Source organism: Myodes glareolus, chromosome 4 (assembly GCF_982192425.1).
Source record: "Myodes glareolus chromosome 4, mMyoGla1.1, whole genome shotgun sequence".
In the NCBI taxonomy this organism is placed as follows: Eukaryota; Metazoa; Chordata; class Mammalia; order Rodentia; family Cricetidae; genus Myodes; species Myodes glareolus.
Genome location: NC_142029.1, coordinates 38,597,559 through 38,872,032, shown reverse-complemented (window position 1 = coordinate 38,872,032; position 274,474 = coordinate 38,597,559). Strand labels below are relative to the sequence as shown.

General features: G+C 39.5%; 2 protein-coding genes and 1 pseudogene across 5 annotated transcripts in view; 2 read left to right on the top strand and 1 right to left on the bottom strand.

Annotated features, from left to right (window-relative positions):
* Positions 1 to 4,491, top strand: part of LOC148122243 (transmembrane protein 184C-like) — a 6,382-nt gene extending 1,891 nt beyond the window's left edge. The window contains exons 1-2 of the mRNA XM_087905918.1: positions 1 to 370; positions 4,354 to 4,491. The exon at positions 1 to 370 is cut by the window's left edge and continues 1,891 nt beyond it. Coding sequence (XP_087762044.1) covers positions 242 to 370; positions 4,354 to 4,491 — 267 coding nt within the window. The 5' untranslated portion in view covers positions 1 to 241. The remainder of the gene's footprint in view (positions 371 to 4,353) is intronic.
* A 26,751-nt stretch (positions 4,492 to 31,242) lies between these two features.
* On the top strand, positions 31,243 to 141,108 carry Col12a1 (collagen type XII alpha 1 chain). Of its 4 annotated transcripts, none has more exons than XM_048435721.3 (66): positions 31,243 to 31,540; positions 34,503 to 34,610; positions 41,064 to 41,180; positions 42,531 to 42,674; positions 43,606 to 43,665; positions 45,376 to 45,639; positions 45,793 to 45,957; positions 46,734 to 46,907; positions 48,638 to 48,928; positions 49,368 to 49,970; positions 51,434 to 51,706; positions 54,944 to 55,216; positions 55,715 to 55,987; positions 63,840 to 64,112; positions 67,968 to 68,234; positions 68,746 to 68,938; positions 69,902 to 70,023; positions 71,615 to 71,764; positions 71,846 to 71,965; positions 72,064 to 72,228; positions 72,653 to 72,799; positions 75,332 to 75,471; positions 76,098 to 76,227; positions 76,838 to 76,980; positions 77,286 to 77,415; positions 80,883 to 81,019; positions 82,100 to 82,229; positions 84,550 to 84,689; positions 85,163 to 85,295; positions 85,403 to 85,429; positions 86,493 to 86,635; positions 89,053 to 89,182; positions 90,303 to 90,442; positions 90,866 to 90,995; positions 92,172 to 92,314; positions 93,614 to 93,743; positions 94,353 to 94,495; positions 96,115 to 96,244; positions 97,928 to 98,047; positions 99,300 to 99,446; positions 100,358 to 100,474; positions 100,617 to 100,763; positions 101,232 to 101,306; positions 103,033 to 103,172; positions 104,585 to 104,708; positions 104,872 to 105,015; positions 107,014 to 107,178; positions 107,988 to 108,026; positions 108,132 to 108,270; positions 110,262 to 110,404; positions 112,230 to 112,339; positions 119,438 to 119,587; positions 121,670 to 121,747; positions 123,235 to 123,321; positions 125,132 to 125,185; positions 125,675 to 125,770; positions 126,217 to 126,270; positions 126,947 to 127,000; positions 129,684 to 129,737; positions 131,067 to 131,138; positions 133,849 to 133,884; positions 133,985 to 134,051; positions 134,995 to 135,183; positions 136,134 to 136,202; positions 137,815 to 137,985; positions 138,950 to 139,354. In XM_048435721.3, exons 2-66 carry the CDS (start codon positions 34,538 to 34,540, stop codon positions 138,958 to 138,960), a joined length of 9,198 nt encoding a protein of 3,065 aa, XP_048291678.3. In that variant the 5' UTR covers positions 31,243 to 31,540; positions 34,503 to 34,537; the 3' UTR covers positions 138,961 to 139,354. The 4 variants fall into 4 exon arrangements, with proteins under 4 accessions (XP_048291678.3, XP_087761550.1, XP_085545572.2 ...); XM_087905424.1 differs by lacking the exon at positions 138,950 to 139,354 and adding an exon at positions 140,103 to 141,108 and having other exon boundaries at positions 31,246 to 31,540; XM_048435723.3 differs by lacking the exons at positions 31,243 to 31,540; positions 138,950 to 139,354 and adding an exon at positions 140,103 to 141,108 and having other exon boundaries at positions 34,477 to 34,610.
* Positions 141,109 to 172,790: 31,682 nt separating this feature from the next.
* LOC125401412 (small ribosomal subunit protein eS1 pseudogene) lies at positions 172,791 to 173,541 on the bottom strand (annotated as a pseudogene).
* Positions 173,542 to 274,474: the final 100,933 nt, after the last annotated feature.

Genomic DNA, 274,474 nt, shown 5'->3' with positions numbered 1-274,474 from the left:
GAGCAGCGACTGCACCGTGGTGGACCGGGTGCATGCTGGTTAGCCGGCGAGGATGCAGCCAGCATCTGCGAGCACCCCGAGTGGTCGCCACTTTGGCAGCCGCAACCACAGCCGAGAATGCGGTGCAAGCGGCTGCTGAATTTTCCCCTGTAGAGAGCCAGAGAAGAAGAAAAACCAAAAAGAGAAGGCACCAAAATCTCGGCTTGGTTCGTTTTTTGAGCTGTTCAAAACTAATTTGTTTATGAAAATGACCTGTGTCTGTGATCGGAACAACTGGAGGCGATGGATCCGACCCCTGCTCGTACTTATTTACTTAATTTCCATCCTCGTCTCGGTTCCCTTGTGTGTTTGGAAACTTCAAAAAGTAAAGGTAGGAGGGTCCAGCACCTCTACCCTTTCCTAAGCTAGTTGGCAGAATCCCTTTGTCTGCCCTCTCATGCTTGGGGTCTGAAAACCTTTTTGTCTTTGAACATACAACCCGTCTGATTTCTGATTTCATTTTGCCGCTACAACTGGAGGTGGGACTGGGTGGAGAAAATAGTTAACGTTGCTGCTGAGAATGCTTTGCCAATACCCATCAATTCCCAGAGAACTCTTCTTGAAATCAGATCTGCTGTGCATATATTGGTCTTAACCAGATAAAATAAACTCCCTTGAAAGCTACATTATGGATTTTAGAAGCTCTTCCTGAAACAAAAGGATTCCCTTTATTTTGACTTGCTAATTGTTTTTACGTTTGAAGTTAAGTCTTTTATTGATTTCTTTCTTTAATGGGATAAAGTCTCATGTAGACCATGCTCTTTGAAATTTGCCTTGTAGCCTAGAGTAATCCTCCAAGCAAATTCAGAGCGCTTCTGATTATTGAACGCTGGGGATGTGTAATGAGCGTGGAACCAGATTCCTCTGAATGAATAAAGAAAGGGGAATCTGTAGTGTAGATAGAACAGGAAATTTATAGAATAAAAATAAATGCAACTTGGTGTAATGTAAAAGCATTTCTTCCTGTGTGTGGTATGGAAAATTACTAAGGTAAAATATTAAGAGAACAATTGCCCATTTGAAGGCTGCCACACCCATCCGTCCCTACCAGATGGAGAGGCTGCATCCAGCAACTGTGGTAATGAAATAATCTTGCCACACAAGAGGGACCCCCACCCTTCTGTGGCCAGTCGATATTGATAACCTAGGACACCTGGTTATTGGAAGAATCAAGCGAAGGGCAGTTTTGAACTGATTTAAAAGAGGGGGCTGAAGCAGAATGGTTATCTCACTTCTCACGATGGCTCAGGTATCTGTCCTCGTGGAAAGAGAGATCCTCCAAGCCTGCCTCCCGAAAAGCAGAAATATTAAACGCCTTGCCTAAACATCTAATGCTCTGTCTCCCGAGTACAGAGCTTCATATCCCGAAAACAGACATTTAACGCCTTGCATCCCGAATGCAAAGCCTCATTCCCTGAGAGTGAACATTGAAGGTCTGTCTCCCGAGAACAGACAAGATACTCTGCCTTTCAGAACGCTTTGCCATCCCGAGAGCAAAGGTTCGTCTTCTAAGCAGACAGAATGCTTTGCCATCCCGAGAGCAAAGCTTCGTCTTCGAGAGTAAAGAACTAAAAGCCTTGTCTCCTGAGACTTGATCACCCGAAAAGCCGAGTCCCAAGGCCCTACATTCTGAGATAGACTAGCACCAGGCCAGAGACTACGCGGTCAAAGATTGATCCAGCACCCGATACCAGCCTGGAACAGGACATCGGAACCTTATCTCCCGAACGCAGACTATGGGGTCAAGAGTAGAGCCTCGCTATCCAGCCCCCAGTGCGGTCAGGCATCCAGCCTGAAGAAAATCAAAAAGCCCTTTTTAAGCTGAAGAATACCAGGTCGTATGATGCTAGTTCATGCATGTATGAGATGTTAAGAGCACAGACATGTTAATACATATGTTTAGTGTGTGAAATGTTAAGACATATAACATATTGATAATTGATAAGATTAGGAAATGTTAATGTGAAAGCCCCTCCCCATACTTGAAAGACCCCCATGTCCACATACTATGTTAAACTCTGCTGAAACTTAACTGAGCCATAGAAAGAAAGCCCCCAGGCTCAGCTAATGACTCTGCGAAATTTAGCTGGGCCATAGAAGAAAAGTCCCCCTTGCCCAGCCGATGCTAAAACAGGATATCTATGGGTTGCAGACTCACTGACTAGGCTGAGGAGAGGGAGTACCACACCCCCAAGGCATTCTATTGAAACTGTCAACTTGGTGCAGGGTTCTCTATCTAGCTTTGTGGTTTTTCGGGGAAATTTGAGAATAGACATGGGGCCCTTCCCGGGGTGAGCTAAGCCCGCCAATTTGAGAACCAATGAAATGCTTGCTATACAGCTTCTTATGTAACTCTCAAATCCCTATAAATACATAATGTGCCTTCAGCCCGGCATGCTCAGTAACTTGGTTGCTGTAGCATCCGCAGGCACCTGTGTATCCAATAAACTACCTCATGCTTTTGCATCCAGTGGATTGGTTCTGGTTCTTGGGTGGAGAACTAACTCCCCTATAGACTCCTCTCTGAGGATCTTTCATTTATTAGTTAAGGCCCCCATTTGAGGTGCTTATCTGCAGAGAATCATAACTTCCCTCTGCTCCTGGAGTTGAATGAGGAAGTTTGAGTGCACATGATTATTCCTTGATCCCTGCTGGGGTCAGGTGACAGTCCCTACTGGGGACAGGTGAAGGTTAAATACACGTGATCAGTCCTTGACCCCTACTGGGGTCAGGTGAGAGTCCCTCCTTAAGTCAGGTGACAGTCCCTTCTCAGCCCCCTCCCCATTTGTTGCCATGGTATAAAAGCTAGCCCCAACAGAACAATAAACAAGCTGCTGTTTCACCTCAACCTCGTGCTCTGTGGATTTCATTCAACCTGGACAACCTCCACCGAGACTTGTGGTTCCAGACCGTGCTGGCGCGGTATTTATGAACTGAGTGCCTTCAACAGGAATTTATCTTTCACAGTCTTGAAAACTATTCTGGAGTCAGATATCATGGGGGCCGGAGGGGTTGCTCTCTGGGGAGGGTGTTCTCAGGTCACAGGTGGCCATGCTTTCACTGAATCTCAGGTTGTTGCCCGATCTCATTTTGCGATCAACAGTCCTATGAGACTATAACCTCATTTTACCTCAGTCACTTCCCATCAGCCTTATGCCCAAATATGGCTGTTTGCATTCAAGGTTAGGTTTCAACCTCTGTCTGAAAGGGGAGCACACCTAGGTACTAATGGTCAGACTTCAATGTACGCAGTTAAATAATGCTTTAGATCAAGGACACAGAGAAGGAACAACAGTAATGGACCTAGCACCAGTATTTCACAGGAATTTACAAAGAACAAAGTGAATGCCTGGGAAGGAGGGTTTCGGGGAGCATTTTGACTGGTGTCCATTGTTGCCACCCTGTCTGTAACGTTTCACAAGTAGAAAGGTCATTGGGAGCTCAAGTGATTTCACTGCAGTTGAAGGACTGAAGCCAGAGCAGAATTGTTTAAGTAGGAATGTGTGGTGGAAGCTTAGACTCTGGAGAATCTTCGAGTTTTGAAGATTTGACTCTGAAGGGCCCTGAGAAATGATAGCACAATGGGCAGAGAAGACTGAGATTACAAAGGCTTTGTTTTGTGTTTAAGGTTAGAGGTATTAGCTACAGCATATTCTCAAGATCGCTCTCATTCATTGTGTAACTATGATTTTATTTAACCCTCTGAGGAATGCTGAGTACAGGAGATTCCCTCTGTGGACGAGGACACTGAGGCAGAGAGAAGTGCCCACAGCGCTGCCGTGCTGTGGCACGTGACTGCTACAGTGGCTGTGATGGCTCGTTTTTCCTGTCGTGTGATTTATGACTGCTCGACATGGAACTTTCCTCCTAGCAGCACTTTGTGAGGACACTTGGTCTGCATCAGTCCTCAGCACACACAGTGCTGGTCCTCACTCAGACCCCATTGCAGTGGGCAAGGATAGTATTGGAATGTTTTGTTTTGTTTTGTTCGAGGAGGGTTCTTTTGGTTGTCCTGGAGCCTCCCAAGTCTTTGAGATTAAAGGTATGTGCTCTCACATCCCTCTAACTCCAGGTCCAAGGACTCTAGCGCCCTCCTCTGGCCTCAGCAGATGCCCACATATGCACATACCCACACACAGACACATACATACATAGGATTTTTAAAAAAGTAAAATCTTTTAAAAAAATTGATACTAATTATTTTGGAAATACCAAGCAGGATTAGAAATCAAATGAAAATTTAAGAAATAAAAATATTGATCTTTATAGTTTTAATATCAGAATCTAAACTAATGCGTTCTTTTATTTTTCAAGGTTGGAATACACACTAAAGTATGGTTTATCGCTGGTATCTTTCTGCTATTGACAATCCCTGTGTCCCTCTTAGGGATTCTGCAGCACTTAGTGCATTACACGCAACCCGAACTTCAGAAACCTATTATAAGTTTATAAATATAGTTTATATATAATATATAAATATTATAGTTTAAAAATATATAAATAAGTTTAAAAATCTTAATATATTTGCTACTTCTAGTGTTGACTAACATAATTCATAAACATGATATTAAATGTTGTTTTTATATTTTATTTTCAATGGGATTCTTTTTTTTTTTTTTTTTTTCAATGGGATTCTTTGGATGGTCCCAATACACAGTTTGGATAGTGTAAGTATATATTTTATTTTATTGCATTAAGGATTCTTGGGCTGGAGAGATGGCTCCCCTCTCTCTCTTTTAATTTTTGAGATGGGGTCTCACTGTATTTCTGGCTGTTCTGGAACTCACTCTGGAGACCAGGTTGACCCTGAATTTACAGAGGACCCCCCAGTCTTTTGACAGAGGTTTCTGTCTTCCCCAGTCCTGCAGCTGTTCAGTCCCAAGAAACACACAGAACTCTACATTAATTATGAACTGGTTGGCCTATTATCTCAGGCTTCTTATTAACTAATTCTTTTTAAATATTTTTTATGGTTTATTTAACTTTTATCTTATGTGCATTGGTGTGAAGGTGTCAGATCCCCTGCAACTGGATCTTCAGACAGTTGTTAGCTGCCATGTGGGTGCTGGGAATTGAACCCGCGTCCTCTGGAAGAGCAGTCAGTGCTCTTAACCACTGAGCCATTTCTCCAGCCCCCTATTAACTAATTCTTTTTTTTTAAAGATTTATTTATTTATTATGCATATAACATTCTGTCTCCATGTATGCCCGCATCCCAGCACAAAGGGAAATCTCTGAGTTCAACACTAGCTGGGTCTACAGAGTAAGTTCCAGGACAGCCAGGGCTACACAAAGAAACCCTGTCTCAAAAAAAAAAATAAATAAAAAAAGAAAGGAAAGAAAATAAAGTCTGAATTTTTTTGTTTGGATTTTTCTCTGTGTAACAGTTCTTTTAGCTGTCCTGGAACTTGCTTTGTAGATCAGGTTGGCCTCAAACTCACAGAGATCTGCCTGCCTCCACCTCCCAAGTGCTAGAATTAAAGGCATGTACCACCACTGCCCTGCCAAGACTGAAGTTTAAAAAAAAAATGGGTGCTGTTCTAGGAACTTAAGAGCTGTAAGGAGTGTCTTTGGGTGGTGCTTCCTACAGTGTAGTAACTGAAATACAGTGGCCCACACACAGTGTTGGAAGTTTATAATGGTTCCGGGTTCCAGGCATGGCAGCGCATGCCTTCAATCCCATAAGGTGGGAGGCAGGGGCAGGCGAATCTGACTGTGAGGCCAGCGTGGTCTACAAAGTGAGGTCCAGGGCAGCCAGCGCTACACAGAGAAACCCTGTCTCAAAACATCCAAAACAAACAAAACAATTTTTAATGGAAATAAATGTGGTATGTCTCCAGAGATTTCCCTCATGTTCACCTTCATGACCTGTAGTCCTTTTTCTGGAAATGTAGTCTAAAGAAATGATCAGAAGTGTTTTTGCCTTCTGGGATGCAATGCCCATTATAAGAAAGGACCGCAAACGCTCTTCATTGGGTGGGCATAGTTTGTTCTTCCCATTGGCATTTAGATAGATACTAAAAGTAAAATTTAAGAAAAACACACAAAAGTTAGCTACTTTTAGTTGAAAAAATATTGGGGAACAAAATTTTATTTTAGTTCATGACAGATGTTAGAAAGTTGGGTTGTGACTGGTGGAATATGGAGTGTTTGCCTAGCACACATAACCCTGGGTATGATCCCAGCCTAACAGGGTAACAGTTCATATGTACAGAGAAATGGCTTGGTGCCGATTTGTTTTGTTTGGTTTTTTTTTCTTTTTTTTTTTTGTGTGTGGGGGGTTGGTTTTTGTTGTTGCTGTTGCTTTTGAGTTTTGAGACAGGGTTTCTCCATAGTTTTGGAGCCTGTTGTGAAACTTGGTCTGTGGACCAGGCTGGCCTCGAGCTCACCAAGGTCTACCTCTCTCTGCCTCCTGAGTGCTGGTATTAAAGGTGTGCACCACCACCGCTAGGCCCTCAATTTCTTTTTTCGTTTTTTTTTTTTAAACAGTACTTGAGCTAGAACCCAGGGCCCGTGAGTGTAGGACACGCACCTTGCTTGGCCCTGACTCCAGTGCAAGGATCTGAAGAAGGATCCTTACTGCTTTCCTATCCTGGAGTAGTTTAAATGAGCATAAAGTGCCTTGTCATTTTAATGGGGGAAAGTAAGCTTTCAGAGATGCTTCTTGCTGTTGAAGTCCTGGTTGGTTATTAGAACTGACTCTAATGTCATGAACTTTTATTCTAAGAAGTCAGGCCAGCTGGACTAACAGACTGCTCTCAAGGTAATTTGTATGATGTAGATTTCATGGTCACAATTTTATTGAAACTGTACTTCTTTAATGTGTTGATTTATAAACCGTGTGTGTGTGTGTGTATGTGTGTTGTGTAAATGTTACCCAAGAGACTAATAATAATAATAGAGTTTTTATAAAAGTGATGGTAATTTGTGTTTAAAAGCTTAACAGGTATATTTCCCTTCCCTTTTGACTGAAGGAAATCTTTTCTTCAGTTCATGTCATTTGTTTATTGCTTGAGTTACTTTATGTAAATACTTTGAAACATCTTCAGGAAAAATGTTACATATGTCTTGAGAAATTTCACATGTAAACCTCTGCAGTAACGTATTAAAAGCTCTAAAAGATTGACTAATCAGCCTTAAATTCCACCTGGAATGTTCCTGTAGAGCAAGCTCTGGTTTCGGCTTTAATAGGCAGTCCCTGTCTTCCTACTGCAGAATGATGAATGTTGCTTTTGTTTCTAGTTTGCTATGTACCGCCTCCTGCTGTTTTATAAAGTGCTAAGAGAAGAGCTCAGCTTGTTTTATAAAGGCAAATTTCTTTGTGTCAAACTGACAGTCTTTGTCTCATTCTGTATTCTGTATTGTGTGCTCTTAAATATTCTTTCTTTATAAATGCCAATAAAACTGTTGTTTAAAGGAGTTTCTTTTTACAGTAATGTGAAGACAATGCCAGAATCACTGGTGCCTACCTGTGGTCCCAGCCCTTGGGAAACTGAGGCAGGACCACCAGTTCAAGGCCAGCCTGAACTAGGCAGATGTCCTTGGGCTGGAGAGAGGCTCAGGAGTTAAGAATCTGCTGCATATCCAGAGGACCTTAGTTTGTCCCTGGCACCCATGTATGGCGACTCACGACCTCATGTAACTCCAGTTGAAGGGACCTGAAGTCCTCTCCTGACCTCTGTGAACACATGCACATGCTTGCACAATCTCAGTCTCTCTCTCTCTCTCTCTCTCTCTCTCTCTCTCTCTCTCTCTCTCTCTCACACACACACACACACACACACAACACATCCACATACATACACACAAGAATTTTTTTTAAAAAGATTTATTTATTTATTAAGTATACAACATTCTGCCTCCATGTATGCCTGCAGGCCAGAAGAGGACGACAGATCTCATTACAGTTGGTTGTGAGCCACCATGTGGTTGCTGGGAATTGAACTCGAGACCTCTGGAAGAGCAGCCAGTGCTCTTAACCACTGAGCCATCTCTCCAGCCCCTGAGATTTTTTTTTTTTTTAAAACCCTTCCGTTTAGCTTTTGTGAGATTTACAAAAACAGGGCTGGAAAGATGGCTCAGCAGATAAGAGCCCTTGCTATTCTTTCGAAGGATCTGGGTTTAGTTCCCAACACCAATGAAGTTAGTGGTCACAACCCTCTGCAATTTCAGATCCAGGTGATTCCAATGCCGTCTTCTGGTATCTGCAGATACTGTACTTGTATACACATATACAGGCAAAACTCACACAAAAATAAATATTAAAAAATAGCTTTTGAGAATATTTTTAAAACATAATCTTAGTCATGTGTGATGGCATATACCTGTAGTCACAACACTCAGGGTAAACCAAGAGAATCTCACATTGAGTTTGATGACAGCCTGCTCTCTACAGCAAGTTGTAGATTAGCTTATGCCACGGTGTGTGATCTTGTCTCTAAATAATCAAAGAAGTAGTCAGATGGCCACTATGACATTTAAAAGATCAAGATAAAATGAGATAGTCTAATTATCTTGATACCATCGTTAAAATTATAGTTCTGTTGGATGTAGTAGTGTACCCTTTAATCCCAGCACTCCTGGGGAGGCAGAAGCAGCTGGTTCTCTTTGAGTTCAAGGCTAGCAGGATCTACATAGCAAGTGTGACGCTAGTCAGAGGTACATAGTTTGACCTTGTCTCAAAATGAATAAAATAAGTTGCTTAAAGTTATGATTGTCATGAATAAAACAGTATCAGTTTAGAAGAAGACATTTATTTAATGATGTGGGGAAATGTTTATCAGTGTATGTCCTTTAAAATACAAGGTGTAGGGTTGGAGATACATTTGAGTGTCTGCATAGTGTATACAAGGCCCTACTGTCTGTGCTCAGTGTCACAAAGCAAACAAACAAACCTAGACATGGTGTTAGGTTAGTACCATGCTGTGAGCCATGTGACAAAACATAAATAGAAATATAAATAGAAATATGGGTTAACTTAAATGTAAGAGTTAGCTAGCAACAAGCCTGAGGTATCCGCTGATCATTCATAAGTAATATTAAGTCTCCATGTGATAATTTGGAAGCAGCTACTTACCAGGACAGGGAGTAGGCAGTAGGTACAGAAAAACTTCCTATAGCTCAGGCAGACATGGGACACTGAACCTGTGGATGCTGTCTCCTGGTACCTGGGTAAAACTCAGTACAGAGTTGCCTGCTTTGTTGGCTCCTGGAGCCTACCACTGCTACAAAAGTGACAGCAGACAACTTGTCTACACCCTCCTGGGCCTCTAAGGCTCCTGGTGACCTCTTTGCTATCCCTGTCTCCCAGATCCCTCCTCCAGATCTGTCTCTCTTGCCCATCCCTTTGCTCTGTTCTTGACTGCCTCCTTGTTGGCTAGCTGTGCCTCTTAGCTCCCTCCTGGAGCTTGCTCTGGCCCCAACCATGGCGAACCACTTGTCTTTCCTCTTCTTTACCTAGAAGCTGCCTGCTCTATCTCAGTCTCTTTGGTTGCCTCACCAGAGCCTGCTGTACATTAGGCACTTCTCTATGACCTTCTGGGCCTCTACGATACAGCAATTATTCCTCCATCGAAGTTCCTGTCTGTCATCTTTTCCTCGAAGCTTCTCCCACCTCCTCTGCTTATGAATGATGTCTTCTTTCCCACTTGCTCTGTCTCTCAATTGGCTCCTGTCTCTAACCACTGGATCTCTCTGGATACCTCTGCTCCACCCCAACTGGACTAGGGTGATGCAGGAAATCCTGATTGGCAGCTCCCACAGGCACCACAAGCCCCCTGCTCTACCATCTGCGGCTTGCTGTGCTGCTGCAGCTAACATGAACCCAGGACTTCCAGCTTGACGGGCACTAGATTTCCAAATTCTTACAGATTGTTTCAACTGGTACACTACACAAACAAATGATCCCCAAGTCTCTTATATTTAAGCCTTCTTTACTTCCTGCTCTTATCTCTGACCCTCTGTTCTCTGCTTGCTCTGGTCCTTCCCTCTGGTCACCTGAGTTTTGTAGGGATTCAGGTGTCTTTGGAGTATGAATCATATTAAAATATTGTTTTATGCTTTTCTACTCTACAAAAGAGCTGGCTCTGGAGTTGGGTTATGGTCTTCCCTTTTCTGACCCAAGCATGCCTGTTTAAGTTTCCTTAAAATCTCCATCTGAGGTCAGATGGGCCCCCTGACTGTTATGAGAACAAATCAGAACATCCAGGTAAAGACACTACATACTTTAAACAGCTAAAAAGTAAAGTTTTTGATATGTTCCTGTATTTGGTTTGTAAATATTTTATTGCATTTTTACATCTATATTTATCAATCATATTAACCCTAAACTGTTGTTTTAGAGTAATGCTGACTTTGTAGGAATAAAGTACATCTTATGTTTCTATTTTGTTGTTGTTAAATTTTTAAAGAAGTATTTATCATAGATCCTTTTTTAAATTCTGTTAGACTGAAAGCCTCCTCTCCAAGGACTACTTTTAATGATACCTGAAAATTCCATGCACACACATGAAGGTAACAAGCAACAGTCCTACCCAATTACTAGTGTGGGAGGTCCTTCTCTATATGTGTTGCTTTTATTGATTAAAGAATAAAGCTGCTTTGGCCTATGGAAGCGCACAATAGAGCAAGGTGGGAATTCCAAGCAGATAGAGGAGGAAAGAAAGCAGAGTCAGGGAGATACCATGTAGCCGCTGAAGGAGACAGATGCTGGTCAGAACCTTACCAGTAAACCATGAGCCTCGTGGTTAAATACAAAATAATAGAAATGGGTTAGTTCAAGATGTAGGAGTTAGTTAATAAGAATCCTGAGCTAATAGACCAAGCAGTGTTGTAATTAATATAGTTTCTGTGTGATTATTTTGGGTCTGGGCAGCCAGGAACGAATGAAAAGTCTCTGCTTACAAGCTATGAACCACATTAACAACAAGCATGAAACAATAGCCTTAAAAATTTGTAGTGGCATACATATCTTAGTAGTAACTATCAACTCTCTAAATGAACTTAAGATTTAACAAGAGCAAAATCATACCTGGTACTAGAAACCTAGTCAACTACCCAAGGCTAGTGAAATAATGGATCTTGGAAGAGAAGTGCCACTTTATTAAACCAGCATAATCCGTAGCTGAGACTACCCTTTCATTTCCTGGCCTCCCAGTCCTGAGTAATAACACAGGAGGTTGTATTATTTACAAGGTCAATGGCTCAGGTTTTTACTGCCTAGCTCTCTATATAAATTAACTCATTTCCAATAATCTGTGTATCCCCATGTGACCTGTTTTTTAGCAGTGGTACTCTGGCATGTTGCTCCTTCGGCAGCTACATGGTGTTTCCCCAACTCCACCTTTTTGTTCTCTTTATCCCTGCTTAGATTTCCTGCCTAGCTATTGTCTATCCTGTCACAGGTCAAAGCAGTTTCTTTATTAACCAATGGTAATAAAATATATTCACAGCATATAGAAGGGCATCCCACATCAATAATCTCTAACTACATTCTAAATATTGACCCTATGCCCATAGATATGTATCGTTCTCAGTCTTCACCAAGGAAACTTCTAGTTTCAAAAGACAAAGACCATTAGATAAAATCACAACTAATCAAAATACAGAGTTGTGAAGCCCAATCCCAACATACATCTACATCTACAACAGAACTCTTGTACCTAAGACTCCGGATAATTGTGGAAGAGAAGGTGGGAAAGACTGTAAGAGCCAGAGGATCAGAGAGCTTTCTGTGAGATTGTGTCTTCTAGAATTAAAGTCTCACCAACATGGTTGCTTAAACATGAGCTGAAGAAGCGTGACACCAACAGACATGCAGAATGTGTGGGACAAAGACCCCAAGGCCTTAGCTGTCCACAAAGACTGTAGGCACATAAGACATTCTGAGAAGGGAAGAAATTACGCTTCTCCAGATAAGGGCACACCAACTGCTTACCCAATACCAAACAAATGGTTGACCCTGAAAATACACATACAAGTAAAATTATATAGACTGAGCAGATTATATTTAAGAATATATATGTATATATGTATACATAGATGCACGCAGCAGCAATGAAGAGACCATGAATTTGAATGAGAGCAAGGAACAGTATAGGAGGGTTTGAAGGGAGGAAAGGGAAGGGAGAAATGTAATTGTGTTATAATTCCCAAAATAGAAAAAGTTAAAAATAAAACAACCCCAAAAATCCAAAATAACAACATAAAATCAAACTATTCAGTTGACAAGTTCGTCCAAAATTTTGCTGTTATTTTTGAACAAAAAAAGAGAATTGAAAAAGCAAAGATTGTTAGAGGGATTTTTTTTCATGAACTACATTGGAGTATTTTTGTGTATGATAATGTAGTCTGTGTAAAGAGATAGAGTAAAATTTGAATCACTGATTTTTAGATTGTTGACAATTATGATATAGTGATGTTAGAGATATTCCTAACTTTTATTGATAACTAAGGGAAGATTTTGATGTTGGTTATGATCTCTCAAATAGTCAGTAGGTAAACACATTCTTGAAGAGTATCCTCTGTTGATTGGCTCATTTTTATGGTTGTTTAGAGGCTAATTTGTTCCTGTGACCCAGTTCTAAATTCAGTTCCAGAAACTGTTTCTGTTTCAGGAAATTAGATAGGAATGTCCTTTGTAGCAGTTGTTTGTTTTTACATAGCAGTGTCCCTGGAAATTTGCAGTTACTCCCTTTCCCCTCGAGAAAATGTTGATAATATGAAGTTATTTAGGGTGCTTTCTGATAAAATAGTAACAGAATAATAATCTTATCTAAGTTTTCTCAGGTCAGTCATTTAAAACTGGTCATCAAGAAGTATCTACTAAAATAGAGTGTATGTATTGATATAGTATTTCTTATACTGTAGCTCACTGCCAGACAGAAAAATAAATGAATTTGTTGGGTCACAGAGATGGCATAGAGCTTGTTTCTCAGACGAAAGACCCAGGTTTTGTTCCTAGGATCCATGTCAGGTAGTTCACAACTATCTGTAACTGAAGTATCATAGGATAGATGACCTCTTTTAGCTTTACTGGCACCATTGTGTAAACACACATACACATAAATAAAAAGAAAATTAATCTTTTAAAAATATTAAATTTCTTAAAGAAACAAACTGTCTAATATTGATGAATTTGGGAATAACCTTCAAAATTCAAAATTTCAGGTTGTTCATTTTTGTTAACAGCTAAGTAATATTCTACTGTGTAATGTGCCACTGCTGAGGGACAATGGTCTGTACCCTGTCACTTGTATTTTAAGTTAGCACTGATTGACCAGTAGTCACGCAGGAACTATAGGTGGGGTGACCAGGCAGGAAGTAGAGGCCGGGCAACAAGAATTCTGGGAAGAGGAAAGATTCAGTCTGCTGTCGTGACCCAGCCTGAGAGAAAGCAAGACAGCAAGATGTGATTGCCTCGTTGACAAAGGTACCAAGCTATGTGGCTAACACAGACAAGAATTATGGGCTACTATAAATTATAAGAGTTAATAAGAAGCTTGAGCTAATAGGTCAACCAGTTTATAATTAATGTAGACCTCTGTGTGTTTCTTTGGGACTGAATGGCTGTGGGACCAGAAAACTCAGTCAACATGCTACACTTTTTATTTTTCATTCATTAGTTGATGGGCATCTAGGTGTTTCTATTTCTTGCCTACTGTGAAAAGAGCAGCAGTAAACATAGACGAGCAAGTATCTCTGTAGTAAGGTGATGCGTCTTTGGACATATGTCAAAGAGTGGTATAGCTGGCTCATGTTGTAGTTCTATTTCTAGCTTTTTGAGGAGCCTATTAGGAGAATTTGTTCACACAGTTTCAGAAGCTGAATTCTATACCAACCATTTGAAAACTGGAGAATGTGGAAGGTGGGTGGTGAGGCTCAACTCAATTCCAAAGGCCTTAAAACCATAGGAGCCAACAGTGGGGTTCTTATTCAAAGGACAAAGGCTGGAGAACCTAGGGTCATCATATCCAAAGGGGAGGAGAAGAGTGCATTCTGAATTCAGAGGAGAGTAGAAGTAAGCCTGTCCCAGAAGAGTTAATCTGCCATAAAATGTACTCAGTCCTGTAACTATCCCATAATTATGATATAGAACATTTCCATCATGTGCTATGGTTACATTATATTCTTTCCATGGTTCCTCTCTTATCCCCCCTTTCATTTTGATAGTGCTGAGGTGTCAAGAAATGAAACCGTATGTAGCATTCATGCCTTTGCCTCTTACTTTTTCTCACTTGCACAGTCCATGTCTCACATTACCAGCAGTTTTTTCTTTTCATGTGTAAGTTTATTCCACTGTACTTATTGTAATGAGTCTTTTTCTTACCCACCAGCCAGCTCCCAAATAATGACATGAAGACTTATTATTAATTATGAACACTTGGTCTTACCTTAGGCTTGTCCCATTAATTCTTATAACTTAAATTAACCTGTTTTTTATTAATCTACATTTTACCATGTGGCTTTTTACCTTTCTTTCACTTAGTATGTTCTATTCCCTTTGTGTCTTTTTGTACTTCAGTTATCTCCCTCTACTCTCTCTCTGTCTGGAAGTACCACCTATGATGTGGGATTCCCCTTTGTATGCTGTGAATACTATTGGTTACTAAAGAATCTGTCTTGGGCTTGGCAGGGCAGAATAGAGGTAGGTGGGAAAAACTAAACTGAATTCTGGGAGAAAAAAGGCAGAGTAAGTGAGATGTCATGTAGCTGCTTCCAGGAACAGAGGAGCCAGAATCTTGCTGGTAAGCCACAGTCATGTAGCGATGCACAGATTAATAGAAATGGGTTAAATTAATATGTAAGAGATAACCAATAAGACGCTAGAGCTAATAGGCCAAACAGCAATTTAATGAATACAGTTTCTGTGTGATTATTTCGAGAGTCTGGGCAGCTGGGAAATAAACAAGTGGCCTCCTACAACAAATTGGCGCGCCAACGTGTGCTAGCTAAGTCCACATAAAACCTGAGAGGGCTTGGAAAGGAATTCTAGACACAAAAAGCAAGGTTTAGCTGAATTTTTCCCCGATGGACTTTGCTTGCTGGAGGCATGCTGAAGCTCCTTTATAGAGGTCTTCCTGATTCAGCAGCAGCAGAAAAAAGCTGCATGGCTTCAAAATGACAGCTTCCTGGGCCATGCTGCCAGCACTGACTCTGGCTCATTTGGGAGCTCCAGCTATGGATCATTTAAATGGGTTTTGAGAGCAGCATGTTGCAAACTGCTTAATGGCATGGCATAGACCCGCTGCATATTTGGAACTGGGGCACTGTGCGTGACTTGCAGAGGCAGTGAACATGCCTCCAACATGTTGGACTGGTGGAGGCAAAAGGTAAGGCAGCCTTGGCTCTAGCCATGCCCACCTAGCATTAAAAAAAAGGGTGCTTCTGGTTAGAAAATAATTACAGATACACAATAAAGACAGATACAAATAAAAAGACCTCTAAATAAGTCAAAGTGTGTTTACTCGGGGGTAGGCTTGGGAGAGAGAAGAAAAAGAGTAAAGAGATAATAAATGTAATATAAAAGAGTATAGTCATAAATTAAAATAAATATTAAACTTGTAGAAAAAATAATAGAGTAAGAAAAATAAGCCAAGTAAAGATAGAATATACACAGAGAGTCAGGATTATGTATATTATTGTGTTTTCTTTTAATTTTTTTACTGTGAAGGAGCTAAGTACATTTAATTGTATAGGCTGCTAAACTAAACCAGCAAAGATATTTTAATGACTTCAGAATTTGGGTTTAAGGATTTGTTGCTTTGGAAAAGAGGTTCTTCTTTTGTTTCCACAGAAGATGAGAACCTGTGAATCCTTGCAGACTAATGTGGTTTGATGGACCAAGACCACCCTAAATGGTATCATTAAACACCCCCCAAAATTACTTTGCCCAACAAAAGCAGGAAGCATTTTGGAGAGAACTATGCCTACATTCCCTAAATGGTTGTTTATAAATGTTTGTTTACATTTAAAGGGGGATATGCTATAGAGATAGATACTTTGTATTGGTACAGATCTTGGTTTATGGATACAAATTTTGTTATATATGTATATTTCTGCTCTTGATTAAGGTGTTGTGTTTGTGTGGCACATTTAAAATATAATGTATAATTAAAAATATAGGTTAGTAGATAGTCATCTGGTGTGGGATAATTGTCTATATTCTGTCAATTATATTTTAAATAAACGCTGATTGGTTAGGCAGGAAGTATAGGTGCGTCAACCAGACAGGAAGTAGAGGTGGGGCGATGAGAACAGGAGAATTCTGGGAAGAAGGAAGCCCATTCCTCCCATTCCTGCCCAGATCACCAAAGAAACAAGATGTGATCTGCCTCACTGAAAAAGGTACCGAGCCACGTGGCTAACATAGATAAGAATAATGGGTTAATATAAGTGATAAAAGCTAATAAGAAGCCCGAGCTAATGGGTCAATCAGTTTTATAACTTATGGAGACCTTTGTGTGATTTTCTTTGGGATTAAATGACTGGGGGACTGGGTGGGACAGAAACCCCAACAAGCCCGGCCCATCATGTTACAATCATCTATAATAGATAAGTTTGTAGTCATGTTAGTTAGGTTTTCTAGATATATAGAGTTATATATCAGTTGGATAGGTTATTCTTCAAATCTTTCAGAGACCTTCAGAATATGGCATTTAAAATGTTTTAATAACTTAGACTATTCATGACATGAGATACATCTGCTCCTAGCAGCACCAATTACTTCAAGAGGATGCTGGGGATCAAAGATGCTCCTTATGGAGTTTGCTAGCCATTCGGGCATGAAACTGCTCTTGCCTAGACTGCTTGATGTTATGTTGTATGAACTGGATATGCAGGATCCACAGAAAAATGACTGCTGAACTTGCCTAAATGTCAGACAGTCCTTCAGGGTTCCTGCTTCATGAATGAGTCTGCCAGAAATTCTACAGAACACAGAAAAAAGTGACTGACAAACTGCCAGTATAGGCAGAACTGTCTTTGAAATTTCTGCTTCATGAAAAAGTCTGCTGGATTCTATGGACTAATGGACTGAAGATGGGTGCCTGCAACATTACAGAAGAACTTTGAGTGACTGTCCAGGCAATGAGATATCTCTGTCAATTCCAGAGTTTTGAAAGTTGCTTACAATGCACTTCCTGTTAACTTAGGTAATATTATATCCTTCTGGAGCCTTGATGGAGTTGAAGAATATATATATAGTTATAGTTTTCTTTAGTTATGATAAAAGATAAAGTAGATATAAATATTGTAACTGTAATTCTTGCTTGATACTTGTTTTGTTATATGTAATGTTGCTATGTTAAAGTTAAAACCTTCCTTTTCGAAGTCAGGACCACAAGGGGTTGGTCTACCCACTGAGGCAGTGTGCCTGATCTAATGGGAGCTCACCAAAGCCAGCTGGACTGGGACTGAACAAGCATGGGATCAAACTGGACTCTCTGAATGTGGCTGACAATTGGGGCAGACTGAGAAGCCAATGATAATGGCACTGGAATTTGTCTCTACTGCCTGTACTGGCTTTTTGGGATCCTAGTCTATTTGGATGCTCACCTTCCTAAGCCTGGATGGAGGAGGGGAGGGCCTTGGACTTCCCACAGGGCAGGGTACCCTGCCTTCTCTTAGGACTGGAGGAGGAGGGGGAAAGGTGTGTGAGGGAGCGGGAGGGAAGTGGGAGGATGGGAGGAAGTGGAAATTTTGAATGGTATTATTTATAAAGCAATAAAAATAAATTAAAAAAATAACAAAGTAAAGAAGCTAGAGAGATAGCTCAACAATTAAGAGTGCATACCACTCTTGTAGAGGACCAGAGTTCAGGCCACAGCACCCACATCAGGAGTTCACAACCACCTATTACTTCAGTCCTGGGGGGGTCTCACACTGTTTTCTGGCCTCCGCAGCCACCCCTCCACACGCAAGTAATAATAAAAAACCTTCCTTTTCATTTAGACAGAAAAGGGGAGGTGATGTGGAATTCTTCTTTGTATGCTGTGACTACCTTTAATGAATAAAAACAGCTGGCTTGAGTCTATAGCAGGGCACAACAAAGGCAGGCAGGGAAAACTAAACTGAATGCTGGGAGAAAGAAGGTGGAATCAAGAGACACTATGTAGCTGCCACCGGGAACAGACATGTTGGAACCTTACTGGTAAGCCACAGCCATGTGGTGATGCACAGATTAATAGAAATGGGTTAAATTGAGATGTAAGAGTTAGTCAATAAGAAGCTAGAGCTAATGAGCCAAGCAGTGGTCTGATTAATATAGTTTCTATGTGGTTATTTTGGGGCTGAGCAGCCGGAACAAACAAGTGGCCTTCCTACAACAAATACCTCCTACCTAGCTATTGGCCATTTTGCTCTTTATTAAATTAATCACAGCAATATATCTTCACACAATGTACAAATATCTCACAACAAGGCATAGCCTCTGTTTATTCATTTGATGACCAATATATTAGCTTCTAGAATTTTTCTATTATGAATAATTCTGATAAAAATAAGAATGGGGATGGAGCCAGATGAAGCTTAACATGTATGAGGCCCTGGGTCCCATCCCCAGCATTACACACACACACACACACACACACACACACACATATACACACAAACATGAACACCACATACATACATGCACACACACACACACACTTTCTTGCATTGGTATGTACATGTATTTTCACCTTTCAGGGTTTTTTTTTGTGTCTGTGTGTATGTCTTTGTGTGTGTGTGTGTGTGTGTGTGTGTGTGTGTGTGTGTGTGTGTATAAGCCAGAAGTAAATACCAGGTGTTTTCCTTAATTGCTTCCCACCTACCATTTTGAGACAGGGCCTTTCACTTAACCAAGAAATAACAATTTAGTTATTAACAAAGAAATAACCAATTTAGTTAGACTGGCTGGATAGAAAGTGCTACAGCCCTGGGCTTACAGCTGTGTGCTGCCAAGACAGTCTGTAAGTGGGTACTGGGGGCTGAACTCAGATCCTCCTGATTTTGCAGTTTACCAGTTAAGCTATCTTCTGAGTCTTGGGGCAGCAGGTTGGGCAGCAGGTTTGAAAAGGTCTCCGAGTGAAAAAAAGGGTAACAGCAGGAAATGCCAAACAGCCTGGGATTGTACGGTAGAGACTTGCTTTCTGTCCCAGGTTCTGGGGAAGTTGAAGGAGTCTCACATTCTGCCCCATGAGTTTGCAGTGCTAGAGAGAGCCTTTGGGTGTTTGGGAGGCTGTGAGCCCTACTCTGACAGATAGAGTCTTCTCATAATAGTGGTTCCATTATAGTCATTTATAAGACTCCTGGATTTTTCTGGAAACCTATATTTCCTGTCTATTTATAGCTCTATTTATTTTTCCTTTGCTTTTCAGCATAATGTTTGTTTATAAAAAAAGGTGTCCTGTAATCTTTTCAATGACGTCTGTGATAGGAAAGATCAAATGTAAGTTGTTATGAAAATCTTAATGGAATAAATGACTTGCCAGGGAAAACACATGTCCAAGAGTGATGTCATTCATGAGGATTCCATGCTTCTTTGTTTCCTGGGGACCTGCTGTTTTCATAGTTCAAAGCACGGTTTCATGTAGAGCAAATCAAAATCATGTTATATGTGAAGGCCAAGAGCTAAGAAATTTCTGGAGACAATGATGCAAGCTTCCTCTGTGCTTTTGACAGCTGTTTCTCCAGACTGAGTGGAATGAGGCACAATGTCAATTTCTTGGTAAACCTGGTATCTGTAAGTGGGACTATTGACACTTTGAGAGGGTTTGGCTTTACTGCCTGGCACAGTGTCCATGGGTCACCAGTAACTGTTTACTGAGGAAAGAGTCCATGAAAAAGATTTGCTGCCAAAGAAGTAAGATCACAAGGCCATGATCTTTAAGAGAGAGTGTTGCTTTTGTAGATTGAAATGTTTGTGTCTCTCTAAAAGACACATGTGAAAGTCTATGTTCCAAGATAAGGGCATTTGGAAATGTGGGCTTGGAGAAGGAAGTGGGAATCTCATGTACCGGATTAGTACCTTCAGAAAAGAAGGTGATGACACCACCAGATAAGCCCTTTTCCCAGCTGCTTCTACCCCTTGCTTCTGCCTCCTCAGTGAAATCCCTATGTGGTGTCTCTGCAAACAGGCTGCCTTAGGTGGTGTTCTCAAACAGAGTCTTCTTAGGCAGAGCATATGTAGAAAGAACTTGAATGTCCAAGGTGTTCTGGAAACCACACATGGGCCAACTGCCTCATGAGCAGTGGTTCTCAACTTTTCCAATGCTGCGACTCTTTAATACAGTTCATCACGCAGTGGTGAGTCCCCGAGCACAACATTATTTCCTTGCTACTTCATAACTGTAATTTTGCTACTGTTATGAAATCATCATGTAAATATCTGATATACAGGATATCTGATATGTGACCCCCCAAAAGAAGTTGCAACTCATAGATTGAGAATCTCTGCTCATGAGTTCTTTGAGTTCAGTATTTGATATTAATGCTTTGTTGCCAAAGCAGTAGAGGGACAGCGTTGGAATCTTGGGAGAGGAGTATGGAAAGGTGAGGCAATGCTCTCAAGGACTCCAAGGCTTGAGAAATAGACATGTCTTGCCTTCTGTGTCCATATTATGTCCTTCTACCTAAAAACGTGAGTAGATATTCAGTGCTGCTGAGTGCATGCGGCATGTAGGCCTAAGATTCCTCCCATTTTGCTTGCTTTGGAGCAGGAGCCGCGGCATCTGGTCTTCTTTGCGGCTAGCTGTGTCAGTTGGCTTGGCAGTGTCGGGTGGTCCAGGCACATCTAGTTGCACATCATTGCTTGTTTGCTGCATTCCTCTTTGAAAGGTTGCAGACACAGATACATTGTGTTTGGCGTCAGCCTTCCTGGCTGTATTCCAACCCCATTCTGGAGACAGTGAGGTAATAAATTCTCACACGTTTTGTAAAAGTAACACAATCCCCAGAAGCAGGGTACCAGAATTAATTGAAAGAAGATCATCCAGGAGGGTACCTGGAGTGTACTCCTGGCATGGCTGACAGGGACAAGACATTGAGCACGCCTCTTGTCTTCTGTGGCTCTCAGCATTTGTTGCTTTAAGATGAAGGCATTGGTTATAGGATGTCAAAGGACCTTGTTTTCTTGCTCTCAGTGCTGTGAACATTTCTATCCCCACCAGGTCAGGCTGACCACCCAGTGTCATTGCTTTGCCGGAAGTATATTTACAATCTGTTAGGGATCAATGCAGTGAAATATTAACTGCAGTTAATCGGAAGAGAAGCAGCCTAATCTCATTTTTGGGTATGTTTGTAGTAGTGTAAACTTCAGTAAGAACAAGGAAATAGAACAGCAATTAGTGTGCCCATTGGCACATGAAATTGTTCCATGTTTTTGTCTGATTTAAATTTTAAATCAGTGATGACAGTAAACAGATCCTTTCTGGGTGCCACATGGAAGTGGAAATGCAAGAGGCTTAGGAAGCAGGCAGCCTGGGTTTTGATTCTGGTTTCTCTGCTTATCAGCTCTCTGGTCCTGGGCAGTCAACTTTCTTTCCTTGTAACTTCCTTAATTCTAATCCTTATATCAAATCCACATGTAAATATCTACTTGAACTATGATTTGGGTACTAGTCCTAGAGTGGTTAGTGCTCACCTCCAGCCTCTGGGTGACAGCTGGATCATCAACATGTTTCAGATTCCTGTGTGTCTACTCATTGGCCATAAGAACTACCTGGGCCTCTTCAGAACTCCAGAGATGCTCTAGCCTTCCCTGAGGGTGGAATTTAGTTGGTTTAAGGGTAGAGTTCAGATAGCAGGGTGGCTTTTTGTCTCCCCTAGTTAACCTTTTGTGCAGTTTGGCTGGAGACCCTTTGTCTTAGCCCTGCCATGGCCATTCAGGTCTCAGGTGTGAGGAATATCTTGTCACTGAATTTAGAATTCATTCTTATTTGCTGAGATCCTTAATTTAGCTCTCATGGAATGGTCAGAATAAGTACTGAAGAGTATTCAACCTCTTCAAGAGTAACAAAAAATAGTAAAAGCCCAAGTTTTATTTCAAAACAGAGTGGAAATGTCAGCACAGCACCAGCGCTTGCCTTTCTCAGTACTGCTCTATCGTGCATGCTCCCTACCTGTTCTTAACATTGATGATCAAGGGCTTTCACTGTGGGAGGACTTTGAAATTTTGTTCAAAAGCTACATCTATTAGGAAAAAAACAAATCCATGACAAGAAGTTGTTCAATAAGTAGAACGACAACTTCTTTTCTCTTGAAAAAGTAGATGCATATGAGAGTTTGAGATAACCTTTTCAATTTACACAATGAATGGAGCCATTAGGTACCATTAGCTTGATGAAAGAACTTGGGCAGTTGATTGACAGGAAGGTGGGAGTTTCTTAGATGCTTATTTGTATACCATGCAGTATTATGTATTTATCCTTGAACGTGCTTACTTGGGATCCAAGGAATAAGTATGCTATCCCTTCCCTTTGAATAACTCTGGTTGGCTAGTATATAAATTTGGTTCTTTGGTGATTTTCATACTTGGAACCCCCTCCCCCATAGAAAAAAAATCTTTTAAAAAACTCTTCTGTATGTAATCCTGAAATGCAAACCCTTTATCTTACGGGAAAAATCGTCAATCAACTTTCTTTATTAGGAAGAAATTCTGAGGATTTTGATTGTATCTGGAGTAATTCTAAAGCCATTTGATTGTGCCACTGAATCTGACTCACTTCCCCACATTTGACCATAGCATCACCATTGTCCTCTGTCGCTTGAGTGTGCTAGGTCATCTTAAAATGTTTTTTCAATGCTTGTTCTTTCCTCTTCTTTTTTGGTACAAAGTCTTGTTATGAAGTCTGTGGCAGTCTAGGCTCACCATGATATCCTCATCCCCACCTCTGCTTCTTCCTTCTGAAGGATCAACCATTGTTCATTAAGCCAGCCTTATTCCTCTGTGGTATAAACAGCATTTCTTGATGTGAGACTTGGAGTTCTTTTATGCATATGTGCATGCATGCGTGTGTGTGTGTGTGTGTGTGTGTGTGTGTGTGTGCATGTGTGTGTATGTGTATACATGCGTGAACACAGCTGTGTCCTTCCAGAGGTCAGAGGCCATGTAGGGTGATTTTGTCAATCACTCTCTGTCTTATTCTCTTGAGACAGGATCTCTCACTGAACCTGGAGTTTGAGTTTTTCTGGAGGCTGGCTGGCTAGTAAGCTTCAGGCATCCTCCAGACTTTCCAGCTCCCTGTCCCTAGTACTGAACTTGCAGGCATTGCTGCCACCTCTGCTTTAAATGGATGCTGAGGATCCAAACTCAGCTCTCCATGCTTGCGAGACAAGCGTGTACTCCACTGAACCATCTCCCTCGAGTGAGACACTCTGCTCTTATAGGGACCTCAGCACTCTTTCCCTTCAGTCCTACTTCCTTGCTGGCACAGGCTGTTTTTCCAAGAATTACCAGGAATTCTGTTGTGAAGTTAGACATGATTTTTAAAACCATTATCATTCATATGTTGAAGAAGGGTGCTTAAAAGAAATCTCACACTATCTCAGAATTGAGAACAATAGACGGTTATTTATTTAGGGGTAGACTCACAAATCAGAATCCTCTGCTGGAACGGAAAACAGAAACCGGATCCTGCAGCCGGAAAAGAGACTGGATGCATGCTTTACATCGGCATGAATAGTATAAGAGGCCACACTACAGTGGGCAGTTAACTTAAAGGCTATTGGCTGTATGATTTCCTACAACACTATGTTTAATAATCATCTGAGTTACTTATAATGAAAGTAGTAAGGACTCTCAGCATTTTAGCAGTTGCCTCTTCCAGAAATTTTTCAGGAATCACTTAAAGATACAATGCTTGCTCCTTCTCAAAAATTCCCAACAATCTTTATTATTGGGAGACATTGCTTCATGGTTTTCTCATATTTTTGCATTCCTGTGTGGCAGAAGGACCCTTCTTTGTTCCAAGATACCTCTTTGGGAGTGTCTTTATACTTTATAGCAGAAGTTTAGGAAGATAGAGATAATTTCTCTGTGGCGCAAAGGGCAGGTGTGTCCAGCATAGCAGGAGCTCCTCCTGGACAAGGGCCAAACAAGCTTCCTGCCCTTAGTAAAGATTCCACACTCAGGTGCTGTTCCTCTGATGTAACATTCGTGGGACAAAGGGCCTGCTGCATTGCCCAGTGACTGCTGCTGATTCTTTGGCTTCTTATATTCTGCAAGCAACACTTGTTAGCTCGCAAAAGGGATAAAAATATTAGAATCCTGTCTTAATTACTTCTCTGATGCTGTGATATGACACCATGACCAAGGCAATTTATAAAAGAAAGCATTTAGTTTGGGTCTCAGGGTCCCAGAGGGTTAGAGTCCATGATCATCATGACCTGGAACATGGCAGGCAAACCAGCAAGAATGGAACTGGAGCCCTAGCTGAGAGCTTACATATGATTCACAAGCACACAGCAGAGAGAGGGATGGTGGTGGGTCTGGTATGTTCTTTTGAAGTTTTCAAAGCCCATCCCAGTGATATACCCTCTTCAATAAGACCATATCTCCTAGTCCTTCTCAAAATAGTACCATCAACTAGGTAGCAAACGTTCACATATCTGAGCCCTGTGGACCATTCTCAGTGAACAACCACATTGCCTTTCCTAGTTCCTATAGGTTTGTAGTCATATCATAGTGCAGAATGCGTTTGGCTCAACTTCAACCCCCACCCCCAAGGCTTTGTCTTAAAACTTTACAAGACCAAAGTCCCTGCTCAGATCCAAGGCAATCTCTTAATTGCAAGCCCCTGTAAAACCAAAAATCAAATTGAATGTTTCCCACATACAGTGGCACAGAACATACATTATCATTACAAAGTAGAGGAATGGGAACACAGCGAGGAGATACTGAAACAAAGCAAGACCAAAATCAAGCAGGGCAAACTCTAAATCCTGTAGCTCCATGTCCCATGTCAAAGGGCTTGTATGGCTCCTCAAACCTCCTGTTCCTTCTTTAACGACTGCAATACTCTTTTTTTCTTTTGGGCTGGTTCTACTTCCTGTATGCAGCTTTCCCGGCAGATATCCCATGGCTCTGGCATCTTCAACATCTTGGAGTCTCCAACAAAATCTAGGCTTCATTTTCACAGCTTCATGCAGTGTTGTCTCTGGGCTTCCATGCAGGGACACCCCTGATATATCCTAGGGCTTAGCAGATTTCCTTAACCAAAGAAGAAGATTTCACAACTTGACTCTAAAGTCAGAACCACATGGCTGATGCTGCCTGCTGGGGATGGAATATGGCCCCTCCTTGAATTATATTTGCATAGCTTTTCCTTATTGTTGCTCTTTAGGAACAGAAATTCTTTAGGCCTTTTCTTTTTGTGGACTGCTGGATAAGCAAGATGGTGGTCATACCTTGAGTGAGCTACTCCCTTTATTCCATTTAACATCAGGCCTTTCTTTAAACTACTCATGTCTTTACGCACAAGACTTGGCTTCAACATTGCATTCCCTGCTGCTCTTTTCCTCCACAAAGTGTGTATTTTGTACCTCCTTTGACCCTGCTCTCTCTGCTTGCTCATTTTCTTTGTGGATCTCCATAAAAGTGATCATTAAGAGCCACCCAACAGAGTCACTGTTAGTCCTGACATCTTTGCCAATGAAATGAGTTCAAAACACTTCAGTTTAGCCTCTTGCAAATTCAAGGGCATAAAGCATTCATATTCTTTGCCAAAATATCACAAGAATAATCTCTTGTTCAGCTGCTAATATTGTTCCCCTCTGAAATCAGGCCTCTTCCATAGTCCACACTGCTCTCGGTACTGTTGGCTTCCCAGCTCCTAATAGGACTGCCTATTAATCCTTGCTTACAGTGTTCAACTGATTTTCCAGTCCAAAGCTCTAAAGTTTTCCTCTTTCCTTCACAAAGCAGTATGGTCAGTTCTGTCATAGCAATATGCTACTCTCTGATTTGTCTTAGTTACTTTTCTATTGCTATGATGAGACACCATGACCAAGGCAACTTACGAAAGAAAAGCATTGCATTTAGGATTCATAGTTCTAGAAGGTGAATCCACAACCAACCTCACAGGAAGCAAGGCAGGAGGTAGGCAGGCATGCTGCTGAGAGCTTACAGCTGATCCACAAGCAGTAGGTAGAGATGGGGAGGGGGAGAGAGAGAGAGACAGAGACAGAGACAGAGACAGAAGGACAGGCACACACACACAGACAGAGACACACAGAGACACACACAGCAAAAGAGAGACAGAGACAGAGAGACAGAGAGACACACAGAGACACACAGCGAAAGAGAGAGACAGAGACAGAGAGACAGAGAGAGAGAGGGAAAGTGGGAGAGACTGAGCCTGGCATGGACTTAACAGTTCTGTTAGTTTTGGACCAAGTACAAAAGTATATGAGCCTATGGGTCCATTCTCATTCAAATCACACTTTCTAATTCTTAATTAGTTTCTATAGCATAAAATCCATCTCACCATAAGGCACACGCCTCTTTTTCTCTTGTCATTTGTTTGAGGAAAGACTGAGATGAGCTGAGCTGGTTTCTACTTCCGGTGTTGTTTATCTTTCGCTCTACCTGTTTTCCCCCAAATTATTTTTAAATTTGATCCTTCAGTTTTCAGAGACATGAGCTCTTAGCTATTTTCTGAATTTTACAAATTCTTTGCTCGTTATTAACACGTTCTGTATGAAAGGCAATTCTTTAGATTTGGTCTTCAATATCCTCTCCCAGAGTGCCTTGGTGAACTCCGTGAGTAGAGAAACCCTTGCGAATGAATGCTCTGGAGAGCTGATGAAGTTAAGCCGGATCAGGGAATTAGTTATTGTTTCCACCAGAGGGCGCACGTCACCGTAGCTTAAGGATTATTTCAATGTCTGCTTTAGAGACTTGCAAGTAAGTCATGTCCTTAACAGGATGCGTTAGTGAATGTATAAAAATATACCAGAAAACACTAGAAAATGGAACCTTTGTTTAGTTACACTGAATCAAGCAGAAGCTGCAGGTGAGAGCAAAGATAGGATCTTAGAACACTAGTTCCCGTGACTTCAATTTCTACAGACTGAGAATGTGTGTCAGGACGTACATACTGACTGCAGACAGTAGTGGCCTGACTAGTAATTTCCACTGTAGGTCACGTTGACAGCTACAAACAAAGAGATTCCGTGTCTCCTGTGTTGGAAAGAGACAGTGTTCAATGCTGACCGTACTGAGGAAATGAAGGAAGTGACAGATGATTTTTTTTTATTTGTAAATGGATTTATTTCCTCTTACCGTTTACATTTTGTCCAAAGATGTCAGAGTTAACTAACTTCCAAATACACTTCAGTCTTTGAAGTCGTCCTTTTTAACCAGGTGTTGCCTGTGACTCCATGGCTCAGAAACTATAATTTTCTGTTGAGCATAATTTTCTCTGAGTTCTGAGCTGAAATCTTGCTTAGTAGGATACACATGATAAAGTTTTTCTGTTTTTCCCTCCAAAGCTGCTCACACCCTGCACACTGGTCATGGAGGTTGTGATTTTAGCATAAGTGAGATTGGGTGAAGTATGCAGTGTCTTTGGCTTCACTGGAAAAGAAAACCCTGTAAAGACAGCCTGCCTAGAAGATAGGCGTGCTCTGAGCCCTATTCTTTCCTTTAAGAGTGGCTTTAGCCTTGGGGTTCCTGAACTTGCTAGCAAGACAGGGATGTCTTCTATGGGGCCCAGTTACTCAGGATACTCGAGTGGGGTCAATGAAGTTGCCTTAGGTGCCCAGCTGTTATTTGACAGAGCTTTGAAGAAAGGCCTCGTCTTCATTATCTTAATTTTGGCTGCTTGGAGCTTGTGTGACAGTGAATGAGAATGGCACCGTAGGCTCGTATATTTGAATGACTGGTCGCCAGAGACTGGCACTATTTGAAAGGTTTAGAAGGATTAGACGGCGTGGCCCAAGGTAGAACAGTGACTAAGGAGGATGGTATACAGAAGGTGCTGATGAAATGCATAGAGATACCCGCAGGGACTGGAAGTGTTCAAACATGGTTCCTGCTCCCCCTGGTCAGGCTGCCCATCGACTTCTTGAGAACCAGATGGAGGAAAGCCGGTACCTCTCTTGAGACCTTTGTCTCATGATGATCAAAGCCATTGGCTGGGCCCACACAGAGTCCTCAGTGGTGGATAATTCTGGAATGTTCATGCCAGGCCTCTCCCTTCCTCTCTGTGAGGCGGCTCAGAATACAGCAGAGAAAGTAGAAACTGTTTACGCTCTTTCCAGGGACCTTAGTTAAGTTGATTTCACGCACTTTTAATTTTCCGGAAGTTAATGTTGGTGCTGTAGTCTTCGCTTCATCCTGAAATGGATCTTTCCCCGTTTACTTCACAAACTGTCCAGAGCCTCAGAGCCTTGGGGCCGGATCTTCTACAGAAAGAGCCTTAACAGACGGCAAGCTCTTGCTTCCAACCTCCATAAAGCAACAGTCCTAAGAGTCAGGTAGCTGAGTGTAAGATTTTGCCCCAGTCACCCCCAGCTCTCAAAATTCAGGTTCACCTCCGTAATTTTGACTTCCTAATTTAGACTTCTAGTTGGCCACTAGGTTGCGCTCTGTGACAAGAAATCTCAGGATCTTGAACCCCTGGGAACCCAGGACTCGGAGGGAGAAGAGGTGGGAGCCCAAGAGAGAGAGCCAGGAGAGTGGGTCCCGGTGGTGTCCTCTGAAGAGCAAGACCCACAGGAAGCAACTAGACTGGACAGCAACAACCAGCTGTGCCGCAGTCAGCAAAACCCACCACTTTACTGCAAACATAACGGATTCCAAGCAGAGTTAAGAACTAAATGCGCCCTTTGAAAGGCACAGAGTAGAAGAGGGTCCGCGTTTGCCGGTTTTCTGTCCTAAGAGCCAAGCGAACAGGCCCCGGGATATCAAACAATTCAGACGGCGAGGAGTATTTGAACTGCTCCATATTCCCTTGGGAATAAGCGCCCTTGTATTAATTTGTAACGGTTCCTATCTCTCCTAACTCCCCTTTCCTCTTCTAGTACCCTGAAATTTTGCTCAGGGATTGTTCTTCTGAGGGGGAGAAGGCTTTTGCTTTTGTTTTTTGTTTGTTTGTTTTACAGCTGTTGGTTTGCGATATATATATTTGGAAGCAATTATTTCCCGGCCTTCCCGTTTAAGAACGATCAGAACAAAAGAAGCCCCTCCCCACGCCCCGCACCCTGTGCTGCTCTAGACTGGGGAGGATGTGTGTGCCCAGAAGCTTCTTCCACTCAGTCTTCAGACTGCAGACTAATCAAGAGGAAGCCTGGGGCCGACAGACACTCCTCACTCCTGCAGTTTTCCATTTCTAGATAGGGAGTGTCGCTGTGCGTGCCTCTGTATGTTTGTCTGTCTGTCTGTCTCTGTATTCCATGACTGGTGTAGGCCTCACCTACACCAGTGTGCTGGTACCATGGTCCTGGGAACTTCTCTGCTCTGTTTTGTTGCTGCCTTCCCTCATGTGTCTGGGAACCATGTTGGACTCTATTCCCTACGCATGCACTTGGGGCTGAAGAGCAGGCTTGGAAGCTGAGGTCTCCCTCAGGGCTCGTTGTTCCCTTGGGTGGCTCTAAGCACCACATGGGTGTGAGCCATCAGCTGTGTCGCCCACGTTGGGGTTTGCACTCTCCAGATGCGCTCACTCGCTAGAGATCTGTCAGACATCAGAACTGTGGAGACAGGAGGAGAGACTGTGAGGGTGCTTTGTGCAAGTTGCCCAGTGGCTTTTGAGTGGGCCTCGCGTGCTCCAAGAATGTGCAGAGGTGGCCATTCTCATTTTTCTCGTTTCTTTCCATCCAGACTCCTCTTGCTCTGGTTGGCTCTAGCCAGAGGCAGTCTGTGCGTGGGGCGAGGAGCAAGAGGGCTGGGAAGAAACATGTAGTGTAGAGAGCTTTTGTCATTCTGAAGACTGTGGTGCCTAGAGAATGGGAAGATCAAATCTGCCGAGGTGAGATCAAGCAAGCAAGAAAGGCTTACATCAGGTGTTACCTAAACTTCTGCTATTAGGGGGCGGTTAAATCCAGGGTCCAGGACTTACTCCTGTACCCACTAGTTCAGTCCCGCAGAGGCAACTTCTCTGGGCTTCAAGAGGTCGAAAGCTGCGGGTCCAGTTCCGAGCTCACAAACGTGAGTAAGAAGAAGCCGTCTTCGAGCGCTTTTCGGATAACATCGTGTGACTACTGGACGCTTCCTCCCATGCGTCTTGTACAATTTGGCAACCTCAAGTGCCAGACTCCCACTGCGGCCAAGGGGTGGAGTGCCGGGAATCGGGGAGCCGTAGAAAAAGGCTGTGTTCTGGCAGAGTGTCTGGCTCCTATTTGGCCTTTTCCGTAGCATGCATACGTGCGTGTTTCTCTCGTTCTCTCTCTCTCTCTCTCTCTCTCTCTCTCTCTCTCTCTCTCTCTCTCTGCTCACGAGCACCTCTTAATCCTTTTCACCTCTAGGAATTTTTAAGGGCAGAGCTGACAGTCTGAATCTCCAACTTGGGCCAAGCTTTTGCTCCCAACCTGGCAAGAAATTTCTATGGTGAATAAAACTTGTTCTTGAGTGACTTGTTGGGATGACCCTAAGGTACCAGTAGCTTTCCTCTCCCTCCCTCCACATTGAATCGAAGCTGCCCAGCTCTCTTCTGAAAAACCAGGTTAGGCAGACAGGCCTGGGAAAGTCATCCCATCCCTGAGCCGGGAGCAGGAGGCTGTCCGAATTTTCAGTCGCGGCTTGGAGACTGGGAAAGACAGAGGCCCGCCGCGTGCACAGACAGTTAGTTAATGGAAACCCTGTAAATCGGTTTTAAGTGCACCCAGGACAGAGGGGGAAGAAGGTGGAGACGGTGGTAGCTGCGGATGGCATAGAGTGAGAGACCGGGGTTATACCCATCCCGCCAATCTGTAACTAACAGCAGCTTCCAACTTCTCCATTGTTCTTAACTTGGAGTAAACGTATTAAAGAAATTCATCAGGATAGGGAAACCCGAGTCCCTTGCCCTCCCCAAGCGGAGGAGTCCGCGGCCTCCCTTGGCAGGGAACCCGGCTGCGGCTGTCCCCCTCTCCCCCTCCCTCCTCCCCGCCCCCGGAGGGGCATTGCTACTACGGCGATCGCCACCTCACGCCGATGGAATGCTCGAAGTATGCACACGTTCCCAAAAGTAGACCTCCTTCACCGCCGAGTAGCATACATCACCCGTGGCAGCCTTCCACCTTCTCAGGCGTTTCGTAACCGAGTAAACTGAGAGCCGGGAACAGCCCTCTCTGTTAAGTAGCCCGCGGCGCGGAGCCTCTTCCCAGTCGGCGAAGGCGGCCGCCACAGACGCGTCCGCCCTCAGCTGCAGTCAGTCCCCCTGCCTCCGCTCCGCGCTCCAGTCGCCACTCCTGTGTGCTCCCGCCGCCCTTCTCAAGCTGGTGGCCGCCAGGTGCTCCCGGAGCGCCGCGCTCTCACCGACCCGGGGGTTCCCACACATTGGCTGCAGGACGCCCGCTCCCTCTGTCACCACCGACTCAGGTTAGTATGGCTTCTGTCCCCCCCCACCCCCCCAACCTCAAGCGGCCTTCCCCAAAGATAAATGGGAAAAGTCGCTTCTTGCTAGTATCTTAACCCGGGCCAGGCAGAGCGCCCGGCGGGAGCCGGTTGACTTTGGAAGTGATTGATTTGTGTGCCTGAGATAGATGTGCGGCGCAACAAACAACTTTGCGATTTCTTTGGAGTTTTGGAGGGGGAAAGAAAGATGGCTTGTTCGGCTCTATTTTGTCCATCTGCAGGGAAATGTCCTCTATAGAGGTTGTCGCCTCCCTTGAAGTGCATGGGCTGCGTAGGTCGCTCTTTATTATCTGGTGACTGCAGCTTTGACAGGGTTGCCGGTTTGTAACATGGGCACAGGACATTGCACGAAAGCGAAGTTCTGCACGCGCGGGGCAGAATTACTCGGAGGGCCAATGGCAAGCGCTCCGGCGCGGCGAGGTTAGGCGCGAGTGGCATTTCCAGATGCTCCCGGGAGCGGCCCTGGCTACATCTTCTACTGCTTTCAAGGGGTTGGTGGGTTAGGCTGGCTTTTCACAGCTGCTGAGACATCTCCTTTTGGGTTCCCCCTGAATGCACTGGGATTAAGTCCTACTTAGGATCAGTCAGAGGGACCCCTGAGAGGGCTTCTTCTCCAATCCCTGGGTGTAGAGACTGGGTATCAGACTGTGAGGATTTCGCGCATTTACAGAGCTGTGCCAAATGGGACCTGCATCTGGCTTCTCCAGCTACCCTCCCTTGACCAGATCGGATCTCTGGTATACCTCCCTACCCCCAACTTTAAGGTTGGATGGAGTCTTCTAAGGAACCATGGAGAGGGTTGGGGGATGGGGGAAGAGAAATGAGACTGAACTCGTCCTTGGCTAACTAAGGTCAAGATTGCAGTTATAGAAGAGGTATGTGGCGCCTGGAATCTAGGTGGGCCCATGGAACATGTGTATGCCTGTGGGTGCGTTTGAAAAAAAAAAAATTAACTTGAGAGAGTTAAGGAGTTGGCCGTTTCCAGCAAGGGGTGGGGGAAGGGCGAGTTGTCCAAAAGGGACCAGTTCCCATAGCGCCCCCATTCCAGGCAGCTGATACATTTTCATTCATGAGGGGGAAGTGAGGGAAATCCTACTGCCACGTAGGGGCGGCCGCTTTCAGCCATCTCTGTCTGAGAATGCTCAATGAAGTGTTGCTAAGCAGTCCGATAAATGTTTTGGCTAAGAAGGAGAGAGACGCTTTTCTTTAAAACATATATGGACGGAAATCTTGGCTGGCTAAGATGGTTGAGTTATTCATCGGATACCCCAATGAGAGATGATTCATTCTTGATGCTGAGTCAGGAAGCCGATAGGTGGCGCACTAGACCCAGATAAACGCACTTCCAAGACTCAAGTTTTTGTTCAGCTTATTAACAACTCCCCCAAAACTGCACATAGATTTTTGTGAGCATATTGCCACACTTTAAGTCTTCGTGAGCCCAACTGCCAACTTCACTTCAAGTTATTATATGAACATTATGGTCAGGTGACGGCAACAATGGGTCAGTCATGCCTTTTTATTTAAGTTTTTTTAAACTAATGTAGGCAAGGGTTAGAATGTCACAGTTGTTAATTAGGAAAAAGACATTACTAAAATCCCCTAGATCTCCTAGCTGCGCCAAAATTTTAATCTTGGCTTCATAAAAAGGAGCTCTGGGCAATTTGGCTTGCCTGCTCATCAGACATGTAAAATGCAATTTACACCCAGATGAAGAAAGCTTCCCTAACCTGCGTGCCAAAGATTTGGAAAGGCATGGTTGGAGACTGTCAGTTCTTTTCTCAAGGAGAACCCAACCTTTGGCTTATTTTTGGATTCCCAAGCACCAGTTCCCCTTCCCCTTTCATTTGTCTCGAGGCCTATGGTGCTGCCTTACAGTAATGTGTGTATCTCTGAATCCATCCCCCCTTCTCTCTCTCTCTCTCTCTCTCTCTCTCTCTCTCTCTCTCTCTGTGTGTGTGTGTGTGTGTGTGTATGTGTGTGTGTTTGACCACAGGCACCTTCTCAGTCCAGCTCATTGATGGTAACTTTTTGTTTCCTGGATTGGGCCTTAGACTATTAGGACAGTCCATTAAACAGCCACCGTGTGTTCGGGAAACTACAAAAGAAGAGTAGGCCTCTTGACCAATAAAGAATTAACTGAGTTGTAAATCAGGGAAAAGTCAGAATAGAACCTTCTTGCTCTGGAACCTGTATCAGTTTTAACCTTCCAGCGTTAAGAACTAGTTAAAAACAAAGATGAGTTATTGAGGTTTTTAAAACTCTAAGAACTTTCAGAAAACAGACAAAGGTGTTTTGCTTCTTTATATTGTTTTGACTCTTTTTATTATGCATTTTAGAGTTGGTTCCCCCTCTTCTTTGGTAAAGGGTTTATTAGATATAAAAACAGCATAGTTATCAAAAGAATTGAGTTTCAATTGGGCCTTGCATATCCCTGTATAATCTATTCCAGACCTTAAAGACTTGCATAGTTTTAGTCAGGACAAACTGAAGAAAACAGAATAAAAGAGGTTTATTATTCTTTCCAAATTATCCTGGGACCACTAAAGCACAGTTACCTAAAGAGTTCAGCAGTTAGGAAAAAACGGTCAAATGAAATCCCCAGCTGGAAGAGACATTTGGTTGAGTCAGGGATAAAAATCGCCTCTAAATTATCCATCATCTTGGCAGGATGAAGCCATGTGCGGTCTGGTCAGGCATTCACAGAGCATAGCACCCCGGAGAAGAGTACCTTCTTTAAACCAGAATTTCCTACTAGGTCCCCGATTAAACCTATTGGCTCACAATAGGTCCATTATGTGCTGGGCTAGCCGCTGTTTTTATTATGGCAAATTTGACTGGGTTCTGGACCATGTTTAGGCTCCTGTTTGACCTGTTCCTGGCCTGCTCAGGATGGGTGCTGATGGATCACTGCTTCCTCCTGCAGATCCCTTCATGAGGCTGTGAGCTTGAGGCCAGAGCATGCAGACCAGGCTTCCCCGAGCGCTGGCCGCCCTGGGCGTGGCCCTACTCCTGTCTTCCATTGAGGCAGAAGGTAAAATGCTTTTACTTTCTCTACGGCAAGTGACACTGAAGAATTTAAGAAAGGAAAAGGCTCTCCTCTCTTCTGCTTCTGTTGCTTGCTCTGTTTCCTCCGCACTTCTATGATTTCTCGTCTCCAGAGAAATCTGCTCGTTCTGAGGTGTGTCCGTTTCCAGACTTTCGGGTCCAGCTCTGATATTCTGCTTCCCCTACTCCGTGCAGTGCTGTTTGGTCTCTCTGTGCCTGTCTGCAGTGTGCTGTCCACACTGCCACCTACGCTGCTGCCTTCCCTGAGGACCGGTCCCCTGCATAGGGCAACAGCTGCATCCAGCTCTACCAAGAGGATCCTGGAGGGCTGGGTACCAGGAATCTCAGAATATGGACATCCTCACAGGATCACCTGGGTCGGGACTGTGACCTTGGTGACAACGACAACATGAAATAAAAGACTCCAACATCGCCAGCTCTGCGCGTCTGGTTTTCTTTTCTTTCTTCTTGAGGAGATTAGGGGACTCCAACTGGCTAGGCAGACTTTTAGGCAAAGGATCCAACTGTCTGACTGTCACTTGAGTTGGTGGGTAGGGGGAATGAGTGATAAACAGAAACTAATTTATAGGGGGTACTCACTCAATCTAGGGACTCTGCTGTTGGTGTTTGGTTCCAAAGTCTCTAAAGCATGTGTCCCAGAACAACCCAGCTCAGAAGGATTGGCTCCGGGCCAGGGTTTCCAGCCTGGAGGCAGCTGCGAGCCGGGCACCCCCTTGGCATGCTCACCCTTGCTTGGCTCAGGAAGACCTGGCCGCGTCTGACCTCAACGCCTTGGCACTAGGTGACCAGGGACATCACAATGCAGCTCCGAGTTGGCTCCTTGTGACCCTGCCCTCTAGAAGACTTCTGTTAAACTTTTAACCTAATTTTATTTTGTTTGGTGCACTTGATGCTTTAATATCTTAGTATTTATTGACGAAGCCACTTCTGCATTATGACCTCACTGGCTCTTTGAAACTATCATTTGAGATTTGGCAAATTTATCATATTCTGCAATATTAACGAGTTAATCTTAATTTTTTTAACCCTCTCCAATGAAAGAAGCACCTTTAATGAAGTTAGGGAGGAGACATCTGTAGGCTCTGGAAATTCCAGGGTGGAATGCTCTGCTTGTAGAGGGGTAGGTATGTAGGGATGTGTCTTGGCAACCCTGATTTTTTTTTTTAATGTTCTACTTCAAAACTGCGGGTACAGAGAACTAATGTTAGGAAAAGGAAGAGCCCCCAGATGTGTAGCTGGTCTAAGATTCAGAGATGTTTGCTGGTCCGCCCACGGCCCACCTGAAGAGGAAATAAATGCCTAGGCTGCTCTGGCCCTCCTGCAGGAGTTTTCAGATGAGGTGGCCTTGCAGTAATCCCTGCTGTGCCGTCAGTTAGGAAGGAATTTTATTTGAGAGACTTCTGGAAGCACTACTAAAGATATTTTTAGATAAGTCACTGAAGTGGCCGTTTCTTGCTCATTAAGAAAATGGTTCTTTGGAAATAAAAGTTTTGAGAATTCTCCAGTATAGGGTTAGGCTGGAGATACCGGTAAGTGGAAAACATTGGTTCTGAACTGGCAATGACCAGCCAGCAAAAGACAGTTAAAAACGACATTATACTATTTGCCTCCCTGATTATTTCCATTGTTTCTCATATTTTATCTTATAACTTTGTGTTAATTTTCACCTGGCGTAGTTCTTTCTTTCTTAAATGCTTGTCTTTTCCTCTTTTAGGTCAGTATCTTTTAATAAGATTCATTTTTGGATTGTTTTCTAGTTTGGCAGCGTCAAACAGAAATATGATTCACACATAAAAGTCATATATCTAACTTAAACATTTTTTTATAGTCATATAAAGAAAGAAAAGGGTCCAGGAAAATTGATTTTTACAAAAGGTTTTTAACATAATGCTATTGTTTCAACACATAATCGATAGGAAAACCGTCGGCCAGCTCCTCTGCACTTCTGGGCTAAGTTTTGGAAGCTGGGCATGCGCTTTGCACTTGCAGCCCTTTTCATTTTGGACTGGCCACACTTCAAGGGCTCGATGGCCACATGAGACTGTTTGCTCCTTGTTGGGCAGCTCAGCTCTGGTGTTAACTACCAACTAAGTGGCCCCAGGAGCCTGTGAAGAGCTAACAAAATTTGTGGCCAAAGTCTTACTGAAGACGTTGGGCTAGAAAATAGATTTTTTTCCCCCTGAAATCTTTCTGTTGGGGCATTTTAAAATTTCAGCTGGCCTCTCGTTTGCAACCTTCTGCTAAGGTAGCCAAGGCTACTTTGCTTTCTTTTGTTGACTCATATGTTCTTGTGGTCATATGGTTCCTGGCTCTTTTTAGTATACATTTTCATATGCTAGAAACACAGTTTTTTAATGTTAATCTGAATTATTTTGAAATTTGCATTTAGAAACCATGATAATAATTTTCCACATTGCCTCTATTTGCATCATGTATTTATATTTTCATGCTAATTTACTGTGTCCAATAGATATAAAGGCAAAGACTACTTCCTCTTTTGGCCTTAAGTAATTATTAAATAGACTAACAAACTTGAATCTTTCCAAGTGCTCTGTATGACCTAGAGTGTATGCATTAGGCTGGGATCATGTATATTAATAGGTTTTTAGATAAGTTAACTTTGCATTAAACAGTCAAAGGTCAGTGTTCCTCTTTCCTTTATCTAGAGTTTGAGATGGACACATATTTTGTGAAATACAGAGTTTTAATTTTTGTAAGTTTTATTTATAGTTTATAACATAATAAATTATTATTATCAGTTTATTAGTGATTTAAAGTCATGTTTTAACTATGTCTGTATCTAGATTAAGGGACTAATTTAATATATATTTCTATAATTCTGCATCTGACACGCAGCAAAACAGTCATACCAGAAAACATAGATGTCATGTATTCTGACTGTTTTATTTTCTAAATGAGGAAGTGAGAATTCCTTAAGTTGATATATTTTTTTAAAAATATATTTATTTTTATTTTTGTGAATTGGTGTGAGGCTATGAAATTCACTGGAACTGTAGTTACAGACCATTGTAAGTTGCCCCATGTGTGCTGGGAATTGAACCCTGGTCTTCTGTAAGAGTAATCAGTGCTCTTAACCACTGAGCCATCTCTCCAGTACCTCAAGTTGATATTTTAATGTTGCTATTAGATTTTTTTGTCTGTAACATATTATAATGTACCCATCTATTCATCTATCCATCCATTCATCCACCCACTCTCTTATCCTATCCCCCCATTCATCCATTCATACAAAGATTTGCCATGGTTAATTCTTGGATATAGTTTCTTGTTGGGTGCTCTAATTGGAAAAAAGGTTATTTTTCTTTAAAACAAGACAGACACACTAATTTTAAAATTGTTCAAACAATAATGTGAAGTTAATATATCAAAGTCTATCTATATCTACATTGGTGGTACAGTGGTGAGCATAGCTGCCTTCCAAATTCTATGTATATTTGAGTTGCAGATGTCAGCATGCCACATGTATCTTATTGCACAGACATAATTTCTTCTAATAGTGACTTTGAGAGAATAGAAAAATATGTATCTATTAACAAGTACTGTGTGTTGATCCTAACATTTTTGACTGAAATATTTCTTCTATTTACTTTTAATCTAATGTGATAGAAAACTATATAGATTATAAGATAAAATTGTTGTTATCTATGAACTGTTCTTATTTTTGAATTTAATTTGTAGATCAAAGATTGCAAGACCTATAGTTAGGTTATTATAAATACAAAAGAAAATAACAAGTAAAATGTCTACATGTCTGCATGTTGTATAGAAGACATTGAATAATTTTTACATAGTATGATTATTCCTACCATGTCCTAAATCATACCAGTTTGTGCAACAAAAATCTCATCATAAAGATCCTTTTATATCACAGTATTTTGATAACAAAGGCATCATGTTTAAGTGTAAAATTAAACTACCAGTTACAGATACTTAATGTTTCCTTTCTTTCATGCACCAGATTGCTAGTTATATTGTTAATTCTGTTTCCCTTGTCTTGGCTATGGTGGCTTGCATTTACAAACCATATGTAGTTAGTTAGTGCTTGTACAATGCTAGCATCAGCATTACTTTTGGGAACACTAGACTCTGTGACAATGTAATCATGGTGGTTGTGAATTAATGTAAAAAGTTTTCCAAATCAATAAAAACAAATATGTGTAATGATTTAAATCAATGTAGGTCATACCCTCACACCTACTTCATCGTTTTTTTTTCAAAATGAAAGCTCCTAAGCTTTGTAAATGAAATGACAAGCATGAAAGGCTGTATGTGGGGTAAACTCAAGGAGAACAGCGGGGTAGGTTCTGCTTTTCACACTGATAGGTCATTTTTCTTACTTTTGAATCCCGTGTACCACACCTGACTTCCCACGAGCACCTTAAAATCCTCTAAAATGTTCAAGACTTTTCCCCCACAGTCCTTTTTTCAGTCTATCTGGAGTCCTGGTCACTTGGATATCAACAAGGTGGGCCGCTGCTGGCCTCCAGCAGTTTTAACCTAATGTCCGCTGCGTCAGGTCTATTTCCTCCAAGGTTGGTGGTACTATTTTTTCCATGTACTGATTTTTAAAAAGCTGCTCAGGCCAGTTGTGTCTGCCTTTGCATTAAATTTGTCCTGAGCCATTGCTATCGGAACAATATTTTATAATGATATTCTTAATACCCATTGTCCTATTAACATCTGTTGCATGCTTGTGACATATACTAAGTGATGACTTCAGCTAAACGTTGCAATATGGTAACAGACAGAAGAATGCTGAATGATTAAGCTGTGCATGCAGATTAATCGTTCTAATCTCACTGCCTGTGTATGGATAGGAAGAAAGTAACATTTGTTCCTCTACTAGCGTAGCCAATAAAAATAAAGACATCTCCTACAGCTGGAGGTGGCGATTTATTAAAGCAGATGTTTGCCTAATCAGTTTTGTTTCCTTTAAAAATGTGCTATGAATGTTAAAGACAGCTAATCTAATCCCCGTTAAATTCTGAATTGTGTCTCAGAGCCATTATCGCATTTTGATTGACTTTCATAAAATTCTAAAGGGAGACGGTACCTCTTAAAAACAGAGGTAAATCACCTCACTCATAAGAAGTAATACCTGTAGACTAAGATATTTAAAGTAGAATATGGTTGAAAATCATCTATTTTATCAAACTTGCTTCAAGTGTAATGATTTTCAAGGCGTTGACCATGCACTGACAGTGAGTCAGTATAATGCTGCATGAGGAGGCATGACCATTGTTGTAGAGAATATCATTATAAAATATTTCAGGAATGTCTTTGTGTAATGACTATTGTACATGGAAGCTGTTGTTCATTGTGGGAAACTAAAAATAAGCCAACATTTCATTGACACATGCATGATGCTGTACAGTTTTGTTTGTAAACCGTTCCTTTCCGTACTTCAAAGTTATTTCTGTCATTGATTTCTCCACGTTTTTATACAGTCATGTCTTGCAATGATGATCCTTCATTACTGTGTCCTCCAAGTTCTATAAATAATTTCTCATAAATATACATTGGTGTTGTCTTTTCATAATTAATCATTGTTTTGTAGAGGGCCATACTTGCATTTTATCTTAAAATGCTACTTCTAGTATGGAGTAAACCTACTACCAAGGCAATGACTGTGTTGGTTTACACCTTGGGAACACAGCAAATTGGTGTAAACAGGCAGAATATGGTTTTATAAATATCTCTAGTACTGCTTATATACTCATAAATTATTAACATCTCATTTTAATATTTGCCTGTATTGATATCAATATACACTTAATGTTTATTTTCTTGAAAGACGTATTTCACTTTTTTATGATTTCACCTTTTCACTCAAATACATTTTTAAAATCCTCTGCCCCAGACTGAGATTTATCAAACAACAATAATCAAAGCAACAATGTGGAAATTAAACCCAAACCATCAGTGATTTTCTTTCCACATTATAGAAATGTATGATGTCACTGTTCTAAATTAACATCCATGGTTGTAAGCAGGTTGTGATTTGGCATGCTTGTTCAAAGTGCACTCAGCATGTATTGAATTTCCTTAATCGTTATGTGAATTGTTTGCATATGTGGTTATTATATGTGATTTCATTGTTCTTGTATCCAAACACATTTCTATTCTGCTTGATTTTGCTGGCCATTCTTGAATGACCTAGCAACTCAAGAATCAAGTGTTCCGTGCTGTCTTCTGTAATTGTACACTTTCTGATGTTTTGTCACATCTTGTCAGCTTTTAATTATATTCTGATCCAACAAGATATTTTTCATATTTGTTGGAAACAAATTTATGCAAAGACAACTTTAGTAAGCTTTGCTCATCACAATTTCTCATTAATATATTAACCATTTTCTGACGTTGGAAAATGCAACTAATTTCAACTCTCCTTTTGCAGTTGACCCACCTTCCGACTTGAATTTTAAAATTATAGATGAAAATACTGTTCATATGTCATGGGAGAGACCATCTGATCCAATTGTGGGTTACAGAATAACGGTGGACTCTACAACAGGTGAGTTCTGAGATTTTGGGACAAATATAAAGATCGTACAGTCTGTTTGCCTAACCTCATATTTAATCACAAGGAGGATAAGCATAAGCAAGCCGGAAGGACTTGGTTGATGTCATCTGGTATTTGGTGTACTCAGGGCTACAGAGTCCAATCCTCATACTTATTGTAAGCAAAACAAGGCAAAACAAAACTTGTTTCAGATGTTCTGTTGTGTTATCCGTAGTGTTAAACATTTTGCCCTAACTATTTGTATTGGCTTCTATTTGTATTGAAGATAAGAAATCTTCTTTGGTTGGCAATGAATATGGCCATTGCCCATATTGCTAACCACTTGAGCTGTGCTTATTCACTATCTCTTGACCTTTAGAATACCAGTGGTTTAAAATGCTCCCTCATCAGGGAGCCTTTAAACAAAGGTAGTATGGCTAAGGAACTGAAGAAGGGGTAAAAACTTCCCACTTTGCTATTTCTCTCTAAGTTCATTTGGTCAATGGCTTCATCTATTTTAAGGAATATTCTAAAAGAGCTCAAATAGGGTCCAGCCCATTTCTAGATACTGGAATAGTGGTTTCCAGTCTTCAAAACAGGCATCACAAAGATCCAATCTAATATATCCCCAAAGTCCTCATGTCCCATGGTGCTCTGACCCACATAGAAACAGTACATGGCCCATGTAGATATCAGGAGCATTTCTCAGAGTTTTGTTATATATGCTACCTTTCTTCATTATGCTTTGTGAATTATTTAATATAATTGAAGTATTAACAGTCATGCAGTCCATAGGAGTTATCATGCTTTCTTACTGAACTGAGAATTAAAAGACTCTAGATGGAAGTACACAGTCATTATGTAAGTAAATACTCAGTATATGATATCATGACACATGTGGTACCCAATTCAATAAATTTAGAGGACTATTGATCCCTAGCAGAGTATGGTCCACATTTGAATATGGTTCCTTCTATCTTTCTGTTCTCTTCCAATTTATAATGTAAAATTGAATACTTTCTGAGTTGTATTTTATTTATAACTTTTTTATTATTTCATGTTGTTATCAAAAATAATGTTATATTTTTGGTCTGATATTCTAACATATCTTGAACTTAGAGGAATTTCAAACTTTTAAAGAGTATTGAATATGATTGTCAGATAAAGGCAAGACTATTGCAACTATTGGATTTTCTAAAAATGCAGCATCTTCTTTTTTGAAGATAGTTAAAAATGTTTGGATGTCTTGGCAGAGTACATGGCAAAACTTTCAGTGATGGGGATACATTTAGACTTCTTTTGTCATATGTTATTATTGGGAAAGTTTTGGATGCATTCATATTTTCCTTTTTGTATTTACAGAGGGGCCTACTAAAGAGTTTACCCTTGCAGCTAGCACCACGGAAACTCTATTAACAGACCTTGTTCCCGAGACAGAGTATGTGGTGACTATAACTTCCTACGATGAAGTAGAAGAAAGTGTGCCAGTTATAGGTCAACTGACAAGTAAGAGCACATACATATTTGAACACTTTCATATTATTATTATATCTCTTTCTTCCTTCCTTTCAGCCCCCCACCAATCCCCTTCTTTCAACTCCATCCATGTCCTCCCGACTATCAAATTGATAGCCTCTTTTTTTGACTATTACTGTCACATAGATAACATGTATAACCTCAGATTTAATCTCCTATTATACAAGTAACATATCAGCATCACTTTCTATGATCCTTGTTATTAGTACTTACAAGAAATTCATTCATGCTTTTTAACCTTAGTCTCTGGAAGTGGCAGAAATGTTCTGAATGAAAATGATTTGAAACACCAAAAATTTCAAGCAATAAAGTCTTTTTGAAATATCTCTGACATTTCATTAAATAACTTATTTGTCGGATTCTCTGAATGTGACTGGCCCGGAGTCTTTCTGAAAAGCCATCGACAATGACACTGGGACTTGTTTCCTCTGCATATACTGGATTTTTGGGATCCAGTCTGTTTGGATGATCACCTTCCTGGATCTGGAGGGAGGGGGGAGGAGCTTGGACTGCCCGCAGGGCAGGAGACCCTGACTGCTTTTGGGGATGGAGAGGGAGGAGGGGAGGGAGGAGGGGGAGTGAGAGGGTTTTGGGAGGAGGGGCGGAAATGGAGACTTTTGTATTTTAATAAACTTTGAGGAAAAAAAAATAACTTATTTGTAAGGAAATTGTTGTTCGGCATTCTGACAATCTGGGCAAGACCAAACATTTGAAACGCAATATTAAAGAACAATGTATAAAACACTGTTTTAAGAAATATATATATATATATATATATACATATATGTTTATATGTATATGTTTATACATACACACATATACACACACACCCATATACACGCTCACACACATGGACATATATTTGGTAATTTCTTTTGTTAATAATGGGTTTTTGGCTTAGTTCAAACAGGTGATCCAGCCAAGACAGGGGAGAAGAAACCTGGGAAAACAGAGATACAAAGTGAGTTTCTTCCTATACTTTTGCTTGGATTTGTAGAAGTTAAAAGTGCCCTGCCGTAGATGTTCTAATTATACATAAAGCTTGATCATCTTCTCTGTGTTAATAGCTATAAGCTTTCTCTAGAAGGAGTTAGCGAGATGAGAAAAATATATAACTAAATACTTATAAAGCTTGGTTTCTGACCTTCTGGCTAATATGTTCTCCTAAGACAAATTATAGCAGCAGATGGTACTTACAGAGGTTTGGGAAAGACTGAGATGGTCTTAGTGCTCAAAGCAACTCAACTGCTATGAAATACTTTAAGTCTATTTGTATATTGAGCTCATCTCCGGGATATTTCTGACTTGGCTGATGATGTCAGCTTTCCCGATCTTTCCAGAGTTCCTGCAGCCCATCTCTAAGAAATTGAATATATAACCAGATGAAAAGCACTTTTATTTAGTCTCAGCTATGAGGCTGTTAGTCTTCTTTTGCCTGACGGTGCCTTGTGTGACTTGCTAGAGTGAACTCCTTAGGAGTTTCTTGGACTTCTGATTTTGTCACTTTGTAAGTTGTCTTTATGACCCAGATTGATCATAAAAATATTATAAACACAGAGGCCTCTTTTTTTCTGGAAAAATTTCCTCTAGATCACTGTTTATCATTCTTTCTTAGAAGTCCAATAATTTGAAATGGAGTTTCTCCTATGAGGTTACATTAATATTTTCCCAAACTATCAATATCTATCCTAAATCAAAATATTCTGCCAGATATGGGTTTTTAAAAGACTAAAATTGCTCTCTCTATTAAATAGCATACAAAATTATTTAAGCATGTAACTTGAAATTGTCTTGCACAATTTTCCAAGACCTTTTCCTGCTTCTCTTTGCCAAAATACTTCTTTTATTATCTACCAACAAACTTCAAGGACAAAAACATCTTCAGAAATCCACTAAATGTTGCCTTACAAATGCAGATTTTCATGAAAACCAACGTACTTCCTTGTCCACGGAAGAAGGAAAGATAACGTGTGGTCATAAAAGCACACTGCAATTTAATCCCTTAAGTATACCACATGACCATATGGACTCTTACATCAACAATATTTCCTCTTATAGTTTAGTAATGGAGGTCTTAGTTGTCAAATTTGAATACAGAGATAATGAAGAGAAGATATTTTGGCTACTTTGTATGACTGTATGTGTAGACTACCTTGATTATAAACTTAGACATTTATATTGGGAAATATGACAGACTATTAAATATTTGCTCTGCTCTTCAACTTAGACTGATCTGCTTAAAGGGCACAGATTATATTTACCTGTTGATAAGTAACAAGGCAGGAGACATTCATTTCTTGTGTGTATCCCAGATGTTTTATGGAATCTTCATTTGGGGAAGTGTAAAAATGTTGTTTAGAAATACAGGTTGGCAGGGCGCATGCTTGGACTGCGTTCTCCTGGGCAGTGTGTATCGGGTGTCTAGTTATTTCTTTGCACAGAATGTCTTACCTAGGAATTTAAAGACATGTAATCGCCAAAATGGATCTTGGTAACTGAAAATTCTTCGATATTCTAAGGTTTTATATTGTTTTATATGTGTAAATGGAAAATACTGGGTCCAATACATTATAAGCAATAGAATGATTAGGAATATTTTTTGCAAGGTTAGCCTGTGTTTTCCAAAGGTGGACTGTTTTAACTATTTAAAAATATGTTTAATATGTTACAGAGTGCTCGGTCAGTGCCTGGACTGATTTGGTCTTTCTTGTGGATGGCTCCTGGAGTGTGGGAAGAAATAATTTCAAGTATATTTTAGACTTCATTGCTGCTCTTGTGTCTGCTTTTGACATTGGGGAGGAGAAAACAAGGGTTGGAGTTGTTCAGTACAGCACGGATACCAGGACTGAATTTAACTTAAATCAGTATTACCGAAGAGATGACCTGCTTGCTGCAATTAAAAAAATACCATACAAAGGCGGCAACACAATGACAGGTATGTTTAGAGAGATTCCTTCATTGTTTAAAATAGCTGAAGTGTCTATTTTGATTGCTAGGCAAGTGCCTTTAGAATTAACCTCTTAGGCTCTAACCTTGGCAAAGGAGTGAGAGCCTAGGGTACATGAGCATGTTTCTTTTTTCCCTACAGGGGATGCCATTGACTACTTAGTTAAAAACACTTTCACTGAATCTGCTGGCTCAAGAGTCGGCTTTCCTAAAGTGGCAATAATTATCACGGATGGCAAGTCGCAGGATGAAGTGGACATTCCAGCACGGGAGCTTCGCAGTATTGGAGTTGAGGTTTTCTCTCTGGGTAGGTTAAGTCTGACCAGCCATTTTCTTTCTAGATCTCCTTCATTGCACCTAATGCTTAAGAAGATAAAGGTGGAGTCCTCAAAAAAGGATGCTGTCAAAAGTGCTTACTGCATTTTATAGAATGATATTAAGCCAAGTTGTCTTTGAGTAAAAGTTCTGCTTATCTATTTCCTCATAAAACTCTTTTAGCATATGGATTTAGTGAGGTGATAGTAACATGCTTTGCCAGCTCTCTACTTTTCAAAGAACATTCTGCCAATGATTCTAATAAAGACCCTCCTTGTATTATCATTAAATGGATTTTATGCATTCTGCATTACATAATACTTGAAGTATTCACAGGGCTCCAGCTCATTCAGCACTTTGGAATAAAACATATTATCTTTACAGATGTCAGAGGCAAGTGATGGTACAGTTAAAATGGGGGAGGGTTTCTCTCTTTTAACCATTTGTTTTTCTCTTTGGCTGGTTACTTTTTGTGAAATTATAAAATCCTTTGTCATTGAACATTTTTTTGTCATTTATCTATCATCTATCATCTACCTATTCGAGATAGGTTCTCACTCTGTAGGTCTGGTTGTCCTTGAACTCACAGAAACCTTCTGGCCTCCATCTTAAATGTGGTGGGATTAAAGGCATGTGTCAAAGCAACTCTGGATATTGACTTAAAAAGGGTTAAGAGTATCTTCAGTTTGAGGCTTAGAATTATTGCAAAGAACTTCTTGCAATTGGTAGTTCTCCCATTTTAACATAGTCTAACTCTTTGTTTTCAAGGTATTAAAGCTGCAGATGCAAAAGAACTCAAACAAATTGCATCCACGCCTTCCTTGAACCACATTTTCAATGTGGCCAATTTTGATGCAATTGTGGACATTCAGAATGAGATAATCTCCCAGGTGTGTTCAGGAGTGGATGAACAGCTTGGTGAACTGGTTAGTGGAGAAGAAGGTGAGTGCTTGTTTGTTGAGGGGTATTTAGACACCAGAACTTTTTGACAGTGGTTCTTGCTTTACAGGTGTTCTAGAATAGATCTGTCTTAACCATGTCCTACAGTGATTGTCTGGTTTCTGAATTCAATTTGTTAATACAATGGTATTATTTCCTCCATCCAGGGGAAATTTGACAAAATATTTAGTTTCTGAGAAGTTCCTGAACATTTTTTGGGAGGGCAAAATTTGATTAGATTTAGTTTATTTAACATTTTAAACTTTAATTAAAAAATTAAAATATAATGACATAATTTCTGCCCTCTCTTTTATTCCTCCAACTCTCATATATTACTCTTTGCTTCCCTTCAAATTATGGTTTTTTTTTCTTTGTTGTTGTTGCATTTATGTTTGTGTGTATAGATGCATAAATATATTAATACAGCCTTTTTATTTATGCTGAATTTGTTTAGTGTTACTTGTATGTATATGACTTCCAGGGTCTAATAACTAACTAACAGTTGGGGGCTCACCTCTAGGAAAGACTACTCCCACTTTCAGTCTTCCTTAGTTGCCTGTAGTTCTTTGTCTGGGATGGGGCCTTATGGGATTCCCCTCTTCCATTGATTAGACTTTTATAAAAAAGTCTTTTTGTGCATTTGTCTATCCACAATCAGGCTTTTCTAGTATTTGCTTTAATTATTTTATATGCGAACCTAAACTTTGGCAGGTTGCAGACACTATATCATCATAGAACATGAAAGACTGATATAGCATTGTTTCCATCAGTTGCCCAGGGACAAGGACTTCCCATTACCGTGTGTTTCCTAATGCATTCAAAGCTTAGAGCTACTTCGAAGATTGGTCTGTTTGCTACTCCCACATCTGAACGGTTTCCCCATTTCATCAGTTATTGCTTCTAAGTACATAGAAGAGAGGGCAGTCATTGCAAAAAGATATTTTACAAGTATCTATTTGAACCCCGAAAATCCTAATATTTTCCCATGATGGTCTTCCTCCCACTGTGGGAATGGACAAGGGGTTAAGTATAATTTTCACATGGGTCCATCTTCAATCACATTTTGGTAAGTTCTTTGGCTTTGCTTCTCCCAGGACTTCTCCACGCTTCCTAGGCTCTGAATCCTTTATCTTTACTGTTGAATGGCTAACTTTCTCCCACCCCCACTCTGTACTATCACAAGATCCATATGCCCACTTTCACTTTCCTTGGGTTATCACCTGTCTTTACTTTGAACAGGTTAATTCTTAATCAAGTGCAGTTTTCTGCTTGCCATGATCAGGCAAAGATTTTGTTGTGTGGCTGTTTGAATTTCCTGCATGGGTAGCCACGACCACATCACAGCTATGTCCATCTTTCTTCAGGGCCTATAGTGAGTAAATCATCAACATAAAGGACAGTTAGCCACCATCTCTATTGGGACAAGAAAATAAAGACAATGAGTAAAATGCCAAGTTCAAAATGAAAATTGTGGTTTCAGAGGATTAAACACTAAGTCTATTTTCATAAGTTTATTTCAAAAATTTTCTTCCCAATCAAACTTTTCAGTGTACTAACTACAATCCTGGCCATAGAAACTGCTTGTTTGTTCATACAGGTGGATTAGGGGGAGAGGGTATCCATGAACACTTTCTGATGTAGACATCATCAGTGTGAATAAGGAGAACTGGACGTTCAGATGTAAAACCTAATAGAGCTGTACATTAATAATCACCACACTTTTTTTTTCCTAGTCATTGAGCCTCCTTCAAATCTAGTTGCCACAGACGTTTCATCAAAATACATTAGGCTGAGCTGGGATCCGTCTCCCAGCGCTGTGACTGGCTATAAAATCCTCCTCACGCCAATGGCTGCAGGAAGCCGACATCATGCCTTGAGTGTGGGGCCTCAGACGACCACACTCAATGTTCGTGACCTCTCAGCTGACACAGAATACCAGATCAGTGTTTCCGCCATGAAGGGACTGACATCCAGTGAGCCGATTTCCGTAATGGAGAAGACTCAGCCAATGAAAGTTCAAGTGGGTGAGTCAGTCATTTGATCATGGGGGTTGGAATACCACAGTATGGCCTACTGATCCAGACTTTGTTTTAAACACAGTATTTGTGATAGTTTTCTTCTCCCTTTCTTTTGTTTTGCAATGGGGTCTTTCCTGGAGCTTGGAGCTTGCTGTTTTGGCCTAGACTGGCTGGGTAGTATGCCCCAGCATCTGCCTGTTTCCATGACCCTGGCACTGCATTTTGGGTCCACTTGAATCTTATGTGGGTGACTAGGATCCAAGCTCAGATCCTCATGCTTGCTCAGGAAGCGTGTGACCCACCAAGCTGCCTCCCCAGCCCTGCAGCAGTTTTGGAAAAGAAGTAGACTTATGAAGAAAGTGAGCTATCTAGAGCTATTTATACCTTAATTTTATTATATTTTAGTTCACATCTGTTTACGTGCGGATTTTCTTTCTCTTCACAGAATGTTCACGTGGTGTGGATATAAAAGCTGACATCGTGTTTTTGGTCGATGGTTCCTACAGCATCGGGATCGCAAACTTTGTTAAAGTTAGAGCCTTTTTGGAAGTTCTTGCGAAAAGTTTTGAGATTTCACCAAACAGGGTTCAGATAAGCCTTGTCCAATACAGCAGAGACCCTCACACTGAGTTCACATTGAAGGAATTTAACAGAGTTGAAGACATAATCAAAGCAATAAACACCTTCCCCTACAGGGGCGGATCCACAAACACAGGCAAAGCAATGACTTACGTCAGAGAGAAAATATTTGTGCCCAACAAAGGCTCAAGAAGTAATGTACCGAAGGTCATGATTCTCATCACTGATGGGAAGTCATCAGATGCTTTCAGAGACCCTGCTATAAAACTCAGGAATTCGGACGTGGAGATCTTCGCAGTTGGTGTAAAGGATGCTGTTCGCTCCGAGTTGGAAGCCATTGCCTCTCCTCCCCCTGAGACCCATGTGTTCACAGTGGAGGATTTTGATGCCTTTCAGAGGATATCGTTCGAACTCACGCAGTCCATCTGTCTTAGAATTGAGCAAGAGTTGGCAGCTATAAAGAAGAAAGGTTGGTAGATTTTGGAAAGTTATTTCGCCGTGAACAAAGTTTCCCAGTTCTAAAACCATGGGTAGGATTCTGCTTTGATTCACTGGGTACAGGGAAATTTCCCACTGCTGTTGAAAACCATCAAATTTAGCGTATTTGGGTCTGACACATAACTTTCTCCAGGGTATGCACATCGTTTAATATTTGCTGAAAAGGATTGTTTACCCAAAGAGTCATGAGATTTCCTTCCCTAGATCCCTGGGGGAGTTCAGGACCCAGCTCCATCACACTGTTTGTCATAGCCAATTAAGCAACCACTTACTGAGTTTCTACTGTGAAGCTACAGATCCAGGTCCTTTGAGCCCAAAGCAACTAAAAGTCTTGGACCTTTGGATTCTTTTTGTGCGTTCTCTTTTCTTGTTTTGGGGCCTGATACTTCACATCTGGAATTCTCTGTTCTTTCTTCTTGATGTGTCTAAATTCTGCTTTCCAATGTTTAGTTAGAAGTATCACTCCCTTTCTAAACTCTCCTTCAGTTTTCTAGTATAACATCTTTACACATTTGTCTTTTCTGTTAGTAACTTTATACTTTTGTGTCTCTCCTGTTTGTATGTCCTCCAAGAACAATGTGCATTAAGCATTGTCTCTTCTAATCAGTTTAATGCATGCTCAGTTTAATATTATTTTGAAAACTCTTCTTTTGTGTATGTGTATATGTAGTTTTGTGTGTGTGTGTGTGTGTGTGTGTGTGTGTGTGTGTGTGTGTGGTGGGCATGCACATGCTATGGCACGTGTGTGGAGGTCAGAGGCCTCAGGTGTTGTCCTTGACTCCCTCCTTATTTGAGACAGTCTTTGCTGCTCCCTGCTGTACTCTTTAGGCTGAGCTCTCTTGTCCCCAGATTCTCTCCTTGCTGTGGAAACATTGGGGTTACAGAAGAACCCCACTGCACCCAGATATAAGTGGATTTGGGGCATTCACACTCAGTCTCCTAACACTTGCATGACAAGTGCTTTCCCTTCTGAGGCGCCATCCCAGTAAATATAATTATTCATATGCCAGAAAAATGTCTTCCTGTTACTTTGAAATATCTGCCTACCTGTCACTAAGGGTTAATATGCAAGGGCCAGGGTGACTGGGAAAATCGTTATGGTTCATTTAAAACCTGCTACTGTTTAGACAAGTGTCCCCCCAGACACTTGTGGGGGAACATTTATTCCATGACTGCTTGAGAAGTTCAGAATTCAAGTTCCATTTTAATTAATTGCTTCCTTTCTATAATATCATCACTGTTGTGGATAGTCAAGGAAAATGACCCGGACTTCCTTTTAAGAAGGAGGCCTTCTCTCAGCGGTCATATGCTTGGTTCTCAATGACCCTGTTCCCGAATCAATATCAACAATTTCAGAAGAACAGAGGCAGGGGGTCTACTTTTATTCCATAGATTTAAAAAATGAAATTATTTCTTTTTTATTCTTTCAAACAGCTTATGTGCCACCAAAGGATCTGCGGTTTACTCAGGTGACTTCTAATAGTTTCAAGGCTGAATGGTCTCCTGCTGGAGAAAATGTTTTCTCATACCACGTTACATACAAGGATGTCAGCGGGGATGATGAGGTCACAGTGGTGGAACCATCTTCAAGCACCAGTGTTGTTCTCAGCAACCTGAAGCCAGAGACCCTGTACTTGGTCAATGTGACAGCGGAGTATGAGGATGGATTCAGCATTCCCCTCACTGGGGAGGAGACCACAGCTGAAGGTACGGTGCGGTCTCTTCCAGGTTTTCTCAAAACCTTGGGATTAATTAGGTAGCAAAGTTATAGCATGGATAAGCCACTTGCTTTTAGTACATGGTAATAAAATGAAAAGCAAGCGAACAAACAAACAAACCCTTTCCAGTCCTTTTAGTCATTTTTAGGTGAACATTTCAACTGCACGAAGTGTATTGACCTTGTGTAGCCATCATCACCACCATCCATGAGCTGAATGTGTATAACCAAAGCGCTGTAGCCACGGCGGATCTCCATTTCTCAACGCCCTGTCCTCAGACTGTCGTCCTGCTTTCTGTTTCTTTGAATCTGACTATTGTAAGCCCTTACCCAATGTAATCATGTGATGCTTGTCCGTTTGTCTGCCTTCTTTCACCTGGTGTAATTCCCCATCCATGTTGCAGCCTCTGTCAGAGTTTATTTATTTATTGAAACAAGGTCTCACTCTGTAGCCTTATTGACCTTAATTCTTGCTGTAAAACAGGCTAACCTTGAACATACAGAGCTCTGCCTGCCTTGGACTCCTGAATGCTGTGGTTGAAGGCCTGTGCCACCATACTTGGGCAGAATTTCATTTCTTTATAAGGATGAATGTTGACTACACAAAGCTTTGTTTATTCATCCATTTAGGCTGTTCCCACTTTTAGCTGCTGAGAAACATGCTGCTGGGATGTGAATGACTTAATTCTGCTGGTGTCTGAAATAGATCATCTTTACTGATTAGAGCTGAATACCTTTGGGCATAATTAATTTCATTTGATATTTAGTCTGGCTAAGAAAAAAAATTAAGATACGTCAACTACTCTTAACATGGAGACAGTGATGATTACAAGAGATGGGCTTCTTTTCCCTGTTTTGACCGGGTGCAAGGGAAAGAATTCAAAGGGCATCATGAGAATTTAAGATGTACAAAGGAGAACTTTCAGATAGATCCAGCATTTATTGCATACCTTACTGATAGAGTTAGGGAATATCTTTGTCTCTAAAACAGTTTTCAAAGAAGATTGATAATTTTCTTTGGTACAAGACAGAGGAATAGTTATGGCTGTAGGTCAACTGAAGTATCTAACACATTTTTATGTGTTTTTATAACTTAGATATTTGTACTTGAGATATTTCTGCTTTTTTGTTGATTGCTGATACTGCCTAACACAGTTCAAGAAGAAACTTGAGTCTGACAGCTTTTAAAAACTGAATGTGAAGCAGTCTGTCTAGCTGTTGAATTGAATTTTCCTATTTGCTTCTGATATCTTCTGGTACAAATAGACCCACTGTTTGTACTGATGGTTTTGCATTCTCTCAGAACACTAAGGTCTGAGGGGCTGCCATGCTGTTGGGTTTTATTTCAGCCCTCTCTTCAAACAGAAGAGCACAAGTACAGTTTTCTGTAGGAAGAGGTGGAAGGCACATGAGCCAGCTATACTATTAGTCACTTTAGGACACTAACCTATGAATTAAACACCTTAAAAACAGTTGTGTTTTCTGTACTTGGTTTTATTTTCATTCTTCTGATAGGCTGAAAAACTACAATGCTTACAAATATATTGACATTGTTTGCTTTTGGCCACAAGGCTCTGTTTTCCTCCGAAATATTACTTATAGAGTTCTTTTTATTATGACTTCTTTACATACAAATAAACTGTAGAAATAAACACACCACATCCTCACTTATTGTCTTACAAAAAAGAGGAAGAAGAAAAGGGAGTTTGAGTTGTAGTCATAGATACTCAAGTTTTTAGACACTGGCGACCACAAAAGAGCTTGATGCCTATCAGGTTTGCTGCTTTTCACGAAATTGTGACATCTAAATTTCATTTGTAAATAGCCAAGTTTTGACATTTAACATCTTAATTGAGCTGGTGGTTTTTGAGCCTGTACTAGGTGTCATATGCTTTACTAAATGTTTCCTGTGGATTATCTTATTCAGATATTTTAATAATCTAATAAGTAGTCATGTTTAACTACTGAACAATCTGTGGCTCAAATTATGCATCTATTAAGCTTCAGAGCCAGGATCCACAGCCATTAGTCATTCTGTTTCATTTGTTTTGACTAATTGGTCTTTCTTCTTGACATAGTCAATGAATCATAGATAAAGTTTGCAAACTACAACTTTTCCCTTTCCTTCCTTCCTTCCTTCCTTTCTTCCTTCCTTCCTTCTTCCTCTTTCTTTCCTTTTTTTGAGGGATCAAAGTCTCTCTATTTAGCTCTAGCTGGCTTGGAACTGGCCATGTACACCAAACTGGGCTTTAACTAACAGAGATCCACTTGCCTCTGCCTTCCGAGTACAGGGATTAAAATATACAACCACTGCACCCCACATATTTCTTTTACTGATGGATTTATTTTCTTTTCCTTTTTCTGTCTGGAGTGACCTACCTGTGTGTTGAATTTTTCTTTTTAAATTTTGATATATTCATTTTACTTTTGTGTATTTGGGTGTGTTTCCTGCACATGTATGTACCATGTGTGTGCAGTGCCCTCAGAGGCCAGAAGAGGGTGTTAGACACCCTGTAACTGGAGTAACAGGTGGTTGTGAGCTGCAGTGTGGGTGGTGGGAACCAACCTGCATCCTCTGGGAGAGCAGCCATACTTTCAACCACTGAGCCATCTCTCCAGCCCTTTCAAGTAAACTTTTAATTCTGTTTGTTGGCCGCATACAACCACATTACACTACAGCTGTGCCCCAGTGAGTTGAAAACTTGATGACTTTGAGTTCACCATTATTGAACGTGTTGTCTGTATGGACAGTCTTTTTTCCTGAGCATGTTTACCAAACATAAAGTCCAATGGTGTTCTCATTTGAGCTCTTACTTGAAAATTTAATTGAAGACCCTAAGTCTGTGTTGTCCACATTGCATTTCAACTTTGAGATTTATATGTAATGATATTTATTAAGTGCTTATCACATACTTCCCATTCATATATATATATATATACACACATATATATACACACACATATACACACATACACACACATATATAAACATATATATATACATACAAATAAGTATATGATCATACAAATAAGAAATTATTTGCAGAATGGCTTCAGAATCTATTTAAGGTCTGGCTAAACAAATGTTGTAACCAGAATGCTTACAAATAAAGTTGGCCCTGGAATTTAGTTAGAAAAATACTATAATTAATGTTCAAAAGCAAGTTTTTTGTACTCACTTAAAATCAGCTAGCTTTAAAAAAGAATTATGCATTTTTAAATTTCAGTAAAAGGAGCACCACGAAACCTGAAGGTGACAGATGAGACTACAGACAGTTTTAAAATTACCTGGTCTCAGGCTCCAGGGAAAGTCTTAAGGTATCGAATTATATACAGACCAGTATCTGGTGGAGAAAGCAAAGAAGTCAGTACCCCAGCCAATCAGAGGAGGAAAACCTTGGAGAACCTGACGCCAGACACAAAGTATGAAGTATCGGTAATTCCTGAATATTCCTCTGGACCTGGCTCTCCGCTGACAGGAAATGCAGCCACCGAAGAAGGTAAAGGAAATATGCTGATCACATCGACACAACACTTATGTCGACACAACATTACCTAGTTCCACTTATGGGAAAGCTTTAAGGAAATATTTTGTATGGAAGATTCTGATGGCAGATTTTACACAAAAGATTTTTTTCCTTTGAGACAGAATGCATATATGTGACCCAGGCTAGCCTCAAACCTATGATCTCTCTATCCTACCCTCCTAAGTGCTGGGATTGCAGAAGTACACTACTATGTCTGACTTCTGTGGAAGATTTAATTTGTATAAGCACAGAAAAGGAATTAGATGCCATTTGCTCATTGTTTACTATTGTATAGGACCCTATTTAGCAAAGCTTATATTTCATTAGTGAGGTAGTGGTGTATACTGTCATAGAGTCATTACATAGGATGTAAATTTGATATAACACATATATGAAAAAAAACGGGTGTTTTTAAGTCATTTTAAAAACTAAATAATGCCTTTTGATACTATTATCTTTTTTTTAATGAAGTTAGAGGGAATCCAAGAGATTTAAGAGTTTCTGATGCTACAACATCAACTCTGAAGCTGTCTTGGAGTGGGGCACCAGGAAAAGTGAAGCAGTATCTTGTCACATACACCCCAGCAGCAGGAGGTGAAACTCAAGAGGTCACTGTGAGGGGAGAGACAACCAACACAGTGTTGAGGCGGCTAAAGGAAGGGACACAATACGACGTATCTGTGACAGCCTTGTATGCGTCTGGGGCTGGAGAAGCCCTTTCTGGGAAAGGAACAACCCTTGAAGGTAAGTAATGCCCTGTGTTCCAGCAAATCTTGAGTCTGTGTGAGATTCTGCATGAAGAAGCTAGAAGTGCTTTTAGAGAATGAAATCTTGACTTAAATTTCCTTAAAAGGAATGCGTATTTAAGATGAATACTATAAATCGACCTACTATATATAGATGCAGTGTGAGCAACTGCCATAAAGACACGGGCTGCTGCAGTGAAGAACATGGACAATATTCAAGGGAAAGGACCTGGGGAAACTTGTCATCTAAGGAGCTTTCGGAGGGTTTGTGGGCATGACTCCATTTGCCATGTGGGGGCCTCTCTCTGACTTTAGTTATGCCCTTTTCAAAAAACATTCATAATTGCTTAAGAACTATGACACCACACTATACTATTTTGCATTACTTATGTGAATTGGTAATTAGAGAAAAGTTAATCGGAAGTACATTATGAGTGCAAAAGAAATTAAAACAAAACACTGGAGTTGGGCAAAATACCCAACATTAGTTGGATCCAATAATTCAGAGGCCTACTGATGTTGGTGGGGCTAGTCTGTAAGGAACTAGTGTAGATAACTGCAGTAGATGTGACTAAATGTTTACCATAGCTGTATCCAGCCTGAGAAATGGTATTGCATAGCCATTCAATTCACCTTTTTTTTAAAAAAATAATTTATTTATATTTTCATGTACATTGCTGTTTTTGCTTGTATATATGTCTGTGTGAAGGTGTCAGATCCCCGGGAGCTGGAGTTTCAAACAGTTGTGAGCTGTCATGTGGTTGCCGAGTTTGAACCTGGGTCCTTTGAAAGAGCAGTCAGTGCTCTTAACTGCTGAACCATCTCTCCAACCCCCACCTCATCTTGATTCTTAAAAAAATTAAAGCATCTTTCACCAACAATAATGTACTAGAAATCTCACATAGCAAAATGCACTTTGTAACCTTCAGTAAACATTTTCTCTTCCTGTAATTTTTTTACTTCAGATAGGTAGCATAATATTTATAAATTTATAATTTTATACATAGAGCAATTGCCAAATCATCTGTGTGTGTGAGTGTAGGCACACACACACACACACACACACACACACACACACACACACCTACATGTATTTTACCAGAAACTGTTTCTGAGGAAGATGCACAGGATGTAAAATAATTTTTAAAAAAGCATTGTTTCTCATTTGTTAAGAAGGAAGAAAGCTAAATAATTTGTGAACTCGCCGAAACTAAACTGTGTCAATCAAAGACTTCTCTGTCGCTTTAGTGGAGCTCTTGGCCTACCATAAAGATTACAAAAGTGCTGTCCTCCTGATTTTATGGACATATTTATTCTATTGTATTATGTGTGGTAAACCTGACGAGTCTGTGAAAGTGTAGTTGTGGCTAGATTAGTAGAAGATTTTTGCCCCTGCTTCTTCCATTTCATTTTATTATGCCAGTTCAGCCAAATCCACATACCATGTACAGGAATAGGATATGATGGTGAATGTGGGGAGTGGAAAGCCCAAAGAAGAGCCAGGCAAATGCTTTTGAGGGCTGCTGTTTTTCTAATCTGGTTCTCTCCTGGGAGAGGAGGTGGTAAGAGCAGACCTTGAAGGAATGCTTCTTCTATCCCGGCCCTGGAGTCAACCAGCAAGAGCTTTTCGTAGGTTAAAAATTTTGCAGATTATCTCGAGAACATGTGGCTTTCAATTCAAAGAACAAAAGTTCTGCCTTATTCTTTTTAGAACACATTGTATGGTCTACAACCATTTCTAACCTGAATTTCTTTCCTCGCACTTTTTTTTTCCTTTTGAAACGCAGTCGAAGCTCCGAAAATTTCCCCTGTCTCTGGAAGAGAGATTTATTAGCACTGGCACTGGGGAAGTTCATGGTTGGCTCAGGACTGTTGTGTGATAGAATCACAAAGGCAGAGTTTATTACTATTTCAGATCCAAACTTCAGAGGAATCTGGGAAGAAGTCATTACGTTTGATTTATATTGTCCCCAGCTGCCGTTGTTGTCATTAAAGTAGATAGACTTAATGTAATTAAAAACACTGCTGTGCATGCAAATGAACTTTAAGTCTGGATAGAACCCTTAGCAGTCACTGCTGGGACGTGACAGAAAGGGGAACCTGCTCTGATAAATCTAAGTGAATAATACTTCGCTTTGATTCACAGATTCACCACGAAGGAATGGGTATATCAGTTTGGGAATAGTACCGCTCTGTTTTTGAGTTTTGAGTATTTTCTAGCTATGGAAACCATGCCCTTTCAGGATTTTCTTTGTTTCAGTTGCTGTAGCAACCTGCTAGTGCCTGACCTATGGATGGCTCCCTACAGATCAAACCAAGTTGACTCAGCTGACATTTTGTTACAGTGAGGTCTTCAGCACAGTGCAGGGATTCTGCCTTATGCACAAAAACATGGGCTTCTCCAAGGTGGACTAAACAAGGCTTCTCTGTTTTCTTAGATTTATTGCTGTCTCATAATTTGAAAAATCATACATTGAGGGTACAAGCACTCTAACATTGCCAACGAACTTTAGCATGATCACTGAATGCTAAGTCAGTTTCTTGTCTGTGGTTTAATTGCTTGCCAGAGAAATACAGCTAAGGCAGATTTGGAGAGACAATAATTAGGGAAGACATATTTCTACTCCTGCAGCTCTGAAGCTGAACGCAGTTTTGGGAGATATTTGCAAATTGCTTATTCCTTTAAGTAGCTAAGCTGAGTCATCGACAGTGAACTTTGCCCTCTGGAATGGTGACTCTGGTTCTGTTTCCACATGAACGCTCTCCAGAAGCAGGTCTTCTGTAGTCTGCGATGGAAAGTTGGATGGCTTTTGAGCTGAGCTCTAACGGAAAAGACAAATTGACTTAGAAGAGCATTTACATTACGTTTGAAATTGAACTTCTATTTTTGAAAGTGCTGTGTGAAGGCTGGCTGGAACAATCTATAAGATGAAGCTGAGCTTCATTACAGGGTGACTCATGCTTCAGTTATCATCATTGGTTAATTTATATTTTAATTATGTTTGAATTGGATGCTAATTTCCTTTTCGGAAGGCGAATGGAAAAGAGCTAAGGAAACATAGGAAAGTTACTTAAATGAGACATTGGTTCTTTGGCATAGCATGTGGAAAAAATGAATTATTCAACCCTTTGTGGATGTTCAGATCATGAGGAATACACCTGTCTGCTGCACCAGTTCCACAGCATCAGCAATGAGGTGGTGCAAGCAGACACGAGAAAAAAAATGCATTTTGAATATACATTCATATATTGTTAATATATAGTAATACACATTATATAATCATGTTCATATAAATATGATCATTATTTATAGTCGGGAGATGCCAAACACCAAAATTGTTTTAAAGAATATTCTTATGTTTTAAACAACTTCATACACATATACAATGTATCTTATTCTGATTCTCTTCCCATTTCCCCTGAGCATTCTGCCTCTCATACTACACACATCCTCCTCCTCCCTTTAAAAAAATGCAACCGACTGGAGTCCCATCTGTGCTACCTGAATGCTCTAATGAATAGACATGGGGCTATCAACCTGAGCATAGACAATCTATCCATGGCCATTTGCTCTTAAGAAAACGAAATGAATCCTCCTTCCCCAGTAGCTAGTAGCAACCAATAGCTTCTCAGCTAAGGGTGGGGCCTCATGAACTCCTCCATTTTGAAATATTAACTGGCTTGATTCTGTACAAGTTGTTCAGGTAGCCACAGATGCTGTGAGTTCATGAGTATAAAGGCCACATCAGGTCCAAAAGATGGGGTTCTACAGCTCATTATCCCCTCTCACTCTCTTTCTACTTCTCTTCTGCAATGTTCCCCTAAGCCCTGGGTGTTGCAATAGGTGCTCTATTCAAAGCCAGACACTCAAAAGTCACTTATTCTCAGTCATTTGGCTGAATACCAAAATTTCAAAATCTGATTGAGTTTTACACTTTAGAAACTTGGACAGAAAGATATTCCTACTCCTTGTACTCACACTGGTGCTAGGAAGATTGTGGAGGAATGCGACTGAGGTGGAATCAAGGGGAAAAGAAGAGACGACACTTAGAAGAGACACTTGAAACAAATGCCACAGATTCTTTTCCAGAGATGAATGAAATATAGAAAACACAAGTACGCAGTTCAGAGCAGGAGAAAGCAGGCACTAGGAGATTAGCATTATTGAAACACGCCACTAAGGAGAAACCCCCAAGCAATCCTCAGGGTCCTAAAACCAACATTGGAGGAACTCACACAGGAGGGAGGGAGCAACCCCTCCAGCAGATGTGGATCTCCTCTCAGCAAGGTGGGGACAAAGGAACGAAGCCTGCTGGGTTCTGCTCACTGCCAGGAGACCAGACTCTAACTTCTGGCTTTCTTTCCCCCCCTCTCACTCCTAATGTATTCCAAACATGGATGCTTGTTCAAACCCAGTCTTACCAAACTAAAATATTTTCTGGTAGTTACTGGTAACTGGAGCTTCCCTGATGGCAGGGACTATAAATAAATTAAACTATCAAATGCCTGCCTTGACAACAATGTGATTGAACTCACAAGAGTGTCATTGAGTGTTCAAAAACAGGCATGTGTTGAGAGTCGGTTTCTTTTAAGCCATGATAGACCAGAGACAAGAGAAGGAGACATCCCATATCTCACTGAAAGTATGTGACGGAAGGCTAAATCAGCTTCCCAGGTCTCTGAGTGTCAGTCTTGAAGTGACTTTGATTTATGTGCATGGCAATAGAGCTATTAATATAGGAAGGGCCAAGCAATCGCAACCGTGACCCCCCCCCCCCCCCCATTTTAACCAGTTTTGCTTCTCAGGAATTCTTCATTTTCAAGGAACCATTATTCAGACAAAAGCAAGAGTGAAGGCTCAGTGCCAACCTGGCCAAGTGTATCTTTTGCTCAAACAGCTCTGTAGGTCTCAGAGAGTAGCAACAGAAAGAAACTAGACATAAGTGGTGTGTGTGTGTGTGTGTGGTGTGGGGAGTCGGGGAGTAGAAGGAGAGTGGAGAATGTATGAAGGGAGACATAAAAGAGTGAAGAGCCGTGGAGGAATGAATCACAGGGCAGATTTAAAAGACTTCTAGGAATTGCTAGTAGTTAGACAGAGTCTCATGTGTTCTGATCTGAGCAGAGCTGAGCTTTGCCTCTCACACTATATTATTATGTACCTAATCGTGTCCAGTCCAGATGTTTTGTTGACGAGACACTGGGGAGTGACATGGCTTGCTAGTGGCCCACTCAGGTGATTGCACCCTTAACCCGAACACCAGCCTAATGCTAGCCTGTGTCCTGCCTGTTGTACCTATATGGTTGCTTTAGCTTTTGGCAATCTAATGTTTGAACAAACCAAGACCCCATTTAAAAAGAAAACAAAAAAAACTTCATAGGTTGTAGGCCTGATACCTAATCTCCTCAAGGAACTGTCTTTTCTAAAATATCCACGTGTTACAAAGCATCCTGTGTTTCATTAGAATGTGTAGCCTGCTATTGTGGAGGCAAAGAGCAGTATTCAGGACAACAGTATAATCGTGGAGGGATATTCTTATCACTCTAACTGATAAAGAAACTGGGTTGAAGCATTTATCTTTGCAGTCATGGCTTCTGAGTTAAACATTTCTCTACTTTCTTTGGGGTCTGAGCTGCATCTTCTGTGTGGGATGTGGTAATGTGTGTCTACAGATGATGTTCATACACCTTCCTCAGAAGCTGGGTGTTAAAGGCCTGTTCCATGTGACCGGGAATCTTCTCTGAGGTCACCCAGGTCACTGTTGGTGTGCCTTTAACGAGATGCCTTTTAGTTGCTATTTCATTTGTATCTTAAAAAGGCCTTTTGTAAATTAATTTCAGGGCATTAAGGCACTCAACAACGTTTTTATTGTGATTTTGTCAGTATTTTGTTCTAGTTTTACAAGGTTTTTGAGTCTTAAAATAGTTGGTTAAACTCATGGGAAGACATGTCTAATGATGAGGGAACTTTTTGTTTTAAGCTCAGAAATGTCTCTGTGAATACATTTTTGCTTCAACCACAATTCTCTTCCTGTTATTTTTCTCATAGTGAAATTATTTGCTTGTGTTTGTGAGACTGATGCTTGTTGTCATGGAAACAAACAATCCCACAAATTCAGTGCTGTAGAAATTAGGGAGAAAAGCAGACGGAAAGACATAGCCCTTAGGAAAAGTAGACATTGGTGATTATTCTGGTATTAATTTGGAAGAAAATTTCCATTTTCTACCTATTTTCTATATGCTTGGAGAATATCATTAACACATTAACTAGCTTCTTTAAATCCAAAGTCACTATTAAGTGAGTTCATTTTCCTGTAGTCCTCCTGACTGCAGGCTAAGAAATTCAGAAGCAGAGGCACATGTGGAAAAATGGTCTATAGTAGGCAAAGGAAAAGTGTGTTTCAGACTTGAAACTTAGCAGAATTGTGGGAAATCAGTCACCAAAACAAGTAGAAATCAACGAACAACCAAACCAAGCCAAGAAGCCAGTGATAGGAAGTTGAACTTTCATATTCTGCAAGGGAAGAAGATGTAGCAGCTATCATCGTGCAAGCAGAACATTCTCAGAGCAAAGGTTTTTTCATTTTTAAGTGCTGAGGATAAAAGTCACTATGTTCTTGAAAATAAGTGTTCTTGGTTTCAGTGAAATATGCAGCTAACTCCCTCCCAGAGATGAGATGTCCTGTCTACTTTCAAAGTCATTTATAATGGAGTAAGAATTTTCCATTAGGATCTGGTAGCCTTTCCAGCTTCTGTCTTATTTATCTTTCCCTCTACATTCTACCATGTATGAGGAGAGTGTTTGTGCACTGACATTTTTTCACTAATACTTATCTTTATTTTTGGTTGATGCTTAATTGGTTGATGAGTAGTTCTAAAATGTTCATTGCATTCCGAGTTAAGAAAATAGCAGCTTTCAAAAATTTAGTATGTGAACTGTCATTTACATGAATGTAAAAACAATTATTGGCATATTGTATGCTGAGGAGGCAGATAGTTTTATAGTTATGTCACAGTGTGGTGTAAACCCTAATGAAAGCATCCAATATAAAGTGACTAGTATATTTATATTACATTTGAAATATGGAAGATGAGGGTTTTATTAGAAGATGTTTGTGCCTATCATTAAGTTTAGGTTTCTATGTCTTTCCATTTAGGAGAAGTATAGATTAATGAAAGAGCCATGATTTAGTAGCCGACCATTTTGATCAGACAGAACAAGCAGTGTGCTCTATTTGATGACTCATTACTTTTAAGTTGTCCAGAATTATTGGTGACATAGTTTCATTGGAGAGAAGCTATGTCAAAAGTTTGTACTTTTGTTCTCTTGAACAGAATACGCAAGTTAAAGTTGATTCAGAAAGCTGTGGTAGAAGTTAAGATTTGCAGGCAGTATATGATGGTTGTAGTAGCTGTAATTCATTAATTGAAATGAGTATATTAAAGTTAGAGAGAAAGGAGAACATCCTGGTAATGACATGGAGACCTTTGTGGAAGTGGGCTTTGTCCCAAAGTACTCTGACATGTGATAAAATATTGACAATCAGACATTGTTCCTTTTAGAAAAAAGTTAAAAGCAAATATTTCTTCGAATCTGGGTGTCTGCCTTGGCCTAGAGGGCCCCGTAATACAAATAAACACATGGGGGTTGATAGTTAGGAATTGTGCAGCATGAGTTTTCTTCTGCTATGTTTGCTCCATTGATGAAAAACAGCCCCAAAGCTCAGAAATAATGATGGATTTTAGAGAGGCTGCGTTTGACTCCAGTAAGTTAGGATGTCTACCAGGATGAAGGAATACTTAATTATTCAGGAGACATTTAAAAAGTGATACTCTTTTAACCTCTGTTCTAGAACGTGGCTCACCCCAAGATCTAGTTACTAAGGACATCACGAACACGTCGATTGGGGCCTATTGGACATCTGCTCCAGGAATGGTTCGAGGCTACAGAGTCTCCTGGAAGTCGCTTTATGATGACATTGAGGTTGGAGAGAAAAATCTTCCTGGAGATGCAATTCATACGATGATAGAGAATCTACAGCCAGAGACCAAGTACAGAATTTCAGTTTTTGCAACTTACAACAGTGGAGAAGGAGAACCCGTGACTAAAGACGCCACAACTGAATGTAGGTAACTTCCCAAGAGTGTGGGGATACATGTTGGTGCTGCCTGAGAACTAATCAGTTCGGGTGACAGGAAATTGAACCCATGAGGTTCTTTTCTTCACTCGGGAATAAGAACTGAACATGAATGATGTTTAAGTGTGGTTTAAGTTCCAATTAGGTTCTGATCTGAAAAATAATGTATTTGGACAATTTTGAATTCTTCCCAGCCATGTGTATGTGTCCATTTTGTTTTCTAGTAAAAGGGTCAGCTAGCTAGGATATTAAACAAGTGAAAATACAGCTCCCATGTAGACCAAGCAAATTTAGGAGCCTTTGTGATCGCGTGACCTTAGTCAAGGGCCTTAGCTCTCTTCAGATGTCAGTTTCCTAAACTGTAGAATATAGATGATAGATGTCTTCTCTTACAGTGCCATGAGTATTAAATGAAATGGTGGTAGACAGAGCACCAGATATGGTGCCTAGCCACTTAACAATGTTCTTCCTGTTTTCTGAGTGACAGTGTATATGTTTAGTAATTTCAACAAGGGTATCACCTTGGTAGGGGTGTGGATAGTGGAGAAAATCGTGTGTATATGCAGGCAGAGAAGGATACGTGGGCATATCTGTGCTTCTTGTCACTATTTTCTTTTATTTTTTTCGAGACAGGATTTTATTTCGTAGCCCCTGCTGGCTTGGACTAAGTATGTCGATGAATTAGTTCCACATTGATAGAGATCTACCTGCCTCTGCCTCCTGAGCGCTAGGATTAAGGGCGTGTGCCAGTAGATCTGGCCTCTCTTTGCTCACTTTTCCTGTGATGTGAATAGTGGTCTAAGGGATCACACTGGAAGGACTGACTGCCTCAGGGAGGAATATACTTAATTCACACTCTATCTGGTATGAAGATGTCCTTATGTAACACTGTAGCATGTACAATGCATAGGCATAACAAAAGCCGACTAGGAGCAACCCCAAGAAAGTATAGAATATTTAAACCTAACAAAACCAAAGCAACCAAGCCAAATCAAACAAGAGAGCAGCCATGATAAAACCAAATAACAACAAGTATCTGTTAGTCACAGACATTTCTACACATTTAGAGAAAAGCCTTTTCTTTGTTTGTTTTGGAAAGGTTCACAGTTTTACATGCGGTGCTTAGACATGTGTCTAGCATCGCTACATGCGCTTCTCAAGTGTGCTTAGAAGTGTGTCCAGCATCCCTTTAAACTGAAACTTAAGGCCACGCCCCATGAATGTTTATGCCGTGAAGATAATGAGCTGGGATTAGCATATCAGTTGTCCCTTTTCACATGGCTAGTTCAGCAGGGGCACGGGAGCAACACTGTAAGCTGTTGGAGCTACAACACTGCCTTTCAGAAAAATACAGAAGCCTACTAATTTTAGTGTTTGTAAAAATTGGTGATGATCTAATGAGAAGAACTTTCACTTTTCTTCTCTTTTACTGTAAGATACAATTAAAATAAGCGAAGGAGTTTCACTGTGACATCGTCATAGACAGTCTCAGGATGCTTTTTATTTTGTTCTCCTTCCAGACTATAATCTCCATGTTTGATGTAGGAGAGTTTTCTATCTATCTGTTGTTTTTTATTGGTTATTTAATAAAGAAAACTGCCTGGTCAGCACATAGGTAGGCAGGGAAGACAGAGCAGAATTGTGGGAGAAAGAAAGCAGAGGCAGAGAGAGAGCCGCCTGCCATGAAGCTGCCAGGTCAGACATGCTGAATCTTTCCCAGTAGGCCACGACCTCGTGGTGATATACAGATTATTAAAAATGGGTTAAATCAATATGTAAGAGTTAGCCAATAAGAGGCTAGATATAATGGGCCAAACAGTGTTTAAAAGAATACATTTTCCATGTAATTATTTCGGGGGTAAGCTAGCTGGGATTCAGGTGGAAACGCAGCCCACAGTGCCTTCTACACGTGTTTCCAGCTTTCTTTCCCTAGTTAGTTCCCTTCTACTGTTTTCCAGTTATAGATATTTTATTACTCTATTTTCTCCCTCAAAATCTCTTCTTCTTCTCTTATGAACCCCCCTTTTCTAGCTTTATGACCCACGAACACACACATACACACACATTTAGGTTCTTTGCATCAGAGTTGGGGATAGGGGAGGGTGAGCCTGACCTGACTGGTGTCTCCACTTTCTCTACTAAGGTCACTGGTCACTGTTATCATTAGATTAGGACCTCCTCGATATAACCTTGTTTAACCCAAAGGTCCTACCTGCGAGCATCCACATTGGAGGTTAGAGCTTCAACATGATTTTTAGGGAGAATACAATTGTTACATCCAAAATTTAGGTCATAAATTTGTTCTTGGTGTGCCATATAATTTTTATTTGAGTTCAGATATTGTGAGTTTTATTTTATTGGGTTCTGGAAAGTATATTACTATAAATATTAATCTTATTCCCCTACCTAGAATGAAGTTATTTGGAAATAGTTTGATCTTTTGGAAATTCACGTTAAGACCTGTTTTAGTTTAGGAGCATTTTTGCTTTGTTATCGAAGCAATCCCCTGCTGTACACTCTACCTGGCATCACCACAATTCTACGGTTTGGTCTTCTGGCTGAGGGAGACTTTCTGGCCACATGTGAGCTTCAAGAGTGGTTCTGTTTGTTTCGGGTGGTGTGTTCTCTAGTTTGTGGTACTTTCCTCAAGCATATGCCCTGACTTACCCTGGGTTGGGAACCCAAGGAGGATTTTCTGTGTGTTTGGGGACATTTTATCTGTGGCCTTCTCTCTGCTGCAGTTCTCTGTCTGTGGACTCCTACTGTCTCATCAGTAGAAAATCACAGGGCTCCATCTGGTTCCCACCTGCCTGTGTTGGTGCCTGGAAGCACACCAGTAACAAAATGGCCAACATAGAGTCAGCCCAAGTCTATTCCTAAAGTCCCAGGGTTCTCTAGTGCTAAGTGACGTTCATTGTCTAAAAACTATTTTAACAAAGTTTTTTCCTCCCTATTTAAAACTGTTTCATTGTGATTCTTACCCACTTGACCATGAAAATTTCTTTGAAAATCAGGGAAGACAGTTGATTTTTGTTTCCTTCAGCTTTAGCGTCTTCTAATAGTACTTGCGAGTCTTCTAGTATTGAATTAAATGATTCTGCTGATAAACTTCTTATTTATAAGAAAGAGGACATTGTTGTTTGCAGATATTGGGTGATCTATTTCTGACAGTAATTCATAATAGTTAGATATTGCTAAAAGAGCTAGTTGAGTGATGGTATTAGCTTCATATTAGATACATGTTAATACACATGTATTAGTGTATTCCTAACATACTTGATGTGCATGCTTTTATCTGCCAGCCTTTGAGATGTTTTCACCTATTAGAGATGTCTATTCTTTTGTGTTCATAGTCTTATATGCACATGGAAATCAGAAGATTGGTGTCAATCATCCTGACTCTGACCAGTTACTTACAGATTGTAGCTTCTTCTGAAAAGGCCTGAATAAAATTTCTAACTCATTATTTTTGACCTTTAGTATTCCTTGTGGCTTTATTACTAGAGGAATTCTTTACAGAGAAAACACAATAAATATTTAAAACCACATCTTTGGAGGTGAATTTCTTTTCCTTTACTAAAGTTTCTAGAATGCAACTAGGAAATCCCTGCGATATGAACTTTCATATTTTTAGCATTAACTGGATAAAGCAAAAGCATCCCACGGAGGCCATCCTGAGATGAGGCTCACATGCCATCATGAACCCAAGAGACCATGATGCTCAACGTGAAAGACATTTGTGTCCACACTTAAGAATACAGTGTCTTCTCATGTGAAGGGAGTGGCAAACAAAATTAGTTTTCTTTTGACATGCTATAGATTAATTTTTTTTTTGTTTCACAGTATCCCAAGATTCCAAAACCTTAAAAGTGGATGAAGAAACAGAACACACGATGAGAGTTACATGGAAAGCAGCGCCAGGGAAAGTTGTCAACTACCGTGTTGTGTATCGCCCTCAAGGGGGAGGGAGACAAATGGTCGCTAAGGTGCCACCCTCAGTCACTTCAACAGTGCTAAAGAGACTTCAACCCCAGACCACATACGACATCACAGTTCTCCCGATGTATAAGACAGGAGAAGGAAAGCTTAGGCAAGGATCAGGGACAACAGGTATACAACAATAATAATACTAATCATGCCTTTGGGGGAGAAAGTATGCTGCCTTTCAAAAAGAAGGCTTGAATGTATCTATTTCATCTGTAAACATTTCAAATTGAATCTGGGGTGGGGGGTCTGTAGCTGAGTTGTAGAGTATTTGCCCAACAGGAGTAAGACCCTGGATTCAAGCTCTAGCACCATGCACGCAAACACTTTCAATTAGTAATAAATTAAGGTGTATTTATTAGGGGGATGTCTAATTAGTGCATTATTTTCTTTGCAAATCTAGTTCCTGGTAAAATGATTCTACCGGCGAATATATTAATCTAAGACTCGCCTGAGCTGCGAGAATTGTCTATGCCACTGTCTTAGCATCCCATTTCACAGGGCTTCTAGCGACCCCGACATCTTGTGCTACTGGATTTGACTCTCTAGACATTCATATTTTTGTGGGTGCAAATAAAAAAAACACTTAAGTCTATCTTATTGATAATCTTTTTAAAAAATCTTTTTCATTTTACAGCTTCTCGATTTAAATCACCAAGAAACCTCAAAACTTCTGACCCGACAATGTCAAGTTTCCGCGTGACTTGGGAGCCTGCCCCTGGGGAAGTGAAAGGTTACAAAGTCACATTCCACCCCACAGGAGATGACAGAAGACTAGGGGAGTTGGTCCTTGGACCATATGACAACACAGTTGTCTTGGAGGAGCTTAGGTAAGAATGAACTGTATTTGTGCTAAAAGATGGCATCACTTGCATAAATTAGCAGGTTTGGCACAAAGAACCACCTCATATCTGTTTTCAGAAACAAGCATAGAATTAAGCCTAAACAAATAGTTTGTATTTTCAAATAATTTTTGTTATTAAGTGATCAGGGATAACTTTAAAAAAAAAGGAACACCTGGATTTTAACATGTCCTTATCACATAGTTTTCTTGCAATTGCAGCCATGTGGAAATGTGTGGCCAGGTAACTCACTCTGAGACTCCCAGTGTGGGTGTCCCTACAGTGAAGCACACTGGAGCTCAGAGGCCAGAGTCTGAGCTTGTGGCCAGCTGGCAAAACAGCTTTGGGTCGATTCAAGGTCAAGTTTCAGACAGTGAGTTGGGAAACAGAGGAGTGTGAGTTTGAACAGCACTCCACGTCCATCCAGTCGTATCAGTGTGCTACTGGATGTTCCTCTTAGAAACTTTGTCTGTTTGAGTGTGCATTCAATAATGTCAAACCTGTATAATGCTTGCTGTTCATGATCACTTGCGTAGATCAGATGAAAGTTGGTGATGTCACTGTTTGACGCTGCCCAGTGCCTAACGTCCTGGGTTACCTTGCAGATATTGAACATTTCAATCTCCTTAAGCCTCTGAGATTCACTCAGAGGCAGCAGAAGAAAGGCAGCTCCTTCTCCTTTCTGAGGCACACGGGGGGAATGCTGCCTCTGGCAGCAAGGCCAGTCCAGAAATGGCCCTGTGAATCCCCGGAGCTCCCTGGAATGCTGGGTGGCCAGTTCCCTGTGAGTCAGGCTGGAATGAGATGGCAGCTATTTTCTTCTTTCACAATACTGAACATTTTAAGTTCCTATGGGTAAAAGTTTGTTAGTGAAGATGGATATCTTTATCAAGTTGGAAACTGCCTCCCTGAGCCCACGGTTCATACCCACTGTGCACATCCCTGTTTCAGGGCAGGCACCACCTATAGAGTCAATGTCTTTGGGATGTTTGATGGAGGAGAAAGTTTACCACTTGTTGGGCAAGAGATGACAACCCTTTCTGATACAACCGTGACACCATTTTTATCCTCTGGTAAGAAACTGAGTTATATTTCTATAGGAAATAGTATAGTGAAACTATCTCATATGTGAAGTGTTAGGTTATTAAACTATTAGACTAAAAAAAGTCTATTTTTGGCTTTTTCTTTCAGTTTTGCATTAATTAAATACCGTATTTAAAAACGGGTTTTATTCAGTGTGGCAGCAGTAGTTACACTTTCTAATTTTTCTTTTTAGTTATCTATTTTCTTTTGGTATAATGGTTATATATTTTTACTTCAGTGGCTTATTTGGGCTGAGAAAGAAGGTTTTACATATAAAAAAGTGGGCAATCATGACTTGCGAGCAAAATGGTAGCATAAACCCTTTAGACATTCTGCCCCTTGCCATAAATACAGGTTTGATGTGAACCAAGTCAGCATTTAATAGAATTAAAGTAGAGAGAAAGAGGTAGAGTTTACTTCTAAACTTTTAAAAAGTCGTTTGCTATAACCAGTCAGTCTTCGCACAGCCTGAGATGTTGAAGATGCAGGTCCTAGGAACACTGGGAGTCTTCCGTCTTGGGAAAGGCAAGACATGCATGGCATTGTGGAGCTGATAGTGTGATGGGCATTATCTAATTTTCTTTCATTTTAAAAGTGAGATAAGATGATCTGACAACATTGCAATAAATGGGGAAGTTTATAGCTGGGGACTCAAGCTTCTAGAAAAAAGAGTATTTAAAGTTAGATGTGCAGGGAAGAAAGTCACATTTTGGTATTTTGCATTGTTACATTGTTTCTCTTATGATGACATTAACTTGCTTATATTTTTATTTTGTAGCTTGTCACTGAGGATATTGGGATTATTTTCTCTCCCCAAACACCTTCGCTTTGTATCTGTGTTTGTCTGTCCCACAGTCCTTAATTTGTGTATTTCTTTGCATATTTTTCCTAATTGTCTTTCTCCTTCCTTAACTCTTTGAATGTGCAAACTTTGCCGTCTGAATTTATCTACAGTAGACGAAAAACTTAAACAAATAACAGTGAAACAATAGAACAGTGTGTTAGATTTTCATAGCATGTTTTTACTTCATAAAGTTCTGATTTCAAGAATCATGTGTCTAATCCTTATAATGTGTAATAGTTACCTGGTAGCTTAATTATTATAAAGGATACTTTTGACTCACTTAAACCACTTTTGGTTTATACATTTAATCAGTTCATCTTATATTTATTTGCTAATATCTTAAACAGTGAAGAATGCAATATCTTACCTTATATAGAATCCAAATCTTATTCAAATTATCCATATTTATTGTTAGATAGCTATGCATTCTCATCTATTATTTTAGGAATTGATTGTGTGAGTCTTTCAACCTGACCATCATGGTTTAATTAAAATCTCTAGGTTCTATGATCATGGTCAGGAAACATAGTCAAAGGTGAAGATTTACCACGGAAATCATCTTTGGGGAAATTGGTTCTTGTGTGACTTATTTTAGGTTAATAAGTTATAGCTGTGGCTGTGAATTATTAGGCTTACCTGGTCTGTTGAAATAGACAGCTTGGGTGGCAGCAACTGCAAAGAGAGCAACCTGCCAACTATGTGTTCCTTATCGTCCTGTCTCACGATTGCTGTGTTAGGGATGGAGTGTCTTACCAGAGCTGAAGCAGACATTGTCTTGCTGGTGGATGGGTCATGGAGTATCGGCCGCGCAAATTTTAGAACCGTGAGGAGCTTCATTTCTCGTATCGTGGAAATCTTTGAAATTGGTCCCAAGAGAGTACAAATTGGTAGGTTCCAACAACACTGAAGAGCTTTGACAACTTAATTGTGATCTTTAATCCATCCTAACATCCATGGTGTCATTTTAGCTCTCGCTCAGTACAGCGGAGACCCCAGAACGGAGTGGCAGTTAAATGCCCACAGAGACAAGAAGAGTTTATTACAGGCTGTGGCGAACTTACCATACAAAGGAGGAAACACCCTCACGGGTAAGTCAGGACGCTTTGGTGCAGATTGGGCACGTGCTTTTGGTCAGATAGAAAGCTGAGAAATGATGTGATTGGATGTCTTTTAAAAATTCCCCTAGGCATGGCTTTGAATTTCATTCGCCAACAGAGTTTCAAGACCCAAGCTGGCATGAGGCCTCGTGCTCGCAAAATTGGAGTTCTCATCACCGACGGGAAATCACAAGATGATGTGGAGGCTCCATCAAAGAAACTCAAGGATGAAGGAGTGGAACTGTTCGCTATTGGTAAGACTTGGAGAAGATAGTGATGCCCTGGGTGGCAGATGTGCCGAGGACATTTTTGTAGTTAAAAATATTATTAGATCACCATATTCACTCAAACCAACAAGGTGGTAGAATTCTTGACTTCCAAACAAAAGTCTCGTGAGAGAGGAGTTGAATTAATTAACAAAGGGGAAAAAGCTAATACTTACTTTGACATTTCAGCTCTAGTTGTTTTGGATAGATCAAGATCTTGCTACATCTGAAAAGAATAACATTATACAAGGGATTCATTAGTCACAGAGGCCTCTGTGGGCACCTGGCGCTCATTTGCATATACCCCAATACAGACTCAGTGACGGAGCACTTACAAAAAGAAAAGACCTGAAGTATTTGCCCCATTCCCTTGACATTTCCTGAAAGGTGCTTTCAATTTGTAATTTCCAAGGTATTAAGAATGCTGATGAAGTTGAGCTAAAGATGATCGCCACGGATCCAGATGACATCCATGCATACAATGTGGCGGATTTTGAGTCATTATCCAAGATTGTGGACGACCTCACCATCAACTTGTGTAACAGCGTCAAGGGCCCTGGTAAGCTTAGCTGGGTGCTGCTCTATCTGGGTGGGGACCTCACTCTGAAATGCTAAGCAGCATTAGAGGCTTTTGCCTCCTGGCTGCCAGGACCATCCCCTGAGTAGTGGGATGTCAGATGAGTAGATCTGACAAACAGTTTAGGTTACCTGCATCTGGCACACAGTGGACAATCGAAGGCTTTTAGGAAATTAATTATGAAATTTGTCCTTGTTAGTGAAAATTCCTTCCTTTTAATATAGGAAGATTATGGTAGAATTGTTCTTCATTTATTTTTCTTGGTTCTGGGAGAGTTAGCATGAGTTAAACCTCCTAGAAACAGTAGAAACCACTCTAGACTTTTGTAGAATTGTCTTTATCGGTGCCAAATGTCTTCTGCGGGAACTCCCTAGTGAAGAATCTCTATTTTAGTTCATTTTAGTGGGGCGGAATCAAACTAGAAAATGGTTTCCAGTGTATTGAAGGATTTATTTAGATTATGTGGCTCAGCAAATGCACAAAAGTGGGAAAGGAGAAAAAAGGAGAGTTAAGAGACCCCCCTTTCTGGTTTGGATCGGTTCTGTAGTTTCTTGTTAGTGCTATGTCACGCAGGTGGCTATGACAAGCTCACAGATTTGGATTGCTAAGTAATGTTTGGTAGCCTCTGCCAGCTTCCTAGGCCTGGGAGAGGCATCCAATGTCTGCTTTCTTTTCTTCAATTGTAGACTGTCAGATCTGATGCTCTACACTGCTAACCCCTGAATGTGAAGAGAAGTTACAGCCTGAACTTGAGACTTTCAGAGATGGTGCAATCCTTCTTTACTGGCAAAGATATAGATACAGAGAAGTTACCCAGTTGGGGTCAAATGCCTAGGGGTGTTGTTGTGGGGCTTTGAATGAGGTAACCGTGGAAAGGGCTTAAGGGTTAGAAACAAAATTTCAGAACTGGGTTTGTAGCGACAGGAGAGGGCCCAGATGGATAGGACACTGAAAGAACCAATACTGAAGGGCTTTGCAAAAATAACGACACACAAACCCATGCTCCTTAGACTATGAGGACTTCTCTGTTAGACATGTGAACTGTGTGCAGACGATCTGTCATTAACTTGCAATGGTTTCAGAGAAGTAGGGTGGTTCAGTAAACAGAGTGGCAGAAATGCTTCACAATATTTGGGTCCTTGGTTACACTCACATTTTATTTTTCATGTTCCTTCTTGAACTTCTGTGTCCAAACTTTTAAAGATTTTCTCTTTTGGATTTTGAACAACAGTCTGACCTTTTCCCTGGAGAAATATACCAGCTGGGCAGCCAGAATTTGTAGGCTTCTGGCTTTGGGTTAGCTGAGAGAAATGTCTTTTTTTATTCATTTGGAGTGAACTCTGAGTGGGGATGAAAACATCTTTTATCTTTATTTATTTATTTTTTTTAATCAACCAAGTAATAGTTGCATTCATTGAAGTTTCCCAGACAGTAAAACTACTTGATAATTTTGCAAGCTTGACTTTGACCCAAGTGCAATAAAGGTTAGGCTGCTAAGAGAAGACGTGCTCACCCAGTTTGGGCTCACAACGAATCCCAGAAGAATTTATAAGAAAGTGATTTTTCATGGTCATGGACTCATAGGAGTGACTCCTTCCCCTTTAAATTATTTACAACATCTTGTTGTTGGCTACAACGTTTTTGTCACGTCCATTTTTATTGTTATTTTATAGACACTGTTATTTACTCTTATCTACCCACAGACTGGTTATTTTAAAATTGTTATTCCTATATTTAAAAATATCAATGTTTGGGGGCTGGAGAGATGGCTCAGAGGTTAAGAGCATTGCCTGCTCTTCCAAAGGTCCTGAGTTCAATTCCCAGCAACCACATGGTGGCTCACAACCACCTGTAACGAGGTCTGGTGCCCTCTTCTGGCCTGCAGGCATACACACAGACAGAATATTGTATACATAATAAATAAATAAATATTTTTTAAAAAAAAAAAAAAATATCAATGTTTGCTTATTTACATTCTTTCTTAAGTAAAAAAAACAATTAGATGTTCTTATTGTCGATTTAGACTAAACATATATGAAGTAAATGTTCTAAGGAAACTTGACATAGACAGCAACTAGTGTTATCTTCATAGAACATAACATGCCTAGAAATAGTAATGGGGTAGTGATCTCGGTCTAACCTCAGACAATGGAAAAGTTGAATTGATTGATCCCTCCCTCTGATTATGTGAATGGGGTTGAGAGGGGAGATGGTGCCAGAGACGACTCAGAGGTCTTGGGTCGAGGTGACATTGTGACTAGTGGTCTCATGAGGAACAGGGGATCTTATTTAAAGAGCTCTAGTTTCTACCTTCTGAGATTAAGGAACCTTTTGACCATTTGTTCAGGGAGGTCAAAGGGCAATAGGCCTCTCTATAGATTCATTACCCTCTTCCCATGTGAAGGAAAGACGGTAAAATCTTCTATGCAGATCGGTGCTGTTTCAATCTAATTTCTTACTTCACCCCCTTGCTACAGAAATGAAAGAGTGTGTACACTTTATCTCCACACACAGGTGACTTGGAAGCACCATCTAACTTAGTTATTTCTGAGAGGACTCACCGTTCCTTTAGAGTGAGCTGGACACCTCCTTCTGACAGTGTGGACAGATACAAGGTGGAATACTACCCTGTTTCTGGAGGGAAACGCCAGGAGGTGAGCAGATGACTCTGAAGCCCCCCTTCCTCAGGCTGAGATTGGGTGCTGCTCATTGGAGCGCAGAGGAAAACGCTGGGTGAGAACAACAGAGGAATGAAGACCAGTGCTCTCTGTGTCGCTCAAGGCGGGCACTTCTCTTTGAACTTCATGGAAGGGAAGTGGCTTTTTTAAAAAAAATGTTCCTAATGCTCAGAATATCAATATGATTTTTCAAAGAAGTTAATTAATTCAAAAGTTTGAATTAGATGCATAAAGTTGACAAGTGAATCTTATTAAGGATGACAATTTATTAGTTTTAAAAATACGGCGATGATAGCTGGGAAAATAAATTATGTTCTCACCTCTTGAGTAAATTGGGAGCATGGGGACCTTGGGAGAGGGTTGAAGGGGAGGGGAGAGGCAGGGAGGGGAGCAGAGAAAAATGTAGATCTCAACAAAAATCAATAAAAAAGTCAAAAAAATAAATTATGTTATCACACCTGAGATCTCTCTGCAATCTAGTAATTTCTCTAAATAAAGGCCAAAGCCTCGTGAGATACCTTCTAAACTTCCTGCAGGCCGCTGCTTGGAGGTCTGGCACAAAGAATGGAGTTGAGTGTTCTTCCTTTTATTCGCCCCTCTAGTTTTATGTGAGTCGACTGGAAACTAGCACAGTGCTGAAAGACCTGAAGCCTGAGACTGAGTACGTGGTGAACGTGTACTCTGTGGTTGAGGATGAATACAGTGAGCCTCTGAAGGGTACAGAGAAAACCTGTAAGTCCCATGGGAAGCAGCAACAAGGATATAACCTCATTATTTCTTTTCCAAGACAAAGAAAGAGGTCATGGCACATGGGAGGTTTTGCCAGCCTTTGACAAACCCACTGTGTTCCAGTCATTGATGTGTACAACTCGCATCTTAAGAATGTTTCCTTTCTTTCTCTCTCTCTCTCTTCTTTTTTCCTCCTCCTCTTCATCCCCCTCCTCTTCTTTTTTTTTTTCTGTTAAAGAAGAATGAAGTGAAATAATGGGTTGGTAACTTCTGTCTGAAGTTCTATGACGAAAGAATAAAAATAGCTTAGTGATGTTCCAGAAAAAGGGATTAAAGTCTCAGAAAGTTTATCTATTTTGGCTTTCATATGGTTCATTGGAATGGCATTTGTAATCTGAACTTTGAGCGTTTTCCTCTTTTTAATAGTTGGAATGTGTATCTTGGAGAATAAAGTGCAATCAACACTGACATTGGCTTTTTGTGGGTGGGAGGAGCTACAGTAAATCATCAATTTCTCAAGCAACACACTTTCTGTTAACATATATGTTACCAACAAAATAGGAAACATTTATTTGAAGGGATTCTGCTGATGTCCACTTTTGTGTTTTTATAGTGCCAGTTCCTGTAGTTAGCCTGAATATTTATGACATTGGCCCCACCACCATGCATGTGCAATGGCAGCCTGTGGGAGGAGCTACTGGCTATACTGTGTCACACCAACCAGTTAGAACCCCCGAAGCAGCAAAATCCAAAGAGGTGAGAGATGCCTGTTTTCTTAATCACTCTGCTTTTCTCAGACTTTATAGGTTGACAGTTCTTTCATACTGCCAATACTTATGAATTAATTTATGATTCTATACCCCAAACAAAAATAGAAATGAAGTTTGTGACCTGTAACCCATTAAAAAAAATTGGCATGAAAGAAAAGAATAATCCAATTCTTTTGAATGTAAAAGCTGTGTTCTAACCCAGTGGTTACTAACAGGCCCCCGCTGTATTTCGCAGTTAGTGGAAGCCTTTGACTCACATGTCTTATTTTCCCTCGGCATGCCCTTGTGCAGATGCGTGTGGGGCCAACAGTGAACGACGTGCAGCTGACTGGCCTCCTTCCTAACACTGAGTATGAGGTCACTGTCCAGGCTGTTCTGCATGACCTCACTAGTGAACCTGCCAAAGCTCGGGAAGTCACATGTAAGATGTTACTGGCTTTTTTTTTCTTGTCTTATTGCTGTTAAAGTTAACATTTGTTGGAATATTTTCATGTGATGTTAGTGAAAGTTTGATGATTAATGCATAATTGTAGCTGTTATTTTCTGTTACTATATGAAGTAGTAGGTGCAATTTTGTTATTCCATATATTTATACCATGTACTTTCCTTATATTTGTCCTTCACCACTACTCTGTCCCTTTCCACTCCCCTTCTTTATTCCTCCAAGTAGAACCCTTCTGAGGCTATATTCTGTCATACCAGGCCATGTCAGGACCAATCAGTCAGTCAATCTGCATATCTTTTTGTTTTGTTTTGTTTTGTTTTTTGAGACAGGGTTCCCCTGTGTAGCTTTGGTGTCTGTCCTGGAACAGGCTCTTGTAGGCCAGAATGGCCTTAAACTCACAGAGATTCTCCTGCCTCTGCCTCCCAAGTGCTGGAATTAAAGGCATGCGCCACTACCACCCGGCTATCTTTTTTTATGTTTAATGAACCTTATTTTGAGGCACAGCCTACCAACAGCAGAGTTTTAGAGTTGCGCTAGGCAATGTGTTAATCAAGGTATAGACATGAAATAATGCTGCATGGTTTAATCTATAAAGTACAACATGTAAGACACATGTGACCAGGACTATTTTGTGGCTACAGTTTGGAGAAGGGTATTTAGGTTAAGTTCAAGCATTTTGAGTTCTTGCTGAAGTGGAAACTGGCACCCATGAATGCTCATTTCAAGTATGTCAATTAATCAGTCCATTCAGTCCTACAAATGAACATGCAGTATATTCCAGTCATCAGGCTTAGGGTTGGGGACATACCACTGAGTGATAGAAAGCAGTGTGTAGAAAGCCATTTCTTGCTCTGCAGTGATTCTGTGTGCTGTTCGATGTCTTGGCCTGATGAGGTTGTCCCCTTGAGGGTTTAGTGAGTTCCCTTTCTTGAGAAGTGTACTTTGATTTTGCTTGGAGAAGTAAAAATTTCCGAGATATATCTGTCTTAAATTTAATGCTCCTGAGCCTACTCTTCTAAGGAAACTGAAGAAGGAACTTGATGGGAAAAAAGATACTGAGGAAATATAAGCATCATGTGGCAGAGAAAAGAAAGAGCCTGGCAGATAAATTTATTGATGGCATATGAAGATTTATCATTTTTATGTGTTAGATACTAACCAGTGCTAGCGGTTTTGTGGATGTGGGTAGCGATACAAGAGAGGGTAGGATTTAGTTCAGATTGGAAACACATGTACTGAGGTGACCGGGAGAGAAAACCCAAGATTTGCAGTGAGATAGCAGATAAATGGCACCAGGGATTTGGGAATGGTTCTAGACTACAGCAGTGGGGGAAGGAGATACGAGAAAGACACCGATGCAGAAAACCAAAAAAAAAATGAAAATATAGAGGGGACATAAGATGGTGGTAGAAAAAGAAATTCAAGATGAGAGTCCCACAGAACTGAAATAAAAGACAGAGAAATGGTCCAGTGGGCAGCTAGAAGGAGGTAGATATATATAACAAAAGAAAAATAAAAATAAAAAAAATAAATAAAAAATCAAGGGTGATGGTGTACAGCTTTAATTCCACCACTCAGGAAGCAGAATCAGGCAGATCCTGTGCATTCAAAGACTAGCCTGGTTTACATCATGAGCTTCAGCTAGCCAAGTCTATATAGAAAGACCCTGTGCAAAAAAAAAAAAACAACATTTTTCTTTTGTTCATTATCTTCTCCTTTTTTAAAGGTAATCATTTGTTTGATTTGGCAAAATTTTGCTATTTATATTTTCTTCCAATGATTTAGGCAAATATGACTATTCTTACAAGCTTAGTGGTTTTCTAACATTGGTCCATTTTTATTTTCAATTCTCATAATTATTTTATATGGTATCCCCTATAATATTCTTTTATTAATTCTTTGAGAATTTCATGCAGTGTATTTAGATCATATTCCCCCAGTGTAGATTCACCTTCCTTCCCTACCCACCTAACTTTGTGTTCTGTTTTCCTTTTTAAACCTATTGTGTCCAGTTTGTTCTGCCCATATACCCTTGGCATATGGGTAGCCAATGAAGCACAGGTTCACTCACTTAAAGAAAACTGACACACTCTTTCTCCCAGAAGGTATCAATTGCCAATGACATCTCAGCAGGGGTGGGACTTAATGCCCACCTCCAATCTCCTTTTTGGATTAAGTCTGGCTCAAGTTTGCACAGCTCTTGTGCATGCTATCACAATTTCTGTGAGTTTATTTGTACTTCTTTCCTGTTGAATTTGGAGAATACTGTTAGCTTGTAGTCATCCACCATGTCTAACTCTTAAAAGCTTTCTGCTTCCTTTTCTCAAATGATATCTGAGGAGAGGTTGTAATGTAATGTTTAGAGCTGAACCTTCCCAATCTCTTATTCTTTATACCTTGACCAGTTGTGGATCTCTGTTGTTAATCAACATCTGTTTCCCTGGTGATGGCTGAGAGATGCATTAATTCATGGATACAATGATAAGTCATCAGGAGTTGATTTAATATTGTATTTATTTATCAGAGTAATAGTAGTACGTTCTCATCTATGGCTTATGACCTGCCCAATCACAGGTTGTTGGCTTTGATAATGGTGGTGATGAGTGTGTATTTCATCTTGTGGAGCAAGACAACTAAAACCAGAAAGTAGTTGGTTACTCCCATGGCATTTATGCCACTAGTGTATCGGTGAGCGTATCTTGCCAGCCCAGTCATTATTGTAGCCTGCAGCATTCACAGTTGTGTAAGAATGATGGTTATGGTAATGTATATAACCCCTTCTAGCACTATGAAAGTTAATCAATAGGGATTCAGTTCATAGGTTATAATTAGCTGGACTTATCCCATGTTCTGTGACTCAGGTATTTGGTGTCTTCAGGAATAGGTTCTTACTGTCAAGTTATGAAAAGTAATCAAGAGAGGTTCTGTAACATCCTTAAGGGAGCATGTCTTGATTGATTAATTTTTAGTATTATCTTATTTAAGTATCGGAAGACACATCATTTATGGTGATTTTATGATTCATTATGGCTGGGCAGCAGGGCAGTAAGAGAATATATCCTATTTCTAAAAGACCTTCTAGAGAATAAAGCAACTCTGTTTGGTAAAAAATGGTATTTCTATTATTTCATTAAAATTAAGCTTGGCATGATGGTGCATGCCTTTAATCCCAGAAATGGAGAGGCAGAGGCAGCTGGATCCCTGAGTTTGAGGTCAGCCTAGTCTAAAGAGTGAGTTCCAAGGCAGACAGGATTACACAAAGATACCCTGTCTCTAAACAAAGCAAAACAAACCGAAAAACCAAAATAAGACAGAACAACAATAACAACAAACCAATAGCTACGCACCTTTAAGTTTTCTCCAAGCAACTTCCTGAAGGCTTCAGATGCTGAAGACTGTGGTGGAGGCTCCACATCTGGTTCTAATGTCTTGTGCTTCTTCAGTACCCTTACCCAGACCTCAAGATGTGAAACTCAGAGATGTGACTCATAGCACCATGAATGTCGTCTGGGACCCTGTGCTTGGGAAAGTTCGTAAATACATTGTTAGATACAAAACTCCAGAAGAGGAGTTCAAGGAGGTAGGTTGGAAATAAGACAATATGTGGGAATAGTTGTTTTCCTGCAAGGCTTAACAACATAACTTTATCAAGGGTAGACAGATAATAGTGTGTTTTGAATACTTGCCACTTTGTTAGTGAAAGGCGGAACATTTGTGAGGTTAAGATAGTTTTTTGGAAAATCAGTAAGATATTGGACTGTGTTAGATTTAGTTTGGAAGTGTTCTGCTGTGTGGTGTTAATCTCAAAAAATCATCCCTCAGTAGATAAAGAATTATAGAATCCACGCGGCATTTCCTTCCCATCTAGTTGCCTTATATGGTGCTCTTTAGTCTATGAAAGACTAAAAATGCCCAATGTTCTAACAATCCGAGGTGGTGAGAAGACGCAGTAGAGGGAAGGGAGTGTGCTAGATAGAAAGATGACACAGGTGGGCAGGTCAGTGAGAAGGGAGGAACAGCTGTGAGAGAGAGGTGCCTTTTGGACTGATATTTTTGAGGTGATGCTGGGGTGCACAACTTTTTATACTGTCATGTGATTCAAAGTGGGAGCAAAATGAGGTGGCTTCCTAGGAAGATGGGTTTAAAAATTGGGTATGCTTGAGGGCTTTTAATGCCAGAATTCTAGAGCTATTTTTGAGACCAAACTTTCACACCTTTGTATATCTTGGTTATTTATGTATTGCACAAAATTTAATTTATATGTCTGTACACATTTATTTCATTTTGGGCTTCCATTTCAAATGGATTTAATGGCCAGTGGACCTCACAAAATTCTTGCATGCAACAAATGAGTTATAAGAGAACATTGCTGAAAGTGATAAGACAATGATATTAAAAGATGAAGATAAAAAATGCTTTGGTTATTTGAAGCCATAGGCATTCATTGCTTGTCTGAAAATCAGGTCATTATGACTCCAGTCCATATGTTTTCTGGAAGCATTTATGTTGTGCCCATGTTTTGAATTCTTATGCAAATTGAAAGTTCCCCTTTTTTTGGAGTCACGACTCTTCTGTTCTTGTGCTGAGAGCTCTAGTGATCATTAGAGAGGTCACAGTGAATCCTTGAAGGAGCGGTTCCACTGTTTTCTTCCTGTTACAGGTTGAGGTGGATAGATCAAGGGCCAGCACCACCCTCAAAGACCTCTCCTCTCAAACCCCGTACACAGTGAGCGTTTCTGCCGTGTATGACGAGGGCGAATCTCCCCCGGCAACTGCTTATGAGACAACCCGTGAGTTGTGCCCTGTTTTGTGGACACATAGGAAGTAGTTAATGTGCTTGCAAATCTACTTACTGGGACATTCTGTTTCTAATGCTCTTTGTCCAGCCTTTGATGCCAGGGTTTGTAGATTACCTTCTCTGATTTTCTTCTTAAGTAAAATGCTATCCAATGGTAATTATCAGCCTCTTTCCCTTCAGCAGTTCACAGTTTAGTGGTCAAGATCAAGGGTTAATGGAGAGGCTCAGGGTCATGGTAAGATCAGGTGAGTGGGATTCAGAATGAGCAATCAGACCGCAGAAGAGGAGAGGAGGCCTTAGTGGCAGCATGGTATAGAGACACAGGATAACCTGCAAGAACCCCGCTTCTGCCACTTTCCTTACTCTATTCTACTCTAACTTCCGTGAATGTCAGTTTTTCTGTTTTGGTATTTCTGTAGTGTTTAACTTAGTTATCATGCCTCCTGCTCCTTTTTTTATTTTAATGTTTTTGTTCATTTTGCAATACCAACCACAGTTTCCCCTTCCTTCCCCCCTCCCATCCCCCTCTACCCCCTACTCTTCCTGTCCCCTCCTCTGAGAGGGTAAGACCTCCCATGGGAAGAAAACAAAGCCGGGCATATCAAGTTAAGGCAGGACCAAGGCTGAGCAAGGTATCCCAACAGTGAATGGGCCCCCAAAAGCCAGTTCATGCACCAGGATAAATTCTGGTCCCACTGCCAGGGACCGCACAAACAGACCAAGCCACACAACTATCACCCACATTTGGAGGGCCTAGTTTGGCCGCATGCAGGTTCCCCAGCTGTCAGTCCCGAGCCCCTGAGCTCCCACTAGCTCAGGTCAGCTGTCTCTGTGGATTTCCCCGTCACGATCTAGACGCCCCTTGCTCAGTTCTGTTGTTCCTTTCATAGTTACTGGGTTCCCCTGGTTCCTTCCCAACGAGGCAGAGAATTTTATTTTGTATCTCTAGCTCCTGTAATTCTCTAACTCAGTGCTAAGCATATGATCTTCAAATCAAGTGTTCTACTTATAATAACTCAATCACAATATTGATTAAAATGAAAGCTGAGATCCAGTAATATTCTAAACAAGCAATAGGAGTTTCATGTGTAATTTAAAAATCTCCAACATCTGCTTTAAAAAAGATAAAGTGACACATAACATTAATAAATGATTTTATTCGAACCATAAACTGATAGACTATATCATTTCAATTCTTCAGCATAACTATAAGTATTTCACTATTTTTATGAAAGTTCTTATATTTTGCCTTCACAACACCTCTTAGTTAGAACTAGTCACATTAACTTCTCCATATCCACATCTGCCTAGTAGCTCCGGTAGGAAGCACAAGTCTAGAGAATCTAAATAGCTTTCCGTGCTTCATCAGTAATCTACTGTGGGATCAGCACTAAGGTCTGGAATTTTTGCAGAGGCCAGAGTTCAGAATCTTTGCCTCTGATACAATAAGAGGGCTGGCTATGAACCTGAATCCAAGCTCAGCTGCTTTGTTGACGCCAATTTGTCTATATTTGATAATATTGTCTGTATTTGTCAAATGTCACAGCCCATTCCGTAATTGAGGCATGCACATTGTTCTCTCTTTTTAAACTTTGCATTTTGTAATGATGTGACATTCTGTTGTCACTTTGATTGTTGTCCTGTCGTCAGTTCTTATGTGGTAAGATCGTCGGCAGAGATGACAATGACAGAGCAGAACTGACCCGTCTGTATAAACAACAGACAAAAAAAGAGGAAAGTCAGGAAACAGATAATTCAGTAATGAAATTTATACTTTCAGTGCATGTTATCAAAAGCTAAGATTTTAAATTTAGGTAGCTCTAAAGGGCGACTGTGACAGTTGAGTTGTTTTGAGTCACAGTGTGGAGGTGGTATTGTGGTACTATTTCTAAGATGAGATATCTCTTAATCTCAACCCTTGGATCTCTGACGGACTGGGTGAGGTTCAATTCCGTGTCCAATTGCAAGTCACAGTTTGTGCTTTGTATATTGTTGCTACAATAGATCCTCAAAGTATTGGAGACACAAAAACTTTGGGGACCACTGAAATAGAAGAGTTTTATGAAACAGTACTTTAAAAAGGTCATCATTAAAGTAAACTTGTATATTTTACATATTTTAGTAACCTATGCATTATAACCGTACATTGCTCATCCTACGTTTTCAAATGAGCCAAGCTAGTAAAATAATTTCATTATAGTGCTATATGTTTTGTCAGTTTTTACCATATCGTTTAAAATAAAACATTTTAATTATATTAAGTTGAGTTTGTATTCCCATTGAGACACAGACTCTTGCTTTTTCTATGATAGGGCCTGTTCCAGCACCAACAAACCTACAGTTTACTGAAGTGACACCAGAGAGTTTCAGGGGTACTTGGGACCATGGAGCTTCAGATGTGTCTCTGTACAGAATAACCTGGGCACCTGTTGACAGTCCAGATAAGATGGAGGTAACCTCAGCTCTCTCTCTCCCTTCTGCCTCACTCTTTCTCCATTTGCTTCTAGGGAAGCATGGCCAAAATATTTTTTTACTTCTATGTATCAGTTACTTTTGCTGTTATGATAAAACACCACGGCCAAGGTAATTTATGGAAGGAGGAGTTGACAGGGCTTAACATCCCAGAGGGATAAGAATCCTTTATGGTGAGGAGACATGGCTGCTGGCAGACATGGCAGCCAGAACGGGAAGCTGAGGGATCACTGAAAACCGAGTATTCAAACACTCGAGCCTATGGGGGACATTTCTCACCCAAGGCACTACATTCTATTACAGATAAACATCATTTCTGGCTAGTGGGTTTGGACTCATGTCCTAGAACAGTAGAGGAACATACCTAAAGATGTCAGCACAGTGCCATTGGGTGTGCATGATAGGAACGTATTATTAATTTAGTGTGCAAATGATCTTTCCTCTTTGCCTAAGACCATCTTAAATGGAGATGAAAATACCTTGGTGTTTGAAAATCTGAACCCCAACTCTCTGTACGAAGTTTCCATTACTGCCATCTACCCCGATGAGTCTGAAAGCGAGGACCTGAGTGGCACCGAGCGCACACGTAGGTGTTTAACTTCCAAATAGGACCTTGCTGGTTTGAAGTTACATGTTAAGAAACAAACCTGCAGCTGTATTACTAACGTTTCTCCAAATTCTGTTTTCTTTTAGTGCGCTTGATACCTTTAACAACGCAAGGTAAGACATTGACCTATCAGGTTGTCTGAATGAACAAGGTGTAAATGAACAAATAGGGCCATAAAATGCTCTGTGAACAAACCTTCTGCATTTTAATTGTAAGGTGTTGCATTTCTCAAAACAAGCCTTTCTGGAGACACTTTCTGTTGGAGTCGGCTTGGGCTTCCATAACAAAATGCTGGACGGGATGGCATAAGCAGCAAATATTTATATACCCATAACTCTAGAGAACAGAAGCCAGATTTGTGCTGCAGGTCTGTAATCCCAGCTGCTTGGGAGGCTGAGAAGGAGGATCATGACTCCAGTGTCAATCTGGCCAATGTAGTGAGACCCTGACTCACACACACACAAAAAAATCAAGGTTGGGCAAGGTGACTCTGTAAGTTAAGGTGCTTGCCACCAAGCCTGGCAGTCTTAGTTCAAGCTCCAGTATTGACCGAGTTGAAGGAGAGAATTGACTTCTCAAGATTGTCCTCTGCCCCCTCCCCCACATGTAAGATGTGGTGGGCATGCGCTCTGCCCCAAACAAATGAAAACAAACAGAATACAAAATGTCAGTAGTAGAACACTTGTCTAGCATCTGCAGGACCCTTCCTTAAATTTCTAGCCCTACTCAAAACAGTCTGGAGAATAGGAAGTCCAAGAGCAAGGCAAGATGGCAACCACTTCTTGGGGGTAGGGTCTGTATTCATCTTCATTGTGCTGTTACATGGAAGAGAGAAAATGAGCTCTCCCTCATGCCTTTTATAAAGACTAATCCCTTTTGAGTGATCCACTTTCATGACATCATCTTCAAAAGCTCCATTTGCAAATTCTCCCATGTTGAGTGCTAGGGTTTCTCTATGCAAGAGGGCAAAGTTTGGGGGAGACTAACACCTCCATATCAAATAGCTGTTTAAAATTCAGTGACCATATTATTGGTTTAAATTTAATTCTAAACCCAGTACTACATAACTCTCTTGATTTCTTTGGAAACTACAGGTTATTTATTTATTTATTTTTGGTTTTGCAAAAGAAGGGATTATTATATGTGTTTAATATGTTTTCAACAATTTTATTTCAGCTCCAAAAAGTGGTCCCCGGAACCTTCAGGTGTACAACGCCACATCTAACAGTTTGACTGTTAAGTGGGATCCTGCTAGTGGCCGTGTTCAGAAATACAGGATCACACATCAGCCTTCCACAGGAGAAGGCAATGAACAAACGGTAATTCATTCTATAAAAATTTACGTTGGAAATATCCTGCCTGCTGTTCTTCAGCTATTTCCCCTGAGTATTTATGATAGTAACTTTGTTAGGGAATGTAGGATTTCTTGTTCTGGGTAGAACCATTTGAACCCAGCTGACCCTCCTTCTGGAGTGCATGATGGAGACACACAGGATGCTCTAGTGAGACCTGAGAGTTGTTGTTCACAGGAAGTACACATTGTTCTGTGCCCAAGTAGCATGATGATATCCAGAAAGTTTCTGAGTCTATGTAGATCTTCAATGTTTCTGATTATAACAGGTCTATTATTTCTAGATCTAGAAGTCCACTGACCTAATTAAAAATATTTACTAAATGGAGGTCTGCAGTTGGTTATTTTTACTCTTTGGGGGCCCACCACCCAGCTCCCAAAAAAATACACAGAGACTTACTATTACTTATAAATGCTTGGCCTTAGCCTGGCTTTTTCCTAGCCAGTTTTCTTAAGTTATCCCATCTACCTTATGCCTCTGGACTTTTACCTTCTCATTTCTATATATCTTTTCCTCCCTTTTTATTCCATGTCTGGCAGTCTGACTGCCCCCTTCTTCTTTTCTATTTATTCTCTTTGTCTACCAGCCCTGCCTATTTCTCTCGCCTGCTGAGCTATTGGCCGTTCAGCTCTTTATTTGACCAATCAGGTGTTTTAGGCAGACAAAAGAACACCAGAGTTAAACAAATGCAACACATCTTTGCATCATGAAGTACATGTAAAACACAGCATAAAAGAAGGCAACACAGCTTTAACTAATATTACACGACAAGGTCCATGCGAAAGGTGATAACACTGGGAGCTCAGCTGTCATCTTTACTATCCCAGACCTTCCTTATTTAATAGTCTTTTCCCATTTCTCTTGTTTAATTTAGCTGCTTGTCTGGATTTCACCAGCTTTGCCTTTCATGAGGACACCTCACAATTTTTATATAGGTTTTATTGTCTGGCTTATTTTCAAATGTCTTTTTGTGGTCAGCTCTAGAACTTTGCTGACTTTGGGGGGCAAGAGTTATATTATTTCCTTATATAACCTCACAGAGAGACAAGTTTTGAATTTCTAAGCAGTAAATGTGTTATACTCAAGCAAATGGATCATACCTTTCACCAGTTTAGAAAGTTAGTAGAGTTGAAGTTGGCCGTGGATAAACATATGTAGTATAGGGCAATGCTCTTACCTGGCAAATAAACTTAGCTGGATCACACATGCTCCAGTCCCATTTGAGTACCAGTCTATAAAGTAATCAAAATAATCAAATAACAAATCACCAATTCTGGGCTTATTTTGGAAAGACAGAGGGAGATATCTAAGTAGACACCCATTTCCTTCCTGATAAGATTAGTTCTCCTAAACAAGTATTTTCAACCTGCTACATGTCAGAGTTTTACAAACATGGCTTCTGCCAGTACTGATTGATCTCTTTGTCCCACATCCTCTGATTACAGAGAGTTTGCAGTGTGCCTCTGTAGCTCAGTTTCTTCATATCGAAGATGGTTACAATGATCCACCAAGTTTTTCCCCCGTCCCAGAACTCCGACTGTTTGAGTGAATGGGTGCTAAGTTGGAAACATCTGTTAGTGCTAATACATCCAGCAATTTTCATGAGCACTCACTGTGGGCAGCATGCCATTTCCGTGCCATTTTCATGTGATTTTAATTACTGTGGCATAAACATCTGAATTCAGTAGACTGTTAACAAATCGTACAAATTTTCTTTCAACAAGATAGCAAGACAGCCTTGAGCAATGAATTAAAAACTTCAGACTCCATAATTGGAGGAAATTGAGACACTTCATACCTCATGGCTTGTATCATGGAGATCACTGGGAACCCCTGCCTGAGTGTGGCTTGGCGAATGGTCTGGTCACGTCGTTTACACAGCTAACACTGTTAGAATGGCAGAGTTTCGGGGAAACACCAAGAGCTTCAGATCCTTTGCCGAACCATTTTAATGTGTTTCTAAAGCAAATAAAAAACATCTGTAAAATAGCAGGAAAAATACCAAAGGGTGAGGAGCCTCTAAAATTGTGCAGTTCTTTGGTATCTTAAAGACCCTTTGTAACTCATTTATGATTAATGCCTTGTTTTTGGGAAGAGTTCTGTGAAATGTGTTTTGGATGAAATTTTGCCATGCTGGCTGCTAGCAAGTTGAAATATCTATTCGAGGTCTCCAACTTAAAGCTCAAAATTCTTTTCATGACCCAAGACACGTACTCTACATTTAAAATTATGCTATGATATATATTTTAAGCCTTCATTGTGGGACATGGTTCCAGAACTTGGCAAGGGTCTCGAATAGTTCCCCCAGAGAAAGAGCTGTATTTAATAAACCAGAGAGTTGGAAAGTGTAAGGCTGATGCTTACCAAGAAGTGTTTTCCTCAAGACCACAGTAGGAGGACGGCAGAACAGCGTGGTCCTGCAGAAACTGAAGCCTGACACTCCCTACACCATCACCGTGTCCTCCCAGTATCCTGATGGCGAAGGTGGCCGCATGACCGGAAGGGGCAAGACGAGTAAGTGAGACCAAAGTCCCTGCAGCTTCTTCATCATCACCATGGAAGGAAATCGTGTCTTCTGCAAACCCTGAGGAAATGGAATATCTTACTGATGTTTTAAAACTTTACTTTAAAAAAAAAAGAACATTTTTAATTGAAATACTTCTTGATCTCTCTCTTCCTTCTAGGCCTTTCCAGCTACCTTACCTCAAACTGTGCCCAAGACCCCTCCCTACTATCAAGACTGTCTGCCCTCCCTCCCTCCCTCCCTCCCTCCCTCTCTCCCCCTCTCTGAATCAGATTCTGTCTACATAAATTTGGTTGTCCTGGAACTCACCGTGTAGTTCAGGCTAGCTTTGAACTTACAGAGATCCATCTACTTCTGCCTTCTAAGTGCTGGGATTAAAGGCCTGAACCACCATGCCTGTCAATAGCCTATTTTTCTTTGATGATATTTGTTGCGTGCACATGCGTGTGTGTGTGTGTGTGTGCGCGCGCACAAATATATGTAAATATAGCCAGATGTTGTTTGTATGTATACGATTTCAAGGCTGGCAACCCTACATTGAACAACCAATAAGGGGTCTCATCCCCGGGAGAGGCTAATTTTCCTACTCCCAGAAGTCAACTGTTGCTTGTAGCTGTTTGTCTAGGGGTGGGACCCCATGACACTTTTTCTATTCCATGTCAACATCCCCATTGATATTGCTATTGAGCTGATCTTGTTTATGCAGTCCTTTTTAGGAGAGCCTATTTCACTGCAGCCTTCCTGGTCCTCTGACTCTTACAGCCTCTCTGCGCCCTCCTTTAGGATGTTCCCTGAACCATAGAGGAATCTTTTAAGATAGAAGTTGTTGTTTTTAATTTCCCTGTTTGTAATTATGTCTTAATTTGTATCAACAAAAGATGTTATTATATAACAGGTTTAAAAAAAAATTAGGGAACCAAAATGTCTGGCAGATAGATGAGACACATATACCACAGAAGTGTGTATCTTTTATATCTTTAATTATTATTCTAACAAATATCTGCGGGGTGTCTGTTATGTTCTAGGCGAGCTAGAGGTATTGTTTGACTTGCGTTTCCGATATAGTTGTTAGTTAGAGCACCACTACAGTGTCCTTCCTGTGTATTTCAGAACCTCTGAACACTGTGAGGAACTTGAGAGTGTATGACCCTTCGACCAGCACTTTGAATGTTCGCTGGGACCACGCAGAGGGCAATCCTCGCCAGTACAAGCTCTTCTATGCCCCAACAGCAGGTGGTCCAGAGGAACAGGTAATTATTAGTTTTTGAGGTAGCATCTCTCTGTGTAGCCCTGGCTGTCATGGGCCTTGCTATGTAGAACAGGTTGTCCCTGAACTCACTCTTAGGTGGAAAATGTTAGTCTGTTTAAACTTTAGGTGATTGGTTTTAAAGGACATGGAAAGATTTAAGTTGCTTAAAGGTGAAGAATTTACATTAATGCAAAGGACTTAATAGAAGACATATATTTGGTGCTTTGGAGCCTGGAGAGTAAGAAGACTGTGGGTCGGGTGCTGGTTGGAGTAGGAGATATAGAGAGACACTGTATTAAGAGAAGTCTTCATAACCTCTAGCAATCACCTTGAGGTGGTATTTTCAGCTGGTATTTTATTTTTAGGACTAGCTTTTTTTTATCATTTTCAAATTCAATGCTCTGTGTTTTATTAAAATCTTTAGGTACCAATTCCTGGGAATACCAACTATGCCATTCTTAGGAACCTGCAGCCAGATACTCCATACACTGTCACAGTGGTTCCTGTCTATACAGAAGGTGATGGAGGACGCACATCAGACACCGGAAGGACGTGTGAGTAAGAAGCAGGAGAGTTAACTTTTTATTATAGATCTTGCTCTTTGCTCTAAAGGTCTCATTGGCCATGGAAGAAAATTACAAAAAATTTAGAATGAGATTAAAAATACCAAAATGACCTACAGTTCATATTTCAAGCACCAACTATTAACCACTTGGATAAAGTAACCTTTAAATAACATTACTTTGAAATTGCAATTTCAGAATCTACAAATGTATGTTATATTCATCCTTGTATGATCTCAGTCTCTTTCTCTGACAAAAACATATGGGGCTGTGCTTTGCCCCTTGTCAATTTGAATGAAGCTTGGTTTTGTCACTGGATTTCACAGCATAGGTTGTTGAAACCTGTTCGCTTTATTACTTGGTTGTGCATTATTTTTTCTGGTTTGCTGCTGTGGAGCTTTTGGTATTAAAAATATGTGTGCTTTCATTTATGAATAATGTAGACAAATTAGCTTAAATGTTTTTGTTGTGTTCTCTGGATACTGCTGAGTCTTTTTTGCACACTTATAAATATCTTTCTGACTTTTCAAACACACTTGCGGCCGGTTGAAGGGGAGAACAAGTGTAGATAGCTTCCTCTGGGGAAACATTAGGGATCTAGAGAGAGGATGCTGCTGGTTAAGTGAGAGTTTGGGGTTGGTATGCAGATTCAATTCTCTAAATTTTACTGGTGGAAGTTAATTGAGAACTGACTTGTCTCTTTGTCTTTTTAAAAAGTAAATCACGGAAGATATTCCATAGCTAGTGTTGAATAAGGCAGGAACAAATGGAAGGATGAATGACTGGAAGCAGCTGACTGAATCTGAAGGGCTCCACACCTTCGGTTGGTTGGAAGGCAGGCTGTATAAAATCTCTCCTCTGGCCCCATTACTTTACTGGAAACTCATCTACTCCTTCTGTTTCCTTTTCCTAGTCCCATGTCCTTTCATGGCCAGCCCAATCCTGTTGCTCATATTCACTTATTTTTTATTGAAAACAGCATTGACTCCACATTGGCAAAGGGTAACTTTGTATTTGGAGAGTTTTTAGTGTGCTTTCGTGTGTAGATAGCAGTATAAAGTGGGTAGGATTTTATCCGATTAGAGAGTGTAACTTGTGGGAGAGTGATGAAAAGAGTGACATGTGTAAACAGACATGAGAAATAGGCATTGGCTTTCCTTTCCCCAGTGGTGAGAGGACTGGCAAGAAATATCCAAGTGTATAACCCTACGCCCAACAGCCTTGATGTCCGCTGGGACCCTGCTCCAGGACCAGTACAGCAGTACCGCATTGTATACTCCCCTGTTGCTGGCACAAGACCCTCGGATTCCGTAAGTAATTTTGTCATCTCAGAGCTCAGCAAAGAACCTTGTAGATTCTTTCTGCTAACCGCATTCTGCTGCTAACCACAGCAGATGGTTAGGAACAATCAGCCAATAATTGGTGTTGCTGCCTTTCATGAAGATTACACTTCCTGATTATTATAGCTGCATGTTTGAGTCACATTTAGGAGCCTTTAAGAAGATAACCCACCAATATGCTAGTATATAATATTTAAATGATTGTGTTTGATGAGTTAAGACTTGCTAATTATAAGTTTGCTTTGAAAAGAACTTGGAGGGGGAAACATGAATTAGTTGAGTTAGTGATAATAATAAGAGATGCAGCCCATTTCTAGAACTTTCAATAATAAATACATTGGGAAAGTTCACATGCCTTAGCTATGAATATATGTTAAGTATGCCTTTATTGGTTATTGCAAATTACAGTGTCTCTTCAGTATTTCCTTCAAGTGCTGGCCAGACTGTTTAATTTTTTTTCAAGACAGGGTTTCTTTGTAGCTTTGGAGCCTGTCCTGGAACTAGATCTTGTAGACCAGGCTGGTCTAGAACTCTCAGAGATCTGCCTGTCTCTGTCTCCCGAGTGCTGGGATTAAAGGTGTGCACATCACCGCCCAGTCAGACTGTTTAATTTTTGAGACCAGGTAAAATCAGACACGGTTTGGAATGGTATGGTCATAGACTTGCAGTCATCTTCCTGATGCAATTCTAGTTCTGTTTATGGGAAGGCCAATAACATACAAACCGTAAATTACTTATGTGAATAATAATAGCAGCACAACACGGAGGGGGAAGATAAATTTATGGACTAACAAGTCTTTGCAAAAGCAAGAAACGATGAGAAAGATAAGAAAATGATAAGCAATGAATGTATTCTGCAGTAGTGTTGGTTTTAATGTCCTGGTATATGACATGACATACTCATACAACATTGCCCTTATCTGAAATTTCTGTCTTACCACTAAACCTCTCTGGCACTGGCATGGGATCCCTTCTCTCTTGTGTACGTGACACTCAGGGTCTACTCTGAGAAAATGTGCGTCCTAGATATCCCATTTACAAGTATTTATGAGAAATGCAAATGGGCGATAAGAAGCAAATCAGAACATTTCTGAGAATAACTTGTATCTAATAATGTGCTAGAGGCAGATCTTGCTGAGAAGCACACTTGGCTTCTAACGTGCCCAGGCTCAGCCTTTTACAATAAATACTATTATGCTGACTAACTAGAGACCTGGCAAGCATTTGGGTGGCTGTCAGACAGAGTTTGGCGCGTTTTCACCCCTTCAGATTGTGGTGCCAGGGAATACCCGCACGGTTCATCTGGAGAGGCTGATTCCTGACACACCCTATTCTGTGGACATCGTGGCTCTCTACTCAGATGGAGAGGGGAATCCCAGCCCCAGCCAGGGCCGAACACGTGAGGCAAAAATCCTTTTTCCACTTTATCTCTTGTCATTGAGTGAGGAGTGGCTGGTGGGTGCTGAGTGAGGGATGCTGAGGACTCTCTGAAGGGGAGGGTAGCCTCTGCATGTACTTCTGCCTGGCATTTTCCACATTCACATTTTGGGCTCAGGCTATGTGTGCACAACCATCTATTGTGATAGATACATTTAATTTTATCATTAAAATAAAAATCTGGACTCTAAATGAAAGAGGGCTTTCCTAGCCTTTTTTCTTTTTCACTGCACTGGATTTTCTTGCCAAGCAGATGCTTTGGATATGTGAAGTCTAAGCCTCTCTATTTCATTAAATGGAGGTAGTTACAGTAGCTAAAATTCACCCCTCTTTCCCAGTCTGCATATTTAGGTGCGCACCTAGCTCTGTTTTGGTGAAGTTCAGTTTGTAACTATAGCTCTGAAATGTAGCATGTTATGCTGTGTAATGTCACATTTCAACCACAGAAGAATGTGGACCATGTCACAGGGGAGTAAGCATCATAAATGGTGAAGGTCTAGCAAGATCTTTCTGTATACTGACCTGGAAAAAGCTGTCAGGCAAGCAGCAAACCCAACCATATTTTATTTAGTTCCACGAAGTGGTCCAAGAAATCTACGGGTCTTTGGGGAGACGACCAACAGCCTCTCCGTAGCCTGGGACCATGCTGATGGGCCAGTTCAGCAATACAGGATCATCTATTCTCCTACCGTTGGTGATCCAATTGATGAATATGTAAGTATATCAACACAAAAGTTCCTGGCTCAGCCTCCCTTCGTCATGTAGTGACTTGGGAATCCCTTCTATTATAAGGGCTAATTGAAAAACCATCTCATTTTATATGTCTAACTGCCTACTTACATTGAAAGGTCTACTGTAGCATGCTACATATTAATCTGTAACATCCAAATTAATGTTCAGATCATAGGATTATTTGAACCTTACCCTTACCTTACCCTTCAAGTCCAATTCCCCTGCATGGTCTCCCCTCAGTATCTCACCTTCAGTCTCCATTTTCTCTAAACTCACATTTTTTTCTGTGCTTTTTTTTTCTGCTTTGGAATGTACACCATCTCTTGTTAGTTTTTTTTTTTTTAAGTTAACTTCCTCCTTTTCGCCTCCACCCCTTCTTACCTTGATTCTCTACTAAGACTTGAACTCAGGACTGTGGGCATGAGGAAAAATCTCTGTACCAATGGTTTTAACACTAGTCTCTCCACACCCTTTGCACTGCTGTATTGTCTCCCTAGACACAGGCTCCAGCTCTTCCCTTTTCCTTCATGTGATACTGGGGAATCAACCTGGACCTTGAGTGTGTTAGCCAAGCACTCCACCCCACAGCCACCATATTTAGCCTCTCAGGTTTCTTGAAGTTTCATTATAGCTGGAAAACCACATACACTGACATTCTTGGTTGGTTTCTGTGATAAACTAAATTCCCTCAGATGGTGACTGGAAAGTAGTTAGATTTGTGGTTTCAGGTCCTTTCCCCATGTGCATCCTTTTAGAATTGTTCTTCTTCCATGCACTTACTTTGCGTGAAGAAATATTTTATCTCTTGATTTAGACATGGCAATCTTTAATTGAGGTCCTGTTTTATTAATAAGAAATAGGTAATTGTCAATAAGAGTTTTTAAGAATCAAAATGAGATCAGTGGTTTTACTACTCATGTTTAATGTTTTTTTCTTCCTTGCTGGGGGAAAAATGTTCCTAAGCTTTCTGAAAACATTGAAAATAGAATTTCTTTTAGCACTTCACTGTTTGTAGTTATGGGATTTAAGGCCAGGAGACTTAGCCACAGTGTTTGTACAAGACTAGAAGCAAGGTTGAGAGATGACTGGTTCATTCATCTTTGAGAAGGGAGTCTAATACATTTTCCACTTCCCCCCTTTCAAACTTGCATTTAATTAGTATCAGCTAAACTAATATTCTTGAGGGTGGAAAACTGCCCATTTTGCTGATTAATGGACACCTGGTCCATAGCATTAAATGACACTTGTCCTCTTCCTGAAGATGCGATGTGCTATGATGAAAGATGAAGCAGACAAAGTCAGACGCAGCAGGCTCAGTGATGCCCTCTGGGACGCTGTGTATGCTGTTGTCTTTAGTGTCCCTACTCTCCTCCAGCAATGCTCAGTCACATGACTCTTAGTGACTGGTCTGTCAGGCCTTAAGCTAGTCTCCCAAGCTGTGTAGAGGCAGGTTAGATAATTCGCCTTTCTCTGAACATTTTGAAACAAAAACAAAGCATAAAGAATCTGTTTTTCTTATGAGACTATATAAAAACAGCATTGACTGTTTGATCTAGGTGTCGTCTTCTTGGAAATAAATATATAATTGAGCTTTCTTACAGACCACAGTCCCAGGCAGGAGAAACAATGTAATACTGCAGCCCCTGCAACCTGACACTCCGTATAAAATTACTGTCATCGCCATTTATGAGGATGGAGACGGTGGCCATTTAATCGGAAATGGAAGGACTGGTCAGTGTTGTCTTATGTTTTTTCACTCTTTAACGTGCTCATGCCATTAATGTCACTCACTATACCGTTTAGAACTGTGAGTTTCTGTCTCCGTCAGCATATCTCATAGCCTACATTAATAACACATATCACAGTCTATGGTCAACACTGAATTTTGTTAAAATGATGACACAAGGGCACAATTTCTTTCTTGACCTTTTTAAAGGTATAATAAGAGGAGAAAAGGGGTGGCAAGGATCTGCTTATTTTCCTTTGCTTGAGATCATTTTATTTTTCTTTATACTGTACCCTGAGTAATGCATGATGTCAGGTGAAGCTGTAGTTGTAACTCACTATAGTACCAGCTGAACATCCTCTGTTATGATTGAGTCTCGATACACAGATAATGAAGCAGAATGATTATAAATCAACTGCCTAAAAATGTATCTTAAAGTTACCACTTTAGATAATCTACAGAGAATAACCAGTGTTCTGGACCACTCCTTAATCTGTATTGGTGGCAATTTCATGTGGCTTAGGGGTTCTCTAAATTGTTATTTTTTTAACCTGAAAATCTTTTCAAAAAGTGCTTACCTGGGAGCCTTTTCTAGAGGAGCCAATGCACTTGGCCTGAGATGTGGTCTGTGGTTCTTCTGATGTGCAGCAGCCAAAGCTGAGAACTACTGGTTTCCTCAAGGCAGGCTGGACTCCAGTCCCATAAATACTGACATTGTGTTTTCTTGATTCATTCAGAAAATATACTCAGTTAATATGGTTTATATTTCTTTATCCACTCACTTGTTTGAAGTCTGTTTGGGCTTAAGTGTTCTCGACAACATCAGAGAACTTGTGAAAAGCCACCCTGGGACTCCTCTAACAGAAAAGCCTCCTGAAGTTGATTCACCTCCACGCCTACAGCCTGGAAATCTGTGCTATGTATTGACGCTCTAGTGACTAGATGTTTTTAACTGAGCAATCCAATTCCCCCCTTTCTCATATTTAAAATATGTTTTGTTAACTTTCTGGGGAAAATGGAGTATTTCAGAATTTTGTGCTTACCAAAATGTTAAACAAACTTTGACTTCTCTAGGAAGGACCAAAGCCGTGTCTAGTTTTCCCCATGGAAATCCAGTTTTCATGTTGTAATTTCTTTAATGCTATGGGTAATAATTCAATGGACGTGTAGAATACCATGTTAACAGCACTGATTTCCAAGTTACACATTTTGGGAAAGATTGTAGGTTTAGGGCAAAACCTCTGAGACTGAGGCTCTAGGCTATGTGGAGGACAGGGAGGGGTGGGGAAAGAATGTTGCTTTACTCATTCTTGCTGGTCTTTTGTGAAAATCATATCTCATTTATGTAAGGAGGTACCTGCCATTTAGTCTCTAATGTACCTTCTGGTTCTATTATTGTGCAGTACACACATTGCAAAGAAGATTCTGAGATTTCTCCAGATTTGAGATTTCCCACAATTTTGAGCCACACCACCTCTGGACTTTGCTACTGAAGTCTTCTGAAAATTATCCATTTTAGAGTCCATTTGAACTGCTGTTTGAATTTGCAAAACCACAAATTTTCTTTGGAACTGCCAATGGCTTTGTAATTGTTTTCTGGATAAAGAAATGATAGGCCCTTAGAAATTAAACTGTTCTCACAGAAGCATCCTAACAAGGCAGTGATGTTTGCCAATGTTTGTTTGCAGTGGGATTGCTTCCTCCGCAGAACATACACATCTCCGATGAATGGTACACCAGGTTCAGAGTGTCCTGGGACCCTTCACCCTCACCGGTTCTTGGATACAAAATTGTGTACAAGCCAGTTGGTAAGGAGGCACATTTATCGTCACAGGAGTATGTTGGAAAGTTATTTGCATATGATAGTACCTGACTGCACTCCCTACAATTGGGTTCTTCTGTGAAAACAAGACCTTTTGCACTGGAGGTACTATTTCCAAAAACAGTCTAAGTCATCGCCTAAAGTATCCTCATTACTCTGGGCATGCACAAGGCAACTCTTACAATTGAAAATCTTGCTCTGTGACCAGTCTCCAGTGGATGGTCCCATACTTCAGAGTATATTGTCGGTAATATACAAAATTGGACTCAGTGGGCTACTAAACCAAAAGAATACATACCCAGAGAGAGTGGGGTGGTAGAGGTAGATCTGGGAGGAGTTAGGGAAACAGTGGAAATGAGTATGACCAAAATCCATTGGGCGAAATTCTCAAAGAATTAATAAAAATATTATGTACAAAAGAGAAAAATTTTGTCTGGCACAAGAATTTGAACAGATTTAAGATGCTTATATTTAACAACACCCATGTTGTTATGATCATGAAATAATGATCGAACCCACATAAACATCCATACTTTCCCCATTACACTAAACGTTTATTCCATTTGAGGCATAGGTTTTATGCATTTTAGTTTGTTCAGACTTGCTCTCAACTCCCCAGTGGGATTTTCAACTAAATCAACATCACCTTGAAGAAACAATTTGATATCTATGTATATTCTATCTGCCTTGTGTAAATTTCCTAGGGCATCTTTCATGTGCCCCAGAAGACGGTAAACAATGCAGATAAAGGTGAGAAAGCAGGAGAAAGCAAATGTGAACATGTGCCAGAGACATGCAGAGAACCTGAAGTGTGAAGGAAGGGGCGTTGATAATTGAGGCCCTCCAGTAGACAGTGAATGTGGAACGTGGTCCGAGATAAATGTTCTCAGATCACCACTACAGCAAATACAAATGCTAACTGAGTCTGTAGTCTGTGGAAAGCACTTTTCTGGTAAAACAAAGGAGAAAGGAGAGAACGGGTTCCCTGAAGGGCCATTGATACATGCTGACTTCATTCTCTATACTGTGCTACGGTTTGAGGATAAGACTGCAGACTTCAGACTGGGCTTGTAGATCCCTAGTCTCTGTACAGTGAGGCACATAGATAGTAAAATGTGCCCAAAGGACGACTGGAATTTATGTGTTCATCCTACCATTTGCTTTTTAAGTTAATATCTTTAATTTTGAACAAAAACTGAGACGAGCGATTACCTAATTCTGTGTCCTTGTTATTAAAGGGTCCAATGAGCCCATGGAAGCCTTTGTTGGAGAAGTGACGTCATACACTTTACACAACCTCAATCCCAGCACTACCTATGACGTCAGTGTTTATGCTCAGTATGACTCTGGACTCAGCGTTCCCCTCACAGATCAAGGCACCACATGTGAGTTGGGCATCACTTTGGGATTATAGGAAATGTGTAGCAAAACTTTCCAGGGCATCTTGTTTCAATTTACTTTCCTCTAATGTACAAGTTTTCTGCAGTATCATATTGGTAAACCATTTGTATCTAGTTAAAATATCCAGATGAATCTCTAAGCAATTTAGTAGATTATATGCATATATATGAGGAAGAGGTGATACTAATTTGATGGAGAATATTATACTTTGATTTTTATAATATTAAGGTTGTACAAAATCATTTAACCCACAGTGATCTGTGTTGCTGGTTTTTTTTTGATATTGGATGATCATGTATCACTTGCAATCATTGATATAATCTGATGAAATACCAAATCAGTGATTTGTCCTCGGATTTTGTTGTCCCAAAGGTTTTTTTAAATAAATGTTGTAGGATTAAACAGCTAGTATTTCAAATTTTTTTTATTATTCTCCCATAAATGACACTCATAATTTTTTGGGATTATATAATTTCTTTCCTTGAAAATCACTGATGGAAGACAGGTGTATGGTGCACCTTAAACCCAGCACTTGGGAGGCAGAGGCAGGAGGATCTCTGAGTTTGAGTCAGCATTATTTAAATAGTGAAATTCCAGGATATATATATATATATATATATATATATATATATATATATATATATATATATATATATAAAACAAGGCCTTGTCTCAAGGTAAAAAGATAAGGAAATCACTGGTGGAGAAGCAGGATGATTTTGTTTCTGTTCCATTTTTATACATGTTTGTTGTAAGTCTCTCATAACAAGACATGATGAGATTTCAAGCATTTATTTTAATTTTCTTCTATTGTGGATATTTGAACATTGTATTATGGTGCAAAGTATGCTTTTATCTTTAGTATACAAAGTGAATCTATTTTTTTCTTCTGTAGTGTACTTAAACGTGACAGATCTGAAAACTTACCAGGTTGGATGGGACACGTTCTGTGTCAAATGGTCACCTCATCGGGCTGCTACTTCCTACAGGCTAAAGCTGAGTCCTGCAGATGGTACGTGTGAGAAAACAAACTGAGCCTGGAGTGGAAACACCTTAGCCTGCAGCCGTGCAGATTTTGTTTATAAACCATGGTGACATGGCCTGAGAGATGATGGATGATTAACGCTTGTGTTCCCCCTTGCTGTCACAATTAGGAACCAGAGGACAAGAAATTACCGTGCGAGGATCGGAAACCAGTCACTGCTTCACTGGCCTCTCCCCAGAGGCTGAGTATGGCGTCACTGTTTTTGTGCAGACACCAAACCTGGAGGGGCCGGGAGTCCCCATCAAAGAACAAACCAGTAAGCTTTGAGTGACTGGGAGAGTAGAATGAGAGGGACACGCTCACTGGTACCCGAGCAAACCCTTCTTCCCCGGGGCAGTGATACTAGGAAGATGGTTCCCAGAAGCAGAGTATGTGGCTAATTCAGGACCTTTGGAGCAATGGTCTTCACTGGTGGTATTTTAAGGCAAGGACTGAGGAAGGGAGAGATGGCTTTGATGACAGAGAGAAGGTGAACACGTTGCTGGCTTTTACTCAGTGTGGCTTCTCCGAAAGCCCCGTGTTCTTCTGAACCTCTCCTTTTCGCAGCATCATCGATCTGAGAGCTGACTGAGGATGCAGACCAGACAGAAACTCTTCTCTCCCCTTAGTCATTGCCGGTGGGCCGGCCGAACCTGTGCTTTCTAGGGCCCAAAGAACTCCTTTTCTTGTGAGGGTAGGGAATGTGCACGCGTGCAATTTATCTAACTATTCTTTGGAATTCTAGCCGTAAAACCAACAGAGGCGCCTACGGAACCGCCCACGCCTTCTCCTCCTCCCACTATTCCACCTGCCCGTGATGGTAAGTAAAGCTAAAATAAAAACAAATCACTAGGGATCCTAGAATCATGCCACATACACACAATCTAGAATTGATAAAGAACATTCTGATACTATTTTTGCTGAAGAGTTTTTACAGAGGAAAAAACAATTACCAGTAATTTGTTTCCCTTTTTCTAGGCACATTTTGGGGTGAATCAAATCAGTCATAAGCTAACCCAGCCCTTTAGCTGGGACTGTTTCCTCAGTTTTGCAGCAGATCTAACAGGATTTTCCATAGGCCACAGTCACACTGGGCAGGCACTGTGAACCTTTTTGGCTGTATCTGAAACTTTAGATTTCCTGGCTTCTGAACTGAGAAGAGCCCCAGATTACACAAAGCTAAAAATATTTCCATTCATCAAAATCTGAGACACAATTGTCAGCTGCAGTGAGCTGGTGAAAACACACTGAGCCATTAACCCTGCTGTTTGAGTTATTTGGGGACATTTTCTTTTCTTAGTGTTGTTGCATCAAGTTCAGTTTAAGCAAAATAATTGCTGGTTTATTCTTTTCCCCACTTTTTGATATTTAGGAAAAATGTAATTTTTATCTAAGTGTTTTTCTTTCTAAGTTTTTCTAAGTTTTCTAAGTTTTTTTTCCAAGTGTTTTTCTAGGTGGTTGGACTCTTATTAAAACTGTTATATAACTAAAATTAAACACTTAAAGTTGAGTATGGTGGCACATGCCTCTAATCCCAGCACTCAGGAAACAGAGGCAGGTACACTTCTCTGAGTTCGAGACCAGCCAGGTCTATAAAGTGAGTTCCAGGACACCCAGGACTACACAGAGAAACCCTGTCTTGAAAAACCAAAAAACAAATGAAAAAAAAAAAGGTGTATTATTTAAAGAGTAAAATAAGAACCCTCTTTAAATTAGACTGTTGAGAAATCATGGCTTAAAACTTGTTAAGTTTTTAAAAAGATAGCTTTTTCCTCGGAAAGTCGTGGATTCACAACAAATTGAGAGAAAGCACAATTACCATATACTCCTGCTATACCCCTCCCCACTCAATCTCTCTCCTGACCAGATTGGTGCAGTTGTAATGCGGTGGAAGCCCCATTCACACATTATTGCCACCCACAGCCCAAACTTCCAACTTGCTCTTCACGTTACACTTTTATACCTTAAGTTTGAATGAGCTAGCATTTTCTTAACATTGCCCTAGAAATATTTTTTTTTTTTTAGGCTGCAAGTCCAAAATGAGTCAAATTAAAGATTTTATCTTTTTCTTTTTTCTTTCCCCACTTTTAGTTCTGATGTTCTAATTTGAAAATGAAGGCAACCTTGTATTTGTGCTAAATATCTGATAATTATATTGAAAAATCTCCAGACTCACTGGTGGCCTTCCTTTAGTTTTGGTTGTTATTGCTTTTAATTTGAGTCCCTTCATTTATTGTTTGAAGCAGTTGAAAAATTGCATAGGCAAGGGGATACATTACATAATGAATCTAATTAGTGTATTCGCAGAGCCAAAACTGAGGTCAGGGCTTTTTAACTTCATTGTCCATTTGTACCACCTGGACATCTTACTGTTTCTGACTCGGGAGCCTGGCTGGGTCCAGGAGGCCACATTTCTTATTGGCTCGCGGGCAAGCAGTTCCCATGCAGCCACACTTAGTAGTGAGGTTTTATGTGCTTTTTAGTTATGCAGTGCCAAGTGATGAGAAAATTAAGAAGATTTGGATTTTTCTTTTTATTTTTTTCAGTATGCAAAGGGGCTAAGGCAGATATTGTGTTCTTGACGGATGCCTCTTGGAGTATTGGAGACGACAATTTTAACAAAGTTGTAAAATTTATTTTTAATACCGTGGGGGCCTTTGATGAAGTCAACCCTGGTGGGATTCAGGTGAGTGTCGCATTAGCAGAGCCTGCTTACCTGTAATGTCCTGCTATTTTATTATTAGCAGCATCTACTGTTTTCTTTCAGCTCTCTATTAAAGTAGAAAGACATTTCAGTGTCAGTTCTGTCTTTTTACCTTTACGGTTTGCTACGTCCATTGCATGTGTCGTTGGGAAAGAATTTGGTGCTGGGGATAAACGGATAGAAAAATAAATATTCGTTTAGCTTTCCTCTCTGTTTAGATGGTATTCCTGTTGGAGATTTTAAGTGATTTTGACTCTAACATCTTGCTTGAAACTCCCCACAAAGCTCATTCCGTCAAGGGTCATCCAAAGTTCTGCACATTAAATGCATTGTCGTGTCGTGCCCTCAGCATGAGAATAGTGTTTGGAAAGGGTGTGTGTCTAACCCTGCTATTACATCGTATACATTACCCCAGCCAGAAGAACGTCCATTAGTGACCCAGGGCTAGTTTGTTTTTCTAAGATGGTAATTGCCAATTAAATTACTATGGAATCATTTCCAACGTATTTTCTTTGTATTAAAGTAGGAGCTAAAGAAATTTATGTTTATGCAAGAAGCCTCAAAGACTTATTAGTCATTTTATTGTAACCTGTCCCAAAACTAAGACCCTCCTCCACTGTTCTCAGCAAACCCATGAATAAATGAACAGCCACACTCTGACTCTAAACCCTTTGAGGTGATCTTCCAAACTTCTTATTTGCTATTTCTTGGATTTCTAAAAATAATACCTATTAATTGCATTTTTAGCTTCACTTGAATACATGGTTCTCAATTCTTAAGACAATCCTATAAGGCAAATATAATTATCCTGACCTTGTGATAAGGAAATCAAAGTCCAGAAAAGTAGGAACTGCCCAGTGTTACACAGCTATAGTTAACCCAGAACTAAGATTCTGGTATGAGCTTGTGAATCTTGACTACAAGCCTCTGAATCGCATAAATGGCAGTAAATCATACTGGTGCTAAGTTTGTCATGACTAGTGTTTATGATCATGCTATGACTTTTTTATTTACTGTGTTGAATGAGTGAGATCCATGAGAAGAAGCAGGTGGCTGAGAGCCAATAGTCCATGAGCCATGATGGTGTGCTCTTGTTTCTGACACTGGGCTATCACTGTCACCCTCCTGGACTAATCTGTTCTTACATTTTGGAGAAAGATACATATGAATTTTTTTGGCATTAATGTAAAATGATTGCAGTCTCATTAGAGATTGGAAATTAGAGACAGTAATGAGACTACAGCAATCACAGTTTCAGTATTAGGTATTAAGAGTTTAAAATACCTTGTTAAGTTCAAAACCCCTAAGTCCCCACTTTGCCACTGGAGGAACTACCGAAGACCGAGGTCAAACTATATAACCGACACTTGTCTCAAAATGTTATTTCCCTTCAGGTTTCCTTTGTGCAGTACAGTGATGAGGTCAAATCTGAGTTCAAGCTGAACACATACAACGACAAGGCTCTAGCCCTTGGAGCCCTCCAGAACATTCGCTACAGAGGAGGAAACACAAGAACAGGTACAGTGCAGCATCAACGGTGCAGGCCTTCTCTTCCCAGGGCAGGCAGGATGATGGAAGCCAGCTCCCATCTTGTTATATTAGTCATTCCCCTGTCGCCTGGGCATGGTCAATGGAAGTTCTCACCGAGGTGACACTCAAGCACTCATACCCCACTCTGCAGGCAAGGCCCTCACGTTTATCAAGGAGAAAGTCTTGACCTGGGAAAGCGGCATGAGGAAGAATGTCCCAAAGGTGCTAGTTGTGGTTACAGACGGCCGGTCACAGGATGAGGTGAAGAAGGCAGCGTTTGTCATCCAGCAGTCAGGTAAGCGCAAACGCGGACTCTATGGCATACAATACTTTAAGTTTTAAGTATGCAAGAGTGATTATAAAAGACCCAAACTGCTGACTTTACTCTATTACTTTGTTTTGATGTGTCCTTCATAAGTAAAATGTTAATTTATATTGAATTAGGAAATTAATTGCTAATTTCTTAAAAATGACATGTGATGTGACTCACATCATGAGGTGTGGTTCAGGGTTGTCAACTGAATCTCCCCATGGATGGTGGAAGACTACAGAAAACCATAATGAAATAATCCTAGGGAAGGCTTCTTGCTTTATCGGAGATGAATCTTGATGCTGGTTCCTGTTCAAGGGAAGCCATAGGATTCCTTCGGCCGTAGCTCATCCTTGCGGGTGCAGACCAAATGCAGATCGCTGAAAGGCAGACTGCAAATAAGTGTGAGGTCTCAGGGCGATGGTGCTGGGGCTGATTTTGCCAACCAGACATCCTAGGAGTCCCTTGATAACATGCATCTGTTGATTTTCTGTTTAGACTTATTAGATAGAGATGAAAGCAGTTTTTTTCCCTTCTTTTAAAAAATTGATTTTTATTGAGCTCAACATTTTTTCTTTGCTCCTCTTCCTGCCTCTTCCCTTCCTTTCAACCTTCTCCCAAGGTTCCCATGCACCTAATTTACTCAGGAGATCTTGTCTTTTTCGACTACCCATGTAGATTAGATCTTTGTATGTCTCTCTTAGGGTCCTCATTGTTGCCTAGGTTCTCTGAGATTGTGATTTGTGGGCTGGTTTTCTTTGAAAAGCAGGTTTTTCTAGGATTTGTATTAAGGTTGTCTCTTGAGCCATTGCCCCAAGCAGGGCTTTGGGTGAGCATATTTTGGGATTATTCTATACTAGGTGTGATCTGCTGTACTCAACAGTGGAGAATTTGGTTACACAGAGGTTGTCATCAGCTCACGCAATTGTTTGCCGGAGACTGTAATTCACACTTAGTGTGAAGCCATTCCGTTTTCTTTTAGCTTTAGTTTTAAATTATCTTATAAAATACTATTTTACTTTTTGGAATTTCCATACACACTTGACTTTGACTGCTGCTCTCCAACCTGCTCCTCTCTGCCATCTCTTTGAACCTCCACCCCTGTTTGTACCCTTCCACCCCAAGTATTACTCCACCTATTTTCCAATGGTATGTGTTCTACTCTCCCCTTCCCATAAGGCTTATTTTTCTCTTCTCATGGACTCTTTTCTAGTTATTGGCCTCTATCCACACTCAGGACCCATGAGGACACATACGTACAAATTAGAAGCTAAGATCTGCTTTTAAGAGTCCATGGAGCCTTTTTCATTCCGAGCCTTGTCTACCTCCCTTAGTAGAACAGACGAACTGATGGCAAAAATGTGATATACATACAGAAGGGATTTCATTCAGCCATAAAAAAGTTGGGAATATGAATGCTTGAGTCAGTAAATATCCTAATCCTTAGGTAACCTGTTTCTTACGGTATCATTTAGAATGAAAACTTTACTTATATTTGCTTAAATAGTAGAATGTTTGTTTCCAGTGAGCGCTGTAGTTTTTTATTTTAAAGGTAGTCAGTGTTACCATTGGGCACAAGCTTGACGAAACAAAAGTCAGATTCAAGAATTCAAATTTAAAACAGCCTGTTCTGCATTTAAGTTGTTAATGGAACCCAGCAGAGCTGTTGGACTTGTGTGTTTGCATTGTGGATCTGTGGAAGATGAGGTGCACTGCACAGCCCTTCAACTAAAAGGTTCATATTCTGGTTGTTAGGGTGTCATTTGAATGAATTTTATAAGCCAGAAAATAGGGTGGCAAGGAAGAGGTGTATCTTCATTTAAGAATACACATTCTTCTCTGAGGGTGAGTTTGTGCCTGAAAAGTACTTGCTGTCCATGCTGAGAGAATACAGCATGATTTCTGATGCTCTCATTTTTGATTGCTCAAACAATAAATGGTGGAAAGAGGATATGTGATTCCCTTGTCAATGGGACTTTGCAGGATTCAGTGTGTTTGTTGTTGGTGTGGCTGATGTGGACTACAATGAACTCGCCAACATTGCCAGCAAGCCCAGTGAAAGGCATGTGTTCATTGTGGATGATTTCGAATCTTTTGAGAAGATCGAGGACAATCTCATCACATTTGTTTGTGAAACTGCCACTTCAAGTAAGTCATGGTCAACGCAGAGTCATGACCTCATCTGAGAAATGACTGAATATAGGCAGTTATCCATACTGTGTGGGATCAAGCCCAGGGCCTAAATAGATTCTGGGAAATCACTTGAAGCTAGTGAATCATTGCTCTTTTGAGATCAGTCTAAATGTGTGCTTGCCAGAGGTCCATTTTTAGCCTTGAAGATATAATAACACCCACACGGAAACAAATCGTTTTAATATATCCCTTTCCTACCAGCCTAATGCCTATGGCATTTGGGTAAGGTGCTCTTCAGTTTTGAATTGTATATTTAGGAGGATTTCAGTAAGGTGGTTTCCTGTTTGTAATCAGTGGGTCTCTTGCTAGCTTGTGTTCTAAGAGAACAATGGGAAAGCTAACCTTTCCTTTTGTCTATTTGTGTTTCTCTTCCTGCAGTGCTAGAGATTGAACCTAGGATCTAGCATAGCTGGGCTACTGTTCTGCCATTGAGCCGTGTTCTCAGTTCAGTCAGTTTAGGCTTAGGTTTTTTGTTGTTTTTTCTGTAATATAAAAATTTCAAGTTCAGTTTTCAACTACAGATGCTAAAGGTAGATTAAATCCATTTTTCTTCCCCTCAACCTTTAGCAACAGTTCTTGTGGTATTAGATGATGGAGACAATTATGAGAAAAATTCAGGGCTGTACTTGTGTGGGTATTACGCCTGGTAATAAATCAGATATTAAAAATGAAAAGCTCTGCTTTGTACATGTGAGTTGCTACTTTCTGTGCATCTATTTAACTTATGTTGGTGACTCATGCTTAAAGAGCATTACATGTTCCAGGTTGTCCTCTCATCTATCTGGATGGCTACACCTCACCAGGTAAGCCTTTGTATGTCCTCCAGCTAATTCATTTCAAGATTTCAAGATATTCACACTAACGTAACTATAATGTACTCATTTCATATCTTTTCCTTTGATGTCAAGGCTTTAAGATGCTTGAAGCTTACAACCTGACAGAAAAGAATTTTGCTTCTGTCCAAGGGGTGTCTTTGGAATCAGGGTCTTTCCCCAGCTATTCAGCCTACAGGCTTCAGAAGAATGCCTTTATCAACCAGCCAACAGCGTAAGTTTGAAAATGGGACTCCCCTTTTCTTAGAGTGGTTAGGAGGCTCTTGGAATTGCTGCTGATTTCCTAGAATCTTGGAACTTAAGGATTGCCAGAAAACTCCTTATGGTTTAGCTGTTTTGTTTTCCTAAACACAGCTTAATTATATTCCTAGGGTTATGTAGCAGCTTGTACACATAAAACTGTCTCCCAAGCCTCATTATTCCCAGACCCAAGCCTCTTATCCTGGTAACAACACAATGGATAACACACTCTTGAACTGAAGGCTAGGGTTTCAGTTTACTCCCTTCTTCTGAGGGAGGCTGTTAAAACAGGAAGGCCGTTTATTATTTTGAACATTTCACCCCTGTGGTGCAGAAGTGCTGGGTGGAATAAGTGAGGGATGAGAGCAAATGTTCTAGCTCGTGTTTCAGACCTTAGAAAATGAAGGGCTTGCCTACAATCAGGCAGACTGAGGGCAGTTGTTACTGGCAGACACTCTAGCAATCTGTGGGGTAGCCCTAGATGTATTCTATTTCATGAAAGTTTGCACCTGGGTATGATAACAGACATTAATATTTCTTAATCATTAAAATGAAAAGTGTTTTATTTTGGAAAAAATATGTGTTTGGCAAGTCCAGGGGAGAGAAGGACAAGAAGAAACAAAACTTCCAGAAAGGTAGAAGAGGGTCAGAAAATATCTGAAATTTGAAATGCACCAGGCAAGACAATGGAAAACTAATTCTAAAACCAAAACTAATTTGTTTTAAGGAGGAGCACATAGTGTAGTTTGACTCATTATAAATTCCGAAGTCTTTTATACTTGGTTATAATGGTTCAATATGCTAAGTTTTCCAGTGGACAGTATTAGTCTATATTTAACTTTTTCTGTCACCTCAAGATAAGAATTTAAATGATGGCAGCATATTGTCTCTTCAGAAGTCACAACTTTTGACTTGAAAGGAAGAAGAATGAATGCAATCAGATTTTTGTTGGTTCACTAAGGAAGGAGAAATGGGCTAAATGAAAGAGATGGGGGTAGTAAAGGAAAAAAAATCAGAATCAGTGTTTTTAACTGGGAACATGAAAAGATAGCTCTTAAACACAAAAAAGGCATCATGTTAGCTTTTTCAGAGATTATGCCCAAGAAGCAAGAGCACATCATACCCTAGCACATGTTAATGACATTGCCTTAGGACACCAAGCCTTCAGAGGCATCCTGTACCCTCTGCCAAAGCTTGCAGACGAATAGCTCCTTCACTCCCAGGATCTGCTCTCTAGGCTTTTGTTCTGCCTCCAGGGAGAAAGTGTTACATAGTATCAGACAGAAAAGCATTAATTCTATTTCAAACATTCTCCCAGAACAATGGTTTATTCAATGTTAGAAGGACACAAGGGATGGAAATATTTGTCTCATGTCTTTAGAGCCAAAATCCATTTCTGTCTAGTTGAATCACATCCCTGTTTCATTACTAATTGTTTGCATATGTACAAGGCCTAAACATTTACATTTGGTCCTGTTTTGGGGAATATGTAAGTTTATTGAGGTGCTTTATTTGACGTTAAGGGAAGAATTTAGAAGTGTAAGAGCATAGTGAGAACAAGAGAGAAATTACAACTTTAAGCCAGTTTATCTACACTACCAGATCCCTGCCACTAGAAATTAAGTATATTTGGGTAAGACTCTCTCTCTTTATTGTAGCTACAGTCATATTGTTTGCTATCTTAAAGTGAGTACTTCCATGTGTCTAGAAAAAAAGTAGTTATGGATAGGAACGTAAAGGCTATTTAGCAACTTTCCATACTTTTGTGACTTGATCAAATTTTTAGCAATCTGCTAAGTGTTTGCTCCTTTGGTTGTGTCACAAGGTTTTTTCTTCTGCTCTAAGACCTGGTGACTATAATTAGGTTTTAGTACTATTTATAATGAGATCCTTGTGTAAAAGTTTAAAATGGTCTCTTACTGATGAATGATCCCATTTATTTATTTATTTTGCTTCATCCTACAGAGAACTCCATCCAAACGGACTCCCTCCTTCATACACGATCATATTATTGTTTAGACTTCTCCCAGAAACTCCTAGTGATCCCTTTGCAATTTGGCAAATCACAGACAGAGACTACAGACCACAAGTCGGAGTTATTGCAGATCGTAAGGGACTTTATCCTATGTTAAACCCTACGTCTAGTTTCTTTTTTTTTCCTTTTTCTTTTACTAAAATTTATTTATTTTGTGTTCTGGCCACAATTTTACTTCTCTCTTCTCTTCCCAATCCTCTCTTCCTACCCCCAATTCACTCCTCCTCTGCTTCTGTTTAGGCAAAGGCAGGTTTCCCATGAGTATCAACAAAACATAGCATAGCAAGTTGCAGGAAGACTAAACGCCTCCCTTTGTGTTAAGGCTGGACAAGATGACCCAGTATGAGGAACAGGGTCCCAGAAGCCAGTAAAAGAGCCAGAGACAGCCCCTGATCCTACTCTTAGTAGTCCCAAAACAGGACCAAGTTACACAACTGTAACGTATATGCAGAGGGCCTAGGTCAATCCCATGCAGGTACCTTGGTTGTTGGGTTCAGTCTCTGTGAGCCTAGATTGGTGCCTAGCCCAGTCGTCATCAGAGGGGTTTCCTCCAGCAGCTAATGGAAACAGATGTTAAAAATCCACAGCCAAACATTAGGTGGAGCTCTAGGAATCCTGCAGAAGAGGGGGAGAAAGGATTGCAGGAGCCAGAGGGGTCAAGTATATCACAAGGAAACTCACAGAATCAACTAAACTATGAATTGTTTGACCATGTTTTGTCCTCTTTCCCCAGAAACCTTCTGAATACATATGTATTTATATATGTACATATATAATTATTTACTTGGTATATATTTTAAATTTAAATGTCTTCAAGTAACATGTCAGCAAACACTCAAATTGTATCTTCTCACAATTCTTTCTTTTTTCTCATTTATTTTAGAAAATTATTTGTTCTTTGACAATTTTATCATATATAGTGAATCTTATTTCTTTTACCTTCCTTATCCTCTCTCATCTCTCTTCCCTTCTCTGATGAAACCCTTCTTCTTCCCTAGAGCCCCTCCCTCTGACCCTTGTTTATTTATTGTTTATTTGTGAAGCACTAAATTTAATTGCATACATGAATATGAGTGGGAAGTTATTTATTGGAGTGTGGACAGCATTTCAGTGGCTACAACACTGAAGAAGCAAGCAAGCATCTCCCCAGGCAACCATTAATTGAAAACGGTTGTTTAGGGAGAGGTAGGGCCTCATGAACTCTCCTGCATCCATGAAGAATGTTAATGGACCCAATCTTGTGCAGGCAACCACAACTGCAGTGAACTCATGAGTGCAACTGTTACACCATGTTTAGAAAACATTTGTTTGTTTATTTTTGTAGTACATTTCTCTATCCTCTTTTTTTTTTTTTAAACTTTGTTTTTGGCCTCTTTTCTTCAGTGTTCTCGGAGTTTTGGAAGGAGTGATAGAGATGTCTTGTTTAGGGCTGAGCACTCCATGATCACTTATAATTGACAGTTTGACTAGTTATGAGTCTCAGCAGTAGCCTCTGCCTGCACTGATAGGAAGCTTCTCTGATGAAGACTGAAAGCAGTGCTAGCCTATTGTTATGAACATGCGTGTTCAGAAGGTAGTCTGATAGCATGCTCATTTACCAAAGAATAGAAGTAGTCGCCTCACTTTCCCCCTCTCTGATTCTGGCTGATGGCCTCCCCAGCTCTGGGAGCCTTTGCAGGTATACAGTGCCAGGCCTGAAATCCCTGGAATGCAGCACAGATCCAATCAGAGAGTGGTTGGTTACTCCAATGGAGTTGTACCACTATTGCACCAGTGGACACATCTTCCCTGGCAGATAATGAACTTCTTTTCAGTTTCTCCAACAAGAAATATTTGTGTACTTTGAATAAGAAGCACACCATGTATACACTTTGACAATGATTTTGTCTTGATTTCAGCTTCTAGCAAGACACTATCTTTCTTTAACAAGGATACAAGAGGCGAAGTACAAACTGTTACATTTGACACAGATGAAGTGAAGACATTATTTTATGGAAGTTTTCATAAGGTAAAAATGTAAGCTTATCTGAGTCTTACTTTTAGAATAAGAATATGAGCTTTAAAACAATAACTTAAGTATTTTATCGTGTTTAATGTTACACTAAATTTGAATTCTAGCTTTGTCTTTTGCAAACTTTTATTTTAAATGGTTTGATTAATTCAAAAAATAAAATTTAAATAAAACAACAGCTGTCATCAGTATTTTGATATATTTTCACTGTATCTTTCAAAGTTTGAATTAATAATTATACATAGTGAAGCTTGCTTGTTTTTCTGCTTCCTATTTTTCTAGTTTAAGATTTAATGATTTATGTGTGTGTGTGTTTGTGTGAATGTATATCATTTATATACCCTCAGGAGTTACAAGTAGCTGTGTACCTGGGAACTTGACCTGGGAACTAGGAACTAAACTCAGGTCCTCTGGAAGAGCTACAAGTGCTCCTAACATTTAATCCAACTCTCTAGCCCCTCTACTTACCACTTCATTGTAAACATTTCTGTCATTTATTTTGACGAGTTTAATAATTTAATGGATTATATTTTAATTCATCATATTATTATTTTATATAGTGTAGGCACTTCATTTTTCTTGCTTGCCTATTAAAATGTTACAAGTATGCAAGCAAACTGTAGAATAAACATTTCTAAATCCAAACATTCATAATAATTGTTAAAATAATTAAGGTAAATATGTAACAGATTATTATATGAACACACAGTCTAAAAACATCAATTTCTTAAGGCAGAGTTTTCTAAATAATCACATTCAAGTTCTAAGACATATTTGAGATGGTTTCTTATACTTGGAGATTTTGAGTCTTTGTCAGCATCGAGAGGATTGTTGAAACTTCTAGGTTTTTAAAGTGATGGTTGGTTGACAAGGACTAGTAATGAGATTGAGTAGTAGGAGGCAGTTTGTTTGTTTCCTGGTTGGCCAGACTCCCGAAATAACCACACAGAAACTATTAATTAAATCACTGCTTGGTCTATTAGCTCTAGCTTCTTATTGTCTAGCTCTTACATATTAATTTAACCCATTTCCACTATTTTATATTTTACCACAAGACTTGTGGCCTACTGGAAAGGTTCCAGTGCATCTATCTCCACTGGTGGCTCCATGGCTTCTCCCTCACTCTGCCTCCTTTCTTCCAGCATTCAGTTTAGTTTCCCCCACCTAGGTCTACTCCACCCTATCACAGGCCTAAGACAGTTTCCTTATTAACCAATGGTATTCACAGAATACAGAGGGGACTCCTACATCAAGATTGGATTATTAGAAACAAAATAAACAGTTTAGGAATACCTTTTTAATACCGTTTTTCACATAATGAATTGTGTTAACAACAGTACAAAGTTATTGTACTGAAAATCTAAAATTTTCCTATGTATGACATACCAAAAGATGAACCACATACACAAAATCATGCCTTTTTAATTCAATCTGATCCCCAAGTGAAACTAGAAAGACTTTCTCTTGCTTGGATAGGTCAGTGAGGTCTCTTCCTACTTAATTTCTTTCCATAACGTTTTCTAATTCATAAGGTAGATTTCTTTTTTTAAAATTTTTTTTATTAAAAAATTTACGCCTCCTCCCTACCTCCCATTTTCCTCTCCCTCTCCCCACTCCCTTCCCCCTCCCTCTCCAGGCCAAAGAGCAGTCAGGGTTCCCTGCTCTGTGGGAAGTCCAAGGTCCTCCCCCCTCCATCCAGGTCCAGGAAGGTGTGCAACCAAACAGACTAGGCTTCCACAAAGCCAGTACATGCAGTAGGATCAAAACCCAGTGCCATTGTCCTTGGCTTCTCAGTCAGCCCTCATTGTCTGCCACGTTCAGAGAGTCCGGTTTGATCCCATGCTTTTTCAGTCCCAGTCCATCTGGCCTTGGTGAGCTCCCATTAGATCAGCTCCACCCTCTCAGTGGGTGGGCGCACCCCTCATGCTCCTGACTTCCTTGCTCATGTTTTCCCTCCTTCTGCTCCTCATCTGGGCCTGGGAGTTCAGTTCAGTGCTCCAATGTGGGTCTCTGTCTCTATCTCCATCCATCGCCAGATGAAGCTTCCATGGTGATATGCAAGATATTCTTCAGTGTCTATAGGATAGGGCCACTTCAGGCTCCCTCTCAAATTTCTTTCCCCTCTGTATTAAAATAATATTAGTTTTTTTTGAGATTTTTTCCTCAATCTTTTATTTAAAATACATTAAAATTTTGTATACTATATTCGATTACGGTTTTCTCTCCTCCTACCCCTCCCAGTTCCTCCCCTACCTCCCCTTCCATTTGGATCAACTTCCTTTCTTCATTCTTTAGAAAACAAACAGACATCTAAGAAATAATAATAAAATAAAATAAGATAAATAAAAAGCAAATAAATTGAAATATGACAAAACAACAAGACAGGAAAAGGAGTCAAAGAAAAAGCATAAAAATGTTTATAGATGCAGAGATAGACACATTCACACACTCAGGAATACCATAAAAATCCCAAGTCAGAAGCCATAATATATACACAAAGAATCTGTAATGTAGAAAAAAAATCCCCACTCTGACATAATGTTACAAGACAAAGAACATACAAAGATGCTATTGAGTTTTTTTTCTGTTGGTCATCTATTCCTGAACATAGGACCTACCCTTAAGACTGATTTATCTCCCTAATGAGATTCTCAGATAAAACTTAGTTTTCATTTGCATGTGATTGTCAATTGTCGAGATAACTTCTGAACTGGGGACGAGTGTGTGTCCACTTTTCTATTCAGCCCTAGGACCTCATATGGTGAACAACTGCACAGACTCTGTGCATGCTGCCATAGTATTTGTGTTTGTATATATGCCAGGCCTAGTGTGTCTAGAAAGTCTTGATTCTTTGGTATTCTCCATCCACTCTGGCTGTTACACTCTGTCTCCTTTTTCTGAGAGTTCCCTGAGCCCTGAGGGGAGGGATTTGATGGAGACATCCCACTTGGGCCTGAGTGTTCCAAGGTTTTTCAATCTCTGCATAATGTCTGGCTGTGGGTCTCTGTATTTGTTCCCATGCTGCAGGAGGAAGCTCTCTGATGATGGCTGAGCAAAGCACACATCTACGAGTATAGCAGAATGGCATTAGGAGTCATTTTATTGCTACATTCCTTCAGCATAGCAGTAGTATTTGATTTTCCTCTAGGTCCCTGGGCTATCTTCGTTAGGTTCTTGGTCACCCAAACAGCGTTGAGTGTGGGGTCCATCATACGGATCATGCTTTAACTAAAATCAGATATCCGTTGGTTGTGCCCACAAGCTTTATGCCACTACTGCACCAGTGTATCTTGCAGGCAGATCACTATATAGATTGAAGGGTTTGCAGCTGGGTTGGTTTTTACTTTTCTCCTCTGGTAGTGTGCAGAGTACCCTCCAGTGCCATGAAGACTACCCATAGAGGTGAAGGCTCTAGGCAGGCACTACCTTGAGTTCTCTATGGACCTTGTTGTCACTTAGTGAAGAGTCACTAATATTCTTCACAATAGCCTGGGTTGTTTGAGGTTACCTTTTGGCCAACAGTTTGACTAGATATAGCCCATTCCCAGTACTGAAAGCTTTATTTAGTGATGATAGATGTCTAGTTGGGGCTCTGTCTTTCCTGTTATTTTGTGATTTCATTTTGATTGATTTCAGATATGTACACATATTACAGAAAACTTTTATTGTACTAAATTTCCATATGACCCTTCAAATGGCCTTTTGTTTTAGCTGTCTCTTCCTTCATTCCATCCTTCATCACTTTTTCTCTCCTGTTTTATCCTCCCATTTCTGTTTTCTCCTATTTATCCACAATAGAATAGATAGTTATAGATTCTTAATGAGAGTGGAGAAGGCTTTCCTGCTATTGCTTAGAGAGACAAGAAGCTTTAATATGACTATGGGGGGCACTAACGATGACAGCAACAATACAGCAACAGAGAAAACCAAAAAATATCCAGATGCTATAGTAGAGTATTTCTTGCTTAAAATCTTCCAGACCTTGATGCAAAGCAGTAGATAAGTTCCTCCTTGGGAAAGCACATTCTAACTTGAGGATGTGATTGATTTTGACTCATCCTTATCCAGCAGTAGATGTTGATTCTGGAAAAGTTCTTAGGAACAGCCTTAGCTCATTGATAAACCTATTAAAATTATAATTGAGTAGCATTCTGAGAAGATGATTTTATGCCTCTGTCATAGTCACTGGAGATACTAAGAATTTAATCTCTGAACAACTTGCAATCATTTTGTAGCTATTTTAAAATCTCCAACTTTCATGGAACCCTCCATTTTATTGATGCCAAATGGGCGGTATTTTCAGAGATCTGTACTGCTGGTAATTAATTATTGCAAATCAAGATAAAATTTTCTTGGCATTGCCTTCCTTGTACTGTTTGTCTTCCTAGAGAAGTGTCCATACTTTTAATATTTATTTCTTTTCAGTGGCTGTCTCTTTTTCCCAAATTCTCTATATTCTTCTGCTGTTGTTTTTTATTAGTATTTTTGACAATTTCATATATATTTATATATATATATCAAATTGTACATATAAATGTGTATATGTGTTTACATTCCCTACCCTCCTTTATTCCTTCCTATCAGTACCTCTGCTTTACAAATCTTTTCCCCATATTTACTAACTTTTAATTAGTTTAGTGCACATCAGAGTTTAACTTGGCCCATCTGTTTGACTCTGAGTTTAGAACTAATCACCAGAGACTGGTGGGTTCACCAGTGGCTATACACTTGGACATTATGTCTCCATTAATAGATCAACAGTAAGTGGTAGGGTCCTGTGTTCTTCTTCCCCACCAACAATTAACTTTTAGGGGATCCTCACTTGTTTGGACCCAGTGCTAGTAGGCACAGTCACTATGAGTTCAGGACTGCTGTGACAATGTCCTGCTTAGAAGACGGCATCTTACAATTCTTCTTTGTTTTTTTGAATTTTACATTCTTTCTGCCTCTTTTTCTGTGGGGTTCCCTGAACCTTAAGGGAGTGGTGTAAGTGTCTTATTTAGGGGTTAGCCCTCAAACATTCCTTTTTCTCAGCATCTTGTGCAGTCGTGGGTCTCTTTTTCACCTTCATTCATTTCAAAGAGAAACTTCTCCAATGAAGACTCAGAGTAGGCTTTGTCTGGAGTGGGCTGGGCCAGGCCATGTATGACTTTCTTTTATTCATACTCTACTGTTTTAAAGTTCTTTACTTTACAGTGTTTCCTCTTTCCTTCTCTATTTTATTTTAATTTTATGTGTATGAGTGTTTACCTGTGTGTATGTGCTCTACATGCATGGATGATGCTCTACGAGACCACAGGAGTGTATCAGATTCTATAGAACTAGAATTACAGATTATAGTTAGCCACCATTTGGGCGTCAGGACTAAACTCAGGTCCTTTGAAAAATCTGTAAGTGTTCTTAGCCATTGAGTTATCTCTCCGGTATTTACCCCAGTTATATAACTTTTATTCATGAGGACATGTGGCTGTCTGACATTTAGCCTTTATGAATGCTCTTCTTTAATTATTTCATATATTATATAATACATTTGCTTTACTCTCACCACCTTTTATCTTTCTCCTGCTCCTGTCAGACCCCCTCCTCCTTCTCACATTCATGTCTTCATGTCTTCGTGAGATCAATTGAGTTAGACGAGGGCTCTCTCTGTGACCGTGAGTTTTAAATTATCTATTGGGGCCTGAGGGACTTACTTGTAGTATACATTGAGGACAATGAATGTCTCCCCTACCCCAAATCTACTAGTAACTAATAACTATGAAGCAGAATAGGCTCTGGTCCCGTGAGTCCTCCATGCTTGACTGGTGGCAGGCACATCTTCTTCAGGCCCAATGCAGGCAACCATAATCCTGAATTTTTGGGCCAGTGATCTACTGATGAAGAATCCATTTTGAAATGTAATTATGCATAAGATTAAAATACAGTAAACTGAGTGAATAAATTATAGTAAAATGTGTTCTTAGGATGTGGTCATTTATGGTTCACAGTGTATTTTGAATAATACAAATTAAAAATGATTTTGCTTTTGAAATAACCCCTGTGGATTCTTGTTTCTGTGGTTGTTCATTAAGGATCCATAAAAACTTTTAACTTTTGTTATATACTAAGTATCCTAGAAATGCTTATGTGATGTTCTTGAGTTCAATATTAGCTGACTACCCCACAGATGTTTAAACTTTATTTTTAGTAAGCCATGAATCACTTGTATACAAAAACATGCAATTCCTATTTATCATAGATGTTATGAGCCAGTGCTTTGGTGATGACTCCTTGTAAGAAAAATATTTAGTTTTAAAATAAAACTTTAGGAAAGTTTCTTATTCTACCTGCTCCAGAGCAGTCAAAACTATTTCTGTTATTTTTAACTTTCGGTAAACTTTTCACAGTAATCTCCAAGCTCTTGCTTTAGTATTTGTGCTGAGATAGTTGCAATCCATAAGCATAGCTGTGAAGACAACACTTTCCCACAGCCATTCCCTTCCTTGCTTCTGTACAAACGCTTCACTAATTTTCTTTATCAATAGACTTCCTAATGTCCACCATCTCCAATAGCAAATGCAATTCAATCAGCGTGCACTTCTTTCTTCAGATGAATCTTGAGTCGATTATTTCCAGGTTTGACTCTAGATGATGTGCTAACTCTTACTATGTCTGAGAGCTGGGAGATATATAGCTTACTTGTGAATGGGAGGGGTGAACAAGTCAGAACTGACATCAATGGGAGATATCTAACTAATAACTATGAAGCTCGTTTGTACTAAATGAAATATATAGTGGTTCATTAACCTATTTTCAGATAATTCTTTACTGGTTTACAAGCTCTTTCATCCATTACATCCTCTCTGGTTGTCTCACACAGTGGGAATTTATGAAACGAAACCCATGTACATGGGTGACAGTCTTTGAAATGCAGTGAGTAGCCACTACCGTTTCCGAGGACATCATTCGAAACCTGGGTTCTTAGATTTTTTAACCCAAGACTTTTGGCTTGGAAAGAAGTGGCTTAAGAAATAGTTATAAAGAATGGAATATAAAGTATGCAAAAACCATCTTATTTTTTTGAGAGAAGTTTCATAATGGAAATTGTCTTTTTAGGTCCATATTGTAGTGACTTCAAAAAGTGTTAAGATTTATATTGACTGCTATGAAATTGTAGAAAAAGATATCAAGGAAGCTGGAAATATCACAACTGATGGCTATGAAATTCTTGGAAAGCTTCTTAAAGGGGAGAAGAAGTCAGCGACAGTAAGTAACACATTTTGGTATTTTTGATGTTTAGTACCTTTTAGTAAATAAGATTGATGTGGTTTTTCTAAATCTCTCTGAATTTTATTTATTTCCTTCAGTTCATTTTAAACTGTCAAGTTTATTAGTCAGTTTGAAGGTGTGGAAAAATTACACTCAGAGAACTTGTTACCAAGAAAACACGATAATGTGCTTTTTTACTTCTGAAGTCAAAATGAGATACTCAGGCTTCAAGAGACACCATGAAATCTCTTAAAACAGGGTCACACTGGAAAGAAACAAGGCAAATGAATGCTTACCTATCCAGTGAGGCTGCAATAGTTCATGATTTCAAAATAATCATTAACCTGAATTTGTGCAACTGGAACATGAAGCCTCCACGGCCATTAGCTGTTCCTGTCACCCACAGAGAGGCCTGTCTTAGAACGCTTGCCATGGCAGAGCAGCCAAATGACACCCAATCTCAAGTTTCGTTGCCTTGGATTTAAAGAAAGCACACAGCCTTTATTCACACTGTGATCCAGAAATGGAGACTTAAGTCTCAAACTTACACTATCCCAGGCTCATTAGACATCCTGTCAACCAATAAACATTGTCCTAGAAGCTAACAGTTTTGGCTTCTGTTATTATTATTTTTGAATGTCATTATTTTAGTTTCCTTGGGTAGACAGGATGAGATTTTCTTGACTATAGTGTGGGAACAATTAGTTTAAATTTTGTAGAATTATGATAGACCCAACGTTTTGATGACCACTGGCTTTGATATTAAATAAAACTACTATCAGATACTTTTATTCCTGATCTACCCCTGTTTTGAGACCCACTGAGTTTAACCAAGATTGGCCGTGGGACCATAGATTTGGAACTGTCGACTGGTATCTGGTGGGCGCATTAGTAGTTACATAGCTGAAGATGGTGTCTTCCCTTTCCCCAGAATTTATCAGTGACTAACGGCTAATGGGGAGAAGTCGGGCCTCATGAACCCCTGGCTGATCCCCAATTGGCAGTCGACAGGCCCAGGCTTGTGCATTGCAAGCAACCATAGTGGCAGTAAGACGGCTTCCTTGGCTGTGTAGCGCTCAGAAGACAGCTTCTCATAACTCTTCTCCCTGTCTTCCAGACAAAACATTCTTTCCTGGGCCATGGGGTGGGGGCATAAGTGGGGCCATAGAGAGTGTGGCATAAATGTCCTGCTCAGGGCTGAGCACTCATAATCGTGTGTTCTCAGCATCTTCAGCAGCCATGTACCTCTGCATTCACTGCAAAGAGAAGCTTCTCTGATTATGGCTCGGGATCATATTTGTCTATAAATATTAAGATGGCAGACTAGTACCGCCACAATTGAAGAATTAAGACCTCCTCAGTCAAGGGTATTTTGACTGGGCTTATAGTTGAATTCGCTCTAGTGGAGCAGCCCTCAGATCCTGATAGAGAACAGCTGGTGACTTGCTTAGCAGGTTGGTATTGTAGTTTGTGGGGTTGATAGCTGGGGGGAAATGCCAATGTCTTTTCTCCTCCAATAGCGTGTACAGTACCGTCAGGCTGCAGGGAGGAAACGGCCAGCAGATCTTTAAAGGAATGGCTGTGCTGAGACAGTTTTTTTCTTTTCGTATAAACAGTTCTGCCTTAAATTCTAAAAAGACAGATGGCATGTGCCTCAGCTAAATAACTCATCTGAGGGCCGTAAAAACTATTAGTCCATTTCTAGACAGAAATTTCTAAAGCAAAGATCATGAGCTATAGCAAAAAGTTTCTTTAATGTTTCTTTTCTACAAAGACACATCTTTAAAGATTGATTTAAACGTGTGTAGTATTCAGATTAATTTAAACACAGAAGCTAATGTTCTTAAATCCTTCACTCAAACATTTCAGCAAGTGAATCGAGGATAGGATCCGGGTAGACGCAGTTCCCCTTACTGTCTCTTTTAGGCCCACATTTCCTGCTTCCCCTCACCACACACAAGCATAACAATGTTCTCAGGAGTGCAAGCGCAAGACAGAATCTGCCTGAAGTTGGCAAGATTAGAATGTTTAGAATGTCTTCCTGCATGCTTAGCTGATGTGGCTGTTGGTTGTTTGCAGTTCCAAATCCAGAGCTTTGACATTGTCTGCAGCCCAGTGTGGACCAGCAGAGACAGATGCTGTGATATTCCCTCTCGGGTGAGTAAGTCCTGTCCTGGCTTTATTTGTCCCCCAAGAAGGATCCCTTATGATGCAAATGGAGAGGACGTAGCTCTCAGCAGCTGCAGTTCTAGATGGGAGCCCAGAGATGTGCAACGTGTGTGTGCTTTTCAGCTACCACTGCTCAGACCAGGGCTCATGTGACCCTTCATGAAGGCGAGGCATGCACAAGACCATATCTGGAAATTCTCTCAGCAACAGCCAGGAAGGTCGTGCTGAGCCAATGTGTTTGATAAACCTTCTTACTGCAGACCTCCTACTGCGTAACAGCCTCATACCAAATAAGCTACTATTTTTCTGGATTACTAAGGGTCTTTTGATGGAAGGAATGCACACATACATACATACATACATACATACATACCTATGTGTGTGCATGTGTGTGTCTGTGTTATGTATAGGTGGTATGGGTTAAAGTTCATTGTTGGTGAGATGATGCTCTAGCAGGCACAGCTGCATACATCTACTAGGTAAATGTTGCTATTAAATATTTAGTGAACATTTGTTATAGGCCATCAGCCCCTCAGTACGCTAGGGTTTTGGCGGTAAAAAAGAGTATCTGTGAACGGCAATGAGAGAAATTAATAAGCAGATACATTGGTTCTTCCTGACTCTGGGCTTCTTAGCTGTGGGTTCAACCAAATACAGACTGAAAATATAGAAAAGACCTTATCTATTGAACTTATAAACATTATTTTTTTACTCTAATGTTTTCCTAACAGATATTTACCAACCTCACACAGACATTTTTGTATTCCAATTTGATTATTGCCATTATTTTCTAAATAGCATAAGGTAACAGCTATTCATAGCACTTCTGCTGTGCTAAGTAATCTAGACATGATCTGAAGTTTGCAGGGGGATGTACTTAGGCTACATGCGAAAACCGCAACATTTTTTAAAAGGGATTTTAGTATTCTTAGGTCTTGGTATTCTCAGGAGGCCCTGGAACAAATACCCCCAAAATACCTGTGTTATACTGCATAGTGGGGGACCTAGGATGAAAACCAAGTCAAGAAGAAGCGAGGGGGAGTGATGGCAGGTGCCATCAACTTTTGGTGTTAAGAGTGCTTAGCAGAGGTCCCAGTGAAGTGAGGGAAAACACTATGCGGATGATGGAGGAAGACAAAAGGCTTTGCTTTTTATTTTAATTTTTCTGAATTAAATGGAGTTGGTGTGTAAGATATGTAGCATCTCTATAACATGGATTAAAGAAAATTGGTTTAAATGGCCAGTTGTCCTGCTAATCTTGCGAACATTACTTTGTTATATGTGGGGTTTGTTCAAATAAAGCTCAGAGAACCAGAGAAAGTTCTATGTTAGGCCATTTATAAGCCATGATAACTAGCAGCCATTTCTTCCAGTTGGGAAACAGATTCTCATGTATGCAAACAGGATCAGTGGATAAGATGTCACCCGTCACTCCTCACTAAATTTATAAGCAAGTAATCTTTTCAACATTTCAGAGAGATGAAGCAAAATGCCCTGCTCTTCCAAATGCTTGCACGTGTACACAGGACAGCGTTGGACCTCCAGGCCCTCCAGGCCCCGCAGTAAGGAGACCAAAATAGTCACTTAGAGCATTATTGTTTAGTTTTTGAAATCATTTTGGAGGGAGATCTTTGGAATGATCACCTATTTGTCAGTATGGGGCCATAACATGCTATTTTCCCATTTGTGTTCTTGGCGCTAAAATATGCTAAACTTCTAGCCATCTTTAAAATAGATTTTGAGATCTGAAGTGAAGTAAATAGAAAAGAAAATTTGGGAGCTGTCAAGACAAGTCAGTGGATAAATGTCCTTCTAGTCAATCCTAATGACTTGTGTTTTAACCCTGGGACCCCAAGGTGAAATAAAAGAACCAACTTCTGCAAGTTGTCCTCTGACTTCCACTCATGTGCCATGGAAAAATATATAAATATAATAAGACTTATTATTTTTTAAAAAAGATAATTTGGTTCTAGTGCTTGGCCCATTTCTATTTCTGCCCAGGGATAATAACATCGGCACTCTTTAAGACTTTTCTCTTAAAAACACAAGCTTGGGTTTCCATCTGTAAATTCAAGAGCTTGGAAAGTCTTACATTTCCTGAAAGTTTCTTGCATGAATGGAATAGAGCCATGGTTTGGAAAGCTGGTCAAAAGCAACCTACTTAGAACCTAGACACATGAACTTGACATGGACACACCATGAACATGATAATGAAGATGACAACTCAAATATGTGGTCATAGTCTAAGCGCTGGGAGAAAGTTCTAGAGCTTGAAATAACTTGAGTGGAGAGTCTACGATCGGATCCTATGCAATGGGGATGGGAGACTAAGAAAATGCAAAGTGAAATATTGAAGACTACAATTATGGTAGAGAACGTTGATCAATCAGTGTGTACTTCTCAGTTTAGGGTTGATTCATAAAACCCGACTTGAGCCCCATTGAGGAATAAAGTGATTGCTCTAATTTCGTTGATTTAAGACAACACGTTATTGCTATGGGAACAACTCAAAGATACCAAGAATACCAACCCTTGTTATTCTTGGGTTATAGTAAATAATTTATTCTAGGTTAGTTACAAGTAAGTTTTAATAAACAGATTCAAATGTCACTGGAATTAGTATCATTTATACCTGGCATATAACTTGGATCTGACAGATACTTTTCAGGTTTTTCCGTTTTTTTTTCCCCTCTAGTTTTGAGGTACCGTTTTCTGAAGTCATTATTATATTTATTATATATATTTGGCTTATATATTATATTAATATATAATTATATTATATATATTTGGCTTTATTATATTAAATTATTATATTTAAAATATTTTAAAAAGCCATTATTATATTTGGCTTTGCTTTTTGGCCTTTGAATTTTTGTTTCTGAAGTGCATGCTCTGAGGTCCAGAGAGATTAGATTATTTTCTTCAATCAGTATAATTCTTTTGGTTATTTTCCTTTGAGAATATAATTCATATGATTCTCAAATGCATTTTTTCACTCGACTGCTGCAAGTATAACAGGAAGAAACAAAGAATGTGAAGTTTTGAAATTCTATTTTCCTGTGTGTTTGTATGACACAAATTTGTTTCTTAGCCATGCAGGCCTCAAACCAGGGCTTTGCACATGCTAGGCAAGTGATTAGTCATAGCACTGTACACCAGCTGTAACATGAAGGTTTTACTTTAATATTTTGCTTATTTTTATTTTATAAAATAAAATATTTATTTTAATAAATATTAAAAAGTCATTTTAATAACTGTAAAAGTATTAACTGTTTAGGGACTATTTTTTCCTTCTTTAAACACTATTTTTATATATCCATTTTTATTTTCCTTATGCTCTTACCAAAATGTGTTTTTTTTTATGTGTTTTAGGGAGGACCTGGTGCAAAAGGTCCCAGAGGTGAAAGGGGCATCAACGGGGCAGTTGTAAGTACATTTTAATACTCCAAATATTCATCAGTATGTTGAAGTGTGGTTGTTTAAGTTTCTGTGGAGGAGGTATTTGACCTTAGTTTAGTGTGCCCAAGATATATCACTATCCTTGGTTTCGGATATAGTGAGCAATTATTAAAGATTAAATCTAACGAAACATGAACTTTGAGCTCTTGGGAATCTATGAATGCACTATGTATTATATAATGCTTTTCACTTTAAAAAGTCTACTTTTAATAGGACTTTTATTGAAATCTAAGTGTTCTTGTGAATTCACCGCACATTCTATTTTTTAAATGTGCAGTAAAGGGAATGAAAGAATGACATCAATACAGTTTTCTATAAGTATGTATTATCAAAATGTTTATGAAGACTAAGGGGTGATGCTTTCAGCTATGAAGAAACCTCTAAATGTTCCTACTGGAGGGTATTGCACCACCGCCCTCCCCTCCCTCCCCTCTCTCTTTTCCTCATATATTTTAGGGGCCTCCAGGTCCCCGTGGAGATACAGGTCCCCCAGGCCCTCAGGGTCCTCCAGGCCCCCAGGGACCCAATGGACTCTCCATTCCAGGAGAACAGGTAGGCATAAAGGCTTTCTGTAGTAAATGAAAATTATTTTAGATATGTAAATGGAATATGCAATAAATAACTGCAGAAAAATTTGCTCTACTTATTTGATCTCTTAAAAACTTCCTAAAATTAATGCACATATCACTTTTGTTAAACTATATTCTTTCAAAGTAGATATATAATCTTGTAATTATATAATAGCATCTTATAATGTAAAGTGGAAAGTACAGAATGGCATTTACTGGAGAAAGTGAGTGATTAATAATAATAATAATAATTAATAATAATAATAACAATAAATGGTTTATTCATCTACCTTAAAACAGACCTATGTGCTCGTCTCTGAACCTTTACACTGGACTAATAAATTGATAAAAGTCCATAAGTGACTAATTTCTTCCTTTAAACTTAATCTCCATAATTTCTGAGAACCATCTTCTCGTTGCCCACTCTAGGGTCGCCAGGGAATGAAAGGTGACGCAGGAGAGCCAGGGCTTCCCGGCCGGACTGTGAGTTCTCATGGAGTGTTTGAAAAGTTGCCTTTGAGTGTTGCAAATGTTTGTTTTCTAAAGAGAGAGAGAGACAGAGACAGAGACAGAGAGACAGAGATAGACAGACAGACACAGAAAGACACAGAGAGAGGCTGTAGAGTTTGGTGGGTGAGGTGGAAGTGGTAGGGGCTGGAGCTGGAGGGAGACTAACACATGATCAGAATATATTATATGAAAAAGGAATTTTAATTAAAAAAGGTGAAAAAGTGAAGTAGTGACGTGTAAGGCTGCGTGCGTGCTTCACTTCTCACTCTGTTCCTAGAGCTTAAAGTACAGTGTTTAATTCAGATTCTGCCTTGCTGACTGATGTCTGTATGCCTGGTGCTGTGTTTGTCTATGATCTTCTGTTCCTTTTCAGAGCCCCCAAACTGTGTTTTTCTTTCTTTCTTTCTTTCTTTCTTTCTTTCTTTCTTTCTTTCTTTCTTTCTTTCTTTCTCTCTCTCTCTCTCTCTCTCTCTCTCTCTCTCTCTCTCTCTCTCTCTCTCTCTCTCTCTCTCTCTCTCTCTCTCTCTCTCTTTCTTTCCTTCTCTCTCTCTCTCTTCTTTTTTTTTTAACATTTTGGAGGATGTTAATCATCACTTTCTACACACACAGTATTTCACTGTGCACTAATTGTTTGCTTCCCTTTGTGCAGGGAACCCCAGGATTACCTGGCCCACCAGGACCAATGGGACCACCAGGAGACAGAGTAAGTTTTGAGCCACACATCTGCATTAATTACAGAATCCCCACAGTCCTGTTTGCACTGTTGGAGATGTGGAATTCACATATCTTGTGGACAGCTGGTATCAGTATCCAGTATTAGAACCACCATGAATTCCCTTAAACAAATTGATGGGACTTTGGGGGAAATATTGGAAATTTTAATTTTAAGAGTTTTTAAGCTGTGTTAGATTCAGAGCCCAGTAAATAATTTTTTAACTGATTAGGAAAACATTAAAGAAACTTAGAAATGTTTTAGTTTCTGAAATTAAAATCTTTATTGTGGGATAGATTTTATGTAATTTGGAGAGTAGCCTTAGCTTTCATAGCATTTTCTTTGAAGTCCTGAGGAACTCTACCCCTTTAGAAGACAAGTGTCCCTTCTGAGATTGACACCCGTGCAAAGAGCTGGTATTCGGTAGGGACTTTCTCTATTTGTAGCAGCATTCAAATTTGCTCTTGACTCAAGGTAATAACAAGGTAGGAAAGCCATTCTGTTCTGGGACAGGCTAATTGGTAACCTTGTGAACATGACATTTATGTTTCAGTCACCGATACTATGGAAACATTTGTTTCAAGAAGAGACCAACCTTGCTTTAGTAAGAGGAATTTAGAGATGTTAAATTCCTCAAAGCCCACAAATCTTGCAACTTTTCACCATTTTGTAGTTTAAGCCCTGTGAGAGCTGTGTGCACTCTATCAGTCAGGCTAAACTGCTGCTCTCAGTCTCTCTGGAAGGGTTGGTGCCGTACCTGCTGTCAGGAAGCACGCGATTTTCTAACCTTAATATCTGTGAGTAATTGCTGGCAAGGATGTGTCACTCTGGGAGCAATGGTTCACCATGACATCTCAGCATAGTGGGTGGTGTTCTCCAGAGCAGTTTCTAGAAAGGCTGAGGGAGCTTGTGCATTTCCTCTCTGAAACTATAAGCCGGGACCAGCATTGTGGTAGTCTATGCTGATCTCCTGGGATGAAAATGAAGAAAGAGTTCCAGAACTCATTTCCCCCTTCTTCCACAGCTCTGTCTACTTACCTATTGCTCAGTCCCGCCTCCGAGACTAAAGGCAGGTGCACAGAGGGATCAGGCCACAAACAACTTCAGACAGCGAGAGAGACTGGGGATGGGGATCTTGGCCAACAAAATAAGAAAGGAACAGGCTTAGAGATGGAGGCAGGAGAGTGAAGCCAAGGATTAAGGTTCTGCAGGAATAGCTGGGCATGACAAAGGAGAAAAAACAGAAGAACCCCAGGCACTTGTATCTAGTATACATAGTTATATAAAATGATTGCTAGTCTCTTCAACACTGTTGCGTGGGTGGGCACAACAACTGCAGGCCTGCAACAAGAAGTGAAACTAAAAGTTGAAGCGTGGTGGTCTGCAGGTGGCTCAAGATGGCCGCTTTAAGGACTATCAGACTAAACCCCCTCACCTCGCTTTAGATATGTTCCTTCAAAATCCCAAGCACGACTAGATTGTCAAAAACTTCATCCTCACTAAAGAATGAGAAAGAGCATGCTAGGTAGCAGTTGGCTATGTTTATATGGAATAAATGTCATTCCGACCATCTCAGCAAGCTACTGGAACATTTTTGTTTCTTAAGTGGCTCTCACAAGTAATGTTGGTTTTGTATCAGATAGACTCAGAATCTGGTTTGTGTTAAGCTGGCCTTGCTCCTTCAGAGAGCAGTCTGAAAGTTTTTTCCTTTGAGTTTCTGAAAATATATGTTTTCTGGATATGGAGTATTTCTAAAATCCCCCTAAATAAAATCCTTTAAGTTTCTGCTATCGTGAAGTCAGTAGACTAAGAAATATGGATGCTGAATAATTATGGACAAAATAATTATTCTTTCATGTTCAATTTTTCAAAGCCAGACTGGCCTGGAACTCACAGCCACCCTTCTGTCTCAGCTTCCCAAATGCTGGAATTACAGGCATGGAGCCACCATGCCTGGTACTGATCATTCTTATTCTCTGTGGAAATGGGAGAAAAATCATTTCTGACGGAGGAATGCAGCAAACATAAACAGAAGGCTGACTCAGAAGTCCTCGGCTGGGGTTCAGAGATCTGTTCTTGGGAATGAAAGCAGACTAGGTAGCAGGGTGACTCACTCTGGGCAGAGGTCATTTGGCACTGTACAGAGAGAAGGAGCTCATCAGCTTGGACACGGGAGCCAAAGGGCAGCCCTGCAGGGAGGTGCACCCTGCCCTTTCCTTGATGCTCACACTGACACAGCTTGGCCCTGTGAATGAAGGGAGAGAGTTTAATGCTGGTTGTGAGAATGGAAAACTTCCTTTCCTCTTAGGGTGTAGGGCAGTTAATACAGTTTTTCCCTCTCAGAGAGCAACTACTTAGTGGATAGAGTCACTCTTTCTTCACCTTTCTTTACAGTCTTACAGAAGTAAAAGCCAGAATTTGCCTTATTTGAAAAAGATTAGCTTGGCATTTAAAATGGTTTTATGTGTAACTACACACATTAACGAGCATAGGCGTGAACTGCTCTGTAACAGTGTAATGTAAATTGAAACGAGTTGTTTTGAAACGGTCTTCATGTTGAAAGCTTATCTACCAAACACCAAACTGTACTCAGTCCTTTGCATTTCCCATTCACTCTTCATTTCACCTGTTAATTTTCTTGCTAATCTGTAATTGTGAATTCACTCTTACCTAGGGTTTCACTGGAAAGGACGGTGCAATGGGCCCGAGAGGCCCACCTGGGCCACCGGTAAGAGCCAAGCGGGTTACCTGGTCCCCAATCTCCTTTGCCTTTGTTCCAATTTTACTAGTGAGAAAACATGGTTTGAGTTACCCTCCATCTGTGCCCTAGAGTATATTGTTACATGAGCTATTTGGCTTTGTTTTTTTTTTTAATAAATCAAAATGTGCCAGAGAAAGCGGATATGTCAAAATACAGATGCTTAATTAAGTTATGTTTTAGAAAAATCGCAGAATGACTTGGTCATTAGCTGGTTAGTCTTGTGATTTTCCTCTGTGTTGAGTGGTTATGTTCAGGACCTCAATGGTTACCTTGTGATTCTGATGCTTGTGATGTTTAAATGTTAAGGACATTATTAATGAGCAACCATCAGTCATTCTGGGGAAGCAGGTTTTATCTACAACTTAAAGGGTCTTCTTATGATTCATGGAGAAGATACTGAAGAGACTCTGAAGCTTTGTAGAGTAGAACTGCTCATAGGTGAGGTCACAGTGGGATGGAGACAGTGGAGACAGTGGCTGTGCCCCTGTCTGTGTGACAGGATTTGGAGATGCTGGAAGATATGTTTAAGTGATTTTTATTGTTTATTTTTAATACAAATATGTTTTCAGGTTTAAATATTAAATATAAGTGTTTACTGCAGAGTTCAATTTTTTATATAAATCAACAGAGAACTATTTTAAAACTCTTATGATTCCATTTAACGGAAATGGTAGGCTTTAGAGCAAGATGTATTAGATATTATATTATTAATAGCCCAGTAGATATATGGCGGAAATGCCTGAAAGTTGACTTAAAAGCAACAGGGATAAATTCTTGTGGTTTCGCTGGGTTGAAGAGTGCTGATAGGCTAGAGAGACTTGGAGCCTGGGGAATGTCCCTGAGGAAGAAGTGATTTCTAGACTCCTCTGCAGACATCAGAAGTGCAGCCAAATCATGATAAACCCAGCTACCTTTTTAATCCCTCTCTAGCCAAAGTTTCCATCTCTGTCTTTTGGAGCTTTTATTCTTATTTTTTGTTTCAGAAATAAGCTAAAAATTCAGGAGTTTCCTTCTGTAGATATGCACTGTAACAAATTACTGGGGTTGTAGTCCAGAGATTGTGAAGCTGGTTATATGTGTGCATGTAGTTTTTCATTGGATTCAAAATACAATGCAGACCGAAATGCCAAGATTTACCCCCCCTCATGTTGCCTCAAAATGTGATTGTACTTTTCCTTACCGTGTAATGATAGTCTGCTTCGTTTACAAGTTTTTAAACCTGGCTGCAGTTCTTTAGTTACTGTGACTAGGATTTTTCCTCACCCTAACATTCACTTTCTTGGTCTGTGATTGTAGGGAACCCCTGGTTCTCCAGGAGCCACAGGGCCAAGTGGAAAACCAGGAAAACCTGGAGACCACGGCAGACCAGTAAGTAGATGCCTTACATGTTTACTGACTTCTGTTCTCTTGTGGACACAGATAATGAGAACTCCAAGGCTTGGGCATATTTAGGTTATCTCAGTCATAAATGTGTTTGGAGCCTTGCTGAAACAATGATAAACCCATGGATTTGACTTGGGAATAGTTCTAAAGACTTTTTTCCCCTGCTTGGTTGCTATAATTTCCTGGGATGAAAATTGTGGTCATTGGGTTTCTTTAAAAGGAGGAAGGGAGTATGAGCCAAGACACATATTTCTGCCTGCATAAACACTCAGAGCTTCAGAGCTGGGTCAGCAAAATCATTCTTTTTATTTATAAATGGTATGCTGTTTAAGGCATAAAACTACATGATCAGAGTACAGGGCGCCTACTTCCTTAGTTTATGAATGTTAACCCTTTGGCAGACAACACTGGCTAGCTGCACCATTCGTTTCTGGCTCCATAGCTGAGGATGCTGGAGCATCAGACCAGTGTTAAAAGTATTTACTGAGACCTAAGGAGATGGCTTAGTGGGTAAAAATGCTAGCTATGCAAACATGAGGGTCTAAGTTTGAATCTTCAGAACATTTATAAAAAACTGAACATGTACGAGTATCTGCTAGTCCAGTGTTCCTACAGAGAGATGGGAGGAAGAAATGGGAGAATCCTTGGAAGGGAACAGGCTAGGTATCTGGTACCCACAGTGGAAAAACAGCAAAGAGACTTTGTTTAAAAAAATATGGAAATTGAGGATGAACACCCAAAGCTGTCCTCAGATCTCCACATGCACACCATGGCACACATGCACCGACATATGTATATTCAAATGCCCTCACCACACATGTGCAAACAAAATTATGCACTAGACTGAGGGGGCAGCTCAGTGATGTAGTGCTTGCCTACCATGTGCAGGACCATGGGTTCAACACTTAGCACAAACAAATAAATAAGTAGCTAAACCTGAGTTGCTTATTTTACTTTTTCTAATGTGGTCCTTTCTCAGTTTATATCTGATTTAGCTCTCTCTCACTCTTATGTTTAGTTAGAAATAAGAATTGCAATATCATTATACCTATCATGTGCTTTCAAATTAGTACCTTCCCATTGAATTTAGAGTTTTTAAAATTTCCACAGGTATTTGAAATAACCATTGAACTTCATACTCTTCATGCTTAATTTTGCGTTAGCACAAGGCAAGGGTATTGCTCATCTAGCAAGCAGAGGCTCAAAAATTTCTATTGCTTTTACTGGAGATGGGATTTCCAGAAACTACTAGTAAAGATGCTTCTACAAGATCATGGACGAAGGGATGGGGAAAATATTCTCATGAACTCCTAACGACATGATTGTCTAAACAGGACTGAATAATGACAACGCTAGTCATGCCAACATGTATGGGGGAGATATCACAAGGCCTCACCCCTAGATGAAGAATTAAAGGCAGTTAATGGCCACTGGGAGAAGGAAACTTAGTCTTCTTTAGACATGAGACCCAAATAGGTTATCCAACCCCAAATGGTCATCCCTAAACATATGCACATAGGAGAAATGCTAAAATCCATTAGTAGGGTGTGTGAATGTGTGAGCATGTGTGTGTAAAACAGTAATAATTGAGGGGGCACATGAGAGGACTTAGTGGGGAGCTGGAAGGGTAGTTGTGACATACATATGGTACTCGTGAATCTATTTCTCGAAAAATTCAAGTAGTCAATTTAAAGTAGGGATAAAATAAAAAGTAAATCAGAAACTTTTCAAAAGAGCAAGACATAAAAAGCATAATAACTGCAGTTTGCACAAAATTCCATATTCAATATTAATATTTCCACAAAATATAATACTTTTGGCAATAAGAAAGCCAAGCACAAGTTTTTCTTAGAATAATTCTAATTCAGTATGTATTTATTTGGAATTCATGTGAAGTGAGACAATCTAATTTTTCTTTAAAAATACCATTCTTGCATCTGTATCGAGAATAGGCTATTAAGAACAAAAGCAGGAAGTAGGGAGGTCAGTTAAGAGGATTTTGGAATAGTTCACTAGTCCTTGATTTGAGCTACAATGGTTTCCATAGAAACGGTCCAAGTTGGTGTGGCTGGAATAGTATCCCAACATCAGATTTGTTAACGACTTGGACTTGGATGTTCCTTTCGTAATGGCAGTTGGCAGTTTGAAAAGATGCTACCGAAAGATAGGAAGTTCCTGCCCTCAAAGGCTCTCTCCTGGACAAGGAGGGGCTTCTGATTGAGCATGATAAAGATTATGTGGTTGTTTGGATGTGAGACATTTAAGAAAGAAAAACACTTTTTTTTTCTATTAAATTCACAAAGATTAGCTGGAGGAAGAATTAGCTAGATTACTTAGATTAGAACCAATCATTTTGCTGGCTTATCAGATGATGGGCTCTGACCTCTTTCTTGTCATTTCTGTCTACGCATCACTTTAGACCAGTGGCTCCCAGCCTTCCCAGTGCTGCGACCCTTTAATACAGTTCCTCATGCTGTGGTGGCCCCCGATCACAAAATTATCTTCATTGCTACTTCACAACTGTAATTTTGTTACTGTTATGATTGTAATGTAAATATCTGTGCTGGCTGACATTTTTAGGTGACTCCCATGAAAGGGTCATTTGACTCCCAAAGGAGTCATGACCCACAGGTTGAGAACTGCTCCTTTAGACCCTATCTTCCTGTTTCTAAAGTGTGACATTCCTGTGTTTTAGGGTCAATCTGGGTTAAAAGGAGAAAAAGGTGATAGGGTATGTATTTCTTAAAATTTGACTTAATTTTATTTCAAGAGTTAAATGTTGACATCTGAAATTATAGAAATAATATTTTTTTTCAAATTTAATTACCCAGGGAGACATTGCTTCCCAGAACATGATGAGAGCAGTTGCAAGACAAGTCTGCGAACAACTAATAAGTGGTAATTCATAGTTTACCGTCTGAGTCTGTGAACAGCTAGTGAGTGGTAATTCATAGTTTACCATCGGAGTCTGTGAACGACTTATAAGTAGTAATTCATTGCTTACCATTTGAATGACTTTTAAAGTAATTTTAGGAAACCTACAGAACTTGAGTCATAGAGTTGATCAGAGAAATTCCGAATTCAAACAGCTCCTTGCCTGAAGATGGAGTGTGGGCTAGACTTGAACTCAGGGCTCTCTCTCTGAAAATGGAGAGCAGGCCAGTCTTGAACTCAGGGCTCTTTCCTCTGAAGATGGAGTGTAGGCAGCCTTGAACTCAGAGCTCTCTCTCTCTCTCTCTATGAAGATGGAGTACAGGCCAACTCAGGACTCTTTCTCTGAAGTTTACTCAGTGTTTCTCACTGCACGATCCTAAGGAACACATCCCTTCAAATTGTTTAATTTGCTTGTTAGAAATGAGAGTTCCTAGAACATGTTCTAAACCCAGGGAATTACAGTGCTTGGAAATGAGGCCCAGAAATAATATATTTTTCAGTGTACACAAAGTTCTCATTTGTGCTAAAATCTGGGTGTCATTGCCTTAGGTACCTAGAAAAATGACACACTGTCCTAATTTCAAAAGGGCTCTCTTTTGAGTGACATCATTCAGCACACTTGAAGGTAGTATATTTCAGAGCCACCCTACACTCTAATAATTCTTATATTCACAACAGTGCTTATGGCTTGAGTTGAGCATTTTGGGGAAATGACCATCTATCAAAGGTCATTTTGTACTGGGAGGTTGATGTATCTCATTTTTTTTTGTTGTTTGTACTAATTAGAACACTTCCTAGAGAGAAGGAAGAAAGGAGGTAGATCTCCTTAGATGCTAAGAGAAAGCAACTTCCCAGTCTCGCACTTCCCTTCCTGGGTTTCTTTCTAACAAGTCTTTCTATTTTACAGGCCAGATGAACAGATTCAATCAGATGCTGAATCAGATTCCAAATGATTACCACTCAAATCGCAACCAGCCTGGTCCACCAGGGCCCCCAGGGCCCCCTGGTGATGCTGGAGCCAGAGGAGAACCCGGGCCTGGGGGGCGACCAGGATTCCCTGGCACACCGGGGATGCAGGGACCCCCTGGTGAACGAGGTGGGTCTTTCTGACTTTACCCAGAGATAAGGGAAGAGCTTGCATGTGCTAGAATTGGGGCAGGTTGAAAGTATTGGGAGGGCAGAATTTGGCAAGCCACTTCAGTGCTATTTAGACAGTCCAGACGAGCCGCCCAGAAGCCACCTTTGCCTGTGGTAATTTGCAGTTCACAGGTGTGCATCCTGGTGATAGGGGTGAGAGAAAACAGATGCTGCTTTCAGCGAATCTCAGTAGAGACGTTTCTATCCGTCAAGCTTCCTGTGGCATTCATGGGAAGCAGGGTCTTAGCACGTGGAATCAGGCCTCACATCTGACCGAGTGTTGTGACTGTGGCAAGAACTGAGAAGCCACCCAGGACATCTGAGCAGCCCAACGGTCTTAGGTCCAAATTTTTTCTATTCCTTCATTCAAGGCCTGGCACTAGTTCTAGGATATTTGTTTGACTTTAATTTCATGGTAGATAAATGAAATTGAAAGTGGGGGGGGGGGGAGAAAAACGGGATTTTTCTGCTTCCAGATGTTTCAGGTCAGTGAATGCCAGTTTAAGAGTTATATAACCTTGCTATCTGATGGTGTCAATGCTGTGCACACACAGCTCCTAAAGTCTACCTGAAGGGCCTTCTCTAAGACCTCTGCTTTTAATTACTATTTGACAATATATTAGGCATATTTGTATCCTTCAAATAATTCCCCTCTGACTTTCAGCCAGATTTGTTTCTTGGCCATGGACCTGGAATTACACAAATGTCTAGAAAGAATTTGGCTTCAGGAGTGAACTTCTGGGAAAAATTAGGTTCTGTTTTCACTAAGGAAATGAGTTACTTGAATTATTATTATTTAAGATGAAAAAAATCATATTTCCAGATAAAAATTTCCCATGCTTTTCTTCTCTCTCTCTCTCTCTCTCTCTCTCTCTCTCTCTCTCTCTCTCTCTTTCTCTCTCTCTGTAGGTTTGCCTGGAGAGAAAGGTGAAAGGGGTATCGGGTCTCCGGGATCCCGAGGGCCGCCTGGACCGCCAGGTAGGTTTGTTAAGACATCAGATTAGAAAAGCCAATAAAGTGGGAGAGGCAGCTTCATAGCATCAGCTTTACACCAATATGGCAGTCTTTGAGTGTACAGTCCAGTTGGGCTGTTTTCTTTGTTAGAGAGCGTGCTCCATTAGGTTTGCTCACAGCTTCCGTATATGAAGGTGGGATGGTCACTGACTTAAAGAAGGACTACTTTAATTTGGTAGGGACTTTCTGAGTGGTGTTTTGTGTTGTTGTTTTGTTTTTGCTTGCTCTATACCCTCTAAATGCTATTTTTTTCCTAGTATGCTTCAATATGGAGTTATTAGAGTGAGAAAAACAAAAAACTTGACACAAACTTTCCTTTACAACACTTCCCCAACGTGTTCCAAGGAAGCCATAGTCGTCCAGCTGACTTATGCATTGTTCTCATTAGGCTGAAAAGGAATTCTTTTCTTATTTAAAGATTAAAAAAAATCCTTTGTCTGTCTAAATATCTGTATCTGTCTGTCTGCTTGTCTGTCTAGTTATCTTTCTGTCTGTTGGTCTAAATGTCTGTTTATCACCTATTTATTTGTGTGTGTGCACATGTGTTTATTTCATGATGACGTGTGGATGCCAGAGGACAACTTGGAGAGGGTGGTTCTCTTCTTCCACCATAGGAGTCCTGGGGATTGAGCTCTGGTGTTCAGGCTTGGCAGCAGGCACTTTCACTCACCAAAGCCATCTTGCTGCCCAGCATTTTTCTTCTCTTTATGTGGTTATAACATGGAGGGCCGGCTTGTTGGGATTTCTGTCTCGCCCAATACCCCACAGCTGGCAAGCCCCAAAGAAAATCACAGAGTCTACATTAGGTTATAAACTGATTGGGCCATTAGCTCAGTCTTCTTATTAGCTCTTGTAGCTTATATTAACCCATTATTCTCATCTATGTTTGCCACATGACTCAGTACCTTTTCCAGCAGGGCGGGTTACATCTTGCTTCTCAGTGGTCTGGGCAGGAATGGGAGGAGTGGGCTTCCTCCTTCCTAGCCTTCTCCTGTTCTCATCTCCCTGACTCTACTTCCTGCCTGGTTGACCCGCCTATCCTTCCTGCCTGGCCAATCAGCGTTTCTTCAAAATAAACAGATTGACAGAATACAGACAATTCTCCCGTACCACGTGGTTGCTGGATCTTTGCACCCAGGGCCAACCTTATGATTAAGTCTTTATATTTATGTTAATCATGACTAAGTGCCACTTTGTCCAGAAAGAATGTTACTTGTGTTATATAAACTGGAGATGAGGACCGGGTACTCACCTACCTGCCTGATGCAACCATTCTAGGCATCCCTGTCCCCGTATGAATAGGAGCAAACAAGAGAATTCACAAATAATTTTAGCTTGTCTTCTTGCTACATCAGTTTTCCTTAAATTAAATTGCTACAGAGGTGGATTGCTGGCATTAATTCGTCACAAGGAAGTTCTTTGGTTCTTACGAGGAATTTCTTACGGAATTGCTTTCTTATGCACTGGTGAATGGCAGTGTAACCTCAAGTTAGAGAGATGTCACTTGAGTATTGAAGCCTGCCTCAGGTGATTTTTTTGACAAGAGGGAAATGTATTTGTTTTAACTTCACACTAGGTCCACAAGGAGAATCCAGAACGGGTCCACCAGGGTCTACAGGCTCAAGAGGCCCTCCTGGTCCCCCTGGCCGTCCCGGAAACTCAGGTATCCGAGGACCCCCAGGTCCTCCTGGGTATTGTGATTCATCGCAGTGTGCCAGCATCCCGTACAATGGGCAAGGCTATCCAGGTATGTGGTTGCCAACCTAAGGATCTTAATTCCTCACAAGTAAGGAGCCCTAGGATGGAAGGAAGGTAGAGTTAAGGATTTTGTGGAGATGCCAAAGCTTTTTGCAGCTCTGTGTTTTGAATGTTGCTGCTTCCTAAAGCACAGAGCACCTTTCACTATTAGGATTTAAGGAACCCTTTCCCCTGCTGCATTTCTAGATTTACCAAACCACACCATAAACCTCTCTGAAACTCTCCTGGCAGTTAAATGAATGCTACCAATTCATGAGGGTTTTTTTTAATTTCCTAAAAGAATAGAGAGATAAACAAAAAAAGAAATACAGTTATAGAATGCTGAAAATATATAGTGAAAGATTTTGGGAATCTCATTTACATGTGATAGCACAGGACAGACATCTGAAATAATTCACTATCTTGTACCAGCCGTGGAATTGATGCTTATCAAATCTGGAGCTTAAAAGTTTTATAGGGTTGTTAATAAAATTCTAGTGTTCCCTACTTGTAGACAGCAGAAGTCTCTGTCCTGATACTGGTGATGTGAGGTTTGGGAAGCATGCTGGTCTGGATAGAAGACTGGCATGTTGTGGTCAATGGCGACGTTTTATTAGTGCATCCTCATGCATCTCGCAAGTTTAAAAATGATACTGCTGTTTGATATGGTTTGCTACTAGCAAATAGTGCATGAGTAGTTGAATACCTAAATATCTATATATCTATATATTTATGTGCATAATTTTATATTATCAAAAGTAATAAATCCAAATGTATAGTCCTATGTAACTCATTCATAAGATTATAATTCAATTCTTTGTAAAACAAATTTAAATTATTACTGCCTGATGGCATATGTGAAATGAAAATATATGGATATATATATACTTTAACATTTACATAGATGGATGTGTATATATATATTTTGCATAGTAATTCAACTTTTAAAAACTATCATCTCTGACCTGTTTCAGGTTCCGGCTAACAAATTTTCTAAGTCTCCAGTGCTGCTTACAGTTTGAATACATGAAAACCCTGTTTCTGAGATGTTTGCGCACGTGCTTATTAGAAAATGAGTCTGTATGGAAATCTCACCGCAGATATGGTTAACAACCTGGGTCGGCATCATACAGGAGGGTGGAGACTCGATACTAACCCGAATGATACAAAAGCAGTGGTGTCAGCCCGATGCTTCTCAGCAGTAATGTAGAAAACCATCTTTTAAAAAGTTCAGACACAGCCGCCAGGAACCTTGGCTGTGAAGAAGGTGCCTAATAAGCTACTAACCAGCAGAGATACGCCATGTTACAAACGACGATTAACCTGGTTGAAGAGAAATGTCCTATGTAAATAATAAACTAATTGAGGCTTGTACATGATCTGGATGGGATCCTACCCACTAAAATTCTGTAACAACCCAACCGTCTGCTTCTGCACCAAAGCCTGCTGGCTGCTTGCTCTCTGCCGTAACAGCGAATGGATCTGCTCCCCTCTTGCTTGTTAGCAGTGTGTCTGAGTTCAGCGCATGCGTGAGTTCAGGGCATGTGTCTTCTCAGTATTCCGTATGTGTACTCCCATTTGGGTTTTTTAAGCACAGTTTTTCAAACCAAAGTCTAAAATCACCCTTCCTTCCTGTTTGGATATGGTCCCAGGTGTTTCTCACCCGTTGACTGTAACTCTGTCTGTGTGAGATCCAGCTGCAGGGTAATCCGGTGACAGCTCCTTCTGACCCGAGTTCAGTTTTTAGGCGCCAATACTCTTCATGTCCTCAGCTCTCCAAGTTGTTCTTTGACGTGAGAACTTTGAAGTTAAGAACAGTTATTTAGGTATTTGTCAGAAATTCTACCTACATACTGTGTTTACAATTCTTTGGCCCATAATTTCTAACCCTTGCCAGGGTTTGTCCATTGATTGTATTTACTGCTGGATCTTTGAAGCTGTGTCCCCCATTTGATTACCAAATTCTCTCTGCGCATGTGCATATGGAAAGAATTGGACCACTGTAACGCATTTATTTATGGTTGCGAGATTAAGACTGGAGGGCCGTGACCTCGGGTGACGACTTAACTTTTACTATGCGTATGTACATTCCAAGTCATGCCATAACTGTAATGTTGAATCGGACAGAGCCTTATGTGCCCGAGGGTGGGGCCTACCTGCCTGATCGTGAGCCCTTCATCGTGCCTGTGGAGCCTGAGAGGACAGCAGAATATGAGGAGGACTACGGGGCAGACGAGCCTGAACGGGAGCACCCTGACCACATGCGTTGGCGGCGTGCCCTGCGCCCAGGCCCTGGGCAGTGAACCTGAGACCACGGGTTCATCCAGGTGGGAGGTGTTGGGATTCTCATTCACAGGTCAGGCAGGGCAGCATACATCTTTTCTGTGATGTTTTCTTCGCGTTGCTTCATCCACAAGTGCTCTTTTCTGACTGTAGGGAACCTTGTTTCTTCAGGCAGCCTAGTCTGCGACAGTCTGTACACATTTATAAACCTTTACAGTTCAAATGCTTACAATAACACACGCTGTTCACTGAAGCTGCCAGGAGAGAACACGCCCAGGGTGGGCTGCGGCAGCCAAACTTCCAGGTTAAGCAACAAGCCCTGGAAACCAGAGCAGCTATATATTTGGAAAGAGCCTTTGTCTTTCTCAGTACTAAACTGCAATTCAATCACATCCCATTTCCAGTAATTCCTTTCCTTAAACCAAAATGGAGGGAAACACCAACTCACTGCAATGTTTCACCCTTTCCCCCTTCCTCCCGTCCCGCTTTAGGGCACAGAATCTTAGTCTCTTAACAACCACAGACCTTCCGCCACGAAGCTGAAGCTATTGTATCAACTGGATACTGTTTCATATTGCCGTAGACCTCCTTGTTTTGACACACTAACATTTACGCCAAATTGCAGATTATTCTGCAGAAACGGAATTGCATGTTTGTGTTGTATATTTAGAATGAACTTTTTGCAGAACTTGTTTCTTAGTTATCAAAGCAGTTGGAAATTGTCTTCAAGACTATGAACATAGAATTGCTGCTTTTTATATTTTAACTGCAGATTGTGAATTTCACTGCCTTATATTATTTATTTCTGAAACAAAAGAGGCATTTTTCAATAAAACTACTGAAAATTTGACATGGCATGTTCTTTTTCTTTGAAGGGCCTTTTGGAATGCTCAAGAGGTTGTTACAACAAACAAATTAATATCCTTGGATACGGTTACAAATCTTACTAATACTGTTAAATTATGCTAAATAACTTTAGATTTTTTTAATGCTATGGTGAAGTCATTGAAGAGAGTGGTGAGAGCCTTAAGAAATCCAGCAGATTCCAAAGGTTTTATTAGGAATGTAGAGGATGTGTGGGCTGGTGGAAAAATAATGAGGTATCCTAGGAGACCCCAAGCAACCAAATAATCTACAACCCACATGATTTTGTGTGCATTTAATTACTTTCCTATACTTTTCCCAATGGCAAATTTAATTGCAAAGAGGAAAATTCCTTAATGGAAAAATTTAATTTAGGTAAACTTTTCTTTTCCACTTAAAAATGCAATAAGAGCATCTTAAATATAAAAAAAATGATGTAAATGTCTGTTTGAAAGAAACCAACATCAATTGAAAAGCGAGGGGCAGTGGAAGAGATTTTCATTGGGCAAAACATGCATTAAATTCTCCATGGAGTTCAAGATGCAAAAGCATAGATGGTACCTTAATGGATGTCAGTTAAGAGGCTTCAAGTAGATGGTTAACATGTAGCTTTTTTCTCTCATTCTCGATTTTTCTGCTCACATTTTGAGGCCAGAGGAGAGCATTGAGGTCTGTCAGTCCCCTTCTTTCAGTAGGCCGCAGGAAGAACTCTGCCACTAGTCAAAGAAGGCTGAAGCTCTTTCTTTCTTACTATGTGGGCAGATGCTTTCCTGCCTCTCCCCAGTCCCTTACAGCTTGTTCTCCAGGCAGGGGCTTTCAAACCTCAATGATTCCCCCAATGTAGTTTCTTATTCATTTGCGGTTTCAATGTTCCTTGAAGAGGCCTTGTATTAGGAGTCTGAAGATGGGTCCTCAGGTCTCTGACTCAGTGAGGTCACAGCCACATGAATTTGAAACACAAAGCAATGATTGACTAGATGGGGGTTTGTAATGTATTGGCTCACCACTACTTTCTAGTTTGCTCTGGAAGAAAGGACTGGGGCCAAGCCATTCCCGAACAGAGAGTTAGTAAGGAGCTAGGATACATGTGACTTTTGTAATTGAAAATACTTTTTCATGCAATTCTGACACACATGATTTTTATTTTCATAGCATATTTCATTATTAACTGTGCATATACACAGTAAACTTTGAAGAGATGTTGTACTTTAGATGTAAACAGTGACAAAATCCCAGAAAAGTCAAATATGCAGGTGCTGGTTTATTTATTGAAATTTTCTTGGTAGAGAATGCCATGCAACACAAAGGACATTCTTAGTAATGTTTCAAAATGAGACCACTCTAACATCCACTGATGTCTACTTTGTATATATGAAGGTGAGGTCCCGACTTCAAGAAAGGAGCCTGAGATTTCTATGGCCACAGTTTATTACTTCTAGTGTGGTCTACAGCTGGAAAACAGCATCTATACAGAACCTAATTCCTATGTATTTCATATAGATATTTTGTATACTAGCATTAGCAATTTAACAAATGTAAATGTAGGTTACACATATATTTTCTTAAATATGTGAGCATTCAAGCATTCAGTTGGGTCTATAAAGAATCATGCTCTTTACTTCCGTATTATTTTCCGTACAAATGAAGTCAGTGTAAATTTCTAAACATTTTCTATCCATCGAACTGGGTTAAGGAATATGAGTCTTTATCTCTTCGTTTTTTTTTTAAATCATAATTTCTTCTTCAATGATAAGGGCTTGGACTCAACAGTCATAAGGCGAGATAAGTGGTTTATGAACTAACCGCTCTTTGCAAAGAATTGCTGCAGTTACTGCTGTTTTCACGGACATTATAAATACAAAGCAACATTGACTTCTAGGTTACTTAGGGTTTAATGTGGATATCTGTCCAAGCAAACACTCATCCACCTTTGTCTTCTTAGACCAGGTTGCTTAAGGTTGGAAACAGAATCATAGTCTTTCCATTTTTAGAAGGATCTGCACTCCCTGTCTGCAACTCCAGTGTCTAGTTTAGTTCCCCGCCAATGTTCAATTGTACATCCCTCAGGACAGGCTTCATGCTCAGGAATAGCTGACCAACACGAATCAGATGTCATCTGTGTGTGTGTGTGTGTGTGTGTGTGTGTGTGTGTGCACGTTTCTGACTTTTTTTTTTGAAAAGTAGGAAGGAACATGAATTTGGATGAGTAGGAAGAGGATCGGATAGGAATTGCCAAAAAAAAAAATGACCAAAATATACTGTCAGAAATTTCCAAAAAATAAATATAAAACATAAAAGTGTTTCCTTAGTACCTCAAACTTAACACATTTATTAGGATTAGGTTCAGCTATAATAGAAAGCTGCAAAATAAGTGGTTTTAAGAAGAAATTCCTTGGAGCTCAGACATGTAATCTCAGCTATTTGGGAGACTTTCATAGGGAGATTACAAGTTCAAGATCAGTCTGGTAAACTCCATGAGACCCTGTCTTAAAACAAAACAAACCAATAAAATAAAATCCTCAGTATCTAACTCAAGAGTAAAATTCTTGCTGATGTGGTAAGGCCCTGTACCTTAGTACCAGTTCTTAGTACCAGAGAACAATCGTCACCATCAAAACAGAATTTCCTTTTATTTCTAGTGTACGAAGGCATAGACTCATGCTTCTATATTTTACTGCTCCACCTTTCGTGGTTGTCATGGTTAAATTAAGTAAATGGCCCATGAAAGTTAATAGACCTATAATTATCGTGATCATATCATCCAGAATGAGAAAGAGAAAAATAAAATATTATTTCTTTGATGCATATTCTTGAAAACTGTAGGTATAAAGCATACTACATAAATGTATCCAGAACTCAGTCTTTTCATAATATCTACCTCTGAAGGAAAACAAGGAATGTTATCTGTCTTTGGAGTTGTCATTTGCCCAGTTAAAATGGCAACTCTATTGCTGTTTTCACCTGCAGCCTGCTGCTCATCTAGTCAGGATAGAAATGTGAGAGGCATTGAAATTGTGCCCTCTGCTTCCCACTGGAAGTCAACCAGAGCTACATTGTTCACCACACTGTTTACATCATAGTCACTTCATCAGTTCAGTAGATATTCCAGTTAGTGGTCCTCATTGCTTTCTAGGATGAAAAATCTGGCATTTTCTGAAAGATCTCAGCATCCATGTTGAATAACAAATCCAATAGTCTCAATTATTTGAACTTCTTGTCATCAAAGACTTTTCTATTACTCAAGCTTGGCTACTCAATCTTTCCAAGGTTATTAATACAAATTTATTACAAACTAGTGGTTCTTTAAAATCCCTGATGGGGACATCCTGTCCTTTTGGTGCTTTCTACTTACCTGCTCAAATATCCCCAATTCCTCTATCCTTCGGTTTTGTTGAAACCCTGTGCATGCTTGACCTTTAGCCCCTCCATGTCTTCACTTGATGCTTCTCCAGCTTGCTGTCTGCACTATGGTCACATGCTACATTTACTGAAGGACATACTAATTTTATTTTAGTTTGACCATTGTCTTTAGTTATGCTTAGTTACCATTACGGTCATAGAATTATATTGTTTTAATAAAATATCATGACCCAAAGTAATTTGGGGAAAACACGGTTTACTTCATCTTACAACTCTCAGATTGCACTCAATCACTGAAGAAAATCAGGGTAGGAACCCAAGGCAGGAACTGATGCAGAGGCCATGCAGGAGTACTGTTTAGTGTCTTGCACTTCACAGCTTGCTTAGTTTCCTTTCATATGTACTCCAGGACTACCTGCTCAGCTGTAAAAGGAGCAGTGAGGCAGCTTCCCTCAGCCCGGCTCAAGGCCGCCTGGCTAGCTTATACCCCGAAATAACAACACACAAATTGTATTCATTTAAACACTGTCTGGCCCATTATCTCCAGCCTCTTACTGGCTAACTCTCACATCTTGACTGACCCATATCTAATAATATGTATGCCACCACGAGGTTGTGGCTTACCGGCATGAGTCTAGCCAGTGTCCATCTCAGAAAGGGGAATCATGGCGTCTGCCTGTCTCTGCTTCTTTCTCCCAGCATCCTCTTCTGTTTACTCTACCTATCTAAGCTGCTATCCTATCAAAAGCCAAGGCAGTTTCTTTATTAACCAATGAATGTAACACATAGACAGATGACCCTCCTATATCACTCAGCAATGACACTGCCCACAGTGGCCTGACTTGTTTTACATCAATCATTAATAAAATATACTATACAATTAACTGTATGCCAGTCTGGTGGGGGCATTTTCTCAGCTTAGGTTCCATCTTTCCAAATGACTCCAACTTGTATCAAGTTGATAAAACACTAACCAAGACAATTGCCCTTCTTAATTTGATATACCAATACATTAAAATACTAAACCACAACCTTTCCTTACTAATCCCTAGTACTACATATTAACAGGTACCATCTCAATATAAAACATACTTTGTTTTAAAAGTCCCTGAGTTCTAAAGAATTCAAACACTTTAGTCTCTTTAAAATATCCAGTCTATGTGAAACTCCAATTTGGGGAGCGACCACTAAAATTAAGGTCCATTTGTGGGATAGTTCACAAAACTTCCCCAAATATATATGTCTATGAAGGGAGTCTAAATGAAATCTCCAAATAATGGGGGAGACAGAGTCCCACTGACTATTTCTAGCCACCAAATGAAGTTTCAAGTACCATGATTGGGTTACTTCTAATTGAGTTGTTGGCCAAAGAGGTCCCACAGGAATCCCCAAACCACCAAGGCTATTGCCAAGACTGTAGGTTGCTTTCCACAAACTGACTGGCAAGGCTCCATTGCTGCTAACAACATCTACACAACTCATGGAACATCAAGAAGTCCAGCTCGTGCCTATGTAGAACCTTCACCCTCAATATCTTTAGTACAGAAAGGTACTCTGCACCCACAAAGGGGGGAAAAACATCAAGCCAGTCATAAATTTTTGACCTACAATGGTGCCCTGCCTGCAAGATATGCTAAGCAATGGTGAGACAAAGCTTATGGGAGTAGCAAACTAATATATGATTTGACTTAAGACCACTTTGAGATGGAACCCATACCCAATACTTCTTGGGTAACCCAAACCAGAGATTGAATAGCACATGCACTTAGAGTAAAACCAAATACTACTTAGTGGTCTAAATAAACAAATAAAGAAACAAATAACATAGTGTAATGGAGTTTGTGATTCCTTGGGAAAGATCATAGATTCAATGCAAGTATAAGTAAAAGATTTATTGATTAGCTGCTAGCAGGACAAACAATCTCTGATTCAAATTTGAGATTGCCATGAAGGAGAAGAATGGGGAAGGGTATTTTAAAGGCAAAACCTACAAGAAGACCTTCAGTATCTATGCAAGCAAGCAAAATTGGTCTGTTTTGCCAAGTTTAAGTGGCAACTCAAAACATTAACAGAACATTCTTCTCAAACAGAAAAAAATCAAAACTTAACAGACAACTCAAAACTAAACAAATTTTGTGTATCGCATAAACAAGTTACAGAAGTTAAAAAAAAGCAGTAAACCATATCATAACAAGTAGATATTCACAATTGTACATTTTTGGATGGAGGTCACTGAGTCACAATTTCTGGAAATTTCCTTCCCAGGGACTGGAAACAGAGACAAATACTTGGTACCAAGATGTATGTCAAAGACAAGCCTTGATAAAATTCATACATTCCAGGGTAGTAGCATGAGGTTTAGAATTATAAAGCAAAAGGAACAGAGATATGAGAGAAATGAGAGGCAGAAACACAGAACAGCGTCGAGAGGGAAATTCAGTGAATACTCTGCGTTTATTTTCCAGATACTTATATACTTCACTCCAAAAGGGGAGTGGGAGGCAATAAACTTCTTTAACATGATATAAGGTATAGACTTGAATTATCCTACCTTTGGGCCAGGTGGAACAGAATCACCTCTATACCCAAAATACTAAGCAGTCACATCCTAGGTCAGAATCTCTTGTTTGGACCCAAATCTGTTGTCAACAACTTTGAGAGAGCAAAAAGAAGCTCAAACTCTTTGACCTATAGTCAAGGTGGAACACGCTCACATCTATAGGCCCCCACAGATGGATGCCTAGTATAAAATTGAGTTTCATTAGCCATCAGAGTATCTATAAAATGACTCCTAATGACACATGTTGCTATACTCATAAATCAGTACCTTGCTCAGCCATTCGTCAGAAGCTTCCCCCTGCAACAGATGGGAACAAATACAGGAACCCATAGCCAGACATTATGCAGAGAATAAAAGATAATGGAACATTCATCCCTAAATGGGATGTCTCTATCAAATTCCTTCCCTCAAGGTTCAGGGAACCCTGCAGAAGAAGAAGAAGAAGCAGAAAGAGTGTAAGAGTCAGAGGGGATGGAAGACACATACACATGAAAGGCTCCCTAAATCAACATGATCAATGGTCATATGAACTTGAAGAGCCTGAGGCAGCATGCACAGAGCCTGCACAGGTCTGCACCAGGTCCCTTGTGTATATATTATAGCTTCCAGTTGTGTTTTGATGGGATTCTATGGTGTTTGAATACATGGGTCTCTGATTCTTCTGCCTTCTCTTGGGCTCCTTTGCTTCTATTTGTTTGTTTTGTTCAACGTGTTAGAATTTATTTTATCCTATATTTTGTTTTTAATATTTATCTACTATTATCCCTTAGAAGTCTGTTTGCTTTCTAATGAGAGACAGAAATGGAGTAGATCTGGATGGGAAGGGAGGTGGGGAGGAACTGGGTACTATGTTTGAAAAAAAAGTCCATTTTCAATGAAGGACAAAAAAAGCAAAGCAAAGCAAAGGATACCTGACAAAGTATCTCTAAGTAGTTTAAGCATGGCCTACGGCTAACCAAAATAGGGTTCTGTACTGAAAAAAATAATAAATTAAATAAAAATTGACACACATATTTAAAAAAACCCAAAAAACTCCAAAGTATTTATAAAATATTCAAAATCTGTCAACTATTGGCTCTAAATTTAAATCCAAAATTTAACAGGGAAAACATTTCCGTGCTTAACATCTGGGACACACTCATGGTCCCTGGGTTCCACAGAGCTTTGGCAACTCTATTTCTATGGCTCTTGCCTTCTGAAACACATAGAGGTTGTTTCCAGGCCCAGGCCAACGGTACTCCAAAGATATTGCCATATTTTGTGGTCATCCCATAGTGACGGCATCTCCAAAATTCTGAGTTCCTTGCTGTAACTGGGTTTTACTTTCACTGATAGGCTCTCCTGACTTTTCCTCAGAAACTCTGACCCTGTTATATGGTGCGAAGCCTCAAGTTCTCTCCATGACTGCTGTGGAATAAACCTTCTGTACACTATGTGAATACATGTTACTATGATTGGTTTAACAAACAAGTTGACTGGCTAATGGCTGAACAGGATAAAGTTATGTGGAAAAGTCAAACTGAGAATGATGGGATGAGGAAAGGTGGAGTTGGGAGTCACCAGGAGGTGAAGAAGAAGCAAGAGGAGCGTGCTGTGCTGAGAGAAGGTACAAAGCCACGTGACAAAGCATAGATAAGAAATATGGGTTGATTTAAATGTAAGAGTAGTAACAAGCCAGAGTTATTGGCTAAACATTTGTAATTTATCTTTAGTCTTTGAGTCAGTTATTTGGGAAGCAGCTGCTGGTTATTTGGGAGCAGATAGCTGGGACAGGAAGCTTCCACTGACACATGACACTTTCAATTCTGTAGCTGTTACTGCAACAAGGACTGCACCCTCTTCAATGACCTCTCATAGTGACAAACCTCAACTGCTGTCCATGACCCCTTCAAAACTACTACAATCTGGGAAACTCATATACAATACCAACTCTGGTTGCCAGCCTTGGCCCCTTTGGACCATAGCTTCTGTGTGTTGACTTTGAGAAAACATTTTTTTGGAAGATTTGTTTCAGTGATGTTGATTTCTTCTTCTTCTTTTCTTTTTTTTTGATAATTAATATTTTGATTTAAAAATTTTCATATAGTCTATTTTGATCTTATACTCTAACTTTCCTTGACCCTTTACTGTTCCTCTTCACCCCCCTAGCCACCAATGCTATGCTCCTTTTTTCTCTTTTATTCTTTCTCAAAAAAGGGCAAAAACAAAACAACCCTTCCCACAAAGCACAAAATCATAACATACTAAAAAAAAACCAAAACCCAAATATGAAAAAAAAACCCCAAACAAAACCATTCATAAGCTACACAACTAAACAAAACAACAACGAGAAAAGAAAAGTCTCTGTGTGTTGGGTAACTTCTTATGGAAGTTAAGGCCTGCTCTGGAATGTGGTTGATATACCCAGTTGGTGTGGGAGAATTGTCTGTATTCTGCCAATCATGTTTTAAATAAATGCTGATTGGCCAGGCAGGAGGTGTAGGTGGGAAAGCCAGACAGGAAGTGGAAATGATGAAAGGAGAGCAGGAGAATTCTGGGGAGGAGGAAGTTGATTCCTCACACTCCTGCCCAGATCACTGAAGCAACAGCATGTGATCTACCAGCTGGAAAAGGTACTGAGCCACATGGCTAACATAGATCAGAACAATGGGTTCTGATCAAGATGTGAGAGTTAGCCAGTGAGAGGCTAGAGCTAATGGGCCAATCAGCTTATAATTTATGGAGACCTATGTGTGATTTTCTTTGAGGCTAAACAACTGTGGGGTACTGGGCAGGACAGAAAAACACAAATAAGCCGCCCCCCCTTATGTTACACCCAGTGACTTTCCATTGTAGAAAACTGATTTTCCCTTTCCCAGAATGTGTCAATTATAAATCATTTCTTGGTTAGGGTAGGATTTTGTGGTCCATGCCTTCTTTTCCATCATCAGATTTAGTATGCTTTGAACCTGTGCACGTCTAATGCATTCTGTCACTGTACCTCCGAGTTCTTGTATGTTATCAGTCTACTTCTGCATGGCATTGTTTCCCTGGGGGTATCTACCAGCTCTGGTTCATACAATCTCTCTTCTACATAGAGAACTGAGCCTTGAGCTGAAAAGTCTGATAAAGACATACGACTAAGGACTGAGCACTACAAAGTCACTCTCTGTACATTATCCAGTTGTGATATCTGTTAGTTTCCAACTACTACAAGAAGAAGCTTCTCTAATGAGGGTTGGGCAATGCATTGATTTATGGGTATAGCAATATGTCATTAGGAGTCAATTTTTCGCTATATTTCTTTAGCAGGATAATAGTAATAGATTTTCCCCTGGGGCCTGTGACTTTATTAGTCTCAGGTTCCTGGTCACTTTAACAGTGATAGCTATGGGTTCCATCTTGCAGGATGGGCCTTCATTATAATTTTTGAAAGTGGTTAATTATACCCATAATGTTTGTTCCTCTACTCTGCCAGTATGTCTTGCAAGCAGGTCACTGTTATAAGTATCAGTGTTTGTAGCTGGATGATATTGATAATCACTTCTCTCCAATAAAGTGCAGAGTACCTTGCAGCACAATAAAAGCTAGTCAGTGGGCCCGGTTCTTCTCTTTGGGAATGTTCAATTACTTTGTGTTTGATGACATCAGTAAGTTATGTCCTCAGCAACAGGGCCTTTCTAATGTGGGACTCCCCTCTGTATTTTGTGAATACCATGGGTTAATAAAGTAGTTGCTTTGGGCCTCTTGCAGCACAGAATGAGGCAAGGTGAAATCCAAGCAGATAGAGGAGGAGTGAGTAGGCGGAGTCAAAGAGAAGCCCTGTAGTCACCTCAGGAGACAGACGCTGGATGCCAGACAGAACCTTACCAGTAGGTTACAACCACATAACGATGCATAGAATAATAGAAATGAGCTAATTTAAGGTATAAGAGCTAGCTAGAAATATGCTTAAGTGATTGGTCAAGCAGTATTTTAGTTAATACAGTTCTTGTGTGGTTATTTTGGGTCTGGGTGGCCGGGAACAAATGAACAGCCTCTACCAACAGATTGGCATACCAAAGTGGGGCTGACTACATCCATGTAAAACCTGAGAAAAGTGGGAAAGGAATTCTAGACACAGAAGAACAGAGTTAAGCATGGCTTCTTGGTAGCTGGCATTTTTTTTTTGTTTTTGTTTTTGTTTTTGTGTTTTTTCAGATGGGCTATGTTTGCTGGCAGTGATCAGGGTCACCATGGCTCTTTTAAGAGAGGTGTTCCTGATTCAGTTTTTTCAGCAAAAAGCTGTATGGTTTCAAAACAGTGGCTTCCTGGTTCGTGCTATTTGCATGAACAGCTCTGGCCCTTTCAGGAGGCCAAACACTTAAATGGGGTTTGTGAGCAGCATGTTATTAGTTGTTTAATAGTGACATAGAGCCACTGTGTTCCTGGAGCTGGGGCAGTGTGCATGGCTCTCAGAGGCAGGGAACATGCCCCTGCAATGTTGGTCTGGGCAGAGTCAGCAGGCAGTGCTGCAGTGTTGGTCCTAGTTATGTCTGTTTAGCACTTAAAAAAAGAAAAAAAAGCACTCCTGGTCAGAAAATAATTACAGAAAAAGCAATAAAGACAGATTCAGATAAAAAAAAAAAACCTCTAAATGGGTCACAGTGTTGGATAAATGTACATAGCCTCAGGAGAGAGAAAAAGAATGTAGACAGTTATAAAAAGCAGTATTTTTTAAAATTAAACAAAGTCTTTAAAGAGCCACAGTACAGATAGTCATAGATTAAAGGAGAAAAGAAAAATAAGCCATGTAAAGATAGAATATAAACAGAGAATCTGTGTTATGTATATTACTGTGTTTTCTTTGAATTTTTGACTCTAAATGAGCTAAGTACAGAGAGACATTTCATTGTACAGGCTACTAAGCTAAATCAACATATATATTTTAAAGGTATCTTGATTTCAAAATTTGGGTCTAAGGATATGCTACTTTGGAAAGGAGATTCTGCTTTTATTTCCACAGGGGATGAGAATTTGTGGATTCCTTCCAGACTAATGCTGTTTGATGGCTCAAGTTCACCCAAAATGTCTCTGTGGACACCCAAAAATACTTTGCCCAACAAAAATTCGGAAGCAATTTGGAGAGAACTACCTCCAAGTTCCCCAATATTGTTTATAAGTGTTTATTTACATTTAAAGGAGTATATGATATAGAGATGAATACTTTACATTGGTATGGATCTTAGTTTATTGATAAAATTTAAGATCAAGATATATATATATATATATATATATATATATATATATATATATATATATATTTCTACTCTTGATAAAGATATTGTGTTTTTGCAACTAATTTAAAAATGTAATGTATATTTAAGGAATACAGGTTAATAGTCATCTATAATAGTCAAGCTTGTAGTCATATTAGTTAGGTTTTCTATATGTACAGAGATATATTTCAGATGGATAGTTATTCTTCAAATCTTTCAAAGACTTTCAGAATATGGTATTTAAAATGTTTAAGAGCTTAGTACTTTTCATGACAATGAGACTCATCTGATCCTAGCAACACCAATCTACTTCAAGAGAATGATGGACATTGAAGAATCTTCTCATGGAGGTTTTTTTTTTCCATTTGGGCAAGAAACTGCTTTTGCCTGGACTGCTTGATGTTATACTGTATGAATTGGATGTGCAGGGCCCACAGAAAAATGACTGCTGAACTTGTCTAATTGTGAGACTTTCCTTTGAGGTTCCTGTTTCATGAAAGAGTCTGCCAGACATTCTGCAGGACAGAGAATAAAGTGACTGACAAATTGTCAATATAGGTGTCTTTGAAATTTCTTGCTTTATGGAAAAGTCTGCTGGCTACTATGGACCTTTAGGCTGAAGATGGGTGTCCCAATCTTAAAGAAGAACTTTGGGTGACTGTCCAGTCAGTGAGATGTCTCTGTCAGTTCTAGAGTTTTGGAAGTTGTTTACAATGCAATTCCTGTTTATTTGTTAATAGTATATCCTTCTTCAGTCTTTGATGGAGCTGAAAAAAGATAGTTATAATTATAAAAGAAAAATTTAATATCAAACTTTAGACTCACAAAGATACGATAGATGATAAAACATTTTCCTTAATTTGCAAAATATAAATGGACTAAATATTGTAACTGTAATTCTTGGCTGATAACTGTTTTGTTGTATGTAGTCTTATTATGTTAAAGCTAAAATATTCCTTTTTAATTAGACAGAAATAGGGAGATAATGTGGGAGTCCCCTCTCTATGCTTTGAACATGTTTTATTGCCATTGGTGAATAAAGAATCTGCTTGGGCCTATGACAGGGCAGAGTGTAGTCAGGCTGGAAGAGATATAGCAAGAGAGTAGGCAAAGTCAGGGACACCATGTAGCTGTCTGAGGATACAGATGCCTGCCCAGGAACCTTGCCAGTAAATCATGAGCCTTGTGGTAAAATATAAAATAATAATATAAAAATAATAGGAACGAGTTAATTTAAGATTTAAGAGCTAGCCAATAAGAAGCACAAGCTAATAGGCCAAGCAATATTGTAATAACACAGTTTCCGCCTGATTATTTTGGTCTGAGCAGCCAGAAAATGAACAAACAGTCTCTGACAACACCTTACCATTAGGTTATTGAGAGCAGTCAATAGCTTTTGCAATAACCTGTGTTGTTTGGTGGGAGGAGATCTATGGTACCATATTGGCCAAGGAATCAACAAGATGCAGCCTGTTCCTAGGACTGGAAGTTTTACTTGACGGCATAAGATGTGTAGTTGGAACATTGCCTCCCCCATTATATGATGACTCTATTTAAGTTGCTTTCATTCATATATATATATATATATATATATATATATATATATATATATATATACACATATATGGATATTCTCTATGGTTTTTCAAAAGGGCTTTAGTTCTATTGTTCTTCCCAGTATTCCATCTTTATCCTTTTATCCAAACTCTATTTCCTTTTAATCCTTCTATTTTAGTTTTCCCTTTATCTCTCGGAAGACCATCTTTTCTGCTAGTTTCTTACTCACTGTCTAAGTTCTGATGTTGTTCTGAACAGAAAACACATATCTATAGCTTAACAGCTAATACCCACATGTAAGAGAAATCATGAAATCATGAAAATCTCTTTGCTTCTTGCTCTACCAATTTGCCTGAAAATTTCATTTTTATTAATACATGAATGATATTCTGTTGTGTAAATGTACCACATTTTCATTATCTATTGATCAGCTGATGTACATCTAGGCTGTTTCAAACTTCTGGCTATTATAAATAGAGCAGCAGTGAACATGGATGAGGAAATATCTATGTAGTAGAATGTAGAGTCAATGGGTATATGCCCAAATCAGATTCATCTGGATCTTGAGGTTGAGTAATTTTAGTGTTTTGAGAAACTTTCACACTGTTTTCCATAGTGGCCTTACCAGTTTGCACAGCCATCAGCAAAAATGAGTGTTTCTCATTCCTTTCATCCTCCCCAGCATATATTGTCATTTGTTTTATTGATCTTGGCCATTCTGACTTGGGTAAGATGAAATCTCAAAGTAGGTTTAATTTTTTCCTGATGGCTAAGAAACTTGAGTAGTTTAAAAGTGTTCCTTGGTCATTTCTATTTCATCTTTTGAGAACCTTCTGTTTAGTTCTATACCCCATTTTCAAATTGGGTTATTTATTTTATGTTCGGTTGGTTTTCTTTTTAGTACATTGCCTATTTTAGATACTAGCCCTTTATTACAATGGTTCTCAACTTTCCTAATACTGTAAACCTTTAATGCTATGATTACTCATGTTGTAGTGATCCCTTACCATAAAATTATTTAACTATTACATCATAACTATAATTTTGCTAATGTTATAAACTGTAACGTAAATTGAAAAATAAACATTATTATTGTAAAATAAACATTAAAATAAATTGTAATCTGATATGTAGGATATCCAGAGGTTGAGGAACACTGCTTGATCAAATTATGTAATTGTTAAGGATCTTTTCCTATCTGAAGGCTGCTGGTTTGATTGAATGATGGTGTTTGTTGCTATACAAAAGTTATTTGTGGCTTCATAGGGTTCCATTTACTAATTGTTGGTTTTAATTCCTAGTTCAGGGTATCTGGTTTTATGTTAACATCCTTGATCTATTTGTAGTTGAGTTTTGGGCAGGGTGATGGATGGAATCTATTTTCATGGTACATGTAGCCATCTAATTAAACCAGAATCATTTGTTGAAGATGCTGTCTTTTCTCAAATGTTTGTGTGTGACTTAGTCACCAAGAATCAGATGTCTGTAAGTGTGTGGAATTATGTCTGTGTCTTCAGTTTAATTCCATTGACCAACATGCCTGATTTTCTGCCAGTACCATACTGCCTTTATTACTATATCTCTGTAGAAATTTGGGTAATTGGAATTTGATAATTCCAGGAATTATTCTATTATTCAGAATTGTTTTAGCTTTTCTTTCTCTGTGTGTGTTTCTACATTAAGCTGAATATTGTTTCTTTCAGTTTCTGTGGAGAATGTTTTTAGAACCTTGATAAAGCCTGCAATGAATTTCTAAGTTGCTTTGGCATGGGAGTTCTTTCCATCTTCTGACTTCTATTTCTTTATTCAATGAACTAAAATTTTATTATACAGTATTTTACTTGCTTTGTTAAAGTTATTTCAAGATATTTAATTTTTTAGACTACTGTGAAATGTATGATTTCTCTAGCTTAGACTTCAACCCACTATATTGACTAGATATGAAGAAAATGGAAACTCTTGTCTTTTTACTGATTTTAGTGGAAATGCTTCAATTTTTTTCCATTTATGCTGATGTTGTCTGTGGGGTTGCTGTAAACTACCTTTATTTATGTTCCTTGTATCCCTAGTATCTCTAGGACTTTTATCATGAAGGGATGTTAGAGTTTTGTCAAAGGCCTTTTGTTCACCTAATAAGATGTTCGTGTGGTTTTTGTCTTTTAGTTTGTTTATGTGGTGAATTATGCTTATTGATTCTTAGATGCTGGACCATCCCTGCATTTCTGGGATGAATCCAACTTGACCATGGTGGATAATCTTTTTGATGTGTTCTTAAATTTTGTTTGCAAGTAGTTTATTGAGAATTTTGGATCTATGTCCATAAGAGATATTAATCTATAATTTTCTTTTTTTGTTGAGTCTTTGTGTATTTTTGATATTAGGGCAATAGTCACTTCATAAAAAGAATTTAAAAATGTACTTTTAATTTCTATTTTGTGTAATAATTTGAGGCATATTTACATTAGATCTTTGAAGGTCTAGTAGAAAGAATTCTACTATACTGAATCTATCCGGCTCTTGGTCTCTTAACCACGGGTGATTCTTCAGTATTGATTGTCTCAGCAATTAAAAGACTTGCCATTAGTGCTTCTTATTTACAACCAATTAGCCTCATCTGACTAAAGCTATAGATTCTTAATCCAAAATGTCAAACAGTCAAGCCAGGTCTCCAGGGTTTCATTGCACTCGACATTCTTACCTTCCAAGCGTCCAGGGAACAGACCACTGAGCTATGAACACTCGACATCATTTCCACCCAAAGTTCAAATGCCATCATAATCCTCTCAGAAACTCAGGCTTGTCAAAGCAGTTTTGTACTCCTCTTACCAGTTTCTTAGTTTTCTATTATTGTGATGAAAATCAATTTGGGGTGGAATAGGATTATTTAATTCAGCAACTCCAAGGTAAAAACAGTTCATCACTGAGGGAAGTCCAGAGCAGGAACCTGGAAGCAAGAACTGAACAGTGGGCATGGATGAGCAAACCAATAACCAGCACTCCTCCATGACCTCCGATTAAGTTCCTGGGTCAGTGGATGTTTCCCATGGTGCTCGCAAGGGCCCTTTCCAGTGTTTGTTTATTTTCAAGATGACCTCTTCTGCAGCCCAATCCACTTGGCTTCCGTCGACTAATTCACAGCTTTGCTTTTGGCTAAGACAGTCCTCTGGTCTGAGAGCCTCTTAGAAGGGATGCCATCACGTTCATCCAAGACTTGCTACATAAGAAATGTCTATTTGACGACAGGGGACTCAAATCTCCTTGTCAAGTCAAATGAAAGAAAATTCTTCTTGAATGACTTTTCTATGCCTTGTTAAGTTGCATTTATTTCTCATTATTGATTACATATGTATGTATGCATGTCTACTATGTCAGAGATCACCACTGTAGAACAGAACACCATGTCTGTCACGTAGGCATCCTTCAGTCTCTGTGAGCAGTTTTCTTAGACTCTCGTTTACATGACTCACTTCAGGGGAGGGTTTGAATCATCCTGCTGTGGATGGGAAAAGCCACAGCTCTTCCCTGAGACAGTGATTACTGGTCTCAGCGGATTCCTGGCTCTCGTCCTTTCAGATATAGTCTATGGGGATGATATATTTATCATTAAAACTATATAATAGTTTTAATGGCAGAGTTGATTCCTTCAGTTCCTGGAAATCCTCTGGGACTGTGCTCTGTGGTTCTCCTTAGAATATGAATGGTCAGTAATTATTGTTTTCATAGCCCTTTGCCAAGTTTTGAGTCAAGACTACAAGTTCCATTTAATAGTGTGCAAACAAATAAACCAAACTCCCTGACTCCTTTATCCTCTGTTATATCCTAGTACTGAATCCCTAATTTTAATTGCTTTCCACCTTATATTTTGAGATCCAGTCTTCTATTGAGTCTGGAGATTTGTTTTGGTTAATATGGGTGGCCAGCAAGCTTTGGTGATCCATCTGCATATACCCTGCCTCTTGTTCTGCCCCTGAGCTTATAGATGCCCATGGCCAAGACTGGCTTCTACATGTGTGCTGAGGATCTGAACTCAGGCCTCTCATTTGTATAGCAAGTACTTTCTCCTCTCCAGTACTCTTTGGGGTTCCTGACTTGTCTAAGCCTCTGTAAAAAGCTAGATTAACTTCTTGTTTGATGGATTTTGATTCTTTTAAAGTTAAAACCCTATTGTTGATATCTACAGAAGTTGAATCTTTGAAGAATATTTGATTGGGAAAATAGGAAAGAATTCTTGAAAACACCAACTATCACAGACAGGAGGAAGTGGTGAGAACACAAGGAGCTAAGCAATGGACTGTTAGAGGACACAGAGCTCATCTGTTTCCCAAGGGCAATGCCAGGGTCAACACCACATGGCCAAGAGCTCAGATTCAGTGATTCTGTCATTGAGGGGGCATTTATTTCTGGGTGGGGGGGTGGAAAGAAATGAGAATCACATCCAAACTTGTTAAGGATATGGTTGAGAGGGTGAAAGTGTTCATTGCCAAGCCTGACCCGAGCTGAACCCACAGAATCAGCATGGTAGAAGAAGAAAACTGACTCTCACAAGACTTCACACACACACACACACAAACACACACACACACACACACACACAGAATGAACTTAATGAAAAAGATAAAACCCTTGTGAGATGACAGCACATAGGTATTTGGAAAAGCGTTGTCACCATTATACTCACTGTGTCGGCAACACAAATTACACACTGGATTCTATAGTATCTCTGTTTTTGAAAATCTATGGAAGACAGAAAAAGAAGTTGGATACAGGTGGAAAAAGCATAGCTATCAGGTGCTATGGCCAGAAAGACAGCAAGATCTGGGAATGCCGGAAGCTCCTCTAGGAGGCGGAAGGTCCCCTGAACCACTGGAGCAGTGGAATCAGAACTTAGTAGGACCCTGAGGCTGTGAGTGTTGGAGAAGTCTTAGCTTGGCAATTGGGAAAATGGTATCAAGTGCATGATTTTGGTTCCTCTCCAACTTTTTCCTTGGAGCCCCCAAGACCAAGGGCATTAAGTAGTCTGAATTGTTGTACAGTTCTACACAGGCTCATACTGCACTTCAGTGCTTGGCTTAATAAGAGATGTTTCTTGATGCTCAAGGACCAGTTTGGTTAGCAAAAATGTCTTATGTTACTTATACTCTTTTTATAAGTAACATTATACAAAGATGAAATTTCAAGTTAAGTGTTAACTCTTTTTAAATTGGAAACATTCATGCTTCTGGAGGCTTGAGTCATACCTTCAGAAATAGAATTCAAGCATGCCTCCATAAAAATGCTGCTTGCTGCTTCTCCCTCCTTCATGAGTACTCTGTAGATTTAGTCTCTCCTCCCAGAGTCCTTTGAAACTGACTCCTTTGGAGTAGATCTTCTGGGATTGGGGTGGTTGGGTTCAGGTGGTGACCGAGAAGCAACAACGGGACTGGGGGATGCCGCAGTGGTTCTTCCCCTGAGTGCTGGTACCTTCACTGTATTTCTTACTGGGACTTCTCCTCTCCTCAGTTTAGATTGCCCAGGATGCTCTCTCCCCACACTCTTCATTCCTATGGTAGAACCCAAATTCTGCTTTTCCGTTTCTGGATACTTCCCAGCCTTCCTTTAATTTTTCAGCTTTCTCACACCTCTGTCAATTTTTCTGTCACTAGAGCTTTATCACTTCCTGTGGGAGATTTTTTTCTTCTTCTGGGACTTTGAATGACACAAAAGGGGGCACTATTTAAAAATAATAGCATTGAGTAAGAATTAGAAGTTGATTGGTCAGTAATTTAATATATATAAGAAATCATTTTACTTTTCAATCTTTATTTACCCCCATATAAAAAGGGCAGGGAATTATCTTCTGATTCAAAATCAAATTGGGATAAATAATTACAAGAGAAAGTATCAGGTTAAATTTGTGAATTCAAGGTTATTTTTAGAGACTCAAACTGATACATGCTAGTTAAACTGGATGCCATCTCAGATTCTGAAGGGGGATTAAAAATATCCTTGGGAGACAGAGGCAGGGAGATCTCTGTGAGTTCGAGGCCAGCCTGGTCTACAAAGTAAGTTCCAGGACAGCCAAGGCTGCTTCGCAGAGAAATTCTGTCTCAAACAAACAAACAAACAAAAAAACCAAAAAACAAACAAATAAATAAAAACAAATCTATCTATCTATCTATCTATCTATCTATCTATCTATCTATCTATCTATCTATCTATGTATCTATCTGTAGACGAAAGTTTCTGTCCTGCCCAGTCCTGCAGCCATTCAGTCCCATAGAAACATGTAGAAGCTTATATTAAATATAAACTGCTTGGTCTACTAGCTCAGACTTATTATTAATTAGCTCTTACAAAGTAAAATAACTGATAATTTTTGTCTATGTTTTGTCTATGTTTAGAAAAGGCTTGGTACATTTTCTCAGTAAGACATTCTCAACTTGCTTCCTCTGCATCTGACTGGTGACTGACTTTCTGCTCTTTCTCTTCCCAGAATTTTCCTAGTGTGGTCACCTCACCTATGCTTCCTGCCTGGCTACTGGCCAATCAGTGTTTTATTAAACCAATACAAGTGACAGATCTTTACAGCATACAAAAGCATTATCCCACAGCATATCTATCTGTCTGTCTGTCTATATATCTATCTACCTAATAATCTGTCTTGGATTTTTTTGTGTGTGGGCGTCAGGGCTTTCTCATGTTCTATTTTTCTACTCCAGATGGGTGGGCTCTCTCTCTTTTCATTTTTCTTTTTTCATTTCTTTCTTTCTCTCTCTCTCTTTCTTTCTTTCTGTTTGTTTTTACATCTCAATCAAAGTTTACCCTCCTTCCCCTCTCTCTATTTTCTCCCTCCACCCTTATTCCCTCTCTCCCTACCCCAACCACTCTTAACCATGGTATATCAAGCTGCAGTGAGACTAGGTACCTCCTTTCTATTAAGGATGGATGAGGCAATCTGATAGGAGGAAAGGGTCCCCAAAGCAGGCAATATCAGAGATAGCACATAGGTTCTTTTTAAATCTTACTATTCTGTCCCCAGCTTTTACAAAGAAAATGCAAAACAAATCATACGCTTGTCTTAGTTTGCTTTTGATTGCTGTGGTAAAGACCATTATCAAAGACAGTGTGAGGAAGGAAGGATTTATTTATCTTACATATCCTATGCCACAGTCTATTGAGGGATGCTAAGTCAAGAACTCAAGAAAGAAACTTGGAGGCAGAAATGGAAGCAGAAACCGTGGAGAAACATTGCTTTCTGACTTGCTTTCCATGGTTTGCTCAGCCTGCTTTCTTATACCACCCGGAATCACCTGCCAACAGGATGTATCACCCGCAGTGGGCTGGGCTCTCTCACATTAATCACCAATGAAGAAAATGTCATAGACTTGTCTAGAGGCCAATCTGATGGAGATATATTCTCAGTGGAGGTTTTCTCTTCCTAAACAGCCCAAGCTTGCAACAACTTGACAAAAAACCTCAACCAGCATATCCTTAAAACTAACAATTTTATGTTTCATTAAAACAACAGATACCCTTTTAATAAAAGCAGATTCATCAATTAGGCTCACAGAGTTCTGCTTTCTTGGAAGATTTTGACATATGGCTATGGCTTATTCAGAAGGCCAACGGTATACTACCACGGGTGGGGATGAATGAGAGGTTATGGAGACTACAGTGATCAGCAGAGGATACCGATCCAGATGACAGAGCAAAGGAGAGTTTTGTCTCAGTGGGATGGAGAATGATCACTACATGTTTTATCCTGTTAACTAAATACAGTAGAAAGCAAAACCTTCTTAGTATTATTTTCAAAGCTTTGTTTAGTATTTAATTTGGAAACAAAGACCAAAAAGAAATCCTAAAGGTGATGTCATGTTTAATCTTGCTTGAGACCTTAATGAAGATTAGAATCACCAGGTCACTAACCTCTAACCCTGTATAGGAGGGGCTTTAGGCTAATTGAGGTAGAAAGACTCACCCTAAATGTGAGTTAGCACTCCATGGGCTGGAGTCTGAGACTGAATGGAAAGGAGAGGGTGAGCTGCGCCTAAGCACCCTTTCACTGTTGTCTACTGACTGTGGACACATGTGGCCAGCTGCTATCTGCCCCAACTTCATACGTTCTCTGCCATGACAGGGTATGTCAGGTGTTTGTCACAGCAATGCAACAAACAACCAATAAAGGCAGTGGCTCACAGAATTTGATATTCATACACATATTTGGTGAGTGTACTTACAAGAAAGTTCATGAATAATGATCTAACATAACTTGGGAAATTTTGAAAATGTGAACAAATGGAATAATAATCACTACTTGAATTTGTTCATTATTTTCTCTTCATTATACAAAGTGACAGAGCATTCATTGGAATTAGCAGAGGCATTCTCACTAAAACTTCAGCCTTGTTTAATTGATTTCTGTTTGAAATAGTTTCTCTAGGGTCCTTCAAGCCCAGGATGCAGGCATACACTATAACCCCCATGCCATACAGGTTGTGTTTTGAAGTTCGTCCAGCTTTTATCAGTCATGTCTGATTTAACTTGGGATTTATTTTTTGAAATCAACATCAACAACACACAAAGCCTTCAAAAATTTCCTCATTTTAAAAGCAGCTTGAATCAATTCAGTTTTGGCACATCAGAGAAAGACCCAAACATTTCGTTCTATTATGTCATGTTTTGGCATATACAGTTGTCCCTCCATGTCCATGGGCAGTTGGCTCTGTGATCCTACAGATGCTAAAATCTATGGTTGCTCAAGTCTCTGTATGAAATAGCTGGTATTCACACATAGCCCCTGTACATCCTTTCTAGACTTTAGAGTTTGTTGTTGTCGTTTTTGAGATAGGGTCTTGCTATATTGTCCAAGAAGACCTTGTCTTCTAGACTCAAGCAATCTTTCAACTTCAGTTACCTGAGTAATTGGCTCACCATCTAGTGCTCTCATGTACTTAATTTCTAGGTTACTTATAATACCCAATGCAATGCAAATGCTATACAAATACTTGCTTTGTTATATTATTCAAGGAATAATGGCAGGAAAGAAGTCTATACATATTCAGCCCAGATAGAGTTTTCCTCCTAAGAATCTGTTGTTCATTAGTGTGTGAATGTATGTGGGATCCACAGACCTGAAAGGCTGACTTCCATTGTCAGCACCCACACCACTTTGCTCTGTTGACATCGCATTTCTCTTGTTGCCTTACTCACACCTTGCACTCCTCTTTGAAACTAACAAGGAATTATTTTAAGGTGATTAACAGAGAGCTGATTTAAATTTAGAAACTATTGGAACCCGGGGACAGGAGGAGAGAAAGTAGGTGAGAGTAATACAGAAGATGAGCTGGGTTCCCAGTTTTCAAACATCTTGTCAGTATAATTATTTTTTCTTGATACCCACCACAAATTAGAAGGAACAGCTTTATTTTCCCCAAGAATGCAAGAGTAACTAGAGTAATTTGTTCTACTCAGCAGTAGAATTTAAATATCTTCTAGTTATATTGTACGGTGTAGACATTTTACAGAAGCTCTCCCCAATCCTCCCCTTCTCCCTTCTCTCTACCCTTCTCCCCTTACACCCTCCCCCCCACCGTGCACCCAACTTTTACCTGGCAATCTTGTCTACTTCCAATATCCAGGAGGATAACTATATGATTTTCTTTGGGTTTACCTTCTTATTTACCTTCTCTAGGATCACGAATTATAGGTTCAATGTCCTTTATTTATGGCTAGAATCCACTTATGAGTGAGTACATACCATATTCATCTTTTTGGGTCTGGGTTATCTTATTCAGTAAAGCGTTTTCTATTTCCATCCATTTGCATGCAAAATTCAAGATGTCATTGTTTTTTACCGCTGAGTAAAATGGGATAGTCATGAGAACTGAAAGAAGTTTCTTGAATCACAGCTACTGCAGAAGCTTCAGCTATAGTTCCTAATGAACTTTTAAATTATTAAGAGTAAATTATTATTTTTGAACAATTTTAGCTAAGAAATTTTGATAATGGTCATTGATTCTAGCATTCCCTTCAGTATTTCAGCTGTAACTTAGCAATGTGACATTTATTTATTTTTTTATTTATTTATTATTTTTTTTTTTGCAATTTTAAAAGACATTGATCTTGAAATTTAGCCATCATTTTACTTTCACAGGATCCCCCAGAAAGAACGTCACCCCCATGACAGCTGGAAGTAATTCTAGAGAACGATGTCCCCTCTCCCAGTAAAGTTTGTCCTTGGGTTTAGGGACATCATTTAGGGGTTGGTTATAATTAGTATACGGTTGAGGGTTGGGGGAGGAATTTTATGAGCGCAGGAATCATTAAAAAAAAAAAGAGGGATAATTGGACTATGGAATAATAGATTTGTACTTGTGAGTTATTGTTTTTAGACAAATATATTGGTATCGATTCTTATATATTGATACAAAGTTAAATTATGTTGACCATTGTATGCATGCATGCATGCTTCTACCTCTGTTTAAAACATTTTTATGTATTGATATATATATATTGAGCTATGTGACATTTAATAAAACATCAGATAATTCATATGTAGTAAAGTTGAAAGCCAATTATGCATATCATCTATAATATAAATTCTATACAATGCTATAAAATTCTTCTAAATATTCATTTGGTGAGAATTTATTATGACACTAATGATAACAAGTCAAAGTAGGCTACTAAAGATAGAGTTTATGCTCCCCCCAAGTCTGAAAGTAGCTTTAGAGTGAAACTTAGGCTAATTTTAAAGGTTACATGGATATACCAATGAGCTATGTAGCACAGTGACTGAGAGTTTTGCTATTTTATCCAGCTGTCATATTGCAATAAAACTCAGAGATGTATTTTGCAAGGAAAGCTAACACTGGCAATGGCTCATTTGTCAAAATATGTAAGAGAATATGAGTAGAAAAGGAAACTGAGTAGGTGCCAGGATGGGTTATGTTAGAGAAAAGTCTTATTGACTTACCAAGAAATGTTTATTTGAGGATGATGTGGGAAGAAGTTTCTGTAGTATTAGCTGTGTGACACGTGCAATGATTCTCATTTATGTCATCTGGAATTCGCCTGAGAGAGATGGACTCACGGCCACTCTAATTTTCCCCTTTAGTTACTGGCTTGGAAAGAGAGGCAACAGTGAACCAAAGGGGAGAGAAGGAGACCTGGGGCACAAGGGTACTTAAATATTGTTTCTTATTTGGGGGATGGTAATTGCATTCCTGAGGTCAAAGAGGAAGTTAAACAATGTTGAGTTCAAAGGTTCATGTCCCTCTGGGTCTGGGAGACTTCACAGGGGTGCTATGTGAGGAAGGGACGAAGTGATATCTGTTGGTCTCTTCAATCTCTTTGAGTTTGGGGTTCTGGTTCATGAGGAGAGGATGGAGGTTGTGAGTGCTTTCCTCTTCTGGTCCTGGAGGTGAGTGAGGAGCCTTGCTTCCTTTGCAGTTACTGCAGCTCTCTCCTGGGCAGCTTTCACAGGTGAGGAGGAATCAACATTGTTCCATTCCATTTGAGTCTCAGCATTCCTGCCTGGTTCCCTGCAGAGACCTCTCCTGGCTGAATTTGTTTACAGACCTTGTTCTTGCAGGATAGGAGGTCATTTACTGTGTATTGTCTTTTCTCTCACCCAGTTTTACTGGTGAGGCTTCTCGTACACCATTTTACCTGGAAACTCGGAACAATACAGTCTTGAATAATCAGTGTGTTACTGAAGAAATCAATGAGAATGTAAAACATTTTCAAGAATAAACAAAAGTGGAAGCATAAATAACAAGAAATTTTTAGAATATAATTAAGGCAGGTCTAAGAAAAAATTAATACACTATAAATGTTTATATTAAGAATCAGAAAGATCTGTAATAATGATACATCTCAAGGTTCTAGTCAAACAAGAACCATCCAAACCTCAAAGCAGTAGATTATAAGATATTATATAGATCGGGGCAGAGATTAATGAAATGTTTATTATATCAGTTTCTTTTTTCTTTGCTGTTACAAAACCTGACAAAACAACTTTAAGTGGGGAAGGTTTATTTTGGCTCACAATTTGAGGGGAAGTCATGGTGACAAGAGCATGAGACATTGACCACAATGTATGGCAGTCCGAAAGCAGAGGGACAAAGGCTTATATTCATCTCGCTTTCTTCTATGTAGAATGGTGATGCCGGTAAATAGCGTGGGTAATAGGATAAAGCCTCAGAGTGCCTTTGCAGGCTGGAGTCAAGGTGTGCCATTAAGAGACCACACCATGCAACAGATCTCATGCGCAGGGGTGGGAAGTGGAGGGGAGGGGAGATGCCTTAGAGTGGAGATATGAGACACAGACAGTCACAGAGGCAGACAGACAGACAGAAAAACAGGGAGACAGAGAGAATGAGAGAAAGCCTTGATGTCAGGAGGACTTTTTAAAGATCATGTGTGTTGCATAGGAAACGACACAAGTCATAGCAACAGATAGGGTCCTAACGTTCTAATGTTGCTCAGACCCATGGTAGGGGAGCAAACAGGCACCAGGAGAGCTTACCAGGTCACAGGCACCAAGGTAAGGATATGTGGTGAAAGGAATCTAGGCAGGTTGGGGTCAAGGTGTGCTGCTCAGAGATAGCCGCCATGACAGGGACTTAATGCAAAAGGTTAATTGGGGGAGGGGAGACAACAGAAGGGTGGCTCAGATGCGGACAGGAGAGAGAGAGAGAGAGAGAGAGAGAGAGAGAGAGAGAGAGAGAGACAGGCAGGCAGACAGACAGACAGACAGGGAGAGATACTGGGAGATAGAGGGAATGAGAGAGAGAGCAGTCTGCAGTGCTGTCCAGAGCGGTCTTTCAAAGAGCGCATGTGCTGCATCTGGTGGTGGTGTTGCAGCTGGCGTTGAGTTGCAGAAGGGCAAGCTGGTGGAGTGCCTGATTCACAACAGTGGATCTTCAGTTCTATTTCATTATAATTGTTATTAATTAAAAATTTTTATTTATTTTACATCCCCATTACAGCTTCCCCTCCTGCTTTTCTCCCTCACCCGTGTTGTCTGTCCCTATCCACCCACCCCCTTGACCGCCACCGCCACCTACACCTGCGTGTGTGTGACAGTTGTGTAGCTCGGTCTGTTTGTAGGGTTCCTAGCAGTGGGATCAGGGCCTTGTCTACAGTCTTAATTAATCCAGTCTAAAAACTCCTTCACAGACACATCCAGAGGTTTGTTCACTAAGTAATTCCAGATTTTGTTAACAGTCAATATTAACTATCATAGACACTAAAAGTATAATACATAGAATTTATCAAATTCAATTAACCAGAGAACAAGGGAACAGTTGATGTAATCACTAATATCAGGTTGCTTGCACAGAGCCGTGTTCAGTGAGGGACGGTGTCTGAAGGGACAAAGGTAAGTTACCCATTACAGCTTCTGTAAAATGATGGCCAGAAGATGAGGAAACACACTGTCTTTTACTGTAGTCTATGGAACGTAAGTATCGCATTCACGCCACAAATTAAGCAGCACAAATATGCCTTTCGCAGTGAGTTCAAAGGATGAAGCTTCAATCATTGCTAGAGAATTTATGTTTCTAAAGAACAAATAAGTCATTAATCTTGAACTTTGCTTCTCCTCATCTGTTTGTAGGAACCAATTATGAAACAAGTGTAAGTGTGCAGGGAAGCATGAGCCTGCAGCCTCATTTCCTCATTCGGTTCTATGAGAGTGTCTGATATAAAGAGGAAATTTCCTGGGAACAGACAGCATATTAGATGCCGCAGGATTACTGCAGGCTGTGGGCATGTATATTACACATAACATGCTTCTGTCATGCCAGGGGTGTATTGCTGATCTCCTGTAGGCCAGAGTATCACTGTTCTGTCCATTTGGGTCAGAGATCAACGTAAGTTCAGGAAGGATCATGTCTGTGTGGATGCCACAGACAGACTGTCAGTCTTCTTTGGGTCAGAGCTCCTTCCACTGTCATATCTCAAGAATAATCCCAATGATGCACAGGACTGATGAGGTTTTAGGGGTTTCTTTATGATGGCATGTGAGGTGATACATCAGTGTAAGATTTTAACGTGTCAGGATGTTAGCCCATGACGGAAGAGTATCATTAACATTAACTCTTGTGTAATAATAGAATATATATCAGAATATATATACATATAAATATATACACACATATTTATATACACATATAAATATAAATATACATATATATGTATTTAACTTCTTTTCTAGCCCTTTCTTTAAATTAAATTTTTTTAATCAAACCCCCATCTAGGAATTTTTCAGGAAAATTAATACAATCAATTATTTTATTTTATTTTATTTTTTTATTTATAAAAGTTTATTAATTTATAAAAGTTTACATTTCCGTCCCTCCTCCCAACACCCTCCCCCCCTACTCCCTCTCCATCCCTAAGAGCAGTCAGGGTTTCCTGCCCTGTGGGAAGTTCAAGTTCCTCCCCCCTCCCTCCAGGTCCAGGAAGAAGAGCATCCAAACAGACTGGATCCCAAAATCCAGTATATGCAGAGGAAACAAGTCCCAGTGTCATTGTCAATGGCTTTTCAGAAAGACTCTGGGCCAGCCACATTCAGAGAATCCGGCCACATTCAGAGAATCTGGTTGGATCACGTGCTCGTTCAGTTCCAGTCCAGTTGGCCTTGGTGAACTCTCTTTCTATCAGTCACCTTGTATCAGTGGGTGAATGCACTCCTCATGGTCCTGCCTTTCTTGTTCATGTTCTCCCTCCTTCTGCTCTTCATTTAGACCTTGGGGGCTCAGTCCAGTGCTCCAATGTGGTTCTCTGTCTCAATCTCCATCCATCAACAGGTGAAGGTTCCCTCTGGTCTTGTCTTCTTTGCTCACGTTCTCTTTCCTCTGCTTCTCGTTTGGACCTAGGCAGTTAAGTCCAGTGTTCCAATGTGGGTCTCTGTCTCTATCTCCATCCATCAACAGATGAAGGTTCTATGGTGATATGCAAAATGTTCATCAGTATGGTTATGGGCCAAGGCCGGTTCAGGCACCCTCTCCTCTGTCCAGAGAACAATCTGGGGATCTCTCCTTGGACCTGGGATCCCCTTTATAATCAAGTCTCTTGTAAACCCTAAAATGACTCCCTTAGTTGAGATATATACTTCCCTGATCCCATATTCATCCTTCCTCCCCCCCCATCCCAATCTCCCGAGCTTTCCCCATTCCTCCCCTACTCCCTTCTCTCTAACCCTCTCCCCTTCCAACAACCTCCCTCCCCCATGCACCTGAGGTTGCCTGGCACTCTTGTCTACTTCCAATCTCCAGGAGGATAACTACATGATTTTCTTCAGGTTCACCTTCTTATTTAGCTTCTCTAGGATCACGAATAATAGGCTCAAAGATCTTTAATTATGGCTAGAATCCACATATGAGTGAATACATACCATATTCCTCTTTTTGGGTCTGGGTTACCTCACTCAGTAAAGCGTTTTCTATGTCCATCCTTTTGCATGCAAAATTCAAGATGTCATTGTTTTTACTGCTGAGTAAAACTCTAATGTATATATGTTCCACACCTTTTTTAACCATTCTTCTATTGAGGGGCACCTAGGTTGTTTCCAGGTTCTGGCTATTACAAATAGTGCTGCTATGAACATAGTTGAACAAATGCTTTTGTGGTATGATTTTTAAAAAATGAAAACATAGTCAGTTACAGAGATAAGTAAAATAGGCCACAGAAGACATCATGATGAGGTCTTACCAAAGTCCTCTGGTTATTAAGAGATAAATGTCTGGTTTCTGGTACCCAGTATGTGAAGAGTTGTCAACAGTGGACTGGTTAAAAATATCTACCAAACAAGTCTGTGTAATTTTCTCCAGAAAATAACGATGAAATGAACACTTCTGAACTTACTTTACCAAGTCAGAATTTCTTTGATCTTAAAATATATCAAGATATTACAAGAAAATGAATACAAAACTCATGGACAGCTTCCAAGTATCATCAAACTACAGTCCATGGACTGGCTATCTGCAAATAAAAAGTTGGCTAACCTACAAATTGACTCCATTTTTTTGTGTGTGTATGAGTATACTTTTTGTTTTGTTTTGGTATTACTTTCTGTATTTTTTTAGTTTTTTTGACTTTCTTTTCTTTTTCTTTAGAGAGAGAGAAAGAAGATGAAGTTGGGTAGGTTGGGAGGTAGGGATGAACTGGACAAGGGGATGATATGATCAAAATACACTGGATGAAAAAATTATAATAAAAATAAATTAATTAAAAATCAGGAACTTTAGAATACTGACACATTCAGTCATTTGCTATGGCAGAGCTGAGCAGCTGCAGATACAGCAGAAAATAAACAGGGGAGTGAGAGTCAGTGACCTTTACTGTATGATTCTTCATGAACTTTGCCAATTCTCTGCGTAGATATAGAATTCTCTATTCAAATTGTAAATGTCGAGTCTGAAAGTCTATATACTAAGTTCTCTTGGGAGACCCGAGGATGGGTCCAAAAGCACAAGCAGAGGGAACAAGGCCTCTACACAGTACAGAGGGCTTTCAGTGGCTGCAGAGGGCTGTTTGGAATCCAAGTAAAATGCGGTGATCCTATGGCAGGAGACTATGGTAACAAGGCAATGGTTACTTACATGAGGGCAATATGTGGATATAGAACAATTTTCTTGAGCCAGAAAGTAAGTACAAATCTCAAACTTAAAATCCTGAAAATCAAAATTGTGAAGATTGATCAAAATGTAACAGGCACCAATTTAGAGAGCTTCCTATTTACCAAGGCATAGCTAATTAGAGCACCAGAATAAGAAGAAATCAGTGAGTTCATATAAAGGTAAAAAAAAAAATACACACACAAATAGGCAAAAAACCAAAATCTGCTCTTCAGGATAGGCTGCCCACTAAGTATAGATTGAATTTAAAAGTTACCATTTGGTAGCTTTAAAAAGCTAATTAATTCAGTCAAGAAACACCACAACATTCCAAATAGAGGCAGGAGTGGACTGGAATCAGCTGGTAAAGCTTCAGGAATTCTGAAAGTTCATTGTTAAAGTTATTAGCATCTAAGTTATCTGAATATCGAAATAATGTTATTCAAAGCAAAGCTCATCACCATCATGGTGTGCTCAAACACCCTACCCTGAGCATTCATTTACCTTTGCCTCAACACCCTGCACCACACAGCTCCTCTCTGTCGCTCAGCACCAATGCCCTCTTTACCCTACACACATTTTACCTTTTTTTCTCATCAGTGAACCTGCATCTGATAGGCTTTCTAGGTAAGACTGCCACCTTCAGCTCTGGACTTATATTTAAGAGGTTAATACAGCTAGAGTAAGAAGTCTTTCCCCATAGTTCTGGCAAATCTCCCAAAGCTGACAGTGATTGACTCAATTTAAGACACACAAACATTCATTAAGCAATGTCTGTGTAGACAGCTAGCCAGGAGGCTTGGGAGGGAATATGTTGATTATACCAGCCTAGGTTGGTGCTGAGCCCTGAAGTCAGGAATCTAGCTTAGCCACTTCAGGACTACAGGGCCTAGGATGAGGTAGAAGCTGGTTCTTAGCTACCAATCAGTGAGGTATTAGAGCCAGAAAGAGATCAAAGCAGGGCAAACCAGACAGCCAATGGACACTAACATATGGAGGAAGCAAGGCCACTGAGTCATCAAAAGCCACAGGAAGGAGCAGCCACTCAAAACACAACTGCAATCTGCTAAAGCCATGGGAAACATTGGGAAAAAAACCTGAGAGAGAAAGGGGTGAGGAGGAAGAGTTGCTATGCTGTAGATATTTGAGGAGAAAAAAATCAAAAAGCTCTTATGTGTAGCAGTTGGCACCCTTCCAGAGGCACTGAAGTAGAATCATGGGGATGCTTAATGAATTCCTTGGACTCATGCTTGTATTGTTGGAGAGCAGACAGAAGCAACAAAGACCTTATATTTTTCTGTTTTAATGGGAAAATTTAATTTAATTCAATTTTTAGTTAGCATATAAAGTAATGAGTTTCACCAAGAGGACTTCTAACCTACATGCCATTTTTGTTCTGTGGTCATTTCTCCCTTCCTCCTCTGTCATCCCATGGGTTCCTATATCTTCTCCTGATGTCTTCCCCCAGTTACTCCGTGTTCCTATTTCATGTATATTCTTACCCTCGTTAGTTTCACCTTTCTTTTTTATTTTTATACATTTCTTTCTTTCTTTTAATGAATTCTAAAAAGAATTTTATTTATTTATTATATATACAGTATTCTACCTGCATATATGCCTGGAGGTCAGAAGAGTATGCCGTATCTCATTCTGGATGGTTGTGAGGAACTATATGGCTACTGGGAATTGAACTCAGGACCTGTGGAAAAACAGCCAGTACTCTTTAACCACTGAGTCATCTCTCTAGTCCTATTTTTCACCTTTCTTAAGATCTTTTCCTCTCTTCTCATAACTTTTTTTTTAGTTTATAGAACACACACACACTTTTAAATCTAAGTTCTGCATATAAGAGAAAATGTGCCGTATTTATTTCACAACATAATATTTTCTTGCTGCATCTTTTTTTCCTACTATTGCCATGATTTCCTTTTTCTTTATGGCTAGATAAAATACCACTGTGTATCCAGAACACACTTAACAAATTGATCATCTATCCATGGATAGCTAGGCTAGTTCTGTTTTCTGGATATTTTATCACTTTGTGATAAATATGGATGTATAAATCCTCTTTTTGGTGTGTTGACTTACAGTTCTTTTGCTATATACCCAAAACTGGTACGACTGGGCCATATGGCAATTCTGTTTTGAGAATGGTCATACAAGATTATATTCCCACCAAAAATAGATACGGATTCATCCTTTTCATAAGCTCTCCAGTATTTGTTGTTATTTACTCTCTTTATGATGACCATTTTGACCTGAGTGAAATTTAATCTCAAGGTGGTTTTAATTTAGTATCTTTCTTCCTTTTTCTTTTTTATCATCACAAACAGGACTCTTTTCATCACTATTAAAAATCTGCATTTTGAACAACTTCTTGCAGGGGTGGTTCATATCCACAGATCGTTTCTTTAGTGCCTGTCTCATCACCAGTAGCTTTTCTGGAACTAACGTTTACCATAGAGCTCCATGAGTTTTCCCAATTCAAATGTACATTTCGTCAGCATTTTTTACTTTTCTAGTGAAGGCGTCATAAAGAGGACAAATGGACTGACTAGTCTTTTCTATGTCTTTCCCAGTGCTGCCTGGAATCAGTTTATTAACCACTTCCTTCAAGTCTGCATTTCTTGGGTTATTATATCCATCATCTTCTTTAGAATCTGCAGACCCAAATGTGCTGCACATAGGAGAGCTTGCATATATTGTTGTTGCATTTTTTAGTGAAACCAACACAGAACAGATGGCATAAGTAACCTTCAGTTGTCTTATCAGCAGCCTCGGCCTCAATCAAGATCTGCTACTTTTTAACCTTGGAATACTGTCGTGTTCAGAGTAATATCCTTGACATGGAAGTTAGTCAGACAGTTTTTGACCTGGATCTTCTCAGTAATTAGCTTGAAATTTTAAAATGTAATTTTTGTCATTCTGTAGATCAGCCAGACTTGCTTCAAACACATGACTCTTGAGGACATCAGAGGCAATTTTGGTTTCTCCCTTGTGACTAGTGTTTATCCAGTGTTTATCATATTGAACATACTCGGAGCCTTCACATCATACCAATCCTTAGAAAATGGATCAACCATTTTCTTCTTGGCTGCCTTCTTGCCAACTGCCATAGTGTTGCTCTTAAGAGCCAAAAGTAATTTAGAGTTTTCTAATAGCTAACAAAGCTGAAAACCTTTTCAAATATTTTTAGGCCATTTTTATTTCTTTTTTTTTTTTTGAGAGATGTCTATTCAGTACATTAGCACATTTATTGATAGGATGATTTTGGTGTTTGGTGTTTAAGTTTTGAAGTACTTAATCCCCTGTCACATATATAGCTCGTCAGGATTATTTCCCCATTCTCCAGGGAGTCAGGCAGTTCCTTTAGTCTGGCAGTAATTTCCTCCTGTCAGAAGTTTTAAAATTTCCTGTAATCTCATTTTTCAATTCTTGAAATTAATTTCTGTCCTTTTGTATTTTTTTTACAGATAATCATCACCTACGCTATGTCTTAAAGTATTTTCTCTGCTGTCCTTTAGTATTTTCAAAGATTTAGACCTTATATTAGGATCTTTGATTCATTTTGAACTGATTTTTCATCCATCTTGAGAAAGCTACACCTAGATTTATTTTTCTACCCGAGAAAATCCAGTTCTTGCAACACCATGTCTTAGAGGTTATCTTTTCTTCACTGTATATTTTTTGATAGCGTTATCAGGATTGTACAAATCAGAGGACCAGGATGTCTGTTGTGAGATTGTGTATTTCTTTTATGACAGGGAACTTCTACCCATGAAATCTCAATAATATGGTTGACAAAACAAGATCTGGAAAAGAACACCAACTGATATTAACTTGGATGGGGAAAATCTCACAAGGTTCTACCCCTAAATAAAAAACTACAAATTGATGAGAAAGGGAGAAATCATCTTCTCCAGGGATGAACTCCTGATTTGTCATCCAATCCCAACTCATTGTATTTATAAGTTTACATGTACACATACATAAAAAACATAATTAATGAATAATAGGCCGTGAATTTGAGGAGTTAAAGGGACAAGGGAGTAATTGGAGAGAAGAGGGGACATGATGTTAAAAATAGTACTTATCTATATATATAAAATAATTTAAAACACTTAAGAAATGAGGTAGCTGTAACTGTGTGGGTTTATTTCTGGGCTCTCTGTTGTATGATATGGGTTTGGTGTTTCTCTTTGTGGTAGCATCGTGAGGTTCTGCTTGAAGCTGGCTATTGTGCTATCTCTAGCTCTCTAGCATTCCTCTCTCTGCTTTGATCATTTGGGGTCCTCTTGCATTTATGTGAACTTTTTGATTGTTTATTCTAGTTCTGTAATGAATACTATTGGAATTCTTATGGAACGTCCATGGAATCTATGGATTAGTTTGACAACAGAAAACAAATATTGTAAAAATAGTCATTTTTACAGTATTAATTATATCAGTGCACAAGAATGGGAGGTCTTCCCATCTTCTAATGTCTTCCTCTTTTTCTTTCTTCAATGTCTTAAGGTTTTCACTCCTAAGGTCTTTCCCCTTTTGGTAAGGTTTGTTCCTAAGGTTATTGTGGTGGTTTGAATATGAATAACCCCAGAGGCCAACATCTGTGAACACTTGGTCTTAGTTGGTGACTCTGTTTGGGAAGGTTGTCATAACTCTAAGAAGTACAACCTTGTTGGAGGAGGTACTTCAGTGGGGCAGGCTTTGAGGCTTTATAGCCTTGTCCCAATTCCTGTTTCCTTCTTTGCTTCCTGTGTGTAGATGACATGTGATCAGCCATATTTCTGACTTTGTCACCTGCTGCCATACATTCCCTGTCACCTAGACTCTAATCCCTAAGAACCTTAAGCCAAAGTAAACTCTTACATAATCTGTTTTGGTCATGTTATTTCATCACAGCAGCAGCAAAATAACTAATGTAGTTATTAAATTAAAGCACTTGCAAGTGGGATTTTCCCTCTGATTTTTTCTAAGTTCATTATTGGTGCACAGGAAAGTGTCTTATTTTTGCATGTTGATTTTGTTTTCTGTTACTTTTCTAAAAGTGTTTATCAGGTCTAAGAATATTTTTCATGGTAGAATTTCCAAGGTATTTTCATTTTAGGGTTATTTCCTGTGCAAATAGAAATAATTTGACTTCTTCATTTTACATGCTTCCTTCCTTCCTTCCTTCCTTCCTTTCTTTCTTTCTTTCTTTCTTTCTTTCTTTCTCATCTAATAAAGACTTCAAGCATTATATAAAGTAAGAATGGAGAGGGTGGGCAGATTTTGGAAGAAATGCTCCTAATTTTTTTCATTTAGTAAAATGTTGGTGCACAGCCTTTTTATTTTGGGGTATGTCCTTTTTACACCAGTTTCTTCATAAATTTTATGATGAAGAACTGTTGAACTTTGAGCATAAAAGATTTTTAAGCTGATTGAAATTTATCTTTGCAAATGTGTGACCATATTTGTCATATAGATATAGTTGTGCCTATACTATTGAATAGTGCATTTACTAGAAATTCAAAATGTCAGTTTTGTTGCGTTTTAAGATTTCTTTGGACTTTTTACTTAACCTGACATGCATTTTTTAAAATTTTCATTCTAACAAAATTGTGTTGCTTATAATGGCTTTACAGACATTTTTCTTTTTAAAGGTTTATATTCTCTCTCTCTCTCTCTCTCTCTCTCTCTCTCTCTCTCTCTCTCTCTCTCTCTGTGTGTGTGTGTGTGTGTGTGTGTGTGAATGCTATTTGTTAAGAATGGTAGAAAGGACCTAGGCTCTTTTCCCAGAACATGCCTTGAAGGTGGCATCCACGGTGGCATCCTGTGCTGCCACACGCTTACCAAGTTGGAATCCTGTTCAAAGGAATGGATCAGAAATAGATTCACATATCTGGAAAATGCTGTGTCTTTGATTTGTCGTGGAACGTCAGCTTTGCCTGAGCACTGCAGAATGCCAACTTTTGATGTGTGCTTGTTGGAAGAAGAACAAATCTTTCACATAATTTGCTTTCAGTAAGCTTTTTTCCCCTCTTTTGTTGAAATAATTATTTTGGGTGCATTTATTAAAAAGCAGTTTGCCCTACTTAATTTTCAGTTGATACTGTTGAAAGGAAGATATTTCCTGCAACTTAAACCTATATTTTTAAGTTATGTTTAAACGTCAGAGTGATGTAGCTTACTATGAGGATTCATATAATTATATTCACTTTTTTCATCGTATCCATAAGCAGCAACAGTTGCTGCAGTATTCACAGGCGATGGAAGGAAGAAGCTTTTACAACTAGGAAATGAAACCAACCCCATGAAAGCCGTTACTGTGCAGAGACTCTTTTCTTTCCCTTTGCTTTCGACAGATGTTAGAAGCGGAGAGAATTTTTTGAGTGGTTAGATTTTTGGAGAGGTGTCCATGATGTTTCTTTTAATTTCAAGCCATGAATCTTAAATTGTGCATGATTCCTGTGGCTACAAAAGATTCCTTGGTGTGTCTGCTGCACTGTCAGGGACATGTGGACTCACATTGCCCCTTTAAGCAGCATCTTTGAGGGTATGTATAGAACAAACTGCATATGAAACATTTTATGGGTTAATTTATACCACATGAGGAAAGCGTCCAGTCTTCCTAGTTATAAAACCTCGTTTATTACAAGAGCAACAACATCTACCACGTTCATTGAAAACTCATTTTCTACTCTCCATGGTTGTGAGTTTGTCAGCATCTTTAATAATGCCATTTAAATGCCTTTCCTTAAAGTCTTAAATAATTTGAGTACTGAGGTTGGTGGGGAATCTCTGTATTTAATTAAAATAGTTGCTTTATGAGACTGAGAACTTGAAGTTAGCTTGCTGCCTGGAGTTCTTAAGAGGGTCTTTGGAAACTCATGTGAGGCGGAACCAGTTGAAGAAATTTGCTTCCATTTCCTTGAGAAAGAAGATTAAGTCTGTCTTCTTAAAATTAGAGATACTCTGGAATTAGAATATCATGTCAGTCTTTATCCTTTCTCTCCTACCTCCCATAGACAGACATCGTCATGAAGAAGATTTATTACAGTCATACTATTTATCAAATGCTATTTGTGAAAGTCAGAGTACTCAGATTCCAAAGGCTCAGTTTTTAACATTCTGAACAGGAGCTTAGGCTAAGTGGTGTTAAAGTGTCAAGATTGACAAGAATAAGTTAGAAACTTGGTCCTAGATAACTTCATTCTTTATTGCAACTCATAGAACTGGTGACGTATTGGTGGTCTTTGTCCAGCAAACAGAGAGCATCCTAGAAGAATTGAAACACATTTCACCAACATGTACCCACCTTTTAGAAACTATTCAAGCCTCATGAAAGAATTTTAAGCTGTCTCACCAAGAGGCAGAGAATTTTCCATTCCTGAAGTTGTCAGGCCAGCCAGATGTGATTCCACAACCAAATTATATGTGATACAATATTTCCCAAGATACTGGGTCTGTTTTACCATCCAAAGTTAAACCCTTTCTCTTTCATGTGCTCTATGAGATGCTGACTGATTCAAAAGCGCACAAAATGAATGCAAATAACAAATCCTATATTTTTCACAGAAGGAGAGAACATACAGTTCTAATTAGTAAGAAGTTATGATTTTCTTTATCTGACTAAACAAAAGTTCAAAAGAGCTTTGCTTATTTGTCTTTTTTTTTTTTTTTTTGCTTATTTGTCTTTTGAGGGGGTACGCAGTTGAGCATCTTTTCAGGGAATCCGAGGTATCTGCCTAAACCCGAGGGCTGGATCACCCATAAGGTGTCGTAGACACTGATACAAGGGCTGGTTCTACTAGTCAGTAGAACTTAGAATTAGCTCTACCCAGTCCATCTGAATATAACTTCTGACACATACAGAGATGACTCTTCAAGTTCTGGGCTCAAGCAGAGTGTCTTGAGGAACTTTAAACCTCAGAGATACAGTTGGTTATCTACAAAATGAGAGAGAAAGGAGAAAGTTGATTGGCTTTCTTATATGAATTATCAGACTTTTACATTTCTGAAGTCTACAGATTTGGTTGAACTTTAACTTTGTTTTTACTGGATATAATTACTTGATTTTTGGAGTTAAAAGGAATAGGATGAGAAAGGTAAAGATTTGGGGGAATAATAGAGCTTTGGAGTAGTAGTAACTTCCAAATTCAAGGACCTTGGGCAGTTTAGAACATGGTCTCACAGAGGCATGATCATTAGACAGAGCTGAAGGCGGAGCCTTCTTCCTGTTTTGGGTCCATGTCAGAGGAACAGGCTGGAACAGGAAATGAAGGGTCCTGTATGCTCTTGTTTCCCAGCACAGAGGCCGCCTGTGGAACAGGGAAACCTCTGCTCTGATTCAACAGTAGAGAAAACGTGTTTCTGCTTTAAAGAAGTTGGATAGGGAGCTCAGAGTTTGGTGGGGGAGGACTGGTCTCGGGCTGGAGTAGCCTTGTGTGATATAAAGTGTGATGTAAGAATATTCTCAGGGACAGGAGGGTTCTCTTGTGCCTCCTCTACCCCCAACGTAAATTACTTGCATATTCAAAATATTTTTTTTTTCAAAATATTTTTAAATTGACAAGGGAATATATACACATATGCATACATATATATATATATGTTGTATAGCATATTTTGAATGTGTGTATACATTCTGAATACTGAACATGTGGTATATATGCATAGTGAAATATATTTTTCAGCCTATAAGGGAAGAAACTCCTACCTCTTATACCTGGAACTCCATCAGTGATGGTCAGCATTAGTGCACAGATTCTCAAATCTGAAGAACTCAGACTTAAATTTAAGATGTAGAAGTCAGGTGTGGCAGCACACACCTTTAATTCCAACACTCAGGGGGCGGTGGCAGGAGGATGTCTGTGAGTTCGAGGCCAGCCTGGTCTACAGGGAGAGTTCAAGGACAAATCAGGCTACACACAGAGAAACCCTGTCTTGAACCACCCTCTCCCCAAGAAAGAAAGAAAAAATTAAGATGTAGATAAAATAGCGTTAAATCTCTCTCTCTCTCTTTTAGTTTCACCTTCCTTTTTTCTTTTTTTTATTTCATTCTTTTCAAACAAATTTTGTCAAAATAATTATCAAGATACCTGGTACTAGGGACCAGAGAAATAGTGAGAAATAAGCACAAGACTGGATGTAGAAAAGAAAGTAAAGAAAAAAAACCCCACAAACAAACAAACAAACAAACAACCCTTCCCTTTGCAACCATTGCCGTCTGCATAACTATGGCAAGGGTCCATGTGGAGGCCATGTAAAAGCTCCCCCAAAATGCTTATCCCTAATCTTTGAGACTTTACACGTTTATATTGCCAAAAGAACTTTGAAGGTATGATCAAAGATTTGAGAAGTATCTACACTATAAATTTTTCTATACTAGATCTATACTATAGAACCTATAGCCTTTGGTCTAATTTCATCACAGAATCATGAGAGTCACCAAATGTTTCTATGCTGTATTGAAGATAAGAGGAATGCATGGCTGTGGAAGAACGGCCAGAGATGGAATGTAGAGGACACTGAGAATGGACGATAGGAACCATGGGCTAAGGACTGCAGACCATCTTTGAGGAACTACAAAGGGCAAGAAAGTGGATTCGTCCTCAGAACCTGCAGAAAAGAATATAGCCCCTCACAGCTCCACTTTCCAGAACACTGTACTGGACCTCAAACCCGCACAACTGTGAGATAAGTTTGCTTTGTTTAAAATCACTGCACGTGTGAATTTCTTGCAGGAGCTGTTAGAAGGTTAACGGAGCCTGCGTGAACTGAGTACCTCTACTTTTCTTTAGAATCCATCTCCATTTTGGATGACCAAGAGCAAAGCCAGCAACCACTTATGATCGGACGGGCAGAGTGGAGGAGAACCAGCTGAAGGCTGAGAAGGAGCTCTGGGTCAGGCCATGTGGGGCTGTGAAGCCTGGCCCTGGAATCTTCTAGCTGTGGATTTCCAATGAGAAGTCTGAACTTCAAAAACCTCTCCTTGCTTTATTTTGGAGCACTTAACCTCAATGGCCCCAGCTTTCCTTTGGAATACTGCATTTGCATAGATTCGCCTATCACTGTCCTGTGATACCCCGTCTAGAACTCTTTCTCCTGACCCCCATGCCCCCTTTCCTTCTTTCCTGGCTTCTGTGGTTGCTTGAGGTTATATATTTAAATCTAAAATGACTCTGACTCTCATGAATATGCTAAAGAAGGGTGAGCAGAAGCAAATCCTTTATGTGTCATTCATAAATTTTGGGATATTAGATGCTCGGAGCAACTGTTCTTTTCCTCTCTACGCTGAGCCAAGCCAGGGTACTATGGGGCTCCTAATTCCAGTCCATACCAATATCTTGCTTCTAACTTCCCACAGATGACTAAGTTATATTGTTTTTATCCACAGGGTTTCAAGACAGCCAAGACTGATGCTTGTCCCATGTATGATCCCCAAAGAAGGGGATATGCATACCCTATATTCTTCCCCCAAAAGTAGGCATGGGGGACTGAGATTTTCCTTTTTGCATTTTGTATTGAACCTGGGGAGGAGATATGGGTGTGTGGTAACTGACTGACAACACTGTTGCTTCTGCTCTCACTGACTGTAGGCAGTTAGGTTAAGAAAGGCCATGTGAGTGTCCCAAGATGGGCTTGATAGATGCCGCTCTGCTGGGTAGTTTCAGGGGAAATTGAATTGTGGCATATGAATTTTAATTATTTTCCTTTTAGGGAGAAACTAGGGGAAGGGGCTCTCTCCCGTCATTCAGTACTGTTCAGGATTCCCTGGTTCCCCTATCAATTAATGTTGGTGTGGATCACTTTATGCTCGTCCTGCATTCGAGTGGCTTTCAAGTAGTTTCTTACTTACAAAGAAAACTTGCCCATTAGTTGCCAAAATGTGTCTGAAGAAATGAGATGAGGACTTGTTCTGCCATTGTGGTGATGCCTCTCAGCTATCACTAGCGCAGATATTGTTTCAGACCATCGAAAGTTGATTGTTTACTAAACTTACTGAGGTTATTAAAAAGTTAAAGCCCAGGTATAAAATAAATTTTGGGTGGCTAATTCTACACTGCCACTGTCAAGGAATTGGTATTTAATTTATTGCATGTTTTGAATTTTGGACAGCTAGCATTTCATGGTAATCTAAAAATAAAGAAAAGCTCTTGGCACACACCATGAAAAGAATACTGGCATCAGGCTCAAAGACTGGGACGTGTGCCCTGGTGCTGACATGTACTAGATATGCACTCTTGATAATTCTTTTGTGTCTCTGGTGTTTAGTTTGATTGTATTCTCAATAAGGGTACTGTTAAGCATCTTATTGTCTTTCAATAATAAATAATTTAGAAAAAAAATTACCTCGAATTTAGTAGGTGGTCAATAAATCATTCCATTGTGTATAGATCAAATTGGTGCGGAAGACACAGTGCTTCTACAGCATTCATTGAAAGAAGTCTAAATGTCATTTGCCGCCCATGTTGCACTTTGTGAGGCACAGTACTTACATCCCATGCTAGTGTGTATCACTGTGTAGTGAAGTAGCTTGCTATGTCTTCAGGGCCAGCACTTACAGTGACATAGTCTACACAGGTGCTTGCAGCTGCAAGGTTCCTCTCACTAGCTGAAATCACAGCCTACATTTTATTTTCATCATTGGCACCAAGCACATAGGGAGTTGTTACAACAATTTTCTTTTTCACTTTTCAGTCTACTTTAAATATTTCTCATTTTTATCAATTCATATTATTTTACTTATTTACAATGCATATTATTTAATGCCACTATTCCATTCTAGACTGAAGAAGAATACCAAACAACAAACATTTATATTCTCGTGTGTGTTGACTCTCATTTTTATAGATCTTTAAGTTATACACAGTCAAGGAAGAAGTTGCAAACTACCAAATCCTTACCCCTTCACTACCTCAGAGGATAAGACCAATTGGATATATTTTTTATGAAGAATGACTTAATTTTTATGGAAATCTTTTTCCTTGAAAACATTACATACCTGATTTGTAAAACATTGAATTAATATTACAAAATCTGTCTATATACATTTATAATAAAGTGTTTATAATATACTAAGCTCTAGATTAAACCAATTAGCATCCAATGATCTTGATGGCAATTTTCAATTTTCTAACAATACAAAAAAGGACATTTTACCATTGAATAGTACTCCATTGTGTAAATGTACTACATTTTCTTTATCCATTCCTCGGTTGAGGGGCATCTAGGTTGTTTTCAGGTTCTGGGTATTACAAATATCGCTGCTATGAACATAGTTGAACAAATGTCCTTGGTATGACTGAGTATCCCTTGAGTATATGCCCAAGAATGATATTGTTGGGTCCTGAGATAGGTTGATTCTCAAATTTCTGAGAAACCACCACACTGATTTCCAAAGTGGTTGTACAAGTTTGCACTCCCACCAGTAATGGATGAGTGTTCCCCTTACTCCACATCCTCTCCAGCATAAGCTATCATTGTTGTTTTTGATCTTAGCCATTCTGACTGGTGTAAGATGGTATCTCAGAGTCATTTTGATGTGCATTTCCCTGATGGCTAAGGTTGTTGAACATTTTCTCATTTGAGATTTTCTGTTGAGAATTCTGTTTAGTTCTGTATCTCATTTTTTAAATTGGATTATTTGAAATTTTGATGTCTAATTTCTTGAGTTCTTTATAGATTTTGGAGATTAGTCCTCTGTCTGATGTGGGGTTGGTGAAGATTTTTTTTCCCATTCAGTAGGCTACCATTGTCTTATTGATTATGTCCTTTGCTTTACAGAAGCTTCTCAGTTTCAGTAGTTCCCATTTATTTATTGTTGCTCTCAGTATCTGTGCTACTGGTGTTATATATAAGAAATGGTCTCTCCTGGGCCAATGTGTCTTGAAATTTGCATGCAAATGGATGGAACTAGAAAAAAACATTCTGAGTGAAGTAACTCAGACCCAGAAAGATGAACATGGTATGTACTCACTCATAAGTGGATACAAGCTGTAAAGCAAAGGATATTGAGCCTTAGTCCATGATCCTAGTTAAGCTAAGTAACAAGGTGAACCCTAAAAAACATACATAGATACACCTGGAAAGGGGAAAGAGATAAGACTGCCTGACAAAACTGGGAGCATAGGGATGGGGGGAGAAGGGAGGGTGAAACGGGAAGAGGAAGAGAGAAGGAAAGGAGGCAGGAAAACTTGAAGTATCAGGATAGACAAGATGAAGGATGGACAGGGATAAGAGCAAGGAAAGAGATCAAGGGAGCCATTATGGAACTAACAAAAAGCCTGGCACTAGAGAAATTCCAAGGAATCTACAAGGATGACCCCAACTAAGAACCTAAGCAATAGAGAAGAGGGGGCCCAAACTGGGCTTGCTCTGTAGTCAGATTGATGAATAACTTAAATGTCACTATAGACTCTTCATCCAGCAACTGATGGAAATAGAGGCAGAGACCCACATCAGAGCACTGGACTGAGCTCCCAACGTCCAGTTGAAGAGTGGGAGGAATGAGAATATGAGCAAAGAGATCAAGACCATGATGGGGACAACCAGTAAAACAGTTTTTCTGAGCTAACGGGAGCTCACCAACTCCAGCTGGATAGGAAAGGAAGCAACATAGGTCCAAACTAGTTCCTCTGAATGTGGGTGACAGTTGAATGGCAGGGGAAGACTGAGGGGCCCTTGACAGTGGCACCAGAATTTATCCCTACTACTTGTACTGGGTTTTTAGTGACTTAGTTTCCTTGAATGGATAGGTTACTCATCCTAAATATAGTAGGAAGGGCCTTGTATCTTCCCCAAAGCAATGTGCCTTACCCTCTCTGAGGAGTGGATGGGGGGTGAGGTGGGGAGAAGGTGAAGGGAATGGGAGGAAGGGGGGGAGTGGGAACTGGGGTGGTATGTATAATGAAAAAAGATAGTTTGTTTTCTTTTTTAAAAAATAAAATAAAATAAATTATAAAAAAGTAAAAAATAAACAAAAAGAAAGAGAAAACTTGGCACAACAGGCCTTTTGGGGCTTCTCCCGACTCTTCTAGGTGAGGCATGGTTTTAGAAACCATGACTCATTAGCATCTAAAATGTATTGCTACAGGAGAGTTTGGGTTTCCCTGAAGTATAGCTTTCTTTAGGTTCTATTTTAAGAAACATGACTTGTGCACAAATAACATCTAAATTTCAGTTTTTCTTGGACCCCTCTATGGATTTGGTTCCAGCGATATTTTTCAGATGTCTATTACATCAAAAAGTATGATAAGAGGGCTTTCCTGTCCCCAGCCCTCTCTTCTGCGTATGTTACTTGTGACAATGTCATTTCACAGGGATGATTTTCTCTCAGTTAGATTTATTGTGGGAGCCTATTCTGTGTGGTAACTTCAGTTTTTAAAGAAGAGTACTTGAATTATCACAAAGCCCAGTCCATGGATGTACACATATGGCACATATCTAGACTGTCATATGTGAGACATAAAGTAGAAGGGGAACTATTTGTGGGGGGCAAGTCCAGTAGAAAAAGGGGTGTCAGTGGAGCAGGGGGGACTGAATGTGAATAACTTACAGGGATATTCATGGACGAAAGTATGATAGAGAAGCCCATTACTTAGTGCTAAATACTAAAACAATTCATGAAAACTAAGTGCTCCTTACCTCTATGCACTGTTCTAGACACATTAACATGCTAAAAACATACAAATATTACTACAAGAATAGAAAATCAATGAGAAGAATAGAGCAGAATATTTCCCATAACATATAAAAAATTAGCACATAATAAAGTTGGTGTTTTAATTCACTGGGGAATGAGTGTTAGTTTCTAAATAATGCAGTCATCTCATAACTGGTTAGTTACATGGAAAAAAACAATGTTGAAACTTTCTCTTGTAACACACACACACACACATATAAATATACATACACACCCGCATGTTCATGCACACACTCACATACAGAAAGAAAGAGAGAGATTTTAGAATGATTAATGACTAGTCAGGATTATTCTAAAAACATTTCAAAATAATATTTCTAAAGAATTTAATAATTTTCATTTTAAAACCAATAACAATATTTTCTATTCAGAGGGAAATCATTGTATTTTGTGTTTCTATAAGAATTTTATAAAATTATTTTCCATATATAGTGTTCTAAAATACAACCACTATATGCCAATTAATATTAAAATGCTGTTGCATGATTTGTAATTAAATGAGAACACAAGATTTTTCTAAATTCAATAAATTTAATCCCAAAATCCTCCTCTGCAAATTTGCCGTGGGGACCCTCCAGATTGATGGTATGTCCATCAGTCATTCTCATTGTGAAAATCCCTGAGCTATGAACTGTTGTTCAGGTTCAAATCCTGATCAAAAATTTCAGATTTGTCTCCAGTTCTGTCAATTTGGACTGGCAATTCAATGTCATACTACTCCATCTTGCCTTTCTACACAATGGAGAGAAGTATACATTCCATAGAGATCTCTGAGGAACAAGGAAGTTTTTAGGACAGTGTTGCCATGTTTTAATTGTTCAATAAAGCAGACATTGTTATTAACCTTAAAAAATAAAAAAAATGAACATTTGGGAAAGTGTATGTATTATCTAAGGCAGAATATTTTTTAAAGAATTAATCTTTTCAGCTGGGATGGGGTGGTGAGTGCAACCAGACAGGAGGGAGCTCCTTTATTTCAATACCCTGCCTGCAGCAAGGTAGGCCTTTTGTCAGCGAGATTCCTGGCCAGTAAGGGGCACTGATCCTGTAGCAGAAGATCCATCAGAGGGCAAGGTCCCTGGCCAACAAGGGAACCTGACCCTGTACCAGAAGATCCATTGGAGAGCATTTGAAGGAAGAGATGTGCAGGCGCCAAGGCAGGAATTCTTCCAGCAATCTGAAAAACAACATTAAAACACCAGATCCCAGCGATCTTACAACAGAAGGACTTGAACACCCTAATCCAGAAGAAGTGGAAAAAAATGCCATTATGAAAGCAATAGAGTCCCTTAAACAGGATATGAATTACTCCCTTAATAAAATGGAGGAGAAGTGTAGGTACCCAGGTCTTTTTCCCTTTTCTTCATGGCGATTTGCAGGGCTATTTGACCTCTGGCTCCCTGGCCTCTCTGCTCTGCACTGGCCTGAGGGTATAGCTTAGAAAGAACTTGGCTCTCTTTTGTTATGGTAATTCCACCTGTGAACAAGGTTCCAGTCGCAGGCCCTATACACCTGCCATGCCTGCCTCCCCCAGCTGCTTCTGGCCTGAGGCGCAGGGCACCTGTCATCCTCTTCCACTGCTCCTGATGGGAGGGGGCCATGCCCTTTTGCCCTCTTGCCCACTACTATATATACCCGACTTGAGTTTAATAAAGTGGCCATTTACTCTTTGGTGAATAGCAGGTCTCTTTGTGTCTGTGTGTTTAAACCCTTAGGACAATCGTCCATTCTCATGGACTCAAGTCAGGAAAGCGCGCACCTGTTTCGAGGTCTGGGTATTCACAGAAAAGTGCGGAGGCTAACAGAGAAGTATAGCAAAAAGTTTGAAGAAATGAGTAAATCCGGAAATGATACCCTGGGAAACCAAGAAAAAACTATCAAACAGGTAATGGAAACAGTTCAAGAATTGAAAACTGAAATGGAGGCAGTGAAGAAAACACAAACCAAGGGCCGGCTGGATATGGAAAACCTAGGTAAATGAACAGAGACTACAGAAACAAGCATAACCAATAGAATACAAGAGATAGAAGAATGAATCTCAGATTCTGAAGACACCATAGAGAAAATAAACACTCTGATCAAAGAAAACAGCAAATCCAACAAATTCTCATCACAAAACATTCAAAAAATCTGGGACACAATAAAAAGACCAAACCTAAGAATAATAGGGGTAGAAGAAGGAGAAAAATTGCAGATCAAAGACCCAGAAAATATATTCAACAAAATTATAGAAGAAAACTTTCCCAACCTAAAGCACGATATTCCTATGAAGGTTCAAGAAGCATACAGAACACCGAATAGACTGGATCAAAAAAAAAATCCCCTCGCCATATACTAATCAAAACAAAAAAAATACAGATTAAAGAAATAATAATAAGAACTGCAAAGGAAAAAGATCAAATAACTTATAAAAGCAAACCTATCAGACTTACACTGGACTTCTCTATGGAAACCATGAAAGTCAGAAGGTCTTGGATAGAGGTACTGCAGAAACTAAGAGACCATGGATGCAAGCCCAGACTACTATACCCAGTCAAGCTATCGTGCACTATCAATGGAGAAAACAAAATATTCCAGGATAAAAACAAATTGAAACAATACGTAGCCACAAATCCAGCCTTACAGAAAGTAATAGAAGGAAAATCAAAACCCAAAGAATCCAACATTGCCAACACTGCCTACAATAACTCAGACATCTATCGACCCTTCACAAACACAACTCAAAGAAGGGAAACACACAAACTCTACTACCCCAAAAAAATAAAAATAAAAAAATAACCGGAGTCAACAATCACTGGTCATTAATATCACTTAATATCAATGGACTCAATTCACCTATAAAAAGGCACAGGCACAGACTTAGAGACTGGATAAGAAAACAGTATCCAACATTCTGCTATTTACAAGAAACACACCTCAACCACAAAGACAGACATTTACTCAGAGTAAAGGGTGGGGAAAAGATTTTTCAAGCAAAAGGACCTAAGAAACAAGCGGGCGTGGCCATTCTAATTTCTAACAAAATTGACTTCAAACCAAAATCAATCAGAAATGATGGAGATGGACATTTCATACTCATAACAGGAACAATTCATCAGGAGGAAGTCTCAATCCTGAATATCTATGCCCCTAATATAAAAGCACCCACTTATGTAAAAGAAACACTTCTAGAACTCAAGGCAGTCAGCAAACCACACACACTAATAGTAGGAGACTTCAACACACCTCTCTCACCAATGGACAGGTCAATCAGACAGAAACCTAACAGAGAAATAAGAGAATTAATAGAGGTAATGAATCAAAAGGACTTAACAGACATCTATAGAACATTCCACCCAAATAGAAAAGAATGTACCTTCTTCTCTGCAGCTCACGGAACCTTCTTGAAAATTGACCACATACTCGGTAACAAAGCAAACTTCCACAGATACAAAAAAATATTAGTAACCACCTGTGTCTTGTCGGATCACCATGGATTAAAGTTAGAATTCAACAACAATGCTACCCCCAGAAAGCCTACAAATTCATGGAAGCTGAACAGTCAACTACTGAATCACCCCTGGGTCAAGGATGAAATAAAGAAAGAAATTAAAGTCTTCCTTGAATTTAATGAAAATAAAGACACAACATACTCAAACCTATGGAACACTATGAAAGCAATGCTAAGAGGAAAGTTCATAGCACTAAGTGCCCAATTAAAGAAAACGGAGAAAGCACACATTGGAGACTTAACAGCACACCTGAAAACCCTAGGAAAAAAAAGAAGCAGACTCACCTAGGAGGAGTAGAAGACTGGAAATAATCAAACTGAGGGCTGAAATCAACAAAATAGAAATAGAGAAAACAATCCAAAGAATCAATGAAACAAAAAGCTGGTTCTTGGAGAAAATCAACAAGATTGACAAATCCCTATCCAAACTAATCAAACGATAGAGAGAGAACACGCAAATTAATAAGATCAGTAATGAAAAGGGGGACATAACCACAGACACAGAGGAAATTCAGAGAATCATTAGATCTTACTACAAAAGCCTCTATGCCACAAAATTTGAAAATGTAATAGAAATGGACATTTTTTTAGGTAAGTACCATATACCAAAATTGAACCAAGACCAGGTGAGCAATCTAAATAGACCTGTTAGTCACAAAGAATTAGAAGCTGTTATCAAAAACCTCTCTACCAAAAAAAGCCCAGGACCAGGTGGTTTCAATGCAGAATTCTACCAGAACTTCCAAGAAGAGCTAATACCTATACTCCTTAATGTATTCCACAATATAGAAACAGAAGAGTCATTGCCAAATTCTTTTTATGAAGCTACAGTTACCCTGTACCAAAACCACACAAAGACACAACCAAGAAAGAGAATTACAGGCCAATCTCACTCGTGAACATCGATGCAAAAATTCTCAATAAAATACTGGCAAACCGAATCCAAGAACACATTAGAAAAATTATCTATTATGATCAAGGAGGCTTCATCCCAGAGATGCAGGGCTGGTTCAACATACGCAAATCTATCAATGTAATCCATCATACAAATAAACTGAAAGAAAAAAACCATATGATCATTTCATTGGATGCTGAAAACGCATTTGACAAAATTCAACACCCCTTTATGATAAAGGTGTTGGAGAGATTAGGGATACAAGGTTCATACCTAAATATAACATAAGCTATTTACAGTAAGCTGAAAACTAACATCAAATTAAATGGAGAGAAACTCAAAGCGATTCCACTAAAATCAGGAACATGACAAGGCTGTTCACTCTCTCCATACCTTTTCAATATAGTGCTTGAAGTTCTAGCAATAGCAATAAGACAACATAAGGGGATCAAGTGGATTCGAATTGGAAAGGAAGAAACTAAACTTTCATTATCTGCAGATGATATGATAGTGTACATAAGCGACCCCAAAAACTCTACCAAAGAACTCCTACAGCTGATAAACACCTTTAGTAATGTGGCAGGATACAAGATCATCTCCAAAAAATCAGTTGCCCTCCTATACATAAAGAGTAAAGAAGCAGAGAGGGAAATCAGAGAAGCATCACCTTTCACGATAGCCACAAACAGCATAAAGTAACTTGGGGTAACTCTAACCAAGGAAGTGAAAGACCTATTTTACAAGAACTTTAAGTCTTTGAAGAAAGAAATTGAAGAGGATACCAGAAAATGGAAGGATCTCCCTTGCTCTTAGATTGGGAGAATCAACATAGTAAAAATGGCAATTCTACCAAAAGCAATCTATAGATTCAATGCAATCCCCATCAAAATCCCATCAAAATTCTTCATGGACCTTGAGAGAACAATAATCAACGTTATATGGAAAAACAAAAAACCCATGATAGCCAAATAAATATTATACAATAAAGGAACTTCTGAAGGCATTACCATCCCTGACTTCAAACTCTATTACAGAGCTACAGTATTGAAAACAGCTTGGTACTGGCATAAAAACAGAGAAGTCGACCTATGGAATCAAATAGAAGACCCAGATACTAACCCACAAACCTATGGACACCTGATTTTCAACAAGAGATCTAAAAGTATACAATGGAAGAAAGAAAGCATCTTTAACAAATGGTGCTGGCACAACTGGATGTCAACCTGTAGAAGAATGAAAGTAGATCCATATCTATCACCATGCACAAAACTCAAGTCCTAATGTATCAAAGACCTCAATATTAATCTGACCACATTGAACCTGATAGAAGAGAAAGTGGGAAGTAGTCTACATGACATGGGCACAGGAGACCACTTCCTAGGTAGAACCCTAGTAGCACAGACAATAAGAGAAACAATGAATAAATGGGACCTCCTGAAACTGAGAAGCTTCTGTAAAGCAAAGGACACTTTTATTAAGACAGAAAGGTTACCTTCTGACTGGGAGAAGATCTTCAACAACCCCTCATCAGACAAAGGTCTGATCTCCAAAATATGTAAAGAACACAAGAAACTAGATACTAAAACTCTAATTAACCTAATTAAAAAATGGGGTACTGAATTGAACAGAGAATTCTCAACAGAAGAACTTCGAATGGTCAAAAGGCACTTAAGGTCATGCTCAACACCCTTAGCGATCAGGGAAATGCAAATCAAAACAACTTTGAGATACCATCTTACACCTGTCAGAATAGCTAAAATAAAAAACACCAATGATAGTCTATGCTGGAGAGGATATGGAGTAAGGGGAACACTCATCCATTGTTGGTGGGAATGTAAACTTGTGCAGCCACTTTGGAAATCAGTGTGGTGGTTTCTCAGGAAACTGGGAATAAACCTACCTCAGGACCCAGCAATTCCACTCTTGGGAATATAGCCAAGAGATGCCCTATCATACTACAAAAGCTTTGTTCAATTATGTTCATAGCTGCACTATTTGTAATAGCCAGAACCTGGAAACAACCTAGGTATCCCTCAATAGAAAAATGATTAAAGAAGGTCTGGAACATATATACATTAGAGTTTTACTCAGCGGTAATAAACAATGACATCTTGAATTTTGCATGCAAATGGATGGAAATTGAAAATGCTTTGCTGAGTGAGGTAACCCAGACCCTCACTCATAAGTGGATTCTAGCCGTAATTAAAGGACTTCGAGCCTATAATTCGTGATCCTAGAGAAGTTAAATAAGAAGGTGAACCTAAAGAATATCATATAGTTATCCTCCTGGATATTGGAAGTAGACAAGATTGCCAGGCAAAACTTGGGTGCACGGGTAGGGGTGGGGTGGGGGTTGGATGTAAGGAGACATGGGTAGAGAGAGGGGAGAAGGGGAGGATTGGGGAAAGCTTGGGGGAATGGGATGGGTGGGATGGAGGAAGGGTGGATATGGGAGCAGGGAAGTAAATATCTTAATTAAGGGAGCCATTTTAGGGTTTGCAAGAGACTTGATTCTAGAGGGGTTCCCAGGTCCAAGGAGAGGTCCCCAGATTGTTCCTTGGGCAGCAGAGGAGAGCGTGCCTGAACTGGCCTTGTTCCATAGCCACACTGATGAATATCTTGCATATTACCATAAAACCTTCATCTGGCGATGGATGGAGATAGAGACGAGACCCACATTGGAGCATTGGACTTAGCTCTCAAGGTCCAAATGAGGAGCAGAAGGAGGAAAAACATGATCAAGGAAGTCAGGACTACGAGGGGTGCGTTCACCCACTGAGACACTGGGACGGATCTAATGGGAGCTCAAGTATACCAGCTGGACTGAGAGTGATAGAGCATGTGATCAAACTGGACACTCTGAATGTGGCTGGCAATGAAGGCTGACTGAGAAGCCAAAGACAATGGCACTGGGTTTTGATTCTACTGCATGGACTGACTTTGTGGGAGCCTGGTTTGTTTAGATGCTTACCTTTATAGACCTGGATGGAGGGGGGAAGACCTTGGACTTCCCATGGGGCATGGAAACCTGACTGCTCTTAGGACTAGAGAGGGATGGGGAGGTGGGGAGGAGGTGGAAATTTTTAATAAATAAATAAATTAATTAAAAAAAATAAAATTTATTATCTTTTAATTCTACTGATCATTAATGCAATTGGAATTAGACTCTAAGAATATTTGTCACATAGACCGATTCAGAACGAGATATTTTAAATAAAGTTTCAAGGTGAGGAATTTTAACTTAAATTTCCCATTTTTCTTCTGCTCAAAATCATATCAAATCATTCTCTTACTATGCTATTTAATATGTAAGTTGTATTGCTATTTGTACACTTTCTTTTTTTTTCTCAAAGTTTATTTAAATACAAAAATCTCCATTCCGCCCCTCCTCCCAAAACCCTCCCATTCCCCCCACTCCCTCCCCTCCTCCCTCTCCATCCCCAAGAGCAGTCAGGGTCTCCTGCCCTGTGGGTAGTTCAAGCTCCTCCCCCCTCCCTCCAGGTCCAGGAAGGTGAGCATCCAAACAGACTGGATCCCAAAAATCCAGTATATGCAGAGGAAACAAGTCCCAGTGTCATTGTCAATGGCTTTTCAGAAAGACTCCGGGCCAGCCACATTCAGAGAATATGGCCTCATTCAGAGAATCTGGCTGGATCACGTGCTCGCTCAGTCCCAGTCAACTGGCCTTGGTGAACTCTCATATTTTAACATGTCATAATTTACTTTATTGTATTTAAGCTGTATACAAAGAAACTTTTGGTTTATGCAATAGAAAATAAAATAAAGCAACATACAAAAAAATAAAAAAGAATTAATCTTTTCTATTTCATATGTATGAATGCTTCGACTGTATGAATGCATGTGCACCATATATGGATCTGCTGCCCGAGGCTGGAAGAGGGCGATGGATCTCCTGGACCTGGAGTCCTTGGTAGTTTTGAGTGGCTGTGTGGGTGCTGGAACCAAAGCTGAACCCTCTGAAAGAGCAGCAAGTTCTCTTAATTGCTGAGCTGTCTCTCCAGCCCTAAGGCAGAAGAATCTGAACCCAAAGGAGAAGCAAAGAAAATGTGGAACAAGGAGGAACTTTACTTTATGAAATCTTAAATCTGTTTTAGAGTTTACTACTGTTTTTCAGTTTTGTTCTCGAGTTTAATACAGGTCCTGTGGTTCAAGTCCTTAAAAACCATCGCATTTGGGTGACATCTCCAGAAAAGTTTGTTACCAAATGACCAAGAAAAATGGTTATTACAATGACACCACGCGGGACATATTTGTTTTTCTTCTTCATCATTTACAAAAAATTGAAAATATTTTTTTCATATATGATCTGATAACATTTTTCCCTCCCTCTTCTCCTAGATCTTCTCCACCTTTCCTCCCATCCAGTCCCATGCCTTCTCCCTTTTCCTCTTTAGAAAACAAAGAGACAAATAAACAAACAAGAAAACGAAAGTAAAAGGACAAGAAACACACACACACACACTCACACACACACACACAATATACAGACAAAAGATCAGTAAAATTAAAAAAACAAGTCCCAAACAAAGCAGTATGAGACAAAGAAAATTCTACCAAAATACCACAGAGTTTATTTTGTGTTAACAATCTACAGATAAACATGGGGCCTGGTTTTAAGTGTGGTTTGTATACCCACTGAAACTCTGTTAGAGAAATCTAATTTTTCTTTTGGAAGCACTTGTAGATAACTTCTTAGATAAAGATGAAGCTTGTGTTCACTTTCCTCTCAGCAAAGTGACCCATCTGACATCAATCTGTGTAGGCCTGTACGTATTTCTGTTTCTGTAAGGTCATATGTGCATCAGTTTTGTATAGTGAAGGCACTGTTTCTTTGTTGTCATCTATTCTCCTTGGCTTTTATTATCTTTCTACTTCCTCTTGTGCAGAATACTTGGAGCCCTGAGGGGAGGAATTGCTTAAGACATTTCATTTAAAACTGGGTGTTCCAAAGTCTCCCACTCTCTGTACACTGTCTAGTTGTACTTCTCTGAATCAGTTCCCATCCACTGCAGCAGGAAAATCTCTCTAATGATGACTGAATGAGACACTGGTATATGGAAATAGCAGAACTTCATTAGGTGTCTTTTTATTGCTCTGTTCCTTTACCAAAATAAGAGTGTATGACTTTCCCGTAGGCCCATGATCTATCCAACCTCAGTTCTTGGCCACCTGACAGTGTCAGACATGGATTCTATCTTAGGGATTGGGCCTTAAATACAGTAAGGTAGTGGTTGGTTATTCTTATAATGTTTGTACCACTTCTCCATCAGGTATGCCATACATCCAGGGCGGGATACATTTTAATCACTTTATCAAGGTTGAAAGGAAAAATGCTTTCTTGGTGACTCTCACATCCCGAGGTCTCATCTATTCAAGGAAGAAGAAAATATTCAAATAGCCACAGAAGTTGTGAACTGGAAATACTAAGCATCCCAGAGTGTGTGCAGAAGGATAGATAGGAGTAGAAGAAACTGTCAGTCTTAGAAACACAGGTCAGGCCTTTTCCAAGTAGGTCCCATCACCGAATCCTGGGCTACAGGCCACGAAGGAAAAAAAATACATAGTCATTCCTTGCACTGAGTGGATTTTAATTTTTTTGATTTTCTAAAAAGGAAACTCAAAACCAAATTATTTCGACAAAACATGGCACAGCAAGATGCAATAAGACTAGGCACAAACCGTCATATTAAGACTGGGCAAGGCAACCAAAGAGCAAACAAAATAGACAGAGACACCTCACTCCCACTGTTAGGAATCCCACGAAAAACCCAAGCTAAATAATCCCAACATATAAACAATTCTTTTCTTGAGGGAAATGGTGGAGCAGTGGGTCTGTGGGAGAGGGGAGGTGGTGGGGGAGACTGGGGTGAGGAAGTTGTGGTCAGGATGTATTGTATGAGAGAAGAATAAAGAAAAAGAAAAGAAAAACCAATAAACAAAAAAACCCAAATTATTTTGAGCATTTCATGTCCCCAAATGACAATTACAATAAAGAAATAAACTAAAGACTAAACTATTTAAATACTACAGAAATGTGTTAGATATAACGTGAGTGTTTTTGTCTTTGATTTGTCTGTATAATTTCATTTCTTTTCCCATGGTAACCAATTCTACCATATTTTCATGTATTATTTCTTTTTTCCTGCACATATATGTTGTAAATTTCTGTACAAATGTACATTTTCTCCTCAAATTGTGATGAGATCATTTGAAAACCTATTGTTGCACGATGAGATTTTTCTTTTCATATCGATTTTTCACATTTATTTCGTGTGAGTACTTCTAAACGCCATGGGACATGTGTGGCGGTCTGAAGACAACCTGTGGCAGCCAGTTCTCTCCTACCACCGCGTGGTTTACGCCAGTCAGTCATCAAGCTTGGCAGCAGGTGCCTTTGCCCTCTGAAGCGTCTCATCTGCCCATAACTTGAGGATTTAATTTACAATCAGTCTTTAGAGAATGTCTGGTGTGAACAACTGGAAACAAAGAAAATTTATTATTTTCAGCAATTTCCTGTTTTCTCTTGAAACAATATTAAGGGGAAAATAAGAGTCAGGGCTCAGGTGCCTAGGAACTTTGGCTCTGCTTCAAGTTTATGAGGGAGGCAGGGTCAGCTCTGCTTCACTAGCCCTCAGGACCGGCTCACCTGCATTCCCTGCAACAGGATCAGCTCTCTTGTGCTGCCCAGGTGAGGTGCAAGCCGGTGGTGAGGAGTGGGGCCTTCTATCTCGAGGTGTTGGGGGCACCTCTCCTGCTGCACTATCCAGCAAGGGACATGGCCAGCTCAGCATGGCCCTCTCACCTCAACATATGCGATTACTATGATCCTTTGTGGTAACACAATCTATGGATGTCAGCACAGACCCCAGCTGCAATAGGACGCTGGACCCAGACATGGTTCTCAGCAGTGGCTTGGGCTCGGATGTCACCATGGCTCCACAGACGTCACAGTCCACCCAGGTCAGTATGGCCCTGCTGCTGCATGGCCCTAGGATACCAACATGGTCTCAGGTGGCTCACCAGACCCTGTGCAAATTGCAGAGCCTTCAGTGGTAACAAGGCATCAACCACAGATATCAACCCAGACCCTGACATCTGTAGGGCAACAGACTCAGGCTTGGCCCTCAGCATCAGCCCTGATCCAGACATGGCACAGCTGGGTGACAGTGCCTGCCATCCAGATCAGTTTGGCCCTGGTGGTGATACAGTCCTTGGACACCTACTTGACTACAGGTTGAGGCCCTGATTTCTGGCATCCATGTGGCCTTTGGTGACATCATATGCCACGAACATCAATGCAAACCCTGGCTGCGGTATGTGCTCATGAATCCAGACATGTTCCAAGAAACAGTCCAGTTAGGATGTCACCATGGCCCAAGGTGGCAGCCCCACCCCTGGCATTGATGATCTTCAATGGTATCAGGAGTCATGGACATCAACATAGACCTTGGCTGTATTAGCGCTAGGAACCCAGATATGGCCAACACCAGCAACCCTGGCCTGGATGACACCATGGCTCCCAGTAACAGTACTGGCCACTCAGATTGGTGTGGCTGGATGTTTGCACAGTCCTCGACACCAACAGAATTGCAGATTGTGGCCTAGACCCTGAGGATCCGTGTGGCCTTTGGTGACAACATGACATTGGACATTAACACAGACTCCGACTGTAGTAGGATCACAGACCCAGACATGGTCCTTGGCAGCAGCCCGGGCCCAGATGTCACTATGCCAGGTGGCAGCAAATGACCCCAGGTGGAGGTCCTGGCTACAGGCCTTTGCAGTGCCCTCAGTGGCAACAGGAGCCACAGACATAATTCCTTACCTCCTTGGCTGTTTCAGGACCTTGGGACAAGACTTGACCTTTGGCTATAGTTCAGGTCTGGACAATGTGGGTGGCAAGCAGGCCATTCACATCGGTCTGGTCCTCAGTACCCTCACTTCTTCACATCTGCCTCTCTCCCCAGGCCATGAACCACTCCAACTCTCTCTCCCACCTCCCCACCCTGTAGCTGCTCACCATAATGGTGCCTAACAGCCCTGAGTCAGAGGCGCTGGGCAGGCTCCTGGTTGGCGCAGAGCTGTTGCTGTAGTTCTCGTGGGCCCAGTGCTAGAAACCCCGGACTGCACTTGATTGAATCCAGATGGCTCCAGCCACATGGCAAAGCTCAGAGCTGCTGTTGGAGTCTTCTAGCAGATCCCTTGTCTGTCTGTCTGTCTGTCTTGTTTTATTTCTGAAGCACAATTCTGAAGCACCAAGGAAACTACCTTTCTGGTAAGTTACGAATGTGTTGTAAGTGTAAATGAGATTAGGGAGTGAAGATTTTGATTAATGCACACTGAATGACTGACAGCTGCTATTTTAGTTTTTGCCAATGACTACGAGAAAGCAGGACACTGTTGCAGCTTCCGGGGTCTCCAGATCTCATGCCCTTGATGCTTGTTGCAAAAAGAATTGACAGTGAATCCTTGTACCAAGAAGATGTTTGAAGAGGCTATGATTTAAGTGGCAATCATTTTATTGTTCCATGTAGAATCTTGGATGGCTCCACAGAACTATACAATATATGGGACCAGCGCGGTAATGATACCCCAGTTAGAAGACCTTCATTATCTCCAATTCTTTCCCAACACCGCCAGAAACCCTTCACCTTTCCTAACAGCTCCTTTCACCTCCTGCATTTTCATTGTCATCCCCCTGCAGCTGTGTCATTTCCAGAGAAAGTAAAAAAAAATTCCCAGAGGCTTCTTGTAATGTTTGATGAACTGTCACAAGAACACTTAGCTTGTTACACAAGAGCACTTAACTAGAGATCAGAGAAGTGAAGTAATGAATGGCTTCTTATAAAGGCTTGATCAAAACCCAGATACAGTCAGTCATGATCTAGAATCTATATTTCTCACTAGGACACCAAGCTCTCTCTGTATTTTGAACTAAAAGATACTAGGTTCAAATCCCAGCTGCATCCTGTATTGACTAATGCTGCATTTGGTAGCAGTGTCCTCTGCAATGAAACTTTCTGTACTGGAGAATGGCCCATCAAACTTAGGAGGCAAACAAAACTTGCCTTTGAGTAGTTTATGCTCATGCAAATATCCCATGTCCATACTCCTGTAAGCAACTCCAATAAACTCATCGGTTCACTGAGAGGCTCGGATAGAGCCATTTCTCGGCTCTATTGCTCTCTATGGGGTGAGTACATGTTTGTTTGCATGTCCTTAGTAAAAGTCACACAGTGCCTTAAAAATTGTGTCTCACTATTTGCAAAACAGGGAAATGAAGTACCCAGATGAAGGATAGTTGCATTCTGGCTCAAAGTAAATCCCTAAAAGTATGGTACATCTTTCTTCCCCCATTACACCCGAGTTAATGAAATTTCTTTGAGTAGAACTTTCCTACCCCAGGGTTCATCTTTAAGTGAACTCAGGCAAGTTATCTATCATCTATTTGTCTGTATATCTGTCTGCCTATCTATCTATCTATCTATCTATCTATCTATCTATCTATCTATCTATCTATCTAATATTTATCTTTTGCTGTAGAAGAATTTGTGTGTATGTGTGTGTACACAGAATTTCATTTGGTAAAGTTAAAAGAACTACATTGGTGGATGATAGTAATTCTTACAAATGATTATGAATATGCCTAGATAAAATCTTTAATAAACTTGGATTACTTATTTTCCACATCTTTTAAGGTTATTATAAAAGATGATATAACTAGTTAAATGAAGGCATGGAAAATGATCTGACCTTTCTTTTTCTTTCTTTCCCTTTGCTCACTACTTCTCAGTGATGACATCTGTGACGATAGAATGAGAAAGGACTAGGGCTCTGTAAAAACAACGGAATTTGTGGTTCTTTTGGAATTTTAATTACAAGACCAAGAATGTTTCTCTAATTGAATTTTGTTGTTGTTAAAAAATCCATTTACTAAATCTTGAATGAAGAATTATATAATATGGATTCTGCATTTTTATAATAAGCTAAACTCAAGATGAATTGCAATTTACGCAAAGAAGAGAATCCTGTCTAAATGATTTTTAAGGTGAAACTGATACACAATAGAGAGATCTGCTTCTTAGACAACACTCAGATATGCTCCTCCAGCAGTAGCTGGGTTGTTTATTTAGATGAAAAGTTCAGGCATCTTTGATATCCAAATCTGAGGTCTATGAGTAGAGGAAAGTACAATTAACTCAGCAATCTTAAAACCGCATCCCTCCATCTGTTGAGTAGCTGGGTCCGATTCCGAAGAATTGATGTGGGAAGACAAACAACACCTCATTGACAAACATACTTTTGTCTTCCCACTGTTGTCTTGTAGTGAAATTTGTCTTGAACATCTTCTTTACGTCATACACTCTTCTGGTCCTTGATACACGAGGAAAGGGAGTGTTCTGCCATGTGGGTCGCATGCTGTGGGTTTGGCAGAGCACAGGCATGGCTTACCAAATCATTTAAACCCACGTGAGTAATGGAAACCAAACTTCTTTTCCATTTCCCACCCATACACACATCTGTAGAGGGAAAAGACTAAACAAAATGTTCTTTTTTTATCCTACATAAAAACAAATAGAAGAATGAGTGGAAGGATATGGTCAAATTTACTGTAAGTGTCTCCAGAAAGAGGCCCTACTTCAATAACTGAGAACTGCTTTTTCCTGGGCTTTTATTTTCCAGCAACACTCAACCTGTAAACTCTCAGCATGAAGATGCTTTACCAAGTATCAGGAGTCTCTTCCTGCCAAAGAGGATGCTGTGGGCTAGCTGCGATACTCTTCACCTTTAAGAGCTTGGGATCTTCTTTTCAGTTATTTTATTTAACTTTATTTTGTATGGTTGATAAAATGAAAAAGTAGTAGGCATATTTGAATCTCTTCCTATCAAATCCTGCTAAAATAATAAGGAAATGAAAGAGGTATGAACCCAAAATGAAAAAGGGAGGTAACAGCAGTGAGAGATGTTTGTAGGTTGTTGGAAGTCAGAAAGGAAATGACAAAAAGCAGCTTTATTTAAAAGAAAGGCATACTGAAATTTCTTACCTTCAAAATGGTACTCTTCCCCTGCAGGAGGTCAGAAAACCCTTCTTTGGAGAAAATGAGAAAACAAGCAAGCAACAACAACAAACAGCTTTCTGGTACATGGAAATAAGTAATAATTAATCTTGCTAGGTGGAATGGAACACATTGATCAGGAAGGGCTATGAGAGTCAGCCTTGGCAAGAAAGTGAGATTTTGTCTAAATCAAATCTGTTTCGCTTTTTAGTCAACCCATGGTGTTATACTTCAATTGGCAGGGCTTCATCAATCTCTGTATGGAGGGCACTGAACCATCCTCTTAAGCCTCATTCTTACCCAAGACATAGGAAAAGAACCTTTTCCAAGGAATACAAAATACTAGATAAATGGTAAAGGGGGAGATAAATACAATGAAGAAACAGAAGAGAAAAACAAAAAAGATATTTAGAAGGAGTTAATATACTAAGAAGGATAAGACTAAATACATACTAATAGAATACCAAAAAAGAGTTCCAGGTTATAAATATACTCCCAATTTACAAGAGATAGATGTGTTACAAGGCAATGTTGATGAAATGTCAAACAAATGCAGCATCTCACAGAAATGAAAAGAGAAGAAATTATAGAATGGAACTCAATTTAAAAGGTCCTTGGAAAGGGAACTCATAGAAGACCAGAAAACTGAACAAAAACAATCAGTATCAGAACCTATATTTCTAGATAAAAAGGACTGATGAATGCCTAGAGGTAAAACAAACAACAAACAAACAAACAAACAACAAAAAAAGTGAACGAACAAGAAGCCCAATATTTCACACCAAGGTTTATTAGAAAATAGAGAGAAAATTCTGAAAATACCCAGACTGAAAAAAAAATTCAACCCAAGGCTAAAATAGGCATAGATTGCTCAAAGAAACTTTGTGAATGAGGAAAAAAGGGGAGTTTTTTTAACTAAGAAGAAAAATTATTTCTTCCCTAGGAATTATAGTACTGCTTGACCAAGTTTTTGAAAAATGACCTTCTCTGGATCCTCTCTCAAAGAAATGTGAGTGGATAGAGAAAATAGAAGCATGAGAGAAACAGAGGCTTCCCAGGGTCATGGCTAGGGAATGTCCAAGGTTAACAGTTCTGTCTGCAGACCGTTATTTACATATTCATAAAAATATAATAGCGACTGATTACTGTAACCAAATTTTAATAATTTTTATTTATTAAATGTCTTATCCGATTTAGGAATGAGCCCACAGTCATCCTTTATCCTCAGCACTTGGTACATGTGTGGATCTTTGTCTTTATCTTCATTCATCACAAAGAGAGGCTTCTCTGTCAAAGGCTGAGAGTAGCTTTTACCTACTGGGATAAATTATAGATATTCAGGGGGTATTTTTTTTTATTATAATTTAACCAAGCGGTCATATTGACTGCCTCCTACAACTGAAGAGATATGATTGTAAAGCTTTATAATGTTAGAATTTATCTCAACTGTGAATTTGTATTTAAAATTCAAAAGCTAAAAATGTTGTCTCTTGTAATCTATCATTACTTGGTGTAGATGTTCCTTCTGTTTGTGTGTTGCTTTCATTGGATAATGGATAAAGAAACTTTCTTGTCCTAGTTGATAGGACAAAACTTCAGTAGGTGGAGTAGACAGAACTGAATGCTGGGAAGAAGAGCAGAGTGGCAGATGCTATGGATCTCCTGCCTGAGATGGACACTGGTTAGAATCTTGCTGGTAAGCCACCATCACGTGACAATACACAGATTAATAGAAATGGATTAAATTAAGATGTAAGAATTAGCCAAGAAGAAGTTAGAGCTAATGGGCCAAGCAGTGTTTAAATGAATACAATTTTTGTGTGATTATTTCGGGTGTAAGATTATTTCGGGGGGCCGGGACGACAAGCAGCCTGCTCCTCCAGTTGCAGAGTGGCGCCCAATGTTTGGAGAGAAATAACTACATTCATATTCCCAAATATTGCTTATAAATCTTTGTTTACTTTTAAAGGGAGATATGATATAGATATGAATAATTTGCATTGGTATGAATCTTGCTTTATTGCTATAAATTTAAGGTCAATATTTTTTTTAGGTCAATATTGTTATATGTATATTTCTGCTCTTGATTAAGGTATTGCGATTGTGTAGTTTATTTAAAAATGTAATGTATAATTAGGAAATACAGGTTGTTAATGGATAACCATTGATAGTATTCAAGCTTGTAGTCATGTTAGTTAGATTTTCTAGATATACAGATATATATTTTAGTTAGATAGGCATTTTTCATATCTTTCAAAGACTACAGAATATGGCATTTAAGATGTTTTAATAACTTAGGGCTTTTCATGACGATACACATCTGCTCCTGGCAGCACCAATCTTCTTCAAGAGGAAGATGGGCATCAAAGAGGCTCCTTATGAAGTTGGTTAGCCATTTGGGCAAGAAACTGCTCTTGCCTGGACTGCTTCACTGGACATGTGGTATCCACAGAGAGATGACTGCTGAACTTGCCTAAAGTTGAGATCGTCCTTAGGGGTTCCTGCTTCATAAAAGAGTCTGTGAGACATTCTACAGGACACAGAAGAAAGTGACTGAACTGTCTTTAAAATTTCCGGTTTCATGGAAAAGTCTGTGGGATATTATGGGCCTGTAGGCTAAAGATGGACACCTCAACAGTACTGAAGAACTTTGGGTGACTGTACAGGCAGCGAGATGTTTCTGTCAATTCTAGAGTTTTGGAAGTTGCTTACAATGCACTTCCTGTTTACTTAGGTAATATTGCATCTGTTTGGAGTCTTTGATAGTGTTGAAGAATTTATAGTTACAGTTTTCCTTTGTTATGAAAAAAGATAAAATAGATATAAATATTGTAACTGTAATTCTTGCTTGATAGCTGTTTTGTTATATGTAATTTTACTATGTTAAAGTTAAAACCTTCCTTTTTGTTTAAACAGAAAGGGGGAAATGGTGTAGGGGTTCCTTCTGTCTGTGTGTTGCTTTCATTGGATAATGAATAAGGAAACTGCCTTGACCTAGTTGATAGGACAAAACTTAGGTAGGTGGAGTAGACAGAACTGAATGGTGGGAAGAAGGGCAGAGTGGCAGATGCCATGGATCTCCTGCCTGAGATGGACACTGGTTAGAATCTTGCTGGTAAGCCACAGTCATGTCACAATACACAGATTAATAGTACAAATACTAGCTAAAAACTTTCTAGTAGCAGAATATGAAAACATTATTTATTGCACATACACATCCTAACATGGACTGCATAGACCTTTGATGTCCATCTCTCTGTAACCCTGAGATGGAAATTTTGCATCTACAGAATGTTTACAACATTCCAGGAGTGGGAAGGAAGGAATTGGTCGACAATGAAGTACATACTGCTGCACAGAAAGGTCAAAATATTGACCTACCAGAGATGATGGGAAGTCAGTGCTATGTATGCACAAAAGTGAAAAGAGTCAAATACCAAGGACTAGAATGTTACACATGTTGCTTCAGTTCTTTCTCTGTAACACTACCCCACTCCTTTTAATTTTCTACCACAAAACCTTATTAACCACTTATAATATAGTGACTTCCTAAATGCATGATTTTATAAAAATGTGGCCATTCTGTACATTAGATTGCTTGCATTTTGTCTCTCTTCTCTATTTTCTCAGTTTTTGATGTTTTATCTCATGTAGCCCAGGCAAATGATACAAGGAATTTGCTTGTATAGATTTCTACAGGGTGTGAGTACATACAAAATGGTTTTGACCTAATAAAGAGTCCAAGTCACTTAAGGACAATGAAAGTTAAATAACTGCTTAATTCATACCTGTAATCCCAACACCTGGGAGGATGGGGCAGGAGGATCTCCAAGAATTTGAGGCCAATCTCATTACATAAGAAAGTTCCTGGTCAGTTTCAGCTGTGAGTGAAACATTTTTTCAGAAAACAAAAGCAAAAACAAGCAGATACATAACTGGTCTTTCTTTATATCACTGGTTCTCAAATAATGTTCTTGAGACTTCTTATTTATTATGAAAACTTGGCCTTATCTTAGGTTTGTTCCCAATTAGTTCTTAAAACTTAAATTAACCCATTTATATTAATCTATGTTCTGCCACCTTACTTGTTACCCCTCCTCAGTACTATACTTCTGATTTTCTCCATGTATGGCTGGTGAATCCCCTGCACCTCTAATTCTTTCCTGGATTTTCTATTTCTCCCCAAAAGTCCCACCTAACTTCTCCTGTCTAGCTATTGACTATTCACCTCTTTATTAAGCCAATCAGAAGGTACCTTAGGCAAAGAGAATGAACAGAGATACATCTTCACACAGTGTATAAAAAGATTATCTCAACATCTCCCCCCTTTAGATCAATAAATTATATACAATAATAACAATTATCAGGTACGAATTATGTTCACAATGTCTAGTACATTTTTATTTGGAAACTTTAGAGAAAGTACTCTATTATCTATTCTATCTTGGTGAGTCCAAAATGTTTAACTAAATCACTTTGTATCATAATTTATATTACTAGGCTAAAAATATCTCTTTAGACCTTAAAATATTTCTTAGATAAACAACTTAAGCTTTTATGTCTCTTAACCTTTATAAACTTTATATATCTTTTCTGAGTTTCTTTTCTGAATTTGGTAACAAGGAAAACTTTTGTACTATAACTATCTAGTCTTCAACCCTATCAGAGACCTGAGAAGAATAATTATTACCTGAGCAAACAGAAAGTGCAGAACAAGAAATTTCTAAAACTATAGAAAGGACCCAGACAACTTGCTGTCTGGAAAATCACCCAAGGTTCCTCTGCAATGTTGGGGCACCCATCTTCAGGCTACAGGCCCAGAATATCTTTCAGACTTTTCTGTGAAGCAGAAATTTTGAAGGATTTGTCTATCTTGTCTTGGCAAAGTTTGGTAGTCAACTTCATTTGTGTCCTACTTGTTCAATTTGGAAAACATACTGTCAACAATCAAAGCAAGGGACATTCTTGCCAATAACTAGCTTTGCCACATTTGAACCAAACTCCATATGGAGGTTATTTGATGCCCATCATTTCTGAAGTAGATTGGTGTTGCCAGGAACAGACATAGCTCACTGTTATTAAAAAATAAGCTCATAGATTATTAAAATGTCTTAAATTCCATATTTTGCAGATCTCTGGAGTGTTTGAAGACAACTTATCTAAAATATATCTGTTCAATCTTGAAAATATACACATGAGGCTAAATAAAGCTTGTTTCTGTCTCCATCTAAATCATTATCACAATTTTACTGTTATAGGTGACTAACTACTAACCTGCATTTCTTAATTATCCTAAACAGTTTTTAATAGTAGCTTTCAATATCTAGAACATTTTTAGATGTGTAGATGGATAGGTAAAATACCTTAAACAAGAGTATAAATACATATACCATATGTTGTAACAAAACAACCTTAAATTTGTATCAATATACAAAAACCTTTACCAATATAAATTAGTTGAGACTAGTAGTTGCTGTTTAGATAAAAAGTATATTCAATAATCTACCCTTTTATTCTATCATTCCTATATCTCCCCCTCCCCCCTTTCCCCTCAACATTAAATAGGAGAGAAAGAAGGATGGAAGAAAGAAAAAGAAAGAAAGAGATCTCTCAATCTAACCTCCTTTGCTTAGTTTCTTCCCTGACCATAACCAATGACAACTTGTAACCAATCCCCCTAAAAGACAACAAATATCCATAACACACTGAATGATGAAAAACTGTCCTTCTCACCTCTCAGGAATGTAGGCCTCTTGTTCTTTAAATTGCTTCCTCTTCTCTGAGGGGGACAGCATCCTTAGGGGAAATTAGGATAATGTTTAAGTCCTGGGAGAGGTATCTGTATCATTTGTTATTTAGTCTATGCATGATGGGAAAGTCTATGGCCTAACTGAAGTCCTGACAGGAGTAGTCTGTGAGGCTGGACCATCTTAGCTACCAGCTTTGAAGTTGTCCTAGATGCAGATTTTTGAAGAAATGGCAACTGGAGGCATTCTGTGAGGCTGGATCACTTGGGCTACTTATCTTGTCTTCATTGTTGTCTGGTTCCTTTGTCCTGAAAACACATGAGCTCTTAAAGGTAACATTCATATCAGTATCAACACAAGTACAGAATGTGCAGTGTGTAAAAATCAGATAAAGATGATTTTCAATTCTTTGTTTGAGCAGGTAAAAGACACCTTCCAACATTATAAATCTGTTTGAACTACATAACTAATTGTCATGAGGACTCTGTAGTCAACAAGATTTATCATGTCTCATTCAATCTCAGAACTGTTCCCATGTAGAGGGATCAGTATGTAAGTCACCTGTCTTGTAGTTTTTCTTGGTTTCTTCCTTCATATCTGCAGCAAAGATTTCAGGATGTCTTACCTGGTCAAATCTGATCTTTATTAATTTTAAAGGAATTCATAGTTTTTTGTTTCCCATAGAAACAAAGGTATAACCTCTTCCCCAATGCAACACATTTCCTGACTTCCATTTTAAAGTTAAGATATTCTTAAAATATATCAGCTATTAAATTTAGCGATTTTTTTTACAACACAATGTCTCTCAGCCACTGTTGTTCTTTGTTTATTAGTATTTAAAAATTTAAAGTTAATAGGACACCATATAGTGTTCAAATGCCTGTGTTATGGTACTTTCCATCCTTATGTGGCTTACTCTTTTTATATAACTTTATTCTCTTTAAAGACTTCACTTTATTATTTTCAAAATATTTATCTTTTTCTATGATAAAGATATGTCTATACCCATTTTCTGTCTTTTTTCTTTAGCATCTAAATACATTCTCAAACACACTGTACCTGATTAGAGGTTGTCTCAATCTGGACCTGGCTTACTGTGTTCCCACAGTCATTCTCTAACCTTGTGAGCCAAGTCTTAAAGGTCCAGGCCACCTCTCTGTATCTGTAGGTTCCTTATGCACCTCCAATTAACACATGGCCCTGACTGCTGGCTCCATCTACCTGGAGTCTGTCTAGCAGGCTATCCCACTGGTTCTGGATTACAGCCATTGCTTTACATTTTGTGAGAGCTGAGCCTCATGTTTATGGACACCAGTTGGGAGCTGCGCCTACCTGCCCCATCTCTGGGTAGTTGCTGGGCCCACTCTGTGGCAGGCATTTCTACCTGGTCTCCTGCTGAGTAGCACAGTGGCTTTTCAAGTGTTCAGTGAGTACTGGGCCTACCTAAGAGACTGTATTTGCTTCTGTTTTCATGTCTGTAACTTTTCTCAGCTTTCTCAGGCCTTGTGCTTGGATATAAATTACCAACATTGGGAGCCAAATATAGCTGGCCTTTCTTTATATCGCTAGCTCCAGAATAATGACTTCAAGACATTTTATTGATTACAAAAACTTGGCCTTAGCTTCGGCTTGTTCCCAACTACCTCTTAAACCTTAAATTAACCCATTTATTAGAAACACTACATGGTACACTTTCCTCTCAAAAGGTCATGGAAATTTCTCCAGAATTGATCATATATCAGGACAAAAAGGAAATTCTCAGCAGATAAAAAAAAAAACCTGACATAACACCCCACATCCTGTCTGATCACCAAAGATTAAAACTGGATATCAACTACAATAGTAATGGCAGAAAATATACAAACTCATGGAAGTCAAATAATTCAATACTAAATGAAAATTTGGTCAAGACAGAAATCAAGGAGGAAATTAAAACTGTTTTAGAACTGAACAAAAATCAAAGCACAACATACTCAAATCTATGGGATACAATGAAGGCAGTCCTAAGAAGCAAGTTCATGGCACTAAGTGCCTACACACACACAAAATCTAGAGAGGTCTCATATTAATAACTTAATAACATTCTTGAAAGATTTAGAAAACTAAGAAGGTAGACATGTTTCAGAGTTCTTTGCGGGACCAAACCCAAGTCAAGGACCTTCGCGGGAGTGGACTAGACCAGGAACATTTACAGAAACAGTACTGAGCTACCAATCTAGGCCTGAGCAGGCCTGAGACAGCGAACTCCACAAGAGCAGGTACAAGGGAGCAACTGCCAAGGGAGTAGGTTGAAACCAGAGACCTCTGTGGGTCTGAGGCACAAATCCAGAACTGCTGAGGGAGTAGGCATGAGACAGGACCTCTGCAAGAGCACACCCAAGGTGGCAACTTCAACAGAAAGAGCCCCAAGCAAGCAATCTCTGTGAGAGCAGGCCCGAATGACCCTTGGTATTGCAGAGCAAACCCTGGGAGTGCCAAGAAACCTCCAGGAACACAGACTGACCAACAGGATGACTGGAACCATGGCCCTGTCTGCATCATGAGGAGCAATCATCTGAGCCTTGGATCCACTGGCATTCAGATGATTGATCACCAGAATCACAGACAGCTCCAACTACACCAATCAGAGGAAAAGATGGGTCGACAAGGTAAGAACACACACAACACCACTAAGAGCAACACAGCACCAGTAAAAACTAGTGACCCTGTAACAGCAAGACTTGAACAAACAAATATAAATGAAGCAGAAGAAAATGACCTAAAAAATAACTTTAGGAGTATGTTTGAGGCTCTTAAAGAGGAAATGAAAAATTCCCTCAAAGAAATGTAGGAAATGGCAAACAAAAAATTGGAAGACATCAACAAATCCCTTAAAGTAAACCATGAAAAAGAAATCAAACATATGAAAAAAATATTCAAGACTTGAAAACTGAAATAGAGTCGACAAAGAAAACACAAGCTGAGGAAATTATAGAAACAGAAATCTTAAGAAAATAATCAGGAAACACAAATGCAAAGATTAACAGCAAAATATAAAAAATGGAAGAGAGAATCTCAAGTGCTGAAGATACAATGGAGGAACAGCTTAACACAAAATATTCAGGAACTATGGAACATCGTGAATAGACCAAACCCAAGAATAATAGGAATAGAAGAAGGAGAAAAAGTTCAACTCAAAAACACAGAAAATATATTTACCAAGATCACAGAAGAAAACTTTTTCAACCTAGAAAAAGATATGCCTATGAAGATACAAGAAGCTTATAGAGCAACAAATAGACTGGATCAAAAAAAGTTCCCTTGCCATATAATAATCAAAACACTAAACATACGGAATAAAGAAAGAATATTAAGAGCTGCAAAGGAAAAAGGCCAAGTAACATATAAAGGCAGACCAATCAGAATTACACCTGACTTTTCAACGGAGACAATGAAAGCCAGAAGGTACTGGTCACGCATTATGCAGACATTGAGAAACCACAGATACCAGCGCAGACTACTATACCCAGCAAAATTTTTAATCACCAAGAAAATTCAGAGAATCATAAGAACATGCTTTAAACATCTCCATTCCATAGACAACAAACCATTCCTCTATAAAGTCTGCTTCAGTTCTTGCCTCCATGTTCTTGCCTTGAGTGATTACCCGGACTTCCCTCAGTGATGAGCAGCTGCTTCTAAGTGCAGGATGAAATACATCTTTCCTCCCCAAGTTGTCTTTGGTCTTGATGTTCTACAGCAGTAGAGAGTAACCTAGGGCCACAGGTGTCTATTCTGACCACTTTTAATGTGAGTTCTATCTTCCACTTGACTTCCTGGTATATGTGTACTGTGACCACTCAGGTACAACCTCTTTGAAAGGAAATGAAAATATTTTTCAGAATCAAACAAACAGCATATTGTAATTTAAAAACACCAAACTAACTTTACCTGAGGCCGTCAGTGAAGTGCTTCCTCAAAGATTTAAATTTCTAAATGGCCACTGATTTCATCCTTAACTTTCCCTTTCTGTGACTGATTTCACAAACTGAGAATGTTAAAAAAGAAATCAGTCACCAGCATATAGTTGCTGGTTATAAGCCTGATTTAAACACGCACACACACACACACACACACACACACACACACACACACTGATTTGTGGGCTGCCTGAAAAGCAGAAACTATTTTTTTGATTTGTAGAAAAAGTACTGCTTCATGGGTACATGGATATGGATAATGGAATGCAAAAGGCAATTTTATTAGAGCTGATGTTTTCTTTTTGTATATGTGAGTGTGGTACGTACGTTTTCCTGTGTCTTGTGCTATGCCTCTGTGTCTTATTTCCTTGAGACGGGGTCTCTCACTGAATCTGGAGCTAGACTGGCCACTGCCAGTGATACCCCTGTCTTCATCTCTCTCAGTGCTTTGTAGGTGCTGTGATTTGAATTCAGGTCTTATGATTCTGGAGCAATCAGACAACTCTTACAAACTGAACTTTCTTTCCAGAATATATTATGTTTTTCATTTATATGCCACGATCCTCTCAGATCCTTGAAGAGAACTGTTGGAATGAGCCATTTGGTTTCTGACTGTCATTGAGTGCTTTTGGGGGAGTCTTGATATTTCTTTGTGGGTACGTTGTGGGTAAGACTAAGTTCCTTTGACAAAAATGCAAGTATTAAAATTTGGTTTTGGTAACCATTCTTTTAAAGTTCTGTATTTCATTTAAATGGTCAAATACATAGCCCAGGCTAGCCTGAAACTTATGATTCCAGGATTGTAGACATGTGCCATCACACATGGCTAAAGAGGGTGTTAGGTGAAACTGATGACCCTTCCTTCAGATTGTACACCTACAATGCGGAATAGCATCAAATCCCAGACAATGTAAGCATGTCACAGCTCTTCTCACCAGTGTCTACCTGGTTTTCTGGTTTAATTCTACATCCAGGCAAGCATTTATGTATTCTTTTTTTATTTTTTCAACTATGTGTATTTTTATTGATTTTTTAAAAAAATTATTTATTTATTAAAAATTTCTACCTCCTCCTATTCTCCCATTTCCCTCCCACTCCCCAACTCCTGCTCCCTCTCCAGTCCTAAGAGAAGTCAGGGTGTCCTGCCCTGTGGGAAGTCCAAGGCCCTCCCCTCCATCCAGGTCTAGAAATATGTGCATCCAAACAGACTAGGCTCCCAAAAAGCCACTACATGCAGTAGAATCAAAACCCAGTGCCATTATCATTGACTTCTCAGTCAGCCCTCATTGTCAGCCACATTCAGAGAGTCCGGTTTGATCACATGCTTGTTCAGTCCCAGTCCAGCTGACCTTGGTGAGCTCCCATTAGATCAGTCCCACCCTCTCCGTGGGTGGACGCACCCCTCACAGTCCTGACTTCCTTGCTCATATTCTCCCTCCTTCTGCTCTTCATCTGGACCTTGGAAGCTCAGTTCAGTGCTCCAATGTGGGTCTCTGTCTCTATCTTCATCCATCGCTGGATGAAGGTTCTATGGTGATATGCAAGATATTCATCAGTGTGGCTATGGGATAAGACCAGTTCAGGCATCCTCTCCTCTGCTGCTTAAGGACCTAGCTGGGGACATCTCCTTGGATTCCTGGGAACCCCTCAAGAGTCAAGTCTCTTGCCAACCCTAAAATGGCTCCCTTAATTAAGATATCTTCTTCCCTGCTCCACCCTTCTTCCATCTCAACCATAACATTCCCCTAAGCTCTCCCCAATCCTCCCCTTCTCCCTTCTCTCTCCCCATCTCCCATTCCCCCCACTCCCCACCCCCATGCTCCCAACTTTTGCCCGGCGATCTTGTCTACTTCCAATATCCAGGAGAATAAATATGTTTTTCTTTGGGTTCACCTTCTTATTTAGCTTCTCTAGGATGCATTTATGTATTCTTATATTTGCTTTTTTCTATCATACTGATTTAGTTTTCATTTATTGAAATATTTCTTGTGATAATTATTTTTTTATTAGAGGAAGTTCTTTTTATTTTTTTCATACTATTTGAATGACCTATTTTCGCATTTTTTCAGCCCTGAGATATAATGATTCCAATATTTTCCATCTTCTATCACTTTATCTCGGACAGTGTTCAAATTTTCTGTTATTTGAAGGCAAATAGGTTATTTTTTGTTTACTTGTGTTTTTTAAATGTATGCTGGATTAACAAATAAACAGCTCAGTTCTGGGAATGAGTTACCTCGTATTAGTTAGTGGGATCAGATAGACCCCAAACCATTACAGACTATGGCCATTGCTCTCCAGAACTTGATGCTGAGACCCTATTGTTGAAGATGCTACATGTTAGAATCATGGAACATAGAAAAATCTAGCTGATGCAGAACTGGAAGCTTCATTCTTAATGGCTAGGTCTCATAGGGCTGGGAGGTGTTAATCACACTACCAGAGGAGAAAAGTAATCATCAGTCTCACCCAGATGCCAACTCTGTGAATTATACTAGTGATTTACTGGCAAGGTGCAGTGATATTTCATTTGTATATTAATGAATAAAGCTTGCCTGATGTTCAGAGAGTAAAACAGTCGCAATCATGAGCCTTACAGACCAGGCAGTAGTGATACATACCTTTAATCCCAGTAGCCACATTAGTTTGCCATAGAAACCAGGTGGTAGTGATGCACATCTTTAATCCCAGCCTTAGAGAGAAATATAAGACAGGAGGAGACAGTTCTCACACACAGTCTCATTCTGAGATTCCTGGAGGCAGGATTACCATCCTTTTTGGACTGAGGTAGAAGTAAGAGCCAGCGACTGTTTGGCTTTTCTGACCTTTAGGTTGAACCTCAATTTCTGTCTCTGGGATTTTATTAATCGTGCTACAGCAAGACATATCCACTGGTTCAATAATGGCATGAATGCCACGGGAGTAATCAACCACTCTGATTGGATTTAAGGCCCACTCCATAAGATAGAACTCACACCTTTACCATTAGTGGGATCAAGAACCTGTGGATAGACAGGCCAAAAATCTTAGAGGAGAATCTTCTATTATTTTGATAAAGAGTATAATTTTAAACTAGTTCCTAATGACTTATTCCTATATCTATAGATTAGTGAATCAACCCTCATCAAAGAAAGTTCTTTCTGTAGTAGAAGGCAATTCATACAGAGACCCATATCTATTTCATGTTCAAAGAATAAGGGACTGTGTGCTTATCAGTTCTAAATGGGACATCTATCTCACACTTCCTCTTTGTGAGGATAAGAGATCTTTAAAGAATAATGAGGTGCTCAGTGGTAAAAGACAGAGGCAGTGGATGACTACAACCAAATGGCATTTTCCAAACACAAAAGGGCAGTTGCATATATTAATCCATAGCAGTTGTAATAACATGCAAAAGACCTGCATAAGCTGATGCCAGACAAAATCTTGGCATGGACTTGGGAGGCGATCAGGAAGTCCCACTCCTAGCAAAAGAGATACTGGCAATTGAAGACTTCTTGGAGGGGGAGACTTGTTTTTCTTTATGGGTGTGGTCCTGAGCAGGTAGACCAGGCTCTAGCAAATGCCTAAACACACAAGGGGTTATGGGCACCACAAACTGGATCAATGAGTTAAAACAAAAGACAAAAGAAAGAAGGAAAAGTCTTTAATAATGGATGAATAGGGAAAAATGGTTTATCTGGGAAGAGCTGGGTATGTGTATGAATATGATCAAATTGAATTCTCAAAGAATTAACATAACTGTTATAAAATATGTCTGCTTTTCCTATTTGTATTCTGTTTGGGATAATTGGAATTTTGAATATTTTTGTTTAGTGACATTCTTTGGTTATAGAATATTGCAACTTCAAATGTTTCTGTTGGTCTTATGGAACATTATATATTCAAATGTTTCTGTGCCCTACTCAATGTTTCTGTTTACACATGCAGGGCTTCTCCACCATGCACCATGATCACCTCTATTCTCATCTGTTCTCTCTGGCTCCCAGGTTCATCAATAGCACAGAATCGGCCGTGTCCCATATCCCCTCAGCTCAATGCAGCTGATTATGGTGGTTTTGTCGCTTAGTCATCATGGAGCTAGAGAATCCTATTGGATATTTTTAATTCTAATTTTGTTGGCAACACTGTTATTATTCACTTTCTGAGAAATTAATCAAAGGTATTTTAAAGTGTACATCTGATAATCTAACATACAATTAGTTCGGAGTTCATTTTTATTGCCCATTTTTCTTACTTGACCTTCGCTTATGTGTTTGATTATATGTGTAGAAGCCATGGAGACTATTATTCCTAAGAGGATTAATTCCAACTTCTGCCAGATAGTTAGGATAATCGGAGAACAATTTTGTACACAGATGGAACCAATTAAAATTTGATTTTGCCTTTTGTAAGGTTTCATGTATTTATAGCTAGTATAGACTTAAGATCTAGTCCTTTAGCAGTTTAAATACAGTTTCTGGAGAATTTAACAGGATCCTGCGCACCGTCTAGGAACTGGCGCACACTGCTGGAGAAAGGAGAGGCAGGATGCCAGGCACTGCTATTTTTGTCTCTTTGGAAATTTTGCATTTAAATTCTCTTGCTGTGGTGCCTTGAACTGTTTTTTGGCCACTCAGCATTGTGAGATTGTGGGAAGTTCTATTACGCTTCTCAGATTTTAAGCAATTTTACTTAACAGGAAATATGTTCTGGGCAAAGCAGGTTAGCATGTCAGAGCTGTCTCAGTGCCCTGCCTATTCCCCAGGATCTTGATCCTGCAAGTCTTGGAGGCTGTGGCATCTCAGAGACAACTTCAAACATATATTTCTTTTTAAATCAATGGTGTGTGTGTGTGTGTGTGTGTGTGTGTGTGTGTGTGTGTGTGTGTGCCATGTCTCAAGGATTGAATTAAATGACAACTTTCCAGAGTTTGTTCTCACCTTCTATCCTATGGAATCAGTTTCTCTCCTGTTTCTGCTGCTGCTGTGTGTATTCCAGACCAGATGGCCTGAGAGTTTCTAGGTGATTCTCTTTTTCTGCCTTCCACCTCACTGTAGGAGTGCTGGAATCACAAATGCATACTACCTAATATGTTTTTTTTTTTAAAGGTGAATTCTGAGGATTGAACTTAAGTCATCAAGCTTGTGAGGCAAGAGTTTGCAACCATGGAGCCACCTCCCTGGGCCTCCACTGAGGAGTTTTACTCTGGTTGTTTGTGTTGAGCAGGTGAGTCTGCTACAAGAAAGATTAGTAATAGACAGAATTCTTCTTCAAAAGTGATTGTAAGTTGAAATTTCTTTTGTGGTTATTTCTTCTCTCACCTCAATTGTCACTCTAAGTGGCTGTGCTTGAGTATCACGGTCTTTTGTCCCTCCTGCTCTCGACTCCCAATTTTATTAAACCATCATCAAAATGGTGGAAGGAAAGTTACTTCTTGATTGTATATATGTATAATCACACACACACACACACACACACACACACTATATGTATTGTATAATATGGTGATTTCATTCTCTTGGGATCTTATAGGCATTTAAACATGATTATCTACTGAGAATTTCTAGATTGTTTGGAGAATCCATTGAACACTTGTGCCTGTCTCTTTTGGTTTTAGCTGCTGTGTTTCCTCCAACGGATCACCCTCCACATACCCTTGTAGTCTCTCTCTCTCTCTCTCTCTCTCTCTCTCTCTCTCTCTCTCTCTCTCTCTCCTTTCCTTTCTAGGAATTCTTGTTGGCAAGACTCAAAGTGACTTTGGGTTGGCTCTATTTTTCATTCCACATTTTGTTCACAAGAAACAATCAGTATGTTTGCCTCTGCTGCCAGTAAAAATGAGATTTTTGTTTTGTTTTAGCATACCCTGCTATGCTTGCCTTAGGCTGATAATTACGCCCATTTGTTTTTAAAACCCTTAAGTCTTTTCTTCTATCATATAACAATCTCTTTAATGGCTTTAGATTCCAGAAAACATATATAAGCCCACTGATCACTTTGATGTCTGCCTGCCTCTGGGGAAAATCACATCCCAGATCTCTTACTGACAGGGTACACTGACAGCTCTCTTTAAGAAAACTCTATCTTAAAAGACAAAAACAAAAACAAAAATTGAAAACATCTTTTAAACTGTTTTTAAATCTTTTTACCCTTTCATTATTCACGGAGCTGCCTTACTAGTATATCATAAATTTGGGTAGCTAAAACCAGCGTGTTATTATCTTAGTTCTAGAGGCTAAAGTCCCAAATTGTAGAATTGGTAAAGCCACACATCTGTTCATAGGAGACTTTCCCATGATGTTTCTCAGCTCTGGGTAGTTTTCTGACTGTCACCCTCTAATTCTTCTCTGTTGCTCTGCCTTCCCATGGAGATCTTATAAAACATCAGTTATATTGAATAAGTGACCCTTCTTAATTATTTAAGTTATATTCTTAATTAAGTTCTATAACTTAGCTGCCTTTAGTTGTTTTGGTTGCTTCTTAATGAACTTAACTCTAGGCTAGATAACCATATATTTGTAGAACTTTCTCCTAATTTAGCACATTTAGACATTGTTTATGGACTTCCTTGTGGTATATAAGGTTTTTAACTCCACTGTAACTTTCAATACAATTCTATCATATTCATATTATTTTATCATCCTGATGACAGAACATATCATTTTTCTTCTCAGTTTATGGGGATGGTTCTGTTCATTTCTTTGCTATTGGGATATCTTTAATAATTGTCTCAATCTTTCCATTTATTCCATTTTCTTAGAACTTGAAAATAAGTTAATTTATACCATCCAAATGTCTGTAAATTACCATTTTCATTTTTACATGTGATAAAATTTTTCATAATATTTACAAATATTATTAGTTATTTAAGATTTTGATACTTCATGTTTTGATTATCTTCCTCTCACAGCTCCTTCCAGATTCACCTTCACCTCTCTACCCACCCAACTTCCTGTTCTTTCTCTCTCTCTTCTTTTTAAACCCATCAAGTCCAAAGTGTTGGTCAAATCCTCTTGGTTCAGAAGCCTGCCCTCAAGTGGGGTCAACCAATGTGTGTCACACTCTTAAGGAAAACCAACTCCTTCCCTTCTAGCAGCTATCAAATGTCAACAGTAAGTCAGCTAGGGGTGGGACTTGATGCCACTTCATCTGCTCCATACTGGGACTTTGGAAACTGTCTACAAATGTCTATTCTTTGCTCCTATCCCAATCTAGATTTTTGTGTGGAATGCTTGATAGCTGGTAGCATTAGCTGTGCCTTTGTTCTAAAATTTCTTTGTGAATTCCTGTGATATTGACTCTCATTTTTTTATTGTCTTTCTTTTCTATTTTGTTTTTAAAACATAATTTCCCACAAAAGTATGGAGAAAGAGTACATTACATATTCTCTCTTTCTCTCTCTCTTAGAGTGCATGTGCATTTGTGAACATAGGCATGTATGCATGTGTAGGCCAGGGGACTACCTCAGGTGATGGAGGGGGGTCATTGGTCTATGTGTTACTCTCATTGGTTAATTAATAAAAAAAAAACCTGCTTGGCCTAATAGGTCAGAATACAGGTAGGTGGGGAAGACAGAACAGAATGCTGGGAGGAAGAAGGCAGCGAGGCAGACGCTGTAGCTCTCCTCTCTAAGATGGATGCAGGTTAAGATGCTTCCTGGTGAGCCACCACCTCATGGTGCTACACACATTAATAGAAACAGGTTAATCAAGATGTGAGAGTTAGCCAATAAGAGGCTGGAGCAAATGGGCCAAGCAGTGTTTAAAAGAATACAATTTGTGTGTTGTTATTTCAGGTGTAAAGCGAACCGTGCGTGAGCCAGGCAGGAATGCAGCCCGCTGCTCTTTTCTACACTCAGGTACCATTCCTCAGGCATTGTACACCTCTATTTTAGGATAGGGTCTCCCACTCTCCTGGAATTTATGAAGTAGGCTAGGGTGTTTAGCCCATGAGTTCTAAGGATCTACTTATCTCTACCTCTGTAGTCCTGGTGCTCCAAGTCTGCCTTTTTGTAATTCAGTTTACATACCAACCACAGTTCCCCCACATTCCCATCCTCCCACTCCTCCTACCTCCCCTTAGCCCACACTCATCCATTCCTGAGAAAGGGTAAGGCATCCCGTGGGGAGTCAACAAGGCCTGGTATGTTCAGTTGAGGCAGGACCAAGCCCCGCTCCACTGTATCAAGGCTAAGAAAGGCATCCCACCATAGGAATTGGCTTCAAAAAGTCAGCTCATGCACCAGGGATGGATCCCGGTCCTACTGCCAGGAGTTCCACAATCAGATCAGACAATAAAATTGTTGCCTACATGCAGAGGACCTAATTTAGTCCCATGCAAGTTCCCCAGAGCATGTGCCTAAACTGGCCTTCCCCTGTTATCAAATTGGTGGCTATGCCAACTATCATCATAGAACCTCCATCTTGTAGCTGATGGAAGCAGATGCAGAGAAACACAGCTAAGCATCAGGTCAAGTAATGGGAGTCCAGACAGAGAGAGGGAAGAGGCATTACAGGAGCAAAGGGTGGGGTCAATATTATGACAAGGAAACCCACAGAGACAAATGGCCCAAACTTGTGGAAGCTCACAGACACTAAGCCTAGCTTTTTAAATGGCTGTTCTGGAGACCAAATTCATATCCCCATACTTGCGAGGTAAGCACTTTACCAGAAAAGATTTCTCCCCAGCCCTGTGTTGTTCTGTTGCAAATTCCTAAGACTCCACGAGATAGTTTTAAGATGACAGACCTATATTTTAAAACCTTTTAAAGTTTTTTTTTAACATTTTACATTTATGAGTGTTTTGCTTGCATTTATGTCCGTGTACCACATGGGTGACTGATTGCCCACAGAAGTCGGAAGAGAGCAGTAGATCCCCTGGGGCTGGAGTTACAGATAGTTGTGAGCCACTGTATGGGTGCTAGGTACTAAAACTAGTCCTCTGCAAGAGTAATAAGTGCTCTTAGCTACCCAGTCCTAGATCTATACATTTTATTTAGATACTTTTAAAGTATTATTGATATAATAGTATGCTATCTGTGTTTAATGTATACAATTTGATGTTTTGATATATGTACATACTCAGAAAACTGAAAGCACAATGAAGATAATGAATGTATTTAACATTTCCAGATGTTTTCTTCTTTTAATATTACATTTTTATTTATTAATTATTTTCTTCATTTATTTTACACCCTTATGGTTCCCCTCCTCCTTTCCTCTGGTTCCCCTTCAACTCCCATCAACCACTCCTCTGTCTCAGTTCAAGAAGGGGCAGGCCTTTTCTTATACCACAATAAGGTAGGCCTTAGGTTGACCCAGAGTACCAGAGACACTCAGGCTGGGGATCTTTGCTGTGTGTGGCAGGTGTATCAGCTTCTGATTTTACCTGCCCAGTTCAGACCATGAAATGGAGCCCCAGCTGGAAAATGTCAGACTGACATGTCTAAGTGTTTGGTTCTCTGCTGATGCTGGAAAGACTGAGTTTCTTTTCGTTTTTCTTACTCCCTTGGAGAAGTGTGAACTTGTTTTGGGAGCCAAAGCAAACAAACATGAAGAAGATCTATATCATATCCAGCCACAAAAGGATGGGAATTATAAAAGGCAGAAGAAATGGCTTTGGCATGCTTCTTAGTTTCTGCCCATGCAGCTCACACGATCATCTGTAAAGATAGTGTTGTCAGCCATGGGACCTCCTTTTCTCTCCTATCTCTCTCTCTAGTATGAATTTGGGTGTGTACAACATAATTGCAAATAGAAGGCCCAAATAATGCGCTTTTGTGATAGAAGATTACAGGGGCCTGAACTCACATGCAAAGCCTGAGGTGTGAGGAACCACCCTGTCGATTGTAGACAGCACAGGTCCTGCGGGAAGTGAGTAATAGCTTACTTTGGCATGAATGTTAATCACATTTATGTGAAATCAATGCTGGTAATTTTCATTGACACCCATTGCCTTCTAAAGACAATCTATGTAGGCAGAAAGCAGTCTTTCACAATTCTATTCAGAAAAACGGTCATTTCTTGTCCTCTACAATTGGGTGTAATCAAAATGAAAAGGTTTTACATTAAACATTTAGGTTTAGATGGCAGAAATATTAATACCTCAAGCAGGTTCAAACTCTGTGTTTGAAGACCTTACTCAGCCTTCTGCTTCCACTAGAGGGGTTTAGAGTAGAGGTCAAAACCATTTAAAGGGTGATTTATCTGCTCAATTTGTCCAGAGGCCTGGGAGCAAAGCTCAGGAGTTAGGAAGATCTCTGTGGACCCTCTGTTTGGTTGCTTTCAGCATCTGCCTGTTCTTGATAGTGCTACCGTGTTTTCATATCATGATTTTGGGTGTGTATTAATTTTCATATCTTTTTCTTTTAAACATATTTTTCATTTTTAATTATGTATATGTGTATGTGTCTGCCTGTGGGTATGTGCAAATGAGTGCAGGTGCCCGCTGAGGCCAGGACCGTTGGAACCCCCAGAGTTAAGAGTTCCAGAGAGTTGATAGACCTGGTCCTGGGTCCTGAACTCTGGTCCTCTGGGAAGTACTCTTCACTGCTGGGACATTTCTCCAGCTCCCAAGTTAGCATTTCTAAGGAATTCTGTAGCTACAGGTATAGTTGATGATTCACAGCTATGCTTCCGTTCTGGTTTAGTAGCTATAGCCAAAGGGTAAGGGCATATTTGCCTTCTCTACTTTCTTCACTTAATGTTGCGTTTCCCTGTATCATCATCAAGAATCTTTTAACTTTGCTTGAAGAATTCCTCTTATTAATTCTCCTTTAGGCTTTGAAGCAAATAGTTTGCTTAGTTTTTATTTGTTTGGGATTTATTTATTTATTTACTAAGGCAGAATTTTGCTATGTAACATTGGATGTCCCAAGATTGATAATCCTCCTCCTATTACCTCCTAAATGCTGGGATTACAATCATGGGCAACAACAATCGGATCTGCTTAATCTTAACGGCTATCTTTGCTTGGTATAAAATTCTAGCCAGCGTTTACTTTTAGCATTCGAGAATGTTCAACTCATTCGCTTACCCTTCTCATTCTTCTTGATCAGAAACAAGATAACAGTCAGTATTAATATTTTTCCATTACATAAAGTATACCTCTTTGTGCTATTTACTATTAGAAAATGTTTTCATGGTTTCAAACTAGAAAATGTATGTAAATACAGTTTTGTTTATATTAATCTTGTTTTTGTATTCTTATTTCTTGAATTTATCACTTACATTTCACTAATTTCAGGAAATTCTCATTCATATCCTAATAAGTTGCTTAAGATATTAAGTCTGCCTTTCATCTCATGCTCTGTAGAATAAGTATGATTTTGTTTATTCCATTTTAATTTGGAATTTGAAAATTTAAAATAAACTACCTTTAATTTTCCCCTTTAAGTAATATTTTCATTTACTCTTTGAAAATTACATACCGGCATATAATGTATCTAAATCATAGCCACTCCCAATCTTCCAATTTTTCTCAAGAACTCCCCAACACATCTACTTATCTACTTTATGCCTTATTATTATTATTATTATTGTTATTATTATTAGTAGTAGTAGTCGTAGTAGTAGTATTAAGATTTTCTGTTTTCATTCTACTCTGACTATGCTATCCTATGAACTTTTCTAGTTCATCTATCTTTCCAAGATACAGTTCTTAATATGATTTCCACACAGTTCTCTCCTTTTCCCTGTTGGTTTGTTTGAAAACCTTTAATTTTTGATTTTCATAATTCAATTCTTCCCTTTTTTTAATCCTGAAAAATCTATATAGATACATTTATATTTATAATAGTTCTGTTCCGTCTTCTCTTTCTTATTTTACAGGGTTCGTTCAATGACACATATGTTTACACATATATGCAAAAACATGCATCCTATGTGTGTACTATGACCTATACAACTCACATTCTGTTCTGAATTTTATTTTTCTCTCCGTATTTCAGTTTAGCAATTAATTTTTAAAGAAGATTTATTTCAGTTTTTTTTGTGTGTTTTCTATGTACACGTGTGAGTGTATGTATTCTGTTTTGCAATGTGCATGTCTGCTGCCTGTGGAGGTCAGAAGAGCCATTTCTCTGTTCCAGTTTAGGGACTTTTTAAAATTAATATTTGTGCTGATTCACTTGCTTCTTTTCTCTCTGGCTATTTTGCAGGTTAAATTCATTGCAATCCTGGTACAGTTACATTTGCTTCCACTTCTAGCTATTTTGTTTTCTTATGTAGTTACATTTTCTAGGTTGCAGTTTCACCTCCTTATCATCTGTCTACTTAAAGATGTGAACTAAACTTATTTAAAAATTCCTGTCTGAGAACTCTAATAGTTCAACCAGGTGTGCTTTAGTGTATTTATAATTTGATAATTTGGGGAGAACTAGTAGTTTGTTCTTGAGGTATAGCTACTGTAAATATCAAAGATGTTTAGAGAGACATAGTCTCACATCTTAGCAGAACTCTTACTTTATTCTCTAACAGGTAGACTCTAATGCTCTCCTGATAATGATTCATTAAATATATAATGTTATTTAAGAAATGGAAGCCTTTTTCTCAAGGAGAACAGGCTTTAGCATTAATATACTACTAGGAAATAGATTTTTGAAGGTTTTGTTGCACTGTCTGTGGCCGCATAAAAGTCAATACAACACTTAATTAGAGGAATTAATAGAATTGTATATATTATTATATATATTATATATCACAATATTATATATAGCATGCTAATATTATACCATAAGATGCTTAGTACTTGAATACGATATTGTCCCTCGATGAGATGGCATGTACCAACCAGCCTCTGATGAAGTGGTTGCTAACAGGACTTGATTAGTAAATTGCAGAGTAGAGTAGAGATGCTTTCTTTGAGGACAACAATGTCTAATTTTCAGAACTATTTTAAGGTAAAAAATTAATCAAATAAAAATTAATAAAATTATACCATTTACTTTGATTACATATTTATGAATATCCAATAGTTCTTAAAATTATTGGTTGATGTCACACATCTTTTCTTTTGCTCCTCTTCCCTATCCTTTGTGTATTGTTGCCTGCTTCCTTGTTTCGTGGGTCTGGGGGCCACATCTCGGTTTACTCTATTTCTCTATTCAGCACATTCTGGTCATTCTACATTGCAGTTGGAGTATTTTACCCAATGTTGACCTTTTCAGGTCGCCATGACTATCTTATAAATGTTTATGTGAACCATCTACTATGATACGTGTGAAGAATTACAGGAAAAATCATTTCTGAGACAGTATGGGCCAGTGATATAGTCTCTGAAGTTTTTGACTGATTAAAGTACTAGATACAAACACAAGGAAATATTAGACACCGTTTCAAGGTCTCTTGTGACACAACAAACAGACTGAGAGATTTTTGTTTCCATAATCTTATCTTCATAGGGATAATGAAACTAATTTTCTTTGGAAAATGCCATATGTAGAATTATCTGTATTCACAGTGACCTACCGTTACCATTACCCTCTCTTATCTCTCTTCTACTGCTGCTGAATACCTTATCCCCAACCAGTACCCTTCCCATCTCCATTTATTTTTTGTTTTCATGCGGATTTTGTGTAAGTAGCTGTAGCTGCCATGTGTTCACGATCACAGCAGTTACGATATCTTCAGAAGGCAGTGTATTATAGCATCCCTTTTCATCCTCAGCTGTCACAGTCCTTGTGTTCCCTTCTCTGTGATGCCCTTGGGCCTTGGAGGTAGAGACAGAGATGTCTCATTTAGCACTTAATACTCATAGATTAAGAGTGTTAATATTGTGAAGTGGCCATCTTGCCAAAGCAATCTATAGATTCAGTGCAATTCCCATCAAAATTCCAACACAATTCTTCACAGAGGAGAGGCTTATATCTTGACATAGCACTAACAAATGCCCCTGAAGGCCTTGGAGGTAGTGATATAGCTTCTTTACTGAGGGTTGAATACTCAATAGTCACTTATTCTCAATGCTTTAAACAACTGTGAACTTCTTCATTGACAGTCACAGCCTACAAAAAGAAATTCTTCTGTCCGAGTCTGAGAATAGAACTAGTCTATGGGTGAACACAAATGTTTAGGAGACAATATGGTTACCTGCCATTTATCAAAAATCACCCGTAGTTCAGTCTCTTCTAGGGCCGGTGATCTCTTCAATCACAGGCTTTTAAGCATACTTACAGTTATTAGGAATGCATTACCTCCCTCCCATGAAGCAGTCTTCACACAACTGGGAAATGATTGGTTAACCTCAAGACATTCTTGCCACTGTTGTGTTGGGAAGCACATCCTGTTTGATAGGTCAGAATTGTGGTATACAGGTTCCACATGAGAAGGACTGTTGATAGCTTTTCTCTCCCAGTAGACAAACCAATGCTTTGTCAATTCTTTTGTAAATAAAATATGAATTCAATAAAAACTATTATGTTTTTACATTTTAATTTGTGAGATTCAAGACCATTTATTAAAGTATCTTTGAGAAAAGGAACCACAAACCTCCCAGTAAAGATAAAAATCTTTGGAGCCCATTCCCTATGGAGGAATACCTTGCTCAGCCTAGATACAGGGGGAAGGAATTTGGTCTTGCCTCAAGTGATATTACAGACTTTTTTGACTCCCATGGGAGGCCTCACCCTCTCTGAGGAGTGAGTGGGGAGAAGGTTGGGGACGTGGGAGGGTTGGAGGGAGAGGGGACTGGGATTGGTACATAAAATAAGATTTATTTAAAATGATAAGATTCTCAGATTTCTTCTATCAAGTAGGTCATTTTCAAGTCGAGTAGTGCTAATGCTTTTGTATGGAAAGAATCTCAATGGAATATGAATCTCTAAGTTTTCCTTAAAAAAAAAGCACTTTAGTAATTTGCTGAAGAAAGCTGACATTGTGACAGAAACACATGATTAGTCAATGGCATGTTTAGACTGGATTAATTTAAAGGAAATTATTTGTTAAAGCACCAACCAATGAAGCAGAGGAACTGGGTTGGGATTTGCAGCTTCCCGCTGTCCAGAAAAGCAGTTGTTAGTGTGACATCAGGATTTAAGAAATGTGATATCCTCTGTGAATAACTGCATTAGATGTTTGATAGATATTGCATTGAATGTGTAGAATGGTTTTAGAAGAATGTCAATTTTCATAGTATAAATACTACTAATCTTTGAGCATGGTTGGTCGTTCCCTTTTATGGAATCTTCTTAAAGTTTTCATTGCAGATGTAATACATAGGGTTCACAGAAACAGATCTACTATCATATGATTCAGTTGTACCACTCTTGGGGCTCTATATCCTATTACAGAGGTACTTCTTATCCATGTTGATTTTTTCCTTTATGGAAAATATCCAGGGATATTGTTCATGTAGAAACAGCATAGATAACCAAACTACTATGTGTACTCAATAGAATATCATTTAACTATAAAGAAAAACGCTTTTATCCAATTCACAGGTAAATGAGTGGAGCTGGAAATAACCAAGTAAGGTAAATCAAATAAAGTAAATCAGACCCAGAAAGATAAACATTACATGAAAAATGATTGATATAGGAGGACCTATCCCACTGTGGGCTGTACCATCCCAGGACAGGAGGACCTGGGGTATATATGAATGATTAGCTGGACAAGTCAGAGGCAGCAAGCAGTAAGCAGGGTTCTTCCACAGTCTTTGGTTCAATTCCTGTCTCCTACTTTCTGCTTTAAATTCCTGCCCTGATTTCTTTCAGTGGTGTACTGTAATTCATAAGCCAAATGAACACTGACTTAACCAGGTTGCTTTTGGCCATAGTGTTTATCACACAACAGAAAAATATCTAAAATACATTATCACATAATAAAGGATTCTAGGAGCACTGTCTTTGGGAGTGATCAGGGAAACTGGCCATCTCATACATCACCATGCTGGGAGAAGCCAATTGCTATTAATTTCTAGAAAACTGCACTTTATGATTCATAATTAGGAACCTTGTATTAGTATAATCATCTGGGAATTTTTTTCTTAAGAAATGACTGTTTTTAGAGACAAACTCTGTTAGACAAGAAGGATTTTGCAGATGTAGACTGACAAATAAGCAGAAAAATTCATACAAATGTCCAAAAAGTTAAATACTAAAGTAAGATAAATTAATAATTATGTAATTGATAGAAACTGTGTTTTCATGAAATACTCAAGAATATGGAAAACTCATGGTATCACACTGAATGAAGCATGCTTAAGTTTATACATATAAATGTATATCTGCATACATATGTTTGGGGAAAACCTGTTTGAATATGTTAAAATAGCAACAATAATGTTTCTAGATATTTAGAATACAAAATTGTCATTGTTCTCGATATTTTAGAGAGGGTGTCCCCACGTAACTTAAACTGACTTAGAATTCATGGTCCTTGTCCAAAAGTGCCAGTATGGCAGGCACATGCCTTCAAGTTTGGCATGTTTTATAATTTTTATAATTTCTACATGAAGAATGATTTTGTCTTTTTACATTAGAGAAGAGCATCACTTAAAAATTAGCATTCCATATGTTTCTGAGTGATGAAATGTAATTTTAATGCCTTGTGATGAACTATGTAAGACTGATTAACATTGACTTCAACTCAGTGGATTATTTACAAATGTTAGCAAGTTGGATTGCTATTTTCTCCTGTGTTTCTGTTTCCTCACCTTTCAGATGTGGCAAGTATAGCAGAACAATGATTTTTTGTTGTCCGGGTTTCTGTCTTGCCAAGTTCCCCCAGCCATTAAGTCCCAAAGAAATCACACAAAGGTCCACATTTACTGAAAACTGATTGGCCTAGTAGCTCAGGCTTCTTATTAACTCTTACAACTTTTATTAGCCCATCATTCTTATCTGTGTTAGCCACATGGCTCAGTACCTTTTTCAGTGAGGCAGTCACATCTTGCTTCTTCTGTGGCTGGGCCAGGACTGCAGAAAAAGCTTTCCTTTTCCCAGAATTATTCTGTTCTCAGTACCTCTCCTCTACTTCCTATCTGGTTGTCCCACCTCTACTTCCTGCCTGGCTAGTGGCCAATCAGTGTTTATTTAAAATATAATTTACAGAATTCAGACCATTGTCCCACACCATTTTTTTTTCCAATTAAACAGAACAGTGCAAAAAAAAAAAAAAGCAGACATTTCTCAGGGGATCTTGACACCTTTTTCTTGGCCAGACACTGGTGGTTAGCAGATAGAGAAGCTAGCTCTAATTGGTAAGCCTTCACTGTCTTAGTAAAGACAACTATCTCCACAGAAAGAAGACAGTGTGATCAGGAAAGTAAGCCCATGGGCATACTCTCTCGCCCTGTCACTGCTGTCCTAGCTTACCCACTAATCACTCTTCAGTCTCCTGAACTGCTGTGCTCCCAAGCTGTGCCCAGTTTTCTGTACCCTTTCCGTGGCAGCAGAGGAGCTGCTGTCATTCCCAGTCCTCGAAAGGGTGCTGTTCCTGGAGATGCTGCAGAGACCTAAACCAAGTGACCTTGCCTCAGTTTTCTGTCTCATTGGCCTCTACAAAACAGATGGACTTGCCATATCCCCTCACATTTAAAATTGCCCCGTCCTGTGTTCCAGGGTCTCTGTGTTACCTCTGGTACTCATGAGATCTTTTGAGGATTTCGCTGGCTCCTTGCAGTCTTGGGGAATAGCAAAGGCAAAATTATGCTCTTTAATTTTATGTCACATTATCACAAAGTCTGTTAGCTGAATAATTCCTTTCACAAACAGCACATATCATGTTCTCTGTAGGTAGACAGGAATTGGATACATAGAGATAAAAATGATGATGATGAATACAAAGGCTTGAGAGCCTTAGATGAATTAACTGATTGCTGAAGATACCACACACTTTGGACACAGGACTTAGAGGAATCAAGCTGGCACTAACGTGGAAGCCTCCTCCTGGACACCTCATAGTACTGGTGCATGAATCAAGCTGATGAGGGAGAATAGTTTTAACAACTGTAAAGCCTGATAGGTTGTCTCATACTAAGCAGTCAGCCCCAAACATATGTGGTATAAGTAATAATAAGTGGACTCAATGGGTAGTGTGTATACATATATGTAACAATAATAATTTGAGAAAAGTTCATTAAATTGTTGAGAAAAGTATGGATATGGAGAAGTCAAAGTGGAAATGGTGTAAATATGGTGTATGCATATATCTCATCTATGAAATATTCAAATAGTTAGCAAAGCAAATATTTGGGAAACTTCTGTTACCAAGTATGGCTTACAGCATATTGAGAAGGGGAATTGTAAATGTAAGACTCGAGGTGAGTGAATGACCAAGAAGTAAGGACTTGGGAGGCACAAGTTTGTGATGAAGCCAGAAGAAGAACTAGGGAATGCATTCCCCAGGAATAAGGACACGTAAGAGACAGCACTGCCAATGAGCTAGAAAGAATTGCCAGAGAACGTTTTGTGCAATTTTATGTCCCTTCAAATTCATAAAGGGTTTACCAGTCTCTTGCTTAACGCTTAACTTTCAATTCCATGATCTCCTGGGAAAGAGCCATGGAAGCAATGTTGGAAATGACTGGTTTGGCTTTCTTGCTCCCTTTTGTTTCCTGAGTGACATACAAAGACCACTCAAGGGAAAAACTAGGAGGCTCTGCAATGTGGTGTACACGAGTTCTGCTTGGCTGATCAGATAAAAATAAGCAACCACATTCTCTGAAATGAATGTGACATTTGAGACAGGGACCTGGCTACTTTTTATATCTTTATTCCATGTTCCCAAAACAACTTTTCTGTGGTCACTTTTAAATTTAGATTTTATATTATAGAATCATATGGCAACACCCAAGAGAATTTAAATATATGACTCTGAAAAGACCCAGCACGATGTTCCCAGCAATGGTATTCTCCAAGGCCCCAAACTGAAACAAATCCAAAAATCTATCTGCTAGTGAACACACGAATAAGCTTAAAAAGCATTGTCATCAGTAAATAAAAATAAACTATTTGATATTTGTGTGGTATAGACGAACTTCAAAAAATAAATTTACTCAGCCAAGGAAGATTACATATTTTATGACTCATACTAACTTTTAAAAACCACACAATTTTAAAGCTAGATTTCAAGCAGTTGGTTCCTGGGGAAGGCAGGGAAGTAGGGACTTGATGGAAGAGGGTATAGGAAGTGATTAGAAGCAATGGCAATATTCTAAATCTCTATACATTTATTAATGATCAATGATGATATGAATTTTATGATATTTATACTATATACAATAAAAATTTGTTTTCAATGAAAGTAACAGCACCAGCATTTGTTACTACTGACTTGATATTCAAACCAGGTCTTGGATTCTTCTCCTTCCATATCCATTCCTGTTTCTAGTTTCTTTTCTGCCTTCTGCACACAGCAGCCTTTGTCTTGAAGTTAGATGAGAAAGGGTAGAAAGGACAATAGAGAAAGTGAAAAGTAGTTCCCTCCCCCAAACAACTGGATCTCTGGAGTTTAGTATCTGAAATCAGTATAGCTGTCATTCCTAAAGATTCATTCGAGTCTGGAGCAGAAAGTATTAGTTACCATTGGGAAAACTGATGGTTTCTGTTGATTTTCTCACTTCCATTTTTTTTTTGTAAAAATGCTAGTGTTGCTTCTTACTTAGCACACTTTAAAGATTCATTGTAGATTAGATGTGAGACATTTTGATTGATTTTTCTTTATAGAAAGCTAAATGTCTTTCCTCCTCTAAATGCAGCATATTTCTAGTAAATCTCGCAGAGCACTCACAGGAAGGCCCTTCACTACAGTGCCTTCCCCAGTATGCTCACTTACGAGTCTCCGTGCTCTTTAACGACAGAGCTAAGACCAGAGGCCAGCCAGCCGTATGAAATTCCTCAGTTGTTTAATGACAATCCTCACAGCTTTCTTCCAAGTTCTTGTGCTCTCTCTCCTCAGGGCTGACTTGTTTTCTCCAGTTCCAACTAAAAATGTTCCTTTGCTGATCAATGGACATTTCCATCTCCACAAGTCAAAAACCCATATTCATAATCAGAAACTTTGCTAGTTTCAGGATATCGTGCATAGAGTTCTAATATTTGGCTTAATTGTCTACAAAATACAGCTTAAAAAATCTTCCATTTATTTGGTTTGTGGTAGACTAATTAGAAAATAAATTTGTTTCTCACAGTTCTCACTGCAGAAAAATCTGAGATCATGGTACCAGAACAGAGATGTTCAGGTGCAGACCCTCTTCTGAGTTATAGGCAACTGTTTTATTTTCTTGTCTTTTCACATAATTAAATGAGGTGAGTGCAAGACATCTCTTATTACCAAATGAAGCTTAAGTGCTGGGAACGGGTTAGATCTTATCCAGTATTGGCCAAAGGGTTCCTATGCGAAGTTCCAAACAAGCCAGCCTGCTGCAAAGGCTACTGGTTGCTCCCCACAAGGTGATGGAAAAGCCCTATAGCTGAAAATAACACCCACACAATTCATTGAATGCAGAGAAGTCGAGGTGGTGTCTATTTAGACCCTTCATCCCTGCTGACTAGTGTTGTTGACATGGGAAGGTACTCAAGGATAAAAGTAAACACCAATCCAACTATAAACCCTTTAACCTACAATGGCGACCTGTCTGCCAGATATGCTAGTGCCATGGTGGTGCAAACCTTTTGGAAGTAACCAAGCAACACCTTATTTGAGTTAAGGTCCACACCAGGAGATGGTACCCATACCTACCATTGCTTCGGTGATCAAGAGCTTGAGACTAGATGGGGCATAGCCAAATAGTACTGTTCTGCTAAGGGATCATAGCAATACAATGACTTGTAATGACATTCTACTATATTTGTAAATCAATGTCTTGCTCAACCATTATCAGAAAGGCTTCCAACTGGGCAGATGGAACAAATAACAGAGACCTACAGCTAGACCTTATGTAGGGAGAGAAGGGGGGGTGGGGAGTGGTAGAGAGACAGTCCTTGGAACACTCAACCAGATGTCTAAATCAAATTTTTCTCACAAGACTCGGGTAACCCTGTGGAAGAGGAAGCAGAAAGGGTTTTATGGCTTCCATTTCTGTATTTTTAATGGGATTCCTCAATGTGTGAATGAGTATGTTTATATCTGCTACTTGTGACTTTTCTTGTGTTTATTTTCTTCGGTTTGCTTCTTTTATGCTATTTCAATTTGTTTGTTTTTGTTTAATCTTATTTTCTTTATTATCCCTTCGAAGCCTATTTATTTTCTAATGAGAGCCAGGAAGGGTATGGATCAGGGTGGGAAGAGGGTGGGGAGGAACTGGGGAAGTGGAGGGAGGGGATAGCATGATCAGAAAATATGGAATGAAAAAAATTATTTTCTTTTTCATTGTTGCTATTAGTTTGCTCATTTCTTCTTTTTCAATTTAACTGATTCTGTGTGGATTTCATATCATGTATCTCAGTCCCACTCATCTCCCCAACCCTTCCCATCTGCCCCCTATCCTGCACTTCTCTCTTCCCATGATGAAACAAAATAATATTTAAAATAAAAGGAAAGAGAAAAAAGAAAAATCTCTTGTTTGGAAACTGTAGTGTTAAACAGTGAGTTGCATGGGTATACCCTTTCATCCCTATATCATTACTTGCCAGAGTTCTTTGCAATGAGTCATTAGTCTGGTTCAAGACTGCTGATTTTTGCTATACTGATGGGGAAACTCTATCAACCAATCACATCTCGTTAGGGTGTGGCCACCTGGAGCCCAGGTAGAAAAACCGGGGGATGCAGGTGCACCCTCTCTCTTTGCAGTGCCTGCTGGACCTATTGGATTTCGGAACTCCCATTCTTATAGCGTAAGTTTCCCCTCTTTAATCATTAAAGTATTCCTGTTCCTCTTGAGCTAGCCTGGTTACTTATCATACCGACCTAATTCGCGACACTGTACCATAGATACTGGACTCTCCTCTCACTGGGCTTCCTCTTGAATAGCCTGTTGTCCTGTGTTAAGGATATCCTGAAACTTTGGGTGTGCAGGGCCAGCCTCTCCACATCACAGATGGGATAGATGATGGGATGAGCCAACTCATAGCTCTGGTTCTGGGTCTGGGTGGTTCAGTCAGTTTGGCAGCTCTTCCTCATCTTCACCACAAGGGTGAGCTCCTCAGCACCTTCCTGTCTAGCTCACCCTATGTAGTAAACAGCAAGGGGTGGGGCTGGTTCTTCTGTGCTCATGTCCTTGTTGCCCACTCACATGCACCCACATGTTGTGGGACAATGGCTTTACCCTTTAAAGATTTGTTTCTTGTACTTGTTTAATAAAATGCTGATTGGCTAGTAGCCAGGCAGGAAGTATAGGCAGGGCAATCAGGGAGGAAGTAAAAGCGGGACAACAAAAACAGGAGAATTCTGGGAAGAGAAAAGATTCAGTCTGCAGTCATCACCTAGCCACAGAGGAAGCATGATGAGAATCCCTCACTGACAAAGGTACCAAGCTATGTGACCAACACAGACAAGAATAATGGGTTAATGTAAGATGTAAGAATTAGTTGATAATAAGCCTGAGCTAATAGGCCAACCAATTTATAATTAATGTAGGCCTCTTATGTGTTTCTTTGAGCCTGAACAGCTGTGGAACCGGGTGGGATAGAAACCTCGACCAAAAAAAAAAAAAATCTCTGTCAATGCCTACATCATGGGGTCAACTCTACTGTGTTGCTCAGGTGAGGTGCAGGGCCTGTTCTCCTGAGTGCTGAAGTTGGTGAGTGGCAGGGCGAGCCTTTCCACTCTTATGACCCAGAGGTCATCTCTCTGTCTGCCTCAGGCATCAAGCGGCAAAGGGGAAGGGGAAGCATCTCTCCCCTGCCATGTGCCATATGACAGATTAGTAGTGGGGACAACTCTTCCATGCTCATGTCCTTGGGGCTGGTTCACCTATGCCCCTGATAGTAGGCTAGTTCTACTGTGTTGCCCAGGCAAGGTGCAGGGCCTGCTCTCCTGAGTGCTGTAGCTGGTGAGGTGTCATGCCAGTTCACCAGTTTTGGTGATCTCAGGGCCTGTTCTCCTACCTGGAAAAAAAATCTATTTTCAATAAAAAGAAAAACGACAAACAAAACAAAACAAACAGTGCAAGAGCTTACTGAGACCTCTTTTGTGAAAGATAGTTCTACTGATGTCGTTTCTATCCTGAAACTAGATCATCTTCACAGGATCTAATTTCCTGATACCATCATAGTGAGGGCTAAGCGTTCTAGAGAAATATTAAAGATGGGAAAAACGTTCTGCCCATCACAGGTGCTATCACCAGAGTAGTTTTATGCTATATTATGTAGAGTCCCTACATAGTTATCTCCTGTTTCAAGTTTCTCAGCCATCCTCAAAACAAATTTCTAAAATGATTTTTCCTGAATAAATTTTTACTGCTTACAATTGTTAAGCCTGGCTGATAGGACCATAAATCATTTAAAGCTTAACTGTACCTTTTAATTAGTGTCTCTGTATGTGTGTTCTTGTTTGGTGTACATGGCATGGCTCATGTATGAAGGTCTGAGGAAAGATTGCCAGAGTCTGCTTTCTCCTTTTGTTCTATGTGTCAGGAGCCTTGAGCTCAGGTCATTAGGCCTCATCACAAGCATCTTTACTTTTCGGTCATCTATTTCTAGAACATTTATTTTCAAGACAGAGTTTCTCTATATAGATTTTGGGGCCTATCCTAGAACCAATTCTTGTAGAACAGGCTGACCTCAAACTCACAGAGATCTGCCTGCCTCTGCTGGGATTAAAGGTGTGTGCCACCACCACCTGGCTCTAGAACCATCTTTTAAAAGCAAACAATGCTTATACAGAATATGAAAGTACGAAATCAATCAGTATTTTTAAAGATGAGTCTATCCAAGAGCAGGATGTTGGCAATGTTCTCACAGGTTTTCAGCCAGTAGGGATTTTTGATGGTTTTGCACATGAAGTATATGATGGTTGGAATCTAACTCGGGGCCTCACACACTTGGTGATCTACCCATCAAGTTCTGAGCTGCTGTGCTGTGAGTTTTTTCTCTAAATGTGGCTGGCCCGGAGCCTTTTTGAAGGGCCGTTGACAATGACACTGGGACTTGCTTCCTCTGCATATACTGGATTTTTGGGATCCAGTCTGTTTGGATGCTCACCTTCCTGGACCTGGAGGGAGGGGGGAGGAGCTTGGGCTTCCCACAGGGCAGGAAACCCTGACTGCTCTGGGGGATGGAGAGGGAGGAGGAGAGGGAGTGGGGGGGGTGGGGAGGTGGTAGGAGGAGGGGCTGAAATGGAAACTTTTATAATTTAATAAAAAAAAATAAAATTAAATGATTTTAGGGAAAGAAGCATGGCATGTCTTCAAATAATGAATGTCGCCTGGGTTCATTGGCTGTTTTACTTTATCTGCGAATGATTAATGCAAGTTTTATGCTATGTTAGAGGTAAAAAGAGATTAACTTTCCTTAATTTTGAGCTTTTGTAAAGAAAGCTTACTAGCCTGTTACACAAAGTTCCCTGTGGTATTGTGCAAGCTTAATTGTGAGACCCTTTCTTTGTGTTTACAGGTGGGAGGGACAAGGCCTGGTTGAGCACCAGTAGAGCCAGCCCAACCAGGACATATAAATAGAACAGTGTTTTCATGTTCCTAAAGGTAGAGAAAGGCCCAGACTCCAGCATTCAGTGAGACAGAAGAGCACAGCCTACGCCTTCTGCGCAGACGCTTTCACAGAAATTACCGCGTCAACGGGTCACACTCTTCGCCACAGAGAAGTAGGAAGGGTTCACCCACACTCGTGACAGGTGTTTTTATTTCACTTCCAAACTTATTTGGAAAGGCTTTGGCATGCACAAGTTGTTGGCACAAGTGCTTAACCTGAAGGAAGCGCCAAGTAGCAGAAGGCCCTTTCTTTGGCTAATAAAATCCTTCTACCTCTTTCATTACCAATCTCCTCCCTCTGCTTCCAGGAATTTCTTATTCTGAGAGGCCTAAAATGGCTCAGTCCAACATCTTCCCAGTGAAAACTTAATTCTGTACTTTGGAAGACTGGAGTGTAAATCGCAGCGTTTGCTCACTCCTCACATTGTGTCCGTGTCCCCTTTTCAGATTCATTGTCAGTCTGGCCCTCAGTCAGCCCACAGCCATTTCTGTAAAACACAAACAGTAATAGGATTGTCTTGACACATCAGTCCAGTTAAGTTCATTTTGGAGTGTTCCGTGCACATATCTTGCTGAGCTGGCTGCAATTCCTTTCCTGGTCAGTGGCTTCCTTTCTCCTCAGCTTCCTTCCTTTCTATTTTCTTTGCACCATTGCCTCTCCTCAGAGTAATAACGTTTACCCTGTTCATTATGATTTTTGCAGTTCGACTAAAGAAAGGTAAAAATCCCAGACTAGATGCTTCATTGGAATGCTTGTGGCTGGGAGTGGCACAATCCTCTTGTGTTCGTGTCCATCCAATGGCAGTTTGTTTCTTGTTCATAAAGAGTCTCTGGGTGGTGAAGAGTTTTTAAGGACCAGTCCCTACCTCAAGGACCTCGTCTACTGTTTCCATGCAGATTCTTTGCCAATGGGAATTTTATAATCTCTCTAGGGTTCAGTAATGCCTCCTAGGAAATTGTGCCCTCTGCTTAAGAATGCATAGATGACACAAACTGGACAAGGTAGGACGTCCTTTTGTCTCTTCATTTCAGAGATGCTTTACTTCTTGATTCAGGTCTAGGTCTAGTTACAGAGGCCATCTTATTACCAACAAATCACACTTTCTCTCTTCTAGCAGGTTCATTACACCAACAAGGCATCCTAGCTGGCAGCCCACAAATACTTCTATGCTGGTATGCAGAGATTGAAAGATGGCCTCAGTGAGGATCTTAAAACCAGGACAGAAGTTCAGATAGGTTCTAGAGGTGAAAAATACTTTTCTTTCCCTCAAATCACTGTGTCAGATCACCATGAAAATTTATATTTTTTCTATGTTTGAGGAAAGAAGAACTAGCCAATATTCTCCTTTTAGTAGTTGTTGACATACATAGTTTATGGATCAAATTGTGAATATAATTGATACATAACTCTCATGATTCATGGGCTTAAGAGCTACTGAAGGCTGGGACAACTCAATGGAAACTTTTCCTTTTCAGAGTTATTTACCTGAGCTTCCTCTTTTGCATCATGAAATTCTGCTTCTCATGACTCAGATTTGTTCAATGCTCTTCTATATTCTACTTCTCTCCCTTTTAAAGACCCAAGAAAAGAGGAAGCATTGCATTCATAATAGCTAACCTTATGAAGCCTGTGCACATCAAGGGTAACAGAATAAAATCCACTATGAAACTTCTTGTAGAGTTTCAATTATGACATAGAAGGTACAGTTTGGTGCATTTGATTCTACTCTGTGGAAAATACAGCACAGAGAATTTTGGGTCATAGTTTTGGAGCTAAAACTAACATGTATTTTGGAGACTTTTGAGTGACGGCAAATACTAACCTTTGTTGTTGAAGCTGAAATACAGTCAAGGCATAAGAACATGCCATGCTGGGTCGATCATGTATCCTATCTTCATAAAGCTTGCCCTCATTGTACTAAATTTGAGTGTAAATATTTCTTGATCTGACTTTTTCATTTTAAATTAGCTTCTGGTGAAGTACAAATGACATCATTGATGGGGAAGCTAACACGTTATTAAAATTTCTTAGAAGTCATTTTCATTTCAGCAATGCTTACAGTACAGGCTTTGTGTAAATGGGTTTCAGGATATAATTACCAAATTTATTTGAAAATCAAATCCAACAAATATAAAAATCCATCAGTCCTCTATAATTTTTTAATGGGATTGCCTTCCAAAATAGAAGTACATGAAAAGGAAGAGGATGAAGTCATTATTCACTTTAGTCTGGAACAAAGTGCAGCTTTTCTCAAGTGTTTAAATAAGTCACCACTTACAAGACTTTTTTAGGAGGAACGAGATAAAATAAGCAACTTCACATGCGGCCTTTACAAAACTCTAACTTTGAGGCAAGAAATTTTGATCTTAGTTGAGCTAAATGTTCATATCCTCAATTCATTCTTACTTTTGTGTGCATGTGATGTATGTACAGATGTGTGGGTTTTCATACACCTCTGGATGTGTAAACAGAGGCGAGAGGACAAGAGTTGTCTTCCACTACTTCTCTCCACCTTGTTTTTTGAGATAAGGTCTCTCACTGAACTCGATGATCACCATTTAGGTTATGCTGGCTGCCCGACAAATTCACAGGTTCTACTTGTCTGTCCCATGATGCTGGAATTACAGGGATGTCTGTCTAGTTGTTCACTTTCAGTTATATGGCACCTGTTTCTCCATGTGTGTGTGTGTGTGTGTGTGTGTGTGAGAATATATATGTATGTGTATATGTTCGAACACTTGTGTGTGTAGGTGTGTACGAATATGGAACACAGCAACAGTTTTGGTGTTATTCCTTAGCTTCTACCTTACATTTTTGAGATGGGACCGTTCATAGGCCTGGACCCCTACTTGAATATGTTAGGTAAGATCTAGAGATGATGAATAAATGCTCATGGCAGAATCTTAATCAAGCCTATGCGAGTGCAGCGGGGACTTTGTATTCATCTCATCAGCAGGAAGACTGTATTCAACCTGCTGATGACTCATCAGCTACAAGACACTAGAAACAGCAAACGGTCAGTTGCTTGGTGACTGTTCAGGAAAAAGCTGAGAGGATACACACTGCTATGTTTAGAACTCATTTGCTCTTCTCTGGCTCTCCAGTGTATCTCTGCTGGAGTAGAATTCAAGTTTCTGTGGGAAACAACTACCGCATGTGACCTTGATGAAAGTGATTCTCAGATTTTCTTTCAACTGAAGGGGACACTTCAGAAGCCTCCACTTTCCCAGATGTATTCAGTGTGTGGCCATGTGACCCATGTGTGCCACTTGGATGCTGACCCTGGGAGTTAGAGGATGTGTTCAGAAGTGGCGAAGGCTATAGTCCAGATTTTCTCAGAATCTCTCTTTGCTCTCCAACTGCTAAAATCCACTGACCAATTATCAACACACTAGAAAATTGAGAGCTATTAGAATTAGTGTAAGTCAATTATTTTTTTTTTGAGATGAGGGCTATATACTGATATCACTTACACAATTAGGAAAGTTGAGTGGTTCCCACAAATACTCTATACCATTCCTCTGTCTACAGAAGGATGCCCAAGCTGAAAGCATAGAACATAGAACAAAAACTTAAATTACTGAATTCTTGCCCAAAGTGATTGTGGTTTAACAAACAATGGGCTCACCATCCATTCATTTTATTTGTACAGTAATCTGCTATCTACACTCTTCCATGCATCCTTTTCCCTTCCCTTTCTTCAAGTACCCCATCTCTTTCCTTCTGTTCCCATGAAAGATTAAAGGTTTTCTCAGGTTAATGAAGGCTGTTTCATAACAGCTCAAGATAAACTCAGAGGGACTGATGTTTGATTCAGGGGCTGACACCATTTCCTGAGAACTATGTAAAAGATTGCTCTGAAGATGGTGCCTGCTCTGAGTGGAGTGGAGACAGAGTGACGTCAATCTCACTGACCTGGCAGGATGAGGGGAACCTTCCCAGAGAGGGCTGCCACTGGGTCTTGGGAGTTACCGAGTCTCTGACTTTGAGAGGTATAGAAACAAAATATGGTGGTTCAAATCTTAGAATATGCGTATTCCTTCTGGAATTCAGGGACCTGGTGGCTATTTGTAGAGGGAGTGGTGTAGGCAGGGTGAAAGAGGGTGCCCTTGAGAAATAGGCTCTGTAGCCAGGCTGCAAGAACTCAGATTTCTGTTAATCTTAGGTCTGTGACTCTGAGTGCCTTGCTTATCTCATGCTCACAACTATTTCCTGTTAAATGAGACTTACTAAACTTTCTTCAGGTTGGACAAATGTGTCCCTGTAATCCAGTGCTAACAAATCTAATAGAAATATTGGCTAAAATCTTTGGAAAAACTAGAACAGTGACACTTTCAGATGGGAACAGCCTATTTTTTCTCTTAGTGTCTCCTTTCTGAGTGCACAGTAGGTACCCAGTGTGGCTGAGTGAGTAGGCAATATTTGACTTAAAATTTCAATTGCAGCTTAAGCAATATTATCTTCAGATTTATAACACTGTCCTCTGTCTCCTCATATTTTGTCCTTCTAAAATACATATATGTATAGAGAAATGAAAACAGATTTGTACACCAAGATGGAACAAAAAATGCTGGAGAAGTGTGAGAGTCAAGGCTTGATAATGTTATAGGTACCCAGGTTTCTTATGGGAAGTCTGGAATGTATTTATCATTTCAAATTGCCTCTTCATACTCCAAGCAAAAATGTCGGGCATGTGGTTTTATGAATGTTTATGTTGTGCCAGGCAGTGGTGGCATATGCCTTTAATCCCTGCACTCGGGAAGCAAAGGCAGGTGGATCTCTGCAAGTTTGAGACCAGCTTGGTCTACAAGAGCTAGTTCCAGCAAAGGCTACAAAGCTGTTAAAGAAACCTTGTCTCGAAAAGCAAATACATACATACATACATACATACATACATACATAAAAATCTAAAAATGCCTAGGTTGTAATGTACATTATACACTTATAATTCTGGCTTAGAATCCATTTCCTTTTCTTGGCCAGGAGTCAGTAAACACAGAAAACCAAGATTTTCTTAGCTTATGCTGGTCTCTTGCTGAGTTGAGGCATTCAGCCACCTCGATTAAAAATCAGTTATTGTACCAACTGAAAACTCTAATAGTGCCAGGGATGTGAGGATATTTATCGTGATTTTAGCTGACAGCTCTGGCTTGGTATAACGAGCTTCTGATTGTTGGATTTTGCTTGAGTGGAAGCTTCGTTTTGTTTTCAATTTTAGCTCTAATATTTTCTTTGTTCAGAACCAATTGTTCTTCCACAGATGGTTAGCTGTTGCTCTTTTTGAACAAGTAACCTTGTGAGACTTTTATACAACACTCAGCTTCAGCCTGAGTCACAAGACTGCGGTGCTCTGCACCAAGTTCTCCTTGCCCCCGAGGCCTTTGGAAACAGCCTCTCTGATATGAATACCATTTGTATTTTGCCTACAGTTTTAATAAACCCTTTCTGCTGGAATCAGCATTGCTCCTTCCAAGTTGTTGCTTGCCCAAGAAACCAATGCCTGTAAGTGCCACCATATGAGAAAGTATCTTGCAAAACCCGTGTCTTTGGTTCTATGTACAAATGTTCAGGAGAAGTCCTCCTAGGATCTCAGGTTATTCAGGCTTGGCTGCATTGTTTTTTCCATATTGAAGCTTGTTTTTTTTTTTTTAACATTTTAAAAGGTCCTTTAAACAATTCCAGAGGTAGACATTCCTGTAAGTAAAATAATGAGAAGGAAGTCAGAGACCTTTTCCTTGACTCTTGAAACCTCACAACAATTAAGAAGTTATACAATCACAATCTCCAGGGAACTGGATAGATGCTGCAGTTCACTGGAGCAGAAAAAGTGTTAGTCTGTTAACACCCACCTAACTAGCATTTTGGCCACTCTTTTCTCATTTTCATTCCTCTGGTTCCTTCTTCCTTGACATGTGGAGCAGGGAGTCTTGTCCAGGAAGCTGTAGTGAGTGCATCAGCTCACAAGCACACACTCCTTAGTGTCTGAGACAGGAACAGAATCTCCCCAATCCATCCACTCAGCTAAATGCTTAAGATGACCTCAAAAGCATCTTTGCTAAAAAAAAAAAAACATTATTAGAATTATCATGAAAATTAGTTCAGCTGGTGGTGATTATGTTTTTCCTTTCCTTGGGTAATTTTTCCTCTTATTTTTAAAGTAAAAAGGTGAATGAGATATTGTTTGTTCTATCTGTAAGACAATATGTGCTTTCTTCAAAACCTTATCCAGATATTAGAGGAAAAAATATGAAAAGAAAATTAGAATTGCTTCATTCCCAACATCTTGAGATGGTCTTTCTGGACGATTGGGTTTTCACTATTTCTCAAGTGGTGCTCTGAGGGTCCTGGTTCAGATGACAGATTGCATTTTCTTCTTCTTCTTTTTTTTTTTTTAATAAGAAGAGTGTAGCTATGAATTATTTTTGAGAGATGTTGGCTTAAACAAGGTTGAGTGTGTTTTCCTCATCTAGGCTTCTCCTGAACCTGTGACATCTGCTTATGTTGTAAGGGTCCATGGACAATACATTTCATACTTATGAGATTGGACTTCTGCGTTGGAAAACAAAGCAAAAATATTGAAAAGGTTACCCATTGGGTATCATATATTGATACATTTTATACAAATAGAATAACCAATTTTAAGACAGCGCTTATCCTATTTTTATATTAATACCAAGAGTATGCGATGAACATTTTTCATATTCAAAAATAGCAATCTGTGCCATCATTACAAAATGCCATTTATATATTTACTGTACAAGGCAGTGTGCTATATAAGGAAATATCTATATAAGTTTATACTGTGCACCGAGCATATTCCCCCCATACCATGTTATGTTCAGTTTTGTACCTCTTCTCTCCTTTTAGTTTTCTGGTCAGTTTACTTTTGTTTTCATGTCATATATGCATACATGAGTTCATGTACTCACATAAAATCTAGGTATCATATTTGATAGAAAACATACAATATTTTTCTTTCTGAGATTGGGCTAACTTGTTAAATTAAACTATATAATTTTGTTCTTTAGTGCCCTTTATACATCTATATCACATAATTTCTCATACACAATGACTGTTTTCCACACAATTGAATGATTGCAGTTTACATGCTAACGTATTTACCCATGAATGAAAACTGATGTTTAAACTAAAGAAATGATAATAAAATACATCAATAGCATTTCCAAAACTATGATGAAATCAGTGGGCATATATTTATATATGACGCTTTACATATATATGCATACATACAGACATAAACACATACATGTGTGTGTATGTAAAGAATTGTTTTAGGGTTTCTGTTGTTGTGAATAGACACCATGATCATGCTAACTCTTATAAAGGAAAACATTTAATTGGGGTTGCTTACAATTCAGAGGTTTAGTCCATTATCATCATGGGGGCCATGGTGGTGTGCATGCAGATATGGTGCTGAAGAAGGAACTGAGAGAGTTCTACATCTTGATCCACAGGCAACAGGAAGTAACTGTGACACTAGGCTTAGCTTGAACATAGGATACCTAAAGCCCACCTCACAGTGACACACTTCCTCCAACAAGGCCATAACTACTCCAACAAAGTCATGTTTCCTAAAAGTGCCACTCCCTATGAGCTTATGGGGGCCAATTACATTCAAACTGCCACAAGTATAAAGATGATTCATGGAAAGAAAAGTAACAAGTATAAATTACTAGCAGAGTTTACTCAACCTTATATCGATGCAGACATGTGAAGATATCATATTATGCTGTTTAATTCATTAGACTGGTAAAGAATGGAGAGATTCTCAAAGCCTAGTACTGGCAAATGTTTGGAAAATGTATCAAGAAAACTGTGAGTTGAAATCACACTTATGGCTAAAGTATCCACCAATTCAGTGTTCCAGTGGGCTTGCTCTTGATGCTGGCAGGTCCATTCTACATACTTGTACATCCTTACTAAACTCCTTGTTTAGATTTGCAAGGAAGATAAGTCTCTGTTCTTTTTTCTTCTTCAAGAAGCTGACCATACTCATACTTTAAGCAAATCAAGTTCACCGAGAAACCTAGGGGCTCTCCATAGCTTTTGAGTTACCAGAAAAAATAATGAATTTGAATAAAGTCACGATTAGAATACAAATACTAATCAGTCTCTTTCTAAACAGAACATTTCTACTTCCTGTAATGATTAGAAAAACTTTATATTTCCAGAATTTCCTGGCCTTGCTAGCTTGGCATAATTAAAAAAATCTTTCTAGTGAATGTAAGCCAATGAAGGGCACGTTTTAACAATCAGGATTTCTACTCTGGGAAATGATGGCTGTCTTCCTGCACATAACATTTTTACTCCCATAATGTTTCCATATTGAGTGGAAGGTTTCTTCTTTATTAAAAAACATGAATTCTGTTGTGCACAGAGACAAGCCCATTCAGTTAGAAGTTCCTTGAGGGAATGGGTAGCCTTGCTGATGTGCACTTAATTGCCTATGGCCAGTTGTGTAAGGTAAACACCTGTTCCTCTTTTCGGTGCTATACTGCATTATCAAGGCTATGAGAGCAGAGCTCTTCATCATATATGAATCATTTGTTGATGTGGGAGGTCCTTCTGTCTTTGTTTTGCTTTCATTGGTTAATAAAGAAACTGCTTTGGGCCTGTTAATAGGGTAGAACTTAGGTAGGCAGGGAGACAGAACTGAATGCTGGGAGAAAGAAGGGTGGAGTCAGAGATACACCATGGATCCTCCAGAGACAGATACTGGGAATTTTACCTAGTAAGCCACTGCCACGTGGAGTTACACAGATTAATAGAATTGGGTTAAACTGAGATGTAAGAATTAACCAATAAGAAACTAGAGCTAATGGGCCAAGCAGTGATTTAATTAACACAATTTCTGTGTGGTTATTCGAAGTCTAAGCTAGCTGGCTGGCTGGGATGAACAAGTGCCCACTCACTGCAACAATTTGTGGTCCTCAAAAGTGTCTTTTCTCCCAAGGTAGGGCAACAGGACAACAGGTAAAGAAAAACTGAGACATTTCCAAATCAGTAGCATTTGGATTTGAAACAAGACAGTAGAATTCCACTAATGGATATAAGTAAAAATAACAAAACTAGTGATGACAAGTTAAATATTAAGGACAAATCAGGCATGGTCTGCTCTCACGCCTGGTCTAAATTTTTTTCAAATTTATTCTATTGGGCAATTCTCTAATTTTGATGGTTTTGCAATAATGAAAACAAAAGACAAAAGAGAAGAAAATCTACCCACCTCATAGATGATGAACATATGATACTGATTAAAATTTATAACATGGTTTTTCTTTATTTATAGACCAAGAATTTTAGTTATTCTTTGAAAAATATTCCATTTGTCAAGTAGTGTTTTTTAATGGCTGTGTATCTAGAAAAAATAATTTGTTTATAGATGGATCAAATGATTTCAACTAATTTTAAAGTGAGTATATCAGATGATATATTTTTTTATTGTGACAGACTGCTAATTTTATTGTTTTAAATAAAGGACATGCACATAACTTGATAGAAGGAATAAAATGATCTTTCTGTAAACTTTTAAGTTGGGAACAAGTGATAATCTTTGGGGGTCCACAGGTTAGCATGTAGCAATTTGAAAACAGCAGTACCGGCCACTGTTCTGAGCATCAGTGTTGCTGATGAGGTACTTTTTGTTGCTCCTATAACTTTGGATCTTGATTCTCCCAGTACAAAAGCAATTTCTCACACGGAAATATTTGTGTTCACAATTAGTCAAAGAGTCACACTGTGGCTTCACGTGAGTTCAGGAAGAGTCTTCACTATTAAGTGAATGTACATTCATTTTTTAATTTGTTGGGATTTCTCTTTTTCTGAGGCCATACTAGAAAGCAGAGGTCTTAAAAGGGCCACAACACAACCTTTAGCCTCAGCCGTTATAGGCAGCTGCTGCTATCTTCAAGACCCACATGTTCTAGGCCACTGATGCCTATGATGATGTGATCCTGAGCTAGAGTGAAGTCAGGGATCTTGGCCTTGGTTGAGAGCTTTGGCTTCTTGGGCTTATCTTATAATGCACAGCCTACTGTCACATGAGGAGCCAGCTTGTTGGGGTTTCTGTCCCATCCGGTACCTCACATCAGGCAAGTCTCAAAGAAAATCATACAGAGGACTCCATAAGATTATAAAACTGATTGACCCATTAGTTCAGGGTTCTTGTTAACTCTTGTAGTTTATATTAACCCATTATTCTGATCGATGTTAGCCATATGACTTGGTACCTTTTTCAGCTGTCAGCTCACATGTTGCTTCTTTGGTGGTCTGGGCAGGAATGGCGGAGGGAGCTTCCTGCTTCCCAGAATTCTCCAGTTCTCATTGCATCATCTCTACTTCCTGTCTGGTTTTCCCACCTATACTTCCTGCCTGGCCAATCAGCATTTCTTTAGAATATGATTGACAGAATACAGACAATTCTCCTGTACCACTTCCCCCTCTTTTTTTATTTTTAAAAAAGGAAAATATCCATAGTCCATTTGTTGGGAATGTAGGCGTAGTATTCCAGGCTACTTCCAGCTGGTTGGGGATGCTGATAATCTTATGGGGACCTAAAGAAAATTTAGAGTTATAGTCAAGTCCTGACTGGGGTATCCTGTGAGTCCTGATCATCTCAGACAGCATCTTGAACTCGTTCTGGATGTAGAACTCAGACATCCGAGCCATTTGTTCCTACTGGAGATTTCTCAGATGGTCTTCCTTGATCAAACTGGATTTTTCTTAACCCAGAATGAATCCACAGCCTCTCATTTTCTGTGGAAACAAAAGCAAAATCTCTTCTCCAAAAAGTTAACATACCTTTTGACTTCAGTTTTGAAGCCAAGGTATTTTCAAATTACCTATCTTGGGTTAGTTCGGCAGCATTTATAAACTAAAATCTTTTAGCAGCTGTTGCTCCTTCCTCAGCGTTCAAACAATTCAAAGAGAGCACAAAAGCATACAGCATCAAGATTCTCTGTGTAATTTCCATCTTTATGCGGCTTTATTTTTACTTGTATTTCTTTTATTTTTACTTTTACTTTTCGAGACAGGTTCTCTGTATATCTTTGTCCTGGAATAACTCTGTAGACCAGGCTGTCCTTGAACTCACAGAGATCCTTCTGTCTCTGCCTCCCCAGTGCTAGGATTAAAGATGTGTGCTACCACACCTTGAACACACAGAGATCCCTTTGTCCTTGCCTCCCAGGCATTGGGATTAAAGGTGCATGCTACCACACCTTTAAGTCACAGAGGTCAATCTACCTCTGCCTTCCAAGTGTTGGGATTAAAGGTGTTTACCACCACACCCAACTACTCTCTTTTTTCCTTTTTCCTTTTAAGAACTTTAACCTGTAGCCTGCATATATTTTTAACACACTGTAAACCATTTAGAGGTTTTCTTCATCTTTGAATCTCTCTTTACTGTATATCTTTCTTTCTGAGTACATGAGTTTTTTTTTGGAGAGGATTAAAGCCGTGACTTTGACAGCTGGATCCAGCCCATTGCTCAGCTTTCCAGCCTCATGGCAGAGGTACTGGCTGTAGCCATTTTTATTACCAGAACTCTATGGCGTTTCAAGGTCCCTGCCAGCAAGCAAGCTGCAGCATTCTGCTCACAGACCACACTCAGTAGCACTGCCTGCCTGAAAGAGTCAGAGTTTGTCCTGGAAGGACATCCCAGAAAGCTGGCATTTTAAAATGGTGCAGCTTTTTTCCTTCTACAGCTGAAAACTGAAAAGCATGCGGTCAGCTTTTCATCAATACTATTTAAGTGTTTCGTGGCAGGATCTCTTAATGAGCTGCAGGGTTTTGCATCTAGCAAGCAGAGAAGACCCGAGAAATTGCTGCTACCAAGAAACCATGCTCAATGCTGTCATTTTGTTCTAGAATTACTTCCCAAGCTGTCTCAGGCTTTATGTGGATGCAGCCATCCATGTTGGGCACCATCTGTAACATGAGGGGGCCTCCTTGTTGGGGTTTCTGTCCCATCCAGTACCCCATAGCTGGCAAGTCCCAAAGAAAATCATACAAAGGACTCCATAAGATTATAAAACTGATTGGCCCATTAGCTCAGGCTTCTTGCTAACTCTTGTAGTTTGTATTAACCCATTATTCTGATCTATGTTAGCCATATGGCTTGGTACCTTTTTCAGCTGTCAATTCACATGTTGCTTTTTCGGTGGTCTGGGCAGGAATGACAGAGGGAGCTGTGAAGCAGAATATCCCCATAAACGCTGAAGGTTGCAGAGTTAGTTCTATGTTCTTCCCTGCTTCATTCAAAGCCACTCACTCTCCAACTGCTTCCAGCAAGGAGCTTTTAAATTTTGCTTTGAGATTAAAATAATTGCATCACTTCTCCCTTCCCTTTCCTCCCTCAAGACCCTCTTCCCTTTTCTTCAAATTCATGACCTTCTTTTCACTGTTATTGAATATATATATTCATAGACATATATATTCCTAAATATAATATGCTCAGTCTGTATAATGTAACTTGACTGTATTTTTTTAGTCTTTCTTGCTTGTTTTTCTCTACCTTTGATGGTGAATTATTTGCCTGACTTTGCATCAAATTTTTAGCTTTAAATCGTCCCTTGAGGAAACATTTTCATTGGCATGGGAATCCTTGTCTTTATGCAGATGGAAGACATATTTGATTTTGTTTGTGTTTGTAGAGATTTTCTAGGGAAGAATGGGATAGGAAAACACTAATGCTACATTATCAAGTTTATGCACATTCAAAAAATACATGAATAAATGCTTTTTTTGCACATTTAGGACTAAGAAATTGCCCTTGTCATGCCCATACACTTCTTTGATGCTCCTCAGAGTGGGTTCTGTGTCAGTTTCATAAGAGTAGAAACGTTTGCTGATCATACATGTTGATACATTCACAGGGAAAGAACCATTCATAACGTGAATGGCATGCTAAAATTGTGTTTCAGACTAAAGTCCCAAACAAAAGATACAGAAGATGGGTCAAATTCCCGACTCAATTTCATAATCATTTGTTTATTGGTTATATTTTAAATAAAGGAAAATTATCTCAAATGAAATCATCCATATTCAATTCCAAATAAATGAGAAGGAATGATCAAACTTGAGTCAGTGACCAGAAAGAGTTTATTTGAGGCTCTGTGATGTGCTCAATACTATTGGAAGTGCCAAGGAATGCATGAAATACAATGTAAGAATTTTTGTATGCCCGTGAAGCTCTTTAAATATTTTATCTAAAACATTATTTTGTGTGTGTATTCTTACGCATGTGTCTGTGTGAGTGTATATGCATTTGTGCGTGAATGTGCATGTGCGTGTATGTTTGTGTGTATGTGTGTGTGTGTGTGTGTGTGTGTGTGTGTGTGTGTGTGTATGTGTGTGTGTAGACCAGAAGAGGATGTAGAATACCTCATCTACCACTCTCCATTTTCGTTAGAGGCATATGATCTCCCTGAATCTGGGGATTGCATTTTCTTGTCTAGGTTGGAAGCCAGCAAGCCCCAGTGATTTTCCTGTGTTTCCTCCACTCAGAGTTAACTCAGAGATGTTTACAGGGATGCTCAGCTTGTTAGGTAGGCACTCGGATCCAGACTTTGTTTGTCATAGGTAAAGATCAAGTGTCCTGAACTTCTAAGTCTCCACTCCAGTCTAATGTTCTTTAAATATTGACTGAACAGCTGTTCTTAGATAACATTCAAAAACAATGTAAGAAACAACAGATTTCTGCTTTTAAAGTTATTTATAGTGTGTGAGTGTGTGTGTGTGTGTGTGTGTGTGTGTGTGTGTGTGTGTGTGTGATGTACATTTTAGAATTAAACTCAGGTCACCAGGTTGTTAGCAAGCGCTTTAACAACTTGAGCCATCTTGCCAGCTCAACAAATTTCTTTTGCTAGGTCTGAACAATGAGTACAATAGTAACCAAACTGTTGTCTCATTGTCCTGTCAGTTAGAAAGGAACAATCATCATAGAACAGATGAACACACAATCAGAGGTAACTTCTTTAGTTTATAGAGACATGTGTGAAGTCTTGCTGGAGACTGTACAGAGAGGCACAGATTCCTAGTAGACTTTATTAAGATGCAGATATCAGTGGTCATGCTGGGCTGCCCTTGATGCCCCACTCATGCCAAGTGCATAGCAGGGAAAACATTCTAAGGAAGAGGATGAGGTAAAAATGAAACAACCAGAGTGTTCCCAGGTTCAATCAGTGTTTGTACAAACTGAAGAAGCCAGGGTGCGAACAAAAATAGAAGTATAACAGTATAGAAAGGAGATCATGTACTAGATTTTGTTTGTGTCTCATTTAAGTGAGCCTATGATCACTTAAATGTTTCCCTGATGAATTATAAAGTATCAGGTCCAGTTTGGATCCTGGTCCATCTTTCTTCAGACCCTGTATTCCTTCCTGTCTCCACTCTCTGGAAGTGTTTCAGCATAGGCAACATCATATAAGTGCTTGAGGCTCTTATGAGAGTCAGAGGCATAAAACAAGAGAAACAGTTAAGAAAGTCAAATTTCAGTGACTCAAAAGTCACTGCCTGTGTAGGAGAGAGCTTGACTAGCGGTGATGGTGGAGGGCACACTCAGGTCTCCTGCCACTCTGTTTCTGCCTCCTGCCATGGCAAATGTATGTGGCATACCCAGTTCTTGAGATTTCAAGAAGAACCAGAAGTCAAATAATCACATCTTTCACATTTTAAATTTTATAATTGAGGTCAAATCTATTTTATTAATAAAAATATTCTGTAGTCAATATAAAATCTGTTTTTAATTCATAGTTGACTTCTGGCTTTGTACTTCACAGACTGTGCAAATGATGTACTGTGTCAGGTTCTATCAATTGAAGCTTTCTACCTTTTTTTCCAATCAAGAAATATATTTAACCAACAAAGAATTATCTCCCTTATGGTTTTGCCTTTAAAATTATGCCCCCAGCAAGGAAAGACAAGAAGTATGCCTAGCCTAAATGGCAGGTAATTTTTCCAAAGCTGTCTGGAAATAACAGCTTATCTAAGATAGTTATTAAAAAATATAGATTTCCAGATACTGTCCTGGACTGAGGCTAAATCTCTTAGGATGGGAATTTTACAGCAGTGGTGGCTCCACATCACAAAAGAGACCACATTCTCTCTGTTTGCATGCATAACCAAGACTCTTCATCTTAGAATCTACCATGAGAATTCATCTTCTGCCAAAAAATAATTGCTTTGCCATAAAGTCTACAAGCAGGGCAGCTTACTTGGAAATCACAGTTCATGAAAATACTCTTCAAAATAGTGATCTTCAAAGTGAACCAACTTTTTGCTTCATCTAAGCAAAGCATTGAACGAGTATACCCATGTCCAACAGATCAGGCCTCAACTAGATCTAGTGAGTTGGAAGTTGAGTTTTCTCAGCTTCTTCTGATAATTTGCATGTCCACTGGAGACTGTTTGCCTGACACTCATGATGTACATTAGAGCAGGAGAAATATCAACTGGTACACACATTTAATTTAGTAAGGCAATGCAGATGGCAGTGAGTTTATACTAGTTTCTTCTGTTCTTCATGGTCTTAAGCAAGATATCTTGTGGTTTATCTGTTGACAATGTCACTTTAGATGACATATGATGTATTTCTCTGGACAAAGAGCTCTCCTTACTTTACAAACTCTTCTCCATTGGCACTACCATCAGTGGAGTTCATCAGCAGAATAATAACCATTTATAACCAGAACAAATCCTGGCCCAGCAAAGGTATAAAGCCAGAAGTTTATAGACTCCAGAAAAACAGAAAAGAATCAATAGTGCAGGACTTTGGAAAGAAACAGAAAACCCTCCAGAGAGCATACAAATGATCCCTAAAGCTGCCTACCTGCATGCATGGCCAAGCACCATGAATATTATCCATGTTTACTTAGACACATTGAATGAAACATTAACCACATCTTTTAAGAGTTATCTTCTTATTCCTCTCTTCCGGCCCACTCCTTATGTGAAGTTCACACCTCACTCAAAACAGTGCTTTTCCATTTGGTATCTATTGCATCAGAGTAGAGTAGAACTTCATCCATGGCTTCTTTCTTTATAGCATTGCTCTTAAAGCAGCCTCTTCAGTCTTGCTTAAAGACTCACATAACACTTGTAGTTAATGTCACACAAGACTGCTCTTACAAAGGATATTTCTTTGAAAAGAAGCATAGTAGGGGAACATACATGCATACATACAAGGATTTTAATATTATTTAAAGTCTGCTTTGTTGCTTAGCAAACTTTAAATGACTCAGATGAGAAATATGTCATTTCACTGAGAAAGAGGATACTGATTCTGTATTCTGAGACTGTACCTTTTAACATAAAGTCAATTTGTTTTTATGGATCCTCTCAGTTCTCCAGTATGACACATACTGGGACAGGGGATGTCGTGGTTAGTTCTTATTGGGACACTCAGGGCTCAGGACTCAAACAAAGAGGAACAACTCACGTCTTTCAACAGCCATGATCTCCCCACCTACACTTGAGAGAGCTGTATAAAGAACTGACTTATTCAAACAAAATACCTACATTTTGTATTATTTTTAAATATCCTAAACTCAAACAAATTTAAAATTTTAAATATCTAGGGAAACTTTTCTTGGATGCTCATTAATGTCGTGATACTTAACTATAATTTTCAGACATCTTATATTTAAAAACTCCAGCTCAAAGAAAATATAGGATTAGACTAGCCAGCTGTTTTTACAATGCTTTTGGACAGTTAGCCTGTCAGAGTATAGAAAAGCACTACCAAAAATGATGTTTAAATTGTAAAATATGCTAAGAAATATTGAACATTTCTTCAGTTAGGAAGAAAATGTAACACTGTATACCATCGTGAATTAGAATCTCACCACTGTTTTTAGGGGGAGAGAATGTTGCTCATGGTGGTTGGTGCATGGCTGCAGCCCTCACAAATCCATCACTGAGTCCCTGCCTTATGGGAGGAACTGGAGACATCAAACACTCAGAATGTGGCTACTGAAACTAAAAAAAAAAAAATTTAATTTCATGTTAGTTAAGTAAATTACTATAAGTGACTAGTAGCTACAATATTGAGTATACCTTTGTACATTTGAAAAAGAAAATTCTAGTCTCTAGGGACTCATTTCTGGTATTTCACAGATGTATTTTTTTTAAAAAAACATTGTATTTATGTTTATATGTATGTGTATTTGCTTGCATGTATGTACATCCACCCTAGAGGGAAGGAGACGGCATCAGTTCTCCTGGGATAGGAGTTACAGACAACTGTGAGCAAGTATGTGGCGTCCTGAAAGCAAACTTGGGTACTGCCATTAGCAGCAAGGCCTTGGAAATGCTGAACCCTCTCTCCAGTCCCTATGGTTGTCATATTTGTCAGTAGATTGTCATGGTCTAGATTTGGGTGAATATATTTTCAGATTTTTCCAATGAAGTAATAAAGTCAGATCACATTTTTAAGGCACAATTCATGAAGAGAGAAGTAGTATACTTACATTCTCATCCACTTCCCTGCCAGGATTGTTAAATATTAGTGCATGAGCATCTTCCTATGTAAACGACAGCACATCTTGCCTACAGGATCACCGAGCTTTCGAAGAACTAACTACTTCTGCAATCTGTACTTGGGAAAGAACTTTGATGCCAGTCGATCATTCCTCTGGCAATGTTGTACCCACCATTTCCAGGTCATTCCACCTGAGCTACTAATTTGGGAACAGGAAGGCCTGTAATCCTGTGTCTTATTTTTAATAGGGCTTCTGTGCAAATACAATTTCCCTTAATGCTGACACTGATGGTAGATAAAGGAACACGCGCATACCACAGAGTGCAAAAGCCTAAGGCTCTGCGAAAGACCAGAGAAGCACGAGAAGCCTAAAGAGCCAACCAAACTCTAGAGCTGGAGAAAAGACATGCTCAATATTCCAATGTAGGTCAGAAGACAGAAGGAAAGGAATTTGACCAAACAATGTGAAAATAAATCATATTTTAATGGTCCAATGGATTTTACAAAGAACCATTTCAACAGTTGTGAAACAACCTAGAGCTAAACGTCTGCTTTCTTTATGTTCTCGCCAGAAGGGAAAATCCCCAAACATGTATTCAAATATGATTTTTTTTTTACTATGCATAATGACCTGTAATTTCAAGCCTTTTAAGGTCATGCTGAGAGAGAGGTTTAAGATGAGAGAGTTCTTTTTTTTCCTTTTGAAAAAAGAAACCTCTGGTTTTCCAGACATATTTCACAAACCTCTGGAACTCTTTGGTGTGAGCCAGATGTGGAAAGTAACTGGAACTATTTGGGAAAAATTAGTAGTCGCTGTTGAAAGGGGCATTTATCAGCAATTCAGACAGCCAGAGAGACTGCGCCTGCTGAACAGAAACTGTGTGGCCAGGAGTGACCAGACACTGGCCAGCATTGGGAAGGCAGCCTGGTCTAGAAAAGCATTAGATTCCCAGAGCAGAGCGCCACGAGTGGAGTGGCTCCGAACAGTGGACACTACCTCGCTCCTCAGTCTGGAATCAAGGAGTTCAAGAACAGTTTTAGACGACTTTTCTTTCAGAGCTGGAGTTGACGTGACCTTTGTTGTCTGTCACTGACTTGTGGACTCATGGTCCTCACAAGACAGTCTCTTGTGCAATGGTTTCTGCCTCCTCTTTTTTTTTTTAAACAGATGTGCTTCTACCGAGAATCCCCTTGAATCCTGGAACACCCTCACGGGACTGTCCTTACTCTGAGGACTACAAATCTAGGCTTTTCTGAGGGATTTTGCTACAGTTGGGTAGCTTGCAAGCCAAAGCCACAAATTAATCACACTCTCATGCAATGTGACCTTACATTAGATAAGAAGTAGAGACTGACCTTCCAGTCTGAGAATATCCACAGAACGACAGCGAATGTAATTCACACAGGCTTGGAAGTGCTGGTGTATCCAGACATAGTCCCACTGACCGTATTATTTGGAAATTTGAGACCAGAGCGACATTAGAGTTGTGATCCACCATTTAGAACCCGACTACTTGGCATAGACACAAGCCCAAGTACAAAGCTTCTCCTAAATCAATGGAGGATAAAAGTTTGAGGGAGAACATTCTAGCTCCTCTGGTTCTAGCTAAGTGACACATGATATCAGAGACCATCAAGTCACAGAAAATCAGAATCCTTCAGCTGACACACAGGGCCCTGAGAATGGGAGAGTCCATGGCTCTCTTTTGTGGAAGGGTAGTTTGCTGCACGCACAACTAATATGTATGATTCTTTCATGTTACTAGCCACAATCAAGCTTGGAAACTCACTGTTCCGTTTTTCTCCTGCGATTCTATTATCTGTTTCAAACTTTGAACTTTGCAGAGCTAACAGATGGACATAAAACCTGAGGAATTCTCTTCATCCTTCTTTGGCTATTTTCAAGACAGACTCAGCAGCAGGGAACTTCAGTGGCCAAAAAGGCCTTAGTCAGCTGGTAGTAAAACAGTCTCCTGACTTAGAATGTTTTCTTAGCTGTGTTATTAGCTGTACAAATTAATTCCTTCCTCCTCCTTCCACCTGTTAGATTCATCTACCTGGCAGCAGTTACATTGTATACCTGCAAATCTGAATTCCAGAAAGCTAGGAAATTAGTTATGTCATTAGTCTCATTATAAAATAATGTATATAAAACTATAAGCCAATTAAGGAAGTCTGGATATAAAAATGTTACTAATAGCTCAAAAGTAAAAAAAAATGTAAAGGCATTTGTGCTCCAAATTCCATTGAGTTTAATCAAAATGGTGTTTTCAGGATATTAATTTAGATCCCTTATGTTTTAAATTTTTATATTATATGTAGGAGTTTTGTGTGTATATATGTGTACCCTTAGTAGCCAGAAGAAGCCATACAGTGCTCTTAATTGCTGAGCCATCTTCCCAGCCACACAGGTAGTATATATTCTTCAGGATGTGTTCATTGAGAGATTCTTTCTGGAAAAGTCTTAACATCAATATAAAGTTGGCCCTGCTAGTTAATTTCATTGAGCACAGTGAGAGAAGATACTCCATTATAGACTAGTGAAAAGGAGAAACGGGATATGTGTGTGTGTGTGTGTGAGAGAGAGAGAGAGAGAGAGAGAGAGAGAGAGAGAGAGAGAGATTGAGAGAGAGAGAGAGAGAGAGAGAGAGAGAGAGAGAGAGAGAGAACATGCAGTGGCCGTTAGACCTAATGAGAGTGTTAGCTGGATGGTAGTGGGTAAAAGCAGAAGGGCTGGAATGTGTGGAGGGGAGTGGCTGGGAAGCAAAGGTGAATGAATTGATGACAAAGGCCAATTTTTAAATCTTTTTGTGTTTAGAGCGCATGTTATTATTTTTCTGCCTGCCCTCTCTTTCGTACGACTTTCTCTCACTGTTGTACCTTCTTGTTAACATTGGAAAGCTTCTCAGTTTATTGCCATTAAGAAATTATTAATGACAGACTTAAGATTTTACTTAACTATATTTGACTAGTTATTTGCAAAGTTTGTGTATACTTTGATCACACTCCCTCAACTCTTCCTAGGCTCATCCACCTTCTCTACCCACCCAATTTTGTGTCACCCAATTTTTTGGGGGATATGTAGTCTTCCACTCGAGTGTGGTACAGTTACCAGGGCCTGCACTCTTAGAGGAAATGGGATCTCCCTCTTGAAGCAGCTATTGAGTCTCCACAGCTCCTCAGCTGAGGGTGGACCTAATCATCCACCTCCTCTGTCCGTGCTAGGCTTCCGTCTGACTGGTGCAGTCAGTTCATGCATGCAGCTGCCTGCTGTGCTCAGGAGAGATGGTTTCCTCACAGTCTACTACCTGTGACTCATGCACTCTTTCCTCTCCATCTTCTGAAATGATCTCCTAGCTTTTGAAGGAGGGGACGGGATATAGAGGTCTTGTTTAGGACAGAACATTCTGCAGTCTCTTATTCTCTGCACCGATAATGGTTTTGAGTCTCTGTGTTAGCCACCATCTACTACAAATAGAAGTTTCTCCAGTGAGGATCGAGGATACACTAATTTATGGAAACAAAAAGAAGTCATTAGGAGTCCTTTGAATAGTATGTCCACTTAGCAGAATAGTAGTAGTAGATTCTTCTCTCTTAGAGCCCATGACATATGTAGTCAAAGAGTCATGACCCAGTAAGTTTGCCAGGCATGCAGTGCATTTTTTGGAGTGGTACTTAAGTCCAAGCAGAATGTGATTGGCTACTCCTATGATGTTCATGCTATGATTGCACCTGTGGGCATGCCTTACCAGGTAAGTCAGTTTTGTACGCCATAAGATTTATAGCTGGGTGAAACTTGTAACTATTTATCTCATTCTGACACTCTAAAAGCTAACCAGTTGGGATAAAAAACATTTGAGCATCAGCTTGACACCCTTATATTTTATTATTTAAGCATGTGTTAGTTTCAGCAATAGGGTCTGACTGTCAGGTTCTGGAGAGTAACCAACAGCCTTGACAATATCCTGTAATGTCTGGGGATCTGTTGGATCTCACTGGCCATCAGCTCTGAAAGAAAGAAAGAATTCCTGGCACTGAGCCTTTTATTTGTTTGTTAGCTTGCAGTGTCTAGTAAGATCATTTGGTACTTACCCATCTGTAGTTGAGTTTTACACACAGTGAGTGATAAAGATATAGTTTCTTTCTTTTACACAAAACACTCCAGTTTGACCATTGACCCCCCACATATAAGTTTTCATTTGTTGAGGCAAAATATTGGTATTGTTCCAATCTTGTTTATGGAACCCTTTGTAGGAGAAACTATTTTACAACAGGCTTCCTGGTATTCTGGCTCTGACAATTTTTTTTTACAATTCAATTAATGTTTATTGGAGTGCTGTTAAAAATAAAAATTTTGGTATATAAATATACAGAAATGAGTGGGGGAGAAGTGCCCATACACAATAAAGAAAACAGCATAAATAAAACAAATATTCAACATCCTTATTATCTGGTATTTTAAGAACAGATCAAAGAACTATAATTGAACCTGAGGGAAGAGGTTTCAGGTTATTGCTTTGACATAACAGAAACACATTTTTTTAAAAAATAAAAATGTTTAATCTTTGTGTGTGTGTGTGCGCGTGCGCGTACGCGCCTGTATGTGTGATATGTGCGTGCTTCATGTGTCTATATGGGCACATGTGTGAAAGTTATAGAAGACTTCTTCTAATCTAATGGGTACTTAATATCTAACTCAGAATGCCAGACTTGTGTAGTAAGTACTTTTACCTACTGAGACTCCTCATCAGCTGTGCTAGACAGAATTATGCTAATTGCACAAAAGTTAAAGTGTTGTAGAATATTATTTTAACTATGTAAGGATATGTTGCATTTGTTTATATTGCATTTATGCATTTGTTTAAAGAGGCAAAGATGTGTTGCATTTCTTTATGCTGCATTTGTTTAATTATTTAAAGATGTGTTACTGCTTCACTTTGCCTGCCTAAGACACCTGATTGGTCTAATAAAAACTGAATGACCAATAGTTAGGCAGTGGAGGGAAGGTAGGTCTTGCAGGCAGAGACACTAAGTAGGAGGAATCTAGGCTCAGGAGAAGAGAGACAAGAGAATGAGGGAGAAAAAAAGGAGATGCTTGGGCCTACTAGCCAGGCAGGCACCACCAGCTACACCTGGAGTAGAACATACAGAATGAAAGAAAGAGAAAAATCCCTGAGACAAAACAAAAATGAAGAGAAACAAGTTAAATTATAAGAACTAGCAAGAGATAAGCATAAGGCTAAGCATTCATAATGAATAGTAATTCATTTGGGAGTTGGTTGGTGGCCCAAAAGGAAGCCTGCTACATTAGAGTCATCTGAGAGGAGACAACCTCAACTGAGAAAATATTCCCATAAGATCAGGCTGTGGGCAAGCCTGTGCGGAACTTTCTTCATTAGTGACTGATGGAGGAGGGCCCACTCCACTGTTGTTTATGTTACTCCTGGGCTGGTGGTCCTAAGTTCTACATGAAAGCAAGTGAGCAAGCCAGTGAGCAGCATCCCTCAATAGGCTCAGCATCAGTTGCTGCCTCCAGTTTCTTTCCCTGCTTACTTCCTGTCATGACTTTTTTTTTTTTTGATGGTGAACTGAACAGTAGTGTGGAAGTAGAAGCCAAATACCTGACCCCCAGCTTGCTGTGGTCATGGTGTTTCATCACAGTAATGGTAACCTCAAGTATTATATCAGTCCTAGATTTTATAAATATTTTTTACTGAAATCTCAACTTCCCTTCCTGCTATGTCATCTTTTGAAATATGCATAGTATAAAGTTTTCTCTTTAGAATCTGGTTTTGGGGACTTAGTTAAAACATAGTACTATGCCTGTATAGCCTCACCTTATCTCCAATATGCAGAATTTCTCATTTATTATAGAGGATCTAGGCTTAGCCATGTTTTCTTTTTATCAATTTTTATCATTCTGAATGATGAAAATAGAAGTTGTCAAAAATAAGAATATAATACTCAATCTTTACTAAATAACATCAGTATTTAGAGTCTTGTCGAAAGTCAAATGGATAAAACCCAAGAGTAAACAGTGAGTTATAGCTTAAAAGTTGAGCTCAAGAACCTGCGGTGTAGGACACATAATTTTTTAAAACTAGTGGTAATGATTGTGAGCCAGTAACTTAAACAGGTAGTTAGGCTCCCTAACTCAGGCTGGTTCCCATCTGCTGGAATTTCTCCCTCTGGGTTCTAGACTCAGAGGGAAACTGCTTTGTATCAGGCTGTGATTTCCCTCTATCGTAAGCCCAGGCACAGCTTAGTCAGGGTTTCGTGAGGTTGTTAGGTACACAATCCTGTCAGTTCAGGGGAAGTCAATTGTGAGAAGGTAATGGAAAGAGATGAAAGCTGAGTGAGCTACACAGAGAGAGGTTAGTGGGCTTTGTGGTGCTGTGCTTCTGGTTCCAACACAGGTTCAATCCTCACCCTGGCTTGAACAGCCTGGCTTTTACACAATCCCATATGCCAGCCATGTCCAGAGAGTGTGAGGACCTGGCCTCTCCACTTTTTTTCACATTTGATATGAAGCCATTTTACCTGCTTTGTGAGAAAGGGCCAACCAATTAAAGTCCATGACAGCACACAATTATTACAGAAAAATAAAACAAGAATAAGAAAAGGAAGAGAAAGGAAAGGAAATGAAGGGAAGGGAAAGGAAAGAAAAGGAAGGATGTAACGAATGATGGAAAGGAGAAAGGAAGAGAGGAAGGAAGGATCAGATTAAATTCATCCCTCTGCTTCAAACTGTACTTTTTGGAGACACTTGACCAAAAAAAAAAAAAAAAAAAAAAAAAAAAACCAAACAAACAAAAAACCAAAAAAACCCAAGCAGGCAGATAAACAAAAAGCAAAGCCCTAATTTTAAAAAAATTTAAAATGCCAAGTAGTCAATGCAATGAACTAGCTGTTCCAGGTGTATTAACACCTTAACATCCTGAAGAGCTACATGTATAGATTATATTCAAGTTAAACTGAAGACTGATAGCAGGAATTCTTGAGACATTAGAAGACTGAGCTCCTGAAATTTCTAAGTGTATCCATTTTAAGGATTCGAGGGTGTGCCTGAATGCATTTTTGGCAGCAACAGTTGTGGCTAGGTGAAATTATTCAGACTAACCACGGATGGGAAAGGGTTGCTAATTGGGGCAGAACATGAAGTGATCAACTTAACTTCAGGCAATAAGATAATCAGACGGCTGCCAGCTGTGCCCGGGTGTTCTTGTGCACCTAGGATGTTGGGGAAGTGGAGAAGTTATCTCCTTTTTGTATGAGCATGCTGCTCAGATTCCTCATCCCAAAATGCATTCCAACCATTTATAGTTCATGCTTCCTGGAAAACAGAATGTTAGCCAGCCTGGAAGGCTCTGTTACTTTCTGATTATTGCCAGAGTTTCATTAGAGCACTATTTACTTGAACGCCTTTGGAAAAATTTCATATACCAAAAAGAAAGAGCCCTTTATTATGCCGATACAATTTTGACAAATGATGACTAAATTGAAAGAGACCTAAAATTCTTTGGAGACCTAAAAATTTTTGTCTGAGTATTTATACATATAGCAAACCAAATGGTTATGCTATACAAACAAAACCAAAAGAGGTCTTAATTTTTGCTTTAAATCATGCTACAGAGATAAAATGTAAAGATGTAGGAGAAAAAGTGGTCAAGACAACATAAAATCCAGTTCTCCTGCTGCCCAAACACTGAGAGCTGAAGGCTTGGTTGTATAAACTTCTGTCTCCTCTCTTCTCTCTCTTACCTCTCGGTCCCTCTATCTCACTGTCTCTGCATCATCTCACCTCTCTGTATAATCTGTATCTACACCATTCACTCTTTAACAGTCTCATGAGTTTGTATTCTTAAGTTGGTTGTGAGGCTGTTAGTGTGTTATTGAAATCCTAACATGTTGTTTCTCATGTTATTATTTAGAATCAGTTAGTGGGGGTAAATAAATCCATCAGCTGAGTTAACTGACAGTCATATACAACTTTATCAATATCTTGATGAATGGTAGAAGTTATGTATACAAGGGTTTCTAGATATGACCCAACAATATGTCAGCATCAACACCCTGAAAGCATTTCTCTGTGAAATAAAGAAGAAAACTAAATCTGGGGCATTTTTAGGTATAAGCTAATTTCTTAATCCTGAGTGTTGGCAGAGAGAATTGAATTAAATGTACCATCTTCAGTTTCTACAGATGATCACACCTTCTATAATAAAAAAAAAACTAGTTTAGGAAAATTTAAAAAGCTTTGTGAATTCTGTTTTTTTATAGTTTTTTTTTTTTTTTAAATTTCACAGGCTGTCCTTGAATTCATTCCTCTTGCTTAAGTCTCCCAAGTGCTAGTATCACAGAGGTGTGCCAACAGACCTGGCTGTGAAATCTTCTTCCAGATACCTCTCTTTCATGGATTATATAAATGTAAATATTGTTTTATGTTGGTTTAGGCCAGTGGTTCTCAACCTTCCTAGTGCTATTGTTCCACTCGAACCCGCGCCTCCCACTCACGGTAAGGTTTGCTCGCCTCCCGTACCTCCCACGAGCCTGGGCAAACGCCTGGGGATTGAATAGAGACACACACACAAAGAAATCTGGGTCATTCGCCAAGAACTGAATGCCAAGTTTATTTAGCTTCCGCCAGGTTAATATACTCTTCCCCAGTAAAGGCGATCCCCTCCTAGCTAGCCAGGTGCGAGCAACCTGGCGCTTGTGTGAGAAATTCCTCCCGTGCAGGGGGTGGTGGACAGAGGACAGACAGTTGAGAGAGGGTTTAGGCGCAGTGGGAACTCTTCTGGGCAGGTGGGAAATTACCATTCCAAAGGTTTAACAAGCCTAGCTGAATCACCAGGCTAAAAGCGGAGCTAGCACAGAAATTAGCAGAAAGCTTGGCTGGCTAACGTAAACAGTCCTTGCAATTTGCGCCTCAAGGAGCAAGGGAGACCCGGGGTCCTACATGCTATGACCCTTTAATACAGTTCCTCATGTTGTGGTGATCCCAACCATAAATTATTTTGTTGCTACTTTATAGCTGTAGTTTTCCTACAGGTATGAATCATAATGCAAATATTAGATATGCAGGATATATGATATGTAACTCCAAAGGGGTCATGACCCACAAGTTGAGAACCACTGGCTTAGGCTTTTAACATTTTATCTATTAGTAGTAGTAGTATTAGTAGTGCTGTGTATGCTTCTGCATACAATCACATGCTGCAATGTTCTTGTAGAGGTTAGAAGACGAGTTGGGGGAGTCAATTTTGTCCTTCCAGGTGGATTCCAGGAATTGAACTCAGGTCCGCCAAGTCGCACAGCAAATACTTTTACCTACTGAGCCATTTGTCAGCCCTGGCTTAGATTTTTAATGTACTTCTGTCAGAGTCTAAATCAATAAAGTTTGAAAAGTGAGATTTAAGAAACAAGTCACATGTTGACTTTAATCACCTGGGATGCTCTTGTGAGGTGAATAGACAGCATCCGTCACACTCACTGAGTCACTCGCATGTGCGTAAACAGGCACTGTAATTAAGGCCACTGTAATTAATCTGTCTTGGGATTGTTTTCAAAATTGAATTTTTTGAAATCCATTATATCATGTTTTGTTGTGTGGCATGCTAAACATAAACGGTCAGGGTTACATTTTCCTCTGTGGTAGTTCGTGGTAATTTGAAACAGGCAAGACTCTTCCATACTTGCATCTGTCCCGTGTACCAGAATGCCTCACTAAGCACAGAACACACCCTCTTCTATCTGGCAGTCCTTGATTAGCCTCTTAGGATTTCCTCCCCATCTCTTCCACATCCTCTCTTTCCCCATTCCAACCTTCCCTTTGGTCTTTGATTATTTCATATATATGTACAGTATGTGGAGGGAAAATGGCTTGCTAGAATGAGAGAATATAATGAATAAGCATTGTGTCATAAGCATCAGTCATAGGATATCAAGTCGTACCCTGATGCAGTGAGCATGCCGTTTTTCATATACGCCTATACTTTCTGGGCTCTGGTTAGCTTGTACGTTATGTATCTTTACATCCACATCTGCGTAGACATGTTTGCACCTGTGTAATTTGTTGTTTTAGAAGCCCATTTTTCAATTAGCTGCTTCCTTTCCACTGTTTTGGCATTTCTCCTCTCAACTGTTACCTGAACCTTATGTGCATGTGTCCCGTGGGTTCTAGAAAGATCCAGATCCGCTACTGCTTTGACAGAACAGGATCTATCTTACAGGCACAATTTGCATTTTGTGGTTATGTTCTGTTGTGCCTCTTTTCATCTGGAAAAGGCCTATTTATCATGATGACAGACTCAAGTAAGTCAGTCCCAAAACAAAGTATCCTTTTTTGAATGCGCTGTTTAACAATCACAGGAGGAATGTCTGTACAAGTTGTTCTGAGACTGTGTGCGCTTTACACTGGTAACACACTGGTGTCCTAGTCACAGGTGCACAGTGAAGCATAATCAGCTAAAAACTTCAAATATTTTTCTTATCTACTTGTATATGCCTATGTGCATATGTTTTCATAAAAAGAGACTAAACTTTAGCTTGCATTTGAGTTAGCAGATCTAAAGTCTCCCCCAGCTCAGAGGCACTATTTTCCATGTTCCATTTTTTTTGTATCTTCCTACATATTTATTCATGACTTGCCAAATCTGTAGTTCATTTTTCTTTCATTATATAATTTTGATTTACTCCTTACTGTGGCTGATTTGGTGATTTAGTTGTGTGGTTATTGTTTTTTATGAATTAACATTAAACTAATGATTAACTAGGCTTTATAGTGTGCAGCTTGGTCTTAGTTTGAAAATAATGATCGTAATGTCTTGATTTTTTTGGTTTGAATTCTATGTCTATATGTAGTAGCATTGATTTCATTCAAGTGGTTTTCTGTCTTATAGTGTAATTCTCATAGAGTATATTAAGATTTGACTTGAGCCTCTTCTTTTATACTACAGTATAAATAGATAGTTATTTTTTTCCTCAAAGCTCTGGAGCACTTATCAGTGGTTGAAATATTTGTGGAACGGGAAGCATCCCCATAGTTCTGGGCTCTGTGCAAGATTTGAATTCCCTCCTTGAATTTCTGGAAGAAACTCCTTATCTTCTCTCATCCCACAGCCTCTTGGGCACGTGAGGGTAGAACAGCCTCTTTGTCTTGAAAACTAGATCATTGAGAGAAAGACCATAATCCAACACACAGCCAATTTAGAGCCCATGCCAGAGTGAAACTGCATGATTGCTACTCAAGTTCCCCATACGAGTAAAAAGCAAGAGGAAAGATGATGACTAAGCAAATTATTCCAAGCAAGTGGATCTGGACAAGGCAGAAGGACACAGCTATAAGAAGAAGGTAGGGCTTCACGGGGCTCAGGCACAGGCCCCAGAAACAATCTAGATGTAGCTCCTGATTGTCTCACATTTGCCACTAAAATTAGAAAGTCTCTTAATCCCCTTACCTCAGTATCTTCAACTGCAGAATGAAGAAAGGGAATACTGTTTGAGTTTATTCCATATTGCAGTTCAATGAGACCAGAGAATTACTAGGTTAAAAACGTAGAAAAGAGTATGATATATAATATCTCCTCAGTAAGTGCTAGGTTATCTTTTTTTTCAAATTTGAGAACTTCATATGAGTACAATATTTGCATTATTTCACCCCTCCTTCCCCCCCAACTACTCTTATGTCACCTCCACTCCTTCTCAAATTCACGATCTCTTTTCTAATTATATACACGTGTATGTAATTGCAAATGTATATATAAATGTATTCTGATATGTTTATTAATCTTTTCTCATAAGAACATGTGTTTAGAGACGAGTCCTTGGGATTTACTGGCCTATCAGGGCCTTGTCCCTAGAGCATTAATTCTCTCTCAGCAACCATTAATTGCCAGTAGTTCTTCATCTAGGATTGGGTCCTTGCTATGCCATTATTATGCTACACATTTGTTTAAGAAAATACTATAAGAGTATATAATATGAGTACCAATCTGGAAGTAGAAGAAATCTGTAAATGAAATTTAGACATGGTAAGCACTAAACTGTATCAGCAAACCACAGATAAGAAGGTGAAATATGAGTATCTGGAAAGCTTGGATGGGGTATGCATTATGTTTTAATTATTATTAAATATGTCATTATTATTTTGTGTAGGTATGTGAGCATGTCGAGGGAAAGCATTGTGGTAGTAGAAATAGGAATGTTGTTAGCGTCTTGTTTTTAGAACAATATACTTGACATATGTGTCTGATTAAGAGAGACAGGAAAGAGATTCTAACTATTAAAGATGGAAAATTACACCAGAACCTTTAAATTAACATGGGAGTCACAGTAATAAAGCCAAGGGGAAGAAAAGTAACAGTGAGGTAAATTAGGAGGAGAAATGTAGCCAGATGAAAGAGGAAAATCAAGGGCATTAGACCGTGAGATCAGGAGGAGCAGGCCAAGTTTACCCCCTCCAAAATCAGAAAGTCGTACAGGGTTGAAAACAGATGTATGAGCTTGGGAAAAAAAAATATCAGGCAGGAGTCAAACGAGTCAAATGTCTCCCTGTTTCTTTTGCTCCAACAAAGAAATGGGCAGTATGAGGGGATGCCAACCAAAGAAACCCTGGAATTATAGTAGATTCTGACAAAATATTAGTAAAGTTAAAGGATTTTTACAGAATAATCGGGCATTTTGTATAATGATACAAACAAAATTGAGGTTGAAAAGTTATTTTGATGGAAGAAAGCCTCCTGTCTTTAGTGAGGAAGGGAAGGCAGAGTCTTCCCGATGACATACAGTGCTAACTTGGACTATCTTGTGGTTTTAGTTACATCGATGCAGCACTGAAGAAACCCAACTGTGAAGCACTCATCAGTACTCTAACCAATATTAATCAGCACTATGGCTTGACATTTTAGTCTTCCATAGACATTTCAGAATGGCTTCTTCCTTTGGCAAATAAATCCAGTTGTTAACTGATGCAGAACATTGGGTCTTCTGGAAAATGGGTTGCAAGGAAAAGAACAAACGTGATATGGGCTTACATCTTTTGCTGTATTCACACACAGCTTTCTTTCTGATTTCATCATGGAAAACTGTATGAATGATTAACCCCAAGGATATGTGACATTTGATATTGATTGGATTGGAACACCACGATACTCTAAACTTTTTAATGTCGGTAGTAACTCATGAAATTCCAGGAAGGGGAGGAGTCAGGGGTCTGGACACTTCTTTAATTTTCTGGACCCTCTTCTGTTCCCAGCTCTTGGAATTCCCCAGGATTTACAAAAGTGACTTACACAGATACTTGGTGATGTCAACTCAAGCTAAAACATCAATAACCAAGAAAAATATTGGGTTGCTAGTTCAAATGCCAATTTTAAGCATGATAAAAATAAAATCTACACATGTTCTTGTTATCTGTTAAAGCAGGAGCTTCCTCTGGAGCCCAAGCTGGCCTGTAACTCACGGCAATGCTACTGTTTCAGCCTTCCTACTACTGTGATTACATGCCTAGCTATCATTCTAGGCGAGAACCATAGACTTCTAAACTGAAGAGAGGATAGAGTCATTAGAAACTAGAAATTGGGTCATACTTTTTAGAATCTAGTTGATTGTTTTCTTATATTATTACTTAATAATTCTTAAATAAAGAATAAGTTAATGAGAATTTTAGAATGACATGAAAAATATATTTAAGACAGAATTTAAATACAAATCAAAAGAGATATATACAGAAGTATTTTGTACTAAACATTTTATGTATTGCAACCATAATGTCTAAAATAAACTATGTTTATACATCAAAGAGATATTTTTATTATGAGTTCAAGTTAAGATGCTTACTTTGTTTATATGAAAGTGTTTACTTAATCACATTACCTTTTAGAATGATAGACTAGAAATTAGGTCACTCTTTCTTTATTCTCTGAATAGAAAGTCCTTCCTCAGAGTCCCTGAGAAGCAATCTTTTGTCTGTGCCTGTACATTTCTAGTGATCAGAAGCACAGTTTGTGACTCAGTATTTATTTTGCCAAGATGTCATAAAATTCTTCGATATGCAGCCTGATTTAGTCCCCCAAGCCCTAGAACTTCAATCCAGTATCTTCAGTTCTTTGTGCTTCTATAGAGGAATGGTTTTATGTTTATTTATTTGCTTTTGGCTTTCTGAGGGGTAGTCATCACATTTTAGAGGGTTGTTATTTGTATGCTGAGTGGTATATTCTGTTCCATGTTTCTCCTTTCTTAAACTGTTTCATAGTAAATGTGACTTTGAAATTCCAAGCCACTTAATTGTTCCTGTAGAAACAGTGATTTGTTAACATACTTATTAAAAGTGACTTACAAACAATCACTCAGCATCCCGAACAGTTTTTTCAGTTTTCTTTTACACATATATTTCCAAGGTTGTTTACCAGTTGGAGTAGGCTTGAGCTATCTTGGATTGGGGCATGTTGAAGAAGGAGAGAGGTTCAACAAAACTTTCCATTTCTTTCAACCTGAACCTTGGATAGCTTACCCTCAGTCTTGTCATTTAAATCTTGTCCAATTTAAATGAATTGCCTCTCTCAGGAAAACCCCCCAAATCATCCTGAAGTACAAAGTGATCAATAATTATAAAAGAAAAGGAGGGTTTCAGTTTGAGAGTTGGAAGAACATTGGAGGGGCTGAAGGGAGGAATTGGAAATATGATAATTATATTTTAATTAAAATGTACTAAAAAGGAAGAAAATTAAGTACAAAACTTTAGGGTTCTCCCCCCCCCAATACTCATGTTTTGCTCACAGCTTTCTGGTATTTTGTGCTGGTTGATGTTAGTGACAGCATACTCAGGTTGTTGGACAACCTGAAGCAGAGGCAAGATGAGAATAGAACCCAGAATTGTACCCCGTGATAGCTGGGAACCTGGATTGTGGAGCTAGTAGGGATGTTATGGCCTTTGTGATTCCCACTAAGATTGGAAGGAAGGGGGTGCAAAGGAGAGGAAGCACAAAGGAAAGGCTTAAAACCAAGCTGCACCTGGCTGGTTGGCTCAGGCTGCAATCCCAGCATCCCAGAGGGTGAGAAAGAAGACCTGTGAGTTGTTCTACAACAGAATGGGCTATAAAACAAGAAACTCACAAAAGTAAACAAGCAAGCAAGCAAACAAACTCTCCTAAAAATCCCAAGAATGTCTAAAATCCTCATAGCCCCTAACTCAGAGCAAGCTGTGGTTACCAGTCCAGGATGGGGACCAGTTCCATTCCATCACAGGTGGAGAAGGGCTCATCAGGCCCTGAATCTTTTTGAAGCGCTGTAGGTAGTTAATGGTTGCTGTGGGAAGAGAAGGAATACTCTCCAGTAATGTAACCATGGTTAAGTTGCCTGTACTCCAGTGACCCACCACTCATGCTCACACAAGCAACTCTAAGTAAACTCTGTAGGTCACACCTAATACAAACAGCAAACGAACCCAAATGACGTGAAAGTATTTTGGAGAGAAGGAGTTTGGCATAAGTGAGGGGGTGACAGAGGGTGATTTTGGGTGAAAAAAACCCAAAATATATTTCTTCATGTCTGAAATTATCAAATAATTAGAAAATAACATTCAATTTTGAGTAACAGAAAAAGTGCTTACTAATTTGTAATTTTGTCTATGATGCCTGAGAACAGATTTTTTTTTAAAGGTAAATTTTATCATTTATGTAACAAAAACATCATGGGGCAGGTTAGTGAAAGAGTTTCTGCTATTTTGTTTACAGTATTCCCAGAGCAGAGTCTTTCAGGGTTGGCACTATTGGTATTTAAGGCTTTGATTCTCTGCTATGGGAGAATGTGCTCTGCATGATGTTTGACATCACCTGGTGTGCTAGATTCTAGTAGCTCTTAACCTGTCTTTGACATGCATCTCTGCTCTGTGGGGGAACAAAATAGTTCTTAATGGCGTCTGCATAGTCGTAATAGTGTGCAACTAATTAGCATTAGCAGACAAGGCAAAACACAGAGGTTAAAGTTTTTCTTATCTACTCATCAGTCAATAGCCATCAGCAACCACATCTGATACTGGCCTATTTCTATACACATGTTTGTTCATGATCTAGGTAAGGAGGGTGATGGAAATACTGACTGGAAAAAAAGACTGGGGGCAGAATCTGTGCTGATGAGTGCTAAACTTTGCTCGTGGTGTACTATGGACAGGTGTTTTGAGTAGAAGTTTGCTATAAGTGACTTATAGTTTAGGAGCGCACTGTAGTTACAATGGAAAAACTTGGCTTTGGAGAGCTGGAACAAGGGTGGGCTAGTGAACAGTGTGAAGAAGGACGCTTAAAAGAAATCCCGCACTAGCTCAGAATTGAGTATAATAGAGGGTTATCTATTTAGGGGTAGACTCACAGATCACAGTCCTCTGCTGAAAGGGGAAACAGCAACCATCTCCCACAGCTGGAAAATAGGCCAAATGCATGCTTTATATCAGCATAAATAGTATAAGAGGCCACGCCCAAGTGGGTGGGTAACTTAAAGGAATTCCTACAGCACCTTCCCCTTTTGTTTAAATAAGAAAGTTCTAAGCCTAATACAAAATTATGTACAGTAAGAACAAATGTCAGGTGTGAAGATTAGAATTACAACCATCATAAACAATATCAAGCAAGAAACATGTAATAAATGGTTTCAATAATTATTCTATCCTAATGAGTTTAAATCTTGTATAATAAATTACTTGGCCAAGTCATGAGAGGAAAGTAACTACAACTATCTAGTCTTCAACCCCATTCAAGACCCAATAAGGGAAATATTACTTGAGTAAGCAGGAAGTGCAATGAAGCAACTTCCAAACTGTGCAACAAATGACAGAGACAACCGGCTACCTGGGCAGTCAACCAAAGTCTCATTTGCAATATTGGAGCAACTAACTTTGGCTAAGGCCTAGAGTAACTGACAGGCCATTCTCAGAGGCAGGAAAGTTTTCAAGACTGTCTTACCCTGTCTTGGCAAGATTTGATAGTCTTTTTTCTTGTATCCTGCTTGTCCTGTCCGAACATCACACATTTTGTCAGTGGTTGATGCATGGGCAGTCCCTTGTCCAAAGGCAAGTTTTGCCAAGAAGAAAACAAGTTCCAAGTGAAGTGTCTTTGGTGCTCAACATTCTCTTGGGAATAGATTGGTGATGCCAGGAACAATAGTGTCTCACTTCAACAGACATTTAAATGTTATTTAAATGTCATATTCTACAGCTCTTTGAGGTAGTTGAAGATTACCTATCTATGCAGAATACAATATCTATGTATCTAAAGAATCTGATTAGTTTAACTATAAGTGTGACAAACATGGATGACTATTAATCTATGACTCTTAATACCTACATAACTTAAAGACTAAGACTTCATACTAGAACATCACTCTTTAAACAATTGTGCAACAAGTTAGGACAATGATCTCCAAAAGTAAACAATGTATAAGTATCTTGATCAGAGGTAGAAATGTATATTGCAATATGACAAATATATCATATATATCAGTATACAAAATATCTTAAGCAGAAGTAGAAGCACTCATGCATACAATATAACAAAATAACTTTGCCTAGTTATACAAATATTGTAGATGAAAATAGAAACATATTCAATATAATCTAAGTTTGTATCAATATTCAAGAATCTATACCAATGTAAATTGCCTATAAATAATAGCTCACAAATATTCACTCCATTACTCACTATTATTATTAGTGTGAGTAAGCTCACACTAATTTGTTATCCCATCAATATCTAATTTCCTCTTTTTTCAAAGAGATCCCTGAGCTTACATAATTTTTTCCAGACCCCCAACCTTATAACAATTATAATCAACCCTTAAATGATGTTTCTAACCCTGAGGACAAACTTTGTTGGGAGAGGGGACTTCATCATCTAGAATTACTTCCAACTGTCATGGGGGCAATGTTCTTTCTATGGGATCCTGTGAAAGTAAAATGCTGGTTAAGTTCCAAGATTACTGACTGATATAATTGCAAATAGTCTCTGAGTATTCAGTAGGGTTTTTCTGAGGTTCCCATTTGGAGTTCTGGCCAGAACATTGTAAAAAGGTGCACCATTTCAGCTAACCAAGTTGGAACCATCTTGAGCAGCTGGTACCCAAAATAGGTCTTATAGTAGTGCTATCAGCATCAAGACATCATATCAACCAGGTGGAGTTGTTGTTGTAGGCCCCCATATTTTTTCTGAAAACTTCAAAGATTACTGCAGGAAAATTCATTATTCATTGTGGAAAACTTAAACATTATTTATATAGACATATACCGACATATATATTCAATGGAAGGTATGATAGAAACAAAGATAGATATGAATAAAAGTAAATTTTTAAAAAATTCTTTCTTCTTTCTGTCCCATACCAGATGGCTCTTGACATGAGACAGAAACTCTGAATTTTTCTTTTAACAACATGTTTGGATTTAGAGAAGGACAGAACCATTGTCCAACTCTAAAGCCAGCTCTATATATTCATGTGTGTGTGTGTATGTATGTATGTATGTGTCTATATATGTTTTAATCACCTGTCCTTACAAGTCACATTTCTTTTTCTTGATGATCATTATTGGATAGTTATTTTTTCCTTCTGTCAGCATCCAAACATCCAAGGTCTCTTGAACAGTTGAAGATTTGTATTTTCCTGTAAAAACAAGAGTTGAACCCTGCTCCAACCCTATATGCTTTCCTTATCACCTGTATGGTTGTCACTATTGTGGATGAGCTGTCATTTCTCTTTCTCAAGAGATTTCTCTTTTTCAAAGAGAATCTTTATTAATTTTGATGGTATCCAAAGTTTTTTCCTCCTCCTGTGTAAACAAGAGCAAAACCCCATCCCCAATGTAGCACATCTCCTGGCTTCCATTGTGAGGTCAACATATCCTGAAATACACTGCTGAATTAATTCAGACGACTTTTCTATTATCCAGTGTCTTTGTACTGCTGTTGTCCCTTTCTCATTAGCATTAAGAAAATTCAAGGTTAAAAAAGTGTTATGTAATCTATTTCTGGGGTTATTTTCCATTTCTTTCTGTTTGTTTAATATTTCCTTTATTGCTCAATTTGACCTTTCTACAACTGCCTGACCTGTAGGATTGTGTGGTATACCCGTAATATGCTTTATATTATAATAAGCAAAAAACTGTTTCCTTTTCTTCAAGACATATGCTAGACCATTATCTGTCTTTCTTTGTACAGGTATACTCATGATGCCATAACTTCTAATAAATGTGTGATTACTGAATCAGCCTTTTCTGAGCTTAAAGCAGTTGCCCATTGACAACCTGGATAAGTTTCAATGGTGTGGTGTACATATTTTAATTTTCCAAATTCTGCAAAGTGGAACACATCCATCTGCCAGATTTATTCCTTTGAGTACCCTTTGGGTTAGTCCCTGTAGGTAGCAATGTTTGATTATAGAAAGAGCAAGTAAGATATCTCTTTATAATCTCCTTAGCTTGTTTGTAGTCATGTAATAGAAAACTTTTTCTTTAAACCTTTGCTATTGACATGATATTTTTTAAAAGTTTTATTTATTTATTTTTATTATGCATACAATATTCTGTCTATGTATATTCCTGAAGGCCAGAAGAGGGCACCACACTGTGGGTGCCCAAATCTGCGAAACCCTACTCTCCGATGCGGGTGTGTGCTTCCTGTATCGAACCACGAGTCTGGATCAGTATCCTAGGAGTTAAACAGACACACACACACAGAGACCAGGATCATTTGCCCAAAGGGTAAATGTCGACTTTATTCAGCACATGTTGGGTTTATATACTTGGGGGCAAAAGGACGAGAGCCCCCTCCCACCTGGGAGTGAGATCAAGTGCTGACCGCTTGGTGCCGCAGCCAAGCAGGGGGTATAGAGCTGGTGGCAGTGTCAGATGGAGCAGAGCAGGCGCCACTGCAGAAACCTTTGCTTGCAGGTGGAATTACCATATCAAAAGAGGATAAAGCTCTCTAAGCTACTTCCCCAAGCCGGTGGAGCTGGAGCGATCAGAGGAGAAGACAGGAAGCTAGGCTGGTAGGAGATACAGCCCTGAATAGCGCCTCGAACCACCGGGAAAAGCCTGGGTACCAACACTACACCTCATTACAAATGGTTGTGAGCCACCATGTGGTTGCTGGGAATTGAACTCAGGACCTTTGGAAGAGCAGGCAATGCTCTTAACCACTGAGCCATATCTCCAGCCCTGACATAATATTTTTTATAGAATTTTTAGGCCTTCAAGACACTTCCAATCAGTAATCAATCAATTTCTGCATTACCTTTTGCTAGAGGATTTGGTAGACCCGAATGGGATTGGATGTGTGTTATGTTTATGGGACAAGGCCTATTCCTAATTATATCTTGAACCTGTATGAATAATGAAGTAAATTCTGCATCATCTGTTATAAACTCAGTAGTTTCAATATGCACTGTAGCTGCTATGGAAAAACTTGGCTTTGGAGAGCTGGAACAAGGGTCGGCTTGTGAACAGTGCACACAACAGGCCATGCGATGAGACAATGATCTGAACTAGACTGAAAGTGATGGAAATAGTGAGACCTGGCAAGATCCAGAACTCTGAGGGTGGGATCAACGGAGTTAGTTGGTAGACTGAAAATACTGGATGAAGGAAGCACATAAAATCTAAGGTTTTTTGTCTAATCAAAATAACTAATGTTACTTCCATTTTCTGAACTTTGGAAGTATGAAGGATGAACATTGAATTGCAGGTTGCTGTGTATTTTTAAATGTTTTATGCACAATGAAACATGTATTTCATTTAAAACATTATAAATTCAATATTTTTGTGAAGATAAAATGAATGTAGACATTTATAATAACAAGGAAATAATAAATCATTCTTCTAGTTCTGAGTTACATATTGTTTAGTTAATGGTTCATCTCTTAATGCCCCCTGTTTTTTACATACATTTATCGTTATCCAAACAGTCTCAGAAACTGATTGAGTTATATGATAATGAAAAGCACTAGAATTCTTAAAATTTATAGAACTTAATAAAATGCACTATCCTTCTTCTCCTTTTCTGTTTTAGATGAGCTGGACTTACATTCATAAGGTCTGACAGTGGGTGGTACACCCCTTCTCAGAGGGAGGAAATGGCATCTCAGAAGGCAGCAGTGGCTGCTATTCTGGGATTCGGAATTTGGATCTTTATTTTCAACTGGATTTGGTTTTTATTAAGGTGAATTTTGTTCAATGGATTCAAAGGTTATTTGTCTAAAATTTTATAAGTAGATACTTTCTTTTGAATTTGCTGAAAAGTATTATATACTCTTCAGTGGAGTGATTTTTAATTTGATTAATTTTTATTGCAGATATTGGGTCTTTCTATGCTGTGATCTCCTTTTTTTTCCTTTTTATGTAATTAAATGAAATGAGGAGATTCAAGAAACCAAATTTGTTTGCTAAGTTCACCAACTCTCCAAATGAGAAAACCAGAAATGAACAGATTCCACATAAAACATGCATCAGAAAGGGCAAAATATACTTAAATTCTTCATCTGAAATACTTTAACAGAGTAAATACTTTGACACTTAAAGACACTATAAAAATGAGATGAAGTGAAAAATCTCTGCATGATTTCTATAATATTCTACTACATGAAAAACACTGCATTATGTTATGTGTGATTCTGTTTTGTTCTTTTTAGGTGCTGTTTTTCCTTAGTGTTCATGTGAGAAATATATTCTAGAATGAATGAGCTACCCAATGCTTCCAAAGAGACTGAGCGAAGTCTGATGACTACAGAAACCTAGGAGGTACAAAGCATGAAAGGCATGACAAGCATTGGCAACTTGAGAAAGATACGGTGGACCCACACTAGTACCACGATGCCGTAGGCCTCGGTATCTCCCTGAACTCTTCACCAATGAGGATGGTCAATTGTAGTTCTGGAACAGGAGAAGGAAAGCAAGCTGTGGACTCTCAGGACAGGACTCTTTTCTCCAAAGCATCTGTCATGCATCTAAACACTGAGTTACAGTGTCCTAGAGGGTTCATAATGATATGTCAAGTAAAATTTATGATCATATTCCTTTTCTGTATAATTAAATGCTAACACTCACTATAGTTCTCCCATCTTTTTATATTCAGGTCTTAGC

Coding starts and splice junctions, on each gene's coding strand:
- Col12a1 (XM_087905424.1), top strand. CDS start 34,538: ATGCAGACCAGGCTTCCCCGAGCGCTGGCCGCCCTGGGCGTGGCCCTA. Junction 77,416..80,882: donor CAAAGCTCGGGAAGTCACAT/GTAAGATGTTAC, acceptor GTGCTTCTTCAG/TACCCTTACCCAGACCTCAA. Junction 81,020..82,099: donor CAGAAGAGGAGTTCAAGGAG/GTAGGTTGGAAA, acceptor TTCCTGTTACAG/GTTGAGGTGGATAGATCAAG.